Below are 288358 nucleotides of genomic sequence, written 5' to 3' on the forward strand. Positions count from 1 at the left end.
TTAGTGTCAATCGACAGTACACTTATTTGTGAGTTCTTTTATCAAATACTTTATCAGGTGATGTGATTAAATCATATATTACTCCGGAGGCCATTAGCAGGTTCTGTCTAATTAAAAATGTCATACGTATAGAAGTATGATTAAAATATGCAAAGCCAGTACTATTGCCAGGGTGATATATGGATTGATAATGTATTCTGAAAAAACATAGGTTGGCTTAAAAATCTTGAGGGAAATATCTGGAGGTACGCCTCAGGTCTCCACCAGTGCCTCTCAGTAGAGATAATTAGGATGGAACTAGATTTGATTTCTTTAACCAAATTAGTTAAGCTCAATTGTAGTCTATTATATCAGAAAAATATTGGGAGATATGGGTGATACCATCCTTAGCTTTTTCTTGGATAATTGTAGAATGTTAACTAGAAGTAATTAGTTGATAAAACAATTTGTAACCTCATGCAATAGATTTTATCTTGCTATAGGTTGGTCCTAAGACCCTTCCGTGAAACTTGTTTATCTTAAAAAGCAGATGGTTGAGAAGGTTGAGTTGTGGGATCGCATTGAACACATCATACATATTTCCTCAAATTAAATGTTTGCAGAATATGCAAGACAGAGATTTCCTTAACTCACACCCTTTGACTATATAATTCATAAGTATTAACCTGCTTTATGCTTATTTGCTATGAACCTCCGATTTAATTTATTACTTACTCTTATGGTCATAGAATCTAAGGATAAAAATACTGCTTTGTGATAGAGTTTGTAGATCATGTGATAATGAGATTGAAACCCTTAGCACCTCTTAGCTTGTACTCCACTATGAAATTGAAACCCTTAGCACCTCTTAGCTTGTACTCCACTAGACACTTTATACCATCTTAACTAACATAATCATGTTAACATATCTGTTAACATTGCAAGTGATACATTTTGGACTCAGATTTTTGCTGCTAATTCCAGGGTTCTCTTAAATTATTTACATAATGTTTAGAAGAAGATTTTATAAATATTGAAAAATAAGTGAAGTATTGTTTTCTTTTTACTGTAAATTAGGCAATGTGTTTACACAGACTGAGTAACAATTGACTCAGATGATGGAAATTAGACTTTTTGGGATATGTGTTTATAGATGTAATTATTGAATTGAGTTGATGTACCTTTATTACTGATATGTCATTTGATGCGTAAGGATGAACTTTTTTTAACTATATACACAATAAAAACACAATAATGTATGTGTATATTGAAAAGAAATAATGTGATCATGACCCCAAAGCATATCTGTTGATACCACATCTCACCACCACCCACCCCATAAAAATGTACACCAGTCTCTCAGCATTTTGCAGATCCCAGGGAGGCCCTGCATATATCTATGCCTCCAGAAAAAACTCATCATGAGCCACTCTATCAGAAAAAGAAGGATACGTACTATCTTCCCATATGCCACAAAACCTGTCATGCTTTTGCCAGCAAACCCTTTGCTTATACACTAGCCTTTTTGTGTTCCATACTTTTGATCAAACCCACTTGAGATTAGGCCATGGTGGGAATTTCTGCAGAACCCCATCAACTACCAATATCCCTTTTGGCTGTTTCTAAAGCCTTGGTAATAAACTGCTTCATGAACCAATTACAGGGTAGGTCCCACACTAATCACAATTAATCCTGTTTAGCGACCCACTCCAGTGGCACCCCAATACTCCTGAGTTCACTCCTGGGACCAACCGATTACAGGGTAGGTCCCACCAAATTAACAATCCTCTTTAGCGTCCCACTGCAGTGGCACCCCCATACTCCTGAGTTCATACTGCTCCACTGGCCCTGTTATCACTGGCAAGACCAAAGCATATGGAAGTATGAACAATTAGTATTTCAGCTCTTATGGCAGAAAGCATTTTATTTATTTTGTATTTATTCAGTATTTATAATGCACTTATAAATCAATGATGTTTCAAGGTGCAACAAGACAAGAAAGGGGGGCAGAGATGAAGAATAACAGAAAAACTGTCCTACTAGACCGTGTGTCATTTGGATCATGCAAGTGCTGTAACAAGAAGTGCAGGTGATTGGGGAGATGGGGAGTGCCGGTCTGAGCGGGATGACCTAATGCTAAGGAGGGAAAGGAAGTGCAGGTCGGAGTGGAGAACACATAAGTGATGGGGGGAGGAGCAAAGGGGGGAAGAGGGCCCCTGGGCTAGGCGAGTGCTAAGGGAAGGCCAGGTGAACAAGTGGCAGGGCAATGCAGAGAATGCAGCGGAATGAAGGTCCACATGTTAAGTGCGAGGACGAGGCTGGATGGGCTCAATAGGGGTGCAGGCCCAGCCAAGGCAAGTGAAGGGGGAGTGGGCCTGGTAAGGCAAATGCATGTAAGGGGTATGGTGAAGGTAGACCGAGGAGCTGGGGTAGACGGGGCGTGGAGGGCCTGGTGCCCTATATGAATTAGAAGAAACCAGGCAGCCAGTCAAATGCACAAGAGGGGAACATTAGCACGGGAGGGGAAGAGGGAAGGAAGAAGAGAAAAGGTGGGTCTTGAGAAGCTTCTGGACCTTAAGAAGAACCAGCTCAAGTGTGAAAGCGGCAGAGAGGTAATTCCAGAGGGAGGCTCCTGCAGAAGAGCGATATCCACCGCCCCAATCTCTGTTTGGAAAAGCGCCTGATCTGCAGAGAGTTGGAGCTAGAAGACCAAAGGGCTCCAGCAGTATGGTATTTAGGGAGAGAGAGGCAGATGTAGAGCCAGAAACCTTGTGGATGATGCATAGGATCTTGAATTTGATCCTTGAAGCCAGTGAAGAAATTTTAGGGCAGGAGAGATGTGGTCCCTGGGCCTAAGGCAAAGGATAAGTCCCACAGCCCTATTCTGGATTAGTTGAAGAGGGTGAAGGAAGGATCTAGGTAGATTGAGGAAGAGGCTGTTGCAGTAGTCCAGCATAGAAAGCACCTGAGCTCGGGAGACAATCAAGGTGAGGAAAGGGAGGATGCATATGAGGAGGTGCAGCTGGAAATGGGCCTTCTTGGCAAGGTCAAAGATATGAGGAGAGAAGGAGATAGAGGAGTGAAAGGTGACACCAATATGTTTTGCCTCACAGGAGGGTGAAGGGAGGAATCCCATGGAGAGCGACCAGAGAGTAGGAGGGAAGGAGGGAGCTTGGTCCCAATGAGTAGGATCTCAGTCTTACTGGTATTCAGGAAGAGATCATGAGCAGCACACCATGCCTGAATGGAAGTCAGACAGTAAGGTATGCGAGCGTAAGAAGAGGAGGCAGTGAAGGGAAGCTTGAAGGCAAGCTGTGTGTCATCCTCATAACACTGGAAGTGAGGAGAGAAGGAGGAGATCAAATGAGCTGGAGCGGCAAGGTAGATCTTGAGAGCCACGCGAGAGGATGGAGCCCTGAAGGACGCCGCAGGTGGAGAGTGTGATGGGGGAGAGAAAAAGGCCCAGTTGAACCTGGGATGGTTGATCAGAGAGGAAGGAGGTCAACCAGTCCAGTGCCAGGTTCGTGATGGCAAGATAATCACAGAGCTGCTTTATAAGGATGGCATGGTTGACTGTATCAAAGGCAGAGGAAAGGTCGAGAAGGATGAGAACGGAAGGAGAGTTGGAACCCAGATATGAGAGCAGGTCTTCATGGGTGTTCAGGAGTGCAGCTTCTGTGCCTCTGGCTGCTCTGAAGCCAGACTGGTGTTCGTGGAGACAGCCAACAGATGCAGTGTGGTGGATCAGCTGGGAGATGACCAGCTTGTCTAAGAGTTTTCTCAGGAAGGGAATAATGGAGATAGGGCGGTAGTTAGCCAGGCAGGAGGGGTCGGCAGAAGGCTTTTTAAGGAGAGGGTAAACAATGGAGTGGTTGAGGAGTGGCGGGAAGGAGCCAGTGGAAAGGGAGTGATTGCAGAAATCAGCCAAGAGTGGAACAAGGGAGAAAATGTTGTCCTTGATAATTCTGAAGGAGCAGGGGTGCACCTGTTTGGAAGATACTTTCATAGAGAGGGCTTGCAAGAGAAGACATCCGGTGCTATGGGCGAGAAAGAGGAGAGTAGGAGGGAAGGGCATATGGGGGCCAAGGGAGGCCTGAGAGCGGGTGAGGGAGATGGGAGGGTTGTAGAGGAGAGTGAGGACAGGATGTCCTGAGTTTTGGTTATGAAGTGAAAGGCCAGTGCAGTGCAGAGGGTCAAGGATGGCAGAGAAGTGGAGATTGCAGTAGGATTGGCGAGTTCCTTGCAGATTTTGAACAGTTCTGCCCTGTTGTTGGTGGCCCCAGTTGTGCTGGCTTGGATATAGTATTTCTTCCTCGAGCGAATGGAGAGTCTGAATTCCCTTTGGAGCAGGCGGCAGACCAGTCTGTCAGAGGATGTGCTTGAAGCCTACCACTTCCGCTCAGCAGCTCTGCACTTGCGTTTTAGAGAGGCTAGGTCGGAATCATACCAGGTTTTGCGCCTAGAGGCAGGCTTCATGCAGATCCTCATGACAGGGACAAGGATATCCAGATTGTTGGAGATGGAGAGGTGAAGATTAGCACGGGCTGTGTCAGTACGAGTGTCAGTGGCCGGAGTGGATGGAGGTAGGAACGAAAGTGGCATCAAAAGCAGCAACTGACATTCGCTTCATTGGTCGAATGATTGAGAAGGAGACTGACAGTGTGGGCAGAGGTTTAGCCGGAGGACCCAAGAGAGCCAGGTGAGATGACAGGAGAACATGATCGGACCAGGAGAGAGGAGTAGTGAGAGGGTTGGAGATGGGGATGTCTGCTGAGGTGAGAACTTCCAAGGTGTGCCCGGCTGAGTGCATCGGACCTGAGGGAACAATGGTGAGAGAAAGAGAGTCATAGAGACTGCAGAAGAGGCCAGAGGCCACATCAGGGGAATCAAGGTGAATATGGAAGTCTCTGAGGAAGGGAAGCTTGCAGGTGGAGGCTGGGAGAAAAGAGGTAGATCAGACCACTCCGAGAGGAAGAGGGAAGCCTGACATTGGGTCCTCTAGATGGTGGCAAGAGTCAGCAAGAGGATTGGAGAGACACCAAGCCTGCAGATGAGCCATTCGAAGGAAGAGTAGTACTGAGTGGGCATGATAGTAGCAGGGACCCATTCAGGGAAGATCACAGCCCCTCTGCCCCTTAGAGAGGTTCTTGTATCCCTCTGAAAGGAATATGTCAAAAGTAGTGACAGAGTTGGTGGTGTACCACATCTCAGTGAGTGCGAGGACATCAGGGTGGAAGTGTTTAAGGAGCTGGCAGATGTCAGAGGAGTGTTTAACAGCAGAGCGAGTGTTGAGGGTAGCTAAGTGGGGCTGGTTGCCACCTTTGAAGGTTTTTAGAGGAGGGGTACAAGAATGTGGTACGCCTGTCGGTGGTGATGAATGGGTCAGAGTGGTGGCAGAAGGAGGAGTTGCAGGGGAAGGGTGGAAGTTGATGAGAGACAGAACACACCTATCAAGAAGGAGGAGGTTGGGCTGAGAGCCCTGAACCATGACAGTGGCATTCTGGTAGACATTAATGATGCCCCTAGAGGATGGGAAATATGCCAGGAGTACTTCCCATTGGGTTCCACCATAAATTGGTGAAGCAGAGAAAGGGGAGAGCACTGAGACCATATGGGGAATCCAAAGGTCTGGAGAGGGAATGACAAGAGGAGTTCAGTGACAGTCTGCCTAGAAGAAGCATTGACATAGCTATCAGCAATGGGCAGGTCTGGATTGGAGACTAGGAGATCTTTCTTGAACATTTTCCTTCCAGGCTTCGAAAGAGAGATAGGATAGGTGATAGAGTAGCAGTTAGAGAAGATAGGGAGATGGAAAGCATAATGTAGGGAGAGAGCAGTGGGATGGAAGGGGGAAAGAGAGGGAGGGAGAGACTACACAATGCATGATGAACTTACCCGGTGGCCAAGCAGCAAGCCAGGTGCAGACAAATCAGGTACATGAGAAAGGATGTCCAGACCAGTGAAGAGAGCCCTGTGGTAGGTGGAGGGAGAGCTATGTGAAGAGGCCAAAGGACTTGATCCCTTGCCAGCCTTCCTTCACCAGCCGTAGGAGACCCACTATGCAGAGACTTATTTCTGCAGTTGTTTCTCTTAATGAACAGCTATAACGCTAGAGTGCTGGTCAGGCTTTACCCAGTAGAGGCGCTAGAGCACCTAGAGTTGGGAGCACGGTGAGGGGACAGTGTCAGGATTTCCGGATAGAGGGAGGAACGCCTACACTTCAACACACAACAGAAAATGCCAAAATACCCAGATTCGGGATTCCAAGATAGAGGGAAAAAGCCTACATTTCAAAACACAACTGCAAGTGCAAAAACGGCCATATTTGGGATTCTTGGATAGAGGCCTAACTGCCAGAAAATGGCTAATTAAGACAGTGGTATAAATGCCAGATATGGATAACATACAACTGTGGGCAACATGCAGCAGACCATAAGCCTTTTCCTATTATTATTAATAAGAGGGGTGGACAGTTTAATAGGTAGCAGTAATGGCTGTTCCCCCTGCCCGTACCTTGCTTATCTTGTCAGTCGCTGTTGGTTGACGACTGCGCTGCAGGCTCCACCGGCAAGCACAGGCAAACACAATCTGGAGCTGCTACTGCATGAGCTGCCCTTTGACTCATGGGCCCTTAGCAGAGGGGGCTGCGGGGGCATTGGGGCTGCCCTAGGGTAATGACTTAAATAGGCACCAGGGCCGATCACAGGTCGGCGACAAGATGATAGGCGGGCGGGGACTGGGAACCAGGAAGGGGGCTCGGGGCTTGGAAACCAGGAACAAGGACACGCCTCACCTGGCAGGGATTAAGAAATATTAAGTAGTCCAATTATTCTGGGCAAAGGAGCAGGGGATAGATGCCTGCTATACACAAACACCTTACCACACTAGAAGGCCCATGAGCCAAATGTGCACCAATTCTCTACAATTCTGGGCAAAAGATCAGGAGATGGATGCCTGCTAAACATAAAAACCGTACCCCATGAGAGTGCAGCTGAACCAAATGCCCATTGATTCTCTACAATGCTGCTAGGCTCATGTTATTTTTTTTTTATTATTATTTTTTTTATTTGTTTTAACCTATTGGTTTTTACAAAAGGGTAAAAAAAGTCTGCTTCTGTTTCTCTCTTTAATGTGTTGCTTAAATTTCAATTAGAAAAGAGTCGCATTATCACACCACTTAGGGGGTCAAGAGACGAGTAATCAGGTCTGGCGGGCATAAATGGGGTCTGCCGAACAGTCCCACCTGAAAGTCTCAAGCCTCCTAGACGTAGCTGACTAGCGACCACTAGCAACTATGTTGGCTTTGGACAGGGCCAGCGACAGAAATTTAGCTGCCGTTCTTGACCATCTGGCTGAATCACCTGCCATCAGGCGGGACCAACAGGTTTCTTCGTCGATGGCTAGTGGGTCACTGATAAGTGGTGTCATAAATGCTTGTCTCTCATTTGATAGCGCAGGACAGTTCATGAGAAGGTGGCGGACCGTTTCCACTTGATTTGGGACGCCGCATAAGCGGCAGTCCGAATTCAGCGTTGAAGATCTTGCTGCTAGAATTTCCCTAGTGTGTAGTAAGTTTAGGCGCGCGCGGATATAGATCATTCTTAAATTTTTCTCCGGGAATTTCTCGCAGTATTTCAGGGGTTCTTTTAGTTTGTTATGGGTCGGTGGAAGATGCTTTAGAGACTTATATTGCTGTACTAGCTCCAGCGTGTTGATCCAGTCTTGTTGCTGTAGTTTTTTTTTTACACGGCCTGGATTTGAGATAAGAAGGTCTTCAGTGCATGATATTTCTTCAAGACTAGTTTTAATCTTATCGACCCAGGTAGTGAGCAGTTTGCAGGACCCTTTTCGAATTTCAGAGAGGATAATTCCGTAGATGGGCATGGTGTTTGGTGCCTGGATTTTTCCATATAATTGTGACGCGCCTTGAGTCACCACGGAGGCAAGGGACTGTAGCCCTAGGTCATGCCGGATTGCTGGTGTTGGAGCCGACTTAGGCAGACCTAGAACTGATTTCCAGATGAAACCTTCTAACTGGGTCCAAAGCTCAGTGGGTAGGTTTAAGTTTGCCGCCGTCCCATAAGTTAGTACCGGCACGCTAAGGGACCTCGGAATACGGAGGTAAGGGGTTACCGGCACCGGCATCCTTACCGGTGCCGGTAACCCCTTACCTCCAACCTCGTAATGAGGCCCTATGTGTTACACACCTAAAAGATGTATGTTTATGATGTGTTTTATATCTGCTTCCTCTTAATGTTTCTAATGAGTGTTCACATTGCTTCTTGAAATACTTTTGTCTTGGGCCTGCTCACTTGAACGTGTGTGTGTGTGTTTGTGCTTGGTTAATCCTAATAAGTCCTCACACATTAATCATCTTTGCCATCATTCTTCATGAACTAAATTCTAAGTATATATATGTGTACGTGTTGCTGGCCACTGTCTATATTATATCGAAGGGGGATGGCGGGACTGTCAGTGTGTTATGCCTGATGTTTGGACCTCTGGCCTTCGGTATGATTTCATATTTGTGTTTAATAGGTTTTCTTAGTTTATATTTTCTCCCACATGTGGGACGTTGGACATTCATCCTAACACTCCACACTCCACCCTACCTGAGACTGAGTGATCTGCTCCCCACTGTTTCTTATAGATCCCTTGCTGTCAAATTGCCCACCTTTCTCTGTTGTTAGCTGCTGGCTCCCATGTAGCTCTACTTCTCTCACAGTGTCCTTCCCCCTATGATTTGTAAAGTGCTCTGTTGCTTCCCGAAGCTAGGTCCACGCTCAATAAATAGCCTAACAATAATAGTAATTACTGACTGTAAACACCATATCTACTTCTGGCAGCCTGTATGCCTCATAGGACATTCTTGTTATGGACAGGTGTATGTTCTCTGCTCCCTTTCAAGTTGCCTGTCAGACTTGTTGCATCTCACCATCCATGTAGCACTACTTGGATGCTTATTGAATTTCCTTGCAGTGCCCTTTCCAATAGGGATTTCTTTGTATGATCAGATTCACTTGAATTGTTGCTTAGCTGAACAGCAAACATCTAAAAAAAGCCACTCGATGTGATATGTACATGCATGTCTGCCCACTCTCTTTCATTCAAAGGGTTCCACCTTATTTGGACTATTTTGCACCCTTTCATTATCAACAAGCCCAAACCCCCACGTACCTACACAGCCCACTTCTCTCAACAAATTCTTATCACAAGCTTAAAAAGTATTGTTAATGATCCTTGAAGACAGTAGGATTGTGACAGAATGACATCTGGTGATGAAGGGATTGACAGAGCTTTTTGATTTTTAATCACACAATTGAGCAAGTAATTCTCTTTGTGAAAGTAGGATCTGCTAATCGGACACCACTTTTATAATGCTTCCTGCCAAAAAGTATATAGTGCACCCATGTAACTTTGCTCTGGCTGACTATTTAAATCCCCTAGCAGCTGTCATGCAATGGCAACAGGGCAGGCTCAAAGGTTACATGGGTATTCCTGAACGAAGCTGCTGGAGCCCAACTTTCTAACAGAAAGAGGTGGCTTATAAGCACCTCTTGTTCAACACATCCTAATTGTGTGCCCTCAGAAGTCTGGTAGCAGTAGGTAAACACTAAATATAAGCCCTGTCTTGTAACAACCATGTGGGTCCCACCCATAAAGCCCACTCTTTGATCACCCTGAGAAGACTTGGCACATTCTATGGGGAATAGGAACACTCCCTGGGGGTTCATCTGGGAAATGATACTTCAAACACAGTCCTGTCATTACTATAGCCAGGGTGCTGATTATTGGATTCCTTTTTATGTGGGCAATCAGAGAAAGGGGGGAGATTTTAAATAACCCAGGGGGAAGCATCAGTTCATAGAGCAATCCCGCCATCTTGGATTTTGCTAGAATTCACAAACTCCCTGTCCCCCTAGCAAATGTCTGCAGATAAGGCACTGTGGGTTTGACATCAGAAGGCACATTATCCTGTATGCAGTAGCTAGGAGTGGACCCTTAAGAACAGGCTGCTGTTGACCCATCCTCTGTGACAATTTGCCCATATTAAGGGGGAGACCCTCCCCTTAGCTGATTCATCTTTGGTCCATTCTGGAAGGAGTATTCTGGAACCCGATTTGGAGTACTTTAATCCAAAGTCCTCTGCCAGGTGATTATAATTGCAAAAGAGGAGGAAAGCCCTTTCTCCCCAACCATGCAAATAATTACTTTGGATAACTAACTGGATGGCCAAGGCCTACTGAAAATGACACCACTTGCACTAGGGACAGAACCAGACAAGTGCTCTCTGCAAACCTTCCTGTTTGGGAAGGATATAAGAAAGGGCTCAACTTGCTCATGAAACCCTCATCTAGTGTCCCAGCAACACAGAATCCCAGCAGCAGCTCCAAAGCCTGTCTCCCTTCTCTAGATACATTTTGAGCCAGATCAACAATGCTCAACTCACTTCGAGCTGCTACAGGATCTGCATTCTTCCTTTGCTACTCCAAGATCTTCTATTTGCTTACCTGCTCTACGAGCCATCTTGATGCCAACTCAACCTAAAGAAGCTCTTAGCTCATCTTGACTTGACCCCTGGCAAGTTCTGTGGAGGCAACTGACTCAACCACTGACTCAATCCAACAGAAGCATTGTCTTGACCTGAATTGAAAACCGACTGAAACCAGTTGAAGCTATCAACTCAATTCATCTTGAATGCAGACTTGATCCAGCGGATGCATCGCCTTAACCTGTCGCGAACACTAGGTCCATACACTAGAAGCCCTCGTCTCATAAATATCTTAATGCTGACTCATCATTGGGAAAGCAAGACTATACTGTCTCAACAGCGGCTCAACTCAGTTGTGTGAGTTTGAATGATAATAACCACACGTGACTTAGCTTATTACTGACAAAGGACATTAGTGGAACAGAACAGGGATAAGCGCATTTGCAGATGTTTACCCACATGATGTAAGTGGCAGCAGAATTCAACATATGCACAAAACACACGTGATTCATGAGTCAGTGTGCCCCTGCTCTTACTCTATTTTGGTGACTGTCTCTGTCCCTGTGAGTTTTGCATTTCTTTTACTTGTGTTGCTCCTTGGAGCACTGGGCTTACTGAGGTGGCGGTGGCTTACCTCCAACATTATGTGGCAAGTTACAAGCCCAGAATGCTGGAATGGGTTGGTATGGTCTAGCCCTTCTTGCTAGGAATGCCATGTGGGATAAACTGGTTGCAAACATTGAGCTAATGCCAGGTGTGGAACACAACCCAAAGGAGGCCCGTCTTTGATTTGATCATTTGTTGTACCATAAACAAAGCCTGCTGGAGAGCTTGGGCATACAGCTTCGTGAGACCATAAACCCGCACCTCAAAATATGCTTACACTAACTGCACAATGTAATTGTATCAAAATACATTGTGAAATATGTGTTTAATTTAACTCTTAACTTTGTGAAACCTTTTGCCTATTTGAACTTTTAAATACTTTAAAAAAAACTTTATTCAACTCTAAACATTAAACTCCAAATTCTAAGCTCTTAACTCTATTTAACTATTTCATTTTGTATTGATTTATCTGAGTATGGCTTGACTTAATCACAGCTCTTTAACATTTTGCTTTAACATTTTCTTAATATTTAAAATGTTGGGGTGTAGTGGAAGAGGCGAGAAAGCCTTTGGAGCGCTGTACTGGTAGTGGTGGCGAGGTACATAGCACCAGAAGAGGTAGGATTTAGCATAGTACTAAACTTATTTGTGCGTCTTAATGCTACTGCTAATATACCATGCTGAAAAGGTACTTACTGGAACGTGTGTTGATACAGTGTAAACCCAGGCTGGATCTTCCATCGGCACAAAGAAGTCATTGTGGCAGAAGAAGCTTGTGTAGGTTCATGAATTATACCTAAAGAGACAGCAACCTGCAATGCTCCACCCTGCTGATAATGATAAAAATAAAGAAAACGCATCTGCAACCTCCAACCTGCAAGGCCAGTCACTGCACCCCACACCTTTCCGATTCTTTATATTTGAGGCATGTAGAACATAGATGGTGTAAAAAGAAAAAACGAAAGTATAACAAACAAATGTGTTCCAGGAAGACATGCACTTAAACCTCGGGTAGTTTTTCTTTTCCATTGTGTTGTAATACGGGTAGTCATTCTGAGGGGGTAAGTGTTTTCACAAAAGAACCAACATTTTCTAAAAATGAAAATGTACTGATATGTTACAGGTGTCGATTTTGTGGAAGGAATTATGAATTAAACTTCTCACTTCTCATATATTTTTCAGAATCTCTCCTGTACTCACTGTCTCTTGTAGAGGGCAGAATCAAGCAGCACTAGTGGAAGATGGCGCTGTCCTCTGCAATGTCATCCCCTGAGTCAGTCGCAGCAGCAACATGTTGAAGGTCTCCCAGATGTGCTTTCTTTAAAATGTCATCAAATGTAACAGTTGTATGTGTGGGTTAATAAGTGCAGATTCATCTCCCACATTGTTCTCTCTGTTGATTGCCCCAACTGCATTGAAAACTCATTCAGAGTTGCCACTGACGAGAGGTCACAGAAGGTATTATATTGCAACCTGCTTATTGTGGGCCACTCTCAATGTTCCTTTCCCAATTAACCAAAGACTCATCATCTACAGTCAGCTGGGCATTATGATAGAAATATTGTTTGACCATACCCTCTTCTGCCCTTCGTTTAACAGTCTTTCGTTCTGTTTTAACTCCAAATGCAAAAAGTCTTCACAAACTTGGTTCTGCTCATTGAATCGAAGTTGGGACATTCCTCTATTAGAAAACAAAGGCAGACGTGAACTTGTGCTATTACTTTCACTGGTGACTAAGTCTGTGCTGAATTATTTGTCTGAACCTCAACACCCTTCATCTTCACTGTATTCGGGTGATTCGAGTTGGGGCTGAACTTTTATTAGATTCTGATGACAGATTCAGAGATTCAGGTTAAGCTCATGACAATTTAATGCTGATGAAATATTGCTGTAAACATTGGGTTTACATCAAAATATCCTTCTTTGCCCTGCCAGGATATGATCAAAGAAAACTAAATATAATGTTAATGGACCAGGTCAGACCTTTGCTTCCAGGGCCGTCCAAAGAATGCACAGAGTCTAAATGACAATTATCTTTGTTTGCAGCTGACAAATAATTGTAATCTTTAAAAAGAAAACATGAATTGCTGAATTTAAAAAAAAGTGAGGTAGTTGGAAAAATGCATTGTTTAATTTGCATTACTTTGAGAACTGTGCTGGACAGTCTTTTAACAAACGTTGTGAATAGGGCATATTTTTCTTGGGTGCAACTGATGAGATGCATTAGTACATATCATCACTTGCATTAACAAGATCAATAAGAATTTTGAGATAAGTTTTCTTACTGTAGATATGTTATGTGCTATTCCCAGTTACAGAGCTCATAACTTTGCATTCATAGCTGACTAACTGTTATTCCTTTTAGGAACATCAGAGCCTACAGCATGAGTGCTTGACATGTGTGTGAGTCTGCATCAGCTCTAATGATACACCACAATGGTGACCAGCCGCATCTACTTGTAGGAGTGATTGTGAGGAATTGCTGAACTTGGCCTTTAGTAGCAGTCAAAAGAAGCAATGCCCCCCCCACCCCCTATGATTCAAATTGAAAGGCAGCAGAACTTTCACCTTGTTCACCATTGGGTCTGGAACCAGTATTTGCTTCAGGTACATCCAGTGGTGATAGTGTGGTAAACTATTTCGGAGGAATTGGAAAGGTTTGACTAGGCCTCACTTGCCTGGATTCTTGAAGGAGGGCATTTTCTACTTTGCTTCTGCTTGGCTACTCAGGAAATTAAATATGTATGGCTTGGTCTACCTGCAAGAAAGAGAATACAAAAATGTATGCATGCACTATGCAGTAGTCAGAATTTGTTAGGGAAAATACAAATGTTGATGAACATATTCATATCTTAAATTTGTTTATTACATAAACCCCAGAGGTCTGAATGAGCTGATGTATATGGCTGGAGCAAAGGTTACATGAAAGTCAAAAATGGAGATACAAATATAGTGATATGTAATACTGCTGCACCAGTATCAAAAAAGTGTGAACTAGTTTTTTTTCTTTTTTTATTGCCAACTTCTTGGGTCTTTTTTCTTTTTTCTTACATTTGATTTACATGTCCATAATGTAGTATCCATAGAAAATGTTAAATGAAAAAGAACGTATGGCATAATTGTTTGAATTTCGCCTTTATGAAAATTATGCACAGCCGAAATAGCTGAACAATTATGCCATACATTCTCATTACAGTGAACAAGGGTAGCAGGGTTTGCAAGTGTGCCCCCGCCTCCTTGTTCACTCCTTGTTTCCTCCCGCTGCCTTTTCCCTTTCAACAATTTCACATACATCCCCATAATGTATTAGCAATCTCCTTTGCCACCCTACATTGTGATTTCTTTGACCATATCCACTGTAGCCCACAAACTAAAGCCATTAATACACATTATAGAAGAGTAATTCATCCACACCAAAAATTTGATTGCAAAGAAAAGGTTAATTAAGCAAAATTAATCAGCACAAAAATACCAATCATAATAAAGCAGTAATTATCAAACAATTATATATACATTCAACATATAATTAATATTAATCAGTCTCAATAATCTAGAGTAAGGGAAATAAAAACATAACATAACACAACAGGGATTAATACAAAATAAAAAATGAATACAAAATACAATGTATTCTAGTCAAAATGAATAACCAAGATGAATACAAAATAATAAAGTAAAATATTCGAGGGTACTAATAAGAATGAAAAATAAAAGATATCATTATTGTTAATTAGAATAATGTTTTATCAATATGAACGAAATATAGTAATAATGAATAGGCACGATAAAAATGCATACAACATAACAGTTATATTAATCATTAGTACCCAGAGAGAGCCAAGGAGAATGCAACAGGCATTCTGATTGGCTCTCGCTGGGTCGTTACCCGGTCGGGAAACCCTCAGCCGGGATTCCGCAGCCATTGTTCCCGGCGGGGGCATGGAAGCCCCTCAGCCAATGAGGAGGCTCGAAGCGGGGCCATCCCCGCTCCGAGCCTCCCCGTGGCTGAGAGGCTGCCTTTGCCCCCGGCCGGGGACTCGGGTAAGTCTTTTTTTCATTCCCTTCCCTCCCACCGCCCCCCCCAACTTCCCTTCCTGTTCCTGCGTCCCCAGCAGGGGGACAAGGGAAGCCTCCAGCCGTGTGGAGACTCGGAGCGGGGCCACCCCCGCTCCGTGCCTCCACATGGCTGGAGGCTTCCTTCGTCCCTTGCCGAGGACGCAGGTACGCATTTATTTATTTTTTTCTCCCCCCCAACCCCACTTAACTTCTTTTTGATCCACAATTGTGTTCCCAGCGCGCCCGCTCCCGATGGCCGCCATGGAAAGGGAAAACGGACTCCGTTTTCCATTTCCATGGCGGTGGCCATTTTTTTTTTCCGCACGAAACGCTGTGCGTTTCGGGACAAAAAAAAGCTTTTAGTGCCCCGTTCAAGCAATTTATGCAGGCAAGGGTACTAATTGCAATAAAACCCTCACGTCGGAGGAATTACCATAATGCCCCAAACGCTCGGGTTATATTGCTTAAATAGTACTTAGCAAGATTATTAAACATAGCAATAATTAATTAAACAAGTGAAATTACAATGGATCAGAATTAATGAACAAGATAGTAATAATCAAAAAGAAATTCAAAATTTAATACAATCAAAGTTATGATAATCAAAATTAAATAAATACTAACAATGAGAATAATACAAAATGACTTGTTACATTAAGCACAAAAGCTCATTAAAAATACCATTACAAAAAATCATTGCAAATTGTAAACCATCGGATCTGCTATACATGCATGTGTATGAATGTTCTCAAACTATAACACAAAGAAAAAATTAATTGATTTCTATTCTTACAATATTTTGCTTCTTTTGTTTCATTATTTCTTTTTTATAGTGAAAAAAGTTCTAACTTGTATACAAATATTATCGTTTGTTTAATTTTTGTACACAATCATTTATTGTGATGATCACCAATAGTAATAGCTTCAAGAAATCTAGGTGGACTTTGGTGGGCACTCCTATTAGTGTCAATCGACAGTACACTTATTTGTGAGTTCTTTTATCAAATACTTTATCAGGTGATGTGATTAAATCATACATTACTCCGGAGGCCATTAGCAGGTTCTGTCTAATTAAAAATGTCATACGGATAGAAGTATGATTAAAATATGCAAAGCCAGTACTATTGCCAGGGTGTTATATGGATTGATAATGTATTCTGAAAAAACATAGGTTGGCTTAAAAATCTTGAGGGAAATATCTGGAGGTACGCCTCAGGTCTCCACCAGTGCCTCTCAGTAGAGATAATTAGGATGGAACTAGATTTGGTTTCTTTAACCAAATTAGTTAAGCTCAATTGTAGTCTATTATATCAGAAAAATATTGGGAGATATGGGTGATACCATCCTTAGCTTTTTCTTGGATAATTGTAGAATGTTAACTAGAAGTAATTTGTTGATAAAACAATTTGTAACCTCGTGCAATAGATTTTATCTTGCTATAGGTTGGTCCTAAGACCCTTCCGTGAAACTTGTTTATCTTAAAAAGCAGATGGTTGAGAAGGTTGAGTTGTGGGATCGCATTGAACACATCATACATATTTCCTCAAATTAAAGGTTTGCAGAATATGCAAGACAGAGATTTCCTTAACTCACACCCTTTGACTATATAATTCATAAGTGTTAACCTGCTTTATGCTTATTTGCTATGAAACTCCGATTTAATTTATTACTTACTCTTATGGTCATAGAATCTAGGATAAAAATACTGCTTTGTGATAGAGTTTGTAGATCATGTGATAATGAGATTGAAACCCTTAGCACCTCTTAGTTTGTACTCCACTATGAGATTGAAACCCTTAGCACCTCTTAGCTTGTACTCCACTAGACACTTTATACCATCTTAACTAACATAATCATGTTAACATATCTGTTAACATTGCAAGTGATACATTTTGGACTCAGATTTTTGCTGCTAATTCCAGGGTTCTCTTAAATTATTTACATAATGTTTAGAAGAAGATTTTATTAATATTGAAAAATAAGTGAAGTATTGTTTTCTTTTTACTGTAAATTAGGCAATGTGTTTACACAGACTGAGTAACAATTGACTCAGATGATGGAAATTAGACTTTTTGGGATATGTGTTTATAGATGTAATTATTGAATTGAGTTGATGTACCTTTATTACTGATATGTCATTTGATGCGTAAGGATGAACTTGTTTTAACTATATACACAATAAAAACACAATAATTTATGTGTATATTGAAAAGAAATAATGTGATCATAACCCCAAAGCATATCTGTTGATACCACATCTCCCCACCCCCCACCCCATAAAAATGTACACCAGTCTCTCAGCATTTTGCAGATCCCAGGGAGGCCCTCCATATATCTATGCCTGCAGAATAAACTCATCATGATCCACTCTATCAGAAAAAGAAGGATACGTACTATCTTCCCATATGCCACAAAACCTGTCATGCTTTTGCCAGCAAACCCTTTGCTTATACACTAGCCTTTTTGTGCTCCATACTTTTGATCAAACCCACTTGAGATTAGGCCATGGTGGGAATTTCTGCAGAACCCCATCAACTACCAATATCCCTTTTGGCTGTTTCTAAAGCCTTGGTAATAAACTGCTTCATGAACCAATTACAGGGTAGGTCCCACACTAATCACAATTAATCCTGTTTAGCGTCCCACTCCAGTGGCACCCCAATACTCCTGAGTTCACTCCTGGGACCAACCGATTACAGGGTAGGTCCCACCAAATTAACAATCCTCTTTAGCGTCCCACTGCAGTGGCACCCCCATACTCCTGAGTTCATACTGCTCCACTGGCCCTGTTATCACTGGCAAGACCAAAGCATATGGAAGTATGAACAATTAGTATTTCAGCTCTTATGGCAGAAAGCATTTTATTTATTTTGTATTTATTCAGTATTTATAATGCACTTATAAATCAATGATGTTTCAAGGCGCAACAAGACAAGAAAGGGGGGCAGAGATGAAGAATAACAGAAAAACTGTCCTACTAGACGTGTGTCATTTGGATCATGCAAGTGCTGTAACAAGAAGTGCAGGTGATTGGGGAGATGGGGAGTGCCGGTCTGAGCGGGATGACCTAATGCTAAGGAGGGAAAGGAAGTGCAGGTCGGAGTGGAGAACACATAAGTGTTGGGGGGAGGAGCAAAGGGGGGAAGAGGGCCCCTGGGCTAGGCGAGTGCTAAGGGAAGGCCAGGTGAACAAGTGGCAGGGCAATGCAGAGAATGCAGCGGAATGAAGGTCCACATGTTAAGTGCGAAGACGGGGCTAGATGGGCTCAATAGGGGTGCAGGCCCAGCCAAGGCAAGTGAAGGGGGAGTGGGCCTGGTAAGGCAAATGCATGTAAGGGGTATGGTGAAGGTAGACCGAGGAGCTGGGGTAGACTGGGCGTGGAGGGCCTGGTGCCCTATATGAATTAGAAGAAACCAGGCAGCCAGTCAAATGCACAAGAGGGGAACATTAGCACGGGAGGGGAAGAGGGAAGGAAGAAGAGAAAAGGTGGGTCTTGAGAAGCTTCTGGACCTTAAGGAGAACCAGCCCAAGTGTGAAAGCGGCAGAGAGGTAATTCCAGAGGGAGGCTCCTGCAGAAGAGCGATATCCACCGCCCCAATCTCTGTTTGGAAAAGCGCCTGATCTGCAGAGAGTTGGAGCTAGAAGACCAAAGGGCTCCAGCAGTATGGTATTTAGGGAGAGAGAGGCAGATGTAGAGCCAGAAAGCCTTGTGGATGATGCATAAGATCTTGAATTTGATCCTTGAAGCCAGTGAAGAAATTTTAGGGCAGGAGAGATGTGGTCCCTGGGCCTAAGGCAAAGGATAAGTCTCACAGCCCTATTCTGGATTAGTTGAAGAGGGTGAAGGAAGGATCTAGGTAGATTGAGGAAGAGGCTGTTGCAGTAGTCCAGCATAGAAAGCACCTGAGCTCGGGAGACAATCAAGGTGAGGAAAGGGAGGATGCATATGAGGAGGTGCAGCTGGACATGGGCCTTCTTGGCAAGGTCCAAGATATGAGGAGAGAAGGAGATAGAGGAGTGAAAGGTGACACCAATATGTTTTGCCTCACAGGAGGGTGAAGGGAGGAATCCCATGGAGAGCGACCAGAGAGTAGGAGGGAAGGAGGGAGCTTGGTCCCAATGAGTAGGATCTCAGTCTTACTGGCATTAAGGCAGAGATCATGAGCAGCACACCATGCCTGAATGGAAGTCAGACAGTAAGGTATGCGAGGGTAAGAAGAGGAGGCAGTGAAGGGAAGCTTGAAGGCAAGCTGTGTGTCATCCTCATAACACTGGAAGTGAGGAGAGAAGGAGGAGATCAAATGAGCTAGAGCGGCAAGGTAGATCTTGAGAGCCACGCGAGAGGATGGAGCCCTGAAGGACGCCGCAGGTGGAGAGTGTGATGGGGGAGAGAAAAAGGCCCAGTTGAACCTGGGATGGTTGATCAGAGAGGAAGGAGGTCAACCAGTCCAGTGCCAGGTTCGTGATGGCAAGATAATCACAGAGCTGCTTTATAAGGATGGCATGGTTGACTGTATCAAAGGCAGAGGAAAGGTCGAGAAGGATGAGAACGGAAGGAGAGTTGAAACCCAGATATGAGAGCAGGTCTTCATGGGTGTTCAGGAGTGCAGCTTCTGTGCCTCTGGCTGCTCTGAAGCCAGACTGGTGTTCGTGGAGACAGCCAACAGATGCAGTGTGGTGGATCAGCTGGGAGATGACCAGCTTGTCTAAGAGTTTTCTCAGGAAGCGAATAATGGAGATAGGGCGGTAGTTAGCCAGGCAGGAGGGGTCGGCAGAAGGCTTTTTAAGGAGAGGGTAAACAATGGAGTGGTTGAGGAGTGGCGGGAAGGAGCCAGTGGAAAGGGAGTGATTGCAGAAATCAGCCAAGAGTGGAACAAGGGAGAAAATGTTGTCCTTGATAATTCTGAAGGAGCAGGGGTGCACCTGTTTGGAAGAGACTTTCATAGAGAGGACTTGCAAGAGAAGACATCCGGTGCTATGGGCGAGAAAGAGGAGAGTAGGAGGGAAGGGCATATGGGGGCCAAGGGAGGCCTGAAAGCGGGTGAGGGAGATGGGAGGGTTGTAGAGGAGAGTGAGGACAGGATGTCCTGAGTTTTGGTTATGAAGTGAAAGGCCAGTGCAGTGCAGAGGGTCAAGGATGGCAGAGAAGTGGAGATTGCAGTAGGATTGGCGAGTTCCTTGCAGATTTTGAACAGTTCTGCCCTGTTGTTGGTGGCCCCAGTTGTGCTGGCTTGGATATAGTATTTCTTCCTCGAGCGAATGGAGAGTCTGAATTCCCTTTGGAGCAGGCGGCAGACCAGTCTGTCAGAGGATGTGCTTGAAGACTGCCACTTCCACTCAGCAGCTCTGCACTTCCGTTTTAGAGAGGCTGGGTCGGAATCATACCAGGTTTTGCGCCTAGAGGCAGGCTTCATGCAGATCCTCATGACAGGGACAAGGATATCCAGATTGTTGGAGATGGAGAGGTGAAGATTAGCACGGGCTGTGTCAGTACGAGTGTCAGTGGCCGGAGTGGATGGAGGTAGGAACGAAAGTGGCATCAAAAGCAGCAACTGACATTAGCTTCATTGGTCGAATGATTGAGAAGGAGACTGACAGTGTGTGCAGAGGTTTAGCCTGAGGATCCAAGAGAGCCAGGTGAGATGACAGGAGAACATGATCAGACCAGGAGAGAGGAGTAGTGAGAGGGTTGGAGATGGGGATGCCTGCTGAGGTGAGAACTTCCAAGGTGTGTCCGGCTGAGTGCATCGGACCTGAGGGAACAATGGTGAGAGAAAGAGAGTCATAGAGACTGCAGAAGAGGCCAGAGGCCACATCAGGGGAGTCAAGGTGAATATGGAAGTCTCTGAGGAAGGGAAGCTTGCAGGTGGAGGCTGGGATAAAAGCGGTAGGTCAGAACACTCCGAGAGGAAGAGGGAAGCCTGACATTGGGTCCTCTAGATGGTGGCAAGAGTCAGCAAGAGGATTGGAGAGACACCAAGCCTGCAGATGAGCCATTCGAAGGAAGAGTAGTACTGAGTGGGCATGATAGTAGCAGGGACCCATTCAGGGAAGATCACAACCCCCTCTGCCCCTTAGAGAGGATCTTGTATCCCTCTGAAAGGAGTATGTCAAAAGTAGTGACAGAGTTGGTGGTGTACCACATCTCAGTGAGTGCGAGGACATCAGGGTGGAAGTGTTTAAGGAGCTGGCAGATGTCAGAGGAGTGTTTAACAGCAGAGCGAGTGTTGAGGGTAGCTAAGTGGGGCTGGTTGCCACCTTTGAAGGTTTTTAGAGGAGGGGTACAAGAATGTGGTACGCCTGTCGGTGGTGATGAACGGGTCAGAGTGGTGGCAGAAGGAGGAGTTGCAGGAGAAGGGTGGAAGTTGATGAGAGACAGAACACACCTATCAAGAAGGAGGAGGTTGGGCTGAGAGCCCTGAACCATGACAGTGGCATTCTGGTAGACATTAATGATGCCCCTAGAGGATGGGAAATATGCCAGGAGTACTTCCCATTGGGTTCCACCATAATGGGTGAAGAAGAGAAAGGGGAGAGCACTGAGACCATATGGGGAATCCAAAGGTCTGGAGAGGGACTGACAAGAGGATGTCAGTGACAGTCTGCCTAGAAGAAGCATTGACATAGCTATCAGCAATGGGCAGGTCTGGATTGGAGACTAGGAGATCTTTCTTGAACATTTTCCTTCCAGGCTTCGAAAGAGAGATAGGATAGGTGATAGAGTAGCAGTTAGAGAAGATAGGGAGATGGAAAGCATAATGTAGGGAGAGAGCAGTGGGATGGAAGGGGGAAAGAGAGGAAGGGAAAGACTACACAATGCATGATGAACTTACACAGTGGCCAAGCAGCAAGCCAGGTGCAGACAAATCAGGTACATGAGAAAGGATGTCCAGACCAGTGAAGAGAGCCCTGTGGTAGGTGGAGGGCGAGCTATGTGAAGAGGCCAAAAGACTTGATCCCTTGCCAGCCTTCCTTCACCAGCCACAGGAGACCCACTATGCAGAGACTTATTTCTGCAGTTGTTTCTCTTAATGAACAGCTATAACGCTAGAGTGCTGGTCAGGCTTTACCCATTAGAGGCGCTAGAGCACCTAGAGTTGGGAGCACGGTGAGGGGACAGTGTCAGGATTTCCGGATAGAGGGAGGAACGCCTACACTTCAACACACAACAGAAAATGCCAAAATACCCAGATTCGGGATTCCAAGATAGAGGGAAAAAGCCTACATTTCAAAACACAACTGCAAGTGCAAAAACTGCCATATTTGGGATTATTGGATAGAGGCCTAACTGCCAGAAAATGGCTAATTAAGACAGTGGTATAAATGCCAGATATGGATAACATACAACTGTGGGCAACATGCAGCAGACCATAAGCCTTTTCCTATTATTATTAATAAGAGGGGTGGACAGTTTAATAGGTAGCAATAATGGCTGTTCCCCCTGCCCGTACCTTGCTTACCTTGTCAGTCGCTGTTGGTTGACGACTGCGCTGCAGGCTCCACCGGCAAGCACAGGCAAACACAATCTGGAGCTGCTACTGCATGAGCTGCCCTTTGACTCATGGGCCCTTAGCAGAGGGGCTGCGGGGGCATTTGGGCTGCCCTAGGGTAATGACTTAAATAGGCACCAGGGCCGATCACAGGTCGGGGACAAGATGATAGGCGGGCGGGGACTGGGAACCAGGAAGGGGGCTCGGGGCTTGGAAACCAGGAACAAGGACACACCTCACCTGGCAGGGATTAAGAAATATTAAGTAGTCCAATTATTCTGGGCAAAGGAGCAGGGGATAGATGCATGCTATACACAAACACCTTACCACACTAGAAGGCCCATGAGCCAAATGTGCACCAATTCTCTACAATTCTGGGCAAAAGATCAGGAGATGGATGCCTGCTAAACATAAAAACCGTACCCCATGAGAGTGCAGCTGAACCAAATGCCCATTGATTCTCTACAATGCTGCTAGGCTCATGTTATTTTTTTTTTTATTATTATTATTTTTTTTATTTGTTTTAACCTATTGGTTTTTACAAAAGTGTAAAAAAAGTCTGCTTCTGTTTCTCTCTTTAATGTGTTGCTTAAATTTCAATTAGAAAAGAGACACATTATCACACCACTTAGAGGGTCAAGAGACGAGTAATCAGGTCTGGCGGGCATAAATGGGGTCTGCCGAACAGTCCCACCTGAAAGTCTCAAGCCTCCTAGACGTAGCTGACTAGGGACCACTAGCAACTATGTTGGCTTTGGACAGGGCCAGCGACAGAAATTTAGCTGGCGTTCTTGACCATCTGGCTGAATCACCTGCCATCAGGCGGGACCAGCAGGTTTCTTCATCGATGGCTAGTGGTCACTGATAAGTGGTGTCATAAATGCTTGTCTCTCATTTGATAGCGCAGGACAGTTCATGAGAAGGTGGCGGACCGTTTCCACTTGATTTGGGATGCCGCATAAGCGGCAGTCCGAATTCAGCGTTGAAGATCTTGCTGCTAGAATTTCCCTAGTGTGTAGTAAGTTTAGGCGCGCGCGGAGATAGATCATTCTTAAATTTTTCTCCGGGAATTTCTCACAGTATTTCAGAGGTTCTTTTAGTTTGTTATGGGTCGGTGGAAGATGCTTTAGAGACTTATATTGCTGTACTAGCTCCAGCGTGTTGATCCAGTCTTGTTGCTGTAGTTTTTTTTTGACATGGCCTGGATTTGAGATAAAAAGGTCTTCAGTGCATGATATTTCTTCAAGACTAGTTTTAATCTTATCGACCCAGGTAGTGAACAGTTTGCAGGACCCTTTTCGAATTTCAGAGAGGATAATTCCGTAGATGGGCATGGTGTTTGGTGCCTGGATTTTTCCATATAATTGGGACGCGCCTTGAGTCACCACGGAGGCAAGGGACTGTAGCCCTAGGTCACGCCGGATTGCTGGTGTTGGAGCTGACTTAGGCAGACCTAGAACTGATTTCCAGATGAAACCTTCTAACAGGGTCCAAAGCTCAGTGGGTAGGTTTAAGTTTGCCGCCGTCCCATAAGTTAGTGCCGGCACAACTTTTGCTTTATAGAATTGCAGAGCTGCATTCCAGGAAAATTTGCCAAACTTTTTATCGATCACACGTAGCTGAGCTGCTAAATTTCTTGCCTTGCTCCAAAGGGCATTTTGTAGTGATCTGTCTCTCAGGGTGCTGTCTAGCATTAAGCCCAAGTACTTAAATTCCGTCACTTCTTCAATCTTTGCTTTCTCCAGAAACCAGGAGTTGTGTGAGTTTTTTTTCATTCCCACTGTTTTGGATATTGTTAGGATTTTGGTTTTGTCGATGTTGATTTGCAGGTTATTTTTTTCCATATATTCAGCCAGATTGGAAAGCTGTCTTTGAAGACCTATTGCAGTCTGGTCCATAAGGACTAAGTCGTCCGCATACCACAACCTTGATACTTGATTCGCTCCTACTTTTGGGGGGAAGCTTCTCACTCTTTTCTCTGACACCTGGAAATCTCCGATGAAAGCTATGAATAAAGCAGGAGCAAGGGGACATCCCTGTTTCACTCCCCGTCCAGTAAAGATTTGGTGTGATAAGGTGCCTTGACGACTGAGCCATACCCGGAATGATGTAGCTGTATGTAGGGCCTTTATAGGTTCCAAGAGACGGTTTGGGCAATTCCATGCTGTTAGTTTGGCCCATAGCTTGGCTCTGTCAACCATGTCAAATGCTTGGGAGAGGTCTATTATAGCCATGAAGACTTTCAGAGCTCCATTCTTAACCTTTGCCTTGATGATGTTCAAAATTAGGAGATTGATTGACGTGCCTGCACCCTTTAAGAACCCCGTCTGGAAGGTGTCCGCTGCTGGAGAGATCCTATCCCATTCCTTGAAGTGGGACAGCAGGAGGGAGGTGAAGATTTTGCCAATTATGTCCAGGAGGACTATCGGTCTGTAGTTTGCTGGTAGACTTGAGTCTCCCTTTTTAAAAATTGGGACCAAGACGCCTTCGGTCCAGGTTGTAGGGATCTGTTTCCGGCGCTGGCAGATGGAAAAGAGGTTGCTGATTGTCTTGGACCAAATGTCCGGGTGTTCTTTGATATCCAAGTTCACCAGCCCATCTGGGCCAGGGGCCCTGGAGACTTTCAGGTTGTTGATAACTCTGGAGATTTCTTGTGGATTTGAAAGATCCATCCATGCCTCAGGAGGATGCCCTGTCGACTCAGGGACTGTAGCTGACAGTGGTCGGTATAACGCTGAGAAATGCGCAATCCATTTTTGCTCTGACACCGAGTTGGAAATTGGAGGCGGTTTCAGGCCATTTGCGCTCTTCAGCAGGGCCCAGAAGTCTTTAGAGCTTCTTGATAACAGCGTAGTTTGCATTACTTCTGCATCCTTCTGGTATAAGGTGGCACGATATTGTTTTATCCACCCTTTGTAGAGCTTTTGTTCCATTTTGAACGATGTCCAGGACTCAGTAGACCCTTCCTTAATGGCCAGTCTTTTAAGTTTCCGTACTACTTGTCGCCTTTCCGTGATCATTTGATTGAAAGAGTGGATGTGATTCACTGAGACTTGAGATTTACTGGAGAATTTTACCATGTGCGGGGCTAGAAGCGAAGTGTATTCAGGCCTTTCGCACGCTGAGACTTTGCTTGCGACATCGTATTTCGATCTTAGATTTTTCGCGAAACTTCTTATGTTGTCCGAGGACAATCTCAAACGGTTTTGTTGGTTATTTGCTTCAATGTTGTGGTGGTAGTGAGATTTATTTTTGTGTAGCTCCACCCCATGACAACTTAAGAAGATTATGATCGCTGTTTGTGGTTTTTACCACGTTAAAGTCAATAAAGAATGGGATTAGACCTTCACTGATGTAGATGTGGTCGATGTTTGCTGATGCCCCTGGTCTTTCCCATGTAGGAATTTGGCTTTTGTTTTTTTGAACAGCTGCCGTGTTATGCAGATTTCGAGACTTCATTAGTTTAGACCACGCGCAGCCTCGGTCTTCCTGCAACGGGCGTGGGAGGGTGTTTTTGGTGGTCACAATGCCGGGCCCACATTTGGTATTTAGATCTCCGCATATGATCAGAGTTACGACCCCTCGGTCGACTCTGGACTCGTCAATGATTGAAGTTATGGAGTTACAGAAGTCTTTGCAGCTGGTACGCTCAGGATTCCAGTAAAAATTTATTATGGCTATTTCGGCCTTCGCCCAGCAGTTGTGATATTGGTCGTAGTGGTGCCAAGAGGCCAGTGTTGCAAGGATGCCATAGCCTTCAGCAATCTTTCCCAACGGGGTAAGACCCGAACCCAGGCGGATGGCAGTCAATATGCCCGCTGAGGGTCGGCCTGCAATAGACTTTGTTGCCGGAGATACTTCAATGTCATATCCATCGAATATGGGTTTGTTTAGAAGCCAGGTTTCCTGGAGACATACAAGATCAAAGGAACTCAGGTTGACGTCATTCGGGGTGGTTAAATGGCGGAAGCCCCGCGTGTTCCATGATGCCATTTGAAGAGTGCTGAATTTAGGTTGCTGTACATCAATCTCTTGGCAAAACATGTTTCTCATGGCACACTGCGATCGTTGCTATCTCTTTTGTTGGCAAGAGAAAGTCTCTGAAAACCACTTCCATGGGTTAGTTGCTGAGTGGACGTCGTTCTCTCTCTTCCGAGGGGACACGTCGGGCTTCCTTTGGTAGCGTTTTTCGCCGTCTGTCTCTTTTGTGTTTGTCACGCCGATTTCTGTGTCGGTGTATTGCACCCCTTTCTATTTGAGCGGTCGTCGGCTTTCCGTCTGCTCCTCAGTGCGCTGGTTCCTCATGTTTTTCCTTCCAGTATCCTCGCCTGGTCGAGCCGCATGAATGTTTATTTTAGATGGAGTATTCACCATGTACCCCTGCGGTCTGTCGCTAGATGATTTGAGTGTTGGATGCTTCGGTATCTGTTGACATTTCAGGCCTACGCGGCGCAAGTCTCTTTCCGTTTCAGCCGTGAGTTCTTTTGCTGCCTTGTTTTTAACATGGAGAAATGCTTTTGCTTTGTGTTCTCTATGGTAGGGTTCAACAAGAATTATATCGTCGGAAGTTAGTTGTCGCAGTTTTTCAATTTTGGTCAAGATTTTTAGAACTGTCCTGCGGTTGAGAACTAGGTAGCTGTCTTTGGCTGTTATTTGCTCTAACTTGTAGATTGTTGAATTTTCCAGATTAATTCAGTCCTTATGGTCAGCCCTATGCCATCTGTTCCTTTCCTTGTGCGAAGGGATTCGGGGCCTGCCCTGTCTTTGTCCTTTTCTGCGTCTTGAGCTGGAGTCTGTAGCTGATTTCCAGGCCGAAGCCTTTTCTTTTGTCTCAAGATCCTTAAGAGCTCCGAGGGCTATAGTTGGCGAGTTCGATCGTGGACTACGCCACTGGTTGCCGCTTTTACTTTGGCCTTCCATACTACCACTTTGCGATTTTTTCTGAGAGTGATTTGGGCAAGGTGTAACGCTGGTCAAATCTTCTTGACTAGATGTGGATCCAGGGCGCAGTGTTTCAGCCCTTACGTGCTGGGAAATTTCTAGGAGATCTTGAGACAGATAAGCCGCCGCAGTTGCATCCGGATTGGTGGGTTTAATGGCTTTCTCGTCACATGGTGGAATTGTGGCACTCAGCTTCGGTGGATGGCTTACGGGGGTTTCTACTGCCTTGGTACAACCCTGTACCGGCCTAGTATCTTTCGGATCTTTTGGGACTGTCCATATGCTTACAGTGTCTGATTCTTTGGAGTGTTCCACACACCCATTTGTTTGCGCTAAAGGGCTGGAATTTGAAGACGGTGTAATCGGCTTTGACGGCCGTTTCTCAAAAATTGGAGCCATGTCATGGTGCTTTCCATTAGGCAAAGTCTGCGTGTATCTAGAATCCGTTCCTTTGGGGGGGTCACTTGCTGCTCTTAGGTGCGTGCATAAGATGCTCTCCATTTTTTTTTCCATTTTATTCAGTTTTTCTTCCAAGAGCGCTTCTGACCTGTTCGAGTTTAGCTCCACGGCAGATATGAACCTATCATAGTGGTATTGTCTTTAAGTGCTTCATGCATGGATTCATAAAGTTTTGCAAATGGGTTCCATGCAATCGTAAGTGCTAACATAATGGAAAGTGTTTTTAGGGGAGGTGTTTTGGGTTCTCTCGGAAGGATTAGGAATCCATCTATCAGGTCCCAGACCAACCCATACAGTATATCTAGAGACAGCCTAGCGGTATTGTTGTTTAATAGCAGTTCACGGATACCACTTACTAACTTGCCAAATTCTGATTTAGAGATATTATATGGAGTAGCATGCAGTACATATAAACATACAGGAAATGCTACCATTTTGAAAATTGCTTCCTTCTCCATGAGAATAAGCGGTAGATTTGCCTGTTTTTTGTCGTCAATGAGAAACGTTTGCAAAAACAGTTCCCAATTTAACTTCAAGAAGTCCTGTTTGAACTTGGTGGCCTGGTTCCAAATATATCGAAAAATAAGCTGTTTTCATCCAGTGAGGCTGGCACAGTCTAACCATCGCACCCCACTATTGGCAACAGAATTGATTTGTCAAAATTAACACAGATCCCACTGTGTTCCCTGTATTCGTTGATAATATTCATGACTTTGTATAGCCAATTCAGAGTGGCTCAGATATAAAAGGAGATCATTCGCATACAAGAATACCCTATCTTCCACTCCTGCAGACCAGCAGAATCCAATTAGATCTCGATAATTGCAGCCATTTAAACAACAATTCCATAACCAATGAAAACAACAATGGGGAAAAGGGGTAACCTTCAGGGGAGCCCCAACTTACTGAGAATTTCACGCAAGTATGCTCATTGCCCCTCACAAATGCAAGCGGAACCATGTATACAGATTGTAGCCATCCCAGAAATACTGTCCCAAACCCCATTTTATTCAACACCACCTATAGTAATGACCACTCATTTGAGTCAAAGGCCTTAAGAAGAGTCCAGGGACATTTACATACACATTTTAGCATCCTAAATATAGGAAATGAACAGTTGGATAGCGACTAACAAACTAAGCTAACATAATCTAAACATTATAATCCTCTGTTTAGTTGTCACACCTCGATGTCTAAATGTACCATCAAAACAGTAATATTCTCAAAGTGTATCAGTAAAAAGAAAAACAACAGGATCATTACCTCCCTTGGCCCCCTTGATTCACTCTTCCACCGTCCTCAGAACCCTCTCATCTTCTGCAACCATGAACTCAACAGTTGATGTGCTGGACTCTCCATTGGCAGTAAATGGTCATTGGTTTGTGTCTACGTCTTTGCAACAGGCTAACACTTCTATGGACCATCTACCTGTCGTTTCTCTCTGATTCCCATCCCGTCGTTCCAGTGAGTTCCAGGTCTTTAATGGAGAGCTGAATATCCATGACCACCACTTCAGCATAACTATAAGATTAGTAGGGATCTATGCAACGTACCAGCCATTCCTCTTCCTAAGTTCTTTCTTCAATGCATACAATTATTGACTGAGATCATGACTATCTTAATGAAATCAGGGAAGAGAAAAACTCTAGAGCCCTCAGAGGAGAGTATCCTTGATTGCCTTGACTTCTGGAGAAGTGTACCTGTGTTGCTCGCTATAATTGAGATGTCTGGTGACCACAACCCAAGGAGGTGCTCCTGGGTCTGGGAGCCGTGTAGGCATCCAGTGCACTTTTTCAACAGAGGAGAAATTAGAGAGACATTTCTCTCCATATTGTTTTACAAGTCAGTGTTCTAAAAAGAGATCCAACACCCCACTCTCGATCCATTCAGATAGGCTGAGAATACAGCCATTGGGGGTCATTCCAAGTTTGGTGGTATCCCACCGGTAATTCTGGTGGGATGCCACCAAACGGTATTACCGTTTCCACCACCTGATATCCTGGTATATTACAAGCAGAAATACCAGTAATTCCCATCCCCATTCCATAGGACTCCATGGTGGGTATCGCTGATATTTCTGGTACTGGTAATACCGGTGCTGGAAATACCGGCAGTTATTTTTCCGGTGAGGGCCTGAGTTACCTGTGAGTGCAGCCAAAAACTTTATTACTGGCACTTTTTGTTTCAGGCCCGTAAACCTACAATAAGGCCCATGATTTCTTCGCAAACAGACTTTTATATCTCACACCCTGTTCACTGGCATCTTTGATGTTTTCTGCAATTCTGATTGATGTATCTTCAGTATGCCCACCACACCTAATGTTGATATTTGCTCTTCAATTGCACTTGTCCCATTAGACACCTTGCATAAGTCTGCTCACTACCGTGAGTGGGCCACACCAATCACTCCAATTTTATTTTCCAAGAAGATTCTTGAGTCTCTTATTTCCTGCATCACCTGTGATGAATTTGGTTCTGACAATGATACAGCAAATGACATGTCTATGCCATTGGTGATCTTCCCAGCAGGACCCACAATATTTTGATGTTGCTCCATGCCTTCCAAAGCCCGAAGTGTAGATGTTCATTTACTTTTTTTGCATGGGCTTCTATAATTTCCCACCTGTCATGTTCAGGATCTGCCTGCCAACAATACTGCTATTTGTTCTGAGGGTAGCCTTTCCTACAAGCCACAGTAGAAGCACACCAATCCAGTCAAGGATTGAACCTCAGCAATGTGCTACTAGAAGCAGTCTGTAATTACCAGACAAATCTATTGCTCGCTGGTTATAGGAGACCACACTTGCAACACACTGACAGTCTAGGGAAACATCAAAGTGAAAGACCCACTACACCAGGGTCGCAGGAATATAGATCCAGGGAGACATCAGGTAGCACCACACCAGCTAACCCTGTGGTACTTAAGAGGGATGATAGAGTCAGTCACATGTCATGGTTTTTTCCAGAAACAAAGTTGCTAGGATGTCCACCAGGGAAGTCAAATAGATGTATTTTTCACTGCAGTGCAGAACTACTGCAGCATTTCTGCTGAAGCGCTGGGCCGCAACGACACCCAGATAATCACTACTTTTTGCCTCACGGGTGAATAGATACTCTGCGAGGCAGCAATCACTTCAGCCTCCTTTGGGGTCTTCCTGGGATACAAATCTCCAAATATCTACCAAGAAAATGATAGCATAGGGTGGTAAAGTGCAGTACCCTGAAGAGACAGGGGACAAAGCACTGATGAAATCTTACATTGAGCCATTTGGAACACAACCCTGGGAGCCTCCATGTCCTGAAGTTAAATAGGATGTCAGGCAGCACATCGTCATCTTCAAATTGCCCCGGCACAGTTCCAGCAGCGGTTGGCTGTCAATTTCCCTCTTCTTTGTCTGAGTATTTCTGCAGTTCTAATGGCAGGACACCAGTCCGGATAAAGTCGGCAGTGTGCACTGGTCCACGTGAGGGCAAAACGTCAACATTGGATACTTTCGATATAACATCACGGTTTCTGAGTAATCATTCACCAATACAGAGATTACAAGGGTGGGATCATTCTTCACCTCCGCGTCTTTAATAGAATCAAGACCGGGAGTTCGGATTATGCTCATTTAAAGCGTACTCACCACCAATGGTGAAACTTGGTCTATTGGTCTGAAATACAAGTTTAAAAAGTTGACTGGCAATGGTCTGGCTTTGCATCACGATAGTTAGTATGTGATACTATGCTCTTTGTGGGCAATTTATCTTACATGTGTGAGTTTGCATGCCAGGTTCTGTCTTATTAAGTGCCCGGTATGTCTTTCATTGAGGTGCTCGTCATCTCTGCCCATGATTGTGCCACTTTGCCCCTGCCTCATTAGCGCATGCTTCAGGCTCTTACCGTTTGGTGATCTGACCTGGCTTCACATTTTGCAGGCCATACTCGGCATTAGGTGGGAGCAGCCACTGGGATGTTTGACTAAAGAAGCTAATGGGCTTCCATCATGGGGGTTTTCTCCATTCCTCCATGCTCTAGCTTGCTGTGGATAGTGGGCCGTCATGCCTTTTCATGTTTACCCTCTGTTAGTAATTTTGACTGCCTTGTACGATCCTGGGGTGCATGAGGACCTGCCATGGGTCATGGACGGGTGGCCTAACCGAATAGTTCAACTTACAAGAAATAGACACAACACAGTTCAATTACAGACAGATAGTCACACATTAATGGAATCAGATGGTCTGAACTGTTGATAACATAAGAATATTTGTAGTCCAACGACTGACTCCCTCCAGTCACTCTGACCTAAATAAACTTACTTGTTGGTGTGGTGGTGGTCCAGTCCTGGTCCGGAAGCCAGATTAAGAAGTTCAGTGTCAGTGACAGTGGTGCCGAGGGTGAAGCCGCTGCTCAAGGTGCCCCAAGAAGAAAGAAGAACTTGGCTGGGTGGGCGGGTGGGGCGATGGCAGCACTGCGGTCTCATTCCTGCTGCTGCAGCTGCACGGTGCAGTGCCTCATGCCTGCCCTGCACCACCTGCGTGGTTTACACACAGACCAGCCCACTGCCTGGCTGCTGCTACCTGGCTTCAGTGCAACTCTGCCTCATTTGTGTGCGGCCGGCCGGGCTGTCCGCAGTGTCCTGTGACTCCTGTCTCTGTCTCTGACTGAGAGACTCTCTGACTGTTCTGTACGGCACCACCTACAAAGCCCATATACTCTCATCGACTGACTCCTCCTCCTCTTTCTGGCGCTAGTGCTTCTTTTGTGATAAGCCTCTAAACTAACATGTTGGCTTAACTATAACGGGCTTTATTAGGACCCAGGCGGTAAGGGGTTTACGGCGGCGTAAACAGCGCCGACCCTTACCGCCTGATTCCGAGGTCCCTTAGCGCCATGGAGGATTTAACACCTGCTTTTAGCAGGTGTTAAAATCCATGGCGCTAAGGGACCTTGTTGTTAATTACGCCACCGTAATTTACGGTGGCGTAATTAACGCCTTCCCCACTCCCATTATGCCCTATGGGGCAAAAATGGGAATGGGGAAGGGTAAATGGGGATTGGGGACTTACCGCCCCGCCAACCTCGGATTGGGGCGGTAAGTTCGCCAACCACCATGGCGTAAACATAGTTTACGCCATGGTGGTAAAGGTACGACCCAGGCGGTAATTTACCGCCTGGGTCGTAATGAGGCCCAACATCTTAATTTCATAACACGTAGATATAGTTTCTTTGTGTTGTTCTACAGAATAATAACAATTACCTTTTTGCTTCCTTGTGCGATTATGTTTGTAGGTTTAATTTTGATTTCTACATGTGCTCATTTAATTTATATTGTAGTGTCCTTTAACTTGCCTGATAAGGAATAAAAAACAGGACATTTGCAAGTTATATTCTTCTGATTATGCCCCCTCCCCAAAGCTGACTGGCAAGTTGAGCAAAGCTTGCACTAATGTGTGGGCTCCCGCCCCCGAAGGCCGACATCACTCATATCCAAATTATCCCTATAAAAAAATAACACATTTCTTTTTACTCTCTAGGCGAACGATCCCATGGCTTACTTGCAAACCCTCATTATTTGGAGGCAATAGCATTTGTTTACTACCACTGCTTTAAAGGAAGGCCCAGACAAGCTCCTCACATTGCAGTCAGGCACTGGTCTCCAGTTTCTCTAGGTCCATGTGATCACTGGATTGCACATTCGTTTGAGGCTTGGGCTGGGTGCAGTTGGCAACAATATATGACGTCCCAGCCTGCATGCCTCTACTTGTGTCTCACTGCTTTTCGCCCTGTTCTATGCCTATAAGTCCTGGAACGTGGTGCATACAATAACAAATGTGCTTATCCACTCGGGAAACATGCTGTTAGTGTGGCATTTATAAAATTAAACAGAATTTATTGGTATTACATAGCAAATTGCCATGAGATATCGCCTATTTTATGCCTTTTACTCTTGAACACCCAATAATCCTCCACACCAAAAAAACTTCTAAACAATACTCCTCCATGTTGCCGTCAACCTGAATGAAAAATAGTAGGCAGCAGTATTGACACAGGAGGGGATCATTTGATTCCCAATTATGATTGTCTGCCTTTCTTGATTCCAGGGGCTGCTTCGGTATTAAAATCTTATGCAACCCAGAAGAGCCACAGCCCGGATAGTATACAGTTTGACCTCAGCAGAAAAAAACATGCTTTAAAAAAACATTTTACATATTTTTTTTCAATTTTTTTCTTCTTCTCCAAACCGACCCAGGCGTGGGCAGAAACCGGCCCCCCAGGCACTACACATGATTTCGCCCCCGCCACAGGCTGAGTGGCAGATGGGCCAATCGAACCCTGGATGCCAACCAGTCTCCTACATGCAGTAGATCTCTCATGAGATGGATTCCCTCCATCTTGAAGTCTCTGTAAACTAGGAAAGCATTTGGGTTTCTTAGGTTTATCACTGGTCTGATCTTTTGCCTGCCCTTCACTAAGAACATATTGCTTATAAACCCATTCAAGATGTCTGACGCTTGTGCAATGGCCTTTTTTCATTCAAATTCTAAAATCTCATAGTCTAGCAGAGTCTTGTCTTCTTTGCTGAAAATAATAGGCCTTGGCCAAACTGTCTGATATGGTTGCTGGAATAACTCTAGTATTAAACCTTGTACTGTATCTTTTACCCAGGAATCTCCCGATAATTATTTCCATTCCTTCTAAGTGTTCAGTGGTGCAGTCCTCCCTCCTACCTCAGGGATTACTCACCCTGTCTGCAGAACTCGAGAGTCCTGCATTAGCCTCATCTGTGTTCGCCCGATGAGCTTTGTTGCTGGTCCGCCAATCTCTTGTCTGCCAGTTCCCTGAGAATGGAAGAAGGGGTTCTGCTTAAGTTCTTCCTGAACTATCAACCACTGTTCCGTTCGCAGTAATTGGACCTGTATGTTGTGAAACAGATGGCTGAGCAACCCCTACCTCTGCCAGCCCTTCCGAAAACCTTGCTACAAACACTCTCTTCAATGAAGCTTGGGCTTTGTCCAATGCTGTGTAGGTATTTGTAAATGTCGCCATCTCCTTAATAATGGATTCTCCAAAGACTTTCCCTTTTGCAGCGGCCACTGCCTTGGAAGTTGTGGACTATTTTGCTTAATATGGACATTCTCCTCTCTGTGGTTAATGACCTATACATATTCCCAAGGAGGCATATTGCCCTTTGGACCCAACCAGATAGAATGTCAGGATCAATCTTCTGATCTGGTTTGGCCTCTTCTGCCATTTGCCATATCTTTGTTATCCGTCTTAGGATTTCTAGGACTTTTTCCTGACATGACCTTCACGATCTGTCAGTGGCCTTTTTCATGTCATTTCCCGTATCTGCCCATGAAAGAGAACATCTTCTCATCAATCACAGGCATGTCCGCCACCATGTCAGGGATGTGATGTCTGGGGCATTCTGTCCTAAGTTTATTTCTAGCTTCTTTGGATAGTGGATTCTGTATTCTTTTCTTGATATATTTCGATATCTTACTGGGAGGTTCCCATTCTGAAGATCTAGTGTGTATTAGGGAGTCCTGGTGAAATAAATTGTTTTGCTCGTCCTCCTCTTCTGGTCTCTTCCTTTTCTTGAAATCTTTCTCTTTTTGAACAGGGCTCGTTGATGACTCCTATTTTTCACCTGAAGTGTAATCCGATGATTCATCCCATTCTCCTTTGTCCTGTTCGTCTGAACTGGATGTATCATAGTCATGCCTCTGTCTCTTTCTCTCCCAAGACCTCTTCTTTCTATTGCTAACTTCCTTGGTGCTTGGCAAGCCCTGGGGAGGTCTGGCTGCTGCGGGCCTGGCAGGATTTCTTTCTTCCCCCTTTATTTTTAAACCAATCTGGAGAATCGCCCCTCAGATCTTGCATCCTGTTGAGTTCAGGGTTTGGCCACAAATGACTCTGACACTCCAGTGAACTGTTAACTTATTTACTTAAGTTTAGGTACACCAAATACAGTTCTTAGAGTCAGGTAAGTAAAAGGGGACATAGGACACCCACCGGCATCCTCTCTCAGGGCTTACATCCTTGCAACTAACAAACCTGGAACTCACTCATAGATAAACATTCTAAGCCCTGCATTCCATCTCAAGATTCTAGTCACTTGCTCCAGATGCATGCAAAGTTAATCACAACACATCTTCCCTCCATAGGGACAACAAGAACAGCAGTAAAATATGAGTGACAAGATCAATATTTCATCAAAAAAATGTGTCCAGTAAAGTCCCACCTGAAAAACAAAAGATTAAAGAAAGCATTTCACAATAACCAAAAACAACTCCAAAAGTGTAGACCTTGTCACCACTTCAAAAATCTATTAACATTAATGTCCATCTGTGGAATAAAATGAATAGTCCACCTGTGGAGAGAACATATTAATCTACCTACATGGAATAGCTAATGATGAGCACTGTTATCAACTTAATAACTCTAATGAAGAAATAATCAACACTCATAACACTAATATCTCATGTGACTCCCTTCACACCACATCCACTGAAGCTACACATCATACACTTAGATCTAAAAATCCATGCACAGCACCACTCCCTACTCCTGCTACATCACCAGTGAGTAGTTTACATTTGCATTGCCATATATATCACATTGTTTTAGCTGAATTTAAAACCACACTCTTCTTGCAAGAGCTAAACACTATAACGTTGACATTGCACCTGAGTCAACAACCACCATTCCCCACACACATACCATATAGGCCAATTGAGCATTGAACATGGTAACCAAGTAAAGGAAACGCCCCATCAATGTCCAAAATTCAAGCCTGCAGGACCTTTACTGATAATGTGCCTGTGGCAAAATGTAGGGTTAAAGAGCCAGTTCCCAAAAACATGTGTTTTGACACTCATCCAACATCACACTTGTGTCAAAGCAAAAACTAAATAGTGCATCAAATTTTAAGCTTTAAAGTCCACCTGTGGAGAAAACTTGTTAGACACAATATTCCTACCAGCAATCATTGTACTGAATACACTGAACCCAGCAACCTCCACCAAACTTCAAAACTAGGAGCCAGCCCTTTCTGTAATGCAGCCACATAACAAAGGTGCTTCCATTGCACCTTTCTCCCATCAACTGCTGCAATGTTCATCTACGTGACTCCCTGACACAGCATTTTCTCATTTAAACTTTAACCAAAGTCACTTCAATTTTCAGCTCCTCACAGCGCCTGTAGCGCTACACTGAGCTCCAATCCACTGCAGCTCCTCACAGCTCCCTGTAGCGCTTCCTTGAGACTCCAGCCTCTGCCATTCCTAACCAATGGACCTCTTGACTTTCCACTGGCACTTTTAAGCAGCTCCCTTGACCTCCTGTCCAATTACTTTTACTCTGCAATGGCGCTTGACAGCCTCTTGCAGCACCTCAGTGCACACTGCAGCATATCACATAGAGGCTCACTTGCCCTTACTAAAGCGCATCTTCACTTCAGCAAAGCGCTATACTTCAGTAAAGCGCCTCTTCACATCTGCAGCGCCTCTTCAGATTTGCAGCACCTCACTGTGCCATACAGCGCCTTGCTGCCTCTGAAGCACCCCTTATGCAGCGACTCTTCACTGCATCTTGCAGCGCCTCACTGCCCTCGCAGCACCTCTTCACTGCCTCAAGAAGCGATCCTTCACTGCCTCATGCAGCACCTCTTTGCACATAACAGCGCTCCACTGCCTCTGCAGCACCTCACTGCCTTTGCAGCACCTGTTGACAGCCATGGCTGCTCTCTGATTCCAGTGCCTTCGCAGCGCCACTGCCTGGGCCTTTCTTGCGCCACTGCCTCTATAGCACCTCTGTCTGGGCCACGCTTGCCCTCACTGCGCCTGCAGCGCCTCACAGCCATCCAGCGCTCTTACCTGAGAGAGGATCACTTCTCAGAGGGGGGGGGCGGTGGGTGTCTTCCTTTGGTGCTGTCCCCCCAGCACAGCCAGATCCGATCCTCGTCGCCAGTGTTGAATTCAGGGTCTGGCCATAAATGACTCTGACACTCCAGTGAACTGTTGAGTTATTTACTTAAGTTCAGGACATCAAATACAGTTCTTGGAGTCAGGTAAGTAAAAGGGGACATAGGACACCCACCGGCATCCTCTCTCAGGGCTTACATCCTTGCAACTAACAAACCTGGAACTCACTCATAGATAAACATTCTAAGCCCTGCATTCCATCTCAAGATTCTAGTCACTTGCACCAGATGAATGCAAAGTTAGTCACAACACATCCTTTGCGAGAATTCAAGCAAATCCTCAACCAAGCTCCTACCTTGCAAGCTTGGCCCCAAGCCTGCACATAGTGCTTTTTGTACTGCTAGATCCAAGTTGGGTTCAGCCTTCTTTTGGCTTGTTTAGGGCTTACTTTATTCATCACTGGAACTCTGCATATTTGTGTAATAGGCGGGTTCTTGCAGCAATCTTGGACCTGCCCCAGTCTGCCAAATGTATGCTGCTGTTTGTAGTGGGGTTGGGTGTGTGCTGCACAGTGTTTCAGGTTAACTTCAGGCTCTACCTGTTTTCTTTCAAACCCAAATTGTTGGTTTTGTTTTTAAATTAATTCTGCTGCCTGGATTGTATTTCCAAATGTCACCAGCAGATGGTGTGGATCGTGCTGTATTATGATTGTTTCAGTGTATAAATATATCCAAAACCAGAGACTTCCTTTTCTCCTTATTCTTGCTCCGTCTTACTCTTGCTCAGCTGCATATTTGCCGCGGAAGTGCTATGTCGTTGAGCCAGAACCTTGTGCCCTGTCGCGCTCCAACGTAGCATCCATCGGGTAGTTCCCCCTAAGTTTACTTATGTATCTATGGGCGCCGGACGCAGCGAGCCTGTCACGCCTCACAAAATCCCTCCGGAAACAGCCTGATTCATCTCACATGCGCAGGTCCTTCAATCTCATTAACAATACGATAAATGTTGAACATACACATTCAAACAACATTGTAGAAGTAATAAAGTATGCCTCATCTGTTGCCCGAGCAGCAAAGGAAGAGGAAGAAAGGAAGAAATATGGCAGGGTTATGGACTATGAGAGACAGGATTGGCAAAGAAGGTCACACGGATAAAGTTCAACCAATCAGTAACACCCTACAAAAGACTGTTTTTTTCAGGAACATATAGTTTTTGTTGTAGTTTGTTTTTACTGTTGAATGTTTTAAATGCTGCCTGAGAAAGCAAAAAGAAGAGTAAAGCATAATCCAAGTCTCTGGTCTTGACATAGAAACTCTCCTGTCTTAATGTCCAGGCTATGTGCCAATCTGATTTTATTTTTGTGTAGCACTCACACTACTTCAGAGACGCTTCAAATCACTTGAACTGGTAGCAGAGAAATATGCTGCAATGCAGGCAGTAAAACCTCCGGTTAGATATGTCTTGCAGCTGCAGGCATAATTGATGGTCATTGGGGAGGGAAACAGCTGGTGTTTTATCACTTTGTGGAACCTTAAGGCATTGGTTTCACTGGAGGGTTGCTGGTGAATCCAATTACACAGGCAGTATCTTTGCACACAGAGGGATCTCTCACCAAAGTGTTTATTTTCACTTAGTTATATGTCTGTTTGCTGTGTGTCATTGACCGGTGGTGGATGGCGGACAATTAATGCCAATAATATTGTAATAGTCTGGTTACGTATATTGCAAAAGAACATGAATTACTGTATACCCTAGACAATGTAGAACCAACAGATGTCCACACTCTTGTGGAACTCTCCCGTCCTCTGCACACCCTTTCAATTGTAAAGACAATCAATACTAAATAGACTTGAATAGTAGCTATTTGGAAGACAATGTATAAAATGCAACTTTGGAAACCGATTATGTGGAAAAATAATAATCAATTTAATTTTGCTACGATTCACATGCTACTAATCTACATTTCAATACATCGAGTTATTGGCTTCTGTATTAATATAATTTCAAAATGTCATTTTCACATTTTTGAGTCCCACTTAAGGTTAGCACAATATTCCTTGTGGGCAAACAATATACTTATCACACTTTCCTCACTTTTGTGGAGAAATGCCTTACAACATATACTGTTTATAGAAAGTGTTGATGTATAGTATTCGACGCGTTTTGGGGTTTGTTGTATACCCTTCTTCAAGAGTTGTTTACCCTCTCTTGTCCTTTTTCTCATTCACCTACAATATATAATACAGCAATCAGGTCTTTCTCTTAAGGTTAGCTAATTTCTGTCATGTTCTCTTGAATCACTGTTTCTGTAATAATCACCTGGATGTCCAATGCTTTTTCTCCTTTCTGGATGTCCACTAAGATTATAGTCTTTTCAATTTAAACCAAAAGGTTGTGTGGATTCATAATTGGTAGGCAACCTATAAAAACAATAAAAATGAGCTAATTGTAAAAAAGAGGATTATCCTGAATTCTCACTTAGGCTTTTTATTAAAAAAAGAAATCCATAAACATGCTTGTACACTATGTGCATTACATTTACCTTTCGCCTCCTAACGTGGGATGCTACTTCATAAGGTGGGTGATGTAGCCGTTATCTGGTTAGAATGCCCCGTGATTGATAGGCTTCTATGCTGGGTAAGTGCCAAAGTTATATCTGTAATACACATACATATGTGTTTTTGTTATATATTCTTGTGATATAAGTCTATAGGCAGTGACTTCTTGTTAATAACACTTATAAATTCATTGTCACATCTGAGAATATACACAAATGATCAAACCATTCTTTTTAGGCTATAGCCAGTGGCTTCTTGTTAATAGCATTTATAAATTAATTGTCACATTGGAAGATATAAACAAATGGTCTAGCCATTCTTCATGAGAAGTGGTGGTTCAAAAAACTTTGGTGCAGTCACTCATCCCTTGTATGTCCATATCGCGGTTATTCTATTAGTCTAACTTCAGAGAAAACGCTGGTTTTCTCATTATGTCAGTATACTACCCCATTACCATTATTCAACAGCTTCTATTGCCCCTCTTACCTTAGTCAAGTGAAGGAGCTCCAAGAGTAGTTGCTGCATGTGGCGCTGCTCATCATGAATCTGCCAAAATGCTATTTATCTCGTGACGTCATCACGTCAAAACGTGATGACGTCGCAGTGTTTACAATGTCAGCGCAGTATATCCTAGGCAAGCCTTTGAAAGCTGATGCCTGTTTGAAAGTGAGCCAAATCAAAGACTTGAAGCCTGATGTGATGTGACCAAAATTATCAATTGGCAGGAAACATTGGTGTAGGCCAGTGGTATTCAAACATTAGATCCCCCTTCAGTAAAAATGTTTTTGCTGGGCCCCCCATTTGAGTAACAATACTGTTACTGACCCCCAGATGCCATATCGGCTTATATTGTCTATTAAGAGCAGCCCCGTACTCCCTTTTGGAAGTGCCTCCCACCCCCCATGGACATCCTTGGAGCCTCCATTGGGGGACCATCCCCACAGTTTGCAAACCAACAGTCTAGGCTCTTTGGAGCTTGCACATTATGTTGTCAGGGGGTCCTAGACAGATGTTGTTTCAATATTGAAAGTGGGACTTCACCTCCCTGGTTACCAAGGTGATCTGTTGAGTGAGTAGCAGGACATGGAGGAACCTGCAGATCAAATGCGGTGGTTGAATTAGATTTCTTTGTCAGAGCTTACATGTTATGTTAGGTTATGTTAATTGGCTTTTATACTGCGAAATCACAAATGCAGTGGTCTTAAAGTGCCAAAATATTGTCCGTATAGGTGATCTGTGAACCCACCCAGGTCATACGCCAGACAGTGGTGCGTGGGGTGAAATAGAAAGTGGGAAAAAGATGAGTGGGAGTTGGCAAAGAGTCAGAAAGTCTGAGGACCAACTAGAGACAAAAGGGGGGAGATAACATAAGGTTATTGGTAGTGATTGCTGCGATGCATGCATAGACATTTGGGTTGAGAGCATAATGGTAATGAAAAGAGTAGGAAACGGTCCACATTGGATATGTCAATTATGCTTGTTGGTTAGTGGTGCAATATGTTGTTGGGTTAGTATGGATGGGCCTCTAAACACTTCAACCCAAAATAGGCCCACAATTTAAGAAGCGAGTGCACGGTTGCCCGTAAAGCAAGTTTATTGTGCAATCAGCCAGGAGGAGCTAGATGACGGTATATAGTCAGACTAACCAGAGTCTCCCTGAACCACACAAGCACTTCACATTATATACATTTTTCAACAGTTAAAACACTCCCACATTTTTTATTACAAATCATCCCCACACACATGATTGGTCAAACCTACACAAAAGAAATCAAATCTTCTCTAATTCTGACTTGCCACTGGCCGCATTTATCTAACCACCTTCATCAGCTCATATTTAAAGCATACCCCTTTTTGGGGTATGTCTGTGGTAGGTCATGACATCATCACATAGTTACACATTTAAATACAAACACAATTCTTTGAAAGTTCCAGCTGGCCTGGGTCCTTCTAACCTCACATGTGATGTACTTGGTTTGCAAGCACACTTCAAACAATATGGGGAGGGGAAGAATAAACAAGCTTTCTTTGAACAGGTGATACCTATCTCACCCACCCAGACTTGTTGGCATCCTTGTTTCACAATAATTTAAAAGACTACCAATTCAACATGCATGGCCTTAGGACACAAACTGAGAAAGTCATCGAAACCCATAAAGTATTGGTCAACTCTGCCTCTAGGTATCCCTTCACCTTAGGTTTATTTTTTGGTCAACAGCAGATGGATGGGCTACCCTGAGCAATGAGTAACTGACGCCCATGTACTTAAAAAGATTGCATCTCCTTTTCGCAGTAGTTCCAAGTCATAAGAACCCAGCCTGGTTGTAACTGACCATCTGATAATGTTGTGGCTACTCATTGCTTTCCCTCAATCTTCAACCCTGCAAAACCAGTTTTCCCAGTCACATAGAGTTCGCCTTGCAAACCCTGGCTGTAGGTCCTGGCCAAACTATGAAAAGCACACAGCATAGTGATTTGTACATTCCCCATGTACCCCCAACTGTCCCAAAACACATTTCCTTCAAGACCCCATGTATGAATGTTGGTGCATATATGTACAAAACTACTGTTTCCTCTTCCCAGTGGTTTCTTCATGACAAATATCCTTTCTCACATGCGCATTATGAAGCTCCTTGTTGTCCAGTTTCTAGGCGCTGCTTGGCACACCATACCTATATTGCATTTATATTTCATCTGCGGTTTTGACATGTATCTTGCTGCGCACATGCAAATCTAAATATATCAACTTAAACACAAGGTAATACTAAAAGTAACACTTACCAATTCTTATTAACTATGCTAGATCCATGTAAAATTGCTACACCGTGCCAAATTTGCCATTCCCTCAGTCACCAATATGGCGCACACAAGGTGAACACCTCGTTCTCAATGGGACCTTTCCTGACCACCACAACAGGTTCTTTTTAAATTGAGTTATGGATGTTTGATGCCTTGAAATTTGCTAAAGAGTCCCTGTGAGTTTTGGGGGCTTAGAACCAGCTATTTGTAATGTTTTCGCTTACGAGGAGTCCACAAGAGACCTAGTGAGGCTGAACCCGCTGACAAAGGTGTCAGAGCCAAGAGTTGGCTGTTTGCTGAACCAGCGTTGGGAGCAAACTAAAGGGAATGATATTGATATTGCTTAGGCCTCTAGGTCCATGAAAAGGCTCAGGCTTCACTCAGGCTTCTACCTGGCCCAGGGCATTACCTGGCCCAGAAATCCCCCCCCCCCGCTCAGGAAATGTTGCTTAGGAATGGCCTGACCTTATCCTTCCTTTGATATTTAAAAGTCCTTTACTATATGGGAAACAAACCATAGACTGCTTTTGACATCTTAGGTTTGGCTCCTACTCATAACGACAATGATGGTGTTACAGGGTTTTGAAACCAAGAGAATTAGAGAGAAGGTTTTGTATTAATTGGACCACCTGATTGACTTTGTGTTTTGCTGCTTTCAGACACAGACATTTCTATTGCTGTACAAAATGCAACCTGCAACTTGCTGGTAACTCCCATTGCCCTAAATAATTATAAATTAATCTTCCCATCCTGGGAATAAATGTAGAGGGCGAGATCCGAACGTGATGTTGCTTGGTGATGGAGATATGTACATACTTCAGAGGATCCGTATCCCAGTATGTGCTAATCCACATATGAAGCTTGTGCTATCAGAGACAAATGGGCGCAGCCTCACTTTATGAGTGTGGGGGCACTTGAACAGTGGAGTAACTTTGCTGAAAATGTTGGGGGGACATGACAACTGAAGGAAAGGGATGGGGTGAAGGGAAGGCGGATGGTGGCTCTGAGGGATAGTTTCGGACAAATTGTAAAACAAAATGTGGTCGAATGGTAGATTTGACCGAATTCGGTCACCACCATTAGTTCAAAGATGAAGATACTGGACATGAAGAGCATTGGTTGCAGGGGTGGCCCCCTCAGGCCATGTTCAGTATTTTTGTCTTTGGCGGTTACGGGGGTGTCCCCGGTTCCTCAGCATTGGTGGCATGGAACCCAACAAAAAAAAGAAAAGGGATGCTGCAGCGAAAGATTTGACCCGCGTTAAAGGGATGGATCTGACGCTGCAGGTTACAGGAGAGGCAGCGATGGAGAAAAGGTAAGTGGGGGGGTTATGGGTGTACTGGCGGTTTGAGGGGACATGGGTTTGGTTTTTTGTACCGAGGTAAAAACGTATTTGCAGCAAAAATGACTACGGTTAATTCCGCCGTGAGTTTTTCCGTCGGTCAAACAACCTAAATCCCTGAGGGATAACAGTAAACTGCTACACCACAAGAGACCATTGCGGACGTTCTGTTATAACTTTCATAAGACTGGTGGCATATCTTTAAAATTCAATTGGGCCGTGTAAAGACTGGAGGGGCGTGTCTGTACTGCTGCTCTCTATATGGTAGAGGAGAGGCACAGAGGGCCCCAGCCAAGATTCTCTATTGTTGGTTGCAATGGATGAGCAATCAAGGCCTAGCTTCTCAGGAGGTGATGCAGGCTGGTTTTTAAGTACAGTGCAGCCCCCACACCTCCACAAAGGAATGTCCACACACTGTATTAGTTAAAACACAGTCTTTATATAATTAAGTTCAAGGTTATATACACAATCACATTAGCTCACTTTGTGCTCAGTAAATCTACAATGGCGAATATATATACAATTCTAAGTGGTAGCACAATTATTATAGATTTCATTAAAGTGCATCAATTGTACTCTGGTTAAATGTCACACAAATCACTTAATAAAGGTAACCAACAATAGACAAAGGAGAAAAGCAGTTGGTTAGAACAATTGGCAGAATACTGGCCTCTACCATTAAACACAGTTCTGTGTGGAGATCCCCCACCTGTGCAACCTGTAAAGTAAAGATATATCACAAGCCCAGTCCATATATTGTTCTATAAGTCTTATTTCCTTCTATAATGTTTCTATCACACCAATGTACCTGGAATAGCAGAGTTCGATGACGAGTCGTCGATAGATCCTTCTTGAGTGGCTCCCTTTAAAGCAGGAGCCACGGATCGTCGAGATCCCTCAAAGAAAGTGAACTGAGCATCGAGGCGCCAGCTTCAGTCCCAGCTGTGCTCGTTGACGACAGAGCGAAGACCTCCTGCAAGGAAGAGGCATGCGGGTCGATAGTTCAGGACTGCAAAGAGTTTGTGAAGAACTATGGCCCAGCAAGTGTGTCGAGTCATCCGGCGTCTCTACGGTCTTTGGGCGGCACGGCGTCAAGTGGTCCCCTCTTCTGGGCAACACGGCTTCAAAGGGCCTCCAGCAGTTATAGCAAACCTGCAAACCCTGGTCGATGACGGTGGACGGAATGTCCGGTGCTGATCTTCGTTCTCCTCGGCAGTCCCAGTCTCCGGTCGGCAGCCTGTCGAGGGTCTGACTTCCAGGGCGCTTCAGCGAGGGTTGGCGGTGCTCGATGGTCCCTCGGAGCACGGAAAGAGGGCAACTAACTAGGTCCTCTCTTGGATCAGTCTAGACGGCTTTCGGATTTCAGCAAAGGGAAACAGCAGTCAACCTTCTTCTTCAGGCTCGGCTTTGAGATTAAGTGTCAGTTTCAACTTCAGCTTCTGAACGATTTCTAGCAGTGAGAGGCCCCCAGATATACTAGTTAATCTCTCATTCATTCTGCTGTGTCACACTCAGGCAACCAATCACTCAGAAGGGCATTCAGCAGTCAGTCAGCCAATCAGACATAGAGTGCATTCAGGCCATCCTCCTCCCTCTCAGACACTCACAACAAGGAATGTGTATTGGGACAAGTACCCAGCCATTCAACACTACACACTGCATTCATACCAGTTTCGGGCAGGGCTGTCGCAGTCATTGTGTCAAACACCAGATACCAGACATCCACAACAAGAAGGGCATATTGGTCGCACACTCCATTCACCCAGGTCACACCCACAGGATGTACCCACAACATACAGTCACTGGGAAGGCTCCAGCCAGTATGGGTTGGACTTCACAACAACACCATATATGGAACTTCCACCCAACAGCCAGTCAGGGGCATGGACAGAGTCAGAGCTTCCCAGGACATTGGGAAAACAAGGTAACAGGCAATAGAAAGCAAGAGGCCACAGGGGCCGTCTTGTTTCCTATCACAAATCAACTGATTCCAATGGCAGGGCCTGGGTATCCCAAAATGGAGGATACTCAGAGCACCTGTCAAATTAGGCATGGAGCTGCCACCAGTCCATACCCTGCTCTGTGGGCCACACACAGGTGCCCAAAAACATACACTAGGGGCACAGGGTTGTACCCCCGACCCCTGGGTGCCATAAGGGTATCCCATGGGTCTGTATACCAAACCAAAAACAGGAAGAGCTGCACTGCCAGGAGTCCCATATGGACTCCTGGGCAGAAAACAATACAGAACACAAATGGAAAAGGACTACAGGACAAGGACAGGGAGGCCCTGTCCCTCTAATGCATTTCCAGAATCACAGGCCCTCACACATATTCAGGCGGCCTGCCATGCACCCAGTGACACAACATAACGTTCACAAACTTAATTCCACTAGAACATACAAACAATGCATTTATCATTCATTCAGACACAAAAGTCAACACACATATGCTTGCACACACTCTTTCACACACAAATGCACCCAGCACCTCCACTGACATACACTGTGTGCACACAACATGTATATGTACATATACAATAACACATGGAAACAGTGGCGCAACGTCCATTGAACAGACCAGACTATCACCCCCTGATCCCTGAAATGTTTGCCTACGTTGGCTTGACCTAGCTGAACTATAAAGCCATGGCCGAAAGGACCAGATTCAGTGGAATGTCAGCAATTTGCCTGATTTTTCCTTTCTTTCAAAGGCAGAAACCATAGGTTAATGCAGTGCAGTGGGTGACCAAGTATAATTGGTATAGCTTTTTAGATGCAACATATCTCCAAACTTGGGTTCTGCACAGCACCTTTTTTCTACAAGATTCTGACTGATTAAAATTAAGATATGTATTCCTGTGCTCAAATGGCTTCAAGCAGTGGAGTACCAAGAGGGAGAGTCGCAAGGGGGTGGTCAAGCTGCCCCCCCGTAGCTCTTTTAAGAGCCAGACCGGGACATTTGTCATTGGGACACCTCTCCCATTTGGCACCTCAAAGCGGGTGCCCAATGGCAAAAGTGTCCCACTGGCAGAACAATGTGTGCTGAGTAATTCCTGCTCAGCACGCTCATAAGGTGTCCTGCAGCCAGGAGCCAAGGAGCTCCGGGCAGCAGAGGGTCCTCAAATTGCTCTGTATCAACAGAGTATTACAATGTGACGCTTAGGCACTGGCGGGAGGGAGGGGGGTACTATTAGCAGGGACGTTTGCCCCTTTAGAAATGTGAATGGGAGGGAGTGATCAGAAGTGAGAAGAGTGCATAATGTTGCATGCTTTATGAAATAATGACTATGGCTTTAAAACCCAAGGAGGATTTGTTAGGCTCACATTAATCTGCATGATGCTATTGTGACTTTGCATGCAGGATGGGGAGAATGAAACTAAAGCCATACTCCCATTGCTCAACATATTTCTTTAACAATGTATATAGTGTATGGTTAGTTTACTATGAAAGACTAGTATATTATGTAATGTGGTTTGCTTCCAAGGCATTGCTATAAATAATTATATGTTATTTTTTTTTGTTTTTATGTTTTTATTGGCATTTTTTAAATAGCAAATAAAACAACAAGCAAAAACAGAAGACAATTGGGCACTTCATATTGCTATAAGTCATCCGATTGAGAAAAAGAAAGATAAAAAAACAAAAAAAACAAACAAACCAACCAGTTATGCCGGTGTAGTACGGGTTCTCCCCACCTCTACTAGTATTGACTCATACTGAGATATAGGTGCAAGTCTCTGTATCCACTTTGTCCATTCGGCAAAAAAAGAAATAGTATACCATGCATCAGGTATCTGGGGTTCACAGAGGTGTATCGTCTGAAGGATACAACGCAGAGTTAACCAAGGACTTCCATGCCTCGAAGAGAAGGCCCACTTCGCCACTATGTACATCTATAGCTCGACCCCAAGCCATAGTCTCCGCCGCGCTCCAGCGCCGCATTTCACTCAGCCATACTTCATACTTCGGCCCCTTACTCGATTTCCACATCATTGCAATACATCGTTTACCCAAAATGCAGGCCAAATCCATAAATCTGACAGTGTGTTTATGTTTACCAACCATGAGATACATCCCCAGAATGCATTCCTGTGGGGTCCATTGGTACCTAGTAATGCCCGCCTTAACACTGGTGTGCTTGATCACATTCCAGAACCCATGCACAGACACGCACTCCCAAAACATGTGCATCATGTGTGCATCTGCTCATAAATAATTACATGTTATGTGTATTATAAAAATAATAAGCACATGAAATGTAAAGCAAAACCATAATAAATATCTATATCAACTGAGCCTGGAAAGATGTGCGCAGTCACTTAAATGAACCCCATCCCAGTTTCACCATTTAACCAAGTGTGTGATCCTGAGCAAATTATTTAATCACGTTGTGCCTTATCTGCAGCTCTGTAAGTGATTCTGATTCACTTCTAAGCTTATGTTAATGTATCATGCTATTATAATGGAAAAGCCTAATGACTATAGAGTTGCTCCACATATAACAATAGTGCAATTTAGGTATTTTGCACCACAAAGTTTTTGTCACTAGGCTTATTTATGGCAACGTATTCAAAAGTCACTACCATGGTGTCTCTAAGTATCAAAGACTGATGATGAGCCTTGCAATGTCCTTTTATGTGAAGTCACTTCTGTTGCTGCAATCCATATGCTAATTAGGAAGTTTGCATGTATTTTGCCTCAGAGAGCTTGGACAGAACTTCTCAACAAACGTACACAAACCCAATTAAAACAATACATTTTTTTAAACGGTACCTCTGCTCTGCTTTCAAATGCCGCCCGGGCCACGTCTCATGGTACACCGACCTAACCTCTTCGCACTCACACACCTCCAGACAGAAACCAGCAAGCTGAATGAGCTTTCTAGTTCTTGTCTGTGTGTCGCACGAATACAAAGCCGGAAAGAGATGCTCTGTGCCGCTGGCCCCCAGAAGTGCTGCTGCCAGCGTGACAGCACAGGCGCCAGGCCCTGCAACACCCAGTTCAGCACCCTGGCTGCTGACTTTGAGTCAGGCCAGCCAGGGTGAGGGACTGAGCCACACAGGGCATCCCAGCCCGGAATGTGTTGCAGCGCAGCTGCCAGGCATCTCTGCATTATGTAATAAGATAGCGCAAGCCTTGCTGGGTACCCCAGCCGGGCTTGCGCTGTCCAATTACATAATTGATGATTGTGGCCCACCTGCCCTCCCTCCAAAAGATGGGGGGAAAAAGGCATGTCACAGAAGTTGGGGGGGAAAAATCCCCTGCCCCCCCTATAATTACACCCATGCACTTGAAGGACCTGAACCACTAGAGCGCTCTGCACTTGCTATCCTTACTTTCACTAGGATGGAGAAGAACCTAATGGTCAATGATTTCTCAGACTCTGTGTCTGATCTCTTGTAATGCTAAGTTTACTAAAAGAAATGCAGGCCCTGCCCCTCTTCATCTCAGTGCTTAAAATAAGACACATGCAGCCAAAGGATCTCAGCTTCACATATATGTTTAAATTTGTTTTATTTTTATATAAAAATTTGTCATCAAAAGCGCTCTACACAATGTGAGCACATTACAAACTCAGTGTGAAAGAAGAAAGGAAATGGAACGTGGGAGGAATCCAGAGTCATCATTTAGCAGTAGTTCGGAGTAGCAGTAGGTACTCCTGTGTTGCTGCTTGCATCCATTTTGGACCGCTATGCAACCTCTGTGAGTTTATCAATCTGACTACCAGAGATGTCGCTAGGGGGCGCTGATGGTGCTATAGACCCAGGCCTTATGCTTGTAGCCCTGGATAGAAGCTCCGGGGCTATAACCAAAGGTATAACGTCCTTTCATCGCGGGATGTTTTTTCGCTGCTTTTTTTCGGTGAATTATTTCTACGAAAAAAAAATGCATTTTTTAGGGGGGTTGGAATAATATATATTTGGGGTGTGGGTGTTCGGGATCATATAGAAAATAAAAGTGGATGGGGTGTTTGCTGGGAAACCCCCTAAAAATAAAAAATAAAATTTCAATGAGTTTTTTCGTTTAAAAATCTGCGGTAAAAAACCCTGCGAAAAAACATCCTGCAATGAAATGACATAGAACCCAAACAAAAAGCTAGCTACCCCCGAGTCCAGACAGTCCCTACATTAGCGTAGCCCAAATCTTTTCCAGAACTAGCAACACCCTGCTGACTACTGATTTTTAAAAATTAAGTGCGCCTTTAGAGTTCGCTAGATTCAACAGTTGTTAGTTTATGACTGTTATGAGTCGATGTTTATTAAATACAGGTGTGATGACACTCCCTGTGGTACCACGGAGTGGAGAGAAGTCAATTGTATACGATGGCACTTCCTATGACATTTGTGCAATGAAACCACTCGGTCATTCTCAAAGCATGTGACAAAGTTAAGGCACCAATAGCCTAAAAGAGTAATAGCTGAATACAGTATGAGGGGCAGCTAAAAGATTAAGTACTATTTTCACATAAAACAAGCAGGGCCTGAATACGAGTGTCAAAGTACAACGTGTATTCCACGCCTACACTGGAGCACCATTTTCAATGATTCATAATGTAATAACATTCTTTAAAATGTTGCATAAGGCATTTACACATTTTATTTACGCTATGGCTCATTTTCAACAATTTGTATTATGCAGAGGAGGCTCGGATCATAAGTTTTCATCCCGCCTCGCCATACCTCTACGCCATACAAATAATCCATGCATTTGCTCCAGCGTGTATTTTAATGCTGGAGAAAATGCTGTGGATTTCTATGGAGTCCACCTTCATTTAACACCTGGAAAATGCAAATGGACTCCATTGAAATCCATTGTAAACGCTGCCTGCCATGCATACATGTCCGGCAGCGCTTACTCATTTTGCATGGTGCAGTGCAAAAGGGTGGGGCACATGTGTGTTTAAGCATCTTTTTGCTCTTTACTTTTTGCACTCTGCCGCGCAAATGTTGAGTGTTGTGTGGAGGTGCCTTGCACACAGATCCCCTCCACGCAATTTGCGTCAACACAAGGGAGCTCATTTTCAAGTCTCCTTTTTGGAGGCTCTGAACTACACTCTTTAATGTAAGTGGGTGCTCGTCACCAAATTTTGGTCATTTGCTTTGCAGGGTGCAAATGTATTGGGCAAATGGCAGCATACAAGCTAGCATGAAGCCTTTTGCCCTTCACATTTGCACTCTGCAGTGCAACGTGAGTAAATGCAGCATGCCAGGCAGTGTTATTGTAAGCGCTGCTGGACATGATCGCATGGCAAGAAGCTCCCACAATTACAATTAAATGCTGTCCGACATGGGAGCATGTTGGACAGTGTTTAATTATCATTGTGAACACTGCTTACCATGCATGCACTGTAAGCAGTGTTCAGAATTAAAAATAAATGTGGTCCGACATGTAAGCACGTCGGACAGCATTTCTTTGTAATTGTAAATGCTGCCTGGCAAGGCAGGTGTGGCATAGTGCACCAGCATCTGCACAGCATGGAAATCCACACTTGCACAAATGTTGGAGTATTTGTATGGCAGAGAGTAAGAGTGGCGGTGGAAATGCAAGTTACATACTGCCCCTCCTCTCTGCCATACAACTGAATGAAAATGGGTGGACAAAAGGAACATGCGCACAAACCTTTACGTGAGGCTTTAACACATTCTCCTTATGTTAAGCCCCCGTGAAAATGAGCCCCAAGATATCTGATTCCCTAGGAGACATTGTACACAGGTGGAAGGCCTGACTGCAGGAGCAAAGGAGTCATGGCCAGTTCTGCGATACACACATGCGTATAAGAAAAGCTCTATAAATTCACGTATGGGTTGTCCCTCCTGGCTGTCACATGGATGGCGGACTGCCATTTGTCCTCTAACAGTTTGCCTGCATGGTGTGCATTTGTAATGGCTGACCTTAAAGTGACAATGGGCCTCATTATGAGTATGGTGGTAAGGCAACAACGGCGCCGACATCGCTACCGGCACCGTTGCTACCGTACCGTCATACTATGAGTTGTGCTCGCGGGTCTCGCTCTGCCCACCAGGTCCGACCTGACGGGCAGTGCGGCACCCGTGAGCACAAGTGGTGGATGCACCGGCACCGTTCATCCGAGCTCCCCATTCCCATTCAGCCCCATTGGGCTGAATGGGGATGGGGAGTCCCTTATAGCCGGCACCCGCGAATGGGCAATTACCGGGTCCACTGAACTCGGCATGAGCCGGTAATTGGCCATTCGCGGGTGCCGGTAAAAGCAGGGGTTCGGCCCTTGTTACAGACACGGCTACCGCCAAAATCGTAATGAGGCACAATGTCTGTTTTTACATTTCCAACTCTTCTTCATGGGTTGAACATAAATCATGTTTGTTCATGCTTTCCATGAGCATTTAAGTCTGGAGCAGAGTAATGCAGCTAGAGCTACGGTGGGGCCCCTGCCCATATTGGCCTTCCTCCTGCACCTGGCATGAGACAGGGGGGAAGCCATGCACTGGAAAAAAAAGCCACAGGGACAGGCCCATCCCACAGCTCATCCAGTGGTCTAAGTGTACGAAAAGAAGTAGTGGAACTATGTTCCCTCTGGCCTGCCCCCGCTCACCTCAATCCCCATCGCCACGCCCCCTCTCACACACAATACAAACCCCCAAACACATGCGCCTGCTGCTTAAGGGAACGTTCAGTTCAACTTCTTCCTACACTTTTATTTTAGAACGAAAGCATTCCCGTACAGCTTCTATTTAAATTAAAAGTATCGGAAAAATAAAACATAATTTAAAAAAGTAGAGGAGCACCGCTCCCGCCCACTTTGACCACTGATCCCTTTCAGAAGCAGGGGTGGGCAGGGCTCTCCTGATGGAAATTCTGGAGGTGGCATTTATGCAGGTAGTTTCGTTTTTGTAAATACTACCATTGGCAAAATGAAAATATTTCCCCTCATCTCTGCAAAAGAAAGTGAGAAAAAAAGGAAAAAGGAGTGGCTGGTCAAGGATTTTCTGAAGGTTGATACAGCAGTAAACTATCAGCAAGATGCAAGGGCCCAAGAGAGCCCTTGACAGGCATCTGCGCATAATGCATAAGAAATGGCACTGGGGGACACAGGGGGAGGGGAATTCCCCTTGACGGGGCAGAGATCGCGGCTCTGTACGCATCTCCTATTAGCTGCAAAGGTGGCAACGGCAAGGCTCTGGAAAAATACGGATGGACCCTCTATACCCTTATGGTGGTCAAGGTGTTGGGCATTGTGGTGGCTGATAAGGTTACGGCCATCCGGACAGGAAACCTGAACTATTTCCTCGACACATGGGCGCCGTTCATGGACTACGTTGAACAATTCCCATTCCTCACCAGAATGCGCCGGCTACCAGGAGGAACTCTCAATTAGCGTGGGAGTGGGGATCATTGATCGCTATCTGTTGTTGTGAAGTATGATGCTATTGTCAATGGGCCTCATTAGGACCCAGGCGGTAAGGGGTTTACGGCGGCGTAAACAGCGCCGACCCTTACCGCCTGATTCCGAGGTCCCTTAGCGCCATGGAGGATTTAACACCTGCTTTTAGCAGGTGTTAAAATCCATGGCGCTAAGGGACCTTGTTGTTAATTACGCCACCGTAATTTACGGTGGCGTAATTAACGCCTTCCCCACTCCCATTATGCCCTATGGGGCAAAAATGGGAATGGGGAAGGGTAAATGGGGATTGGGGACTTACCGCCCCGCCAACCTCGGAATGGGGCGGTAAGTCCGCCAACCACCATGGCGTAAACGTAGTTTACGCCATGGTGGTAAAGGTACGACCCAGGCGGTAACTTACCGCCTGGGTCGTAATGAGGCCCAATGTGTTTTTCTTGTTTGCGAATACTCCAATTAAATGTTTGTTTAAAAAAAAAGAAATGTCACTGAAACAGGAAGCCCACAAGGTTTGCAGAAATCAGGTTAAATCAATTAGAATGACAAATACCAAATAATATGTGAACTGCTGCATGGACGATGGATTCAAAATGAGGGATCATATGATTAGGGACACCAGCATATAAAGAAGTGCAAACACCGGTGTACATTACATTAAGAATTTTTTTTGATAGAAAAAAAGGGAACACATGGAATTTAAGAATGTTTGACAACTCAAAGCGACACACACACACACGTGGACACACTCTCATAGTCAATCTAACTGATGGGTTACCTTATAAGCAGACTTCTCAGCAGAATTTAATCCCTTCTTTCTTGAGTGCAGATGATAGGAGTACAGGTAGGGGCGATCCTGTCCAGCCGCCACCTTGCTCGACCGACTTGGTATACAGGCAAATCAAGGAGGGGCTTAGAAGGAAACCCAAAATCAAGGGGAAAAGCCAGCGGCACAAAAACCCCAGGAAAGTTGGTTGAAATAGATCTCCAGCAGTGAAGAATAGATCAGTATCCAATGACAAACCAGTTCAATGGTAAGTAAGAGGAGTGCAGGGAATGTATGCAGACACAACAAGGGAAGAAATGGAAGAATAGGAGGCTTGAAAGAAAGGTGAGTAAAGAAGGAAGACTGGAAACACTTGGTCAGAAGGCAGGCAATGAGAATGGAAGAAACAAGCATGGGCAGACAAGAAGGTGAGCGTTACCTCCAGCAAACTTAACTAGAGGGTTGCAACACAATCTAAGTTCAGCGTTCGATGCGGTAGGGCGCCATCTTGGAAAGCAACTAGACCGTAGACCGCGGTAGCAGGAAAACATGACAGCAATACTGAGAGGTCTCCTCTTCTGCCGTCGGTGCCACAATGACCAGCGGGAAGCCGTGACACACACTCCTAATCAAATTCTGCCTCCTGACAAGCTACTGTCCTTTTGGAAGTGAAAGGTGCTTGCACATACTGCCTGACTGTTACCGACAAAAAAAACAAAGAACAACACACAATAGGGTCTTCCCTCGGCCAAGCTGAACAAAATAAAGAATAATAACGAACACTCTAAATCAACAGACAACGCTCAATTTTATGAAAAAAATACATTGTGAATTAAGAGACAAATGGCCTCATGTTCCCACGTCATTTCTGAAATTTGAAACAAAGCAAATGTTAACCCTCCCCACAGCATGGAGCGATCACACACTTCACATGTGTCCTTCCTCCTGGGTTGAACAGTCTGACAGTAAGCTACCTGCGTCAAAGAGAGGCTTAAAGGACACCCTATCAGCACCTCCAGGGCAGACAGGCACATTGGACCTCATCACGAGTCTGGCGGTAACCCTTATATGCGGCGGTAACGCTATTCCCGCTGCATTTAAGGGTCTGCCAGATCATGGCTGTGGCGGATTTCCCCCAGCTCTGAGCTGGGGGGAAATCTGCGGCAAAATTGCCGATTTTCAGCGCGATTACCGCCGGCGGATTTCCCGCCGGCGGTAATAGTGCGAATTTTCGCCATTGGGCCCAATGGGGAATGAGGAATTCCCGAATGGGCCCAATGGGGAACGGGCAATAACCCTTCCGCCAAACCCATGATCCGGCGCTAATAGCACCAGCGTTATCGGCCAACTCGTGATGAGGCCCATTGTCTGTTGCCATGCAGTTTGTGCAACGTTGACTCTGATCATGTGTCTTTTGATGGCTGCCTCTGGTACAGTCTACCTTCCTTTCAAAGAATGTTCTAATCTCACATTGAGTAGTTTTTTTAATGTGTCCACCACACGAATCCTTTTTTTGCCTCTCATTGTCATTTCTCAAGACAGCAAGCTTCTGCCTTTTCTGACACTGTGCACATCAATGATATCAGCGCCATTTGATCCTCCCAGCTGCTGTCAACTAGCTCAGTCCCTTGTCCAGAAAATGCATTATACGTGTCATATGAGCCTCTCACCAATCCTCTTGAGGAAAACTGATTGATTTGAATGCGGTTAAAACTGTGTTTTTCTTGTAAGTCATTCACAATATTACACCGCGACTGATACTCTGCAGTTAGGGTCAACTTGTTTTTTCTATTAAAATGGCAATTTTGTTAAGCTTACAAAGTTGCGTTCGGTTCCCCACTCTACACACATTTATGACACAAAATGAATTCACAACCCACATTGTTTTGTTGAAAGTTATGTGAAGTTCCGTCAAGGGATGGGCAACATTGGGGGGTGCTCCCAAAATTACAAAACCCCTTTCAAACTCACATAGAAATTATTTGCTGCCACGGAGTGCAAAATGCGCTTGATCAGTCCCAGATTTGAAGCTTAGTTGGTGTTTGGATCAATGTGAAATCATTTGACTGGTGAAAATCCACCCAATGGTATATGCTAAAAATATGTATGTATATTTTTGGTGCTGGGATACAGTCAGCAGACACAAGTTCAAACCTGAATCCAGGGATGTGAATGGCAGATGTCAGACTCAACATTGTGAGTCTGGACTCCATCTTGGTTTTGTGGACCCTTACCCTAGTCTGCAGACCCATTGCTAAACAATGTTTTGACAAGCTGTATAGCAGATCCTCTAGGACAGGTTCAGGCCCTGCAGAGGGCAGAGACACGAGCAATAGGGTTGAAATGTGCGCCTTCAAAGAAACAATTATTGAAACATTCCTCTGAAGGGTCTGCTGACTTGGTTGGCAGGTCCATGGGCACAGAGAGTATGGCTATGTGGATGTGTGCTTCTCCTTTTAAAGTTAGGGTTCCCTTTGGTGCTAATGGGGTCAGCGAGCATGACAATGAGTATGCATAAAATGTAGAACCCCCAATTCCCAAACATGTGTAACCCAGGGGCAACAATTGGCAATTATTGATACCCTATGGTCACCAACTGACGAACAATAGGTTTTGCAGAGAGGGCTAGCAGGGGCATATGACCATTCTGCTGGCAAAGCTGTTGGGGCCACACTGCCCAGGTCATGACCATAAAGCAGGGGTTTTGGTCAATCTGGGTAGGGTCACTCTCAAGTCATAGCATGAGGATGCACTCTGGGTACAGTATCTGAAGGACACTCAGTCCATGCCCTGCAGCAACTGCAATTGGAGGCACTGTGGACAAGGTGTCTGTGCATTATGGGTAATATCAGTGGTTTCACTCTGTCTTCGGCAGAGTCCCAGTGTCTCTTGGGTTGCCATCTGTACCTTGATCGTGGCACTGATGTTCCTGTGACATGCTCTTTGACCAAAGACCATGCTCGGCATACAAATCCTCAGGGCATGGGCAATGGCCTGCTGGCAATGCTGGTGTGGTCCCTTTTCAAGGGGCATGGCTCTTGCTCTGTGGACACTGCGGTTGTGGGCACTGTTTCATATGAGTACTGTGGTTGGGGTCACTTTGTCAAGGCATTGCAACAGACCATGCATTGTTGCCACCTTGGGAAGGTTCTCAATGTCAATGGCAGGGCCACAGCCCATGCCCTGGAGATACTCTGGTTTGTGCCATTGTGTTCCAAACAGTGTATCTACTGGCCATTGCCATATCATGCAGTTGCTCAGGCGGGCTCACTGTGATGGGCATGACATGCAGCATGCCCTATGGATAGAGTTGGTGGTGCCAATGTGACTAGGACATAGCACTGCTGGTTATATTTCAAACAGTGGGCTGCACTGCATGATCATGTACTGCTGCCACTCTGGGTAGGGTCATTGTGCTGGGGCATGGTCTTCAGCCACGCCCTCTAGGAAAAGCTGGCAGTGTCAATGAGTCCAAAATATGTTAATTACAGCAAGTAATCGCGGACATTGGTACTGTAGGGCATCGCAAAATGCCATGCCTTACAGGCACTTTGTGTGGTTTAACTGGGCCTTTGGTATAGCCACAAGCTGTGGCATGCCAGCATTCCGAGTGAGTGAGCCCATTGTGTCCGCGGTCATGTCTAGCAGATTCTCTAAATAGGGTAAGTCTAGTCTAACCCAGGCCTAGTAAAAAATCATGCCCTGGTAGTGGCAAAAGCCATGTCCACAAACTAAACCTGCATGCTCTCCAGGGCAGTTCCTTGTATCCTAGTTATTTGGAGTACCTGCAAGGTTACAGTATATAATTGAAAAGGTGGGATAACTGTACCTGGAGCATGGCAACAGGCCGCATGGCAACAGGCCACATCCTTTTCGGAAGTTTGAGGTGATCATTTTCCCGAATGACATCACAACTTGCAAATAACTATGGGGTCACCTATGTCATCACCAGTGATATAACTGATGATATCACAGATGAGTTTACACCTTCCCTCTCCATTGTCCTTCAAGAGGATACTGGCATTGTGTGTAGGGTGTGGAACATCTACATGCTTTGCTTATGAGAGACATAGGTTGGATAATTGTAAATTGAAGTAGATCTTGAACTTCCTTTTGATGTGAGAGATGATGCATTTATGACATTTTAATTTTATACACTCTAACACAATTAATGGTAAAGAAAAGTATGCAATATTGAGTGAAGACCCCTAATAAAGTGTATGTCATTCAAAGGAAGTTTTTTAATATAGTGTATTGAATTAGAATACTAAATCAAGTAAACCAGCTAAGATATTAGTCTACTAATATAGTAGAGATCTCTATAAATAAGTGCCACTTAAATATGATGGTTCTTTAGAAACTTCAAATGTAGGAAGTGATTTGATACATCTCGAAAAACACGACTATCGATAATGATTAGGAAGTTTGTAGAATATTGCCAATTTGAATAGTGGGCCGACATTTTGAGATCACACATTTATGAGATCATCATTTAGAGAAGGTACTTTATACTACACAGAAAAGAGCTTAAATAGTATTTCCAGGGGAAAAAATAGCGGACCGATCCAGTGGATAAAGAAATAGCGGGGGAATTACTAGCTCCACTTGTAGGAACCGATGAACATCAATAAAATATATGGTGGCAGATACAAAGGATTTCTATACACTGTAATATTGAAAAAAAAACATGAGATGTACAATTCAAAGATGGCTATTGGCATTAAGCCGTAGGCAACTCTAGATGTAGTTTCTGGTCTGGAAATGGCAGTTGAGAATCGAAGAAAGCCAAAATGGAGCATACCATTATATATAGTTCGATTAGCAGGATCAGACTTTAAAATAAAAAAGGTGAAACCTAAAACATAAATAGGGAGTGAAAAAATAGGAGCTGAACTAGTAATATATTTTTTGTGTTAATTCAGAGTCTTAACGTCACTCTCTCTTGCACAGGCTCTTGCTGACCTCTGTAACCACTCCTTCACCACTGGATCTTTCCATTTAACCCTCAAGCACTCCCTTGTGCAACCTCTCCAAAAAAAGCTGTCTGCTGAACCCTCCTGCCCAGCTAACTATCGCCCTATTTCCATTACCCCATTCCTGGATAAACTCTTAGAGAAGCTGGCCCTCCACCAAATGACCCTCCACACTGATCTTGTCAGTTGCCTTCATGACCATCAATCTGGATTCTGGGCAACCAGAGGCACGGAAACTGCTCTCCTGAACACGTGTGAAACCATTATTGCAAATCTCAATTCCAATTATCCCGCCATTCTCATTCTCCTTGATCTCTCCTCTGCCTTTGACATGGCCAAACACTCCATCCTCATTAAACGACTCCATGACACCGTCAGCATGACAGACCAGGCAATGGATTGGCTGCCCGCTTTTCTCACTAGTGCCCTTCCCAGTTGTAATTGGGCCCTTTCTCCTCTACCACCTCACTCTCTACCTGTGGCGTCCCCAAGGGCTCTATCCTATTGCCCTGGCTCTTCAATGTCTATCGTGCCCCTCTTTCTCACCTGGTTACCTCCGTCTCTACTCATTTCCAGTGTTATGCCAATGACACACAGCTTTCCTTAAAACATCCCTCTACTACCTCCTCTTCCTCCTCTCAGATCCCTGACTGTCTGTCTGCCATTCAGGCAAGGTGTGCAGCTAATGAGCTCTGTCTTAATGCCAGCAATATGGAGATCCTTCTGATTGGGACACCTGCACCCTCTTTTCCTGCTTCCTGTGGCCACCGTCTTTGAGCCCTCTACCCCCACCATCCAGTGAGGCTAAAAACCTCAGGGCTATCTTTGATTCCGCTCTCTCCTTCATCCCTCACATCATGAACCTTACAAAAAAGTCCCACTTTCAGCTCCACCTCCTCCCAGGAATTCTTCCTTTCCTCACCTTCCCTCAGAAGCTCAATGTCTCCAGAGCTCTGGTCCTCTCCAGGCTTGACTTTTGAAACAGCCTCTTTCTCAATCGTCCTCTTTCCTCCCTACACCTCTCCTGCTAATCCAGAATAAGGATGCAAGACTTATCTTTGGCCTCAAGCCCAGGGACCGTATCTCTCCAGCCCTAAAATCGCTCCACTGGCTCCCGGTGGCAGCAACTATCAAATTCAAGACCCCCTGCTTCACCCACAAGGCCTTCTGTGGCCTGGGGCTATGCTATCTCTAACTTTCCCTCCTAAATACTCCCCCTAGAGCCCTATGCTCCTCTGACTCCAAATCGTTGACTGTCAAACGCTTCTCCAAACAGAGAGTGGGGGGCAGGTCTCTCTCCTCGGTTGGCGTCTCTCTTTGGAACAGCCTCCCTGCCCCTCTCAGACTTGGGCCGGACCTCCGCAAGTTCCAGAAACTGCTCAGAACTCTGCTGTTCTCTACCTCTTTCCCTATTTCCTTTCCCTTCTAATCTTCCCACTGCTGATGTGACTGGTGGACTGATCCTCATGAATCAAACAGGATTCCAGGCCATCTTCCCAGTTGATACGAGCACCCCCATGCCAGGAAATGGCAGTCATGACTAGAGTGAATTTGAATAGAGTAGGGAACCAAATCTAGTTTGAACAGTGGAAACAGATTCTCAAATAATAAAAAGATGAGATGCACCTTCCAAAAAGGTTGCATTTCACTATATAGGGAATGGATGAAGACAGCACTTCCGGTTGAGGAAATAACTGTCTGATTCTAAGGTTATTTACAATGTAAGCAGAGATACAGATACATTTTGGAAATTCAATTATAAGTATTTATCAATACTAGTATAAGAAAAGATACATGTAGACAAGTGTCAGCTTGTATATTTGTATATCCATAAACCACACCATTCAAAGATGATTCTCTGCACGAAACAGGAAACGAGTCAGGACATCATTTCCAGTCAGGAAATGTCACCCTGATGCACAGGACTTTTAACTGGTGGAGGAAATCATTCCACTTGGCAGCTTACAACATGTTGGTTGCATCCTTGATCCTCAAAGTCAAGTAAACTAGCTGTCCCTCCTTACATTTATGTGAGGAAATGATCACTGTCGGAAAATTCTTCCTAATAAGAATCATCACCCCCTTGGAGTTTGAGGAACTAGACAAGTAAAATACCTGCCCCACCCATCCTTTCCACACTTTTTTCTGCCTCAATCTCAATTAGGATAGTATCGTGTAACAGAGCAATTTCTGCCTTCATGCTTTTTTAACTGGATTATCAATACCATTCACGTTCCAAGAGATGATAGTCAACCCACCTCTGACCGCTGATTTAAGATTCATGGCGTCATGGGTGTAATTTTAGGGAGGGACAAGGGTGTTTGTCCCCCCTAACTTTCGTGGCACACCATTTTGTCCCTCTCATTTGGCAGGGGCCCCTTTTCTTTAGATGTCATGTGCCCCCCAACATTTTCAGAAAAGTTACTCCACTGCATGACGTTGTTACGCTCGACTGGTCTCTGCAGAGGTGTTGGGGCACGGTTGCAGCCCTCCCTGAACTTGAATCACCCCCTTCAGGCCTCTCCGTCAGTAGAAAAGCTGTGAGCTATGGTACGTGATGATACTGCTCCTGCTTGGAGATAAGAGTGTGTTAGTGCGCCAATCTGTGATTGTTGTACCTCTCAAACCCTTCACCCCAAAGTACCGTTTCTGTGAGCATACACCGGCCCATAAAGCTCCCCTGTGAATTATGGAAGATAAACTCTCCGTCCTGCTACTTCTGGCAGGGGCGCGTCGAATTGGATCTAGTTCCTTCACTAATCTCGATGAGGATTAGTCCAGTCCAGCTGTGACTATGCTTCTCCTTATGATTGATAAGTCTTTCTTGAGCTCTTGTGATGCTCTTTATTCTGTTTAATGTCTTTATGTGTTTCTCCTATTTATGCCCGCAATAATGTCTCTCTTCTGTTTTCTTCCCTTAGATGGAAATGCGGCCTCAATGCAGCTGTGAGACGCGAGATGTGGCCTGATGGAAGATGGATGCTACTGCAATGTTTGACAGCAGGTAAGTAATGGTTTAAGGAAAGCGCGAAGTATGGCGAAATGCAACCTTAAACTGACTGTTTTTTCGATGTCTATCCTTGTCTTCTGTTTTTCCTTGCAGGGGCTGCTGTCGACGATGGAGCGTGTTGTGCTGCAGTGCCACGATGAAGATTTCAGCGTTCCAGAAAGTGTAAAGCTGAATACTTGGTTCGCTGAAGAGATGTACTGGTAACAACAGCTTCCCCCAGTTGGTAAGTATTCTGGCAGGAAGCAGGATGACCAGGAAGCAAGATTTTCAAAAGTAAGTCTGACCTCAGGCGATGGTGAGCGTTACGCTGCTTGCAAGTGCAGAATAACGCGTAGCGTGTGCCCTGAGGATCGGGGCAGCTTATATAGCTGAGATCGTGGGCACTCCCATTAGGGCCGGCTTACCAGCCACACCATGCCACTCCTTAAGAGTGAGAACTTGCAAAGGCAAGCCACACCCAATAATACACTTGGGGCTGCTTAATGGATGGAAGGTTCAAGGTTAATGCATCCTGCTTAGTGGCTGGAATGTTCAAGGTTAATGCATCTCAAGTGCTATGTCCATAATAAAAGCTTTTTGGTGTTCAATGGATGTTCTTGTTTACTTTTGTTCATGAAACTGGTGCCAAAGGCGCCAGGACAGTGTCCACTGTAAGGATATTTGGCGTGTTACAGTACACAGTACAGCAATACTGCACAAGTAGCACAATTTTTTTTGCAGCACCACCACCACAAGGGTGCGGTGCATTGCTATATGGGTTAGCAGATTAACAAGGAAAGACAGACTATTCAGTAAAAAACGATTTTAACATATAAGATGCAAATCTATTTTTACAGTTAAAAGCACACGTGTTCATTTAAAAATGCACACTATTTTTCACCTGAAATGCCTATATTGCTAGAGACACATTTGAAAATTAACAGCTAACCTATTAACCATTAACCTGACTAATAAAACCTTATTTTAATATAACCCACTAATAAAATGTGTTCTCTACTGCAGAATTAGGCATACTCTGAAAACCATTTAAATGAGTGTGCAGATTTTTTTTTCTTCTCTTCTCTGCCTGATTATCCGTGTTGTTGTGCACAGTAACGGCAGGAAGGAGGAAGTCAGATTTGCAACAATTGCAAATGTATAAGCGAAGCTATTGTTGAAGAGTAGGAGGATGAGAGATGATGGATTTCATTGGGACACGTCATAAAGAGGGCTGAGAGGAAAGTTTTAGTGGGCAGTAGTAGGGAAAAAGACAGGAGACATCTTTCTGCACTACTGGGGAGAAGACCTGGCTGTGGGGTCCTGACTGAATGCAGATTCCTGTGTCCTGCTGCAGTCGACATTGGGGAGAGCTGAAAGAAAAACCTGTCCACTGGCTGAGGCAGTCCTATCTGAAAAAGCTGAGAATTCCAGGCAATGACCCCGGCTTGAGAAGGCAAGCGTTCCTTTTTGCTGGAGTTAATCCAAGAGAGCCACATTCACAGAGAGAAGCCTCTGAACAGATAAGGTAATTACCTAACTGGGGGAGCTGTGTGTGTGCACGGAAATATGCAGTCAGTGTAGAAAAATGAAAGTCCCGTGCGTGTCTTAATCAAGTGCTAATGTTGCAATTTAAGTTCTGTTCTCCGCCACTATAATTGCAGTGTGTCATAGAAAATGCTTTGATTGTTCCATTTTATTGCTGTAAAGAATGAGATCGTGTTAAATACAACTTTTATAATACAGAAAAATATTTGAAAACAGACGGATGGTGTACTTACTATTTATCATTACAATGCTGATGATGTGGGGAGATTTTTAAACAGTGCAATGGTCATTTTAAGACAGATGTGTGCATGTCAGAATCAGTATGAATAATTGTGAGTGACTGTAGTATAGCTTGTTGGAGGTATATGAGCCAACGGGAAGAGAGACTCTCTGAACATAGCTCCCTACCGTATATAAGGTAGTGGAAATTACCACAAGACTACCACATATAGCTCTCTGTCGTAAATAAGTCAGTGAGTTTGCCCATGGTGGCGCACCAACACTATCACTGGAAAATGTGGTATCCCTAGAATGCAGGTCTGAGGTCTCTCTAGTGATCACACGAAAAATCTAAGCGAAGATAAGGGATTCTGGACATTGGGGCCACAAATAAAACAAGGGAATTATGCTCACCAAAATACCACCAACCGCGTATACCAAATATGCAGGTCTGGGTGCTGAAATAATGCATGCCCATTGTATTATTGTTGCACATGGCCAAATCTGAATACAAAGAGTGATTATTGCTAAGTTATTTTCCGGCGGTAATAAAATACCGTCAGGCCCCAAATCTCCACAAAATACCCAACATATTTATGGTGCGTTGCAGGCCGGGAAAGTGATCACAGAATACCTACTGGGCGTGGCAAGCGTGTCTCACACTGCCATTTGCACATTAAAGGGAACCCATTTTATAATAGCAGTGTGCCACTAAAAACGAATTTCAGAATGTCACAAAGGGAAACCACAATCTCAGATCTAGTGCAATATTTAGAGGCAAAGTTATTTGCACATGGGAATTGGTCTTCGAACAGTACCTTAGAATGGAGTAACCGCATTCAGGGTGAGGTGCAGAAAGAAAAACTAGACAATATTTTTGCAGAAGGCAGCATAATTCAGGTCTGCCTTACAAGATTATTGAATGCAGCCGATAAAAGTGCAGAGAAAGACTGTTTAATACGGCTATGCGGCAAAATATGGTTTATTTTAAACAAGTCACTGCGAATGCAAGAGAATGATACTCAGCTAATTAACAGGTTAAAGACTGAATTAGATGGGGCAAGTAAAAATCAGGAAATGTTGAGAGCAGAATTGGATGTATGCCAAAAAGACATGCAATTAAAATGCAGAGACTTTGATACTCAGTTATCCAAAAGCAAGAAACAATTTGAAGATAGTGAGCAAGAATTGACACACTTAAAAGCCTTAGTGGATCACATTAGGCAGGATAAAGATGAGGTTGTTTCAGAAATGCAGATTTTACAAAAAGAACATTGCGAAAAAGAAGGTGATCTCCAGAGTGTAGAACAAGAAATGATTAAAATGATTCAAGAAAGAGACAAGAGAAATAAAGAGTTCAATGAATGCCAAATGCAAATGTGCGATATGCAGGAGGCGATTAATAAAATGAGCGATGAAAATAATTATTTACAGAATGAAGCAACCAGACTCCTTAAAAAGTGTAAGGACTTAGAACAGCAAATGTGCATTCCCAGGTCCCAGGAGAGGCGGCAGGGTACCACATTCAATGGAGTGGAGGTGAATTCTAGCTCTGCCCAAAGAGCTAGTGCCCCAGTGACAGGGCCGGTGACTGAACTTGGTTGCAGCGCCCTTGGGGGATTTGATACTCCCATTGGGGGCAGCCACCAATCTCATACACCTGAAAACAGGATTGAATCACAAAATAGTGCAATTCCATGCATTGCAACAAGTAGCCCCATAAAAATAATGAAATCCATTAAAGCCCTGATCAAACCATTTAAAAAGGGAGGTGAATGCTGCATTGAGGATCACTTAGAAGCGGTGCATGACATTTTTAAAGCGCTCCAGATACCTAAGGAACAGTACAGACAATATTTTCATTTAACTTTAGATGCCCCGACGGCCAGCATCATAAGGGGATTAAATGAACAGCAAAATATGACATGGCTGGAGTTTGAAAAAGAAATTAGGCGTCATTTTTCTCCTTTTCAGTCATTGCAGGAGGCAAAGAAAGTCGCGTACACTATTACTGCTGGACCTAATACATCACCTCGCCAATTTTTACAAGACTTAAAAAGAGCATTCTCTCGCTTTGATGTATCTTTTGACTCAAATTCCAATGAGTTTAAAACCGCATACTTCTATGGGCTACAGAAAGACATCATATCCCAATTGGTCCGTGAATTTGACCGTGACAAGTCCCTTGAATGGATTGTACATCAAAGCACCAAGCTATATGAGGTACTCTATTGTCAGGGTAGAGAAAGTGATTAAATGAAAGATACTAGGCCTAAATCTAAAGAACCCTCAGCCACAGTAATGGAAATCAGGTCAGCCAAAATGTCCCTTGAGTCTGCTCAAAGCCAAGGTAAAAATAATGTGACACCTGAACAAAGGGGTAATCAACAAAGATCGCCATTTCCTGTACCAATGTTCCAATCACATGATCCTAGTAATAGAGAGAGCTACATCAGCCCTAGATATTTAGGAGATAGACCCCGGGTAAGATACCGGTCTGATATGGCAGGTATGAACAATAACCAGAGACAAAATCAAGATCAAAGAAATGATGGTCCCTACCAGTCATTGGGGACACAGAGCAGATTTGATCCCAGCACCATGATATATGGTAATCAGGATAGGCCCCGATATGTGGATCGATTTACTGATAATGGAAATCAATATAGGGGCCAGTACCCACAATCTGAGAGACAGGACATGAGGCAAAACGTGAACTACAGTCCACGCCAGTACAATGATTCCCCACCAGGGGACTATAATCAAAGGATGGGTGCAACCCGCTCCCCTCCACAAATGAATCAAGAGTTCAGAAACCATCCCAACCGGTATCAATCACCTGAGAGGTATCAGAATAGATCCAATCAGGGGGAAAACAACCAATATCGACCTAGGCCACAGAAAGAGGATCCTAGAGAGGTGGAAAGGTTCCAATGCCTTGAGGCCCAAGTGAAAATGTTAGCTGAGCAAATAGGAAAGCTCTATACAGCGCAAAAACAACCTTCCAAAGAGGGGGCTGATGGCCATAGCAATGACCGGGGGGCTTCCGAAAAGTGACTAAGTACTCATGATAACTGCAGTGCCAAAATGACAGATTGCTCTGATATAACTTTGCATAACGACTCTGAGATGACTGATGGATTAAAAATGAAAGTACCAGTAAATGAAATTGTGATGGAAAGTGTAAATACTTCTAAAAAAGAGGTACGGTTTAACTTAGAGCTAAATAAAACAGTAAAGATTTGCACAAATGAAAAAGAAACATTAGGAATTCCAAAAGAACAAAGGGACAGATTTAAGAAAAATGACTCATGCATGGGGAATACCAGTGAACAGGGAGTAAGTGGGGATGCCATAGCTCCTTCCCTGGGCAAGCAAAACAATGACCAAACACAGACAGAAAAAGGAAATACTCACAAGGAGGGTACAAGTCAATCACCTGAAAAATTCTTTGAGCCACATATTTTTGAAGAGGCTGAAAGGGCTGGTATTACACTAAATGATCACAAATGCACAGAATTAAAAAATGACAAATTGCTGAATGATGTTGTTACACATGTTCAGTTGGAAGGTTGTAATGTGGTCTCTGATGTTACCCAGATGGATGGGCGAACGGTGGCCACACTCCAAAAAACCTCTGAACATGGAGAAATGAATAAAATATCTCGCACAGAAATGGGTAAAAAGGAGGGAAAAATGTCTTTTCATTTACCAATGTGCTTAGCCAAAAGTGAAAAAGACCTGAGAAAGGTGAGCCCTGAAATCAGTAAGAATTCACATTTCTTATGTGTATTAGAGGAAGTTGAGGACAGATATTATGCACCCATCACTGTAGAAGAAAAATGCCACACCTTTGCTATGATTGACACTGGCGCACAGGCCACAATTATGTCCAAGGAGCTGGTAAAGAGTATCAATGAAGGGAGGCCTCCACAGAGTCAGATCACAGTGAAGGCAAATCAAGGCCCAGTGCATAACTTTAATGGGGAGGAGGTGCCCATCATAGGTGTAACTGAGGTTGACATAAAAATAGGAAAGCACAGAATGAAACAAGAGGTATTGATCACATCTATTTGTGAAATTCCATTTCTGATGGGGACAGATTGCCTGAAAAGATTGTCTCCTCTCATAGATGGGGTGAATGGAGTGCTGTGGTCCTTAACCAAAAAACCATTGAGGCCTAAGAAACTAAAATCACAAAACAGCAATATAAAAGAATGTCACACCGTTGCCAAAACAAATGATGCTGTGGAGGTATATCTCCAGAATAGCTGCATACCTAGTGTCACTGTTATATTAATGTGTCAAGACAAAGATCAAAGCGACAATGAAAAACTACCTGTACAAATATACTTGGACCCAAGGAAAGATTGGCAGACTGCTATAGATGAGCACACATTACGTTTTTACTTAAAAGAGAATACATGCAAACAGAATATTGTTCCTAAAACAGATTCAGAAAAACACATTACCACTCTGGCAGAGATACACATGGAAGATGAGCAACCATGGGTTCACGTTGGTATAAATGATTATCTTAAAACAATAAAAGCCACTTTAGCGCTTGAACATGAAAGGAGTTTCATTAATGAGAAATTGTTGCAAAAAATTATGGAGAGGGAAGAAATCCCGAAATTTAGGATTAAAAACCAATATGTTTCTGGTTTGGACAGTCCAAACTTTGAAAACCGAATTACAGGCAGATGCATGCTTAAAATTAGCATTGGGCAGAAAACAATTTACCATAATGTATGGATAGTGAGTGGAGCGCAAAATGAATTTTACATGGGCAATGACATCATGCACAGAATGTGTATGGTGTTAGATTTCCTTAATCAAAAAATATGGTCACGCCTAGGTGGGCCGGCGCCTGAATTTGAAGACAAAAGAAGGGCTTATCATTGTGCACAACTAGTTCCTTATGCAGTCGAATTACAGATGAGGAAAAATACTATTGTTCCTGCATTTACAAAACAGTTTGCAATAACACTGAAATGCAAAAATGGACAGCAGATGAAAGGCTCTGATGCATTTGTATGCCTGAATGAATCCATAAAACAGCAAGGCCTGGATTATGAATACATTCCATTGGTAGACATTGGTGAAGGATCTGTAAAAATTATGGTAAATAATAAAGGTTGTCAGGACATTCATTTAGAGGAAAACTCCCCATTAGGAATGGCCATACAAAAATCACATTATACGGCAGATTTAAATAACATGGTGATTGGGAATATTCCTGAAAAATATGTAGATGCCAAGGGCGAGTTGCCAGAACACCTGGACTCTCAGCCCAAAGGAATATTTAAAATTCATTCTGTGTATCCTTATGATTCAAATGAGACAGTGTGCTGCCATCAAGAGGATTGCATAATATTTAATTTAAATGAAAATGAAACAGGAAATCAGCCCATTGAAGTGGAAGCTGATCTGCCAAAATATTTGAAAGTGGCAGCTCTACAAAAAGACACAGCCACACAGTTAGAGGAAAGCGCTGAGATTCCTTTACCAGAAGAGTTTCCAGAATTTTCCAGAATGGTAGAAGAGCAGATCTCCTTAGCGGATGCATGTGACAGCGATGAGGATCGACGCAATCTGAGGGAAATATTTATGGAGTTTAAGGATGTATTTGCAAAAGATGCTTATGATTGTGGTTTAACTGATTTACATGTGGCCACACTACCAGAAGGTTGTAGCAGAAATCCAGTGTTTGTACGCCAGTATAGACTACCGCTGGCATGTTTAGAATCATTGGCAGAGATTATTAAAAATTTGGAATCACGGGGAATAATTAGGCCCATTCATAGCACATCCAATACGCCTATTTTAGGTGTGTTAAAGCCAAATGGTCAATGGCGGCTGTGTGCAGACTTAAGAGAGTTAAATAAAAGAGTACCAGTATCTAGATGGCCACTACCATTCATTGATCAGGGCCTAGCTCAGATACATGGTTCAAATGTATTTACCACGTTAGATCTCACATCTGGATATTGGTGTGTGCCATTGGCAGAGGAGATACAACACCTATTTTCCTTTACATTTGACAGGACTCAATATGCCTGGCTTAGAGCTCCGTTCGGGTACATCAATAGTGGGAGTGAATTTGGCATATTTTTGAGAAAGGCCATGCCAGATGCAGCGGAAAGAGGAACAATAGTTTATGTGGATGATGTCTTGATAAAAAATGAAAACCTTAAAAGCCATTTTGATGAAATAAGACATGTGCTTGGCCAATTGCAGAAAGCAGGCGCCAAAGTATCTTTGCAAAAAGCACAATGGTGCAAGAAAAAAGTGAACTTTCTAGGGCATGAAGTGACTGAACATGGGCTAAATCCACAAAGGAAGAAAATAGAGGCCATACAAAGATTAAAAGATCCTAAAAATGTGAAAGGAGTAAAAAGTTTATTAGGGATGACAGGCTATAACAGAAAGTTCATTGAGAATTATGCAGAAATCACTCAACCATTGACTAAACTGTTTAAACTAAATACTCCCTGGAGATGGGAAAGAGAGCAGTCTGATGCAGTGGCTAGATTGAAGGAATGTCTTGTAAAGGCACCATGTTTAGCATACCCCATAAAGGACAGGGATTTCTTTATAGAAATAGGCTTTTCTGAACATTGTATGTCAGCAGTGTTATCACAAAAACACGATTTGAATCACAAAACCATTGCATATGCAAGTAAGGCATTTTCCCAAGTTGAAATGAAATTTAATGAATGCGAAAAGGCCCTATTAACCACTGTGTGGGCGCTACAACATTTCCGCCCCATTGTTCAGGGAGAAAAGGTGATTATTGAAACAAATCATCAACCTTTGCAATTTTTAGAGAGTAAAAGAATTAGATCAGGCAATTTAGCGCAATCCAGAATCACTTCATGGACACTGGCATTACAAGGTTTTCCCGTAGAAGTAAGATATGGACAAAATAAAAAGAGCCCAATTGCTCAAGGGTTAGCTGACTTACATGACTGTGCAGCTGAACAAATAACAAATGAAATGGATGTGGAAGCTAGTTTACAGGAATTTGAACAATCACCACACAAAGCTTTTGATGAAAAAACATGCAAGGATTTGCCAACTGTATATGTGGATGGTTGTGCTTTTCACATTGAAAATGACAGTAATAAACAATTAGTGGCAGGAATAGGAAATGTCTGGTTGAAATGTGAAGGCGTTCCTAGTATAGGGATGAGGATTGGAGATAGGAGCAGTCAGGTGGCGGAATTGGCAGCCATCTATAAAGCAATTGCTACTGCAGTTGATAAAAAGTTCAGTGAAATTGTCCTGGTGACTGATTCTGACTATGCACGGAATAGCTTTGTGGAGTATTTGCCTGGTTGGAAAGCAAGAGGCATGGTTACATACAACAAAAAGCCACTTAAACATGGAAAAATGATACAAGCCATAGACAAATTGGTGTCAGAAAATAATTTAACAATATACTGGAGAAAAATTCGTGGGCATTTAAAAACACCAGGAGAGGATAAGGAGGGAAATGATAAGGCAGACCATCTGGCTAAGATTGGGGCTGTGATGGGAGAATTGCTACCTATTGATTATTTAATGGGTGAAATACAAATTGATGCAGTCACACGTTCTAAAGCACCAAAGGAGGTAGATCAACCGGTGGTGCAGTGGAGTCATGACACGCCAGACCAAGATTTGATTGAGGCACAAAAGAATGATCAAATTTTGGGAATCTATTATAATCATTTGATAGATCCTGAACAAAATCCTTTAACAGAAAATGATTGTATGGGAAAAGAAGAGTTGAGGGTGTTATTAAAGAACAAAACACGAATTAGATTACAGGATGGGCTCATGATTAGAGAGTCCATAACAGGACAAATACAGTGGGTAGTACCCCTTTCATTCAGAGGACTAATGCTACACCATGCACATGATGCCATAACTGCAGGCCATAGAGGTTCACAAAAGACATTAGAAATACTAAAAGATTATGCTTACTGGCCACATATGTCCCAAGATGTGGAATTATATACTAGAGGATGTCTAGTATGCGCCCAATTTAAACCTGCTTCACCAATGCATAGAGCACCATTGATGAAAAGAGGCCTAACTCTCCCATGGTCAGATTTGCAAATAGACTATGTAGGTCCTTTAAAAAGGTCGAGCAGGGGACACCGCTATATTTTGAGTGTGGTATGTTTGATGTCAAAGTGGATTGAGTGCATTCCCGCACCAGATTGTAGTGCGCAAACAGCAGCCACATTGCTGGTGAACCATGTGTTCTCAAGATTTGGGTTGCCACAAAGAATTGAGTCAGACAGAGGAAGTCATTTCACAAGTACTCTAATGAGTAAGGTATGGCAAATACTAGGTGTGAAAAGGAAACTACATATCGCATATCGGGCGGCGTCTTCAGGTACAGTTGAAAGAAGCAATAGGTCTGTTGTGGATATTTTAAAGAAATTTGTGGCAGAAGCAGGTTCCAGCTGGGATTTGCGTTTACCATTGGTTTTGATGGCAATCAGGTCGACTCCTGCCAAAGCAACAGGTGTTAGCCCCCATGAGGTCTTAACAGGTAGGAAAATGGTGTTACCACAACACCTACTATACAGAACACATGAGCAAACTCTAGTGAGTGCATCCACAGTTCATGAATATATTGATGAACTGAGGAGGCATTTGCAACATGCATTTGCTTTTGTGCAGAGAAATCTGGAAAGAGCTGCTGACAGTGCAAAGTCATATTATGACAAAAAGACATCAGTAAAGGAATACAAGGTAGGGGATCAGGTGTACAAGTTTCATTTTGGAAAAAGTAAACAGAAAAATTCTAAATTTCTAGCAGCCTGGCAGGGGCCATTTCGAATTATAGATAAAGTCTCTCCTGTAGTGTATAAAATTTTGAAAAATGAAGGCGAAACAGCAATAGAGCAGTTTGTCCATGTAAATCAAATCAAACCATGCCATCCCAGACATGAGATCAGGCAGCTTGAGCATGTGGAAACGGATAGAGTCCCTTGAGAAAATAAATGGGTGTAATCAGGAGGCAGTGACAAAGAAGTTAAAAAAAAGTTGATTGTTATGATGGCACATAAACACTGTAGTATATGTAAAAATATATAATATAAATAAATAAATAAATAAATAAATAAATAAATACACATATAACGGAAACTCGTGGTTGGTGTGCAGAGAGAAAGTGTATTAAATATTGAATGCTGTTTTATATATGCTTGTTTTCTTTTAACTTGTGTTTAATTTCAGAAGAAAGAAAAAAAAAAACGAAGTATTTTTACCAAGCATGTTTTATTTTTGGCAAAAGGATGAAGTTAGTATTGTGCTATGTACTTAATCTGTTTATTTTCTATTTTGATTTAGACAATTAACATTATTTGGTCGGAGGTTCCGGGATCAGAGGCCACGGGAGACGATGGAGTCCTGGAGTCCCCTGGATGAAGACCAAAAGATGCCTGCCTCCAGGTGGAGGTGAAGACAAAATAACCGGAATGCCAAAAGAGATGACTACTGTGGATTCAAGATTGCCAAGATGAAAGAGTACTCGAATGAACCGAATAACATCGCTGGTCGGGACATACCAAAAGAGACAAAACAAAAGTTCCGGCATATGAAGTTCCACGTATTTATTATTTTAATTATTTATTTTAACTTGTTATATTACTTATTTGTTTTAGTTAGTTGTTTTATTTCATTGTTTTAATTGACTTGGAAAATTTAAACTTAAAGTAATGCCACTTCCACTGAGAAGGCAAATGTGGAACAGTTTATGAACTGATGGACTCAGATGAAATGTTGTTTGCAAATTTTCATTGATGCACATGAATATTCATTTTGTTGGATTGCTATATTGTAAAAAAAAAAATAGAACAAGTTGTTTTTAGGAATTGGCTTGGATTATAGCCAAGTTCTAAAAACAAAAGGAGGGTATATGTAAGGATATTTGGCGTGTTACAGTACACAGTACAGCAATACTGCACAAGTAGCACAATTTTTTTTGCAGCACCACCACCACAAGGGTGCGGTGCATTGCTATATGGGTTAGCAGATTAACAAGGAAAGACAGACTATTCAGTAAAAAACGATTTTAACATATAAGATGCAAATCTATTTTTACAGTTAAAAGCACACGTGTTCATTTAAAAATGCACACTATTTTTCACCTGAAATGCCTATATTGCTAGAGACACATTTGAAAATTAACAGCTAACCTATTAACCATTAACCTGACTAATAAAACCTTATTTTAATATAACCCACTAATAAAATGTGTTCTCTACTGCAGAATTAGGCATACTCTGAAAACCATTTAAATGAGTGTGCAGATTTTTTTTTCTTCTCTTCTCTGCCTGATTATCCGTGTTGTTGTGCACAGTAACGGCAGGAAGGAGGAAGTCAGATTTGCAACAATTGCAAATGTATAAGCGAAGCTATTGTTGAAGAGTAGGAGGATGAGAGATGATGGATTTCATTGGGACACGTCATAAAGAGGGCTGAGAGGAAAGTTTTAGTGGGCAGTAGTAGGGAAAAAGACAGGAGACATCTTTCTGCACTACTGGGGAGAAGACCTGGCTGTGGGGTCCTGACTGAATGCAGATTCCTGTGTCCTGCTGCAGTCGACATTGGGGAGAGCTGAAAGAAAAACCTGTCCACTGGCTGAGGCAGTCCTATCTGAAAAAGCTGAGAATTCCAGGCAATGACCCCGGCTTGAGAAGGCAAGCGTTCCTTTTTGCTGGAGTTAATCCAAGAGAGCCACATTCACAGAGAGAAGCCTCTGAACAGATAAGGTAATTACCTAACTGGGGGAGCTGTGTGTGTGCACGGAAATATGCAGTCAGTGTAGAAAAATGAAAGTCCCGTGCGTGTCTTAATCAAGTGCTAATGTTGCAATTTAAGTTCTGTTCTCCGCCACTATAATTGCAGTGTGTCATAGAAAATGCTTTGATTGTTCCATTTTATTGCTGTAAAGAATGAGATCGTGTTAAATACAACTTTTATAATACAGAAAAATATTTGAAAACAGACGGATGGTGTACTTACTATTTATCATTACAATGCTGATGATGTGGGGAGATTTTTAAACAGTGCAATGGTCATTTTAAGACAGATGTGTGCATGTCAGAATCAGTATGAATAATTGTGAGTGACTGTAGTATAGCTTGTTGGAGGTATATGAGCCAACGGGAAGAGAGACTCTCTGAACATAGCTCCCTACCGTATATAAGGTAGTGGAAATTACCACAAGACTACCACATATAGCTCTCTGTCGTAAATAAGTCAGTGAGTTTGCCCATGGTGGCGCACCAACACTATCACTGGAAAATGTGGTATCCCTAGAATGCAGGTCTGAGGTCTCTCTAGTGATCACACGAAAAATCTAAGCGAAGATAAGGGATTCTGGACATTGGGGCCACAAATAAAACAAGGGAATTATGCTCACCAAAATACCACCAACCGCGTATACCAAATATGCAGGTCTGGGTGCTGAAATAATGCATGCCCATTGTATTATTGTTGCACATGGCCAAATCTGAATACAAAGAGTGATTATTGCTAAGTTATTTTCCGGCGGTAATAAAATACCGTCAGGCCCCAAATCTCCACAAAATACCCAAATCTCCACAAAATACCCAACACCACCCAGGTCTCCTGTGCATGCAACCCCTGCATGCCTGTGCTCCTGACTTCATGACCATGAGAGACGTCTCCACTCCCTGGTCTACCTATTAGTTCCATTGTATTCCCAGCAATGAGTGGAATATAAACTTAAAAAACTAAAAATAAAGAAAAAACAAATAAGAATTAAACATAAAACCTCCAGACTAAGTGACAGAATTGCAGCTGAGTGCCGCAACCACAAATCTAATGTAAAAATAGTCCCTCTGAGAACAGTCCCTTTCTTAATGCAGCTGAACATCCATACATATGTAGCGATAAAATGATTATCACCTTAGAACCATGAGCTATTTCATGGCCAACTACAGTCCATAGCGTTAGTCTTCAAGGCTGTGTACATAAGTGTCAGAACAGCGAGCAACAATTCTCAATAATTCAGTTGGGCAATATCGAGGCTCGACCAGTAAACTTGGCCTGCAAATGAACCATAGACCCCAAGACAGCCAGCATTTTGGCGTTACTCATTGCCAGTGCACAGATAGGGTTATATGGTACTGTACACTCCTAAATGGTTCTTATTTTATTGAAATTAATAGCCCCTATGTAAAAGCATGTCAGAGAATTGCAAATTTAAGTGCGGTTTGTAGGAATTGTAGTTGTCCAATTTGCTCTGTAATAATAGATGATAGAAATCAGAGACCCTAGTGTTCCCTAACATATATTTAAAAAAAGAGAAAAAAATGTATTTGATATTTGTGATGTCATCTTTGATGTCTTGGATGTTAGTCTTAGCAGTGCATGGTGGTGGCACAAGTTATGGTTGCTTAGCTTACCATAACAGGCACATTATCAGGGCTTTTTCAGTTTTACTTGGAACCATAACGTCCCTTTAACAACGTTTTTTTCACTGAATTTGATAGGTTTTTAGTAGCGCAATTTAACAATAACATTCCTGTATCAAAGTTTTTTCACTGAATATAGATATATAGATAATGTAAATTTGATAAATGTTTACTAGGATGCCCTTAGTGTATATATATATAACATAGAAGATACTGCACTGGTGGGTCTGATGTCCGCAGACCATGCGCCTGTTCACGGACGGACTCGGACAACATCAACACTATCCAAAAACTCAGGGGGTATCTTACATTGTTATATCATCCAAAAAAAACACGAAACATGTTCAAAAAGCAGCACAAAAATAAATTACATTCAATAATCAATAAGAAGATAGCATATGCAACATAGTGGAATATACCAAAACACAATAAATATGCCTCCAACAGAATTACCTCACAGAAACTGCACAGCAAAAATCAACAAAACACCTACGCAACAGTAACAGCAAAACTTGGCAAGAAACTAGTGAGTACACTACATTTATTGCATATATTTGTAAACTTTCTGTATTAGGTACACTAAAACTAATATATTTTGTTTTTTACACAGAAATGTCCGGTACTTTGGAATGGCTGGAAGACAATGTTCCTCAGGATGAAATGAGTGAAGACAGTGATACTAATGGTAGACACTACACTTCTCTATATAAGCCAATTAATAACCATTACTTTATGTGTACTTAACAAAATTTCATTTTTTTAATAGACCGTACAGACATTAAAAAAATATATCAAGAGAGATGTTAGAAAATCCTCTGCAGCGAATGGAGATAAAAATGGATCTGTTAATGAAAAATGCAATTCGTTTAAAAAACTTTGTGGAGGACCATATAAAAGAAAACATTAAATATCAATGTCCACATGTACCAGATCCCCCTCTCCATGTCCCAGCCAACTATCCCCAAAACCTCCCCAGCAAGAAAAACATTATGATGAGACTTCAATCCCTTCCTCCCCTACCATCCATCATGTCCAAACCCCTAATTCCCCTGTATTTGTTTCAGTTTCTGGTTCCCCCTCTCTTTCATGATTTTTATACTTTTATACAATAATAAAATATTAAGTGTGTTGCTAGTATATTCCTCTGTGTCTTATTTTTTTTTTTAAAGGCAGTTAGGGTGTCCGCGGACAGCACGGCTGTCCGGGATGTCTTCAATTAACGAAAATGGGGGTGTCCTAAGGACACTACGCCTGTTCGTATTGTTGCCAATCGAAATGGAGGTGTCCTTAGGACACGCAAGATGTCCGCCTGTCTGTAATTAACCAAAATGGGGGTGTCCTAAGGAAAATATACCTGTTCGAATTGCCGTAGTCAAAATGGGGTTGTCCGCAGACCACTAAAGACATCCACATGTTCGTAGCTATGCATCATCATTTTTATACTTTTATACAATAATAAAATATTTAAGTGTGTAGTTAGTATATTCCTCTGTGTCTTATTTTTTTTTAAAAGGCAGTTAGGGTGTCAATGGACAGCGCGGCTGTCCGGGATGTCCTCAATTAACCAAAATGGCGGTGTCCTAAGGACACTGCACATGTTCGTATTGTTGCCAATCAAAATGGAGGTGTCCTTGGGACACACAAGATGTCCACCTGTCCACAATTAACCAAAATGAGGGTGTCCTAAGGACACTATACCTGTTTGCACTGTCCTCAATCAAGATGGGAGTGTCCTTAGGACACACAAGATGTCTGCATGTCCGTAATTAACGGGGGTGTCCTAAGGACACTATACCTGTTCGAATTGCGTAGTCAAAATGGGGGTGCCCGCAGAACATTAAAGACGTCCGCATGTTCGTAGCTATGCAAAATAAAGTGTCCTAAGAACATTCCCCCTGTTCACATTGTCCATACCCAGAATGAATATGTTCATAGAACATATAGACCATCCGCCAGTCCGCAAAGTTGTGAAGCACATTTATTTTGTTCGGGGACTTGAACACTGTCCGTAGAACACCCGCGCGCCTGCATAGCACACCCTTGCCCCTACGAACATTGTGCCTGTCTGCAACTGACCGCAGCACGTGTGTTGCACACGCTTTTAATTAGTTCGGGGACTGGAACACTATCCGTAGAACACCCGCACGCAGGCGTAGACCCGCCCCAAGCATTTGGTGTCCTATGGACAGCCGCCCCATTCGCCAACGTGCCCTCCATGTCATCATGTGACCGCGCTAAGCGTAACAAACACTGTCCGGGCCCCCAGACACCTATAAAGTGTTTTTTTCAGCAATCCAAGATATTTTCCTGGGAAAGTTCACCTTTGCACATGTCCCACACTATGTCCCTGGTGATCTGCATACTGTTTTAATTTTTTTAGCTCTTTCTTGGTATCCTAAATGTTTGAGGACAGCGCGGGTGTCCGCGAAGCACGCCCCAGCACCCCTATAAAAGGCCACACCCCAGAGCTGCTCCTTATTCTGTTTTTGGGCTTCCAGGACAGAGACTACTCCTTGTTGGATTGGATTGCTCTCGCTCTTTGAAACAGCTGTCCTGATGGCATCCATGGCTGCTGCTGGTGCTACTGCTGTCTCAGTACCACCCCCGCCCCCTCCGCCACCAACATCTCCCAGAGGGCCTGCAGAGGGGAACAGGAGTCAGGATACAGAGGAGAGTGATGAAGAGGATGAAGAGGCTGAGGTAGTGGAAGTCCCTACTACTAGTTCTCAAAGTGAATCTTTGGTGTGGAGGTTATTTACCACTGGAGTACCAAAAGCACGTACACACAAGGTGATCTGCAATGAGTGCAAGATGGTGCTGATTCATGGGAAACCGGGTTTGTACAGCTATGGTACTACCACAATGAAGCGACACCTAAAATTGTTCCACGGTGTGGCTATTCGTAAGGTTGTACCATGCGATAAATGTAGTAGGTTGAGTTGCCCTGCCGCATCCTCCGTTTCCCCTCCTGCCAGCACAAGAGACACTCCTGTGGGGCAGTGCATCCCTCCAGCTGCCTCGCAGGCCATACATGATGCTGTTGATCCTTACCTTTCGAGGGTAACAGTATTGTGCATGTACTGCAACGCAGTACTCTGCAGGGGGAGAACCTTCGAAGTGCTTTCGAGACTGTGGTCAAGGAGCATGAGAAGAACTGCTACCTACCTGAATAAGGGCGACCCTACATCTTCCTCTCTCCACCTGCCCTTTCTTATCCCTGTGGTTGGTGTCCCTTCCTTACCCTTCTTTCCCTTCCTTTCCTTATGTGTTGTGTTTACAAAACCAAAAAATGTATAAAACAACAACCCTACCCCCCCAAAAAAAGCTCTTTTCACAGCCACCTTTCACAGTTCAAAAAGAGAAATGTCAATGAAATGTGCAAGGCCCAGTGCATTTGTACAAGTCTGCCGACTGTCGGTGGACCTCTAAAATCTTTGCAGTGCTGCCCTGTCACGACCATTGCACTTTTATCTGGGAGGAAGTGGTGGCTCTGAAAAGAGCCTTTTTGTGTTTTTTTTGTGTTTCGGAAACTTCAAATGGACAACACCTACTGCAAAAAATGTCACAATGCATTTTGTATATTTCGCAGAAAAATCTGATTGGCGGCATAAGTAAGATGTACTCTATCTCTGCGAAAAATGTGTGTTATACGAAACATAATGTTTTCATTGTGAAAAGAGGACATACCAACATCTCTCAAAAAGGCACAGACAGCCTTGTTAACATTGCGCCTTGCTTTCTCCATTTGTGGACCAAATGAAGAAGAACGCAGCCACATTTGTCTCTGCGTCATACGGGAAAAAATGACTCTGGAATTTGGATACATGTCCATGACTTTCCCAAGTACTTCTTTCACTGCAAATTGCAAAGAGATTCCAGAAACATGTCCTAAACTGTTCCCTCCACAATGAAGAATAATGTCTGGATGACAATGTGTCACCAAAGTAGCACAAAGAGGTACCAAATCCAGCCACTTCATTCCACACACTCCATGCCAGTGCACGACACATGAGGGAATCCAAGATGTACAGCCACTCCACAGCGATCTGCATGCACCTCCAACCAATGTATCCACAAATCTCCCAAAATCCAGACAATCTGCTTTCTGAAGCACACAGCCATAGCTATCTCCTCTCCTCTCAGAAAAAATACTTTCTGACAAAATCTCTGCTCACACATCACACCCAGTAGACCCTATTAACCAATCCCTTGCTGTGCTACATCTCATTTGCATGCCTCTCATCCTCAGAAATCTCATATGCAATACGCGCTGTCCGTGGACAAATCATAAAATCTGAGCGTGGGGAATTAAAATTTAAATAGTGCGCCCCATTTCCCCTTTGAGGTTGGCTCTGAAAAGAGCCTTTTTTGGGGGGTTTTTTGCAAATGCTTCAGAAACACCTTTTATTTTGTATTTGTTGGGGGGGTTTCCTTATTGTCCTCCAAAAATCTTCACATTAGCTTCTCCAAAGCAACTCTTATGTTCCAAAACAGCATGGCATTTCCCACAAAAGATAAAGCCATGCCATCTTCTTTAAAGTAATCAACATTACCAGAGTCAATGTTGTCATTTTTGCAAAGGAAGATGCCAGCTTTAGGCATAAAAGCAAACATGCCTCGGTTGATTAAACACTTAGCAATATTTTGCTGAGGACAAAACAGAACTATTATCCCATATTGCCCTAGGTACCAAAACCAGAAAAGATTACCTTGGCATTTGGAAGCATTTTCATTACTGCCTGAACCAAGTTTTCTAGATCTTTTAACAAAGTAGGGGCACTGACATAACCCAAATGCAAAGCACCACAGTGCAGGACAACCACATGTGGACTGTTAACCCTAGCCATATCTTGGCAAACTTCTACCATTGCCTGCAGATTTAAACCAGGCATGGTGTCCACACCACTTCCACTCCTTTTACATTAAAATTCTTTCCTACATTCCTACATTTTGCATACTCCTCCAAACCATTCACAAACATATCTTCAAACACCACCACCCTGACGTTCTCCACCTCCGCCATCTTCACTACACGCAGCCTCTCTCAATGCGAAGCAGAAACTCAACACCTGATTGGCTAATCCTCAAAATACACTCCCATTTCATGCTCGGAAGCCCCGATGTGCCATGTCCTGTCTGCGAACAGCCGCAATATCCACTGAGCACGTAAGTAACACTGGGGCAGCCCTTCTACCCTTTCCACTTCACTCTCTGCACCATTCCCTCATTGGCTACTGTTAAGTAGTCACACAATCATCCACATGCAAGACCTCTACATCTAACTACAGCATCACAATTCAGCACTTTAGATGTACTGTTGATCACTCCGAGTACAATTGCACTGTGACTTCAAAGCACCTACAGCAACTACTAGTAAACTCTCCAACATTTCTACTTGCAGATTCATGCACATGCACATGCATGAAGACAAAGTACAGGTATGAATATTTTATGCACAGTACATCATACATGCCAACATTCCGACCCACCTGGGAGGGACATTACCTCCGAAAAATCGGGAGACAACATTTGTGTCATAAGAATGCATTGGGCAAAGATGTATTTTCGGCGGGAGAACGTGAAAAATAACAATATTTTTCATGGACAAATGGGGAGTCTCCCACCGAAATCGGGAGGATTGGCAGTTATGGTACATGTACATCTCTTGTATAAATGCATATAAACAGAGTAACTGCCACTTACCCTGTGTAACTTGTAAAACAAGCTTACTGTCATTTCTCCCATCTGCTATGATCAAGTGTCACTTGCAAAGTTCTCTGCTCTCCAAATTTTTATTTATCCATATTATTAACTGCAATCTGCAAACTGTTATTTTCTTCATTCATTCTATCATTTCTGTAACCACTGCCACATATTTAACCACATTTAAACCATGATTGCATTTAATGCATTATAGTGCATAAGATGTACATACAATTTCCTTTCTATACATTCTGCATATTTCACATACATTCTATAATTTCAAATTCCTTTACAAATGACTATATTACTAATCAGACGTAACACACACAGCTATCTAACAAAGTGCCATTTGATGTTAAAAGATGGGAGAAATAACAGTATAATTATGGAAAAAGGCTTTCTAGTGTGTTATAAAATTACATGCAGCCAGCATGAGTGCATGCATCTTTATTTATGCACACAGATAGCCAATATCATTTGAAAGGCTCCCAGCTGAAACACCACCACTGCCTCTACAGGTGTTCTTCCAATCTAGACAGCTCTCTCATTCCAATCTGGTTTCCCATACCGTGCTAGATTTCACAACAGCATTCAACTTTGCACAGGTGCAGTCATATCTATCACATCATCTACAACTATGTGCAGTGTTGTAAAGCAAGACATACAACATCTCCCCCCTTCCCTTCAGTCTGCAACACAAGCACCAGGTCCTTCCTTGCAACCCTTACTTTATTTCAGACTCTCCCATCTCCAAGCACCACAGAATCACCCAGTACTTTAGTAATCACCTACTGAGTAATGAGCTGCTGACACCATCAAATCCTTCTGATTTATTTATCACGCCTTCATAAATACATACATTGCATACTTTTCCATACAGTTCCTGCCATTTACCCAGTAAAAATAGCAAACAAAGCATATGATTATTTCTTCTATCTCCTAACATCCAATAACACTACCTTACGAAGCCTAGTGTGCTCTGTGCGCTTACTATTGTTCTCATTTCTGAAGCACATTCAACTAACAGATTCTAAATAAAATATACAGAATGCATATAGGCAAAGTAAAGTGCATGTACATGCTATGCACAGTTATCAGAAAGCACTTCTACTACAAAAACAAAGATAGCCATGTCTACATTAACAGTGTCTGAAGTACGAACGAGAACTCAGAAGAAACCTACTCTTTCCATCCAAAAAAGTAAGTGCTTCCCCTCACCAATCCACACATCATCTCACTATTCTATAAACACTATTACACTACTACCAATCAGTACTCACATTTTTGAAAACATATCCCCTAAGCCGCCCACATACCACAATCAAAATGTTTGGTAGCATTGTAGAGGTATGCTGCGGTGGTTGTGGCCAGGGCCTACAGTCTTGGGTGCATGGCCTATGGCCTACAGCCTTTGGCCATGCACCCAAGACTCTAAGCCCTGGCAACAACCACTGCAGCATAACACACCCATAGAAACATACACATACCAAATGACCACAACCCAAAAACATAATACATCCATCTGAAAACTGTACACTTCAATTAACATTTTAAAAAATAATTACAACCAACGTACAAACTCATCAATTCATACCCTCTTCACCCAGTGCTCTTCTAATGACCCAAAATCAACATCATACTAAAATAACATAGCCAGTAGTGCGCCCAGTGTCTAGCATGTCTGCGGATAACCGCCGTGACTGCGGACACCGCAAACACATCACGGCCTTTGTATGGGAGGATTGGTCCAAGAGACCCCCCTCCCCTGCATCCTCTCCCCCCTGTGAAGTCCATGGCTCATCCAGGGTTCCCCCTGCAACCAGGGCCCAGGTGGTGGGTAGGCCACTGGCTGAAGACATTGACCAAACAGGCTGAATTTAGCTAGGCCCTGGAAACCATTTTTGTGAAATGAAGATGGCTTGAGCCCTATGCACCGCAGCGCGGCCCCCACCCTTGGAGAGTGTCACTTATCCCTGTGGCCGCAGCTCTCTGGCAGATCCGCTGAGAGCCCGTTCCCACGAACAGACGGACATGAGCTAGTGTCAGATACCAACACTGTAACATTTCACCTTCCGCAGTGTATCGCTGTTCCCAGTATGACCCGGTCAGCAGGGCCGGGGTGGAAAAGAACTGTAAAATGGTCCCCTGACAAAAGCAGAGTCCCCGAATACTAATGAGTAAACCACCTGTGATGAAACTTTTCTCTCCACGTCCTTCCTGACTAAAAACCTGTAACCTCCATGAAGATGGCAGAATGTGTGCTTACATGACATTCGGGATGAAGCACCCACATCCCCGTAGCTATGCGTAAATAGTAAAGGTGTCCCGGGGGTTTTTCACGTTATGTGTTTTACCGAGAAGACTGCACCCCACGGTCCCGCGCCATAACTGAACTAATGCTGCTAGAGTGCAAAGGAAGACAAATGCAACCATATTGAGAGCTCATGTAAGGGGTGCACGAAAAGGCACCATATGTAGGTCCAAGCTCACTATGTGTCACTGCCGTCAGCCTTGTTGACGGTTTGTTCCTGCGTGCTCCACCAACCTTACTACTACCTCACTTATCGCACATGTATAGAAATGTAACAGAATGTTGTTGGTGTTAAATACTTAGAGTATAGATAACGTGTGTTAAATGGCCATGTGAAAGGCACTAACAATGTCAAAACATAAGCTTTAAAAAGACTCAATGGGTACTGTATATTATGTGAATGTTTATGTCTCCTCCACTTAAATCTGCAACACACGAGGAAAATACCTTTGTGAGCACATGCAAGGCCATTCCCCCTTCCTCCCATTGAAGCCTGCCAGATGAAAAAGCAAAGGCCTGTGCCGCGCTGCCCCACCTCCCCCATTTCGGCTGGAGCCGCTTCAAGCATTCACATTCCCCCGCAGCACCCAAGGCCACAGCCTGCCACCTGAATTATTTACAACCCAGCAGTAAACCCCGGCCTTAAAACACAGATCCAAAGGCGCCCTTTCTTAGGCTCCACGACCCACCAGCTTACCTTAGGTTAATGGCCCCTGTAAAATTAGGACACCTAATATTATAGCAACACTACAGGAACACATTCATAATGACTTCTAATGAGACATGATAAACTCGGACAGCGTCCCATGCCCTGACACCCAACCTCGCGACCTATGATACCCGGTCAACAGACGATGGTAACCATGTATTGATGTATCGCCAAAAGACCCCACTCTAGGTGCATTCCTCCTGTGTTGCATTAACCTGTAGAATAACCTATTGGAAGATTTACCGGGGAAGATAATATTGCAATGTTGAATGACTGCGGTGTGCGTGGCCTTAGGGCAGAAAGTCAGGATAGACGTTCATCACTGACACTGGTCGCGGCTGGCACAACAACACCGCCCGGATGAGCCCAGCTGACCTGCCCGGCCCAGCCCAACCCACGAGGGTAACCAGTGACGTCCACCAACCACGGCAAACCACATCGCAGCAGCACCTATAGTTAGTCGTCGCCACCCAATCCCCACAAACTTGTGCCCCCTATAGCATGTAGGTTCTTATGACGCTTTTTGTAAATATATACGCCTGTCTTTGCTATTGTCAGACAGAGCGCTCTCGGAGTTTGCAGAGTTCTTTGCATGCCCTATTCTGATTGATAAACTCCCATTTAAGCTCACCCGCACTTTGTCCTGGCCTTATTCCCATCCTGGGAGAGTCCATTATTGTCTCTCATTGTGGGGAGGATCGTGCTATCTGGGGGACGCTCACCTTCAGTGGTGACCCCGAAAGCGTGATTATTATTTTTCTGCTAACATATATATATATATCCCTACCGTCCCCTTTGGCACGAAAATCTCCGGTCGAAAAGGGATACGCACAGTGAGCCGGCTCCGGAAGGCTACCCGCCAACAGCGACCGGTACTCTCAGAAGTGCGCACTCAACAGAGAGAGGGTACGGGATCCCGGTTGAAAAATCCCCTTTGAGTACCGCTCGCCGGAACCGGGGCTGACCGTTGAGCGTACGGCATCACTGCCTGGACGGACCCAGTTTCGGACACTCTCGGTTCAAGACGGGCACGTGAGTATTAAGTGCGAGCGACCATAAAGGGAGTAGGGGAGGAAAATAGGACAGGGAACGAGGCTGGTTGAAAGGGGACACTTTGGGACTACTAAGAACAACTCTAGACCTTCTTTACTTTTTCTTTCCATATGGCCATTAGGATTAAGAGGTGAAAAGAGATAAAGAGAAGGGAACCTAGCTCCGCGAGGGGGTAGAAGGCGGCGCCGCATAGTGCTATCTTGACTAGTACTGGGAATATATGAAGAAGTGGAAAATAAGATAAAGGTGTCTGGTAAAGGAAGACACGGTGAATACATTAGTGACTGCTATTCTTTCTATTCTTCTCTTTGGGTCCACGGGGAAAAAACAGGGTTAGTACAAAAAAAAAAAAAAAAAAAAAAAAGGAGATAATCTTAGTAGAAAAAACAAGTTTATGTCAAAACTAAAAGACAAATTCATATCAGAGTAAGACGGAAAGGGACAGCTGGCAAGGGAGGAAAGGGAGTACAAATTGGGCTATGAATAGAGTGTTGCCTATGGGTGTGTAAGCATTGTATGTGTCAGAACATATTTGTTACAATGAATGTGTAAAGGTGGTCATAAATGCATAATTATGGTGTGGTTATGGTAAGTGTGACCAGAAGAAATTTTACAAAGAAGAGTGCAATGCGGTAAAGTAGTCGTTTATTTTTGATTTTTGGGTCAAATTGCTGAAGATATTGATGGTGTATGAAGGGTGGTTTGCTTTTGTATGTGCCCCCTAAAGTATATAGAATAGAGGCTGTGCGCGACTATTCTCATATTGTCCAGGTGGCGGAAACACACACAGGTCCCCGCGCGCAGTAATACGCAAATACTTAGATACATCTGGTGATAGACTTATGTAAAGATATATATAAATATACATCAGTGTCGAGCAACAACGAACTATGGGGGCAGAAACACCCTTATCGCATATTTGTAAGAATCTACCTGGGTACGCTGAACGCATTAAGAAATATCATGATCAGTGGATCACAGAGCTGAAGGGGGAAGGATTACCTCAAATATGGCCCGAAGGGGGATCATTTGACAAGAGTGTCCTAGATATGGTAGCTAGATGCATTTGTTTGAAATACAAGGGGAAGCAGCTACACAATAGGAGAGAAATATTAGACCTATGGAGATTGTTTGAAGAAATACCCCCGCCTAAGAGAAGGGAATTAGGAACTGATCTGCCATCTACCACTGACAATCCATTACTGATACCAAAAGATGACAAGGTGTTGCCAGGAGGGGAGCCACCGGTAGAGATAACTAGGTTGTACCCAATACTGAATAAGCCAGTGCCCGCAGAAGGGTATAGTGACCCAACCTATGTACCCCCAACAACAGTCACTACGACTCAAGGGCCAACAGCACCCCCACCGTATGAGAGTCATAGAGAGCGAGACCAGGTAAGTACGCCAATAGTGAACATAGAGAAACTAACAGAAGACCTAGAGTCCAGGCTCTCTATAGCAAAAGATGAGCTCTCGAGGATAAAAGGTATATGTGAACAGACTGCGACCAACGCTGCTAGGTCAGAGCCCATATCAAGAGCGCAGAGTGAGAAGAAAACCATTGAAGAAGGGTGGAAGAAGGGGGAGATATTGTTTAGGATACAGGAAGAACCGACCCGAATAATTGAATTAGAGGGGAGGGAGGAGCGCACTGATGAGATAAGGACTACAGGAGGTAGAGAGGAGCTATTGTGTGATATAGGAGAAGACTTAGAGGAAAGTGAAAGGCTAAGCGTGGAAATGGGAGGAGGAAGTGAGGGGTTGGATGGCACACGTTCAGGGAGAACCATGGAAGAAGAATGGACGGGACGGCTAAGGAATAGGTTGGGGAAAATGGCACCACTAGGAAAAAACGGAACGAAGGTGAGTATAGATACGACAACAAAGGGGAGGTTACAACTCCCGCTAATACACAGAGGAGGAGGGAGGCCAAATTACATACCGTGGGCTCAAATGGATAAGGCCAATTTGTTAAAGTCATTGCCCCCGCTATCAGGAGGGGCAAGCAAGTGGATAGATGCATTCGAGGAAAACACAGCCGGGGTACCTCTAGCAATAGGTGATGTGAAGAGTCTGCTAGTATCAGCAGTGGGGCATCAAGCTGACAGAGTATGGGTAAAAGCTGGCTTCCCGGGAGTAACTTTAGACTGTGATCGCCATGATGGCGCCTCTTTTAACACAGTACGTGCCAGGGTGTGGGACGCCTTAAGGGAAACGTTCCCAGACACCCCATATTTGCAGTCAGTAATGCAATGTACAATGAATGATGGGGAAGATGCTATGGATTACATTTTTTGGGTCCAAGAGATGTGGAAAGCAGAAACAGGCACGCCCTGGTATCAATCAACATTGTTATTCTATTTTATAATAAAGAGGGGGCTCCCTAAAGAGGTACAAAAAGCACTTGACAAAATCGCAGGCATTGAGGCAAAAGGATGGCCCAAAATACAGAGCATAATAGTTCACCACTTTAAACGAATAAAAGAGAGGGAAAAGGAGATAGCGCAGAAAAGATTGGCAGACGAGGCAAAATTAGTTCAAACAAAGCTGGTGAAGGTCGCTGCAGCAGTAGCCGCGCTCCCACACAGCAGGTAGGGAGACGAGGAGGAGGACTGGCTGGTAGCAATACAGGGGAGGATGGCAACGAATTGGACAGGAGCAGGGCAACGGCAGTGGAACGAGCAGGAGCAGAGTGGAGGTGCACAGTGGCAAGACTGGGCCCCTCGAGGGGGACGAGGTGGGTACAGGGGTCGAAGAGGGGGTGGACAAGGGGGAATGGGAGGAAATGGATGGCAAGGTCCCAGAGGTGCGCAGGGAAGTTGTTGGAACTGCGGGAGGTGGGGGCATTTTTCCAGAGAGTGTAGGAGTAGAACAAACAACGGATTTCCAGAGGTAGAACACTATGGCCTCCCTCACCTGGGGAGCCCATATGGTCTCCCAATGGGGCAACAACAAAGGGAACCAGAGCAGGGGTACCCAGAGCAAAGGCAGGTGCATCACTACAGAACACAGAATCACCCACAAAACAACGACACTATGCACTACACCCCAGGCAACCCTTTCACAACGAATGCAAACGGAGCCCCAGCACCAGCCCCATATAGTGGTGTATCAGTAGTTTCAGGGAGCGTGTTCAACCAGGGGGGGACAATGAGACACCCAGCATAGGACAGCCCACAGAGAACACTTGCGTGTCCTGTTCTATCTACAACCTACGATGCAGCAGAGGAACCATTGGTAGGGGCGCAGATAGGAGACAAGCAGTTCATATTGATGGTGGATTCGGGAGCGGAGAAATCATGTATTCGGGAGGGCCGGTTTCTGTTATCTAACCGGAAGTTAGAGACGCAGGGGTTCTCTGGGGCTGTAATTGAAGTTCCTTAGACAGAAGCTTTGGATGTGACAGTGGGGGGTAAAACGGTAAAGACATCCTTACTGTATTATGAACAATCGCCAATAAACCTGCTCGGAAGGGACCTTCTTAGCAAACTTAACATGACACTATCATTCACAGAAAGAGGGATAGTGTGTTCGACACCAGGAATATGCCCATTACGCGTAATGCTGGTAGTGCAGGCTCGGACAACAGCACCGGAAATACGTGGCATGCCAGTGGACGAGAGAATGTTCATCGAAGGCTTAAAAACGCTGGCCCAAGTAGTTCCGGAGCTAAAAAAGTTAGAGTGGAGAATACCCGCAGAGTTTGTCTTCCGCCCAATAGTGCGCCCAGACATAGCACCAGGGTCAGTGGTATCCTTAGACTTGCATGCTGTACAGGTATCAGCAAAAAGGATTGCAGTGATTGGGATGGACATAGATGGGTGTGAATGGCGCACTGTACTGTGCATCAATGCTAATATTGCCCTACGGGATTTATCTGATGAGGATCTCTTTTCTGATGCAGAAAATGATGGCGAAATAATAATGGAAATAGCAATGCCCTTTGACATTTTGATTCAGATGAGACAAATTCCCGTCTAATTGATGGCAGTGATGGGAACGCCACCGTCCTTTTTTGACGATGACATGCGACTGGTGCCAAACAATTTGTGGACGACAGGCCCCCATGATGTGGGGTTGTTGCATGGAGTGACACCAGTGGTAATAAAGCTCAAACAAGGGGCAATTTTGCCCCGAGTGAAACAATATCCATTGTCCCGTGAAGCTGAGGAAGGGATAAAAGAGACAATAAATGCATTACTTGCACAGGGGATAATAGTACCTTCAAACTCCCCATGTAACACCTGTATCTACCCGATCAAAAAAGCAAAGGGAGGGGCGTGGAGGATGATCCAGGATTTACGCCCCCTAAATGACGTCATACAGAAAGAGTTCCCTCTTGTTCCGAATCCTGCTTCAATACTATGCAGCATCCCAAAAACGGCATCACATTTTACAGTGGTTGATTTGAAAAATGCATTCTTCTCCATCCCCTTGGCAGAAGAGAGCAGATACCTGACAGCATTCACATTGGGGGGAAAGAGATACGAACATTGCAGGTTGCCCCAGGGATACTGTGAAAGCCCAAGCATATTCAACCGCATACTACACGAAGACCTGGGTAATTTATCAGTTGAAAGCACGATCATTCAGTACGTAGACGACTTGCTCGTCTGCGCACAGAGTGAAGAGACGTGCAGAAAAGACTCAGTAACACTTCTGACGCTGCTGGCGAATAAAGGGTACAAGGTGGACAAGGGAAAGCTACAATACTGTCAGACAGAGGTGTTGTACCTGGGGCAGCTGATATCAAGAGACGGGAAAAGGATAATCCCTGACAGAGTGGAAGCAATAAGGTCAGTGAGAGAACCCACAACAGTGAAGGAGATGCAGAAATTCTTGGGAATGTGTAACTATTGCAGTGCCTGGATATTAGATTATGCAGCCTGCACCAGGCCATTACTGCAAGCACTCAAAGAGGCCCAACAAGAGAACCGGAAAATAGAGTGGTCAGAAGAGATGAGTGACTCGTTTAAGTCACTAAAAGAACTGATTTCGAGTGCTCCAGTACTCGCCAATCCTGATTATGAGCACGAATTTTACCTATTTTCACATTGTAAGGGAACCCTTATGACAGCGGTACTGACACAAAAGACTTCCCTAGGACACAAACCATTGGCTTACTATAGTGGCACATTGGATGCGGTGATGCAAGGCCACTTCGCGTGCAAGCAATCTCTCGACGCCGCCGCGTTCGCCATTGAGAAAAGTGCCACAATAGTAATGGGGTGCCCTGTCACATTGTTCGTGGAACACTCATTATTCGCAATACTTGAAAGATCAAAAAGTACACTGACCACCCAGCGAGCAACTGCCTATGAAATAATTTTGTCCAGCGCCAATATCCACGTGGTACGTTGCAGGACAGTAAACCCGGCAACATTCATCACAGAACCATGCACACTAGAGGACATGCAAGAACACAATTGTGCAACTTACACAGGAGAAACAGGGGAGGGCACGGTGGTGTGCGAGAATGCCCTGAGCGAGGGGGAGGTTTACTTTGTGGATGGGTCAGCATCGATTGATATGGACACAGGAGAGAAACATGTGGGATTGGCAGTAGTGAGGTTAGAAGAAGGTGAGTATGAAGTACTAGTACAGTATTGCCTTCCATCACATTTCTCAGCACAAGCAGCAGAAATGATTGCCCTAATAGAAGCATTACATGCAGCTAAAGGTTGTGCAGTAACAATATATACAGATTCAGCTTACATGACGACAACAGTACATGGAGGTCTAGCAAGGTGGGGGCGGAGAGGGTTCCGAAGGGCAGATGGGACCCCAGTGCAACATGCAGAACTACTGAAGGAATTGATTGAGGCCCTGAAAGATCTAACAGTGGTAGCAATAGTGAAGTGCCAAGCACATACGTCCAACACAGACGTTGTGTCTTTGGGGAACGCGGCAGCGGACGCTGCTGCCAGGGAAGCCTCGTATTTTGACAAACATGGAACAGGTGAGTATATATTACTGGACAAGACAAACAAAGAACTCCCAGAAGGATATAATGTCATGCCCATATCACAAATACTAGAGCTGCAGGAAGGGGCCAATGGTGATGAAAAGATGGTGTGGGAAAAAAGAGGGTGCAGCCAATCGGCAACAGACCTATTATGGCGCCAAAACAACTCAGGAAAAGTAGTAATGCCCGTCAAACTGTTGGAGATAGCATTTCAGCAATTACACTTTCCAGCGCACAACACCAAGCAACACATTGCAGCAGAGATACAAGAAGACTGGTTCGTGCCCTGTCTCCAGGAGCACATATCCAGATTGACAATGGAGTGCACAACGTGCCAGATATATAACTCTGGAGTGACGCTACGAACCCTCAGGGGGACAATTCCAAAACTCACAGGGCCCTTCAGAGAACTGCACATTGACTACGCGGATATGGGGGAAAGGTGTAATGGGGCACGCTACATGATAGTGGTTGTATGCCCATTTTCGAGGTGGGTGGAAGCAGGCCCATGCGCACGACCTGATGCCAAAAGCGCTGCAAAGTTCCTAGTAAGGGAAGTATTCCCGCGTTGGGGAATTTGCGAAGTAATTCGCTCAGACAACGGCACTCACTTTGTGAACGAACTCTTCAAAGAAGTAACCACATTATTGGGGATAAAACATAAATTGTGCTCGATTTATCATCCTCAAAGTAATGGTGTTGTCGAAAAGATGAACAGACTGTTAAAAGGGAGACTGTCTAAATTCTGTTTTTCATTAAAGAAAAACTGGATCTACTGTTTACCCCTTGCGCTGTTTGAGCTGAGGAATCAGCCAAGCAAGGACCACCATCTGTCCCCGCACGAAATTGTGACAGGGAGACGGATGCACACTGCACATTCCCCACTACGCCAACACTCAGACGCACACAGAAGCGCCACGATATTGGGAGATGAGTCCACAGAATACCTGAAGAAGCTAACTAGGGCAGCGCGCGCAATTTCAAAGCAGCTCTCACCACCATTCACAAGGGAAGAGGGAAGCACAACAGTGTCCCATGCAGAACACGAAGTACAGGGACAATTAATGCCAGGAGAGTTCGTTTATGTCCGGAGCTTTGTGCGCGGGTAGAATGCCCCAAGGTTCCATGGGCCGTACGAAGTGGTATTTTGTACCCCTACAGCTGTAAAAGTAAAGGGGCTCAAATACTGGATACATTTGACAGATGTGCGAAAGGCATATAATAGTGTGCAGGAAGAGGTGGATGAGGAGGCACAGACAACAGCAAACAAAACTAATGAAAATGATGAGTGAATGTGAACATGTGAATGGAGGAGTGTAACTGACAGATAAAAACGTTAACGAGAAACATTATATTACAGGTTATCGATGAAGATAAATGATTAAAAAAAAAAAGATTTAAGTGTAAATAATAATGTGAAGAATATGTATATTGTCTGCTCCCTTCTCTGTACATCCCAACCCCCCTCCCCTACCCAAAACCCATCTCCCTTCCATGACCTCTTGGCACTAGTAGTGCCAACAAAAATGTTTACATGCATGCACTTAATGCACTTTTATATCTCAAACAGGAACTACCATGGCAACTAACGGGCAGCCTGCAATGGATAGATTTATTAGATATAGAGAATTTTTAGCTGAGAGATGTAGATATTCGTATGAGTGTGGATTGTCTGTATGTATTACATTATTTTTTACAATACTGTTTGGCCTGGTTACGTATTGGTTTATAGCGTTCATCTCTATCGAGATGAACGAGGGGGGAGGGAATAACGGAATTAATGTGACAAATGAAACAGCAATTGTAAATACTAAAGAAGGTGATTTTTTGGTATGGGATGGATCTAAACTGGTATGGGGGTATTACACGACACCATCTAATGTTGCTATCTCGCCAAATGAAAGTTTGCAGGAAAAAATGCGAAACAGCACAACTTCCCCACCAAGAGTATCTAATTACAATGCCCATAGTTTAAATGATCGTAACCCCTCTGTTATATCATGGTTATACAACACCCCAACCAGCGTGCCCGCTCCCGCAACAGAAAACACATTGCTAGATAGCATGAAGAAAGAGAATGAAAAAATGACAGCGAGATATGAAGCATTATATGATGACTGGGCAAAGGGGGGCGAGAGGGGGAAAGGGGGGCCCACACTGTCCATCGCCCATGAAGCTGGGAAATACCTTAGAAATAACAGAAGGAAAAGGGAGGCGGGAAGGAGAAAATACGACGAATATTACGGGTTGGGGCTGGATAAAATGGAAGACCCACGACACCCCCACCAGACGAATAAATGGTATGCGGACATGAGTGCAACGGCTAAGCAAACCACAAATGAGAGCTGTTATGTCTGCTCCCTCATTTCCCATGCTTCAGGTACACCCAAAGTATTGTTACCCAAAGAGTTGCCTATTGTCTCCTTCATCTCACGTTGTGCAGAATTATGAACACCTTCCAGGCACATGAGGTGACTTTTATAATGCTGCAGAATGAGAAGACCTGTTATCCGAAGGCGGTAGGTGTGGTATGTTTGGTGGAGCCATTTTTTATAATACAAGGGACACTTTTTTCAGAAAATAAGTGGAAAGACGAAGAGATAATGTGCAAGGCTGAAGCACTGCGAGGTGTGGCACCAGAGAAACTGCAATGGATAGAAGAGACATGCACACCAGTATGGAAGGAACACATCTCAAAATTGACTTGGGTAACAGCCATTGAAAAAACCTTCAAGCTACAGAAAGAAATAAACTATGAACTGTGTTTCAAGGGAGATGGGAAAACCATCATGGGGGTAAACAAAAATTGCAACAAGGCCCTCAACATCCCAGATATTAGAAAGGGGACAGCGGCGCTCATGGACACTTATTGGGTATGTGGCAACAAGGCATACCTACACCTCCCACAATCCTGGAGTGGCAGCTGCTCATTGGCCACCCTACACTCCGCACTAATGGTGATCCCGGAAAGCCACATTGATGGGAGCAAGAAAACGCGAGAAAAACCTCAGCAGAATGAGGCCCAGCCAACTGCAGAGTCACAAGTATATGTCCTGTCTTCCGGGAACAAGGAGGAGGTGCTGTCCCGAAACAAACGATCATCGAACTACATATCAAAAGCATCATCAGAACTGCTGGCACAGATCCCGGATAGATATCGATTATTCAGCTCTGCAGAAACTTTCTTTGCCTCACTCATCCCAAGTATCCAGGCAGGAGCCAATGCCAAGTGGCTCCAAATCACACGCTGGGAGCTGATCCAGCTGGCAAATGACACTGAAGAAGGGTTTAACGTAATAAAAGTGGAGCTGCGAGCACTGCGGCTAATGACCATGCAAAATAGGTATGTCTTGGACCTGTTGACAGCAATGGACGGAGGTGTTTGCCGAAAAATTGGAAGTGACTGCTGCACTTTCGTACCTTCCGAAGACGCAGATAACGGTTCCTTGTCCCATGTGATCGAAGCAGTACATAACCTAGGAGAAAGAATGAAAATGGAAGGTGGAGCAGAAGAAAGTACATGGTTCGACAACATCTTCTCCTGGGTCCCATCGTGGCTGGGAATGACTGTTAAATTTTTGATGCCGGCTGTAGTGTTCCTCCTTTTTATTTTTTGCCTGTGCCAGATGGGTCTTCGATGTTGTGCTAACGCAGTACCGAATGGTGCAATGATGATGGTGACAATGGGCAACGCCCGCGGTACGATACAAACCATGCAGGAAGTACAGGTACAAACAGGAACAGATTACACGTCAAGATTCCAGATGGTGCCCATATACCACGACAAGGATATAGTAGATAAGTTATGGCACACTACAATTAAGGAGCCCCGTATACTTGAATGGTATGAGGAGGTGTGGGTGGACTTAGAAGGGGACAGTGGTTGTATATATCTGACCTGCACCCCGGACGAATATGCTAGGAGAGGAGAAAGCCTGCGGGGAGTGTGCACAGCATGGATGCCCATAAAAGGCACCCCTGCATGGGATGACGCTATAGCTAAGGAGGAAGAATGCAAGAGGTTGGAGGATTTAAAGTATTCGTTACTTAAGTAACGAAAGGGGGGAAATGTATGGGGGGATTGGTCCAAGAGACCCCCCTCCCCTGCATCCTCTCACCCCTGTGAAGTCCATGGCTCATCCAGGGTTCCCCTTCCCACCAGGGCCCAGGTGGTGCGTAGGCCACTGGCTGAAGGCATTGACCAAACAGGCTGAATTTAGCTAGGCCCTGGAAACCATTTTTGTGAAATAAAGATGGCTTGAGCCCTGTGCACCGCAGCGCGGCCCCCACCATTGGAGAGTGTTACTTATCCCTGTGGCCGCAGCTCTCTTGCAGATCCGCTGAGAGCACATTCCCACGAACAGCCGGACATGAGCTAGTGTCAGATACCAACACTGTAACATTTCGCCTTCCGCAGTGTATCGCTGTTCCCAGTATGACCCGGTCAGCAGGGCCGGGGTGGAAAAGAACTGTAAAATGGTCCCCTGACAAAAGTAGTGTCCCCAAATACTAATGAGCAAACCACCTGGGATGAAACTTTTCTCTCCACGGCCTTTCTGACTAAAAACCTGTAACCTCCATGAAGATGGCAGAATGTGTGCTTACATGACATTCGGGATGAAGCACCCACATCCCCGTAGCTATGCGTAGATAGTAAAGGTGTCCCTGGGTTTTTTCGTGTTATGTGTTTCACCGAGAAGACTGCAACCCACGGTCCCGCGCCATAACTGAACTAATGCTGCTAGAGTGCAAAGGAAGACAAATGCAACCATATTGAGAGCTCATGTAAGGGGTGCACGAAAAGGCACCATATGTAGGTCCAAGCTCACTATGTGTCACTGCCGTCAGCCTTGTTGACGGTTTGTTCCTGCGTGCTCAACCAACCTTACTACTACCTCACTTACCGCACATGTATAGAAAAGTAACAGAATGTTGTGGGTGTTAAATACTTAGCGTATAGATAACGTGTGATAAATGGCCATGTGAAAGGCACTAACAATGTCAAAACATAAGCTTTAAAAAGACTCAATGGGTACTGTATATTATGTGAATGTTTATGTCTCCTCCACTTAAATCTGCAACACACGAGGAAAATACCTTTGTGAGCACATGCAAGGCCATTCCCCCTTCCTCCCATTGAAGCCTGCCAGATGAAAAAGCAAAGGCCTGTGCTGCGCTGCCCCACCTCCCCCATTTCGGCTGGAGCCGCTTCAAGCATTCACATTCCCCCGCAGCACCCAAGGCCACGGCCTGCCACCTGAATTATTTACAACCCAGCAGTAAACCCCGGCCTTAAAACACAGATCCAAAGGCGCCCTTTCTTAGGCTCCACGACCCACCGGCTTACCTTAGGTTAATGGCCCCTGTAAAATTAGGACACCTAATATTATAGCAACACTACAGGAACACATTCATAATGACTTCTAACGAGACATGATAAACTCGGACAGCCGTCCCATGCCCTGACACCCAACCTCGCGACCTATGATACCCGGTCAACAGGACGATGGTAACCATGTATTGATGTATCGCCAAAAGACCCCACTCTAGGTGCATTCCTCCTGTGTTGCATTAACCTGTAGAATAACCTATTGGAAGATTTACCGGGGAAGATAATATTGCAATGTTGAATGACTGCGGTGTGCGTGGCCTTAGGGCAGAAAGTCAGGATAAACGTTCATCACTGACACTGGTCGCGGCTGGCACAACAACACCGCCCGGATGAGCCCAGCTGACCTGCCCGGCCCAGCCCAACCCACGAGGGTAACCAGTGACGTCCACCAACCACGGCAAACCACATCGCAGCAGCACCTATAGTTAGTCGTCGCTACCCAATCCCCACAAACTTGTGTCCCCTATAGCATGTAGGTTCTTATGACGCTTTTTGTAAATATATACGCCTGTCTTTGCTATTGTCAGACAGAGCGCTCTCGGAGTATGCAGAGTTCTTTGCATGCCCTATTCTGATTGATAAACTCCCATTTAAGCTCACCCCCACTTTGTCCTGGCCTTATTCCCATCCTGGGAGAGTCCATTATTGTCTCTCATTGTGGGGAGGTTCGTGCTATCTGGGGGACGCTCGCCTTTACCTTCTCCCACCTAAACAAATACAGAATTTGGCCCATCTCTTACTCTCCCACCCTCTCTGAGCACTCATAGACACCAACACACTCCCCAAAATTGGATTTATGCTCACTTTCAGCATGCGTCCAATATGGCAGGCGCATCAAAACAATTTGACGCACTTCATGCCTCAATCCAGCCAATCAGAGAACACGTAGCGTGTCCGCAGACATGACGCAAGCCGTTTATCCAATCGTTGCCCTGTCCGTGGAGCGAACAGGGAAGCGTGTCCGTGGAGTGGACATAGATATCACACATTTTTTAGAATTTGTGCCGGCGTGAAAATCCATGCCGCCGCAAATGATGGAGCATTTGTATGCCGTAGAGGAAGGAAGGTGGCGGAATTGCAAGTTGTGTTCCGCCCCTCCTCTATGCCATAAAATTATTGAAAATGTGGCGTTGCATGAATGGAAGGCAATAAACCTTGATCAAGGCTTCCACAGCTTTCATGTTACGCCACAATACAACAGGAGCTCCCTAGAGTGCTAAAACATATGCTAAAACCTGCCGTAAATTGTGCAATTTTAGCACTCCATGTTGTGAGCCAGGATATTTATTTGGAAATTTTTGCAGGCAGAGCGGGGGCATGGAATGGTGTTACCTTTTTCGCCTTCCATTCCCACTCCACATTCAATAAACGGTTGGCTTTCCAATAAAAACCTATTAGATTTTGTCTGGCATGACATTGTCATGTTTCCAAAAAGCCATTTGATTCCTATGGAATCTGCCTGTTTTAAGCATCTGCTAAAAGCAGGCAGATTCAAAACAAAGAATCTACTAAATTGAATTGAATTGAATTGATACTTTATTTATATAGCGCTCGCACACAAGTGTTTCAGAGCGCGACAAGGCAAGGGAGGGAAACAGAAGAGAGCAAAACAATGATCGTATAAGACCCAGTGTCATTGAGAATGCGCAAGTGAATGGGAAAGGGAAAAGGGGAAAAGTGCATGGAAGGGGGGGAGAAGTGGAAAGTGCGGCAAGAGGAGAAACAGATAATAATAAATAAATAAAATAAATAATAAAGGCCATGAAAAAGGGTAGTGCAGCCAGCAAGTGGCAAGTGCTGTGTATGGCAGACAGGGTGTGTCTGATAAGTGCAGAAGAAAAGAAAGGAGGTGGGGGTGTATGGTTACAGATACAGACCCCAGTGCAAACGGTAGCCCAGAGGCAGTGCAGTAGGGTGGCAGGGTGAGCAGGTACCTGGGCCCAGAGGGTGGCCAAGTGCACAGTGCCGAGAGAGAAACAGATCAGCACGGGAGAAAGGGGGCAAAGGCAGAAGCAAAGAGGAAGGTCTTGAGGTACTTACGGACCCGGAGATGGTTCTCCTCAAGTTTTAGAGTGGCAGGGAGGCTGTTCCAAAGGTATGCCCCAGTCGAAGACAGAGATCTATCCCCAGCTCGTTTCTTTAAAAAAATGACTGAGCCTGAGGGAGTTAAAGGTAGAGGAGCGAAGAGCTTGTGAGGGGAGGTATTTACGGAGGGATAGTTGATGGTATTTTGGAACCAGGCCTCAGAAAGCCTTGTGGACAATGCAGAGAGTTTTGAATGTAATCGTTGCATCCACTGGGAGCCAATGAAGGGATTTCAGAGCTGAAGAGATACAATCCCAGGGCTGGATGCCAAGGACAAGTCTTGCAGACCTGTTCCGGATTAGTTGTAAAGGGCGAAGAGTAGAGGCAGGTAGATTTAGAAAGAGGATGTTACAATAGTCCAACCTAGAGAGAACCAGAACTTGGGCGACAGTGAGCTTCTGGGGGAAGGAGAGGAAGGGCAGAGTAGCTCTGAGGAGGTGCAGTAGGATGTTTGACATTTTAGAGACGTAAGAGATATGGGCAGAGAAGGAAAGTGTGGAGTCAAAGATGACCCCGGGGTTCTTAGCCTCACAGGTAGGGTTAGGAGGAGGGCCAAGGGAGGCCAGCCAGAAAGTGAGGGGAAAGGATGGTGAAGGTGTGCCGATGAGGAGGATCTCAGTCTTGTTGGCATTTATTCAAAGATCGTGGGCGGCACACCAATCTTGAATGGCAGTTAGACAATCAGAGATGAGGAAGGGGAGGAGGTGGCCGAGGGCAGCCTGAAAATGAGTTGCGTGTCATCATCGTAGCACTGGAAATTTTTACTGAAAATGGTATTGCTGTGGGCGAGAGTTGCCAGGTATTGGTTGAAAAGCCAGGGTGAGAGGTTAGACCCCTGGGGAACACCACAGGTAGAAAGGGCAATAGATGGTAGGAAGGACCCAACTTGGACCTGAGATGGTCGATCAGAGAGGAAAGAGGGCTCCAAGCCAGAGCCTGATCGGTGATACCCAGGTTATCACAGAGATGAATGATCAGGGTGATATGGTTGACTGTGTCGAAGGCAGAAGAGAGATCGAGTAGTATGAGGACAGAGGGAATGTTAGAGTCAAGGTTGGAGTGCAGATCTTCACGGATGTTCAAGATAGCAGTTTATGTACTTCTGGCAGCTCTGAAGTCAGACTGGTTGTCATGGAGAGAGGCAACAGAATCATAATGAAGGTTTAGCTGAGAGATGGCCAGCTTTTCAAGAGTTTTACCTAAAAAGCGAGTATTTGAAATTGGGCGATAGTTAGCCGGTCAAGAAGGATCAGGTGTGGGTTTCTTGAGAGGAGGATGCAAAAGGGACTGCGTCAGAGGGGAGTAGAAGGATCCTGAGGCAAAGGAGAGGTTGCAGAAATCAGCAAGGGCTGGAGCAAGGGTATCAATGTGGTCCTTGATGGTTTTAGAGGAGCAGAACCTGTTTTGCAGAGGCTTTCACGGATCGGACTTGTCTAGTGACCTCATCCGGGGAAAAAAGAGGAAAGTATGAGAAAGAGGGTGGGGGTTGACTGAGGGAGGGTCAGTAAGCGCAGACAGAGAGGGGAGAGGGGGGAGGAGAGGAGAGGGTGGACAGGATGTCCTGGGTTTTTTAGATAAAGTTAGAGGCAAGGGCACTGCAAAGAGCCTGGGAGGCAAGAGGAGAGGTAGAGACCGCAGCAGGGTTGGCCAGCTCCTTGCAGATTTTAAAGAGTTCCGCCGAGTTGTTAGACGCTGCAGAGACACAGGCTTGAATGTGGACTCTCTTCTTGGTGAGGACAGAAAGTCGGTATTGCCTTTGGAGCAGGCAACAGGCCAGTTTGTCAGAGGATGAACAAGAAGCCCTCCATTTCCTCTCAGCCCTCCTACACTTAAGTGTAAGTGCAGCTAGGTCGGAGTCATAACAGGAATTGCACTTGGCTTTGGACTTCAAACGGATCCTCATGGCAGGGGCAAGAACATCAAGAGTATCAGAAATAGAAGAGTAGAGCAGGGACGGGGCTGTGTCAGGGTGTGAGTCAGCCAGGGGTAGAGGAGAGGGAGAGAAGGTGGCAGTGAAAGCCTCAACTGACACACACTTAATGGGCCGGTTGTCCGAGAAGGTAAGTGGGAATGTTAGGGCAGGCTTGGCTTGGGGGGAAGAGAGAGAGAGATGAGAGGAGAGGTGGCAGTGATCGCTCCAGGAGAGAGGAGTGGTCAGAGGGGTAGAGAGGGGGTGGTCAGAGGAGATGAAGACATCAAGTGTGTGTCCTGCATAGTGAGTCTTGCAGATGGGAGGATAGAAAGGGAGAAGGAACTGCAGAGGTTGCGAAAGAGTACGAACGAGGAACAGGGAGAATTGAGATGGATGTTGAGGTCACCAAGGAGGAGGAGTTGAATGGTTGAGGCCAAGAGGGAAGAGGAGAGGTCTGCCCACTCAGAGAGAAATTAGGTGATTTGACCAGGGGGCCGGTAGAGAGTAGCAACAGTAAGAGAGTGACTTGGAGAGAGAGAGAGACTGCAGACAAGGCATTCGAAAGAGGAGTATGTCTGAGTGGGGATGATAGAGGCAGGAATCCACTCAGGAAAGATCAGGGCTACACCCCATATGAACTGGGTGGATCTGGGTACAGAGAAGATCTTGTAGCCGTCAGGGAGGAGAGTGTCAAAGCTTGTGACAGAGCTGACCGTGAACCATGTCTTGGTAAGACCGAGGAAATCAAGGTCAAGGTCTTCCAAGAGGTGGTAGAAGTCAGAGGGGTGTTTGATAGCAGAGCGAGCATTGAGAGCGGTGAGATGAAGAAGGTTGCCAGCCTTAAAGACCTTCCGGGGAGGGGTACAAGTCAAAGGTACGCCCTGTGGCGGTGTAGAGGGAGCTTGAGGGGGGCAGAGGAGGAGGGAAGAGAGGGCAAGGAAGCCAAGGGAGGAGGGGAGGGGACAGCTGGAGATGAAAGGAAGTTTATGAGGCGATGCAACCGCCTATCGAAGAGGAGGAGATTGGCCTGAGGGCCTTGGACCATGACAGTGCCGTTTAGGAAGACATTAATGATGACTCTGGAGGAGTCAAAATAATCCATGAGGACTTCCCAGTGGGTGCCACCATTTATGGGAGAAGAGGAGACAGGACAGAGCACAGAGATCATATGAGGGGTCCATAGAACGAAGGAACGACAAAGAGGATGTCGGTGAGGGTCTGTCTGGAAGAGGCGCTGCAATATGTATCAGCGATGGGGAGACCTGGGTTGGAGGCCAAGATATCCTTTTTAAACTTCTTCTTGCCAGACTTAATGAGAAGGGAAGGATAGTTGACAGAGAAGCAGTTGGAGTAAATAGGAGAAACAGATAGCGCCATGGGTGAGTAGAGAAAGGAGACAGTGGGAGGAGAATGCAAGTAAAGCTGTGTGGAATAGTCACTGGGCTAGGAGGTTGCAATGAATGGCAAAAGTTAAATGCACAACACACCCAAGTTTGACTTTAAAAGTTAAATGCAAAACAAAACACACCCAAGTTTGACTTTCAATGGTATGCTATCTACCATGCAAATATATGTCTATGGTAAATGCTGTCTACCATGCAAATATAGCAGGCAGCATTTGCACTTTGTGCACTTCAAAGTGAGAAAGAAGTGTGCTGTGGAGATTTAAGTTGTTTAAAAAGGTTGTTTTACATTTACATCCTCTGTGCAATTGCCACTTTTTAAGAAACGACTGCCTAGCGGTGTAAAGAATTTAAATATTTACTCTAGGGTTTCCAATGCTCAACAACATGTGCCTGCACCCCTACACACGCATATCGTGTAAGTCCCCTATGTGACGTCATGGAGCTTCTGGCCAGACCGTAGAAATCAAGAGTATGACAAAGGGAGAACCTTGCAAAAATCTCCCACCCATTCTTGCCTTAATCTACAAACCTGTACTCATCCTTCCAAGATGCCCCCACCAGAACCTCCATCACACAACACCACATACCCCACTCATTCCTCATAGTAGGATATATTGGCAAGGAGTGTAACGTCTCCTCTGCAAAGGCAGGGTGTCATTCAATACATAGCAGCCTTAGAAGGTATTACACAAAATGATACTTCATACAGAAGAGCTCACACATCAGACTACAAACAAGCAAACAATAGAACAGAAATAACGGTTCTATGTGCTTTTACCCAATTAAATTGCAGAGAATGATTTTACAACAAAACCTTTATAACGAAAAAAAATTTGTTTTTAAATTATTTATTTGGGGGTTCTCTCCCAAAACCCCCTCCTTTCCCTATGTTTTTAAACCCACTCAACCACCCTCCCCACCCGTTTTAACGGTTACAGGTCATTTGGTCGAAAATAAATGGTCGACAGGACAAATGGTCGACGCAATTTGGTCGAAAGGACAAATGGTCGAATTTTTTTTTAACTTATTTTCACATTTTTTTTCTTTTTTTTGGGGCTCCCCCCTAAACCCCTTTTTTTGCTAAAAAACCCTTTTTTTCCTAAACGAAAACCTGAAAAATATATATATAAATTTTAAAAAAATTCGACCATTTGTCTTTCGACCAAATTGCGTCGACCATTTGTCTGTCGACCAAATGACTGGACAGAGTTTTAACCCCTTACCTCACCCCCGTATATATATATATATATATATATATATATATATTTTTTAGAAATGGATATTTTTTGTTATTATTTTTTCGTTATTTAAGCCATTCTCGTTTTTTATTCGTTACAATCCCTGGAAGTGAAATAACATTATTTACAATGTTTAGTTTAGTGACAGAATCCAAGTTCCACACAAACATATATATCGCCATGCACCACGCCGTGTACTCGCCGCTGTTCAAACAGCATACGGGATGTGAATGGAATATTAAGATTTGGAAGTACAGAGAACGAAAGGCAACCTAAAATAGACACAATTCAAACATCCTAACAGTCGATCACGTTTTTAGATTGATTTTACTGATACAAAAATGTGTTATTCGAGAAGCCCAACCACTATATGTTGCTTTGATCTATTTGAAGACAACCTTCGGTTGCATCCCTCAAATGGTACTGTGAAAGAAATAGTAGACCTGGGTGTCACATCCTCTCTGACAGCGGCTACATACACTATGATGGGAGAATTGTCAGTGTCCCTGAGGGAGCTTACATGCAGGCATTTCCAGTGGAGATGGGAGTTAGGCTGGGGTGTGTGCTGGACCCTTTTTTTTTAAATTATACATAAATTCCCTTGCGGAGGACAAAAACAACCTGGCAGCAGAGACACCATCAACTGGAGCAAAGAAAATAGGTATACTTTCATTTGCAGATAATGCCATTTCAATTTCTAAAACACCATCCAGGCTTCAAACACAGCTAGACGTCTTCAAGCCGTGATGTGGGGCGAAGGGGCTATGAATCAACATTAAAAAAAAAACACATATATATGTGCTGTTATAGGAGGAAAAAACAACGCAATGCCACTATTTCCCTCTCCTCCGCCAAATTAGAAAAAGTTAGATTCTTCAATTATCCCGGTGTCCGGGTATCCGGAAAAAGAAGCTGGACTACCATGTGGAGAAGAGTGCTTCCTCTTGGTCAAATAAGGGGGTGGGGCAACCATGAGATTCTCCAAAGGATACAGTGGACATGCAATCGTAGCCACTCTGGAAGTTCATCACTGCCAAGCTATGTCAACTGCCCTGCATGAGCTGAGATATTGGGAGTGACTCATTTGCACCCACTAGAAACAGCAGAAAACAACATTCTAAAGTCCCTGTTATCCCTTCCTGTAGCATACCAAATGATGCACTAAGAATGGAAATTGGTTTTTAGAAAATATAGGGTTTGAGGCAAGGCTCAAGCACCTTTTATGTTGATCCAATTTATGGAGCTCGCCTAGTTTAGCCTCCTACTGGGAGGGCATGGGCGATGGATGTACCCAGGGTCGGCAGCACTCCCATGGTATGCGCACATCCGCAAGATGAGATGAGTTTAGCGTGGAATAAGGCTTACCTGTGGGATGACCCCAGTAATATTAGTAAAGCATTCCTGGGCATGATAAAACACCATTCAAATGACTATTTGATCCCTAATATCACTAAAACAAACACTGTCAGCGTATCCCTACAACGTTATCTGTCAACGAAAAACAGCCGTGGCCTAGAAAATATACGGAGTAGGTGGAAAACCTCTCGGCTAATAATCTCTTCATAAAGATGAGACTGGAGATCTCACTGTTGCCTGGAAAAACAGCAAACTGGGAACAAACAGGCAATAGAAATAAATCCCTGCTTCAGTTTTTGCCCTGAAGTTAATGAGGATTTAATCCACTTCTAAATATTCTGTCCGAGGTATAATTCACAGAGGATGTCGCTTCTTATTCCAATATAATGTAGTTTCGACATTAACACAGTTAGAGGGGAAATCACGATGCACTGGCAACAAGTGTGTGATGACCACAAATGCCATTTATTATATTTTTAGATCTTTGCTTATAAGAAGCTTGAGATTTAGAGGTAAGACACGACTGATTTTAAACGGTTTTATCAACTTGTGCATTTTTAGGGGGTCATTTCAACATTCTGGCCATACTGAAAACGGTGGTGATATCATCTATGTGTGCCATGTCACCAATTGGTTGGATCAAGCACATTTTGATTATAATTCAAATGTCTAGATATTTAATTGTACATATTGAATGGTGTTTGTTACTGTTTTCATGAATTTTGCTTTTATGGCGAAAGCCAAAAATAAAGCTGTTCAACAACACCAAGACTCCTAACACTGGAAGAACACGGTTTCTATTGTAAAGTAACCAGACTGAAATATGTGCAAAGCCATAGAGCTATCGAAGTGAAAAGACCTCCACTCGACAAAAGGAGTTGGTGACTTTGGATCAGACTTAACATATTTGGACAGAGACTATTAATGTAATCAATATATGGCCCTGAAGAAACTTACATCTTAGATCTGTTACATAGGGGTACCATATGTGAAACACGTGTGGTCAGTCTAAATTAAAAATAAATGCACTTCTCTTTAGATTGTAATTACATGGATACACTAGTCTTCTTTGGAAAGAGGATGACTATATACTTTTAATTGTAAAGCACAAACATCATGGTACCAATATGTGTTTCTTATCATCTAACTCTATGTTCCGTTTGTCCACGAGTAGTACATATATTTATATATATTACTCCTAGACACACGCTTCCTCGTCATAGTACCTACGCCCTTCTAACCCCCCACGCCCCTCCCTGGTGAGATTGCTCGAGTTTCTTTGGTATATCCTAGAGGATTGTGGGACATGACATGTGCTTCATACCCTGAGCTTTGTGGAGATAGGGTGGCTATGAAAATAAATATATATTTTTTGGAACGTGTTCTGTAAGTAGTGTGATGAGAAAAAGTAGGGGTAGGAGTAATGAAGACTAACGCTGATTAATCAAAGCATTTCAACGTGTTAGGGACAATTTTATATGATATGTCATTTATAACGCGCCTGTACACAAGAGTTTCTAGGCGCAAACGTGTGTGGCAGGAAACACACGTTTTTTTTTTCTTTTTTTTTTAATTGTAGGAACCGGAGAAAGTAGGACCATCAGTTCCTTTTTACTTTCATGAAAGAATGTCTGTTGTTGAGCATCATACATTTATATTGAATAACCCACACATTGATGGTCAGACCTAAAAGTTAAAGAAACATCGCTGTTCATAAAGCAAATTTGTTCGGTAGCTGCTTGAGCTGCGAAAATGTTGAAGGCTCTTAACGTTACGCTCCTTCTTAGTTTGGGCTATAAGAAGGCCAAGCCACCTATAAACCGGAAATATTGCATGAGATTGCAGATAGGGAGAGACAGTGTATGCGGAGGGACACAAAGTTTGAAGGTGTTGTTTGGTTAAATGCCCACCCACTGACTGCCCATGGTGAAACTAACCCCTCTGGCCATTCCCACCTGCACCCCCCCACCCAAAACACCTCCTCATGGAAACTCTTTCAGCTCGCTTGAATCAAGCCTTACCATCAAACTGTGCACTCAAAGTGTCTACCAGTTTTTTTTTCAAAGCAGTCTTGTGAGAGTTAATGGCATAATTGGAGCTATAAATACCAGGTGTAATAAAGATGCGTTAACCAGGTCTGCCTTCAGCCACTGTATGTATAAGCTCTATATGCGCCCTTCACTGAAGTCCCGTTAAAAGAAGCATTGGCAAAGCGAACAGTTTTGGCTTGTGTAAAATTATTAGGCATTTTTCAGGCACTGCTATTAGATACCTAGGTATTTGCACCATTTTGCACTTGCTAACATCAATGGCCAGTGATTACCATTATGGCAGTGCCTGGCAAGTGCCTTTCCCATGCCTATACAAAAGGCCAAACTGTTGGCATTGCCAATGCTTAATTTTTAATGTTATCACACACTGTCTTTAAATGACGGAGATCAGAGACGTGTATCACTGTTTAGCTCTGTTATCTCACTTCTTAATTTTTATTTTCAAATTTAAAGTGTACTGCAATGGATTTCTGATTGACACTTTTACACTGCAATTAGATATTTAAAAAAAATATATAAGACAGTGTTCATTTAAAAGTGCATTTCCTTCATCACAATATTGTTTGCTACATTATAGACAGGCTATATCTGTGGCACCCTACAATATTTTCGAGACCTATGTGTGTCACCAGGATACCATATCAGATGTAAGACATTGGCCCTCATTACAAGTCAGGCGTTAAGGGTTTAACAGCGCCGTCGGCGCCGTTAACCCTTAACGCCTGATTCACACTTTAACGCCTGCCTTTTGCAGGCGTTAAAGTCCAAGGCGCTAAGCGACCTTGGTGCTAATTACGGCACCGTAATTTACGGTGCCGTAGTTAGCGCCTTCCCCATCACCATTATGCCCTATGGGGCAAAAATGGGAATGGGGAAGGGCAAATGGTGAATGGGGAATTACCGCCCCACAGATTCTGTCCTTTTTAAAGCTGAAAACTGTCACCTGTCATTTTGAACTTTTAATTTTCAAATCCGAAAAACTACCTTCACAACATCGTCCGTATCTCTGGAACCGTTTGTCCTAGGAACAAAATGTAACTGTCATTTTAAAGCTTTCCAACGAACCTAGAATCGACTTCCTACTCCTTATAGTGCCCCGTAATTACGCTCAACACGCGCGATTAAATTTGCTGCGATTTGACATTTTGCACAATTTCAGCCATGTGTAAAATTCAGCAGCTCCTTGCTTTCCTTTGCTAAAATTCGTTTTAACCTGCTAGTTACTCATAGAGCATTGCTAAAGTGAGCCTGAACTAATATTAACTAGATATCACCCACCCTGAACCCCCTATAGGGAATTAAAAGCCTTTTTAGCATATTTTTCACTTAATTACAACCACATCAAAGCATTTTGGGCCTGTGTTTTAAAATCATACCTGTTTTCCTCTAAGCTTGCTAGGGGGGGACTGAATTTTGTATTGTATTTGATTGCATTCCTGAGAACTGTGTGCTCCCCTTTCCATCTCCTTATATTGCATAAAGGGGGGGAGTGAATTGTCAAGGAAAAGTGATTACATTGTCTTTTGTTGAAGCCATATCAAGTTATTTTCTGTACTGCATTTCATTCATCATTGCATTTCCTTTAACCATATAAAGCATTCTCTGCCACCTTATTCTTCTTTTGCTATTCATAAGTAACCAAGAACTGTGCTACTGTAGGGTTACCTATTGCTGATTACTGCTCATATTCACAAGTGTGCTATCCATTATCAATTTATTTATAGAAGTGTGATATATATATATATTGTTTAATTTTTCAAATAAACCTTTTAAATTTGCAAAACAAGCCTACTTCTTGGCTCAGTGGGGTCAAGGGGGATTCTAAGAGAGGGGTGTTATACAAGGGTTCATCATCCAGATTATAACTTGCCATAAAAATATATAAATAAGGGCTTCCCTTGGGCATCTCAGACAAGGCACTGACTTAGTGGGATTGCTTGATTGGAGTCACTTACATCTTCCAGGGGGCGTTTTTAGAGTTTTCATCATTGTTTGTGTTTAAAGTAAGCATTGCATTTTATAGAGCCCTGCCCATAGATTCCTTTTACTTTGGTACCCACCACATTACCGCTGTTAGGAAGATTCCACTGCCGATAAACATCACTATTTTCTATTTCTAATTCTGTGTATTTTAGTTTTGTAGAGCACAAGATGGCGATTTCTTGGCACTGAACCTGACACAAGTGGGGAAATTAAAAAGAGTCAGGTCACTTACTTTCCGTCACAGATTCTCTTCTATTCGCTGGCCGCAATGAACTATCCTTTTTGCTTATTTTACTTTACCTATCTGCCGGATTTGGCCCAGTGGATCACACTATTCTTTCTCCCAGGCTTCCCTCCTTAGGCATCATTGGTTCTGTTCACAATTGGTTTCTTTCTTTTCTTCCGGCATGTTCCTACTCTGTCAGATGGGCCGGCCACTCTTCTATTTCCTAGCCACTTCATTTTGGAGTTCCTCAGGGTCTGTACTTGGTCCTCTTCTATTTACTCTGTACACCTTTCCTCTTTATGCGATTAGCTGTGCTTTTAATTACTCATACCACTTCTAGGCAGATATCTCGCAAATCTTCTTATCATTTTCTACCTTTTGCCTGCCTCTCAGCCCACCTTACTGCCATCCAATCATGGATGATGTCCAATTTTCTCCACTTAAATGTGGCAAAAACTGAGATCTTGTTCTTCTCCTCCTTTCGCACCCCTTCTCCGACCATTCCACCAACTTCTATTTTCTTTCCTCCATCTCAAATCCCTCTTTCAACATCAGCATGCAATCTTGGCATTATTTTTTATCCCTCTTTTTAATTTTCTTTTCACATCTCCGCAATTGCTAGGTCTTGTCCTTTCCACTTATTTAACATTCGTACAATCCGCTCTTTACTTACTTTTTATGACAATAAACAGCTTGTCTCCAGTTTTATCTTTTCTCATTTGGATAATTGCTTGTCTCTTCCTCACAGACTGCCTGCTTCTCATCTTTCTACATTTCAGTCTATTTTCAATTCTTTTATCGACCTAATTACTTCCCTTAGCCCACGTGAATCTACCACCGGCGCCCTCCAGGCCTTGCAATACTTATCTTTTGACTCACGCCTCAAATTACAACGCCTGTCAGGGTTCGTAGAGCGGTAAATAAGGAGAAAGGAGGTGGAAATAGAGGAGGGGTAGAGAGTTTGACCAACAAGTTTCAGCTTTGAAAGTGTGTGAATGGAATCGGGATAATCTTCAAGACAAGTCCTGAAATTAGGTCTATTTCACCACCCATGTCTGAATCCTGGTCACAAAGCATTTGTGGTGCATGATTTTTAGACAATCCGTGTTAATCAGGTTGGTGCTCTTGATAGCATATTTAGCCTAATCAGGTGTGCACGAGGTTCCACTTAAGGTCAGCACAGTTGAAGTGTGGTTTAAAATCCTCATGGTCTGACCATCAATCTGAGTTATACTCTAAACCTTGCACCATCTCTGTTATCTCTGTTACTGTGCTCTGATATGTGGTAAACTAGGGCTTTTTTCCCCCCTCGCAGGATTTTCAAACTTAGGTGGCCTCTCCACTGGGTACCAAATACGCATTACTGTGTTACTGTGCTCTGATATGTGGTAAACTAGGGCTTTTTCCCCCCTCGCAGGATTCTCAAACTTAGGTGGCCTCTCCACTGGGTACCAAATATGCATTACTATGTTACTGTGTTCTGATATGTGGTAAACTAGGGCTTGTCACTCACTCCCTTTCCGCTTGCTCTCGTCTCCCCCCTCCCTCCTATTCCATGGTGCTCTCTATCTCGCCTATCTTCTCTAACTGCTTCTCCATTGACTTTCCTGCCCTCCTCACTAAATCTGGCAGGAAAAAGTTTAAAAAGTACATCTTGGTCTCCGACCCAGGCCTCCCTATCGCTGACACCTACACCAGTGCCTCCTCCAAGGAAACTCTTACTGACATCCTCTTTTTCGTGCCTTTGCCTGACCTATGGACCCTTCATATGGTCTCTGTGCTCTCTCCTTTCTCCTCTTCTCCCATTAATGGTGGCACCTGTTGGGATGTCCTCTTGGCCTCCTTCCACTCCTCTAAGGCCATTATAAATGTCTACGCTAATGGGACAGTCTTGGTCCAAGGCCCTCAGGCCAACCTTCACCTCTTTGATAGACGCTTCCCGTGCCTCGTCAACTTCCTTTCCTCTCCTGCTGTCCACCCTCCTCTGTCCCCGGCTACCTTGCCTCCACACTCCCTCCCTGCCCCCTCTTGTGCTCCTTCACCTCCGCAGGATGTACCTCTGATCTGTACCCCTCCCCGGAAATCCTTCAAGGCTGGCAATCTTCTCCACATTGCCACTCTTAACTCTCGCTCTGCCGTCAAACATTCCTCTGACATCTGTCGCCTTCTTGAGGAACTGGACCTTGACGTCCTCGGTCTCACTGAGACATGGTTCACAGCCACCTCTGTCACCAGCTTTGACACTCTCCTACCTGACGGCTACAAGATCCTCTCCGTGCCCGGGCCCAACCGTGCTGGGGGGGTGTGGCCCTTATCTTCCCTGAGTGGATTCCTGCCACTGTCACTCCTATGCAGACCTACTCCTCTTTTGAATGCCTTGTCTGCTGACTCTCTCTTTCTCTCTCCTAGCCAGTCCCTTACCGTGGTTACTATCTATCGACCACCTGGTCAAATTTCCTCCTTCCTCTCTGAGTGGGTGGACCTCTCCTCCTCACTCCTGTCCTCAACCACTCAACTCCTCTTTCTGGAGACTTCAACATCCACCTGGATGCATCCGGTCCCCCCTCTGTACTCTTTCGGGACCTCTGCGGTGCTCTCTCAATCTCTATTCTCCTGTCTGGGCCGACTCATTCTGCAGGGCACACTCTTGATGGTGTGATCTCTTCTGACCTTCCCCTCTCTGTCCCTCTCTCCACTCCTCTCTACTGGAGTGATCACTTTCTCCTATCCTCCCACCTCACCTTCCCTACCCCACAGGCAAAGCCACCCTCATCACTGCCACCCTCCTTCTCTGTCATCCAACCCATGAAGCGCGTGTCAGTTGAGGTTTTCGCTGCCACCTTCTCGCCCCCCGTTCTCCTTTGGGTGACTCCCACCCTGACACAGCCCTCTCCACGCTTCACTCTGCTATATCTGATACTCTTGATATCCTTGTCCCTGTCATGAGAATCCGCCTGAAGCCCAAAGCCAAATGTAACTCCTGGTATGACTCGGATCTCGTCACCCTTAAGCGCAAGTGCAGGGTGGCAGAGAGGAAATGCCGTGCTTCATGTGCATCCTCTGACAAACTGGCCTGCCGCCTACTCCAAAGGCAATACCGGCTCTCAATTCTCACCAAGAAGAGAGCCCTTATCCAAGCCGGCATCTCTGCAGCATCTAATAATTCGGCCAAACTCTTTAAAATCTGCAAGGAGCTGGCCAACCCTGCTGCAGTCTCTACCGCTCCTGTCCCCTCCCAGGCCCTCTGCATGGCACTGGACTCTCAGTTCATTTCAAAAACTCAGGATATCCTGTCCTCACTCTCCTCCTATCACCTCCCCCCCTCTATTCCCTGCTCTTCCTCTGGCCCTTTTGCAGCCACCCCTCCTCCCTCCTTCTCTACCTTTCCCCTTTTTTCTGCTGACGAGGTTTTGAGACAAGTCCGATCTATGAAAGTCTTGTCAAAACAGGTCCACCCATGCTCCTCCAAAACCATCAAGGACCACATCGACTCCTTGGCTCCTGCCCTGGCTGACTTCTGCAATCACTCCTTCGCCTCTGAAGTCTTCCCATTCCCCCTCAAGCACTCCCTTGTGCACCCCCTTCTTAAGAAACCCTCCTCCGACCTCTCCTGCCCGGCTAACTATCGCCCAATCTCTATCACTCCCTTCCTGGGCAAGCTACTGGAGAAACTGGCCATCTCCCAGCTTAATCTCCATGCTGAATCTGTTGGTAGTCTTCACGACCATCAGTCTGGCTTCAGAGCTGCCAGAAGCACAGAAACTGCTCTCCTGAACATCCGTGAGGACCTGCTCTCGAACCTTGACTCAAACACTCCTTGTGTTCTCATTTTGCTTGATCTCTCCTCTGCCTTTGATACTGTCAACCCATACCATCCTGCTCAACCGTCTCCGTGATAACTTGGGTATCACTGGTCAGCCTCTGGCGTGGCTGTCCTCTCCAATCGACCCTCCCAGGTCGAACTGGGGTCTTTCCTCTCTGACATCTTTTTCTCTACCTGTGGTGTCCCCCAGGGATCTAACCTCTCTCCCTGGCTGTTCAACCAGTACTTGACACTTCTTGCCCACCGCATCGCCGCTCTCTGCCCCAATTTTCAGTGCTATGCAGATGATACCCAGCTCATTTTCAGGCTACCCTCGGCCTCCTCCTCTCCTTCCCTCATCTCTGACTGTCTTTCTGCTATCCAGGAATGGTGTGCCGCTAATGACCTCTGCCTTAATGCCAGTAAGACTGAGATTCTACTCATCGGCACACCCACTCCCTCCTTCCCTGCAGCTCTCTAGCCGGCCTCTCTTGGCCCTCTTCCTGCTCCTACCTGCAAGGCTAAAAACCTTGGGGTCATCTTTGACTCCACACTCTCTTTCTCTCATCACATATCTGACGTCTCTAAAAAGTCACACTACCAGCTTTACCTCCTCAGAGTTATCCTTCCTTTCCACTCCTTCCCTCAGAAGCTCACTGTCTCTAGAACCCTGGTTCTCTCGAAGCTGGACTAGTGAAACAGCCTCAGCCTCTATCTGAATCTGCCTGCCTCTATTCTCCGCCCTTTGCAACTCATCCAGAACAGGACTGCGATACTTGTCCTTGGCCTCAAGCCCAGGAACCGTATCTCTCAAGGACTGAAATCGCTACACTGGCTCCCAGTGTCTGCGAGGATTAAGTTCAAAACCCTCTGCATTGTCCACAAGGCCTTCTGGGGCCTCGGGCCAAAATACCTTCAACTCTCTCTTCCTAAATATCTTCCTTCTCAAGCTCTTCGCTCATCCACCTCCAACTCCCTCAGGGTCAGCCGCTTCTCCAAGCAACGAGTTGGGGGTAGATCTCTCTCCGCAGCAGGGGCCTCCCTCTGGAACAGCCTTCCTGCCTCCCTGAAACTTGAGGAGAACCATTTCCGGTTCCAGAAGCACCTCAAAACCTTCCTCTTTGCCTCCGCTTTCTCTCCCCCTCTCCCCTGTTAATATTACTGAAACTGCGCTGAATCTACAACGGGGCCACTTACCTATCCCGGACCGTGGCCCTGCCACTCTCCCCTGCACTGCCTCCCTGGCAACCCCTGCACTGTGGGACTGTCTCTATATCCCTACAGCCCCTCCTCACAGCACTTGTCTGCGCTTATCCTGCACTTGCCACCAGCTGGCCCTTATTATTTATCTTGTTCTACTAAACCTGTACTGCACTTCTCCTCTCCCGTTCCCCTTTGCACTTTTCCCTTCCCCTCCACCCTGCACTTGCGCGATCTGAATGACACCTGGCCTAGTAGGATCGTTGTCTCTCTCCCCTTGTTCCCCCCCGCCTCATCGAGCCTTGAAACACTTGTGTATAGGCACGTTATAAATGCCCTATCATATCATTTCATATCATACCATGAATGAAACCTAGAAAATTGACCAATAAAATCCAGAACTCAATATGTTCTCTTATGTTATTTGGATTTGTACCGTGCACCGCTGCCATTTTCATGGTCTCCAGGTGCTCACGTGGCTCTGAAATCGAAAAGAGGAAGTAGGGTTGGTTATGGAGCAGAGGGAAAGGACATGGTGCTGTGCTTAACCATGGGACGCGAAGAACCAGGAGAAACTAGGGTCCGTGTGGGTGTGTTTTTAGTTGGACTGCAATGTTTTGTTTCCCGGTGAGATACCTGCTGAGTCAAGGGGATCTGTGTCTTTTGGCCAGTGGATGTGCTTAGCAGTTGATTGGAAAGGTGAGGGGTTGTGACCATGATTCGAGTATGCTGAGAGTTTTGTTGAGCCATTTTGTGTCAGCGAGTTGGTGAGTGGAGAGTTGTGCTAAGTGACGAGGGTGAAAGATAAGGTTGTTAGTTAGGATCATCGAGCAAAGCTGCCAAATTTAGAGTTTTGTTCTCTTCTGGCTCCAAATATGATTGCAGGATTCACTGATGGTGGAGGTTCTGGAGCGGCTTCACCAGTTTAGAATTTTTGGCATATTCTTGTCATGTTATTCCTTTTCTGAGCAGTTGGTCATTGTGTTCATTGTGATGTGTTCTTTATTGAAATGGTGTCAGGTTGTGGGATGGAGGCAGTGAGATGGCAGCCAGTTGTAGTATATTTCTTTATTTTGATTGTGAAACGTTTTCTATGCATGTGTATTAAAAGGCCATGTTTTGAACCGTTTTCTAAACTATAGATGGTTGTCTGTTGTCGGGATATCTATAGGGCTGGGATTCCTCTTTTTTGCTTTGAGGGAGGAGAAGGCTGAACCTCTGTATTTGTTTTTCTCATTGCACTCAGATGCAAAGAGTATGTCTTTGGTAGATATAAGGGTTCTTCGTGGTGGGGGGGGGGTTGATTTAATGAATGTCGTTCCCTGGCCATGCTATACTCTGTGTGCGATGCAGAGCGCTTTAAAGAGGATTATTTTCTTCATTGGTAACCAGTGGAGGCTTCTTAAGGACGGTATGATGTGTTCCCTCCTGTTAAGACTTAGTAGAGGTCTTGCTGCTGTGTTTTGGATCCATTCTAATGTCTTGGTGATGCAGTCAGGAATTTCAGATAATGGCTGCTCGTGTAGTGTAATCTTGACAATCTCAGTCCAGTTATGGCGAACGTCCTGTGCAGAAAACTCCGATATGGAAGGATCGTCTGTTTGAGCATAGGTGGTAGACACAGTTTCGTACTATTGCGTCAAATTGCTCTGGTGTGAGAGCACTCTCCATGAGAATTCCCAGATTTGTTATCACTGTTGATGTTTCTAATCGTTTTCCCTTTCAATTGGCCTGGGAAGTGTAGCTAGAGGCTCGATGTTGAGTGGGGTGAGCATGCTTTCTGTTTTGTTTAGATTTATTTCTCCTATCAAGCATTGCATTTTACTTGTTATCAAAGAGGAAGAGCATGAAACATGTTTCGGCTTAAGCTCAGCAAAGGATTCATAGTTTAGAAATGCATAAAGAAAACAGAGAACTACTGTCATAAAAAGAACTAGTCCATTATTGTCATCATCTATTCAGATATCAGGGTTGAAGTGCCTACATCTGTGAAACTGATATCAAGTCTTGCTCAATTAAATCAAACATGACTTTGCATGTGGGTTACCCTTCAAGTACTAACACTGAAATGCATTGCACCGATTGCTAAGGTGAAGGTGAAAGTGAAGAGACTGCAGGGTTGAAGTCAGGTGCTGCCTCGTCATGGCAGCCCTGGTAAAGAGATGCCCCGGGCTGCTGGAGCAGAGGCAGCCCAGGTGAAGCAAAGCAGCTCACCCCCGGCACCCCTCTGATGCAATGCAGAGGGAGTGGGCCGAAGAGAATGGTAGGCCACGTAGCACAGTTGTGAGAATGGCAGTGTCCCCATGGCAATGGGGGCATCGCCTGAGCTGAAGATGACACCTGGGATGCAGCAGTGATGTGGGCGGCCCCCACATCAATGGGGCCACCCAGAACATGTAATGTGGCTGCAGGATGCAGCAGTGAGTGTGGGTGGCCACCCACTAGATATAAAAGACTGTGTGTCATGTAGGTGTTGTCAGGTGCCCCCCCTCCCCCAAGGCCACAGGGGCTGCAGAGAAGAACCAGTGTGCCGCGAGCCGCAAGTGGTGACTGTGGGCAAGACCCCAATTGGGTAGCAGGCCACCGACTGACTTTTTAAAGGAACGCCGGCCGCATGGTGATTTTGAGTGGCCCCATGTGGTGGACTGAACCACCCAGAAGAAAGAACAGTGGGGACAGCCATCAGTTTCATCAGGGGACAGGACCACACTCAGCCAGAGTTGCCACCAGAAGGACAGATCAATGAAGGTACTGAAAGGGGGTGACTGAATGCAGCAGTCATCCCCATTGTAATATATTGTTTTACATGTTGTATGCCATTGTTTGTGTTAATGTATATTTATATATATTTATGTATTCAAGTTTCTAGAAAGTGTTAAGTCATGTAGTGTATACATTTTTAAATAGTGGGATTGTGAAGTAGAAGCGGAATCCTATTGGGAAATGTTATAGGTTAGATGCTAAGTGGGTTGTATGTATTGTGAATGTATAAGCAAGTGGAGGTGATGGGTATTAGAGGGAATGCACACCCTGGCGTGAGGTAGCGGAAGGAAGTTGTGGCCTGTCTGAAGCTGCCTAGCGAGGTGGGATCACTCACGCTCTGGTGGTTACCAGGAATTAGGAAAGGAGTCTGTTGCGTCAGACTCACCCTATGGGTCTCCCTGAATCCCCTGCAAGGAAGGGTGGGTTGACAGAGGATATCCCCATTTAGATGGAACTTACACTGGGAGTTTGAAGAAGGGAATAAGGTATTAGAAATGTTTGAACTGTTTTTTTTTTTTATAAATAAAGAGGGCTCTCCCTTGGGAACTCTATAACATCCACTTTGGTGTCTGTGTCCAGTTAACACGGTAAGACATCAGGGTGTAGCCCATCTTCTGTTATGAGCAATTGTATTTTACAGGTGCAGTGCCCCTCTCTTTCCGGGTGGCCTAGGGGGAGGTGGTTCCCATGGGGACCGCCCATGGTCTGGAGTGAGGGAGGTGTTTACGCTTGCCTGGACCAAGGGTGGAAAACAGGAGCTACACTTAGGAGAGGAGTCATTCAACCTTGGAAGAGGGCCCCAGCTAGAAAACCTCAATTGAGGGCTGCAGCTCCTCTTTCTCCATCTCAGTTTGTGACTAAGTCATCGCATGTTAGTGAGGGTCAGGAATATGATGCCACAGCCTGTCTCCTGTCTTTCCTCATAGTATCTTGGATGACAAAAGGACAAAGGTCAGGTATGGTTTTTCTTGTTATTGGTGGTGGAAGAGCTACTTCAACTAATTCTTCATCCTCCTCCCTGGAAAGAGTGTCACATTTGTCAAGAACATAATACCATGATAATCATACAGAAGTGAATGTGTACACGTGGGAGAAAAAGATACATCATCTTTTTACCTTCTGTTGTATGTAAAGAAATCTTCTGATCTACCACCGAGTCATCTGGCTCCTAAACTTCAAACTGATAGCCTGAAAATGTATGCAAAAGGACTACTCCAGCATGTCTCGCAAAAGCATCTTTAGAGGGGCAACACAAACGGGCACATATAAAACTCAGTGGGCCTCTGAGCAGTAAGGGTGGTGGCCGAAGATTACAGTGCAGGTAGTTGTTCGTTTACATGCATTCTCCACTCAGGAGCCACTAAAGAATAGTTCCCAACTCACAGAGTGCATCCGATTGGTTGTATTGCATTGTGAGCTGCATCCACAGATAATGGCTTGTATTCCAAGCCACGCCCAGTGATGGCTGCTTAAATCCCTTCTTCCATATACCCATCTCCCCCAGTCGTTACCACTTACCTGCCACATCTGCAACATCACCACCCGCAACATCAGCATAAACTGCAGGCTGCCAAGACATGGAAAAGGGACTCATCCGTGAGCTCCCCTTTCCATGTCACTGGCAGCCATCGCGTTTGTACATTTTTTAATCTTGCTTGGCCACATCAAGCCTTCTTGCCACAAAATGAAAGGTAGCCATTAGCGCCATGAACATTATGTTGGGTTGTTAATGGCATTAATGGCCGCCGTAGGCAAACTGACCATCCTCGTTGAAGTCACTTGTTGAGGTCAGGACTACGAACCTGTGCTAGCAGACCACTACTAGCTGGGTTACCTGCCACAGCGACTGTTACAATGCAAAAATATTATAAGTCACACTCATACTTCTATTATTTTGTGATATTGCAAGAGCTGTCCCTTGTGTAATGGCACAAAATGTACATATATTGTAGCGAATCAAACTCAATGCATTCTGCTCTGTAACTGCTAAGCAACACAATAATGATCATAAAAAACATTGATCCTGATTTATTTGGCTGTGTCTTCTTGAAACACATTTTTAGTGAATGTTTTCCTTGATATGTATTTTTTCAATAACAATTAATGTGATTTTCTCTCAAAGAAGTTATGACATTTACAGAAGAATCCACCACATATTGTACTCGTAGCAGTAATGCTTGGCATAGTGGACGGTAATAAAATAATGGCATTATTGACAATATGGCTATCACCAATGCGTTGAGGGGTGTACATAGCCGGTAATGGCCCACCGCCTGAGTCTAGGCAGGCCCAAGTGAAGCAAGGGCTGTGGGCCGTTACCGGACATGCATGCCCCCCCTAAAAAGGGGGTCATTGATTTCTAGTTGAATGTCGGGGCTCCCTCTGGGGTGCAAATATATATTTTTTTCATTGGAGAATCAGGCTCTGCACGTTTTGAGCGAGCCCAATCTCTCATGAAAACAAAAAAAAGATGGCTTCCGCCAAAGAAATAGAAAGGGGACGTAGCCTCTTTTCTATGTCCATGGTAGGTACAGAGGACAGGAGGAGTGCCGGGACCAGAGCACAAAGCTCCAGTTCAGAAGGTAAGTGGGGAGGGAGGAACGAAGTGGGGGAAGGATGTGTGATGTCACGGAGGGGTGGGAGAAGGTGGGGCGATGGGGATGCAACAGGGAGATGCTGCCTGTTGCTTCCCCACAACCCAGATGGCGCAACCCGGGGAAGGGCTTCAGGTAGCTGAAAAATGGTGTCTCACACCTCATATAGAACTGGGGTATACGTTTTTGGGAGCAGGACAAATATACATTAAGAGTCCAGGTCATCACACTATGGTAAAGGGCATGGGTTAGGGGTGGGACTCCCGCACTCTAATGCCGCGAGGCAGCTCATGACTATGGTCTTAGGGTGCTTGCAGGGCAGTTTTTCAGAGCTGCAGTGGCCTCTCCATGACTTGTGACATGGTCAGGCACCTGATTTTGTCACCACACTACTTGCCCCATACAGCTGGAACCCTACAGTATGTACGTTCGAGAGCATACTATGGTTCAGGTCTTCAAGACAACAAAAGACTACACAGAAACACCTCATCTCATTAGGGGACGAACATGCAACAGCATTGTCCCTACACTTCAATCCTCAACCCTCTTGTACCTGTACATTACTGTATATTATTGTATGCCACATCACTCCAGCTCTGAAAAGCCTTTGCTGGCTACCAGTAAAAAAAACTGTATCAAATTCAAAGCCCTCTTCATTGCCCACAAAGCCTTACACAGACAAGAAGCCAAATTCCTCCAAGCCAAGATCAGCCGGTACCAGCCAAGTAGGGACCTAAGATCAAACGACGACCTACAAATCGGAACAAAACAGTACGAAAAGATGAAATTCAGAGTAACAGCGTTCTCCCTAATTGCAAACCCATGGAACACGATGCCCAATGAAATTAGAGCCACAGAAGAACACTTCAACTTCAGAAAACAAATCAAAAGCTGGTTATTCAACAAATATTGACAGGCGCAAAGGGACATTATCAGCAAAACATTGTGCACCAGAAGAAACACACTAAGGGACACAGTCACAGATAACAGCAGCAAAATCAAAGAGGACATGAACACTGCACACCCCCTCACAGCTATGCCCAACACCTAGAGCAATCAATGAAGAGAAGGCCACCCAATCAACAGAGAGACTTACGGAATAACACCCACACACAAACCTATGCACAAAGGAAAACTCATATAGGTAAACCATTAAAACTTAAGCATTGCTCTAACTTGCCCACCCACACACCTATGGCTGGTTGGTCGAGCACCACTTCCTCAATTATAATAACACCAGCTGTGCACCCATTCAGCAGCTGACCGCACAACAAGTCTATACCAAACTGCCACGACTAACCAGGAACACACTAGGTACAACCAACCCCCTGCCACCAAACATGTAGGTGAAGTTAGCCTCCAGGCCTGGAGAGGGAGACGGACCACAACCAGGAATGTTGGAAGATACCATTGAGCAGCAACCAAAGACTCATGCCAGAGGCATCGTCAAACTGACCGACTTACTAACCCACTCCTCCCCTTCCTGCTCCTCCAACATAACCAACGCCACTATACATGACTAGCGGCTAGCCACACTACGCATAGACACACCGAGAACTAATCCAATGCTCGTACCTTACCAACTCTCTGATACTCTGGAAACAACACTAGAGGGAACCCGCTGGCACACAGTGTGCTCTAGCACCTTGAAGTGTCTTGTCTGCTAGATGGAATTACCAATAATGAACTCAGGCCCAAATAACCGGACAGACTCAAAGAATATTGCAAAGTACTACTTTATTATCAACATAAAATGAAGTAGGGCAATCTGATGAACAACAAGCTGTAGTCCATACATTCACACCCAAATTTAATTATACAAAGGTTTTATACCTCGATATGCGTCATCTATCACCTCATCCCACGTGGCAAACTGTAAAACGTATTGAAGGGAGGGATTGGTTAAGGGAACATATATACCTAAATATCATGTAAGTATTAATATTACTGGATGCCCCTTATCTGGTGGGCACGCCTTGAATCATCTGTACGCATAATACAGATTATAGCAGAATAAATAGCAACGGATGGGCCTATGAAACATTGTATAGTGTGTTGCTACATAGGCCCTCTGATTGGTTGGCATGGTTTCCCAACTCAGAACTTTTGTCTCGTTAGTAGCACATAAGCAAAATGGAAGCCAGGTGCCGAGAGTAATGTCAGACTACTCCCCACTTTCCCAATTAGTCCATCATCTCTCAGTAGTCCAGCCGCAAGCCAAGGCTTCTCCATTGTAGTTGACTTTGCCGCCTGTTCTCTATTCAGGGATTTTTAAGGAAGTGTAGGTACATCATTATCTTTGTCTGGAGCTTAATGAATAGCCCTTGTTTTCGACTTCGGAATCACATGTGAGGAGACCATAAATCTGCCCATTTCGACCTTCTATTTACTGCTATGTGATTGAATTGTGTTGGGCATTATTACTCTTTCCAGCATCTAGAGACTTACTCACTCTACCTTGCATAGGCTTTTCTCATCTTTAATTGTTCAATACTTGGCTCTAGCAGATGTCTTCCTTTTTACTTAATCTAAAAGAAATGTCTTACACACATGGCTTATCTTTTTGACTGCCCTTGTGCCTTGCAATTTTTCCTTGAAGTAGCATCCTTGATCCGAGGCCAATAGACAACTCTTTATTCCTCACATGAAGCAGTTTTTCCAGCGTCTCCTGACTCTGCAGCCCTGGTCTTCCTCTGAGGTAGCTTAATTGGGTTCAATACGAGTCCGGCTTCCATCTTTCCATCATGGCCGCCTTAACCATGTTATGTGTTCTTCTGCAGCAAGCTTCTATGTAACTCATCTACCTTGCGTCTCTGCATATATGCATTTATTAGTCAGGAGGTTACTTCTTCTTTGCATATATGATTGCTTCATATTCGATTACATGTTTCTCTTGTTACTTCAGTTACATCTTTATTCTTGAAGTTTTTGCATAGCGTCTTAGTATGTCTCAGTATCTTTTCTTCATGACATCACTCTGCCCTTGTCCAATTTCACTTATAGCTCTATGATGTCCAGTGGTGTGTGCCGATATCCTTTCATCCTTTCAGTGCGAGCATACATTTGATACGGTTGTCTGAGTGCATATCGTCTCTCATACACTTAATGTGGTATTGGGATGATACCTGATGTCCCACATAGGGCTCTTCTCCTGCTGTTCCAATATGAGAGAGATGAGGGGCGGGAGCTAGGCATGACGTGTCCACCTGCTCCTCTACAATAATCCATAAATAAATCCATCAACAACACACAAATGCACACCAAAACAAAATATTCACACACCTAACAGCCATTTGTGGTTCTAGACTCATTATGGATACAACTCACCTGTGCTCATGACCACAAACCCCACCCTAACATCGCACGAGACACACGCACCCAACAAAAACACTAGCACACATCTGAGGCACTAAGTCCTACCCATACGGTTACAATACACGCAGCCTCCTGAACCAACTCCCACTCGCAAGACAACACTCACAGACGCCAGTTCCTCATGGTTCTGAGCTTACTCTATCATTTTATCCCCACTAATAGACATGGCCCTCTTCTTTTGCAGAGCCACGTGTGTGCATGGAGACTGCCCTCAGGTGGTAGCGGTGCACGGTATAAATCAACAAAACATAACATAACGCTGTATTCTTTGTAATGTTCTGTGCTATCCCCATTCCATTCTCCCATCTTGCTCCACCAACAGCCCCAGGTTCATACATCTAACGTGCTACTATTATTAAAGCAACGAGTTAATGGGATGCTCCAACTATTGCTGTTGACCTGATGTGCAGTGTATCTAATATCATTATTCCCTGTTTCTCGAAAAAATACAAATATATATATAGTGATCCATTAGGCGAAAAAAACAGAATGCAACCTTCCCCGCCAGGGTCACAGCATGCGACTCGGCCAAAATCTTAATAAGGTGTCTAATGGGTGCCAGTGCTAGCATCTAGAATGTGGGATGAAGCAGACACTATCTAAATGCATGCATTGGCAAATGCCAGGCACGCCTTGTCATCGCTCTCAATCTTTTGTTCCTCCACAGCGGGTGAAAACATTCAATGTTGTTTTTGGCGGGTGAGAGGCCGTTGAAGTGTATGAGTGAATACAGGGCTGGGCAGCAGGTGAGTTAGATGATTACAAGGCGGGTGACACCTGCCCAAAGCATGGAAGATGACAGGAATGGCTTGATCTGTCTTTCAGCAAGACTCAGGGCCTCATTACTAGTTTGGAGGCAGCATGCCCTTAATAAGGGCATGCTGCCTCCAACCTCGGGTCCGGGCCCGTGGTCTCAGAATGGGGAAATACTGGGCCATTCCGACCTTGGAGGGTCTGGTATTTCCCCATTCAGGGAACACGGACCTGGACCGTCCCCATTCCCATTTGAGCCCCCACAGGGCTCAATGGGAATGGGGAGCATGCTAACAACGGGCCCGTTAATAACGGGCCCGTTGTTAGCATGCTCGTCCCCTCGCGGGAACCGCAAAGGACATCTGGTTTGACCAGACGTGCAGAGCGGGTCCCGCAAGGGGACCTCGTAATAGGGCAGTATGGGTTTAGCAGCGCTGGCAGCTCTACCGGTGCCGTTAAACCCATACCGCCAGGGTCCTAATGAGGCCCTCAGTCAGTGCATGGCACCTCCGACGAGCAAATGCAGGATTCAATTAGTGTAAAATCATTATACGGTCACACATTCAGTATGTCATGAAACTGTTAACTGACTACACTTGGACAGATTCCTGAACTTCTGCTAACCTTCATACAACCGACTAACAAAAAAACTCAGCATTTCTGCAAACTTATCTCACTCAAAAATCTCACACAACCATCTCTCGTACAACAACCCGCACGCACTTCACAACAGCGCAACAACACATAAGCAACACCAACAGCACACGAGGACTGGCATCGAACCAATACTCGCACCAAAGCTCAGCACCCGGTGTACACCGAGTTGAAGCTGCCAACAGAACACCACTCCTCTCACTATCCTACTCCCGCTTCACCTACTAACCCATCCCACCTTCTCATTTACAGATCCGCCAGAGCGCCTGGGGACCAACTCTGTTGGTGACGGTGCACGGTACAAATACCTTTAACATTTAACATTTAAGGGCTTGTGAAAATGCGTGCCCCTATAATTGGGCATATGGTTCTATCCATGGAAAATGCTTGCCCCTGTAATTCCCCCGCGGCATGTGGGGATATGGTTCCATCCATGGACCAGGGGCGCGTTTCCCCTGCGCGCGCATATCATAGAGAAGGGGCGAGGTGGCCGATAGAGTCGCACTCCACTTCCTGACCTCGGACGGTGATGGAGGTCAGGAAACCATCTATAATGTGCCTGCTGGGTTTCACAGCTAAGCAAACATCGGCGATTTTCCCAGCGCTCCAATATCTTGGTGGGAGAGGCGAGAACTGTCCTGGACATTATCACTTCCTGGAAAAAGCCATCGTCATTGCTCATGCAAACCCCGTTGTTTCCCTGGCCCTGTGGACACAGAGGGGGAATTGAGCATGTGAAAGCTGCCACACTACAAAGCAGGGGTCAAGTAGCTGCCTTTTGCAAGAGGATACACAGCTTTGTGGCCAGCTATTTAATGAGTGTTGCGTTTTCTGACAAATTCGAAATACTCGCCATGCAAGCCAAATGATGAGCAAGAGAGCTTTGACATTATTTTCGTATATAGGGACAGATCAGCCTACGTTTTAAATATGTGATTTCCTGCTCCTGTGAAGCGCAGTTCGAGTAACAATGATGATGTTTTCATATAGCACTTCATGACGGATTACTCTGGCTTCCAAGCGCTCTAATAATCGTTGACATTATTACCGGTGGTAGAAGTTTACCGAAAAAAGTAGTGGAACTTTGGTCTCGGGAGGGGAGAGGGTAGACGGGCACATAGTGCAACATGTGACAAGTTGTTGCTGCCGGGGCATTGCAATAGTCTAACTAGTAATTAAGACTCATATTTCAACTTCACACTTGCACAAGGAGATGCATGGACAAACACTCTGTATAGAATGATGAATATGGGTGTAAAAACTAGAGGAATGGTAAACAGAAAAAAAAAGGTAGTGGAACACCGCTCCCGACCAACCATCCTGACTTCAATCACTGATTATTACCCAATTTAAGGGAAATCATTTTATCGGCCTAAAAAGCATGTGACCATGGCTCGTTGTTTGTAAATAGGCTAATATTGCCCACAGACCAACACGGAGTGAGATCTTGATCCCAAAATATTTAGGGGCCGATTCATGGAACAAACGTGCGCCGAAAATCTTCGTGCAAGCAGGCGCAAGCAGGCGCAAGCGGAAAAAAACAGGCGCACGTGCACGCGTGCGATTCATGGAAGTCCCTGCGCGTGTACACCTCGGGATGTGCGCCAAACCCGTGCATGGCGCACAAGTCACTGCAACATCCCGAAAGGCGTGCGCGACGCACACAGTGAAAGCGCACAACCTCGGCGCATACACCAGAAAGTGGGCGGGACACGGGGCGTAACGTGCGGAATGGGGAACAACGCGCGAAAATAAGGGCGTAACTGGGGATGTACTGCAGGGAAGCAGACGGAACACCCACACGCACTTGAACCACACGTATTCATGGAATCGAATAGGGCAAAGCCACGCACAGCCAAAGACACGCACAAGCTGAAACACGTCCGCCACACGAAGGCAGGCGGTAGAGTCCCAGCGCATCACAAAAGTGGCAACATACAGCAATTGGGCCTGTGAGAGCGGGGTACGTGTATTTCGGGGGCGCGCGGGAAGTTACACACGCGATTGAGCGGGGTACGTGTATTTCGGGGGCGCGCGGGAAGTCACACACGCGTTTGAGCGGGGTACGTGTATTTCGGGGGTGCGCGGGAAGTCACACACGCGATTGAGCGGGGTACGTGTATTTCGGGGGCGCGCGGGAAGTCACACACGCGTTTGAGCGGGGTACGTGTATTTCGGGGGCGCGCGGGAAGTCACACACGCGATTGAGCGGGGTACGTGTATTTCGGGGGCGCGCGGGAAGTCACACACGCGATTGAGCGGGGTACGTGTATTTCGGGGGCGCGCGGGAAGTCACACACGCGATTGAGCGGGGTACGTGTATTTCGGGGGCGTGCGGGAAGTTACACACGCAATTGAGCTGGGTACGTGTATACCAGGGGTGCGCGGGAAGTTCCACACGCGATCTCATCAGGGTACGTGAATTACAGGGGTGCGCGGGGAGCAGCACACGTGAATTGCACGTGTGGGTCCTCCCAGGTGTTCCCTCTACACCTTCCACGGCCCCTGCAGGTGGCTCACACCACAGGGGCCTACCCAGCACATGTCCTGCAGGCACCCCATCCACCATGGCCATGCCCACCAGCCAACCCACATGTCAACTTGCACTACTGCCCACCAACGCATGTCCCCCTGCACCCCCAGCCACCAGGGGCACCCACCACCAGGCCCCCACCCATGTCCAACTCATGTTCCCCACCACCCCCACCCCCCAGCAGTGCAGGGGCACCCACCACTGGGCCCCCACCCATGTCTCCCACCACCCCCAGCCACCAGGGGCAGCCTCCACCAGGCCCCCACCCATGTCTCCCAGCACCCCCACCCCCCAGCCACCAGGGGCAGCCTCCACCAGGCCCCCACCCATGTCTCCCACCACCCCCACCCCCCAGCAGTGCAGGGGCAGCCTCCACCAGGCCCCCACCCATGTCTCCCACCGCCCCCACCCCCCAGAAGTGCAGGGGCAGCCTCCACCATGCCCCCACCCATGTCTCCCACCACCCCCACCCCCCAGCACTGTGGGGCACCTGCCAGCAGGCCCCCACCCATGTCCAACTCATGTTCCCCACCACCCCCACCCCCCAGCACTGTGGGGCACCTGCCAGCAGGCCCCCACCCATGTCCAACTCATGTTCCCCACCACCCCCACCCCCCAGCACTGTGGGGCACCTGCCAGCAGGCCCCACCCATGTCTCCCACCACCCCACCCCACAGACACCAGGGGCAGCCTCCACCAGGCCCCCACCCATGTCTCCCACCACCCCCACCCCCCCACTCCCCAGGGGCAGCCTCCACCAGGCCCCCACCCATGTCTCCCACCCCCCTCCCACCCCCCAGCAGTGCAGGGGCAACATCCACCAGGCCCCCACCCATGTCTCCCACCACCCCCACCCCCCCCAGTCACCAGGGGCAGCCTCCACCAGGCCCCCTCCCATGTCTCCCACCACCCCCACCCCCCCAGTCACCAGGGGCAGCCTCCACCAGGCCCCCACCCATGTCTCACACCACCCCCACCCCCCAGCCACCAGGGGCAGCCTCCACCAGGCCCCCACCCATGTCTCCCACCACCCCCAGTCACCAGGGGCAGCCTCCACCAGGCCCCACCCATGTCTCCCACCACCCCCACCCCCAAGCAGTGCAGGGGCACCCACCACCAGGCCCCCACCCATGTCTCCCACCACCCCCACCCCCCAGCAGTGCAGGGGCAGCCTCCACCAGGCCCCCACCCATGTCTCACACCACCCCCACCCCCCAGCCACCAGGGGCAGCCTCCACCAGGCCCCCACCCATGTCTCCCACCACCCCCACCCCCCCAGTCACCAGGGACAGCCTCCACCAGGCCCCCACCCATGTCTCCCACCACCCCCACCCCCAGCACTGTGGGGCACCTGCCAGCAGGCCCCCACCCATGTCCAACTCATGTTCCCCACCACCCCCACCCCCCAGCACCGTGGGGCACTTGCCAGCAGGCCCCCACCCATGTCCAACTCATGTTCCCCACCACCCCCACCCCCCAGCACTGTGGGGCACCTGCCAGCAGGCCCCCACCCATGTCCAACGCATGTTCCCCACCACCCCCACCCCCCAGCAGTGCAGGGGCAGCCACCACCAGGCCCCCACCCATGTCTCCCAGCCACCCCCACACCCCAGCCACCAGGGGCAGCCTCCACCAGGCCCCCACCCATGTCTCCCACCCCCCCACCCCCCAGCAGTGCAGGGGCACCCACCACCAGGCCCCCACCCATGTCTCCCAGCACCCCCACCCCCCAGCCACCAGGGGCAGCCTCCACCAGGCCCCCACCCATGTCTCCCACCACCCCCACCCCCCAGCACTGTGGGGCACCTGCCAGCAGGCCCCCACCCATGTCCAACTCATGTTCCCCACCATCCCCACCCCCCAGCACTGTGGGGCACCTGCCAGCAGGCCCCCACCCATGTCCAACACATGTTCCCCACCACCCCAACCCCCCAGCAGTGCAGGGGCAGCCTCCACCAGGCCCCCACCCATGTCTCCCACCACCCCCACCCCCCCAGTCACCAGGGGCAGCCTCCACCAGGCCCCCACCCATGTCTCCCACCACCCCCACCCCGCAGCAGTGCAGGGGCACCCACCACCAGGCCCCCACCCATGTCTCCCACCACCCCCACCCCCAGCACTGTGGGGCACCTGCCAGCAGGCCCCCACCCATGTCCAACTCATGTTCCCCACCACCCCCACCCCCCAGCACCGTGGGGCATCTGCCAGCAGGCCCCCACCCATGTCCAACTCATGTTCCCCACCACCCCCACCCCCCAGCACTGTGGGGCACCTGCCAGCAGGCCCCCACCCATGTCCAACTCATGTTCCCCACCACCCCCACCCCCCAGCACTGTGGGGCACCTGCCAGCAGGCCCCCACCCATGTCCAACGCATGTTCCCCACCACCCCCACCCCCCAGCAGTGCAGGGGCAGCCACCAACAGGCCCCCACCCATGTCTCCCAGAACCCCCACCCCCCAGCCACCAGGGGCAGCCTCCACCAGGCCCCCACCCATGTCTCCCACCACCCCCACCCCCCAGTCACCAGGGGCAGCCTCCACCAGGCCCCCACCCATGTCTCCCACCACCCACACCCCCCCAGTCACCAGGGGCAGCCTCCACCGGGCCCCCACCCATGTCTCCCACCACCCCCACCCCCCAGCAGTGCAGGGGCACCCACCACCAGGCCCCCAACATGTCTCCCAGCACCCCACCCCCAGCCACCAGGGGCAGCCTCCACCAGGCCCCCACCCATGTCTCCCACCACCCCCACCCCCCAGCACTGTGGGGTACCTGCCAGCAGGCCCCCACACATGTCCAACTCATGTTCCCCACCACCCCCACCCCCCAGCACCGTGGGGCACCTGCCAGCAGGCCCCCACCCATGTCCAACTCATGTTCCCCACCACCCCCACCCCGCAGCACTGTGGGGCACCTGCCAGCAGGCCCCCACCCATGTCCAACTCATGTTCCCCACCACCCCCACCCCCCAGCACTGTGGGGAACCTGCCAGCAGGCCCCCACCCATGTCCAACGCATGTTCCCCACCACCCCCACCCCCCAGCAGTGCAGGGGCAGCCACCACCAGGCCCCCACCCATGTCTCCCAGCACCCCCACCCCCCAGCCACCAGGGGCAGCCTCCACCAGGCCCCCACCCATGTCTCCCACCACCCCCACCCCCCCAGTCACCAGGGGCAGCCTCCACCAGGCCCCCACCCATGTCTCCCACCCCCCCACGCCCCCAGTCACCAGGGGCTGCCTCCACCAGGCCCCCACCCATGTCTCCCACCACCCCCACCCCCCCAGTCACCAGGGGCAGCCTCCACCAGGCCCCCACCCATGTCTCCCACCACCCCAACCCCGCAGCAGTGCAGGGGCACCCACCACCAGGCCCCCACCCATGTCTCCCAGCACCCCCACCCCCCAGCCACCAGGGGCAGCCTCCACCAGGCCCCCACCCATGTCTCCCACCACCCCCACCCCCCCAGTCACCAGGGGCAGCCTCCACCAGGCCTCCACCCATGTCTCCCACCACCCCCACCCTCCCAGTCACCAGGGGCAGCCTCCACCAGGCCCCCACCCATGTCTCACACCACCCCCACCCCCCAGCAGTGCAGGGGCAGCCTCCACCAGGCCCCCACCCATGTCTCACACCACCCCCACCCCCCAGCCACCAGGGGCAGCCTCCACCAGGCCCCCACCCATGTCTCCCACCACCCCCACCCCCCAGTCACCAGGGGCAGCCTCCACCAGGCCCCCACCCATGTCTCCCACCACCCCCACCCCCCAGCAGTGCAGGGGCACCCATCACCAGGCCCCCACCCATGTCCAACTCATGTTCCCCACCACCCCCACCCCCCAGCACTGTGGGGCACCTGCCAGCAGGCCCCCACCCATGTGCAACTCATGTTCCCCAGCCAACATGTCATCACAATCTAGATCCCTGGTCCCTATGGTCAGCCTCCAAATGCAAAACACCCACCCAAGTATTGCATCCACCCACTCATAATTTGCAATTACATCACAGAACACCAATTGCAAGTTCCGAAACAAACACATTTCCCTCACATACACCCAATGGGTGTCAGTGAATCTCAAAACACATATCATGAAATGCATGAAACCAATGAGATACCACACATTGAAGTTCACCAAAACAAATATGTATTAAAGGAAACATAAATAGAATAAAAAATGAAGAAACAGAAACGTGAATGTACATAAATGAAAAGAAGCATGTCCGTTAAAAAAAGCAAAACCAAAAATAAAATTCCAAAGTAATGTTGTCCAAAGTCAATGTCCACAAAACAAAATCCATTGGGAAATAAAAAAGAAAGCCATTGCTCCATGGTTAAAAAGTGAAAAAAATATACAATCCAACTGTGAACTATGTACATGGGAACAAGCCAGGGTCCATTATCCCAACAAAATAAAGGAAACCTATCTAACTACACTAACTAATAAAATAAACTATATACAAAAATGTGGCCAATGTCCGAAAGGTCCAAATAAAATAAAAACAAAAATGAAACCTAACACTACCTACATAACTATGTACAAGGGCAGCGGGCTAGTTTCACGGCTCACTTGTGGATGTCCCGGGCCAGGGCATCATCGAACTCCTCCTCAATGTCCCGGAGGCGGTCCTCCTCCATGGCCCCGAGGGTCCGCAGGGCCGTCGACGTCTCCACCTCCAAACCCCTGCGGATTGCCCCGAGGCACTCGGCCCGCCTAAGGGCCCTCCGCATGGAGTTCTCCGCCCTGACCATTGTGAGCCGTGCCTCTTCCGCCCGCTGCCGCTCCGCATCTATGGCGTGGCCCAACCGCTGCCACACGGAAGACACTCTCTGTCCTGGGTCCTCCTGCCCTCCGGCCGATGCCTGCCCCTCCGATGTTGAAGGCCCCGAGCCTTCATGGCTCCCACCACGTTGCTGCTGCTGCTGTGCCTCTGCCCGTGCACTGCCTCCTGCTGCCTGCACATCCTCCACCGGCTGGGGTGCAGTCGTAGATGTGGCCACCCCTGCTGGACGTCCGACTCCCGACTGTGGCAGGGATGCCTCCTCCACCAGCCTGGCCGCACCATCAGAGGCAGCTCCACAGGGCACCCAGGTGACTGATGGGTGGGAAGATGGCACAGAGGACGACTGGCGCGTAGGGGGTCCAGTTGAGGAGGGGGTCGGAGCAAGCCCCATCAGACGGAGGAATCCGGCCTGGGTGACCTGTCCCAGCAGGCTGACGTGGTCAACGAGCCATTCGAGATGACGTGCAGTCTCTTCATGAAAAGACTGCAGGTCACCTGCAACGCCACACCAGCCAGGACAGGCTCAACCCGGACCTGGATAGCCACGTCCGCAGGCAGAGGAAGGCCAGTTGACGTGAGCTCATCCCCTGCCTGAAAACGGGTCTGGACGTAGGCATCCCTGCTGGTGCAAGGTGATGCAGGGACAGGATCAGGGACAGGATTGCACACAGGCACCTCCGCGGCGGCCTGTGCTGCCTCCTGTCCCTGGTCCTGCACTGCACCACTAGCACCAGTGGGATCCCCACCTCCAGACCCCGTCTCTGGTGCTTGCAGGGCCTCCTCCTCCACCAAACCCCCCACCAACCTGGATGACTCCGTGCCATCTTCCCCTGTTGGGCCCTGTGGGGTCCCAGCTGCCCCTTCTGCTGCAGAGGAGGCCAACTCCAACCTCTGCCTCTTGGACCTCCCCCCGGCAGCTGCGGCCTGGGACGCGGCACCGGACTCCTCACTCCCCGACGAGATGACAACATGGGAGGGGAGCCGGGCCTTGCGTCTCCGGCTGGCGGTGGGATCCCCGCCGCTGTGCTCCACAGCACCTTCTCCGCCCTCTTCATCAGTTGACGCTGCAGACAGGGAGAAACAAAACACAGGCATCAGGGCATTGTACAATGGACACATACACACATGACAGTTGTACATGAGTGGCATTGGCAAACCTCAGACATGTCATCACAATCCCCAACACACATGTAATTACAACTCGCACACATGAGCCATACCACAGCCATATCGCAACTGCCACCACCATCCATACACATACAACAGCATGAGCAGCCAAAGGTGAGCCAGACATCACATGCAACACAGGAAGTGCACCACACATGTACACACACCACCACACTTGCATGCATGTGTACACCTCTGCCAAGTGTCGCAGTGTTCAGACGGGCATCCATGTCACATCTGCCAATCAGGCTTCCACATACCGCTGTCACATGCATCCATGTTGCATCACTGTTGCACTCTTGTCAAATACACACACATGCACATGTACACAGTGCTGATACATGCAGCCAAAAACAACATACATGCGTGACATCACGGACATGTCTACTTACATACACATTCATCCAAACATGTGTGCCCACACAACTGCATTTGGCATGCAAGCCTACACACACAAGCACCATCCATGTCTCACACATTACAGCCCTCGCATGTGTCAGCCCCACGGCCCTGTACACCCCCACCCATACTCGACCCCATACAAACAGATGTGCAACCTGCACACTACTGAACAATCACCACAGGCACTGCTCACAATCAGGATGCATGTACACTCACCGCTCGACTCCAGACGGGTCTGCTTCTCAAGGACCTGGACGTGGAGCGCTGGGGATATGCGTTCCAGGACCCTCATCTGTTCTTCCGACAAGTGGCCCCGGCGCCCCTTGGCATCCGCTACCTTCAAGAGGCGCCAGGCCTTGTTCAGGGTCCTGGACCTGAAGTCCTCCCAGCGCTTCTTGACATGTTGTAAGTCACGGACTGCCACCCCCTCCGCGTTGATGGCAGTCACGATGTCAGTCCAGATCCGAGTCCGTCCTTCCTTGTCGGCGCGGGAACTTCCGAAGAGGGCATCATACTGCCCCAGGACTTGCTCCACCAGGACACCAACTTCGGTGGCACTGAAGCTGGTGCCCCTCTGCCTCTCTGGCCGGGGGTTGTCAGTGGTCCTAGATGGTGTTTTCCGCGACATGACAACCCCAGAGGCAGGAGTGGGTGGGCAACTGGGTCCTGGGGCTGGGCTGTGAAGCGATGGAATCCCAGTCGGGAGTCTTCGGTTCCAGCAGGGGTGGTCACAGCAACAGCACCCCTGGCTGATGTGCAGGCAGCAAATGGCAGGGCACGTGGGCAGCAGGCAGTCAGGCAGCAGCAGATGGCAGGTGGGAGCGTGCTCGGGGCTCTGGGGGGCAGTAGTTCGGCCTTCTGGGCAGGAGCGTGGTCTTCCGTGTGCTTACGCGTGGCCAGCTTGATACGGAGTAATTTGGCACGTGAAAAATCTGCACGTCAGCGTATAATTCGAGGAAAGGCCCTTAGCGCGTATGCACGGCAGCACGCATATGCGATTTCATTGGACCAAAGGCCCTTAGCGCGTGAGCGCGTCTGTGACGTGACGCGCGCAGGTGTTTCCCTCATTGCACGTGATGACAGAACACACGTGGATTTCCACCAATCGCGTGTGAAAGTTCCCGGCACCCCGGAACACACATACCCAGGCTAATCGCGTGTGGAACTTCCCGCGCACCCCGAAACACACGTACCCAGGCCAGTTGCGTGTACGCTCACTCCCCTCCGATCACGCGCGATGACACTCGGACCGTATCCGAATACAGGAAACCCGCGCACGGCAAAAGACGTGCACAGGCGTCAACGCGTCCGCCCACACGAAGGCAGGCGGAGCCCTCCCCGCGCACAGCATAAAAGAGCGCGCAAACAACAAACGCGTATATACAGCTACGATGAATGCCCCATTTGTCGCTGCACTGATCGTGGGACACCGCAGGAGGAGGAGAATAGCCAGGGCACGCATTTTCGCACCACGGACAAGCCTTTTTGGGATGCCTGACGACCAGGTCTATGGCAGGTATAGGTTTCCACCCCATATCATCCTAGACCTGGTTAGGGAGTGGAAAGATGACCTCACATCCCCCACCCTTTGCTCCCAAGCATTGAGCCCCTTGGAGAAGCTGCTCAATGTCCTGCATTTTTTGGCCACTGGGTCATTTCAGCGGACCACTGCCATAGTGGGGGGGGTCTCACAGGCCACGCAGTCACGCTGCCTACACCAGGTACTGGCAATCATGACAGCGCGCCCCTCAGTCCGCAGGCACATGTACATGCCCAGAACACCCGCAGAAAGGCAGGCCGTTGTCCTGGATTTTTTCAGGGTGGCACACTTCCCCAAAGTGCTCGGTGCCATAGATTGCACCCATGTGGCCCTACGTCCACCTAGGGCCATTGAGCACATCTACCGAAACCGCAAGCACTGGCATTCCATCAATGTACAGGTGGTATGTGATGCAAAGGGAATCATCACCTCTGTCTATGCAAACTACCCTGGCTCCACCCATGACAGTTTCATATACAGAATGTCCGCCCTGAGCCGGGCCCTGGAAGCTGGGCAGCATGGCGACACATGGCTCCAAGGTCAGTACAAATGCCCTTGCACATGCATGCAAGTCACACACAGACAAATATCCAAACCCTAATAATCTCACCTATTATCACCTCCCCAGGGGACAGTGCCTACCCTCTGAGCAACCACATGATGACGCCAAATCGGAACCCCACCACACCACCCCAGGTAAGATACAACGCCGCCCATATTGCAACCAGGGGCATAGTGGAGCGCACATTCGGAGTGCTCAAGACGTTTCCGCTCCCTTGACCGCTCTGGTGGGCAACTACTCTATGCACCACCAGTAGTGTGCAGGATCATTGTGGCAGCATGTGTCCTGCACAATGTTGCAACACGGCAGGGCATCCCGGTGGACATGGTGGTGCCCCCACATCCCCAACCACAGGCACAGGCGCTGCCCATGGGAGGGGACAGGGCACGTGGCGAGGAAGCCCGGACCCAGCTTGTGGCCACATTTTTCACCTAAACTCCCACCCCTGCGGAGTGAGCACAGGCCTGGCACATACCAGGTGACAATCGATGATGACAAAGAGACAGTCAACTGCACAACCCTACCACCCTGAGATAGTTGCCATGGAAGTGCCACATCGTCTGCATCCCTAGCTACTTAAACACAAGCTATCCTGTGTGACCAAAAGGCACACATATGACATATGACATGATATGGGCCATACACAAGTATTCCAAGGCGCAATGAGGCAGGGAGGGGGGAACAAGGGAACACAGAGAACGGTACTACTAGGCCAGGTGTCATTGAGATCGTGCAAGTGCAGGGGTAGGGGGAATGGGAAAAGTGCAAGGGGAAGGGTGGGGGGGAGTCCAGTACAGGGGAAGTAGCCCAAAAAAATAATACATAGGTCAGCTGGTGGCAACTACAAAGGTAAGTGCAGACAAGTGCTGGGAAGGGAGGGCTGTAGGGATAGAGAGACAGTACTGCAGTGCAGGGGTTGCCAGGGAGGCAGTGCAAGTGGAGAGTGGCTGGGCCAGGGACCGAGGTCGGTGAGAGTGGCCCAGTTGCAGCTCCTGTGCAGTTCCAGTGGAGAATTCTGCAAGGGAGAGGCAGACAGTAAGCAGAAGCAAAGAGGAAGGTCTTGAGGTGCTTCCCGAACTGGAGATGGTTCCCCTCAAGTTCAAGTCAGGCCGGAAGTCTGTTCCAGGGGGAGGGTCCTGCTGCGGAGAGAAATCTACCCCCAGCTAGTTGCTCTGAGAAGCGGATGACCCGGACATGCAAGGTGTGCATCACACACACCTGCAAAACAGGCCATGGCCATCACTGTCATGTCACTCAAACCCTCCCAAACATCAACATGACATGGCAAGCAATACCCATACACCAATGCAGTAACGATAAGGTACACATTGCCATGTCCTAAATGTACAGTGGCATCGGACACTGCTGCCTGACCCGGAATCAGATGAAATGACAGACCAACAAAATCTCCCACCCAAAATAAGTCATTTCCAAATGCATTACAACAGTCGTAGACGTAACATCACAATGAATGCCTGTCTACATGCACATTATGCATTGCAAAATCAACACTGCAGCTCATGTGTGCAGTGTCCTACTCCTGCATCACACTGCTCAGCGCACAGCACAGTGAACAGCCATTGTGTGTGATGCACACCCTGAGCATCACATCTAAGTGACAGACCACATCAAACATCAAATTAGGCATGTACTGGATCCATGATCGGTCACAGAACATGTGCTGCCGGGACACAGTGGGCACCAGAAGGCAAACAGTGTACACGTGGATATGCAAGGGTGGGAGTACATGTAGTGCATCAGAGTGCAAGTGTGTGATTCTGCAAGGACATGAACTCCACATATGCATGTGCACTCAAGTGACCATCAGTGTTCCCTACACATCACATGTGAACATCCACCATGTGTACACCCCAGCATGTCAAACCACAACTATCCCCTCGTACCTGAAAGGAAAACACAACACATGAACAGGCATTGATCAGCAGAACACAACATGTACATATGATACCACCATTACTATGTCAGAGTTCCCATCACACTGCAGGGCAAGGCAACTATCAACAACAACCCCCCCCTCCCTCACAAATGACCATGACCCACTGAACAACTGCACCTGGGTCATGGAGCCTCCAAACCTCAATTCCACCTGGCCACAGGATCACCTTTACCCTCCGTCACCATCTCCAACCTTGTGTGCAAAAAGATGCCTGAACCCTCAGAATCCACACTCATTTCCAAAATCACAAAATCCAAGGCATAAAAACGGACCCGAACACCCTCCAGTAGATGACTTGACGTAGCAGTACCTCACAAAGGCCAAGTAATACCACAATGATGCAACAACCAAGGTAGCACAGCAAAACAATGTCACGACAGGATGTGAGACATGTGTGGTACATGACATAGGATGATGCACCATGAATGGATGTGTACTGTCACAGGTCCCCTGTACAGGCGCGGGAGTGTCACGAAACAACCACCCCCACCATGTCCCGGGTGCCTGCAAGGTCAAACTCACACAGGCCCCTGAGACCCTGGTGGGGAATGAGGTTCAGGTATATGCAGTCGGGACAGGTGTTGACACACTGGATGACTGGAATGAGTGGCAGGAGAGGGGAGGAGGAATGACACATGAAACTAGGGAATGCATGAAAATGTACAACCTGCATGAACACATACACAATCCAAACAAACTTGGACATCATTGTCATGGCCTTCTGTAGTCCAGGCTCAGGAGTGGTACGAACCAACCACCCCCTCTAGGGTTTTGGCGCCTGCAAGTTCGGGGCTTACACAGGCATCCGCAACCCCAGTGGGGAAAGAGGGTCAGGGAACGTTGCTTGGATAGGCACGGGAAGCAGGAACACCGGGTAGAGGGTACAGGTTTCAAAATTGCATAGGATCACGGGTGATTAGGGAGAAAAAACATACCAAATTGAACCACACTTACATCCATGCATCAGTACACTCCCCAGCAAGCCTATGCAGAGCAGTTCGTAAGAAAAACAACAAGGCACTTAGCTCTGGTTTTGAGTGCTGGCCTCCTGCCTGCGCACTCTCAGGTCCGGTTACAGGAGCACTGCAATGCTGCAAAGAGAGCCACAGTCAACAACCTGTACGTGCCAATTACACAAAAACACAACACCAAACATGCCCCCATAGCAACAAACTACTCTACAAACAGACAATCTGTGGTTGATGCTTCGTACCCATATATAACATCACCCCTGTGACGGGTCATACACAGTCAATGCAGTAAGGCAGCCGCTGGTGGGTGCGTGGCAAATGGAACACCAATGTGTCACAATTCACACAACATGCAATGTTCCCTGGGTAAGCAGACAGACCCATATAGCAAGCCATGACTACAGAGCAAGTTGCGTACCACCATGACCGAAACAAAGTTGGCAGTGCATTTATCATGAAGTACGTGGAAAAGACATGCACTGCACCCGAGTATGTCCCTTGCTGTATGTCCCTGTGAGCTGCCCCTTTCCATGTCTCGGAAGGCTACATGGTTGATACAAGTGCCTCAATGGACCTTGGTGTACCGGAGGGTATGTGCCACTGCCCCTGCATGTGTCCCAGACAACCCTACTATCAACAGCCATCAGTCCACAAACACATCTGAGCTGCATTGTGTGCTTCAACACCAATATTCGTCTAAGCTCACCCTCAGTGCTGTGACTAAGCCTGCATGTGCAACTCGCCTGGTGCAACCTTTGCTGTGTCGTGGCCCCCCTGTGATGCTCACCTTGCCTGGAGTTCCTTGGAACATGTCAGCAGTTCTAGGATGTGGGTCTGCAATCACTGTGCCTCTGCTTGTGCACACATGTGCATGTGGGCACCAACAAACGGGTCCAGAATTCCGTCGTCCAATGGGCCATGTCTGCTGGCAAAGGTGCTCTGGAGGCTCATCCCCCTGCAGAAAGGGCATGAACACATGATTAATGCTTCAAAGTCATCTGTGTGTGTCTCATCAGGCATCTCATTACTTGACCATGTCAGAAAGTCACATCACAAATCACACTATCAGTCCGTCTTTCACCTCCAAAGTGTGGAACACTATCTACAGCATGAATTGCAACAAGCACATGTACAGGAAAGATATGAAACATACTACACAATGCATAGCAATCAATGTCCACATTAATCATGACACACCCCATCTAGCAAAAGCTGAACAGTGGACAATGACACCTAAATCATCCCCACTAGGGGTGTCTACACAAGTCACACAGCACCAGACATGCCACAGATATGACAGTCCAAAGCCCTTGTGTAAAATGCTGTAACACCGAACCATCCTTGCGAGCCCATGGATAAGGGAGGCAGGAGTGGCATATGTGAGTCAAGGACCCCAAGCAGCAAACACATACACAAGACAACCATGAAGGGCCCAGCTGGAACAGACAGTGGATGCCTTCAAAAGCCACAAAGCACTGCACTGTCACATGAAAGCACAATAGACTAGCAATTTTAAACTAACTCAACTATTACTAATTACACTAACTATGGAAAACCTACATTACCTATTTAAACTAACTATCAAACAGAAACTTAACTAACTAAACTAAAAGAAAAATCAAACATGGCCACATACGACCCGGGGGGAGGGGAGGCACCCAGGAGGGGGGAGGTACAGGGTGCTGCTCAACATCCACATGCGATGATGCTGAGCCAAAAAAAAAATCCTCTATGGGCTCAACGCCTGCACAGCACGACCTATGTGGGAGATAGATGGTCGTCCGAGTCTGGCTCATTCTGGAAAGGAGGACGTGGCACAGTAGCCTGGCCACGCCTAGCCGCAGCTTGCCCCTCGTCAGCAGCAAGTCTGCCAGACGGGTGAGCCTGGTTCTGTGTGGCGATGTGACGTAGGTCTGCATGCAGAACCTCACGTGATACACGTGCTTCCTCTTGCAAGGTAGCACGTGTAACACGGAGTTCCTCCTGCAAGGCCTGGCTGGACAACCGCTGCACCTCCCGGCAAACCTGTAGCTCAGCCGAGATGGTACGCTCAAGCTGTGCAAACCTCTCCTCTGCCTGCTGCCTCTGGGACATCATAAGGACACCCAGAGTGGATCTGAGGGAAGCATACTCCTCCCTCAGAGCATCCATGTGCGCCTCTGCGTGAGCAGCAATTGCTTGACGCAGAGACGACATTTCAGCCTGGCGTGCCCTGTCTGAGGCCGCCATGCCCAGCCTGAGCGAGCGGGCCGTGGACCGTGCCGCCTGCTGCTGGAGAAGCACCTGCCTAGCAGTGGGGAGCACAGATCGGGCCACACGCTCCATGCTCACAGCGATGTTCTCCATTGCTGCCCCCTGCCGTTCGGAATTGGCAGTCATGTCTTGCTCCCACTCAGTATACAGCGGTTGCGCGCGGCGACCGCGTTGCCGGGGTTGACCCCTGCGGGACCCAAGGACCGGGGGTCCTCGCTGTGTTGGCACCGCCTGCAGCTGCACGACTACATGCCCCCGTGGACGTGATGTCCCAGGCACATGAGTGACTGTTGTGGAGGGTGACCCTGCGTCCCGATCCACCACGGGCGGAGGTACCAAGACTGTCTGATCCCTCAGTGCAGGTGTCGCAGACAGAGGAGTGTCCACATCAGAATCACTCACCCCTGACACATGGACTTGATGCTCATCCAACTCAACATGGACGTCAGAGTCGTCATCAAGGCTGGACTCATAGGCAGCCAGAGACAAGATGGACTGCAGCACTTGGGGGTTTTCGTGGCCTACCACCCCACGACCCCCACTAGTGCCGGGTTGATGTGGTGTTACCAACCCTGTGTCTGGCATGACAACACCATCCTCCGCCTCCATTGCATCATCACCTGAAAAATAGAGAGAAAAAGGTCAATACACATGTCAGAAGCACACAACACACACACACACCGACAGCAAAGGCATCCAGCAGACATGTGACACACAACATATGACCTGGCATGCATGCTGGGTCTACTTTGAATAGCTTCTGTGATCAGACCTGTTGATAGGTGGCAGTTTCCATGGAAGTGGGTCTATGCAGTGCAGAAAATGTGTACGCCACTCACTACCTACATGTACAAGCACTACATGGTGTGTGCCAGGAAATGTGAAGGCAGTGCAATGTCAAAATCAGACACCACGTGCATTGTGCATTCAATGTGTACCATGTCTAGAAGCCAAGCACCCCTCCACCCCAGTACCAAAGCAGGGATGCCTAGCATGGTATCAAAAGGCTGACCATACACCTGTGTATTGACAGGCAGTGTTGACTGGCATCAACAGCTTAATGTGATTCAAATTACAACACTGCAAATGATGCTGGGACAGTGGGCAGGACACATGATGGAAACTCCGGAGGCCGCCCACGTGTGAAGAAGGCACAACAAGAGTTGGACAGAGTCATTGGCCATTGAACAGGCTGAGGCCTGTGAGCCACACAGATTGTCAGAGCCTAAACATGTGTGCAACGCAGGACTGAGCCACAGTTGACATGGGAAGGCTGATGAGATGGCAGACAATGTATGTGACCAAGGACTCATATTACAGTGATCATCCAGTCAAGGACACATAGGGGCGTGCGTGCAATGCACATGGAGCATGAATGGGCACTCATGTCCCTGCGGGACATCTGACCCATGCACAGTACAAGTGAGATACCCTGCATCGAGTACTAAGGCTGTACCACACGGCATATGTCTGGCAGATTCTACGCTGGAAGTTAGCATCTACACAGGGCACATGAACAAGAAAGTACACATTGGCAAGATTGAAGCAGACCAGTGCAAAGGTGGAACTGGGGTGCAGAGTGGCGGAGGAGGGGCAAGGGAGCATGCCTACATGGAGTCCCGCATGCAGGCAGAGGAGACATGCATGACGGTAGCATTGCATTACTTACACATCAGAACCATGTACACGTCACATGTAGCAGCAATCATGCACAACACATCCCACAAGTGAAACACACACGTCCTCAACAAACACGCATCAACACTCACTGGACTGGGCATAAAAGTCCAGCATCTCTGCCACTCCTTCGACCAATTCAGGTGGTATGAACTCCGCAACGAGAGCCTCCTGCGGATTGAGTTCTTCCTCCTCTGGTGCAGGCCCACCGCCAGTCACCAGAGTCAAGTTGTAATTTGAAGCACGCTTGGCCTTAGTGCTGCGCTTGATGTCATTCCAACGCTTTTTGCACTCCTGCGCCGTGCGCACCTCATGGCCGAATGAACTGACATGTTCCGCAACATGCTTCCAGTGGGTGTCACTTTGGGCAGCCGTAGTCTGACTATTGGCACCCACTAGCATGTCACGGCTGTGGCCCCACACGTAGTCCACTAGGAAGTCCAGTTCCTGCTTACAGAAAGGCTTCTTCCTCGACGTGCAGGAGGTCGTGGCTGTGTGTGGGGTCCCAGCCTGTGCTGCAGGTGCAACCTTCCTCCTCTTGGACTGTGGCGCAGACCCTGGCTGGCTAATGCCGCCCTCACCAATATGGCCAGTGGGTTCGGTGGATTGAGCCAAAGGAGTGGCAGGTGGAGGGATGACCAAAGGCCTGACTTGTGTCAGTGGCAGCTGGGTGCCCACTAATGGACCCTGCGCAGCAACATCAGCTGTGGCAGGGTCATTGACCGCAACGGTCCTGGTTGGCAGACTCACAACCGGGGTGCTGTTGGGTGCATCTGCCCCTGCACTTGCCAACACCCGGCTGTTCGGGGCAGCAGATGACATGACTGCCCCAGGGACACGTGTCTTGGTCTGAGCTGCCCGGCCTGCCCCTATGGTTTCCCCCCTGGCCTGTTGGAGATCTACCAAGGGCTCTTCAAGTGCCAACGCAGCCTGCGCTGGCAGACCCTGAGACTGGGTGGCGGTGTCCACAGCTGCACCTGCAGCTACCACTACTCTTGGGCCCGTGGCAGTCGATGGAACGGACTGCCGGGTCATATGGGTGCCAGTGCCAGATGCAGGAGCTGCATCCCCCGGAACCACAGGGGGTGGTGGCATGGCTGCACCGACACATGGCACAACATTGTGCTCAAGTGGCGCACCCCTGCCTCTTCCCCCTCTGTGGCTGCCCTGGACACCCTGGAGTCCCCCTACTCCCTGGTCACCACGGCCACGTCCCCGACCACGCCCGCCACGAGGAGTACGCCCAGCTGAGGCGCCCCTCACCTTTGGTGGCCTCCCAACCATGGCACAGATGTAGTAGTGCTGGCACAGATGGAGTGGTGCCAATGGGAGGTGTACACCACAATTGACCTGGGCAATTGGGGTGAAGAGGGTGGGAAGCAAGATGTTAACAGCCCCCCTGCACCTGCAAGGCTGTATGTGACCCCGGTGATGTGGTGACGGGTCACGCAACGCTCAGGCACCCCAAAACTGCAGTAAAACCGTGCACGCAACCCTGCAGCCTACGTGCGTGGATTCAACCTCCCGCAGTACGCGGTGGCACCCAGTAACACGAATAACGCGTACGCGTGGGACACGCAGGCTACTATGACATCGAAAATGGGTGCGATACACAGGGGCACCCGCAGTGGGAAAAAGAGCGTGTGTGACTCACCGTCTGACTAGCGCGATGCAGAAAAACACACGTAGCCTATACCCCCGCCAAAAGAAGAGATACGTCCTTGATAGCTGTGAAGTTGTGATGGCGCGCGAAACAACAGGAAGCAGCAACACACGTCGGTCTCCACGAAAGGCACGTACAACGAACTGCTGGGCCCGCTCACCTTTAACCTGTGCTGAGGGAAACGCACGCGCGCGTCACGTCACTTACGCGCATGGGCCCTTTCCTCGTATTACATGCGGACGTGCAGTTTTTCACGCACGCTTACGCGCATGGGCCCTTTCCTCGTATTACACGCGGACGTGCAGTTTCCACGCGCGCTTACGCACATGGGCCCTTTCCTCGTATTAAACGCGGACGTGCAGTTTTTCACGCGCGCTGAAATGCCCATGCACGTCTGTACGCGTCACGTCACAGGGGCGCTTGCGCTTGAGTGGCCTTCTGTCCAATGAAAATGCGTATGCGTGCAGACGCGCTTACGCGCTAAGAGCCTTTCCTCGAATTACACGCTGAGTGCAGATTCTTCACGTGCCAAATCACTCCGTATCAAGCTGGCCACGTGTAAGCACACGGAAGACCACGCTCCTGCCCAGAAGGCCAAACTACTGCCCCCCAGAGCCCCGAGCACGCTCCCACCTGCCATCTGCTGCTGCCTGACTGCCTGCTGCCCACGTGCCCTGCCATTTGCTGCCTGCACATCAGAAAGGGGTGCTGTTGCTGTGACCACCCCTGCTGGAACCGAAGACTCCCGACTGGGATTCCATCACTCCACAGCCCAGCCCCAGGACCCAGTTGCCCACCCACTCCTGCCTCTGGGGTTGTCATGTCGGGGCAAACACCATCTGGGACCACTGACAACCCCCGGCCAGAGAGGCAGAGGGGCACCAGCTTCAGTGCCACCGAAGTTGGTGTCCTGGTGGAGCAAGTCCTGGGGCAGTATGAAGCCCTCTTCGGAAGTTCCCGCGCCGAAAAGGAAGGACGGACTCCGATCTGGACTGACATCGTGACTGCCATCAACGCGGAGGGGGTGGCAGTCCGCGACTTACAACATGTCAAGAAGCGCTGGGAGGACTTCAGGTCCAGGACCCTGAACAAGGCCCGGCGCCTCTTGAAGGCAGCGGATGCCAAGGGGCGCCGGGGCCACTTGTCGGAAGAACAGATGAGGGTCCTGGAATGCATATCCCCAGCGCTCCACGTCCAGGTCCTTGAGAAGCAGACCCGTCTGGAGTCGAGCGGTGAGTGCACATGCATCCTGATTGTGAGCAGTGCGTGTGGTGATTGTTCAGTAGTGTGCAGGTTGCACATCTGTTTGTATGGGGTCGAGTATGGGTGGGGGTGTACAGGGCCGTGGGGCTGACACATGCGAGGGCTGTAATGTGTGAGACATGGATGGTGCTTGTGTGTGTAGGCTTGCATGCCAAATGCAGTTGTGTGGGCACACATGTTTGGATGAATGTGTATGTAAGTAGACATGTCCGTGATGTCACGCATGTATGTTGTTTTTGGCTACATGTATCAGCACTGTGTACATGTGCATGTGTGGTTATTTGACAAGGGTGCAACAGTGATGCAACATGGATGCATGTGACAGCGGTATGTGGAAGCCTGATTGGCAGATGTGACATGGATGCCCGTCTGAACACTGCGACACTTGGCAGAGGTGTACACATGCATGCAAGTGTGGTGGTGTGTGTACATGTGTGGTGCACTTCCTGTGTTGCATGTGATGTCTGGCTCACCTTTGGCTGCTCATGCTGTTGTATGTGCATGGATGGTGGTGGCAGTTGCGATATGGCTGTGGTATGGCTCATGTGTGCGAGTTGTAATGACATGTGTGTTGGGGATTGTGATGACATGTCTGAGGTTTGCCAATGCCACTCATGTACAACTGTCATGTGTGTATGTGTCCATTGTACAGTGCCCTGATGCCTGTGTTTTGTTTCTCCCTGTCTGCAGCGTCAACTGATGAAGAGGGCGGAGAAGGTGCTGTGGAGCCAGTGGCGGGGATCCCACCGCCAGCCGGAGACGCAAGGCCCGGCTCCCCTCCCTTGTTGTCATCTCGTCGGTGAGTGAGGAGTCCGGTGCCGCGTCCCAGGCCGCAGCTGCCGGGGGGAGGTCCAAGAGGCGGAGGTTGAAGTTGGACTCCTCAGCAGCAGAAGGGGCAGCTGGGACCCCACAGGGCCCAACAGGGGAAGATGGCACGGAGTCATCCAGGTTGGTGGGGGGTTTGGTGGAGGAGGAGGCCGTGCAAGCACCAGAGACGGGGTCTGGAGGTGGGGATCCCACTGATGCTAGTGGTGCAGTGCAGGACCAGGGACAGGAGGCAGCACAGGCCGCCGCGGAGGTGCCTGTGTGCAATCCTGTCCCTGATCCTGTCCCTGCATCATCTTGCACCAGCAGCGATGCCTACGTCCAGACCCGTTTTCAGGCAGGGGATGAGCTCACGTCAACTGGCCTTCCTCTGCCTGCGGACGTGGCTATCCAGGTCCGGGTTGAGCCTGTCCTGGCTGGTGTGGCGTTGCGTCAACGGGCCTTGCGAGGTGACCTGCAGTCTTTTCATGAAGAGACTGCAAGTCATCTCGAATGGCTCGTTGACCACGTCAGCCTGCTGGGACAGGTCACCCAGGCCGGATTCCTCCGTCTGATGTGGCTTGCTCCGACCCCCTCCTCAACTGGACCCCCTACGCGCCAGTTGTCCTCCGTGCCATCTTCCCACCCATCAGTCACCTGGGTGCCCTGTGGAGCTGCCTCTGACGGTGCGGCCAGGCTGGTGGAGAAGGCATCCCTGCCACAGTCGGGAGTCGGACGTCCAGGAGGGGTGGCCACATCAACGACTGCACCCCAGCCGGCGGAGGATGTGCAGGCAGCAGGTGGCAGTGCACGGGCAGAGGCACAGCAGCAGCAGCAACAACGTGGTGGGAGCCATGAAGGCTCGGGGCCTTCAACATCGGAGGGGCAGGCATCGGCCGGAGGGCAGGAGGACCCAGGACAGAGAGTGTCTTCCGTGTGGCAGCGGTTGGGCCACGTCATAGATGCGGAGCGGCAGCGGGCGGAAGAGGCACGGCTCACAATGGTCAGGGCGGAGAATTCCATGCGGAGGGCCCTGAGGCGGGCCGAGTGCCTCGAGGCAATCCGCAGGGGTTTGGAGGTGGAGACGTTGACGGCCCTGCGGACCCTCGGGGCCATGGAGGAGGACCGCCTCCGGGACATTGAGGAGGAGTTCGATGATGCCCTGGCCCGGGACATCCACAAGTGAGCCGTGAAACTAGCCCGCTGCCCTTGTACATAGTTATGTAGGTAGTGTTAGGTTTCATTTTTGTTTTTATTTTATTTGGACCTTTCGGACATTGGCCACATTTTTGTATATAGTTAATTTTATTAGTTAGTGTAGTTAGATAGGTTTCCTTTATTTTGTTGGGATAATGGACCCTGGCTTGTTCCCATGTACATAGTTCACAGTTGGATTGTATTTTTTTTTCACTTTTTAACCATGGAGCAATGGCTTTCTTTTTTATTTCCCATTGGATTTTGTTTTGTGGACATTGACTTTGGACAACATTACTTTGGAATTTTATTTTTGGTTTTGCTTTTTTTAACGGACATGCTTCTTTTCATTTTTGTACATTCACATTTCTGTTTCTTCATTTTTTATTCTATTTATGTTTCCTTTAATACATATTTTTTTTGGTGAACTTCAATGTTTGGTATCTCATTGGTTTCATGCATTTCATGATATGTGTTTTGAGATTCACTGTCACCCATTGGGTGTATGTGAGGGAAATGTGTTTGTTTCGGAACTTGCAATTGGTGTTCTGTGATGTAATTGCAAATTATGAGTGGGTGGATGCAATACTCGGGTGGGTGTTTTGCATTTGGAGGCTGACCATAGGGACCAGGGATCTAGATTGTGATGACATGTTGGCTGGGGAACATGAGTTGCACATGGGTGGGGGCCTGCTGACAGGTGCCCCACAGTGCTGGGGGTGGGGGTGGTGGGGAACATGCGTTGGACATGGGTGGGGCCTGCTGGCAGGTGCCCCACAGTGCTGGGGGGTGGGGGTGGTGGGGAACATGAGTTGGACATGGGTGGGGGCCTGCTGGCAGGTGCCCCACGGTGCTGGGGGGTGGGGGTGGTGGGGAACATGAGTTGGACATGGGTGGGGGCCTGCTGGCAGGTGCCCCACAGTGCTGGGGGGTGGGGGTGGTGGGAGACATGGGTGGGGGCCTGGTGGTGGGTGCCCCTGCACTGCTGGGGGGTGGGGGTGGTGTTAGACATGGGTGGGGGCCTGGTGGAGGCTGCCCCTGGTGACTGGGGGGTGGGGGTGGTGGGAGACATGGGTGGGGGCCTGGTGGAGGCTGCCCCTGGTGGCTGGGGGGTGGGGGTGGTGTGAGACATGGGTGGGGGCCTGGTGGAGGCTGCCCCTGGTGGCTGGGGGGGTGGGGGTGGTGGGAGGCATGGGTGGGGGCCTGGTGGAGGCTGCCCCTGGTGACTGGGGGGTGGGGGTGGTGGGAGGCATGGGTGGGGGCCTGGTGGAGGCTGCCCCTGGTGGCTGGGGGGTGGGGGTGGTGTGAGACATGGGTGGGGGCCTGGTGGAGGCTGCCCCTGGTGACTGGGGGGTGGGGGTGGTGGGAGACATAGGTGGGGGGCCTGGTGGAGGCTGCCCCTGGTGGCTGGTGGGTGGGGGTGGTGTGAGACATGGGTGGGGGCCTGGTGGAGGCTGCCCCTGCACTGCTGGGGGGTGGGGGTGGTGGGAGACATGGGTGGGGGCCTGGTGGAGGCTGCCCCTGGTGACTGGGGGGTGGGGGTGGTGGGAGACATGGGTGGGGGCCTGGTGGAGGCTGCCCCTGGTGACTGGGGGGGTGGGGGTGGTGGGAGACATGGGTGGGGGCCTGGTGGAGGCTGCCCCTGGTGGCTGGGGGGTGGGGGTGCTGGGAGACATGGGTGGTGGCCTGGTGGAGGCTGCCCCTGGTGACTGGGGGGGTGGGGGTGGTGGGAGACATGGGTGGGGGCCTGGTGGAGTCTGCCCCTGGTGACTGGGGGGGTGGGGGTGCGGGTGCTGGGAGACATGGGTGGGGGCCTGGTGGAGGCTGCCCCTGGTGGCTGGGGGGTGGGGGTGCTGGGAGACATGGGTGGGGGCCTGGTGGTGGCTGCCCCTGCACTGCTGGGGGGTGGGGGTGGTGGGGAACATGCGTTGGACATGGGTGGGGGCCTGCTGGCAGGTGCCCCACAGTGCTGGGGGGTGGGAGTGGTGGGGAACATGAGTTGGACATGGGTGGGGGCCTGCTGGCAGGTGCCCCACAGTGCTGGGGGTGGGGGTGGTTGGGAACATGAGTTGGACATGGGTGGGGGCCTGCTGGCAGGTGCCCCACAGTGCTGGGGGGTGGGGGTGGTGGGGAACATGAGTTGGACATGGGTGGGGGCCTGCTGGCAGGTGCCCCACGGTGCTGGGGGGTGGGGGTGGTGGGGAACATGAGTTGGACATGGGTGGGGGCCTGCTGGCAGGTGCCCCACAGTGCTGGAGGGTGGGGGTGGTGGGGAACATGAGTTGGACATGGGTGGGGGCCTGCTGGCAGGTGCCCCACGGTGCTGGGGGGTGGGGGTGGTGGGGAACATGAGTTGGACATGGGTGGGGGCCTGCTAGCAGGTGCCCCACAGTGCTGGGGGGTGGGGGTGGTGGGAGACATGGGTGGGGGCCTGGTGGTGGGTGCCCCTGCACTGCTGGGGGGTGGGGGTGGTGGGAGACATGGGTGGGGGCCTGGTGGAGGCTGCTCCTGGTGACTGGGGGGTGGGGGTGGTGGGAGACATGGGTGGGGGCCTGGTGGAGGCTGCCCCTGGTGGCTGGGGGGTGGGGGTGGTGTGAGACATGGGTGGGGGCCTGGTGGAGGCTGCCCCTGGTGGCTGTGGGGTGGGGGTGCTGGGAGACATGGGTGGGGGCCTGGTGGAGGCTGCCCCTGGTGACTGGGGGGTGGGGGTGGTGGGAGACATGGGTGGGGGCCTGGTGGAGGCTGCCCCTGGTGGCTGGGGGGTGGGGGTGGTGTGAGACATGGGTGGGGGCCTGGTGGAGGCTGCCCCTGGTGGCTGGGGGGTGGGGGTGCTAAGAGACATGGGTGGGGGCCTGGTGGTGGCTGCCCCTGCACTGCTGGGGGGTGGGGGTGGTGGGGAACATGCGTTGGACATGGGTGGGGGCCTGCTGGCAGGTGCCCCACAGTGCTGGGGGGTGGGGGGGGTGGGGAACATGAGTTGGACATGGGTGGGGGCCTGCTGGCAGGTGCCCCACAGTGCTGGGGGGTGGGGGTGGTGGGGAACATGCGTTGGACATGGGTGGGGGCCTGCTGGCAGGTGCCCCACAGTGCTGGGGGGTGGGGGTGGTGGGAGACATGGGTGGGGGCCTGGTGGAGGCTGCCCCTGGTGACTGGGGGGTGGGGATGGTGGGAGACATGGGTGGGGGCCTGGTGGAGGCTGCCCCTGCTGGCTGGGGGGTGGGGGTGGTGTGAGACATGGGTGGGGGCCTGGTGGAGGCTGCCCCTGCACTGCTGGGGGGTGGGGGTGGTGTGAGACATGGGTGGGGGCCTGGTGGAGGCTGCCCCTGGTGACTGGGGGGGTGGGGGTGGTGGGAGACATGGGTGGGGGCCTGGTGGAGGCTGCCCCTGGTGACTGGGGGGGTGGGGGTGGTGGGAGACATGGGTGGGGGCCTGGTGGAGGCTGCCCCTGGTGGCTGGGGGGTGGGGGTGCAGGGAGACATGGGTGGGGGCCTGGTGGTGGGTGCCCCTGCACTTCTGGGGGGTGGGGGTGGTGGGAGACATGGGTGGGGGCCTGGTGGAGGCTGCCCCTGGTGACTGGGGGGGTGGGGGTGGTGGGAGACATGGGTGGGGGCCTGGTGGAGGCTGCCCCTGCACTGCTGGGGGGTGGGAGTGGTGGGAGACATGGGTGGGGGCCTGGTGGTGGGTGCCCCTGCACTGCTGGGGGGTGGGGGTGGTGGGAGACATGGGTGGGGGCCTGGTGGAGGCTGCCCCTGGTGACTGGGGGGTGGGGGTGGTGGGAGACATGGGTGGGGGCCTGGTGGAGGCTGCCCCTGGTGGCTGGGGGGTGGGGGTGGTGTGAGACATGGGTGGGGGCCTGGTGGAGGCTGCCCCTGCACTGCTGGGGGGTGGGGGTGGTGGGAGACATGGGTGGGGGCCTGGTGGAGGCTGCCCCTGGTGACTGGGGGGGTGGGGGTGCTGGGAGACATGGGTGGGAGCCTGGTGGTGGGCGCCCCTGCACTGCTGGGGGGTGGGGGTGCTGGGAGACATGGGTGGGGCCTGGTGGTGGCTGCCCCTGCACTGCTGGGGGGTGGGGGTGGTGGGGAACATGCATTGGACATGGGTGGGGGCCTGCTGGCAGGTGCTCCACAGTGCTGGGGGGTGGGGGTGGTGGGGAACATGAGTTGGACATGGGTGGGGGCCTGCTGGCAGGTACCCCACAGTGCTGGGGGGTGGGGCTGGTGGGGAACATGAGTTGGACATGGGTGGGGGCCTGCTGGCAGGTGCCCCACAGTGCTGGGGGGTGGGGGTGGTGGGGAACATGAGTTGGACATGGGTGGGGGCCTGCTGGCAGGTGCCCCACGGTGCTGGGGGGTGGGGGTGGTGGGGAACATGAGTTGGACATGGGTGGGGGCCTGCTGGCAGGTGCCCCACAGTGCTGGGGGGTGGGGGTGGTGGGAGACATGGGTGGGGGCCTGGTGGTGGGTGCCCCTGCACGGCTGGGGGGTGGGGGTGGTGGGAGACATGGGTGGGGGCCTGGTGGAGGCTGCCCCTGGTGACTGGGGGGTGGGGGTTCTGGGAGCCATGGGTGGGGGCCTGGTGGAGGCTGCCCCTGGTGGCTGGGGGGTGGGGGTGGTGTGAGACATGGGTGGGGGCCTGGTGGAGGCTGCCCCTGGTGGCTGGGGGGTGGGGGTGCTGGGAGACATGGGTGGGGGCCTGGTGGAGGCTGCCCCTGGTGACTGGGGGGTGGGGGTGGTGGGAGACATGGGTGGGGGCCTGGTGGAGGCTGCCCCTGGTGGCTGGGGGGTGGGGGTGGTGTGAGGCATGGGTGGGGGCCTGATGGAGGCTGCCCCTGGTGGCTGGGGGGTGGGGGTGCTGGGAGACATGGGTGGGGGCCTGGTGGTGGCTGCCCCTGCACTGCTGGGGGGTGGGGGGGTGGGGAACATGCGTTGGACATGGGTGGGGGCCTGCTGGCAGGTGCCCCACAGTGCTGGGGGGTGGGGGTGGTGGGGAACATGAGTTGGACATGGGTGGGGGCCTGGTGGTGGGTGCCCCTGCACTGCTGGGGGGTGGGGGTGGTGGGAGACATGGGTGGGGGCCTGGTGGAGGCTGCCCCTGGTGACTGGGGGGTGGGGGTGCTGGGAGACATGGGTGGGGGCCTGGTGGAGGCTGCCCCTGGTGGCTGGGGGGTGGGGGTGCTGGGAGACATGGGTGGGGGCCTGGTGGTGGGTGCCCCTGCACTGCTGGGGGGTGTGGGTGGTGAGAGACATGGGTGGGGGCCTGGTGGAGGCTGCCCCTGGTGACTGGGTGGGTGGGGGTGGTGGGAGACATGGGTGGGGGCCTGGTGGAGGCTGCCCCTGGTGGCTGGGGGGTGGGGGTGGTGTGAGACATGGGTGGGGGCCTGCTGGAGGCTGCCCCTGCACTGCTGGGGGGTGGGGGTGGTGGGGAACATGCGTTGGACATGGGTGGGGCCTGCTGGCAGGTGCCCCACAGTGCTGGGGGGTGGCGGTGGTGGGGAATATTAGTTGGACATGGGTGGGGGCCTGCTGGCAGGTGCCCCACAGTGCTGGGGGGTGGGGGTGGTGGGGAACATGAGTTGGACATGGGTGGGGGCCTGCTGGCAGGTGCCCCACAGTGCTGGGTGGTGGGGGTGGTGGGGAACATGAGTTGGACATGGGTGGGGGCCTGCTGGCAGGTGCCCCACAGTGCTGGGGGGTGGGAGTGGTGGGGAACATGAGTTGGACATGGGTGGGGGCCTGCTGGCAGGTGCCCCACAGTGCTGGGGGGTGGGGGTGGTGGGAGACATGGGTGGGGGCCTGGTGGTGGGTGCCCCTGCACTGCTGGGGGGTGGTGGTGCTGGGAGACATGGGTGGGGCCTGGTGGAGGGTGCCCCTGGTGACTGGGGGTGCAGGGGGACATGCGTTGGTGGGCAGTAGTGCAAGTTGACATGTGGGTTGGCTGGGGGTCATGGCCATGGTGGATGGTGTGCCTGCAGGACATGTGCAGGGTAGGCCCCTGTGGTGTGAGCCACCTGCAGGGGCCGTGGAGGGTGTAGAGGGAACACCTGGGAGGACCCACACGTGCAATTCACGTGTGGTGCTCCCCGCGCACCCCTGTAATACACGTACCCTGATGGAATCGCGTGTGGAACTTCCCGCGCACCCCTGGAATACACGTACCCTGCTGGAATCGCGTGTGGCACTTCCTGCGCACCCCTGAGATACGCGTACCCTGCTCGCACGGGCCCAATCGCGTGTGGAAATTCCCGCGCACCCCTGAGATACGCGTACCCTGCGGAAATCGCGTGTGGCACTTCCCGCGCACCCCTGAGATACGCGTACCCCCAATCGCGTGTGGAAATTCCCGCGCACCCCTGAAATACACGTACTCTGCTGAAATCGCGTGTGGCACTTCCTGCGCACCCCTGAGATACGCGTACCCCCAATCGCGTGTGGAAATTCCCGCGCACCCCTGAAATACACGTACCCTGCTGAAATCGCGTGTGGCACTCCCTGCGCACCCCTGAGATACGCGTACCCCCAATCGCGTGTGGAAATTCCCGCGCACCCCTGAAATACACGTACCCTGCTGAAATCGCATGTGGCACTTCCTGCGCACCCCTGAGATACGCGTGCCCTGCTCGCACGGGCCCAATCGCGTGTGGAAATTCCCGCGCACCCCTGAGATACGCGTACCCTACGGAAATCGCGTGTGGAACTTCCCACGCACCCCTGAAATACACATACCCTGCTCGCACGGGGCCAATCACGTGAGGTACTTCCCGCGCACCCCAGTGATACACGTAGCCCGCTGGCCGTGCTGGTACAGGGTTAGCGCAGCCCTTTGCGCTGGATTTGGTATATTGATGGCTTTTCCCTGCGCGAGAGGCGTTCTTGGGGGCGTAACTGGCGCTGCTGCAGGGTTGCTGCCCCACTGTGCGCCACGGCTGGTTTTGGTGGCTGGAATCCATGAATACGCTGTGCACGGAAATGGATTTTAGCGCATGTGGCTGGCGCAGGGATTCGCACGCGCACACTGTGCGCCAGCCGCGTGCGCCACTTGCGCGCTGAATTCTATGAATTACCCCCATGGGGTCTGTTGTATTTGCTGAACATCACTAGTTATTGCGGTGGGACAACATATTTTTATGCCAGTGGTCTTCACACTTCTATTATGAAGTATGGATTTAGGGCCTGATTTGTGTAAAAGTGCGCAGAGATCCCGCAAAGGCAGCACGCGGAGATTGCCTCTGCATGAGCCTGCACACAGTCGTTTTTTTGCACGCTCCGCATATTCATGGATTTAATTGCGCAAAGTGACCGTATACGCAAGTCGCAGCAAGAACACCCGCAACATGCCCCCACGCAAAGCAAAAAGAGCCAGATACAGCAAACCTTGCGTGCTCTTCATGTGTGAACACATGCACCCTTGAAACAGTGTGTGGGGTCCCGCACAACCAGGTCTGCGCCTCTGGGACACTGCGCAGAGTCCCCCGTAACTATTACCGGCACAGGACAACAGGCGTATACATTTCCGTAACTCAAGTCAAACTCAGGAAAATCTGCATGCAAAACCATTCATGCACCCTGCTCCACTGCGTATGCGTTCCGAACCTCATCTGTGTGCATGCACCCCTAAATCCAACATGCAATCTCACTGCACAGAGGTGATTCCTAAGCGCAAGTGTCTGTATGCCTGCCTTTGGGTGGTGGATAGATTGAGGGCTTTGCATGGGCCTTTCCCCAAGAGCTGGCGTGGTCAAACCTATGAATACACTTTGTTCTGCACATTTGTGGGCGTGCATTGGACTGTCTGTGGCCCATCCCTCATAATTCCCACATTTTCCCATGTTCTTCCCCATTTTGCGTGTTCTGGCCCCTACTCTGGCCTCTGCATAGGCCACACCCATGCTCTGCGAGGTGTCTCGCGCAGGGCGATCAACTGCACACAGAGATGCACTGAGCCTGTGCAAAGCCCCACAAAGTACGCAAAAGTCCCACGCATCAATTCTATGAATTGACAAACGGGATTTCACGTGTGGTTTGGTGTGCACAGTCCCTATTTACCCTGGCGAAAATTCCATGAATTGGTCCCTTTGTGTTGATGTACTCCTCGTTGGTGTTAACTCCAGTGGGATACGTGCTGTCTAGGTGAATTTCACCAGCGCACTATGACAATGACAGTGCTGATGAGCATGACATTGTGGCAAAACCAGTGTGCCCTGGCAGAAGGGAGGCATTGAGTCGGTGGAATGAAAGGAGCTAGATTGCTGTGGAGGCACGATATTGACAATCCTAAACAAGCTGAGCAGGAGAGTAGTCAGGAAGGTAACTCCTTAGTAGAACACTGGCGGGAGCTAGCTGGAGTACAGTTTTGGCCTTTGGGTCCTTACAGTAGTCAGATTTCAGATAGTAGGAGATATCGATCACTACTTACCACACTGGTAGTTAGGGATGTCGGTCTCGGGAAGCTGGAGCCCACGGGAGGACTAGAGAGGGCTGTCGAGTGGTGTTACCACAGGCATGGCACATTACATTAAATAATCTTCACAACTTACATTGTTTAAGAAATGGAAACCTCCTGAATAACACCTTGGTGTGAGCTTGTACTGCCATTTATGACAGTCTCAGTTGCCGGTCTGCACAGGCATGCCACCTCCCATTTTGGGTCATGAGTCGTGCTTCTGCAAGCAACGAAGCAACGTCTCACATTGGCCTTTTGTATGGCTGCGTCAGAGGCCCACATTGCTTCAAAATTGCCTGCCCAACATGCACAATACCGTACCACAACTGTCTGAAACACCTGCCACACAAACTGACCCTATGACCTCTACAGCGAAGAGGAGGGAGCTTTGACTGAAAGTCACAAACTTCGAAACAAAAAATCTTAAAGCAGTCCTTTTCCGTAAGTGCAATTAAAATATGTAATTCTGTTCCCCAATTCTGCACTTTGGTGTAAGGCGCTTTATAAATCAATAAATACAAATACAAATACAAATACCTCATGACCTCTAAGATCATCTTCCAAAGATAACTGAGACACACCTCTTTAAAGCATATTGCTTTGATAACTTGTCCATCAATATTTACTTCTATTTGCCTTGGCCCCTATGGAAAGCACACCTCTGCTTATGATTAGTTTCTCCATCTAGTTGGGGCACTTCCCTATCCATCTCACACTGATTACACCTGGGCCACATGTGTTTATTTATTTATATATTTAAATACAGAAGGAACAATGCTCTTTTGATCACAAAAGAATGCACACTAGATAAGCCAGATTTGATGGGAAGCAGGGAGCTTCTTACAATGGGGTGAGTTTGAAGGACATTCTCACCAGGTTGTGGAGGGGAGTAAATGGAACAGTCACCGGGGACAATACATAAGTGGACATACGTAGATTAAGGACAAATGAACAGTGGACATTTTTAAGTTCAGGTAGGCGATACGGCCAGCTGTGCTCAGGATGTGACCATAATGGGCGAATATTCACATATTTACAATTTGATTTATAAACCTTTTGCCCTATTGCAGTGTGGATATTTTTCATTTCGATAACACTAATGTCCACGCCTTACTTGCACATGGTTGTGTCCGTTACTTTTAATTGGACAAGACCCCTAAATCACCTTAACCCTAGATTTAGCAATTGCCATACTAGTGCCACTTCTCTTGGTCACTTTTTCTGTTTTCACCCCAAGCATGGCTATTTTGGGGCTTTATTTCTTCAGAATTGAGACTTTCCTGCTTTTTGCTTCCCTATGTATTCCTCCGCTGTCAACCCATGCTGATTTCCCACTCACATCATCCTCCTTCTCCCAATGATCTTTCATGGATGGCCCTACCTCTTTATCTCAACCCCTGTTCCTCTCTTCTTCGGTCTAAACCTGCTCTCCTTGAAATATGCCAAAATGTCTCTATTGCTTTGCCCCAATATTCTCACTCATCTACTCAACATTATTAATTTTATTTTTGTTTGGGCACCATGCCGTTCTAATCGTACCTTTCTCATCACATGATGTAAATATTCATCATCACCATCATTATGTTTATTTTCGGAAAAGCAAATTACATTCCATAAAAACAATACAAAATACAGAATACAATACAAATACATTACAGTATAAACCATTTCCATAAGAACTCTACTAATCCCAGAGACAATTCACATCCTAGCACAATGTTAACATACAGATTCACGTATCATTTCACACTTCCTAGCATGTATTTCCACAGGTAAAGTGCAGTTTTTAAGGTATGTAAGCAGGGACCAGCCCACACGAGGTGAATCAGCCAATTATAAGTATATTAGAGCAGGCCGATATTGCACAAATCCCATTTCAAGCAGTAAGGGCCGTAGGACAGAGCCTCTCACTTTTGCATATGCAGCGCAAAAAAATACCAAGTGTACAAGGTCCTAATATGGCGCATAACACAGAGGGCAGGACCGATTAACATCCCCCTCAGACCAAGCCGCCACCACCACCCTTAATGGGACACAGTTAATATGTGCCCTAGTTATGAGTACACGGTCTGTCGGGAATTCCACCCACAGCAAATATTTCTGCACACCTGGGGGCATGATGATCATTAGCCCTCTGTTCTTGGTTTTCAGCAGCTCGCCACTTTCGCTATTAGAGCCTGCAAGCTCGTAGACATGGGCGGTCCACAGTTTTATCTCACCTCGTGAAAGCATACTGCAGGGCACAAACAAATGTGTGATATTAATTGCCCTCAGTTGTTTCATAACGTGGCACAGCCATGGGTCTTTACCACCGGGATCTTTGGCAATCATATAGGTGATCAATTCATGAATGAGAGTAGCACTTTCATTACCCCAAAGCCTAAGCCAGTGCAGGACGGGCTGCAAGGAAACCACATCCCTGATTGACCTACAGCCCAGTTCCATACGTACTCCAAAATTTGAAGCTGAACACGCCAGGCCCAACAGTTTCTTGAAGAAATGATTCTCCACTATTTGCATAGCATCAACATTATATTGTTCTGTTGTGTTTTTGTATTTGAAAATGATGTTTTACTTGCTATATTTTCATGTTTCAGTTTCCCCTGCAGCACTATCAAACCCTCCAGGCCTGAGGCACACTTTATAAAAATCCAGGTATAAAAAAATAAAAAATAATATTACTCAAATGCATTTTCTCATCTCCACTGCCTATCTTCTTCTGATGGACCTATCTCGCCAAATTTTCCATGCTTGCAGTAGTCATCTCCAGGTTACACTATAGTAAGGCCATCAGCAGTGGGTTATCAAATGAAGCAGCGATCTGTGCTCCAGACTACCCATAATCATTCTGCCCAACACACTCTTGCTCTGAGACATTGCGATGGTTCACTGGCTACTTATCAAGGAATGTTGGGTGTTGAAGGTTCTACAAAAACATGCTCCAGACTATCTTATAAAGACCTTCTAGACAAAGCACCATGTTGAAGCCTCTGATTGGATACTGGTACTCTTCTATTCATATACTGAAAGATAGAATAGAAATTTGGTAGACAATCGCTTCACATTTAGGGCTCTGCACTTTGGAAAAATCTTTCACGCGCCTCATATTAACTTCCTAAAATTGCAAACCCTTTGGACACGGCTCTTCAACGTTGCAGTTGCCTTGGAGTCACATCCCTCCAATTACGTTTGCCAATCTCTGGCCTGGAATATGTATTAGTACCCGGCAAAGACGAATCAGAATGAAAGGACCATTCTGAATGGCCATCGCCAGCGTATTACTCAGCCGGGAATTCCTGGTTTACATGCCTTTGTCCCTGGTGGGGGGCGTGGCAGCCCCTCAGCCAAGGAGGAGGCTCGAAGTAGGGCCATTCCCTCTCCGAGCCTCCACACGGCTGGAGGCCGCCTTCATCTCCCGCCGGGTATTCAGGTATGTTATTTTTTTTTGTCCTCCCTACTCACTGCCCTCCCAACCCCACTTACCTTCAGGCGGCTTTGTCCCCGGTGGGGAACGATGGCAGCCTCCAGCCATGTGCAGACTCGGAATTGGATCATCCCTGCTCTGAGCCTCCACACGGCTGGAGGCTTCCATCGTCCTGCGCCGGGGACCCATGTACATTTTTTATGTTTTTTATTTTACTTTTTCCTCCCTCCCGCCCTCCCAACCCCACTTACCTTCTCTTTTTTTTCCGGGAGCGGACGCGATGGGAACAGAAGTGTTCCCAGCGCGTCCGCTCCCGATGGCTGCCATGGAAAGGGAAAACTGACTGCGTTCTGTCCTGAAATGCTGCAGCGTTTCAGGACAGAAAAAAATGCTTTTAGTACCCCGGTCTCGCAGATCTTGCGGGCCGGGTTACTAATAGCAATATGCCCCTCAAGACGGGGGCATTACCGAGTCAGGTAATGCCCCGGGGCCTTTGTTAACATAGTTATAGCTATAGCTATGGGCCCTGAGGCATTACCTGACTTGGTAATGCCCCCACCGCTCGGGACATATTGCTTAATTAGTACCCGGCGAGGGCGAATCAGAATAAAAGGACAATTCTGATTGGCCCTCGCCGGGGCATTACCCGACCGGGAATCCCTGGATTCCATGCCTTTGTCCCCGGCGGGGGGCATGTCAGCCCCTCAGCCAATGAGGAGGCTCGAAGCGGGGCCATCCCCTCTCCAAGCCTCCACATGGCTGGAGGCCGCCTTCGTACCCCGCTGGGGATTCAGGTATGTTTTTTTTTGTCGCTCCCCCGCCCTCCCAACCCCACTTGGGCTGCTTTGTCCCCGTTTTTTTTTGTCGCTCCCCCGCCCTCCCAACCCCACTTGGGCTGCTTTGTCCCCGCTCTGAGCCTCCACATGGTTGGAGGCTTCCATCGCAATGGTACGTTATTTTTTATTTTTTTTTCCCTCCCTCCCTTCTGCCCTCCCAACCCCACTTACCTTCTTGCCTGTCGTCTTTCGGGAACGGATGTTCCCAGCGCATCCGCTCCCGATGGCCGCCATGGAAAGGGAAAAGGGATTCCGTTTTCTTGGTTGTTTACTTTTTTAACGCTACAGCGTTTCGGGACAAAAGAAATGCTTTTAGTGCCCCATTCACACAGATCTTGCCGGCCGGGGTACTAATAGCTACATGCGCCTCGCGGCGAGTGCATTACTGACTCTGGTAATGCCGCGGGGCCTTCTATAACTATGGGCCCCGGGGCATTACTTGAGTCAGTAATGCCCCGGCCGCTTGGGCCATATTGCTTATTTAGCCTCCCACTTCAGTCCGAATACCAAATCACTGGGCAGACATCTCAGACCTGTTTGTCACCTAACTCCATCCTTCTATTAACATTACATCGCAAAGTCTTCATCATCAATCCCTATTGTGATCATTTAAAACTACACTAAATGTGATGTTATCAGGTTTTCTTTCCTTGATTCTCCTTAGTTGTTTCTGTATGACTGTCAGGCAACCCACCCATCGCTACCACAGCAAAGCACTCGGTGGGTGCTGCTAGCTGAATACTTTTCTTCACAAAACTGAATAAGTGCATAAATAACGAAATCAGTAGAGTTCAACCTACAGAGGTTAATGTAAGCCAGAAACTATCACATTCAAGAGAGAAAAGGGGTCTTCAAGGGATGGGACTACACGCAGATAAGCTTACACCTTATCAGGGATGTCCTTGACTAAAAGGGTTAAGTGGGTTTCAGAGGGGGAGGGGTTAGCAGACGCAGGGGAGGAGGAAAGTAGGATGAAGGACATGGGACAGAAGAAGAAATTAAAAAAGGCAACAATGATCCTATGTAAATTAAAGATGCAAATAAAAATGCTTTCAAAATCCATGAAAAGGAGGGTTATAGACGGGGAAAGGTAAGCAGGGAGCTAACAGCGAGGGTGATGTGCATTCCCCGGGTGGTGGAGGGGGGACAGCTGTATGCAAGGCAGTGCTTCCTGTACACCATCTGCCAATCATCTAAATAGAAGGCTTGATGTGGTGCCAGCAAGGGGAAACGATGGGTGGAAATGCTAAGATGCTAGCATTTGGCTTCATGCTACTGACGAGCTGCCAGTAAGGTGTGTAAGTGGTTGTCCTCAGTATCTGCTTGAAATCGATACTAATTCAGAAGTGATACGGGAATACGTAAGTCAGAGATGAGTCAGAGAGGGTAAGTAAGCGACATACGGTGTAGCGAGTGTGAAGAACAGAGCTGAAAGAAATGGCACGCGGAAAGCTGATAAAAACCTGCAAAATTCTTCAGCAAGCTCTGGAGTTTCATGCACAGATGCGGCCCTTGGCAAATGATAAGGGAGAAAGTTCCAGATCCTTGGATCCCGTGGAGAAGTGGAGAAACATTGGTTCCGCGAATGCTGCTTCTTCAAATTGGAGGTAGGTTCAATGTGCTGTGGCCATGGCCAGGGCGGTTTGCCAACCTTCGCTTTGACACATCTTTCAGAGCCTTACTAGAGCACCACACCTTCAACATTTGCTTTAGAATGCAGGTGGCAGATTTCAAAACAATGAAGATGGGTTATCACGTGCATGCTTGCATTTCTGATCATGCGTACTGTTGACTGTGTTCACCTGTGCTTTGTCGCAGAGCGTGAATGCTAGAAGATTCTCACAACAGGAAGTTGCGCAGTTCCGTCAGCGTGCAGATGGTGTGCTCCCTGGGGGTGGTAACTATGCAGTTGTTTGTGATGTGCGCCGTTCATGGATCTGCAGCCTTCCTGCTGCCATTAGTAACATGCTGCAGGATTGGAATTGGGTACTCAGTGGGTATAGAGCACAGAGTTATGCACCTTTGCCTACCTTGAATGTGCCAGTGTGGCTGCCACATGCTATGTGATGTGATGTTATGTTACTTGTGTATTCCATACAAGTATGGTCATGTAGCACTGAGTGCTGTTCTCTCGGTCATTGCTGCACCTCACTGGGTTTCTGGTAGACCATAGTCTGACACACTGTAGCCATCATTGCATACATGTGATCAGAATTATTTCCAACATTGAGATACACTACTAAGGTTATCCAGTCATTTTAGCAGAGCTGTGGCGTACTCTGCAAGGATAAGTCTGTGGCTAGCAGCTAGTCATAGATACTATGCGGCCTGTTACATATTGCCAAACCAAGTAGTAAGAGGGTAATCTTCCATAGGTTTTAATTGTGATTAACATGTGCACGTGCAGTCACATATGTGTTTAGCAAGCCTTCTTTGCAGGGTGTTAGGTCAAAGAGTATACATGTGGGACTATTTTCGCTGTAAATGTTTTTTATTTTATTAATAAAGTTCACGTCCACATCGGTACATCAAACAAAACAGGTCAACCAAGACAGGCCTCGGGTGTAGGAGTACATTAGCTGCAGCACCATGCTTTTTTAAAAAACAATGACAACAGAATTCTATTAGATGCACACAATGCAAAAAGCGCTTACTAATTTGGGCCAGCATCATTGTCTGACGGAGTCTCTTTCGCCTGAGCAAGGAGGTTAGACCAGAATGGGCCCCATCCATCACAAGGTCTAGCAGAGAAGGTGACCATAGCACATTAGTACCCGCCACAGGTTATGTTTAATAAAACAAATGCACCACTTGGTGCGTTTGCAAGCCTTATCACATGGTAAGCCCGCACAAGTCCCTGCGTGTCCCTTGCTCCAGTCTTCAGTGTTTTTTTTTCTTTGAGGCCACAATGGAAAGGGAGAAGGGACTAGTTCTAGTTCTGGCCATTGTTTTCGTTTACATTTTTTTCCATTTACTTTAATGGCTACCATGGAAGGGGAGAAGGGACTACGCGTAGTCCCTTCTCTACTTCCATGGTGTCCATTTTCTTTTTTTACTGTAACTGCCACGGAAAGGGAAAACGGGCTGCGTTTTCCTGTCCGCCGCAGGCATTTTTGAAACTTTTATTTCCAGCTGCGAAAAACAACGCGTCTCGCAGCCGAAAGCCCCCCCACCATTAGTACCCCGGTCTAATGGGCCGGGGTACGAATGGCAATAAGCCCCTCGACTGAGGGCCATTACCGCATAAGGTAATGCCCCCGGGGCCTTCATTAAGGCCCTTGCTACTCTCGGGCCTGTAGCTATTGGACCCCGGGGCATTACCTTATGCAGTGATGGCCCGCAGTCTCGGGGCTTATTGCCTTAGCAATCAAGCTCAACATCACAACACCATGTCATGGCATTCAACCAAGGCTCAAGCGAATACGGAGCGGGGCTAGTCCACCTCATGATGACACAGCACCAGTTTCATTCCCAGCATAAAGAGTTTCCTATCCCTTTAGGCAGTCCAGGTAGCCATCCAAGCATGCAGCACAGCAGGCAGGTCACATGGCACTCCATACCCCAAAATGGACTCAAACCTTTGGACCACCTCCTCCCAGAAAGGGGAGATCACTGAACAGGACCAGAGCATACACTTCCCATCTCTCGTACTGTCCAACACCTGGTGCCGGGCTGGGGAAAGGTATGTCTATGCAGCGTCCTGAATTGGATCATTTTCAACCTTGTGCTAACAGCACAAGCGTGTGCAGTCTGACACAACTGAGCCCACGGCCTATCATTTATTGCAGTCCCATGATCCTTTTCCCACTTCCCCTGACATAGGAACCTCTGCAGCACAAGGTGATATGCAAGGGACACAACACCTCAACCACCTGCCACACTAATAAGAAATTGTAAAAGTGGAGTAGTAGGCAGTTCCAGTGGAAAAACCAGAGACCAAGCACGGAAGGCTGCATAGATGCGAGCATACTGAAACAATCGTGAGAAGCCCCGCACCAATCGAGCCACAAACTGATCCTGTGTAACATAAGTCCCCTCCAGATAGCAATCATGCATGCATCGAACTCCCACCCCTCTGACTGTGACACAATAGTCTTGTAACATGAAGGCCGCAGAGTGTCTATCCTCCAAACCAAGAGACCCGGTGCATACTGGCACTCAATACACAACCTACCCAGCAACCTACGCCAGTCATAAACCGTGCATGCCACTGGGTCAAAGCATCACTTGTCCTAAACATGAAGTTAAACCAAGCAGCTCTGCAGAGAGTGAGGCCAAACTAACATTCTTTCGACTCGTACATGTGGGGAGTGCATAGCTCCGGCATCCCAAAAACAGCAAATTGCACATGACAAACCAAATAGTACAGCTCCACATCAGGAGCCTCCAGCCCTCCTTTATCTGCATCATGGTCTCCCCGGTGCGTCTTCGGGGACCATGTCAATTGTATTAGTATTGACCTGACCTCTTTAAAAAACCTAAATCCTGCCCACACTGGAATGTTAGAGAAGTATTACAGTAATTAGGCGGAATCCCTATTTTGGCTATGGCAATGTTCCCCAGGACTGACAGATGAAGGGTGCACCACCTAAAAATCTTGTCCCTCAAAACCTGAAGATATGCAAGGTGATTAACATGCAGCAAGAAAACCTGGTCCCTACTGACCCTGATTACAAGATACTGCACTGATGATTGCTGCCATCTATGCTGGCCAATATCAGAATCGACTGGCTCCAATTTACTCTCAGAGCTGACTACCCAAATATCCTCATCCTCCTTCGTCAATGGGAACAAGTTTCTTGCGTGATCCTTAAAATACAAAATAATGTAATCTGGATATAAAGAAACACCTCCTGAGCTCCTCCGAATGCCAATCCCCTGTGAACATGGAATTTACGCAGACGCCTAGCAAGAGGCTCAATTGCGATTGCACACAATAGCGGTGAAAGCGGACAACCCTGCCGTGTCCCACACCCAAGGAGAAAAGTCTCTGATCTCCTCCCAAACAATGCAATACGAACGCTGGCCCCTGTGTATAGCAATTTAACCCAGTCCAAAAAATATACCGGAAGGCCCACCCTGCCCATGACGGCAAACAGATAGCTCCAGGCCACTGACTCGAATGCCTTTTCGGTGTCCAACAGTGCACCCACCACCTGCATGCTGGGATCAATTTGTGCAAGAATCACACAAAAAAACACTGTAGGTTCAATGCGGTGGACCTAACCGGGCATAAGGCCAGACTTGTCCGGGGATAATTGAAGAGAGATGGGGCAACATCTTATCTGCAAGCAACTCCACAAAGATTTTGGAGTCAAGGTTCAACAGTGAAATAGGCCGATACAATGCACAATCTAGCTGGTCCTTATTTGGCTTCAAAATGATCGACACCACAGCCTCATACAAAGAGGACGGAAAGGTCCCGATCTTCAGCGATTCCTCCCACATCTGTAGCATATACTGGGCCATCATAGGGCCACTCTCCTTATAAATCTCAGCCATAATGCAGACAGAGCCCAGAGCCTTAGATGAGGAGAGCCCTTTAACTGCCACCAGAGAGTAATCGGTTCTGCAACGGATTCACACGTCACGCCCTGCAATACAGGGATCGAGGATTCATCCAAATAGTCAGTTAAAACAGGAGGCTCAGCGTTCTCACGAGTGGCATACAAGTTCTCATAGTATATCCAAAAAGTGTTGAGAATTTGATCAGGGTCCGACACAATCTGCCCCATCAAATTCCTCACAACCGCAACATAAGAGGAGCCCTCCTCTCTCCTCATCATAGTAGCCAAATGGCGCCCCGGCCTACCCTTCTCAGCCTATCTACAAGCGAGCAAAGGTGATGCCATATACTTAGCCTCTCTGTCAGCCATGACCCGGAATTTGTCCAACGCTACCTTAAGCAACGTGAGTGTCTCTACCCTCCCCGGACCATCCAAGCAAAGCTCAAACTGCCGCAACTTAAACTCCAACTCAGTCAACTGACATCCAATACTCTTAAGCACACCATACTCGAAGCCCATACATTGCCCCTGCAGATAAGCCTTAAAGGATTCCCAGAGCACAGCCACACTGGAAGCAAAGCCTAATTATGTTAAAAAAAACGTGGAGACCCATTCTCTCAGCTCTGTGCAAAACACTACACCCTGTAGGACAGATTACTTAAATTGCCAGAAAGGACACACCACCACACCTGAATCGAATTCAATTGTAGTCTGAACCGGCGAGTGGTCGGAAAGCGTGCTAGGATGGATAACACACCCCTTGGTAATACACATTATCACCGCACCTATCAGCACATAATCAATCCTAGATTGTATATCATGCACTGACGAGTAGTAAGAATATCCTCTACCATCCGGTTGGAGCTTACACCACCCATCTAACAAACCTAATTCTGATATACAATGCTTAAGCATGCAGGCTGCATTAACAAAAGGCTTCTACCTTGTACTGAATCTATCCTTCAAAGCATCCACCACAAGGTTAAGATTGCCAGCACAAATGAGGTCAGTATGGATTAATGGGGGCACCTAAGTAACATGGCTTCAAAGAAATCTGGGTCATCCACATTAGGCACATAGATGTTAGCAATCGTTACCTGCCTACCCATCAAAATCCCACAGACCAAAGAAATATGCCCTCCAGGTCTGCATATTGGGCCAGCAGCTTATATCTTAAAGATTTATGGAACATTGTATAACCCCATGCTAATAAGTCAGGATGGGTCATATAGTGCTCAAAGAGGCCGGTGGTAGACCGACAGCCGGCTGACTATACTGCAGCCAGTATAACATTGCCCACCAGTGCCAAACTCAAACTCCCAGACCAACAGCGTGCCATGGCTATACGTGAACCATTTTCATCTTAACTGCCCTAACATCACCAAAAACAGCAAACCACCCCCTCCCACACTGCCAAGCCCCAACCTGCAGTGAAATCCCCCCCACAAACTCCTCGCGCAACCCCATTATACCAGGGTAACAACCCAGCTGTGTCAGACTCAGAGCCCCTGCCAGCGAGGCTGAGCCAGAGGAGGCCAAACGTTAAGGAAAAATACACGCACCGGGACTGAAATGTTACATTCTAAAGTGATGTACCATTGACAACATAACAATGGTGTGAAGGCCTCAATATCCCCATCACGTGTCCCAAGCCGTGGAGCACAAGGAACAACACTCTTCCATCACCCAATAGACCCAACCAACCCAGATCTCACCAAAAAACTGAAAGGGCAAATGCCCCATAACAAAACAGCCCATTCATAAACAGTATCAGCAGTGCACCAATTCACCCTTTAGGGATGGACTCCTAAAACACAGTACTCAGCTGGGTCTGAAAGAAAATGAATCTTATTATTGTGGCTCACTCACAGACAAGAGGGGTAAAGAATGGCATACTGTAATCCTCGCTTGCGCAAAGAGCATTTTACGGCCAAGAAGGAAAGGCGAGCCTTCTGAACAGTGGGGGTAAAATCAGGATAAAACGAGATCCTTGCTTCCTTGTATATGCCCAAATTCACTAGCCCTCTGGAGGATTATTTCACAATCCCTATAGTTTAAAAGCCCTGTAATTACAGGACGTGGATTCTGGCCAGGCCTCAGAACTTGGAAGGAAACACAATGAACCCTTTTTAACAGAAATTGGGAAGAGAGTGGGCTGTCTGCCAACACCTCCCGGATAAAGTCCTCCAGAAACAGTTCCATGTTTAATGGCAGTACAGACTCTGGAATCCCCACCGCACGGATATTATTTCTCCACGACCTTGCTTCAAGGTCTTCATTCTTGTCTTTGATGGCCTTTAAATCTTGCTCCAGAGAACGAGTAGCATCGCACACTTCTACACTGGTGTCCTCCAGCATCCCACTGTCTGCTCCACCTCAGTAATGCAACTGCTTTCTTTATCAAGTCCCTCTTGCATCCGATCCACTTTAAAAACCAAACCCTCCAGCTTGGTGTTCACTGTGGCGAAGCCGTCTTCATTTGCGCAAGCACTATGGCAAGGTCAAGGAAAGGAACACCTCACTGCCACCTCCTGTCCTGAAGCCCCCATGGTGGCATCATCCTCCATAGCTGACATAACCGTTGCAGCCTGGGGCATATCTTTAACTGGTTTGCAGGGGGTCAGGCCCTCCCTGTGTGGAAACAGCATGCAGGACTGACGGTTGCCCACTTTAGCCATGTGCGAACCAGAGCATGCCCACACATGCAGCTAGGAGAGCGGTGCCGAGGGAGAGCGCAAGGACACAAGGTGAGGCCCCCTCAGCACACCTGCACTGGACAGACCAAAATAAATCCTGCCATTCTAGGAAGAGCCACCGTCACCAGAGAAGAGCAACTCAGCAGCGCACACCAGCAGCAGACAGCCCACGCTCTCAATCCCCCTGGAGTAAGGACTCTTTTGATGATAGCAGTATAGCTGGATGGCCAGGTCCTCATCTAATCCAGGAACACAAATGCCAAAACAGCCGTAGGACCCGAGTCACCACATCAGTTTTGTAGCCCAGGCCTTCAAGCACTTCATGCCCCTACGAGTGGGTCCACTCTCCTCTCAAAAACCCACACCACTGAGAGAGCAATGACCTTATGCATGGGCCTCACTGCTGCCCCCGTGGCAGCTGTATGTAAATCAAGGTGAGTCCATGTAATGTGTAGTAGCTGCCAGCCGGCGCGCCCTCCAGGGATCTCCAGCAGGCAGCAGCCAGTGCGGCAAGCTCAGGCACAACGCCAGCCCATCGAACAGAAAGAGCTACAGTCGTCACGTGAAGTAGTCCTTTAGTCCCCTCCCACTGGTAGGAGACCTCAGCTGCTGAGTGTTTCGGCCATTTCTGCAAACCCGCTTTGACGGTATTGGACATTGGAGGTAGCAGAGTAGCGGAAATTGAACGCTGAATATACAGCCGCTGCAAATTAGAGAGAACGAACTACAAGACCAATTGGGTGGCCCACCCCTTAACACACAGGGCTGCTGCCCAAGGGATATATCTGCATTGGAATCCAGGTATTGGCAGAGAGGGAATAAAACTGGCCCTTCATACAAAGACGATTGATGTGCAGTTCTTCTGTAGGGATGATGCACTTATTCATGGAAGACGTAGGTGCAGAAGAGAAAATTGTTGCCTGAAAACTACATTCTAGAAAATACAGCTAATTATTCAACAAATCAATTAAACACACACAATTTCCACTTACCAAAAAGATTGGTTGCTTTTCTTTTTTATGTCCTGATGAGGCACACTGGTGGGAATTTTCCCTGTTAACCAGTTGCCCGAAACTCGAGTCGACATGATTACAGCTTCAACTCCTTTTAGGAGTTTGATTTTACTTGGGTCTACATAAAAATGATGTGGTGATTGAATATATCAAAGATTTTTGACAATATATGCTAATTATAGATTACATTTTGATGCAGTTTACTTGATGACAAATGATGTCTAGCATTCAAGGTTTATAGGATAGACCAGTTGGTTCTTTTTGAACAAACAATTATTTTTGCACAAGTATGAATGGTTGTTTTTGAATGTGGATGAAAGTGATTGAGATGAATGTGCTGAGATCGGAGGTCACAGGTTGGTGTGGTGTTTTTATAAAGGTTTTAATGATTGTCAATCAATAATTGTCATTTTTGTACACAGTTTTAGATATAATAATGATGTTGATAAAACAAGAAAGAAAACTAATAAAACAATAAATAAGTATTGAGAAAATTACATTTTGAAATCATCTTTGTATTAGAAGGTATTGTTTTTGAACTGTTAAGTAACATTAGAAATGCTAAGAGGGCTTGTACATGTCGCCTGACAATTGTACTTTTTGTGATGCACAACGCCAGCCCCGGCCACTCTGCCCAGAGAACGCCGGCCCAGCAACTCTGTAATGCAGAATGGGGTAGCGACCAGGCGATTCCGTCGGCGGGGCCACAGAGGCCCGGCTGCGATGTACCATCTGTACACCGTCACCGTGTGGTTCATCCTTGCAGCGCAGCCAGCACCAGCCTTGAGACAGTGTGGCCCCCCCATGGCCTGCAGGGCCTGCAGAGCCTGTGCTACAAGGAGGATATTCCCAGGCAACTATCGACTTTAAACTCACATCAAGTGTGCCTGGGGCGACACCCAATCAGGATTCACTCAAAGGAGACATTGACTGCCAATATTATATGTGGTTGGTCCCCTCCTCACTCCCGGTCCTCAGAGCAGAGGCCATAAAATAATAAAAATATCAGAAACGTATGATTCGTAATACAGACGTCTTGAAATAAATTACCATTCTGGTGTAAAAGTCTATTTCATTAAGATGTGTCATATTAAACAATTAAGGACCTAGCATTCCTACATCTAATAGTCCTATGTCTAGTCGAAAATGCTATGTTCGGGATTTATAAAGTGGCAAACTAGCAGAGAATCCACAGAGCTCTGTACATCAGGGAAGAACTCTGGGGGTTACAAGTAGTGTCCAGGGTTTGCAAGGAGTTGGTATGTGTAGAGGGAGTAGGGGAGGCGTGGAGTTCTGTAGGGGGAAAAGTAGGGTTGATAAAAGTGGAGTGCTACATTAAGGTACTGCATATGGGCTCACGTTGAACATTATGTGGAAACAACAACAAATGAAAGTGAGAGGGTTACATTGATTTTAAAAAAAAACAACCATGGGCCTCATTATGCGGTCGGCAGAAACCTGCTGGTGCTAACAGTGGGTTGCCGCTGATCTCGTAACACCATTTCACCGTCTGATATTCCGTTGCCACTGGGATATACAGGTGGCAATCGGCCGGGATATCCCAGTGGCAGAAACTCTAAGTCCCCATTCCGTGGAGTGCCATAGGCCTCCGCGGGAATGGGAACTCGGAAGCACCAGCACCATTGCTAACAGTGCCAATACTTCAGTGAAAACAATTCCTGCAGAGTCCCGTACTCCCAGCAGGTCAGACCGGCCAGGAGATCTGGCCCCTGGAAGCAATCTTGTTGTCTGGTGGTCCAAACTTGAAATGAGGCCATGTCTTTTCAATTAGAGCAATAGTGTGTTTGTTGGAATATGATTTTCTTCTGTACAAAAAAGCAAAAAATGCAAATGGGTCTCTCGCATTCTGACAGCATGGGGGTAAACCTTCTTCTGTGGATTTACCTCAGCAAGTCCCTGCAACTATATCAATGGGTAGAAAAGGTAATTGCGCTCAGGTTCTCCAGCAACATTTTGAATGCTCAAGAGGCGACATTACATACTCAGGTCTTCATTTTTGTATGGACAGCAGGACACATGCCCTATTCAAGCTTTTATTCAATCTATAAGATTGCCTGTCTTGAAACATTTTGCTCCATAATGTATGCTTGCTTGTGTTTTTACCATTTTATTAATACATGAAGAGCCTTCAACCAATGGCCATAATTACCGCTAAAGAGATCTTTATAAGCTTTCACAAACCAGTATATTCTATTCTATCTCTGTGACTACACCACAAGAAATCTTGTATTTCTCGTATGTTCACATTCCCACTGAAGCATCACCTTTCACCTATTTTGGAGCAGGGGCCTGGGTGGTCCGTCTCCTGCAGCAGTGCTTTATTTCTACATTTCTGAGGAAAAAACACTTGGCTTAGGCTGTTGTAAAGGAGGAGCCAAATGCCTCTACCAGAAGTCCTTCCCCTATTCTGCCTATATGTTGGAAGCCAGAAATTGTGACATGCACAACGCCGATAATGATACCCATGCCGCAAAAGATCTTTGAAACAAGGTATCCATTGATAAAGCAATATAAAACTTACCCGCGTAGAAATGACAGTCTCTACCTGTGTAGAAATTACAGTCTCCTGAGAGAGAGCCCTGAAGAAGTGTGAAGCAGTTAACAAAAGAGGCTGGTGATGTCACAAGAGATGAGAGTGACGCACTGAGAAGGATGACCAGAGAAGAGAATGTATACACCTTATAGAATCTGATGACGACATGAAGAATTGAGTAACCGTTCATGTACAGAATGAAGATTGTACGTGCGAAGAACACTGAAGAAAACATAAGTCATTTTATAACTAAGTAATCATGAAGGTTGGCTATACGTAGTGAAAAGACTGCAGGCAGTGCCACCAATATATTATATGTACATGTATACAATCTGGCTATTCGATGTCGCAACTTTAGTAAGCCAGGCCCCGTGAAAGAGAAGGGCTGAAATTATGGCGCAGCAGAGAAAACAGCTAAAAATCAAGGAAGGATCGAGAAGGCTGTCTGGCCCAGTATCAAGGGTTAGGGCAGCTAAGAACTGGTTATCTATTCAAGGATATACAAAGAACGTGAGAAGCGAGCGCCTGTCAAGGTGCGATGGAAAGACACTATGAGTGCCAAGTTTTATTCATTTCATATCATTAAATGCGAAGAAGGAGCTAAAACACGGTCTCCTACCACATGGGGTAGATGGAAATAGAACATGGGCAAGCAGCACCCAGACTTGAATACAAGAACGTGCTCGCACTCCCTTCTATTCTCAAGAGCAGTGATACTTTGCAAGGCCAAGTTCAAAGACAAATCGAATGGCAGACGGCATGAGAGATGATGGATGTTGGGCTAATTGGGTGGGGAGGCATGGTCAAGTCCACCCAGAAGCACTTGGGGTACCAGTTTGCATGCTGCTAGCGAGTCGATTATTCTAGAAGGGTACAAGCGTGCCAACCAATTATAGAGGACCATGTATTTAAGAGCCCTATAGTTTGAGAGCCAGTGGGGTTTTGTGTATCTAACAAATATTGAGGATGACTTGCACAAGGGGTGGGCATAAATTGTACACCAGACTATAGAGACCGAATCACAATCTAATCCCCTACAGAAAGTATACTTAGATGTTCCCCTGTAGACCAACCACAATCCTAGATAAGTTTTCTTAATTTGCCAAGTAGTATGACATCACATATGATGAACCTTCATTATTGAAGTGTTATATTTTGTGTGATGCGTTGAGATTATGCTGTGAGACGTCCATTGATGTCCGTTGTACTCCCTGTTTCAGATAATTGACAATAAAACAGATTACCTTTGCCAACTTTCTGAGTCGGTCTTGTTATTGGTGTAAGAGATATTCTGCATCCCCATCCATGTAACTACGTGCTACCTCATTTAAAAGGGCCTAACGTTTCACTGTGGTTGAGGTGAGAGGCCTTTTTGTGCTACTCTTGGGTAATATATAACTTGCATGTGTGAATGGGTTAAATGAATGTACAGAGGCAAGCTGCATTCCTTGGTGCAATGTCTCTCTGCTCACAACGTCTATACACACACATACACACACCCACACACACTGGGCCTCATTAGGAGAATGGAGGTAACCATGCTGCTTTTTGCAGCATGGCTACCCCCATTCCGGGTACCGGGTTCGGGTTCCCTGAATGGGGAAATACTGGGCCATTCCGACCTTGGAGGGCCTGGTATTTCCCCATTCAGGGATCCCCGACCCGGTACATCCATAGGGCTCAATGGGAATGGGGAGCATGCTAACAACGGGCCCGTTAATGACGGGCCCGTTGTTAGCATGCAGAGCCGCTCTTGGCACCCGCTAAGGACATCTGATAAAACCAGGCGTCCTTAACGGGTCCCGCAAGCAGACCTCGTAATGAGGTGGTAGGGGGTTAACAGGGCTGGCAGCTCTACCAGCCTCGTTAATCCCCTACCACATTCCATGTAATGAGGCCCACTGTCTTTGAAAATAGCCCATTGTGACTCTGCCCCTCCCACTGTCGGGCCCCACCGAGGAGCTGACAAGAGGGCAAGCAAAACCCAGCCAAGCCCCAGCAGCCTGCCCCTCCATGCAGTCATTTATGGCTATTTTGTAGCGAGGAACACACTCTTATTTTGCTATCCTGCACAGAATTCCTAAGTTCTATTGAGCAATAAGAACGTTGATGTGGTTATAGGCCTAAAAGTGCACGGCATCACTTCTCCCTCCTTTCCTCCAACAGGACTGCAGAGCACCACGTACCGATTTCCCCACACCTAAGACCGTATCCATTCCCCAATGTGGCCAATCGAAACCTGCCCCTTTATAATTTTTTGTTTATTGTAAATCTCTGTGTAAAGATTACTTTGAATAAGAGAGACTGCACTTGGATGTCAAGTGAAATTTGTTTTTGAAGTAATATAATGGCATCAACAATCCTCCAAAGTAAGCACACATCAGCTACATGGCACTCTCTGAATGCAGAATGTAGTTCTTCTGAGCCAAAACGGATACAATCAAAAACCTCTATATTATCCAAGATACGTTTTTTTCTATCAATAATAAATGGTGACCCACATATAACGCAACATACCCTTTTTCCATTTTCTTCCTGAAACTGGGTTTTTCTGCTCTCCACTTTGTCTCCAGGGAAAAGCGTGAAGTCTCTTATGAGATTTTCGGCCGTCCCAGCAACTCCTACCATGCCTCGAAGTGATTGGCTACAAATTGACTATAAGTGGCCAATAACATGGATGTTTGGGCAGAGACAATGCAAGGTGCATACACCCCACCCATATCTGGTGTATAAGTCACCACACAGCACATATCCTTTCAATATATTGCCAGAGCATGTGGGTAGTGTCTTGTGAAGATGTAGGTGTGGCATTCGGTGATGTAAATCTCTGGGTTTTTACTTTTTAAATGTAGGCAGGTCTGTGTGGTAGTTACCACCCTATTCCTCCTGATTTCCTCCCCAATTGACTTGGCACCATTCATTCTTCATTCAATCTCCATTCACAAACGCATCAGCATTCATAGAGCATCATTCATTCTTCATTCACTCTCACATTACCATAACGTCCCTCTTCCTCGTCTCAGTACTTACGTGTGAGATGACCTTACCTCACAGTTAAGCACTGGGATGAAGTGTTCTACAAATTACCACAAAAGAACATAAGGAAATATGCTATAACTGGCCACACCAATGTGGGCCAGTATGGCAAAGGAACACTCTTCAAGGTACCAACACCCTTGATGCCCAGAAACAAATGCCAAGCAAGAGGGAAGAGTTGTCCAGACTGGAGCCACCAATGTGGGCCAGTACCATGTATGAACATGCATAATGCCGCCTTCACATCTGATGCCCAGTAAAACATGCCATCATGTAGTATAGAAAAATGCCCAACCTGGACCTACCAATGTGGGCCAGTATCACATAGGAACACTCATTATGCTCCCTTCCCCCATGATTGCCAGTTGAAAGATGCCATGCCACAGTAAAGCAATATGTCTATGCCAGACCCACCAATGTGGGCCAGTACAAGTAGGAACTCTCAGGATGCTGCCTTCCCCGTTGTTGCCCAGTAAAATGATGCCATGCTGCCATGCCTCTGTGAAGATTATTCCAAAATGGACTAATTTTGACAAATATCAAATTACCAAAAATAAATCCTGCTGGCTGATGTCCTACCTCCCTCCTTTTCCTCACCCCAATATAAGGACTGCTGCCCAGTTGGCAGACACACAACCAAATTCATCAAAGATAATTCATACAGCATTCATTCTTCATTCACTGTCACATCCATGCACATGCCTCAGCATTCATACAGCATCATTCATTCTTTATTCACTCTCAGTTCACACACACACATCAGCATTCATACAGCATGAATTCCTGATTCAGTGTCCATTCACACACATGCATCAGCATTCATACAGCATTAATCCTTCTTTATTCACTCTCCATTCACACACACCAACATTAATTCTGCATCATTAATTCTTCATTCACTCTACATTCACACACAGACATCAGAATTCTTTCTTAATTCACATTCACACACATGCATCAGCATTCATACGGTATCATTTATTCTTCACCAACTCTCACGTTCACGCACACACACACACATCAGCATCATTCATTCTTCTTTCACTCTCACATTGACAAGCATCAGCAGTACTACAGGTATGATCCATTGCTTTTCGACCAAGGCTTTAGCCTGCTTGGCAGAGCCAGGCAGCCACTTGGCTGCAGCTCTTCCTGCCATAATAAGTCCGTCCCTGCTGACCCGTGTTTGATTCTACTTTTGGGGTAATTTCATTTTATTTTACTTTTCTGTGCCCTTCAGCGCTCTCATCCACCTCCCATCATCTGTCCCACCACCTCCTGGTTTCTCCCTTCTCCCCACCTGCAATCCTGCCCACAGGCCTCACAATTATGCTGTAGGACCGATTGCTTTTTGACCGAGGGTCTAGCCCGCTAGGCAGAGCCAGGCAGCCACTTCACTGCACTTCTTCATGCCCTAGTAAGTCCATTCCTGCTGACCCACATTTGATTCTACTTTTGGGGTCATTTTATTTTATTTTACATGTCTGTGCTCCTCAGTGCTGTCATCCACCTCCCCTCGTCTTTCCTGCCTGCTTTGACCCATTTTAAGACATCCACTCAGGGCAGCCACCAGCTAAGGGCCCTTAGGCAAAGGGCAGCCCCAGAAGAAACAGCTCCACTCTGTGTTTGCCCGTGTTTGCCTGGGAAGCCTGCAGCAGTCAACTAGCAGTGACGATAAGGTAAGCATGGTCTGGACAAGGAGTACAGCCATTACTGTACTCCAGTAAAGCCCCACCACTCTTATTACCTACTATATAACACAGCTCACCTATGTTAGTATGATAGTAATTTGTTTTCCCATTACTATTGTGTCTCAAATGTAGGTGATTCTCCCTTTACTGCTGTGCTTCAAATTTAGATGTTTCTCCCTTTGCTGCTTTGTTTCAAATGTAGGTGTTTCGCCCGTCACTGCTGTGTTTCAAATGTAGGTTTTTCTCCATGTACTGCTAATTCTAAAATGTAGGTGTCTCCCCCATTACTGGTATGTCTCCAATTTAGGTTTTTCGCCCATCATTGCTTAGTCTCATTTTTAGTTGTTTCTCCATTTTCTGCTGTGTTTCGATTTGGGTGTTTCACCCATTACTGCTGTTTCTCAAGTGTGGGTGTTTCTCCCTTTACTGCTGTGTTTCAAATGTAGGTGTTTCACCCATCACTGCTGTGTCTCAAATGTAGGTATTTCTCCCTTTACTGCTGTGTTCCAATTTCTAGGCATTTCTCCCACTGCTGCTGTGTCTCAAATCTATGGGCTTTTCCCACCGCTGCAGTGTTTCAATTTGTAGGTGTTTCTTCCAATTACTGGTGTATTTCACATCTAGGTGTCTCTCCATTTGCTGCAGCATTTCAAATCTACTTCTTTATCCCATTAGGTGCATCTTTCCTACTGTGCCCTCTTCATCCTAGGTGCTTTCTCCCTGCTTGATACCATCCATTCCAGGTGGAATTTTACCAAGCTTTGTCTCTGGAATCTAGGTGCATTTCCACTGCTGTGTTATCTTGAATCTAGGTGCATTTTGATCATTGTGTTATCTTAAACCAAGTTGGCATTTTGCCCTGCTATGCCTCTAGATTCTAGGTGAATATCCACTGCTGTGACCTCTTTAATCTAGGAGCATTTTGCCTGCTGTGTTCCCTTAAATCTAGGTGCATTTCCACTGCTGTGTTATCTTAAATCTGGGTGACATTTCATGACTGTATTATCTTAAACCTAGGCGGGATGTTGCCCTGCTGTTTCTAGAATCTAGTTGCATCTCCAATGCTGTTCCCTCTTTAATCTAGATGCATTTTGCCTTCCGTGTTCTCTTAAATCTAGGTGCATTTCCCCTGATGTGTCGTCTTGAGTCTGGGTGCATTTTCATCGCTGTGTTGTCTTGAATCTGGGAGCATTCTGCCTGATGTGATCGTTTGAATCTGGATGTGTTTTCACTGCTGTGGTCTGTTGATTCTGGGTGCATTTTCCCAGCTATGTTCTGTTAAGTTTAGGTGCATCTTCCCTGCTGTGTTCTCTTGGATCTGGGTGCATCCTGTTGACTCTTTTCTCTTAAATGTAGGTGCACCCTCCCTCTCTGGTACCTTGATGTATGTTGTGTGAATGCATCATGAAGCAAGACAGAGACAAACGATTTAAAGTTCAAGCAAAAGATATTTATTAACTTAAATGTCAGGATGGTTGAAGGCGTAACTTGGCCTATGCTAAGGTGGGATTTCCCTACTTGATCGAAACTAAGGAAAGTCTGAGTCAAAGAGTTCAACGTAATAGTCTGACTGTGTCTAAAACCTATTCATGCCCTCACAACTAGAACAAACAAATGTGCATGGATGTCAAAGTAAAAAGAAACTGTGTTTAACTCAACGTTCTGAGCCTCTTCCAGCTCACAGCTTTATCTCAGCTCCCCTTCCCCAAGCATAAGAGAGTTCCATGAAAAAAGGGTCTTAAAGTTTACCTTTCTCGAGTTCAAAGCAATATATTTCAAAATCACTGCTCGGGTTCTCGTCCCCAAGTTTCAAATAGCGTAATCCAAACAAGGGGTCTTGAGACTCAAAATCAAACTCAAATCAATCCCAAGACAACACATATAAACCTGCCATATTTTAGGGTTCCCTTCCCCAAGATTTCAATGTCTCGCACAAATTCCTTGCTGTTCGTGTGCACCAAGATACCTTTATTTGATTCCCTGTATTGATTTCTTAACTTGGGGTGTACTGTTGGGCTCCTTTGGTTTTTCTTTAACCGCCTTGTGACTCTGCCACCATGTGTCACACGCCCCTTTTCAAATGGTAGCCTTGCCACATTGTATTCACTCATTGAGGTTCGCTGTTTAGGCTTCCTTCATTGTGCAACTATTATTCAACATTATTGAATTGCAGATCAGGATTAAATGCAAGCTTATTTTGCTTAATTATATTCAGCTTCAAGATTTGAGCTGATTCGTTGTGCAACATACATTCAGTATTCAACGTTTTACTGATTTGCTTTAATGTTAAATTTCCCTTTTAGTTTGGTATGCAATATGCTTTCACTTCTGAGTTCATTCTTTGTGCAACATTCATTCAGCGTGAAATGTTTTACTGTTTGGCTGCAATGTTAAATTTCACTTTTAGCTCGATAGTCAATATGTAGTGGTTCTCAGTATTTTCATTCCTTGATTGAAGACTTTTGAAAACATTCCTTTTTTGAGGTCCGCAACCACTTCAACAACACGTTAATTAGTTCAGAAAAAAGTATTCATACTGTTTGGAGACTTTCGAAAAACGTTCTTGCTCCTTTAACAAGTCACGCGACCAGTCTGTTTTATTTTACACATCTCTGGCCTCATTAACAATAGTGGTTCACTTCATGAGGCTTGCGGTTACAGTAACACCGGGTTTCTCGAGCTGGGAAACGTACCGGCTCACTTTGAAGTCCTTTTCCATATCACACTTGCCACAAACTTGCCGGTTTCCTTCCAGGGGGTCTTTTTCTCCCCCTCAGACACTCTTGCGCTCTTACAGTGCCACGGGAGAGCGAGCAGTCCTTCGGATGGAATGAAGGACGATCCCTCATCTGGTCTCCTTCATTCGTCTCACCTCTGCGCAACAGAGCTCCTGCTGCCACTTCACACTCACCCAGACCATCAGCTGCTTTGGTCCTCAATGTGCTTCTAGGGCTGCAGAATGGCTCACCGATGCTCCCATCAGCGTATTGCCTGTATCCCCTCACCTTCCTGTTCACACCCCTTTTATACACCTGACCTGCATAAAGGGTTTGCAGGTGTGGGTGCTTCCTCTTGATTGCCTGACTATAATTAGGCTTATTAGTCAGACATGCCTGGTCTTTGCACTGGTACTTCTCTGAGGCTCTCTTCCTCGTCTCAGTACCAAAGTAGTGTAATTGCATGTTTGTTTGCATAACGCCTAGTCGTCTCTTCCTCGGCACAGTACTGCCAACTGTCATGTGTGGAAAAATGAAGGTCACTGGCTTATAATAGCCCATAAAGGTTGGGGGAGGGTTAGGTTTGCCATCATTCGAAAAAGGGGGGGTACCATATCTCGGCCAAGGGTTCCCCAATCCCAGTTCTTAAGGACCATCCACCCCGGAGATCCTACCTCACTTCTCCACCAAAAGGGTCAGGATCCAAGAGCGTTGGTCTCTCCCTGGCCACCTGCACAGAGGATCCAAGGGGAGTAACAGTGAGAATACGCTCATGTTTCTCACAATTGCTAACCCTCCATTGCACCTATAACTGCTTAATTTAGTCATTGTATTGCACAGTGGTTGCAGGCAGATATGCTTGACAGTTTTGGTTAGCGTTTTTAGAACATGGGGATATGTAGTCTGACTATGAAGGTGTAACCTGTCTATTGCACCCAGAGACTGCCATTAGCATAGTTTCTATGGTAGCTGGTCTGTCCCTCCAACAAGATGCTCTTCAACACCCAGTCTATTGCATTTGGTAGACTAGTAGGGGCGGCTCTCCACAGTGCCCAGGAAATCTACGAGTGAAGTTGGCTTTTTCTCCCCACAAACAATTGGATTACACAGCGATATCGAAGATAAGCTCCATCTGAGCTTAAGGTATGTGTAAACGCACCACTTTGGTGGACATCCATGCAGGCATGGCTATCCATCCACACACTCTAGAATGCAGCTAAAACTGTGTCAAATTCTGTCTAGCTGGTCACATAACGGTTTCGCCACTGAAACACCAGACTTGCCTCAACACCTGTGCCATTAGAATACATTGACAACCTATGACAAAATTAGGTCTAGCTGGACACACATCTAATCTCCTGCACTATCTCTCTTTCATAACCTCCTGCAGCACCTGCCTATGTGCCTGACCTCTTGGGCTGCTTACTGGATCCGAACCAGTCATCCTAAGTTCTAATCTTGGCCAAATGCACACAAGCATCTTAAACCTCCTCTCAGAACTTTCCCATGGCTGGATTTTGGGCCCGGAGGGTGTTCCAACCATGTTCCAACCACAAAGCGCATTGAGGCCATAGAAATGGGGAATGGTGCTATATAAATGATGACTACAATACAGTACAGTACAGCATCATTCATTCTTTACTTACTTTCACACTCACACACATTAGTCAGCATTCATATAGCATGTATTCTTCATGCTCTCTCACATTCACATACACATCAGTATTCATACTGTATAATTAATTCTTCATTCACTCTCACATTACCTCTGCACCCCTCTTCCTTGCCCCAGTACTTACCTTTGAGGTACTGCTACCTCAGAAGTAAGTACTGGGATGAGAAAGAATAGGACCAGGAGCAATGTGGATTACTGATAAGTATTCCTAGGATTCGCACACATGCATCAGAATTCCTGTGGCATAATTAATTCTTCATTCAAGCTCCATCTACATACATGAATCAGCATTCAAACAGGATCATTCATTCTTCATCCATTCTCAAATTCACACACACATCAGAATTCACATGGCATCATTCATTCTTCATTCAATGATCATTCACACATGCATCAGCATTCATACAGCACTCATACTGCATTAATTCTTCATTCACTCTCACATTACCACAGCGTACATCTTCCTCGTCCCAGTACTTACTTGTGAGATAACCTTATCTCACAGATAATTAATAGTATGAAGAAAAGTATGACATAGGTAAAGAAGATTACCAGCAAGTTACCTAAGCAAGTAGTACTGGGACAAGGAAGAGTAGAACTAGGAGTAATGATGTTACCGGTAAGTAATCCCAGAATTCAAACACACATGCATCAGCATTTATATCGCATCATAATGTATGCTTCATTCACTCTCACATTCACACACACGCATAAGCATTCATACGGCATCATACATAATTCACTCTCTTTTCACACACACATCAGCATTCATACAGCATGTGATGCTGGAAATGCATCGGAGGGACAGGGCCTCCGTATCTTTGTCCTTTACTGCTTTTTATCGTGTGTTCTCTCATGTTTTCCGCACAGGAGTTCATGTGGGACCCCTGGCAGTGCAGCTCTCTCTTTTGGTTTTGGTGAACAGACACATGGGATACCCCTATGGCACCTATGGGTGGGGGTACAACCCTGTGCCCCTAGTGTATGTTTTTGGGCACCTGTGTGTGGCCCATAGAGCAGGGTATGGGCTGGTGGCAGCTCCATGCTGAATTTGAAATGTGCTCTGAGTATCCTACATTTTGGGATACCCAGGCCCTGCCATTGGAATCAGTTGATTCCTGATAAGAAACAAGGTGGCTCCTGCGGCCTCTTGCTTTCTATTGCCTGTTACCTTGTTTTCTCTAAGTCCTGGGAAGCCCTGACTCTGTCCCTTCCCCCTGACCAGCTGTTGGGTGGAAGTCCCATATATGGTGTTGTTGTGAAGTGCTGACCAGACTGGCTGGAGCCTTCCCAATGACTGTATGTTGTGGGTACGCCTGTGGGTGGGACCTGGGTGAATGGAGTGTGTGACAAATACGCATTCTGTGTTGTGGGTGTCTAGTATCTGGTGTTTGACACAATGACCGAGACATCCCTACCCGAAACTGGTATGAATGTAGTGTGGAGAGTTGAATGGCTAGATACGTGTCCCATTACACACAACTTGTTGTGATTGACTGGAGAGGAGTGAATGGCCTGAATGCACTATGCACCTGATTGGCTGCCTGCCTGCATGAATGCCCTTCTGACCAATTGGTTGTCTGAGTGTGACCCAGCAGAATGAATGGAAGATCAACTAGTATATCTGGGGGCCTCTCACTGCTAGAATTCGTGTTCAGAAGCTGAAGAGTAACTGGAGTGAAACTGAAGTTTAACCTTGAAGCCCTGCAGGAAGAGAAGAATTGCTGTTGCGCTCCTTCATCAATCTGAAAGCTGCTTTGTCTCTAAGGACTGACCCAGAGAGGACCTGGTAAGGCGCCCTCTTCCCAAGCTACGAGGGACCATTGTGCACCAGCTGATCCTTGCCAAAACTCCCTGGTAGACAGACCTACGACAGGCTGCCGAACGGAGACAGGGACTGATGCAGAATCCCAAAAAGAAACACCCAGACTGTTGTCCACCACTGTCGCCGACTGCCGTTGCGGACTGGAGCCACCATGCTCCCGTTTGCCTAAGAACTTCATTTGATCCGAGGACGCTCTCGTCTGCATCGCCGCCCGCTTTATCCTGCTGGAGAAGGCCTGACCGTCGACGCGCCGAGGAGCATCCGCCGGTGGGTTTCCCGCCACCTGAAGACCACAGAGATGCCGACGACTCGACGCCCTTGCTGGGCCACAGTTCTTCAACATCTCTTTGCGGTCCAGAACTACCATCACCGAGGTGCCCCTCACGCCTCTTCCTTGCAGGACGCCAACGCTCCGTCATCGACGAGCACCGCTAGGAACGAAGCTGCCAGTTCACCACCGTAGTTCACCTTGTTCACCGTCGGACATTCGACAACCCGTGACTCCTGCCTTAAAGGGAGGGCACTCAAGAAGGGCCGTCGATTCCCTGAAGACGAACGCTACAATTCCAGGTACATTGGGGCTGTAGAACTATTGTAGAGGGAAATAAGACTCATAGAACAATACATGGACTGGGCTTGTGATACATCTTTGCTTTACAGGTTGCCGAGGTGGGGGTTCTCCCCTCAGAATTGTGCCTAGGTGGTAGAGGCCAGTATTCTGCCAATTGTTCAACCATCTTGCTTTCCTTCCTCTCTCTACTGCTGGTTTCCTCTTTATTGATCTGTGTGACATTTTGACATTATAGTTGATGCACTTTAATGGGATCAGATAATATTTGTGGTACCACTTTAGAACTGTATTTATTTACCATTGTTGATTTTCTGAGCACAAAGCGAGTTATTGTGATAGTGTACATAACCTTGAATATTAATTATATAAAGACTGTGTTTTAACTAATACAGTGTGTGGACATTCCTTTGTGGGGGCTTGGGGACTACACTGTACTTAAGAACCAGCCTGCATCACCTCCTCAGAAGCTAGGCCTTGATTGCTAGACCACGTACCAATAAGACAGAATCTTGGCTGGGGTCCTCCGTGCCGCCTCTCCTCTACCATATAGAGAGCAGAAGTACAGACCCCCCCTCCAGTCTTTACACAGCACCATTAATGTTTCATTCATTCTCAGAATCACATGCACACATCAGCATTCATACGGCATTCATTCTTCATTCACTCTCCATTCACAGACACAAATTAACATGCATACGGCACCATTCATTTCTCATTAATTCTAAGACTCACATACACACATCAGCATTCACACAGCATTCATTCTTCATTCACTCACATTCACCCACACACCCATACAGCATTCACGCTCTCACATTAACATGAGCACCCAAACAACATACACTCATTCGCGCACCCACTAACAAACGCAAACGCTTACCTTCTGCCCTACTCCAGATTCAGATCCTATAGGTCTCATGAGGAAGGACCTCCAGCTACAACAGGACCCTGGAAGCAAAGGGTGCTTCCTGGCTCCTGCTGAATATGCAGGGTGGAGCCATAGCTCTCTGATCACGACAGCCCCCAGGCTCTGGATGTGAGAGGAGGTGCAAGAGTGGCCCCTCATACAGTCAGTCCTGCAATACCCCAGCGTGCATCTCCAATGGGTCACACAAGGATAGGGAAGCAAAACCCCCTGACATTGCATGGCTCATTGGGCAGGCAAGTTGACGTACTACTGAACTGTCAAAAGGAAACTAAGTTTCCCTTTGACGGTTGAGCTAAAACCAGCCCAAGAGCGTTCCTTCAGCTGCTTGCTGCAGATGGGGGTGTGCTCAGTGTTTGGATTGGGCTGCCTTGGCTCATCCGTAATGGGTGGGGAATGACACCCAATTTCCATTATGGATGAGCCGCCTCTGGTTGAGGGCCCAGCGGCACGGTAGCTCTATGAGTAATGGAAGTTGTGGCAGTCAGCGCAGCATTCTGTGAGGCAGTGAATACAGTGCGGCAGATCCCAAGGAACGTCATGAGCTAAACAATCCAGGTTATACTAATTTGTATAGCCTGCAGGTTGATGCCTCATGAAGCTGAAAATAAACTTAGCATGTCAACCTAAGAAAGCTGGGAGCTGCCTCGTTACATTTATGTAACGAGGCAGCTCCCAGCTTTCTTAGGTTGACATGCTAAGTCTATTTCCAGCTTCATAGGCATCTTGATAGCAGTCAATCATGGTACATTTAAGTTACATATAGGACAATAAAAAAAAAACTGGCAGCCCATCACCCAGGCAGAGGGCTCACCAACTGACCAGGTTAGAACATTCACCCCTGCATTACATCGCTCAGGCATAAACACTCCACAAGACATCACAACATTCCTTCTGCAAAGCCAAGCCATAAACAACACATCTCCTCTCATCTCCTGCACATCACACACAGCAAAGCATTAAACAAAACATCTCCCCTCTTCCTACAACAGCGCAAGACATTACACAACACACCTCCACACACACCAACCTAAGACATTCACACGACTCACATCATCAGGGCTAGCACGTAACACGTGCTCTAACAGTCTACCACTCACCTCATACCTGGTGCACTGGCCAGGCACACCGGGAGCAACAACCAATATCAATGTCACACTCTGGACCCTGAAGAGGGTGGAAAGAGTCATGAAAGGGCACACGGTGCAGCTAAGCTCAGTTGCATGTGCACGTAGAAGAAAAATTATCTGTGGTAAATGAACCACAAAGTCGGGTAATGTGTGACCATGCAATGCCTAATACCATAGACACGCCCATACCAACACCGGGGGTGCTACCACCCGTACACACATACCTCTAACCATGCGTGACTTATGCTGCAGTCACACCACTACATCTACTGGGGGCGCTACCACCCAGATACCAAACCATTCACCTCGCATGACTAACCTGAGTCACGCCCCGACAATTGGTGGCGCTACCACCTCACACAGCCATATGAGATATAACCATGCATAACCTCATTATAGTCACGCCCAGACATAACTGGTGGCGCTACCACCAGAAAAAAACATACACTGTTTAACCATGCGCAACTCATTGCAATCGCGCCAATACCAATCTGGAGGCGCTACCCCCAGATACCATACTATATGGCACTACCTCTCAAATACCCTATTGGCATACCCATCCACATCCATACTGTATATTGGGCTGACGGTGCTACCCCCAGCCATCACATTGAGAGGTAAGACATGATGACCTGGTACTCACACCATCAGCAACCATACTTATAAATTCATATAAGCTTCACCCAAAACCAAAAACATGGAAGGCGCTACCCCCTCAATCACCAGACAATCATATCGACACCCATACAAGAGATAATTGAAAGCGCTACCCCCAAAATGACTAAAACTGCCCGGATCAATACAAATTTCCCATACTGTACACCATACATCACATAACACAATATGCAGTTCACATTGCATTGTTCTATACATTTGAATTGATGCATTTTTTTAAAAACACCATATTTCATGAATCCCGAAACAGTCCAATCCTAATAGTTATTGTCGCAACTAAGCGACCTAAACGCTGAAAATCCTCAAGAAATTAATTCTTGTCTCTGCACGCATAGATGTCATGAGCCCCAATCCAAGACCAATCCTAAAGTCTGTATTGCAATTGTTCCAACATAAATACTTGCATTAACCGAAGTCTGTGTTGCAGTAAGCAACCTACCATCTGCAATGCCTCAAAGAGTTATACTAGTAAAGCAACATGACAACCATACTTACAACATACTCCATACGCACTCACACATGCAAATCAACCAATACCAAATGGCGTTTTGACATTTTCCCACCTTTACATAAATTACCACAATGTTTCATTGAAAGGCCATAGCTCCTAATACTGAAAACTGTCAAAAGTGCTACGCTCCTACAAATATATGCCATGCCAAACATTCTTAAAACCGATCTCAACACCGTTACACTCCTAAGAAAATATGACATGCTATACTGAACCATCCCCATTTTAGACAGAGAAAGGATACGTTCACCACTGCTCACACTGCTTCATAGCTCCCATCATGAAGCAGTTATTGCTATTCCTTCCGCATACCGCACTGAGTAACAGTCTTTGCCTTGCCTGGTGCCTGTATAATAACTTCTCTTTAGACCACCCCCCAAGGCACACGGGACTGTCCCACGATGGACTCTGGACATAATTCCCATGTCCACAGCACCTTATAATGCACCATTTGATGCCTTTGCAATGCTGTCTGTATAATCTGGCCTAACAACCACATAAGAGCTGCCGGAAGGAGACACGGCGATCCATCACCCCCTTGGCAAACGACATGCCGACTGTTACAGATTCAGGTGTTGCACATTATCCAATTGGTCCTGTTCCGAAACGAAAATAACGTTGCTTCCTGATGACGCATAACAAGCTTTGATGCCCTTTACTCTAAAGTCCAACCAGCCTCTTTCATATTACGCAGCACTCGTAATGTGCAGATCTTCCGAGCAATGGCTCATGGAACTCCTGGGCATTCTGAGGATTCCGACCGTCCATTAACTCCTTTCAGTGCTCCAATTACGTCACCATTTGCATGCAGGCTACAAGTCAGTACAGAGCTCCCTATGGCCAACTGTCAACCTGTGCTTGAAAGATTGTATCTTCCCCTCCATGCACACACATTTCACTGTTACACGTGACAGTTACCCTCAACTAATTAGAGTACCATACTACTTCATGCAGGTCATTTAGACACGAGATTAGGAAATCCAGTTCTCATTAACGATTTTTGTGTCCACTCAGCATACACCAGCTGAACAATAATAAACACATTTTTTAACAAAAGTCACTGCATCACTTCTGATCACAATGCTTCTACCCGATGCAATCCAAGTCCATTAATAAGGAACATTCTGTTTCTCCTTCAGGAAACTCTCCTTCCACTGGCCCCCTTTTGCTTTCCTCACTGACATGGGGCACTGACTCTTCCCGGCTTAATCCTGATGTCCTCCTCCCCTCCTATGCCCTGGGTGATGGGTATCATACTTTTTCGGGGGGCAGTGTTGTCCTCTTGTCTCATCCTTCTGCACCCCCCGCAGCAGATCTCCAGCTCATTTTGCTTTACGTAGGTTCCTCTTGTTTGTCAGCTCATCGCCAATGTAACGAGGCATCTTGATAGCAGTCAATCATGTTACATTTAAGTTACATATAGGACATCACCCAGGCAGAGGGCTCACCAACTGACCAGGTTAGAACATTCACCCATGCATTCCATCACTCAGGCATAAACACTCCATAATACATCACAACATTCCTTCTGCAAAGCCAAGCCATACACAACAGTTGACCTATACAAAAACTTCACAGCACATTCCAGGGTACTCATAAAATAAGCATTGGCAATGCCAACAGTTTGGGCTCTTGTGTAGGCTTGGGAATTGCAATTGGCAGGCACTGCAGTAGTGGTATTAACTGGCTGTTGATGGTACCGGGTGCAAAGTGGTGCGAATACCTGGGCATCTAATAGCAGTGCCAGTCAAATGTCTACTACTTGTACACAAGCCCAAACTGTTGGCTTTGACAATGCTTTTTTTAACAGGACTTCGGTGAAGGATACCCATAGTGCTTTACATCGAGTTGCTGAAGGCAGACCTGGATAAGACATGTTTATTCCACCAGTCATGTGTTTCCAACATCAATTAAGCCATTAACTCTCAGAAGACTGCTTTGGAAAACACTGTCAGGCACTATGAGTGCAAAGTTTGATGGTAAGTCTTATTTAAGCAAGCTCAAAGAGTTGCCATGAGGAGGTGTTTTGGGCAGGCTGGGGCAGAAACTGGGTGGAGATAGCCGTAGGGATTAGCAAAGCCATGGGCAGCCAATGGGTGGGCAAATAACCAAACAACACCTACAAGCTATGTGCCACACCTCATTTGCCTTTTCTCCCTATCTGTACTCTAATGCAATAGTTTTGGCTTATAGGTGGTTCTAAAGCGCCACCTAATAGTCCAAGCTATAAAAAGGTAAAGGAAGGAAGGGTAGGCAAGAATAATTGAAAGTGGAAAAGAAGTACTGAACATTAAAAGAATATGTAAAGGGATGACAGATGGGAAGGAGCCACAGAAAGATGAAAGGAACAATGGAGGCAAGAGGGATTGAAGGAACAGTGGCATGAAAGAAAGGTGAACATTCAGCTGTGTCCCACTTTAAATGACACAAATGTCAACTCAAATCTTAGTTATCCAGATGTTTGTAGAGACTTCAACTCAACGAGTCCCTGTAAGATTGTGCCAGTGAGGAGAGTATTGTAAGTTTGGTCTAGCATTCTCACTCTTCTTTCTTTCTTCTTTTAATAGCTATTTTACTCCAATCCATTGCTTCATTGTGTTAGGTAATTTTTGCACTGCACAAGTGAAAATAATCTCAGATGTGGCAATAGAAATTTGAATCTGATCGACACGGATCAGTTGACATTTACAAACCTTTGCAACAGGGGCGATACCAGCACCATATATTTGGCAGTGTTTGATACAGCAAGAACATAATTGCATAGTGTAGGGCATTGAACTGAAGGGCCCTGTTACCACAGTGGTCTGCTTTGGAATAGCATTTTATGCCACATGTTGGTGCCATATCTCACCACTCTTGTCAGATTGGGTGCTTAAGCTTTATTTTTATTTTAAAAATGTTCAGTTTGAAAATGTTAACAAGTGAGATGCATGATCATTTGACATGTATGACTACCAGTATTTCTTTAATTTCAGATCAATTCAAGCATCGGGGGGTCGGGGGGGCGGTCTAAGAACACAGAAGAAGACAGTTTCAACAACTATTCCAAGTGAAATATAACCACCACCTAAGTTATATGTTGGAGACCTAGTCCCGATCAAGAATTTCACCAGGAAGGGGCATAGCCACGTTTCCATGGCCCATTCTGTGTTGAAGAAGTGTCCCCATCAGCTGTTAAGGTTCAAGAAAGAAGAGCTTGGTGCACCTACGCGAAGTTTATAAAGGCGAGACCTTTGCTACCACCGTTGCTGATCCAAAAGTAAGACAAGAAGAAGAATGTCTGCATGTGCAGACCTGATCAATGACTAAGAAGAAGGATGATAAAGCAACGAGTGATTGACACATACTTTATTTGGACTGGAAGTCAATAGACACTCCTTATATATATTTTCGCAGAGAGTGCTAGGACTTGCAGAGAATTCCAGGAATCTTTAAATGAATTTTTTTAAATATATTGAAGCAGAGAACAATGCATCAGAGTTATGCCTAAAAGTCAGTTCTTGATCAGAAACTGGAAATGAGATCTGTACACAGATTAATTTTGTGGAGAATATTTGTTTTAAGTGATAAAAACACATGGTACCTGCCGACAGTGACCTTCATCGGCTTGTGGTTGCTGTTTTTGTGTTCATACTTCAATCTTACCCTGCTCTTGTTAGAAGAGATGTTCATATTCACACGTTCTTACAGGATCCTAAAAACGGTCCATTGGTAAGAAGAATCCTTATTGCTATAATTGAACAAATTATACAGTTGCAGACATAAAAGAAATTTGATGATTGTATTAAAAATGATTAATGAAGATGGCATGATCATAGAGAGTGAAGAAATTTAGCAAGCAGTAGGATGGCACGAGAAGTGGTTGCCTAGATTCTTATGCATGATATATATTTGCATGATTGTTCTCATTGTCTTTCTGTTCCTCGTCTTTCACAGTCTCTATCATCTTAATGTTTCTACCGAAGAAAGAGCTCTTATGGTTCTCCCCACTATGAAAACGAATAATGACAAATGTCTTGATCTCTTTAAGTATATTCGGAGACATAAAAGAGATGCAGTGGAAGACAATGAAGGGATAAATACATATTTAGATAATGCAGCTCACTTGGGGAATAACATGAGGTATCAACACATGAACAAAGTAGGGGAAGGAGCATCTGTTGAGAGTTGCTTTGTATGCTCTCTCATCCCCAATGCCATGAATACAGTAAGGACATTTTGTTTTGAAGGAGGTTTCAGAACAAGATGCAAAGTGCCTCAGCCATCTTGCAGCATCTACTACTCAGGGACAGTTTCAAGGAAGTTGAGCGACCTTGCGATGCAGAACAAAATGGTTGTTTCCATATCAGGATGGGTATATCAAGGCCAGACAAATGGAAAAGGAGTCTGGATGGAAGAGCAAGATTCTTGCATATCCTTCTGCAGGACAGGATGAGATTATCATTGAAGAAATGAAGGGAATTAATTGCCCTCATGTGATAGAAATAGCAGAATGTTGGGAACAAACTCAAATTCTGATCTATGGACGAGTGCATACCAAGAAGGGATCGGAAGAAGGAATGGTGTCCTGTGCAGCTCACCTTCTCAAGACGGACTACCTGCAAGAAGTGCAGAAAGTGAATGATGGATGCTTAAAGTCATGGACCAGGCACTCCAGACTATTGACATTGGTAGAAGAAGAATCAGGCCCAGTAGTTGCAATCCAATTGGTTAATGCAACACTATGGGCCTCATTACGAATCAGGCGTTAAGGGGTTAACGGCGCCGTAAACGGCCCCGACCCTTCACGCCTGATTCCGAGGTCCCTTTGCGCCATGGTGAGTTTAACGCCTGCTTTTTGCAGGCGTTAAAATCCATGGCGCTAAGGGACCATGGTGCTAATTACGCCACTGTAATTTACGGTGGCGTAATTAGCGCCTTCCCCACTCCCATTATGCCCTATGGGGCAAAAATGGGAATGGGGAAGGGTAAAATGGGAAATGGGGATTTACTGCCCCACTCACCTTGGAATGGGTGGTAAATCCGCCATCCACCATGGTGTAAACACAGTTTACACCATGGTGGTAAGGGTACGACCCAGGCGGTAACTTACCGCCTGGGTCGTAATGAGGCCCTATGCTTCTAAAGACACAGACAGAACCATGTGGGGTATAACAAAGGATGCAAGACCACAATTGATGTCCCCAGAATGGGAGAAGGGACAGCCATCCATATGGATCGATATTGGGCTTGTGGATATAGAGTCTATTTGAAGTTGCCCAAGGATTGGGGTGGAGTGTGTTCTCTGGTAGTCATTCATGTTCCAGCATTAGTGATTCCTCAGAGCGATCTGAACATTGTTGAATTTCCAAAGGTGGATGATGCCCATTTGCGAAAGAGAAGATCACTTCAACTCCTACTGAAAAAAAGAGAACATTATTTCTCAGCCAAATCGACAATGGCATATAATGCCATTCCTGAGGAGCACAGGTTGTTCAGCAAGACTGCTATGATAATGACAACTATATTCATGGCTGGAGTTCCGGTAGTAGCGAATGCCAAATAGTTACAAATCACCAGATAGGAGTTTTTGCAGACAATCAATTCTACATAAAGGGATTCAACGCTATTAAAGAAGAGCTGAGAGCCAAACAGGTGATGACCCTCCAGAATCGATATGTCCTTGATATGATCATAGCAATGGAAGGACGGTTTGCGCCAAAATTGGGCCATCATGTTGCACATTCACACCTTCTCACAATGACTGGAATGGAACCTTGACAGAGGCCATAACGTTGTTGACGGACCTGCATGCCAAGATGGAAGATGAGACAGATGACATTGAAGATGACAGCTGGTTTGCCTCTTTGGTTTTGTGGATTCCACAGTGGTTTGCTAATATATTTAAGGTTCTTGGAGTAATACTGAAGTTAGCAATGTTTGGATTCTGTGTAGTCAGGATGGTTGTTGCCCAATGCAAGAAAATGACAAAGAAGGTGGTATGGATGAAGATTATGATCAATGTCAAACCTGAACCAAATGTCAAGGAGCTGACTGATGAATCTGTCGGGAAATACATAAAGGCCAGTATTGTAGCACCTGAGGGAATGAAGTTCAAATACCTAAAGTATCATAAGAAGTATGTGGGACGATGGGTCTATTGTACACCGAACGGACCATGTAACTACATGACCTGGAATGTAGATGAACATGTCAAATCCGCAGGCACCCTGAGGGGGGAGAGGAAGATATGGACACCAAAAAACACTTCTTCAAGAGAAAATACCAGGATGTGGAAACAATTGAGAAGGTGGTTGAGGACTCGACCAGAGGGGGGAATGTAGAGGAGCAGCTGCATGCCTCTGAGGGAAAATTTGTCTCCCTAGCCCCCATATGTTGGAGACCTGAGATCATGCTGTGTTTCACACCAGCAGTTGTGCCAATACTGCAAAATGTGTTTGAAAGAAGATACCTTTTGAGACAACCCTACCAAATGTATACCTGAAGTGATGACAACCTAAGGGAGGAACTCCCTGAAGAAATATGAAAAGGAGCAAAGAAAGAAGCTAGTGATGTCACAAGAGACATGTAGGACATCCTGAGATACTGTCTGAAGATGATTTATGGATCCTACAGAAACTAATGATGAAGTAAAGAATCAAGAGAACCTTTAAATACGAAAAAGAAGATTACACATGTACAAAGTCCGCAGACAATCAACCGTTCAATAATTGTGCAGATGCTGAAACGCAAGTCCACTATGTCATCATAGATGCTGGCTATACATAGTGAAAAGAATGCAGGCAAAGCTACCATTATATAGAAGCTGGACATCGGTATCATGAATTTAGTAAGCCAGGACCCATGAAGAAGGAAGGGAAAACTATGTTGTAGCAAGAATACGCTAAATCGTGGAGCTGCAAGGTGAAGTTGTCTGGCCTGGAGTAAAGACTGAAGCAGCCAAGGTCAACTATCTATTCTGGAAAGGAGGGAACGTGCGAAGGATGAATCATCCCTTGTTAAGGTGCTTAGAAAGAACACCAAGCATGCCAAGTTTTATTCATTTAAGACATTTAAAACCTTCAAAATTGACCAAATCATCATCTTCTGTCATGTGAGCAAAGGATGTAAATAGAGCTTGGACTTGGAGTCCCAGAACACGATAGTGAGTGCCCACACTCCCATGTATTCTGAAGACAAGGATACTTGTGCAAGGCTAAGTTCAAAGACAATCTTTATGGCAGAAGGCTTGGGTGATAGGAGATGCTGGGCTAATTGGGTGGGGAGGTAGTGTCATGTCCTATCTCCTTGCACCTGCGCCTGGGCTTATATGCTGCTAAGTGAACCAAATGTTCCTGTCACTCACTGACTGGGATGACGCTGCTTAGGCGTCTCTTCAGACCAGTCTGGTTTTCAATGTTTTGATTGAAGAGCTCGGATGGAGCCTCCAACCGAGCCTCCTCTCTGCGAGGGAACAAAGACCTTTAAAATGATATGACCCTCTTCTGAGTGGACAGTACAAAAGAGCCTGATCATTCAAAAGGGCAGGGGAGAACACACCGCCATGAGATACCAGCTGCAAAAATAAAGAAGAAGAGATGAGTTTGATGTGACAATACTTAGATAGAAATAGACTAACTACTACGGTTAATACCTGGGGTTTATTCTTGGTTTTTTGGCGCACAGTGTCCTACCTAAAAAACAGAAAACACTATCAGGGCTGGTCTGGGTAGGTTAAGAGGAAAGGTGATGATATTTAAAGGCTTCTTACCATTAGTAGCATTGGAGAGTAATCCAAGGGTGAACAAAACGGCAGTATAAAATAATAAACAGGGAGGTTAGTAAGGGTTCTAACCCGAACGGCACGAGGAGCGCACTAGGTCTGGGTTGGTGCACTCTCTACACAGCGTCCACTTGTGCATGTGTTGGATAAAGATGTCCCAATAGCGTGTAGTTCAGAAATGGCCAGAACTGTGGACCCCAGATAGCTGTAGGATGTGGCGTCTGGAGTAATGTGAAAGGAGTCAATGTTAATTACCAGATTACTGGGTAAAGTAAAGTATGCAGGCAAATTGGAACAAAAACGCTAGGCAAGGCAATGACTGGAGGGAGGAGAAAAGGGTCCTGTCAACGGGCGGGTGGCTGAAGTACCAAATCATCAAGCAGAGCAATCCGTTTAAACAGAAGAGAGTCCGGTACACAAACCTGGCAAAACACAGCAAGAACAGGAGGCAAAGGCAGTCCGTAGAACAGGCAGAGGTCAGGAGTACAAATTCAAAGATGCAGCCGAAGACGGAACTTCAATTAGCTTGCAACTTCAATCAGAAGCAGCGAGCTGGAAACCGAAAGTAACACGTCAGAGCACATTGATTGGATGGAATTGGCATCTGACAGCAGCAGAGTGTACTGGGAATCATAGTCTTATTTGACTCCCTGCCGCAATCTCCAGTGTAAAAGGAAAGGAGGAATGAAGCGTCGCACACCAAATGGAAGGGAACTGAAAGTGCGAGTCCGAATGCCCTTTGATATGCGTGGGCGAACTCGTCTCTTGGAATGTGGTGCACAGTGAGACATAACAGTATCCACCCCCAAAAGTGGCGCCAACCCCCTGCAGGCATGGAACTGGCGCAAAAGGGCAGGAGCATGAAAATTGCGCAGAGGCTCCCAAGAGCGATCCTTGGGACCATAGCTCTTCCAGTCGACAAGGTAGAAGGGACGACCTCTACGTAAACGGCAATCCAATATCGCAGCCACTTCATATTCTAGATCCCCCTCCACGTGCACCGGAGGCGGGCGGGCCGGTAGCCTGGTGGACGCAACACAAGGCTTCAGCAGGCTCACATGAAATACGGGATGCACTTTCCAAGAAGAGGGTTATGAAAGGCGCACCGCTGCAGGGTTGATCACGGCCGTGATCGGATAGGGACCCACATATTTAGGAAGAAGCATGCTTTTGCTGGGAATGTTCAAATTGCGCGTGGAGAGCCAGACCTTCATGCCCACCGAGTAGTCGGGTGCAGGGATCCGATGCTTATCAGCATTGAGCTTGGCCCGCCTTTGAGCCTTTAGCAAGTGTCCCCGAACCGCGCCATGTACCATCCGCATATTTCGGACGCAGTCCAGAGCTGCTGGATTATCAATAGGGAGATCCGGATCCAGTGGCAAGGAGCGAGGGTGTTGCCCGTATAGGGCAAAAAAGGGAGAAACACCAGAAGAAGAGTGCAAGGAATTGTTATAAGCGAATTCAGCAGGCGGGAGCATCATTAACCAATCCGACTGAAACTGAAGACAGAGACAACTGAGATACTGTTCCATAGTGGCATTAACCCGCTCCGTCTGGCCATCCGTTTGCAGATGAAAAGCTGAACTGAATCGGTCATCGATCCGAAGGGACGCCGTTAAAGCTCCCCAGAAACGGGACGTGAACTGAGTACCCCGATCCGAAATGATGATAGAAGGGAGGCCAAAGAATCTGAAGACATTCTTAAGAAATAATGAAGCCAGCACCGGGGCAGATGGGAGGCCAATACAACGAATAAACAACGCCATTTTAGTGAAATAATCATATTGAACTCATTCACAGGAGGTAAATCCACCACAAAGTCCATTGAAACCATATACCAGGGTTTATGCGGTACCGGAAGCGGTCGCAAAAGACCCATGGGCTTGGAGGAATAGATTTGCATTGGGAGCAGACCGAATAAGAGGCAAGATAGTCAATGACATCTCTAGACATTGAGGGCTACCAGGCTCAACGACAAATAGCCTCCAGTGTTTTTTGTTGACCGGGATGAGCCGCTGAAAGTGAATCTTGAGACAAGGCCAGAGTCCGAAGACGGGCCTTCCTGGGAGGTAAGAACAGCCGACCCTGAATATAGGGCAACCCCTGAACAATGTCAAGATTGAGGTCGAGACATTCCTTAGCATAAGTGGCAACCCATTCCACAATTAGGGAACGCAAAGAAGGCTGAGGGGTACATCCGCAGACCACCCTACAAGGTAAAACTAAAGGTCGGTCAGGGACCGCAGAGGGAACATTATGAGGTAGACGCGACAAGGCATCAGCACATGTATTGAGACTAGCTGGCCGATAGGTGATCGTAAAATTAAACTGAGAAAAGAAAAGATGCCAGCGGGCCTGACGAGCAGTAAGGCATTTCATGGATTTAAATGCCAGCAGACTGCGATGATCAGCGAAGACCGTAACAGGATGCCGTGCGCCCAGCAAATGATGCCTCCATTCCGAGAAAGCATTCTTGATGGCCAACAATTCCCTTTCCGTAATGGGGTAGTTTCTCTCATAAGGCGTAAGTTTCCTAGAGAGGAAAGCGACAGGATGGATTTTGCCAGAATCAGGACAACGCTGGGATAGAACAGCCCCAACAGCCGGATCCGGATGCATCCGCTTCCACCAAGTATGGTAGCATAGGGTTAGGGTGTTGGAGAACAGGAAAGGCCTCTTTTAGCGCATCAAAGGCGCCTTGCGCTTCGGGTGTCCAGTGGAAGGTCTGTTTTGAACTAGTCAAAGCCGTTAAAGGAGCCGAGATGGAGGAGAAGGAGTGTATGAAGCGTCTATAGAAGTTGGAGAAGCCCAAGAAAGACTGGAATGCCTTGACTGAGGTGGGAATGGGCCATTCCAAAACCGCCTTAACTTTCGAACGACTCATTCTGATGCCCTTATTAGTGATATCATAACCTAGGAATTCTAACTCTCTCGTATTGAAGACACATTTCTGCTTTAACAAATACATTATTTTCTCGTAATCTCTGTAAAACAAAGAGCACATGTTCCCTATGTCCTTGCCTAGATGAAGAATATATCAGAATGTCATCCAGATAGACAACTACGAACTGGTCCAGACAGTCACGGAAGATGTCATTCATAAATGCTTGAAATGTAGCTGGAGCATTGCATAGCCCAAAGGGCATGACAAGATACTCGAATAACCCGTACCGGGTCTTGAATGCTGTCTTCCATTCGTCCCCTTTGCGTATACGCACAAGATTGTATGCCCCCCTCAGATCCAGTTTGGTAAAAACCACAGACGTAGCCAATTGATCCAAAAGAACAGAGATTAGTGGGAGGGGATACTGATTCTTTACTGTAACAGCGTTTAAAGCCCTGTAGTCAATTCGGGACGAAGAAGAGTGGAGAGGCTGCAGGGAATCTGGATGGTCTGATGAACCCATTTTTCAAGGCTTTATCGATGTAGTCCTTTAGTACCTTATCCTCTGGCAATGTAAGGGAGTATACTCTACTCTACCAGCAGGAATTTTGGCCCCCGGTAAAAGGTCGATAGGGCAATCATAAGGACGGTGTGGTGGCAAATGGCCGGCTCCACCTTTATCAAAGACGTCGCGGAAAGTCTGGCACTCCAGTGGGATCGAGATATCATGATTAGAGGTAACAGCCCCGATACAGGCTGTGGATGCGACCAAGGCCTGGCAGGAAGATTTGAGTAACACATTAGTGTTCTGAAAACATTGTTCGTTACAGACTGAAGAAGGAAACTGAACGACCCCACTGGCCCAGTCGATGGCGGCTTGTGTTGTTGTAACCAAGGAACCCCCAAGATAACCTGAAATTGCGGGGCTTTGATCAAGTCGAATGTTATGTCCTCGATATGTCCTTCTTTGGTTTGCATTTGAACTACAGAGGTGTTTTGAGTGACTAGGCCAGATACCAGAGAGGTACCGTCCATAGCATGGACGGATTCCGGATGGGCCTTAGAAACCACAGGCACGTTATGGGAAATAGCATAATCGTAATCCATGTAATTCCCGGTGGCGCCGGAGTCGATAACGGCCAAGGAGGAAAAGGAAATGTCTGGAGTCGCCGTAAAGACCACGGGCAGGCTAACAGGGGCTGAAGTGACCCCATGGGTTTCCAAAGAGCGTATCCCTGGCATAGGGACTCTAGCTAGCGCCGGGTTCTGGCGTTTCCTGCCTTCCTGATAGGTTTGTTTGGACAATCTTTGAGTTGGTGGGCCGCTGCACCGCAATACATACAAAGATTGTTGGCCTTGCGGTGTTCCCGCTGAGCAGGAGTAAGGGGACCACGTATAGCCCCCACTTGCATGGGTTCTGGGGCAGATGAAAGCGGAACAGCAGCTTCTGGTAATAGAGGGACCACCCCCCCTGATTTACGTTCCCCTTTTCTTTCTGCCCTTCTGGCATCGATCTGTAACACCAGATCCAAGAGTTCGCCAAAAACCGTGGGGACTATAGGGACAGTTGCTAACACGTCTTTTAGCTCTTCCGACAGCTCCTTATAGAAGACTGCTGACTTTTTTTCTTCGGGCCAGTCTGTTTCAGCAGAAAGTTGATTAAACCTAGTAAGATAGGTAAACAGAGAGGATGTCCCCTGGCGTAAATTCAAAAATTCAAGATCCGTGGCCTGGGACTTGTAAAGGGTATCAAAAACCCTGTGCATAGCAGAAATGAGGGCATCGCAATCATAGAGTTAAAAACTGTTCGTCTCAAGTAGAGGATTGGCCCAGGCCGCTGCGGTTCCACCAAGATTGGAGAGAATAAAGGCAGCTTTAGTTGTTGAGTTTGGAAATGCCGTAGGACGACATAGGAAATGCAATTTGCACTGATTGATAAAAGTCCTATAATTTTTTGATCCCCAAGATCCCTTTCAGGAGGCGCTAACGGGAATTGGGAATCCATAAGTACCGGGGCTGCGGCAAACCCTGACGCTGAAGGATTGGAAATCCCAGAAGTAGATGCGGAGGCATTCGAGGCGTCAATACCCACAGAATGTGGCTGCGGAAACCTCTGTAAATTATCAATCCGGTTGTGCAGAGCATCATGAGCTACTGAAATCTCGGCCCGGAGTTCTGCCACCAGACGTACCATGGCGGCTAAGGGATCCTCTCCTTCCATTTTGATATATTTTTGGCTTCTGATTCTGTCACTCACTGACTGGAATGAGGCTGCTTAGGCGTCTCTTCAGACCAGTCTGGTTTTCAATGTTTTGATTGAAGAGCTCGGATGGAGCCTCTAACCGAGCCTCCTCTCTGCGAGGGAACAAAGACCTTTAAAATGATATGACCCTCTACTGAGTGGACAGTACAAAAGAGCCTGATCATTCAAAAGGGCGGGGGAGAACACACCGCCATGAGATACCAGCTGCAAAAATAAAGAAGAGATGAGTTTGATGTGACAATACTTAGATAGAAATAAACTAACTGCTATGGTTAATACCTGGGGTTTATTCTTGGTTTTTGGCGCACAGTGTCCTATTTAAAAAACAGACAACACTATCAGGGCTGGTCTGGGTAGGTTAAGAGGAAAGGTGATGATATTTAAAGGCTTCTTACCATTAGTAGCATTGGAGAGTAATCCAAGGGTGAACAAAACGGCAGTATAAGATAATAACAGGGAGGTTAGTGAGGGTTCTAACCCGAACGGCACGAGGAGCGCACTAGGTCCGGGTTGGTGCACTCTCTGCGCAGCGTCCACTTGTGCACGTGTTGGATAAAGATGTCCCAATAGCGTGTAGTTCAGAAATGGCCAGAACTGTGGACCCCAGATAGCTGTAGGATGTGGCGTCTGGAGTAACGTGAAAGGAGTCAATGTTAATTACCAGATTACTGGGTAAAGTAAAGTATGCAGGCAAACTGGAACAAAAACGCTAGGCAAGGCAATGACTGGAGGGAGGAGAAAAGGGTCCTGTCAACGGGCGGGCGGCTGAAGTACCAAATCATCAAGCAGGGCAATCCGTTTAAACAGAAGAGAGTCTGTTACACAAACCTGGCAAAACACGGCAAGAACAGGATGCAAAGGCAGTCTGTAGAACAGGCAGAGGTCAGAAGTACAAATTCAAAGATGCAGCTGAAGACGGAACTTCAATGGGCTTGCAACTTCAATCAGAAGCAGCGAGCTGAAAGTGAACGCTGCTTATGTGGAAACCGAAAGTAACACGTCAGAGCACGTTGATTGGATGGAATTGGCATCTGACAGCAACAGAGCGTACTGGGAATCGTAGTCTTATTTGACTCCCTGCCGCAATCTCCAGTGTAAAAGGAAAGGAGGAATGAAGCGTCACACACCAAATGGAAGGGAACTGAAAGTGCGAGTGCGAATGCCCTTTGATATGCGTGTGCGAACTTGTCTCTTGGAATGTGTGCACAGCGAGACGTAACAGTTCCAGACATTGCACAAGCATGCAAACCAATTGTAGTGGTCCATATAACGAAGGACCTTATCATTTGAAAACCAATGAGAAACAATGTATTTAATGTTTCTGAAGATGACATGTTTTAGAGGTAGGCATATGTTGTCCACCTAACAGTGGGCAGCCAATCACAATCCTAGTTCCTATAGATAATATACTTAGAAGTTCCCCTTAAGCCAATCCCCACCTTTCGTAGGTTTTTCACTATTTGCCACATATGACATCACCTCTGATGTATGTTTGCTATATTACCTTTGTGTTGTGAAAAGATTGCTGAGAGAAATCGAGCATACGTCCGTTGATATACGTTGTAACTCCCTGTTTTAGATATTTGTTTATAAATCAGTACTTTGCCATCTTCCTGAGTTGGTTCGGTTATTTGGACTCCGAGTTATTCTGTGTGATCCCATCCATTATATGCAGGTTCCTAAAGGGACCTAAACTCAGAAGTTTGCAAGTAGTCAAGTCCCAGGTCAGAGACAGGACAGAAGGAATCATGAGAAACAGAAGGACATGCAAGTAATCTTTCCAACAATGGAGTTTCAAAATTAACTGATGGTAAGCAGTTCACAATGACGGGAACAGTAGGATGGTGCCAACTGCTGGCCTCACTATGAAAGGATTCACAACTTATATTTTATGTGTCACACTGTCACCACTCACATATTGATTGGTCACGATTGCTGTAATTGTTCACTCCACATCTACTCCTCCTGGAGAAACAAGTAGTGAATTAATTCTAACCTACATGTTTCAAAAGGCACTGTCCAATGGAAGTGTGAGAAATGGAAATGATCTCACTGCACATGAGCTAACCAACAAGCATGTCACCTCTGTCATGTGATCGGAATATGACATTAAAGTTAGACAAATGCATGGAAGCACCTATATCGTAGGTGGCACCAGCCACTGATCAATGAAGAATTTTGAAACATTTGTTATCATTTCCTTTTTGTAATTGCAATATAACCAGCTAATTGAATTTGAATGTCTTTTAGATGTTTCCCTGCCCTGGCAGTTTTAATAAATGTTAGCTTTTCTCATATCTCGTCCATCTCATTTTTGGGTGTGTAAGTTAGCACTGAATAAGGATAGTGAAGGTACTCACTCCCCACAATACCAATAACATTCAGAATAAAGGACACATCCCATTAGGGAATGAGACCATGAGAGTTGATTGCGAGTTTGTCAAAGATTTCTATGATATTAAGCATCCATAGAACTCTGCTGCCTCAAGAGCGCTCTCACATACAATACAAATACAACATGTTATAAAGGGTTACAGCATCATCAGTGATGAGTTCTATACAGGATACATATTACAGTTTCATTGGTTAGAAAGGAGGTGCACATATAGTTCTTTAGGGGCCAGCTCCACAGGATTGGCTAATTACTTGGCGGGAGGTTGGCAACCACGTGATTCACCTGGGCCGGTTCGTGCGAGGTGAAGGTTAGGGCAGGTCGGAGAAGCGGCTGGACCTCACTATCTAATCTACACACTTATTCTAGACATGAAATAAACAATGAGCATCAATATACCTTGGAATCAATCCTAGAGGCCTATAAATTGTACACACACATGATAGTATTGTCTTACATTGGGTCATTCATAAGGGAAAAGGTGCGGGGGTCTCGCCTCCTGCGATAACCTGGGGACTGGGCTGGTCTGGCACATCAGGGTGGGCAGGGGAATGGAGTGACAAATGGTAGTTTAGGACAGGATATACTGTGACAGGGGTCTGGGTTTATTGGGGGCACTCTGGGGTGGTCAGCACCGTGGGGGCACACTTCTGTTACATCAAGAGAATACTATAGGAGGGCACAGAGTTACACAAGCAGTAATTTTACAACAGCGAGGGTGAGGGGTGCAGGAGCAGGTTTGTGGTGATGGATGAGCTGCAAGTCACGGTTCAGACCGTTTCACACACAGGACTGTGATCTCAGAGGAAGAGTTATACGATACATAGTGTTAATTGTTGCAGTTAGCTTCAGTGCATCCGTGAGAAAGGGACTTGGGCAGCGCAGAAAAGTTGGGGGCGGTTGGTGTTCACTGTGCGCTGCACTGCAGAGGGGAGTGGAGACTTCGTAGTGCCGGATTGCGGCCTAGTCCAAAGATGGAGTCAAGGGCACACAAAATGGAGTCCAAGTGTGACTTGCAATAGCCCCACCTGTGCTCCAGCTGAGGCCTTATTCCTCATGGCAGCAGAAAGGTTGATGGAGGCGTACCCCACTAGTGCAAGAGCAAGCGGTTCATCTTGTGTAGAATGTAGGGGGCGGTTAATTCACCCCTTCCTCCCTTACAATAGTCAACACACATGTACAGGTCATCATAGTTTTGCTTGAAATGCTCAACAAACATAAAAGGCTTGTATAAACTGAGTCAGTGTACCTGCCACTTGGGCGTGACAGAACATATCTGTCCACCTGGCAATCCATCTCACCTAGCAGGACGGTTATCCAGGCATCAATTCTCCAAGTTTTATCTATCTAACCATCTATTCATCAGTGAAACAGTCCGTTATATATATATATATATATATATATATATATATATATATATATATATATATATATATACACAAAACCCCATAGAAGAATCTCTTGCTTGCCTGTGTATGTTAGCATATCTCCTCTGTGTAAATCCTTAGTATTTTTTAAGTAAATCAATTCAATCAATTAATTTATCCATTGAAATTCACGGTTCAAGATTGTTGCAATTCAAAATCAACCATCTTGTTCTTGGTGTTTTTATTTAATTGTTATAGTCATTAAAGTGTTGCCTCAAAAGAATTATTCTCCTTGTAACTAAAATCTGAATTTTTCTGTGTATTGTGCACATTACCAAAAAATTCCTCTTTGCATCTGTCCTATTAAACCCAAACCTTTCTTCCCAGTGTGAGCAATTCCTTTTGCCTAGATGTCTACCTGTTATGAGCCTCTGTCCTTGTCACTGAAAACCGATTTTCCTATTGTAAGCTAACCCCCTTTCCTGAGCCTACCTATCATTGTAAGGCTCAGTATAAATGAATTTCCATTTGCCACTGGATTTTCCCTTTGCATTTGCTTGCTCCCTAAAACCGATTTTCCTACTTCATGTCTATTTTGCCCTGGTGTGCTGATTAGTATTCTCTAAAACTTTGTCTATCTCCTAAGTGTAAGCAATACAAATTTTCTTCTCTTCTGTCCCCTAGCAGTTGTGAGTAATAATCAAAATCCCATTTTTCCATTTTCCGCCAAAAACAGGTTTTCCCTTTCTTTGCTGACTTCCCATCTTGTGGTGGTGGCCTTACCCCAAATCCGATGTTTCACCTATAGTCCGACTTCTTGCCACTGCCTTCCATTCAAAGGAATCAAATATAATTGATGTTTGGGGGTGAGTGTTACAGGGGGGAGTGCTAAACTGTAGGTGATATCACTTTGGGGTAAATTATTATTTTTGTGTTCTGCCATTAAAAAAAGGAAGTAACTGTAACAGTATATCTTAACAAGATTGTTTTGTAGAGATTATTGCATTTTGTGTTGGCACAATATTGGTGGATGTGAAATTTTTGATTTTAATTTTTCATAAATAATAAATGAATACATATCTTATTGGTACACATCGGCCTGGTTCCTGGTCCATTGTGACACAGGGTGTTTGTGGAGGTTGGGTGCGAGACAGGTTAGAGGCCTACTCAAAAGAATCTGTAGTCGATTCAAAATAAAAAGCATTTTATTGTGCGCCACATCCATTGTAGGGGAAGGAGATTCATAGCTGGGGTGTGCCATGGAATAAACCGTGACATTACAACCCATCGCTCAAAGACGTTCATCAATCACACACTGATTTTGCCAAAGAAGCAAGTCTGCAATACAAAATAGCATCAGACATTTAACAAAAGTAATGAACACCAGACAAAATAACCTGAGAGACGAAATGTTCCAATAAATATGCTGGCAAAATATAAAAGGTCCTCACCTTTTAAACCCAGCAATCTGTTGTGAAATATTCCCTAGAAAACAAAATCCCAATATGAGACAAGTGCTTGTGGTCTTGTGGGTCAGCGTCTGCTCTGGGAAAATGTCAACCTGAATAAAATCCTGGTAGCCAAATACTTGAGCATGCTTGCCAACCTCCAAAAAACCAAGGGGTTGTGTCCGCCCTCTGAAAAAAGTTACGCTATCCACCCACATATGCCTTGTGCCCTGAAAAGCAGCCACAATCAGGGGAAAATAACTGCACCGGTGTCAGGATTGCAACCTCTCTTGCAACATCCTGGCCAAATACGCATGACGTACTTGCCCTCTCTTCATTTCCCCTCCCCACTCCCATGTCTGGTTTTCAAAAATACTCTGCTTTATAAAGATAACTTGAAAAGTGCACATACCATAGTGTCACTTAAATATATAAATCCATATAGAACTATGTCAGGCAAAAAAGTGTACAATTGTGACATTATTCCCCAAAACTTGAAGAGGAGACTACAAATACCATAATGCAATTCAGCAAAGGGCAAACAGACGTTCTCTCAGAGCACTGGAAATAAAGAAGATCTTTAACCCATTTTGGGTCATATATATATATATATTACATGGCCACGGAAGTGGCCATGTAGTTATGGTTAAGTTGATGTTTCCATAGGAAAAGCACTTTTTGGGCGGCTTATAACTTCGCTCTCCCTGGACGAATCCTCACCAAACTTTGCAAAAAAAGTATTTGGGTCACTCTGAATGCTTTTGCAAAGACTGAATGGGAAAAATGTTTTGCTCGCGTCTACAGCCCAAACCGCTGGACATATTTTCACCAAATTTGGACCAGGAGCAGCGGCTTGGTCCCAAAAGCGTGCTTTTACAAATTTTTGTGAAAATCCGTCCAGTAGTTTTTTTTAAAATGATCAAAAAGTAGGTAAAAAAAATGTGTGATATCTGTGTTCGATCCGCGGACACACTTCCCTGTTCGCTCCGTGGACAGTGTCCTGATTGGCCAATCGGCTTGCGTGATGTCCGCGGACATGCAACGTGTTCGCTGATTGGACGGCGTGGAGCGTGAAGCGCGTCAGATTTTTGGTAGCGCCCGACATCTTGGATTCGCGGACGTTCGCGGACAGCGCGGTGAAACTTTGTTCAAAATTTGTATTTAGTAGAGTGTGTTGGTGTGTAGGAGTGTTTGGGGAGGGTGGGAGTGTATGAGATAGGATGAAAGTTGTGTTTTTTTATGTGTTAGACGTTCTTTTTGTGTTCGATTTGTCTGTGGACATCACAGGTGTTCTGAAATGTTCTAAATAAACTGAATGGGGGGTGTTCTGAGGACTCAATATGTGTCCGTTTTGTTCGGAAGCAAGCTGAAACTGTTCTAAGAACACTCGCGGTGTCCTGAAATGTTCGCAAATACACAAAATGGGGGTGTTCTGAAGACGTTGTCGAACACTCGCTGTGTCCTGAAATGTTCGTAAATATGAATGGGGGTTGTGGCTGGCAAGATGAATGTGTTCTAAGAACACTCGCGGTGTCCTGAAATGTTCGCAAATAAACAAAATGGGGGTGTTCTGAGGACGCTGTCCGTATTGTTCTCTGTCACGTTGAATGTGTTCTAAGAACACTCGCGGTGTCCTGAAATGTTCGCAAATAAACAAAATGGTGGTGTTCTGAAGACGCTTCTAAGAACACTCGCGGTGTCCGGGGAATGTTCGTAGGGGGTGTCCTGAGGACGCTGTCCGTATTGTTCGTTGTCAAGTTGAATGTGTTCTAAGAACACTCGCGGTGTCCTGAAATGTTCGCAAATACACAAAATGGGGGTGTTCTTAAGACGTTGTCGAACACTCGCTGTGTCCTGAAATGTTCGCAAATATGAATGGGGGTTTTGGCTGGCAAGTTGAATGTGTTCTAAGAACACTTGCGGTGTCCTGAAATGTTCGCAAATGAACAAAATGGGGGTGTTCTGAGGACGCTGTCCGTATTGTTCTCTGTAACGTTGAATGTGTTCTAAGAACACTCGCGGTGTCCTGAAATGTTCGCAAATAAACAAAATGGGGGTGTTCTGAAGACGCTTCTAAGAACACTCGCGGGATCCGGGGAATGTTCGTAGGGGGTGTCATGAGGACGCTGTCCGTATTGTTCTCTGTCAAGTTTAATGTGTTCTAAGAACACTCGCGGTGTCCTGAAATGTTCGCAAATACACAAAATGGGGGTGTTCTGAAGACGTTGTCGAACACTCGCCCTCGTCCTGAAATGTTCGCAAATATGAATGGGGGGTTGTGGCTGGCAAGTTGAATATGTTCTAAGAACTCTCGCGGTGTCCTGAAATGTTCGCAAATAAACAAAATGGGGGTGTCCTGAGGACGCTGTCCGTATTGTTCTTTGTCAAGTTGAATGTGTTCTAAGAACACTCGCGGTGTCCTGAAATGTTCGCAAATAAACAAGATGGTGGTGTTCTGAAGACGCTTCTAAGAACACTTGCGGTGTCCTGAAATGTTCGCAAATAAACAAAATGGGGGTGTCCTGAGGACGCTGTCCGTATTGTTCTCTGTAAAGTTGTATGTGTTCTAAGAACACTCGCAGTGTCCTGAAATGTTCGCAAATAAACAAAATGGGGGTGTTCTGAAGACGTTTCTAAGAACACTCGCGGTGTCCTGGAATGTTCGTAGGGGGTGTCCTGAAGGCGTAGTCCGTATTGTTCGCTGGCAAGTTGAATGTGTTCTAAGAACACTCGCGGTGTCCTGAAATGTTCACAAATAAACAAAATGGGGGTGTCCTGAGGACGCTGTCCGTATTGTTCTCTGTCAAGTTGAATGTGTTCTTAGAACACACATGGTGTCCTGAAATGTTCGCAAATAAACAAAATGGGGGTATTCTGAGGACACTGTCCGTATTGTTCGTTGTCAAGTTGAAAGTGTTCTAAGAACTATCGCGTTGTTCTGAAATGTTCGTAGGGGGTGTCCTTAAAACGCTGTCCGTATTGTTCGCTGGCAAGTTGAAAGTGTTCTAAGAACACTCATAATGTCCACGGACATTAAAAGTTTCCATAGACCATAGTTGAAATGTTTGACTCTATGGATGTGATATGCTGTGGTGGTTGTTGCCAGGGCATAGAGTCTTGGGTGCATGGCCATTTGGCCATTTGGCCATGCACCCAAGACTCTATGCCCTGGCAACAACCACCGCAGCATATCTCATTCATATTTGCTTATAACTTTGGGTGAAAAACAAATGTATAAGGAACAAAGGTATTAGATACTATGGATGTGATATGTTGCTATGGTTCTCCTTATTATTGTATACTTACTGTTTGGTCTAGTAACCGGAGTACATGTATTTCTTGTTAATTTCTTTGATAAAAGAAAATAGCATGTTAGTATTAGAATTTTGTAATGACTTATTACATTGTATAATCAACATACTATTTTTTTTTTGGACCCTCATATTTAGTAGATTACAAATCAGAGTACTGTGCAATTTGCTCAGTTTCTGTATTTGTTGCTAAAATCATTGGGTCTGTGGGAGAAAAAAAAATCCATGTTGGATTAAAAAAAAAACTTTTTCTGTTATGCTACAGTTTATTTGTTTGTTTGTTTTCAGTGTTCACTTGTTGTTTCTGGCTAATGCTTTATACTTTGGCTTGTTGCATTTTTTTGGAGCAGTAACATATTATTAATTTGTTTGGATATTATACAATTTTGGAGCAGTTAGATACCAATTGGCGTATTCTAACTGTCTATTTCTTTGATATATTTTAGTGGTATTGATTTATCTATTTGGATATTGTTAAATTTTGGGACAGTTAGATACCAATTGGCGTATTCTAACTGTGCATTTTTGGTCTAATTTAGTGGTATTCATTTATCTGATAAGTTGTAGAATCTTTGAGCAGTTAGATAGCTTTTGGAGTTTTCTAACAGTTTATATTTTTTTAACACAAGTTTACTTAGGGTTTAAATACAGTTTAGTTATCAAATTTTAGTTTTAAGAACATCAAATAAGCGTGTGTAAGATTTGCTGGTAATCTCTGCTTTGGAGTAATGGTACTATCATTACATTCAAACCATCCACATTTCTTTTTTTATATATGCAGTGTAGTGCCCTGAATTGGTTGTGGCTCCTGCATGGTAGATTATACCTAATTTTGTGAAGGTTTTCTTACTAAGTGATATTTGACCATGTGTGAATCCAGTCAGCTTGCAGTTGTTTTTGGTACCATCTGCATTGTAACGTAGAAGCATTAGTATTATGTATTTACTATGTGTTTGTATTACTAACCTGGAGCGATTATCTGAATTGCAGGTAGAGCATAATCTACCATGGTTTGCATTTTGTACAAGTCGCTGAAATGGAATGGATTCACAATTTGGTATTGATATATATATGAAGCGTTCATTGGGGATTTCTTCTTGTGTCACATTGTTGCAGAGAGTGCATGTATGTTTCCACATGTATGAAATCTGAAAGATTTCATTTATAGGTATGTTTTTGTTTTCCGTTACTTCTAGTAAGTACATTAGAAATTCTTGTGGATCTTCCTGTGAGTTTATAGTGAATTTCACCATTCCAGCACAGTAGTCCAATTGTTGTCTTATTCCATACACACTATACGTGTTGTCAGGATTGTTTGCTGCATTTCTGTGAAGTACTAACATTTGCCAACACAATGGGTCTGTACTGTGTAAGTAAATGTTGTCAACAATTGGTGGTAATTGAAATAGAATATTCATTGATACATTTGCGTAGCAACTTATACCAACTATATTTGAAAATTTAAATGGTCCAGGTAGTCTGTATCTAACTGCTTTTTTTGGAGTTTGTCTTGCTTCTTTAAAGTAGTACCTGGTTTACTTTCCCTAATTGATTCTTTTTTGCTTGTGGTACTTGATGAAGTATTAGTTTCTTTTACTCTTTTTGGAGGATTTGCAGTGACATCCTGTTGCATTTCTGTTTGATTTATTTTTCTTTTATAATGTTTTACTTTTTGTGAAATAGAATATGTGTTTAGGTGGGGGGTCTATAGTGAGCGAAGTCTACTGTATTCTAAAATGCAAGGAATATCAGCGTTTATTTTACTTGCATCAAAGTTGATTAGAAATAGACCGTCAAGTGTACGTAAGCGTGATAGTGCTAAGTAGCTCATGCCTTCTTTAAAGACTGTGTTACAAATATCTATCATTGCTTTGTCTAGGGTAAGACCTTGTGATTTATGAATCGTGACTGCGTATGCAAGAGTTAGAGAAACTTGTTCTCTGCGTACATACATATCTTTGAAGAGAAGGAATGTAGCTGTTGAGCGTCCTATCCTTTTTACTTCTGAAAGTTTGTCAAAGAGTATATTGACAAACTGAATTTTGTTGTCGCGTGGGTATGTTTGAAAGCCAACAACTGTACCCAGTGCTCCATTAACTAGTCCTTGGTCCACGTCAAGGTTACGTTTAAGCATTACTCTGCAATTTAAGGATAATTTTAATATCTTTTCTAAGCCTGCTGTGTTTGAGATTGATTTTTCTAAACTATTTAGTCTTGTTGTGGCTTGGTCACCCATGGGTAGTGTCATACCATGTACATCTCGATTGTCTGTGGCGCTAATTTCCATGATTGGTTGCATTTCTTTACTTAGCATGATTTCATTGAATTTGAAACAGCTTGCAAGAGTTGGCATTAAGGCCATACAATTGACATTTTTGTGGGCTAATTGTTCCATAACATCTGTAGCACATGCATTATCGCCATAAAGTGCATTAATGTGCCAGATTTTCAATATTGCTTCTGCTTCTTTAGAAAGTATGCCAACTCTGATACTTTTTAAAATGTTGGCATAAGTGAGATCTGCAGATTGCCGCATGTTTTCTGTTCATTCTCTGTATTGGAAATGTTGCCAAAGGTTGACATTTCCAATGCTGCCAACCGTTTTACGGCAGAGTTTGTGTCCTAATGTTTTAAAAATAGGCTCACCTTTTACTGGTGTTAATTGAAGCAGATCTCCAAAAACAATAATGTGTTTTCCTGCAAAGAGCTGTTCATAGTCTGTTTTGAGTACTTCTTGTAATCTAAGGTGAATCAAAGCTAACATCAGGTTGGAGACCATGCTCACTTCATCTATTAGTAGCATTTTCATTTGTTTCAATACTCTGCGTAATTCCATTGCAGCTTCTGCAGAAAGTTTGTAATAGTCTAATTTGTTCTGGTGTTCTACTGGTAATAGTAGTAATCGGTGTAATGTAACACCACCTATGTTGCAGGCAGCTTAACCTGTGGGGGCAGTGACAACAGCTGACAGTTTGTTGTTTGTCAATTGTTGAAGGAACTTACTAATGATTTTGATTAGGAATGTTTTGCCAGAACCAGCTTCACCACTGACGTACAGTAGTATAGGTTTATAATTATGGCAGGAACATTCTTTATTTTCATGTTTTACACCATGTGCAATTTGTTTTGTTACTTCTTGAAAAATGCTACGTTGCTCATTGTTTAGTTTTGATTGTAGTATAGTTAAGTCTTCTTTATCTTCATACTGACACATGGTGTTTTCTACTTCTATCATAGCTAATTCTGCCTCATTTATTATTAGTGGTTCTCCCAGTGGTTCTTGGCTTCCTGTTACAGAGGTTGACTACTGTCAGGAGTGTCCTTATCTAGTTGGGCTTGGAGTTCTTCTTCGTGTTGCTGTTCATTGTGCAACATTGGTTTGTACTGTGTAAAGTTTACATCAGTTATAGTGCTTTCATTTGCTTTGAAAGCATCCTCATATGAGTCATAGTTATCTAGTATTTGTTCTTCTTGTCTCCATTGTTTGAAGAGTTGTAGCAGGGACATGTAATATACTTCTTTATGTTGAGGAGTCTTTAATGAAAATTTGATATAATTAATTAAATTTGGTTTAGTGAGTTTAACTAAGCTGCCTTCACAGTTTGTCACTCTATATTTACCTTTCTTTTCATCAGGTTTCATATTATTTTTGTATGTGAAGTTTTGGGCTATGTGGTATAGACAAAAGTATTACTTCTGTTTGGGTAGTATGTGTCCAATAAATTGTTTTTTAAAATGTCTTGGCTGTTGGGATCACGTTTGGCTATTGTTTCTATATCTTCATATGATTTTAGAACTCTTTTTCTAGATTTAGCTGGACCAAGACTTAGCCATACTATATTTTCAGATTTACCATACAATGTAGTACCAGTTAAACGATCAGCTGCTTCATATGATCCACATTCTCTATGGGTGAGCATTTTTATGCCCAAGCTGTATAATTTCTGAGACACTGTTTTATCTGATGACAGGTCATTCCAGAGGTCTTGGAGCTCTGTCTTTTCTGCTTTAGTTAAGGATGCTGTGACATATCGTGCAACTGCAGTAGAATTGTCTGCAATGTACTGCACATCTATGTTTGCATTCCATAAGTGGGCAATGATTGCATTATAATCATTGATATATTTTTCTTCTTCTTTTCTTTTTATGTAATATGTATTTTTAGGTGACTTACCTTTAACACTATGTCTAACTGAAGACATGAGGTTGTTCGCTTGACCTGTATTTGTAACTGGTCTAGGGAAACCAAATCGGCATTTGGTGTAGTATTTCCCTTTGTTTTTGTATTTGTGATGACAATATTTTCCACATTTGTGTCTTTGAAATTGTAAAATTTGTGCATGAAGATCACTATTTGTGGCTTCTGATGGTATTTCACAAGTGACATATTTTTCAATAAACTGTAAAACAGTGGCATCACTGTCTTGACCAAATTTAGGAGCATCTTTAATCCATAAAAGCATGTGGATATGTGGTGCTCCTCTGGCTTGGTATTCTTTTCTCCAAAAGAAGTGTTGCACTTCTCCAAGGGGAGGAACAGTTTTATTACAAATAAAATGTAGCATAGCAATGAAGCGATGGTGAAAATATCTTGAAACATTAACAGGATCCAAAGAACAAAGTTCTCCAGGTGTTAGTATATCTATGATTGTTTTGTTTTTATTTGATATGCGTAGGAAATCATGTAAATCTTCCCATGCATATTCTGCACAACTTAATGTAACAAACCAAGTGGGTGGGCCAAGGTTTCTGATCATACAACGTACATCTCCATGACGTCGAAACCAGTACTCTTTAGTACCATGCATATTTGCTAATAGATTTGTAATATTTGATTGTAAAACCTCGTCCTTTTGTTGCACTTTTTCTAACAATTCTGTAGCTGTCATATTTTGAAAGTGTGATCCTGATTTTAATATGTGTGCAACTCCGTAACATAAAGTTGCTAGTTCACTTTCAAAGAGTAGATGGAATATGTATTCCACATTTTGTCTAAATCTGGGATCTTCAGAATACATCCGTAATGAGCGGTATTCTGAAGCTGATATTTGAATAGGTCTATCATCATACCTTCCTCCTTTGCCAGTAGGAAAGAGGAGAGGAAAAGAACGTGCTTCTATACTTTTTTCCCATTTGCTGATTGGCGATCCTTTTGTTTGATGCATTTGGTACGTTTCCAGTACATCTTCTACAGTGTCATTAGAGTGCAAAGGATGAATTGTATAATGGTCTAAAGTATTTGATATTGTAGCAGGATCTAGTAGCTCAAATTGACCAGCTTCTTGTGTTTCTTGAATTATTTCAGTTGTATCTTTCAAGTTTTCTTCAATATTAATTTCTTTGTAATATTCATTATTCTTTTTAAGATATTGGAAGGTTTGTCTAACTTTATGTAACTCTACCAGCTGTTGCCATATTGTTTTGTCTTTTGTAGGTACTCCATTTACTAAAATAATTAAAGATTGCTGCATTGGACGTTGCACTCCTAAAGTATGCACATTTTCTTTTAGATCTAATGGTAAATAAACTACTTTTCCACGAATGCCTTTTACCAAATCAGAGGGAGGTAATTTTGCTGTTTTTGGTTGAAGGCGTATTATTGCTTGAAATTGGTGTACTGTTTGAATTATGATGCTCTCATATAAATTAAGTTGTTGTAGGAGTTTTGGTACTGGGTATAATTCCAAATTATTTGTGATAGCACGTGAAGGAGTTTGGTTGTTGTCAAGTTTTGTAGTGCAGTAACTGCAAAGTATTAAGGGCTCAGTTATTTCGTATTTGTTTTCTGCTACAAGGTAGAGAGCTAATTCAAACCATTTAGAATCTTCATTGTCTTCTATTTTGTATGATAGGTCTACAGTTTTTGTGTTACTTTTATAAAAAGTTCTACGGCAACATACACATACATGGTTTGGGACTTCAGCTGATGTACTTTTAAATTTTAGTATTTCTTTTTTGTATGTGTTTAGCAAAAGGTTGCCATGTGTAGAATTGTTGCTTAATTGGTTTAAAGCTATTACATTATGTAAATGGCTTTCACTTCCAAAATATATTTTCTGGATATAGTCAATTTCTTCAAGTAGGTCTTTCGCTGTACCATGTAGAAGGATGTTATTTTACTTTGCTCATGCTAAAGCAGGATTTTTAGCATAGTTCAGTTTATAGACTAGATTTCTTATAGTTGAATGATGTGTTGATATCCTTTTGATATCATGGAAAGTGGTTTTACAAGTAGGTCCTGTAGTGCAGGCCAATGAATGTCCTTGTAGTCCTGTGTACTTGCACACTGGACAGGTATCCATATTTTGCAGTAATTTAATTTTGATTTTGTCTTTGCTTTTTACATATTTATTGAGGAATTGGCGTAAAGATTTGAAACATTGTTTGGGAATGTTACACATTGAGGTGGATGGCCATTTGTACACTAGACGTTCTGATTCAGTTGAATGGAGGGGTAATTCTAAGTTTTCAGGGCATATTTTTGTAAGGAGTACTTCTTGTTCCATTATGGTATTATTCACTTTTTCATAACCTCGACCACTGCTATGTTTGGCAATTGTATTTGTTTGCTTTTGTTTGTACGCTTCTTCATTAAAATATGGTTCTGTGCTCGTAGTGTGATTCCATTCACCTCCGCAGATACTTAAGAAGTTCTTTCTGTTGACATTTCGCTTATTGAGAAGTCTTTTTTGTAATTTAGTTATTAGTTTTGTTAGTGGTTTCATTTTGTTTAACAGTAAAATAAATAACTTTCTTTTGAGAAGAATTGCACTGTCCATCAACGCTTTTAAGATTAATTTCCTACGATAGGTTTTAAGCAATGAACCTGATTTCTCTCCTGTTTTTCTAAGATTTTGAAGGACTTTGTGACGGTACATTTTGGCTAAAATACTTTTCTTGGTATGCTTACTTTGCACTATAGTAAAATTTAAAGAAGTAGTTTTATCTGTAGTGATAGCTGATTTTCTGTTAATTGTTTTTTGGTTTGTTTTACATTTTGATAGAGGAGGCAACGTTTTTGTACTTGAAACTTCTTGTGTTTCACTAAATGACTGCATTAGCTGTTTTGTTTCAACTTTTTTTTACAAATTCTGCTAGAGATGGATGCTTATGTTGGACACTTTTATTTTCATTTGCTCTACTTTTGCGTTGCTTTCTACGGACTTGTCTTTTCGTAGGCATGCTTTAGGGTCTTTTGAAAAAAATAGAGAAGGTATGGGTTGGGGTGTTCTGCAATGTATGTGAGCTGTGTGCATGAGTGTTTGAGTAAGATGATAAAGATGTATGTAATGGTGTGTGATTGTGCATTGGGAACTACAACTAGTAGGGATAGGTATTCTTGAATTTATGTTACTAAACTGGGGTTCAGATGACCAAAAAAAAGTAAGATATTGGTGTGGAAAAGTACAAATAGTAAATCTAATGTATACAATTAAAACAGTTGTTTGTTCTATAATATGAAAATTGTAGCGGTTCAGTTGGGTCATTTGTGTGTCCAAAAATAGGAATTTGTGGGCCATTCGGGCTGTAAATCACTGCTTAAAACATGGAGATCTTTGGACAAAATGGTACACAATCTCTATTTTTAGGCACAGAAATAGCTTGCATTAACTGTACAGTATGTTTGAGTAATAATACAAATATCATGGTGATATTCTACTTACTTTTTTTCTTAAATTACCAGGTAACTTCTTAGTTCTTCTTTGTTCTTCAAATTCGGCTGCTTCTTTTCAGGAGACTTCACTGTAATTGTAAAAGCTTCAAATTAGTAACTTTGTTTGTATATAGCGCTGTTTTTAATTTAGATATTGATGTTTTTAATTGAAATCCTCAGCGCCTTCTTTAAAACCATTAAACTAATTTATTTACATAAGATACATTGCATCAGTTCAGTACATATGATAAGTTCTTAATGAACAAATTGTATTGAATGACTAACTGTAGCAAAAAAAATATCTTTACTATGTCTTGTGAAATTTATAATATACCAGTGAATACCACAATTTCTGTAACTAAGCTGTTCTAGGTAATAGCGCCTCAATGTCATGTCTAAATTAAAGTAATTAAGTAAATAAATAAATAAAAACCAAAAAAATATGAAATTGTATAAGTATTTTTTTAAAGATTTAAACATAGATTGTGCTTGCATGCAATTTTGTTTGAATATATGTAGTCTATATATTTCATTTAAAAAATGTTAGTTTAACATGATTTGAGTGTGTGTGTATAAAGAAAGTAAATAGTATAAAGGTTTATAAGTGATAGCTGATTTTAGGAAATTGAAAAAAATACAGTAAATTCATTTTACAGATTACACAAGCTAAAATTCTGTTTGAAAATGTGTTCATCTACTGTACAGAAAATATGCATACCTGAAGTTTGTGTTCATGCATATGGATATGCATGGAGCTGCAAGTAGAAATCTTGGAGACTTGTACAGTATTTCTGGTAGATGGTGCTTGCCAATGATATGACACTTGTACTCAGAGAGACTCACAGTACATTTGCAGTGCTGATCTATGATGATGCAGTTAGATGTAGAGGTCTTGAATGTGATTGGTGCATGGTCATGTGACTCCTTAGCTACATCCAATGAGGGAATGGCAGAGAGAGTGAAGTGGAAATGGTAGAAGGGCTGTTCATGTTACGATATGTCCGCGGACATGGCGGTAGTTCGCGGACATCGGGAGTTACATCTGGGGATTTTTGGGTTCAGAAGTCATGAAAATGAGAATGAGTACTGAAAGGGATTGGTCAGGAAAGTTTAGTGGGTGTGTTGTGCCAGAAGAGAGTTTCTCATATACTGTTTTTGCTGACAGAACAACAGATAGCTATGTCTGTGTGTTTTAGGAAAAAGATTGTATGGATTTTGGGAGATTCATGGAAATATTGGTTGAAGATGCATGCATAAAGCTGTGGAGTAGCTGTAGATCTTGGATTCTCACATGTGGAAGTACACTGGCATGGAGTACGTGGAATGAAGTGGTTGGACTTGCTACCTCTCTGTGCTACTTTGGAGACAGAGCAACATCCAGACATAATTGTAATTCATTGTGGAGGGAACAGTTTAAGACATGTGACTGGAATGTTTTTGCAATTTGCTATGAAAGAAGGACTTGGGAAGGTTATGGACATGTTTCCTAATTCTCAAGTGATATTTTCACGGATTGCGCAGAGACAAATGTGGCTTCGTTCTTCTTCATTTGGTCCACAAATGGAAAAAGCAAGGCACAATGTTAATAAAGCTGTTTGTGCCTTTCTAAAAGATTTTGGCATGTCTTCTTTTCACAATGAAAATATTCTGTTTCGTAGTACAAACATTTTTCGCAAAGATGGAGTCCATCTTACTTATGGTGGCAATCAGATTTTTCTGAGAAATGTACAAAATGCATTGCAACCTTTTTTGGAATTACAACATCCATTTTGAAGTAGGTGTTAAGCATTTATAATTTTTGACTTACAAACACCTCCCAAAGGCTCTTTTCAGAGCCACCACTTCCTCCCAGAGAAAATTGCAATGTTTGTGATAGGGTAGCAACCCAATTTTTTAAATGTTCGCGAACTGTCCGCTGTCTTCTAAAAAATACAAAGGGCCCTGCTTCATTTATTTTAACTTCTATTTTTTAACTGTGAAAGGCGGCTCTGAAAAGAGCCTTATGTTTTTTTGATTTTTGATATTTTGTATTTTTTTTTGTTTTTTTATACACGACACACTAGGAGCGGAGGGGAAAGGAAGGTAAAGGGGGGGCACCAACCACAGGGATAACAAAGGGAGAGCTGAGAGAGGAAGATGTAGAGTGGGTTTTATTTGGGTAGTGAGCAGATCTTCTCGTGCTCTCAGACGATAGTCCCCCAGAGTTTTTAGGTAGTGGTACTGTTCTTCGAACATGTCGCGCGAACATTAAATGAGTTCGCGGACATCAAGTACAGTAGAAGAGATTCAGTCAGTTCCATATGACATGTATATAAAGTCAAAGTCATTATTGTTAAGTTGCACTACTAAAAACCTAAGAAAGTCAGTGAAAAAACTTTGTTAAAGGGACGTTATGGTTAAGTTGTGCTGTTAAAAACCTATGAAATTCAGTAAAAAACTTTGTTAAAGGGACGTTATGGTTAAGTTGCGCTGCTAAAAACCAATGAAATTCAGTGAAAAAACTTTGTTAAAGGGACATTATGGTTAAGTTGCGCTGTTAAAAACCAATGAAATTCAGTGAAAAAACTTTGTTAAAGGAACGTTATGGTTGAGTTGCGTTGCTAAAAACCTTTCAAATTCAGTGAAAAAACTTTGTTAAAGGGACATTATGGTTAAGTTGCGCTGCTAAAAACCTATGAAATTCAGTGAAAAAACTTTGTCAAAGGGACGTTATGGTTCCAAGTAAAACCGAAAAACCCTTGAAATTCGCCAGTAATGGTAAGCTAAGCAACCATAACTCGCGCCACCACCGTGCACTGCTAAGACTAACACCCAGGACATCAAAGATGACATCACAAATGTCATTGATGACATCACTGATGACATCACATGTCTGGCTCACTCTTGTTTCTTTTGCTGACATATCTAGGCCACATGGTTTTCTTCAGTAACAGTCAGAAACTAAAAATGTTATTTTATTTGTAGACGTATCCTTCAAGTAGGTTCTTACAGTAATTCCCTTAGAGTCCAGTCACATCATATGAAACATATACATACGGGAAGACACAAGCTTGAAAGACAGCAATCCTTTTTGTGCATAAAGATAATCAATAGACTTATGAGCACTTTCTGATAGTTCTGTTGATTTTTTTTATGGCTGTACTTTCCCTGTATATGGTCATATTTGTATACATTGTACTCACACTACTTTCCTTAGGGTCCAATCACATCAAGTGATACATATACCTAGGGTAAATAGCAGCTTTGAAACAGAGCAATCATTTATTTGCATGAAAATAATCAGTTAAATTATGAATTGTTTCTGCTACTACTTGTGCTTTTTTGCTAACTTCCCTTTCCCTGTATATACCCATATTGGTATGTGTTCTTGTGTCTTTGTGTTTTGTCTATAGTAATGCAATTATGTAATACATGTGTTTTATTAGCTACTTATTACATATTTCACAGTACACAAAAATCTATTAAGAAGACAATTATCATTTCATTATTCAACATATTAACATTACGAATATTATACCTTCATCTTGTACACTGGACACAATGTTATGTTTCTGTATGAGTAGCTTAGTATACTAGATAGAACCCCATAATAGAATGCTATTTATATCACATTGTTCAATGCACTAATTAGGGTATGATATTTATTGCAATGATCCTTGACACGTGTTTCGCAACATTATAATAAGAATCCCTTGTACACATATTTCATGAAAAGTACATACACATGTGATGTCATCACTGATGTCATCAATGACATTTGAGATGTCATCTTTGATGTCCTGGGTGTTAGTCTTAGCAGTGCACAGTGGTGGCGCGAGTTATGGTTGCTTAGCTTACCATAACTGGCGAATTTCAAGGGTTTTTCGGTTTTACGTGGAACCATAACGTCCCTTTGACAAAGTTTTTTCACTGAATTTCATAGGTTTTTAGCAGCGCAACTTAACCATAACGTCCCTTTAACAAAGTTTTTTCACTGAATATGTTATATATATATTACATGGCAACGGAAGTGGCCATGTAGTTATGGTTAAGTTGGTGTTTCCATAGGAAGAGCACTTTTTGGGTGGCTTATAACTTCACTCCCTCTGGACGAACCCTCACCAAACTTTGCAAAGAAAGTATATGGCCCACTCTGAAATTATTTGCAAAGTTAGGTGAGGATTCGTCCAGGGGGGGCAAAGTTATAGGGGGGTCCCAAAACTTTTTTTTTCCCCATAGTCTGAATGGGAAAAATAATTTGCTCGCGCCTACAGCCCAAACCGCTGAACGGATTTTCACCAAAGTTGGACCAGGAGCAGCGGCTTGGTCCCGAAAGCGTGCTTTTGCAAATTTGGTGAAAATCCATCCAGTAGTTTTCTTTTAAATGACCAAAAAGTAGGTCAGAAAAAATGTGTTTTATCTGTGTTCGCTTCGCGGACACACTTCCCTGTTCGCTCCGCAGACAGGACGGTGATTGGGCAAGCAGCTTGCATGGTGTCCGCGGACATCTGAAATGCTTTTCTATTGGCTGCTCTGAAGCGTGCAGTGCGTTTATTTTCAGAGATGCCCGCCATCTTTGTTTATCGGAGCGGATCTGCTGCCTGCACAGTGTAGATGTGGGCTGCGACGGCCACGAAAAGGAGGTGAGGCACAGGCCCTCATGTCTCTCTCTTGTTCCCCCCACCCCCGCTCGTAGCCCGTGTCTCCCATGTTCCCCCTCCTCGCTGATTCTCAGTGTGTTCCTCCTACCCCCGCTCATGCACTGTTTCTTTTTCCCGTTCCCCCCGCTCATGCCCTGTGTGTCGCTCCCCTTCCCCCCACCCAAACTCATGCCCCGTGTCTCTCTCCGCTTCCCCCACCCCCTGCTCATGCCCCGTGTCTCTCTCCCCTTCCCCCCACCCCCGGCTCTTGCCTCGTGTGTCTCCCTCCTTTCCCCCCACCCCCTGCTCATGCCCCGTGTGTCTCTCCCTTTCCCCCCACCCTCCACTCATGTCCCGTGTGTGTCTCCCTCCTTTCCCCCAGCCCCCGCTCATGCCCTGTGTGTCTCTCCCCTTCCCCCACCCCCCGCTCATGCCCCTTGTCTCTCTCCTCTTCCCTGCACCCCCCGCTCATGCCCCGTGTGTCTCCCTCCTGTCCTCCCACCCCCTGCTCATGCCTTGTGTGTCTCTCCCCTTCCCCCCCCACCCCCCACTCATGCCCCGTGTGGCGTGTGTCTCTCCGCTTCCCCCCACCCCCCGCTCATGCCCCGTGTCTCTCTTCCCTTCCCCCCACCCCCGCTCATGCCTCGTGTGTCTCTCCCCTTCCCCCCACCCCCGCTCATGCCCCGTGTGTGCCCTCCTTTGCCCCCACCCCCCGCTCATGCCCCATGTGCCGTGTGTCTTTCCGCTTCCCCCCCACCCCCTGCTCATGCCCCGTGTCTCTCTTCCCTTACCCCCATACCCCGCTCATGCCCCGTGTGTCTCTCCCCTTCCCCCCACCCCCAGATCATGCCCCGTGTGTCTATCCCCTTCCCTCCCACTGCCCGCTCATGCCCCGTGTCTCTCTCCCCTTTCCCCCACCCCCTCCGCTCATGCCCCGTGTGTCTATCCCCTTCCGCACCACCCCCTGCTCCTGCCCCGTGTCTCTCTCCCCTTCCCCCAACCCCCCGCTCATGCCTCGTGTGTCTCTCCCCTTCCCCCCACCCCCGCTCATGCCCATGTCTCCCTCCTTTCCCCCACCCCCCGCTCATGCCCCGTGTGTCTCTCCCCTTCCCCCACCCTCTGCTCATGCTCCATGTGTCTCTCCCCTTTCCCCCACCCCCCGCTCATGCCCTGTGTCTCTCACCCCCCCACCCCCGCTCATGCCCCGTGTCTCTCTCCACTTCCCCCCCACCCCCCACTCATGCCGTGTGTGTCACTCCCCTCCCCCCCAGCCCCTGCTCATGCCCCGTGTGTCTCTCCCCTCCCCCCCAGCCCCCGCTCATGCCCCGTGTGTCTCTCCCCTTTCCCCCACCGCTCATGCCCAGTGTATCTCTCCCCTTCCCCCACCCCCCACTAATGCCCCGTGTGTCTCTCCCCTTCCCCCCACCCCCGCTCATGCCCCGTGTCTCTCTCCCCTTCCCCCCACCCCCACCCCCCGCTCATGCCCGTGTCTCTCTCCCCTTCCCCCCACCCCCTGCTCATGCCCCGTGTCTCTCTCCTATTCCCCCCAAACCCCACTCATGCCCCGTGTCTCTCTTCCCTTCCCCCCACCCCCTGCTTATGCCCCATGTCTCTCTCCCCTTCCCCCCACCCCCCGCTCATGCCCCGTGTGTCTCCCTCCTTTCCCCCCACCTCCCGCTCATGCCCCGTGTGTCTCTCCCCTGCCCCCACCCCCCACTAATACCCCGTGTGTCTCTCCCCTTCCCCCCACCCCCGCTCATGCCCCGTGTCTCTCTCCCCTTCCCCCCACCCCCACCCCCCGCTCATGCCCGTGTCTCTCTCCCCTTCCCCCCACCCCCCGCTCATGCCCCGTGTCTCTCTCCCCTTCCGCCCAACCCCCATCCATGCCCCATGTCTCTCTTCCCTTCCCCCCACCACCCGCTCATGCCCCATATCTCTCTCCCCTTCCTCCCACCCCGCTCATCCTCTGTGTCTCTCTCCCCTTCCCCCACCCCCCGCTCATGCCCCGTGTCTCTCTCCCCTTCCCCCCCACCCCCGCTTATGCCCCGTGTCTCTCTCCCCTTCCCCCCACCCCCGCTCATGCCCCGTGTCTCTCTCCCCTTCCCCCCAACCCCTGCTCATGCCCCGTGTCTCTCTTCCCTTCCACCCACCCCCGCTCATGCCCCATGACTCTCTCCCCTTCCTCCCACCCCCCGCTCATGACCTGTGTCTCTCTCCCCTTCCCCCACCCCCCGCTCATGCCCCGTGTCTCTCTCCCCTTCCCCCCCACCCCCCGCTTATGCCCCGTGTCTCTCTCCCCTTCCCCCCACCCCCGCTCATGTGCCGCGTGTCTCTCTCCTTTCCCCACTCCCTGCTCATGCCCCGTGTCTCTCTCCCCTTCCCCCCAACCCCCGCTCATGGCCCGTGTCTCTCTCCCCTTCCCCCCACCCGCCGCTCATTCACCGTGTGTCTCTCTGCTTCCCCCCCACCCCCGCTCATTCCCCATGTGTCTCTCCCCTCCCCCCACCCCCCGCTCATGCCCCGTGTGTCTCTCCCCTTCACCTCCACCCCCTGCTAATGCCTGTGTCTCTCTCCCCTTCCCCCCACCCCCCGCTCATGCCCCGTGTGTCTCTCCCCTTCACCCCCACCCCCGCTCATGCCCCGTGTCTCTCTCCCCTTTCCCCCACCCCCGCTCATGCCCCGTGTCTCCCTACTGTTCCCCCACCCCCCCGCTCATGCCCGTGTCTCTCTCCCCTTCCCCCCCGCTCATTCCCCATGTCTCTCTCCCCTTCCCACCACCCCTCGCTCATGCCCCGTTTGTCTCCCCTTCCCCCCACCCCCCGCTCATGCGCTGTGTCTCTCTCCCCTTCCCCCCACCCCCCGCTCATGCCCCGTGTCTCACCCCTTCCCCCCAGCCCCCGCTCATGCCCCTTGTCTCACCCCTTCCCCCCACCCCCTGCTCATGCCCTGTGTGTCTCTCCCCTTCCCCCCCACCCCTGCTCATGCCCCGTGTCTCACCCCTTCCCCCCCACCCCCGCTCATGACCTGTCTACCCTGTTACCCCCCGCTCATGTCCCGTGTCCCCCTCGTGTTACCCCCCACCCTCCGCTCATGCCCCGTGTCTCCCTTGTGTTACCCCCATCCCCCTTCATGCCCCATGTCTCTCCCCTTCCCCCCACCCCCGCTCATGCCCCATGTCTCTCTCCCCTTCCCCCATCCCCCGCTCATGCCCCGTGTGTCTCTCCCCTTCTCCCCCATCCCCACCCCCTGCTCATGCCCATGTCTCTCTCCCCTTCCCCCACTCCCGCTCATGCCCCGTGTCTCTCTCCCCTTCCCCCCAAACCCCGCTCATGCCCCGTGTCTCTCTTCCCTTCCCCCCACCCCCTGCTCATGCCCCATGTATCTCTCCCCTTCCCCCCACCCTCCGCTCATGCCCCGTGTGTCTCCCTCCTTTCCCCCACCTCCCGCTCATGCCCCGTGTGTCTCTCCCCTCCCCCCACCCCCCACTAATGCCCCGTGTGTCTCTCCCCTTCCCCCCACCCCCCTGCTCATGCCCCGTGTCTCTCTCCCCTTCCCCCCACCCCCACACCCCGCTCATGCCCGTGTCTCTCTCCCCTTCCCCCCACCCCCTGCTCATGCCCCGTGTCTCTCTCCTATTCCCCCCAAACCCCGCTCATGCCCCGTGTCTCTCTTCCCTTCCCCCCACCCCCTGCTCATGCCCCATGTCTCTCTCCCCTTCCTCCCACCCCCCGCTCATGCCCCGTGTGTCTCCCTCCTTTCCCCCCACCTCCCGCTCATGCCCCGTGTGTCTCTCCCCTCCCCCCACCCCCCACTAATACCCCGTGTGTCTCTCTGCTTCCCCCACCCCCTGCTCATGCCCTGTGTCTCTCTCCCCTTCCCCCCACCCTCACCCCCCGCTCATGCCCGTGTCTCTCTCCCCTTCCCCCCACCCCCTGCTCATGCCCCGTGTCTCTCTCCCCTTCCCCCAACCCCCGCTCATGCCCCATGTCTCTCTTCCCTTCCCCCCACCCCCAGCTCATGCCCCATATCTCTCTCCCCTTCCTCCCACCCCCCGCTCATGCTCTGTGTCTCTCTCCCCTTCCCCCACCCCCCGCTCATGCCCCGTGTGTCTCTCCCCTTCCCCCCCACCCACGCTTATGCCCCGTGTCTCTCTCCCCTTCCCCCACCCCCGCTCATGCCGCGTGTCTCTCCCCTTCCCCCACCCCCCGCTCATGCCCCGTGTCTCTCTCCCCTTCCCCCCACCCCCCGCTCATGCCCTGTGTCTCTCTCCCCTTCCCCCCCACCCGCTGCTCATTCACCGTGTGTCTCTCTGCTTCCCCCCACCCCCGCTCATGCCCCATGTGTCTCTCCCCTTCCCCCCACCCCCCGCTCATGCCCCGTGTGTCTCTCCCCTTCACCTCCAACCCCCGCTCATGCCCGTGTCTCTCTCCCCTTCCCCCCACCCCCCGCTCATGCCCCGTGTGTCTCTCCCCTTCACCCCCACCCCCGCTCATGCCTGTGTCTCTCTCCCCTTCCACCCACCCCGCTCATGCCCCGTGTCTCCCTACTGTTCCCCCACCCCCCACTAATGCCCCGTGTGTCTCTCCCCTTCCCCCCACCCCCGCTCATGCCCCGTGTCTCTCTCCCCTTCCCCCCACCCCCACCCCCTGCTCATGCCCGTGTCTCTCTCCCCTTCCCCCCACCCCCGCTCATGCCCCGTGTCTCTCTCCCCTTCCCCCCAACCCCTGCTCATGCCCCCGTGTCTCTCTTCCCTTCCCCCCACCCCTGCTCATGCCCCATGACTCTCTCCCCTTCCTCCCACCCCCCGCTCATGCCGTGTGTCTCTCTCCCCTTCCCCCCACCCCCCGCTCATGCCCCGTGTCTCTCTCCCCTTCCCCCCACCCCCACTCATGTGGCGCGTGTTTCTCCCCTTCCCCCACTCCCTGCTCATGCCCCGTGTCTCTCTCCCCTTCCCCCCAACCCCCGCTCATGCCCCGTGTCTCTCTCCCCTTCCCCCCACCCGCCACTCATTCACCGTGTGTCTCTCTGCTTCCCCCCCACCCCCGCTCATGCCCCATGTGTCTCTCCCCTTCACCCCCCCGCTCATGCCCGTGTCTCTCTCCCCTTCCCCCCACCCCCCGCTCATGCCCCGTGTGTCTCTCCCCTTCACCCCGACCCCCGCTCATGCCTGTGTCTCTCTCCCCTTCCCCCCACTCCCGCTCATGCCCCGTGTCTCTCTCCCCTTCCTCCCCACCCCCCGCTCATGCCTCGTGTCTCTCTCCCCTTCCCCCCACCCCCGCTCATGCCCCGTGTGTCTCTCCCCTTCCCCCAACCCCCGCTCATGCCCCATGTCTCTCCCTTTCCCCCCGCTCATGCCCCGTGTTTCTCTCCCCTTCCCCCTATCCCCGCTCATGCCCCGTGTCTCCCTCCTTTCCCCCCACCCCCCGCTCATGCCCCTTGTGTCTCTCCCTTTCCCCCCACCCCCCGCACATGTCCAGTGTGTCTCTCCCCTTCCCCCCACCCCCCGATCATGCCCCGTGTGTCTCTCCACTTCCACCCCACCCCCCACTGATGCCCTGTGTGTCGCTCCCCTTCCCCTCCACCCCCGCTCAAGCCCCGTGTGTCTCTCCCCTTCCCCCACACCCCCCGCTCATGCCCCGTGTCTCCCTACTGTTCCTGTTACGCTCACCTGACTCCCACGGAGGCGCTGGCCTGGTTCGCGCTGCTGTGACCTCTTCTAAGGTGATGCGCAGGATTCGGAAGACGGACTGGACCGGCCCCCCAAATCTGGCTTGTCTGGCTCGCAGAAGTATCCTTCTGTAGGCGAAAATAGGGGATTAACTGTCTGCGGGGTAATGCAATCGGCCTCCCACTTTCCCCTCTCACCCTCCTCGAAACCCTTCTGTGATTTCTCGTAGCGTCTCACCTTAGGGTCTGGAAGGACGAGCTCTCCATCCTGCTTCTGATGCAGGGGCGCGTTGGTATCCAGTCACTTCACTGGATTTTCGGATTGGTGAGAAAAAAACTTGCTTGGCTTCCAGGTAAGTTTTTTGACAAGAGGTTACCCTTGTGTCCATGCATTAATGTACTAATGCTAGTGTCTTTTTCCCCATAGGGGCCGGGGTACGGAATGCCGGGGAACAGGCACCGACCCGAGATGAGAGGTGAAATCCTTGTAGAAATCAGGTAAGTTTTTAATGAGCGTTTTTTGGTAATGTCTTTTCATTCGCTCATTAACGCTGATGTCTCTTTTTCCCCCTTAGGGGCCGGGGTCTGGAAATGCCAGGATGCGGCGCGGACCCGAAATGAAGAGGGAATGAATCAACAGGTAAGTCTTAACATGGAGATTTAGCTTTCCTTATTCCCTTCTCTCTCTCACCTTTTGTTCTGGTCTTTTTCTCCCTAGGCGCTGGGGCGTGACTGCGAATCCGGATGATCGCTGCTGAACATGGAGGCGCCCTGTAAAGGTGAGTGGAATGCGGCGCTGCAGCGATCGACGCAATGAGCTTTTAAATTAAAGTCTTCCTTTTCAGGATTGTCGGTGAGATGTCTCCGGGATGCGGATTTAGCAGGTAAGGACTTTTCCTTCTTCTGTTCTCTTCTTCTCTTCCTTTGCAGGTGATCCAGGATGCTGGCAGGCGTGGCAGAAGTCAGGATGCAGGAGCAGACACGGTGAGCGTCCAGCTGCTAGATGCAGAACAACGTGAAGCACGTGTGGCTGTTCGGGTGGGGTTTAAATAGCCTTGGAAGAAGTTCCAGGTATGTATCCTTCCTCCAATCAGGTATGTATCCTTCCCCGACCACGCCCGGATGGTAAATTAGTCCCACAGGTAAAGTAGTTCCTTTCAGGCCTCAAGGAGGCCGGGATCCTGCAGCATGGTCTGCATCAGGTAAGTGCACCCAAGCATTCCCATAATGAGCCTGGCGCCTATGGCGCCAGGACTGTTGTCTTTTATGAGCCTGGCGCCATAGGCGCCAGGACACTGTCCAAAGGCCCCTATATGGGGTTGCTGGGTCCTTCCTTGGGGACTGGATGTCCGCTTTCGGGGACGCCGGGCTTGAACCGGCTCCCCGGGAGCGGGCATCATGACAGTTCCCCCCACCCCCCTGCTGTGCTGATGCCCTGTGTCTCTCTCCCCTTATCCCCCATCCCCCTGCTCATGCCCCATGTGTCTCTCCCCTTTCCCCCACCCCCGCTCATGCCCCGTGTCTCCCTTCTGTTACCCCCCACCCCCCGCTCATGCCCCATGTCTTCCTCGTGTTACCCCCACCCCCCGCTTATGCCCCGTGTCTCCCTTGTGTTACCACCCCACCCCCCGCTCATGCCCTGTCTCCCCTGTTACCCCGACCCCCCGCTCATGCCCTGTGTCTCCCTTGTGTTACCCCCCACCCCCCGCTCATGCCCTATGTCTCACCTTTTCCCCCCACCCCCGCGCATGCCCTGTGTCTCTCTCCTATTCCCCCAACCCCTGCTCATGCCCCGTGCCTCCCCTATTCCACTCCCACACCCCGCTCATGTCCTGTGTTTCCCTCGTGTACCCCCCCGCTCATGCCCCGTGTCTCCTGTTGCCCCCCCACCCTCTGGTCATGTCCCGTGTCTCCCTCCTGTACCCCTACCCCCACCACCCTGCTCATGCCCCGTGTCTAACTCGTGTTCCCCCACCCCGCTCATGCCTCGTGTTTCCCTCGTGTTACCCCTACCCCCTCCCGCTCATGCTTCGTGTCCCCCTCGTGTTCCCCCATCACCCGCTCATGCCCCGTGTGTGCGCTCTGTTCCCCCACCCCCGCTCATGCCCCATGTGCGCCCTGTTCCCCCCACCCCCGCTCATGCCCCATGTGCCCTGTTCCCCCCACCCCCACTCATGCCCCGTGTCTCCCTCTTGTACCCCCTCACCCCCTGCTCATGCCCTGTGTGTCTCCTGTTGCTCCACGCCCCGCTCATGCCCCGTGTCTCCCTCGTGTTCCCCCCACTCCCCACTCATGCCCCATGTTTCCCTCGTGTTACCCCCTCCCCCCGCTCATGCCCCGTGTCTCCCTCGTGTTCCCCCACCCCCCGCTCACGCCCCTTGTCTCTCTCCTTTCCCCCCCACCCCCGCTCATGCCCCGTGTATGCCCTATTCCCCAACCCCCTGCTCATGCCGCGTCCCCCCACCCCCGCTCATGCCCCGTGTGTGCCCTATTCCCCCACCCCTGCTCATTCCCTGTGTGTGCCCTGTTCCCCCACCCCCCGCTCATGCCCTGTGTGTGCCCTCCTTTCCCCCACCCCACGCTCATGCCCTGTGTGTCTCTCCCCTTCCCCCCACCCCTACACATGCCCAGTGTTTCTCTCCCCTTCCCCCCCACCCCCCGCTCATGCCCTGTGTGTCTCTCCCCTTCCCCTCCACCCCCCGCTCATGCCCAGTGTGCCTCTCCCCTTTCCCCCCTCACCCCCTGCTCATGCCCCGTGTCTCCCAACTGTTCCCCCACCCCCCTGCTCATGCCCCGTGTCTCTCTCCCCTTCCCCCCACCCCCCTGCTCATGCCCCGTGTGTCTCTCCCCTTTCCCCCAACCCCCGATCATGCCCTGTGTGTCTCCCCTGTTTCCCCAACCCCCTGCTCATGCCCGTGTCTCCCTTGTGTTACCCCCCACCCCCAGCTCATGCCCCGTGACTCCCTTGTGTTACCCCCAGCTCATGCCCTGTGTCTCCCTTGCGTTACCCCCCACCCCGCTCATGCCCCGTGTCTCCCTTGTGTTACCCCCCACCCCCCGCTAATGCCCCGTGTTTCCCTCATGTTACCCCCCGCTCATGCCCCATGTCTCCCTTGTTACCCCCCACACCCCGCTCATGCCCTGTCTCCCCTGTTACCCCCACCACCCGCTCATGCCCCATGTCTCCCTTGTGTTACCCCCACCCCCCGCTCATGCCCCATGTCTCCCGTGTTCCCCCACCCCGATCATGCCCCGTGTCTCTCTCCTATTCCCCCCACCCCTGCTCATGCCCCGTGTCTCCCCTGTTCCCCCCCATCCCCCGCTCATGCCCATGTTTCCCTCGTGTACCCCCCCGCTCATGCCCCGTGTCTCCTGTTGCCCCCCCACCCTCCGGTCATGTCCCGTGTCTCCCTCCTGTCCCCCCACCCCCCACCCCCTCGCTCATGCCCCGTGTTTCCCTCCTGTACCCCCACCCCCCGCTCATGCCCCGTGTTTCCCTCCTGTACCCCCACCCTCCGCTCATGCCCCATGTTTCCCTCGTGTTCCCCGCACCCCCCGCTCATGCCCCGTGTTACCCCCCACCCCCCGCTCATGCCCCGTGTCTCCCTCATGTTACCCCCACCCCCGCTCATGCCCGTGTCTCCCTCGTGTTACCCCACACCCCCGCTCATGCCCCGTGTCTCCCTCGTGTTCCCCCCACACCCTGCTCATGCGACATGTCTCCTGTTGCCCCCACCCCCCGCTCATGCCCTGTGTGTCCCTCATGTTCTTCCCACTCCCGCTCATGCCTCGTGTCTCCCTCGTGTTCCCCCCAGCCCCGCTCATGCCCCGTGTCTCCCTCGTGTTACCCCACACCCCCGCTCATGTCCCGTGTCTCCCTCGTGTTCCCCCCACACCCTGCTCATGCGCCATGTCTCCTGTTGCCCCCACCCCCGCTTATGCCCTGTGTCTCCCTCATGTTCCTCCCACTCCCGCTCATGCCTCGTGTCTCCCTCGTGTTCCCCCACCCCCGCTCATGCCTCGTGTTTCCCTCATGTTACCCCCCACCCCCTCTCGCTCATGCCCCGTGTCCCCCTCGTGTTCCACCGACCACCCGCTCATGCCCCGAGTCTCTCTTCTTTCCCCCCACCCCCGCTCATGCCCCATGTGTGCGCCCTGTTCCCCGACCCCCGCTCATGCCCCATGTGCGCCCTGTTCCCCCCACCCCCGATCATGTCCCATGTCTCCCTCGTGTACCCCCTCACCCCCCGCTCATGCCCTGTGTCTCCATCGTGTACCCCCTCACCCCCGCTCATGCCCCATGTGTCTCCTGTTGCCCCTACCCCTCGCTCATGCCCCTTGTCTCCCTCGTGTTACCCCCACGCCCTGCTCATGCCCGTGTCTACCTCGTGTTCCCCCCACCCCCCGCTGATGCCCCTTGACTCTCTCCTTTCCACCCCACCCCTGCTCATGCCCCGTGTGTGCCCTTTTCCCCCACCCCCTGCTCATACCCCGTCCCCCCACCCCTGCTCATTTCCCTTGTGTGCCCTATTCCCCCACCCCCTGCTCATGCCCCGTGTGTGCCCTGTTCCCCCCACCCCCGCTCATGCCCTGTGTGTGCCCTGTTCCCCCACACCCTGCTCATGCCCTGTGTGTGCCCTGTTTCCTCCCACCCCCCGCTCATGCCCAGTGTGTGCCCTGTTCTCCCCCACCCCCCGCTCATGCCCCATGTTTCCCTTGTTCCTCCCCACCCCGCTCAGGCCCCGTGTCTCCCTCGTGTTCCTCCCACCCCCCGCTCATGCCCCATGTCTCCTTTGTTACCCCCCCACCCCTGCTCATGCCCTGTCTCCCATTACCTCCACCCCCCGCTCATGCCCCGTGTCTCCCTTGTGTTGCCCCCACCGCTCCCGCTCATGCCCCGTGTCTCCCCTGTTCCCCGCACCCCCGCTCATGCCCTGTGTCTCTCTCCTATTCCCCCCACCCCCACTCATGCCCCGTGTCTCCCCTGTTCCCCCCACCCCCCGCTCATGCCTCGTGTTTCCCTCGTGTACCCCCCGCTCATGCCCCGTGTCTGTGTCTCCTGTTGCCCCCCCACCCTCCGGTCATGTCCCGTGTCTCCCTACTGTACCCCCACCCCCCACCCCCCCGCTCATGCCCCGTGTTTCCCTCCTCTACCCCCACTCCCGCTCATGCCCCGTGTTTCCCTCCTGTACCACCACCACCCCGCACATGCCCCGTGTTTCCCTCGTGTTCCCCGCACCCCCCGCTCATGCTCCGTGTTACCCCCCACACTCCGCTCATGCCCCGTGTCTCCCTCATGTTACTCCCACCCCTACTCATGCCCCGTGTGTCCCTCGTGTTACCCCCCACTCCCACTCATGCCCTGTGTCTCCCTCGTGTTCCCCCACATCCTGCTCATGCCCCGTGTCTCTCTCCTTTCCCCCCACCCCCACTCATGCCCCATGTGTGCGCCCTGTTCCCCCACCCCTGCTCATGCCCCATGTGTGCCTTGTTCCCCCCACCCCCGCTCATGCCCCATGTCTCCCTTGTGTACCCCCTCACCTCCCGCTCATGCCCTGTGTCTCCATCGTGTACCCCCTCACCCCTGATCATGCCCCGTGTGTCTTCTGTTGCCCCCAGCACCCGCTCATGCCCCGTGTCTCCCTCGTGTTACCCCCCACCCCCCGCTCATGCCCTGTGTCTCCCTCGTGTTCCCCCCACCCCCCGCTCATGCCCCTTGTCTCCCTCCTTTCCCCTCCACCCCCGCTCATGCCCCGTGTGTGCCCTATTCCCCCACCCCCTGCTCATGCCCCGTCCCCCCACCCCCGCTCATGCCCCGTGTGTGCCCTATTCCCCCACCCCCTGCTCATGCCCTGTGTGTGCCCTGTTCCCCCCACCGCCCGCTCATGCCCCGTGTGCGCCCTGTTCCCCCACCTCCCGCTCATGCCCTGTGTGTGCCCTGTTTCCCCCCAACCCCCGCTCATGCCCCGTGTGTGCCCTGTTCTCCTCCACCCCCTGCTCATGCCCCGTGTCTCCCCTGTTTCCCCCCACTCCCGCTCATGCCCCGTGTCTCTCTCGTGTGCCTCCCCACCCCCCGCTCATACCCCGTGTCTCCCTCCTGTTCCCCCCCAGCCCCCGCTCATGCCCCGTGTCTCCCCAGTTCCCCCCACCCGCTGCTCATGCCCCGTGTCTCTCTCGTGTTCCCCCCACCCCCGCTCATGCCCCGTGTTTCCTTCCTTCCCCCCCACCCCCTGCTCATGCCCCGTTTTGCCCTGTTCCCGCTCATGCCCATGTGTCTCTCCTGTTCTCCCCACCCCCTGCTCATGCCCTGTTGTGTTCTCTTTATACACCCCACCTTCCCTTTCCATGGTGGCCATCTTGGTAAAAGATTTTCCTTCCTACACCGGGACGCCTGTGGGGTCCCGGTGTAGGAAGGAAAATCTTTTTTTTTTTTTACTACCCGGAGTTCCCACTTTGAGGACCTAAGATGCTAGTGGTCTTCATCTATTGAAAAGGATGTTATGGTGATGTTGCACTAATAAAAACCTATACATTTCAGTAAAAAAAAGTGTTGCAGGGACGTTATGGTTAAGTTGCACTAATAAAAACCTATGAAATTCAATTAAAACATTTTGTTAAAGGGACGTTATAGTTAAGTTGCGCTACTAAAAACCTATGAAATTCAGTGAAAAAACTTTGTTAAAGGGACGTTATGGTTAAGTTGCACTACTAAAAACCTATGAAATTCAGTGAAAAAACTTTGTCAAAGGGACGTTATGGTTCCAAGTAAAACCGAAAAACCCTTGAAATTCGCCAGTTATGGTAAGCTTAGCAACCATAACTCGCGCCACCACCGTGCACTGCTAAGACTAACACCCAGGATATCAAACATGACATCACAAATGTCATTGATGACATCACTGATGACATCACATGTCTGGCTCACTCTTTTTTCTTTTGCTGACATATCTAGGCCACATGGTTTTCTTCAGTAACAGTCAGAAACTAAAAATGTTATTTTATTTGTAGACGTATCCTTCAAGTAGATTCTTACAGTAATTCCCTTAGAGTCCATTCACATCATGTGAAACATATACATACGGGAAGACACAAGCTTGAAAGACAGCAATCCTTTTTGTGCATAAAGATAATCAATAGACTTATGCGAACTTTCTGATAGTTCTGTTGTTTTTTTTTATGGCTGTATTTTCCCTGTATATGGTCATATTTGTATACATTGTACTCACACTACTTTCCTTAGGGTCCAATCACATCAAGTGATATATATACATAGGGTAAATAGCAGCTTTGAAACATAGCAATCATTTATTTGCATGAAAATAATCAGTTAAGTTGTGAATTGTTTCTGCTACTACTTGTGCTTTTTTGCTAACTTCACTTTCCCTGTATATACCCATATTGGTATGTGTTCTTGTGTCTTTGTGTTTTGTCTATAGTAATGCAATTATGTAATACATGTGTTTTATTAGCTACTTATTACATATTTCACAGTACACAAAAAGCTATTAAGAAAGCAATTATCATGTCATTACGAATATTATACCTTCATCTTGTACGCTGCACACAATGTTATGTTTCTGTATGAGTAGCTTAGTATACTAGATAGAACCCCATAATAGAATGCTATTTATATCACATTGTTCAATGCACAAATTAGAGTATGATATTTATTGCAATGATCCTTGACACTTGTTTCGTAACATTATAATAAGAATCCCTTGTACACATATTTCATGAAAGGTACATACACATGTGATGTCATCAGTGATGTCATCAATGACATTTTTGATGTCATCTTTGATGTCCTGGGTGTTAGTCTTAGCAGTGCACGGTGGTGGCGCGAGTTATGGTTGCTTAGCTTACCATAACTGGCGAATTTCAAGGGTTTTTTCGGTTTTACTTGGAACCATAACATCCCTTTGACAAAGTTTTTTCACTGAATATATACATATATGGTTGAGTAGCTTATTATAATGGGGGAATGTGCAGTGGTGTTTGGTTGCACTGTGAAGTATAACATTCTTTTAGGGAATTATTTTTACCGAATGCACATATATATGTATGGCAGGGAAGGAAAAGAAAGGGGCTAAACAAGTGATGTCATCATTCATGGTCTGGGTGTTAGTGTTAGCAGTGCACAGGGGTGGTGGCAGGGTTGGGGGCTCAGGTTACCATAAATGGCGAATTTCAGGGGTTTTTCGGTTTTAATTTGAAGCATAAAGGGGAGGAGGAAAGTTTTTTTTGTGAAGTGTACAGGTTTTTGTTAGGGCAACTTAACCATAACGTCCCCTCAACAAAGTTTTTTTTGTAGTGAATTTCACTGGTTTTTGGGAGGGCAACTTAACCGTAATGTCCCCCGTAATAACGTTTTTTTTGTAGGGAATTGAGTAGGTTTTTGGAAGGTGGAACTTAAGCATGAAATAGTGGCAATGAAGTCGTTGAGCAGAATATAGATTGTAATCATGTGATTTTGAGAGATATGTAGTGTATTCTATGTACTTGACATACATTTAACATAGAACATACAGAACCCCCTCCCTATTGATATTGGGAAGGGACAGACTGAGCGCCTGGTCGCACACGGGGTTGGACAGGATCAACATTAGCCAAAGATGCAGGGGGTATCTGAAAATGTACTATTGTCTTACACAAAAAATGTGCAACGTAGAAGAAGGACATAAAGCTATTATAAGTAGTAATAAGTAAATTTGGAAACCTGAAGCTGGGAAAAGAAAACAACACATTTTATAACCATATAGAATAAAGTGGAGGGTGCCATAAAAAAGAAAGGGTGCCTCCAGCGTAATCACTTCTCAGAAACTCGGCAGCCTGGAACGACAGTGGACTGACGCAGTACGACAAAGGGACATTACAGCAAAAGAGTGAGTGCAGGCCAATTTTTTATATGGGTGATGTTTTTTTGTGGTATGTGGTGCAGAAATAATTTCTTTCTGTTGTTTTGACTCAGAAATGGCTAGTACTTTGGAGTGGCTGGAGGAGCATTTTCCACATGGGGAAATGTCTGAAGACAGCGACAATAATGGTACACATTGCTCTGCATATATAAAATGGCGACCAGTATTTTAGAGGCATTCAATTTATGTATTTTTTTTTTAACAGACCAGGAAAGAAAAGTAGAAAGGGCAACAAACGAGACAGAAGAAGACAGGCTACAAAGGATAGAGCAGAAAATGTACATATTAAACGACAGTTTGTGGAGGACTGTGTGAGAGGAAAAGTTCGTTATCATTGCCTCACCTGCACATGCCCTGCTTCTCCATTCCCTAGTGAACCATCCCCAAACCGTGAACAGGAAAATAGACGTTTTGACAAAACATCCATCCCTTCTTCCCCTCACAAATCTTCTCCTCATAACCAGCCCGTGTTGAATCCTAATTCCCCCATATTTATTTCAGTGTCCGCTTCCCCTGCTATTTCTTTAGAATGATGAGTGTGTGTGTGTTTGAAATGTTTTTGTACAGTAGTTGTAGAGAAAGAATTTGTGTGTAGAATTTTTTTTTAAAAAGACGTAAAATGTTTGCGAACAGCGTGCCTGTTCGACCTATCCGCAAGCAATGGAATGTGGGTGCTGTCTAATGTCAAGTAAGACAGATGTGATGTGTGACTGCACCATCTTTTGAAAATGTGCATACATAAACAGAAAGGGGTGTCCAAAGGATATACTACCTCGGGGTACCGGTTGGAAACGAGATAATACATGTTCGTAGAACACACAAGATGTCCGGAATGGGTGTTAATGAGTAAAAAGGGAGTGTGTGAAGGACAGTATAGCGGTCTGTATTGGGCGCAGTCAAAATGGTGCCGTACGTAGAACAGGCACGGTGGCCGGCAAGTTTGTAGGCAAACAAAATGGAGTTGTCCTAAGGACACTGGAACTGTCCGTACAGTGAACATAGCATGCGTGCACATGCGCAGTACAAACACAAGTATTGCGAACATCACGCCAGTTCCTAACTGTCCGTCTCACTTGTGTCGCACTTTGAAGTAGTTTGAGAACCCGAACACTGTCGGTAGGACATTTGTGCGCATATGCACGTTTGATTCTTTGCATTTTGTGTCCAGGGGACTTTCATTACTGGGGCGGATGTGTTGAGGACGTCATCATGTGACCGCACCTACGCTGAGTGCGGGGACTAGTTTCCGCGGTTGGTGTGCTTCCGCAACAATAAAAAAGAACTTGTAGACACAAGGCAAAGTATTGTAGAGTGTAAAAATGTAATTTCACACATCCCAAACAATAGGTCACCTCAGGAGTTGCTGTGTAAAATGTGTGTACTGCTTTGTAGGGATGAAGACGGTCACGAGGCACACCCCTGCACCCCTACAAAAGGCCACACCCCCGAGCGCATCTTCATTGTCCTTCTAGCTATAGCAGATTGAGCTGTGTTGCCTTTCCTGCTGTAGTGACCAAAAGGAAACTAATCGGTATGGCTTCCATGGCTGCCGTTGGATTATTAGCCTCTGCACCACCCCCAAACCCGCCACCACCACCACCTCACCAAGGGCCTGCAGAGAGATATATGGGTGAGGATGTAGAGATTGAGGAAGAAGAGGAGGAACTCTGCACTAGGAGCACTCAGTGGGAGTCGTGGGTGTGGCGGTTGTTTTCCGTTTATGGGAACGTACCAAAAGCATGTGCGAACCTGGTGAGGTGTAACCAGTGCAATGTGGTGTTGAGTCAAGGGAATACTTGGAGCGTACAGTTTTGGTACGACAAGCGACACCTCACTTCGTTCCACACTGCGGACATTCGCAAGGTGGTGCCATGTGAAGAGCGTAGTCGTTTGAGTTCCTCCATAGCATCCTCGGTATCCGATCCTCCCACCACAAGAGACACTCCTGTGGGGGAGCGCCTCCCTCCAGCTGCTTCACAAGCCATTCGCAATGCTGTGGACCCTTAGCTTTCAAAGGTGACAGTAGTGTGCACGTATTGTGATGCAGTACTCTGCAGGGGGGAGAGTTTTCAAAGTGCTTTTGAGGCTACAGTCACCAAGCATCAGAAGATCTGCTCCTTACCTAAATAAAGCTCACCCTTAATATTTGTCTGTTCAGTTGCCCTTTCTTATCCCGGTGGCTGGGGTCCCTTCCATACCCTCCTTTCGCCTCTTCTACTAGTGTGTCGAGTGCTGTTAATCAATGAACATAAAAACAACACAACTTACAGAAAAGGTTCTTTTCAGAGCCACTTTTCTCAGTATAACAATAGAACTATGAAGTGACGGCCGTAGACCCCTGCGGAGTTCAGCAAAAGTTTGCGGACAGTCGTAGAGGGAAAAAGGGAGGGTGCAAGTGGAGCAAACGCAATAAAGTGTACGTTGGGAGTAAGCGGCGGCTCTGAAAAGAGCCTTTTGGTGGTGTGTTGTGTGGGTCAAAAACAGTGGATTGGGGAAAACAGATTGTCAGATAGGTTAGGGTGATTGCAAAAGAGGGTGCAATGCATTTTGTAAATTGTGAAGAAACATCTGATTGCCAGCATATGTGAGGTGAACTCCATCTCTGCGGAAAATGAAACTGCTACGAAACAAAATGTTTTCATTGTGGAAAGAGGACATGCCAACATCTCTTAAAAAGGCACACACAACCTTATTCACATTGCGTTTCGCTTTCTCCATTTGTGGACCAAATGCAGAAGAACGCAACCATATTTGTCTTTGGGCAATACAGGAAAAAATATTTGACAATTTGGAAACATGTCCATGAGCTTCGCGAGTCCTTCCTTCATGACAAATTTCAAAGAAATTCCAGATACATGGCCTAAACTGTTTCCTCCACAATGAATGATCAGTATATCTGGAGGACGCTCTGTCTGTAAAGTAACACAAAGAGGTACCAAGTCCAGCCACCTCATGCCACGCACGCCATGCCAGTGCACTTCCGCATGTGGAAATCCGAGATTTGTAGATAAACTGCAGCTTTCTGCATACACCTTCAACCAATGTATCCATGAGTCTCCCACAATCCAGATAATCTGTTTTTGAGCATGGAAAGCCATGGCTGTGTGGTGTCCTGTGAGGGAGAAGACGGTCTTACTAAAGTATGTCGGTCAGAACACACCTACTGAACTTTATAGACCAATCCCTAGCTCGGCTCATTCTCATTTACATGCGGCTGCACCCTTGAATCCCCAGTGGTGATATGTGCTGGCTGCTAACTACCGCCATGTTCGCGGACATGTACAGGATCAGAGCGTGACGACGGTACATTAAAGTACAATTCCCCTTTTTCCCCTTTAAGGAAGGCTCTGAAAAGAGCCATTTAAAAAAAAAAAAATTGGCCAGATATCATACAGACATCTGGTATTTTATGTATTTTTTTGTATTTTTTGTCCTTGCTTTACTCTTCCAAACATTACAGAACCTTCTCTAAAGCAAGCCTTATGTTCCAAAAGAACATTGCATTTCCCAAAGAAGATAGCGCAACACCATTTCCTTCAAAGTAATGCGCATTGCTTGGAGCATTGTTATCGTGGCTACAAAAGAACGTAGCATGAATGCACGCATGCTGCGATTGATGATACACCTCCCGATGCTTTGATCTGGACAGAAAACAGAAGTGTTGTTCCATTGTACTCTCGGGAGTAAAGCAGAAAAAAATACTTTTGATGTTGGGAAGATGGTCATGAGTGCTTCAACCAACTGTGCCAAATCTGCCAACAAAGTACGTGAAGTCAGGTTTCCCAAGTGGCAAGAACCGTAGTGCAAAATAACCACATGAGGAGTGGTCATTGTACGTATGTCTCTGCAAACATGCAGAATTGCCGCAGCATTGGCATCAGTGTCAGCCCTCCACACCACCTCCACTCCTCGCACATCGAAATGGGGTGCCACATGCTTACTCTCGGCATAGTGTTGTAAGCCTTGCACAAAAATGTCTCCAAGCAGCAAAACCCTGACCCTCTCCACCTCTGCCATTTTCAGTGTGCGCACCGTCTTTCAACACAAAAGAGTAATGTGAACATCTGATTGGCTGATGCTACAGTCGTCTTTCCATGCAGGATTTGCTGTAGAAACCTGTATGTGTAACTCTTACCCAATCCTTCCACCCTTTCTACAGCAGTACCAAAGCGAGTCCCTCTTTGGACACAACTAAGCAGGCGCACAATCATCCACCAATCACATAGAACATCGCTAATTTTAACTCTGTCATCAACATTGCGCACTTCAAAATTACTGTTGATGATTCTTAATGGAAATCGCATAACATTGCAAAGCACCTACTTCACAAGCTACTGTGCAAGGATTGCAAATTTCTACGTACAGCTCCAAACATGTACAGTATAGAGTACAGGTATGTATATTTTAATCAGAGTACATGTGGGCACCTTATGATTTAAAATAGACAAAATAATGCCGGTAAATGTCCACAGGGAACACATAACAACGATCCCCCTTTTAAAGTGCAATATTGCCGATTTTTCATTAACAAATCGCACAACTGCTTACTGTCTTCCGCATAACGTGTACATATGTTGCAAGCATGCCTATTTAGTCATAGCTCTCAACCATTTTTGTCTTAAAGGCGGGTGAAATCACTCGATTTTGTTTTTGGCGGGTGAGACGCCCATTGGAATGAATGGGCATGCAGGAGGCTTGGCGGGTAAGTCTGCCCTTTACAAGGCGGGTGACACCCGCCAAAAGCATGTGAGTTGAGAACTATGATTTAGGGCAGACCTCAATTTTGTATGTGAAAATGTCGGAGTTCTGTACTCTGTACTGCCTACAGTATTGCTCCTTGCAATGTGATCGTATGAGAATAGTAAGCGCTCCCAATTGCAGTGCTGACATGTCCTTCGGAGGGTCTCCCGATTTTTCAATATTGTGCTTTTCATTAACAAGTACAAAATGTTTCCCCGCCTAGTACTTTGCCCTATCGCTTACAAACCTCTCTCCTATGCATACTACACTTTGTAAAGAACAAGGCATTTGCAAACCCTTAAAAAATGTAGTTATTTTGAAGGACTTTCAAGTACCATGTTGAAAGTAGTATGTAAAGACTGCACAGAGTGAAGTGAAATGTACACGTGGACTCGGTTGAAATATGAAAGTTCAATCCTCTGACGAAAGAAGTACAAGTAATGTCTGCAGTATCATGACTGCTGCAAATACACAAAGTAATTGATATCGTTATTTTAATTGACAGTGAAGACTACTCTCCTGAGAATCAACAGCATCTACACTGCAGACGACATATCCGAAGAAATCTGGTCATCTTTCACAAAAAAGTAAGTACAGTACAACCTTCATATTGTAACTACTCCTTAAAGAGGCTGGGTGGGTTATTTGTTTATTTTGGGCACCAAAGCAAGCATTCATTTGTAAGCCACTCTACCTACAAATATCCATTTATTGAACAAAGAATAACAGGAAGAATGGCTGAAATATCCCTGTGTGTTTGGTACTGAAATAACATAGGAAATCCTTAGAAGGTTAGATTGTGAAAAGAAGTTGCTGTAGCACGTTTTTGGCATTTTGTTTATTAGTAATGGTTCTCGTCACAAGTAGGCCACTTTGTATTCTCATCTGAAGCACATTGTAGTAGTATACAAACAGTAAAGTAGCCTTACCAAATGATAGTTAGAGGTCACTCTACATTGACACACCATGCCAAAGAGCTTCCCCATCACACTTATGCACACATGCACACCGCACACATACATTGGACAACAGACCAAAGTATACTTTTTTCCCAAAAGACACCAAAGAATGCCTACCAAAAGCCAACTCCACAGAAAGGAACGCAGAATTAGAGCAAATAAAAATAAAGGTGCCCAATGTAAGCATCCACCTGTTGTCGAGTTAGTCGAGAATCTTGGTACAAACCAGCTAATACAGTTGGGTAACATAATAAAAGAAGTCTCAACTACCGAAACCGTACCTCCTCCATCAAAAAGTGTCACAAAACACAGAAATGTTGTAAAAAAAACGGCTGCCAGTACAGCTAACAATGTTCCTAATAATCCTGATAGTGTAAGAAGAACCCATAGTAAAAAAAGTATTTGAGCAAAAATGTTTGTCACAGAGTCCTTCAGAATCTACTTAGAAGAGGACCAAAATCATCCTCACCCCCTGAAACATACCATAGAAAGTTAATTCTACAAGCACTCGTGGACAGTGCAATCCTTCTCAAAAGGAAGTTGTTCATATTAGTGTTAAAGAGGATGAAAGCACTAACAAAGCTAAGTACCAAACTACAAAAGAAACTCAGCAATAAACGGAATGTGAACAAAAATAGTTTTTTGCATGTTTGTGGTGGTGAATGGAGTCACACAACAACCACAGAGCCATATTTTAATGAAGAAGCATACAAACAAAATCAAACAAACACAATTGCCATCCACAGCAGTGGACGAGGGTACTAGAAAATCAATACTATCATCATGGAACAAGAAACACTCCTTACAAAACTATCTCCTGAAAACTCAGAATTACCTCTTGAATCAGCAGAACCACACCGTCCAGTATACAAATGGCCGTGCACATCAATGTGTGCCATTCCAAACAAAGCTTTCAAATCTTTATGTCAGTTCCTCAATCAATATGTAAAAGGTAAAGACAAAAGTAAAATGAAAGTGCTGCAAAATATGGATATTTGTGCAGTGCGGAAAGACACAGGACTAAAAGGACATTCAATAGCCTGCCTTTCTGGGCCTATTTGCAAAAGTACCTTCCATGATATCAAAAGAATATCAGTACATCATTTCAAAGTAAGAAATTTAATGTATAAAATAAACTATGCAAAAAGTCCAGCTTCAGAATTAGGCAATTTAAATACCACTCTTCTGCATGGTACACCCAAATACTTACAAGAAGAAATGGACCGTATTCAGAAAAAGTATTTTGGAAGTGAGACCCACGTAGAAAATGCAACAGTTTTAGAGCACAATAGCGACAATTCTGGCCATAGCAACCTTCAATTACACACATACAGAAAAGAAATACTAAAATTTAAAAGGTCATCGGCTGAAGTACCAAACCATGTGTGTGTATGTTGCCGCAGAACGTTTTACAAAAGGAACACAAAAAATGTGTACATAGCATACAAAATAGAAACAAATGAAGACTCTAAATGGTTTGAATTAGCTTTGTACCTTTTAGCTGAAAGCAAATATGAAATAACTGAACACCTAATATGTTACAGTTACTACTGTACTGCAAAATTAGACAACAACCACACTCCTTCGCGTGCAATTACAAATAATTTGGAATTGTTTCCATTACCAAAAATCCTGCAACAGTTCAATTTGTATGAGAGCATAATAATTCAAACATTTCACCCATTTCAAGCAATTATACGCCTTCATCAAAAAACAGCAAAATGACCTTCCTCTGAATTGGTGAAAGGCATTCATGGCAAAGTAGGTTACTTGCCATTAGATCTAGTGGAAAATGTACACACTCTAGGAGTGGAACGTTCAATAGAGCATTCTTTGATAGTCTTGGTAAATGGAGTACCAACAAAGGACTAATAAAAAATTTGGCAACAATTAGTGGACTTACACAAAGTTAGTCAAGCATTACAATATCTAAAAGATAATAATGAGTACTATAAGGAAATACATATTGATGAAAGCTTAAGGCAAACAACTGAAATAATTCAAGAGCCATCAGAAACTGGACAATTTGAACTTTTGGATCTAGCTACAGTATCCACTCTTTTAGACCATTACACAATTCATCCATTGCATTCCAATGAAAGCATAGATGATGAACTAGGAACTTCCCAAATGCGACAAACCGAAGGGTCACCAATGAGTATTTGGGAAGTATAGAAGCACATGCTTTTCCACTGCTATTTCCTACTGGCAAAGGAGGAAAATATGATGATAGACCCACTCAGATTGGGGCATCAGAATACCGCTAATTATGAATGTATTCGCAAGATCCCAGATTTAGACAAAATGTTGAATACATATTCCACCTACTCTATGAAAGTGAATTAGCAACACTATGTTATGGAGTTGCACACATTCTTAAATCTGGAACGCACTTTCAAAATATGTCAGCTGCGCAGTTAATACAAAAAGTACAAGAAAAAGATGAGGTGTTACAATCAAGTATAACAAATACAATCAAATATAACAAATTTGTTTGCAAACATGCGTGGTACAAAGGAATACTGGTTCAGACGGCATGGAGACGTGCGTTGCATGATCATAAACCTTGGACCACCATCTTGGTTTGTTACGCTAAGTTGTGCAGAATATGTATGGGAAGATTTACATGAGTTCCTACGTATAGTAAACAGCAACAAAAACAACATAGATATATTAACACCTGGAGAACTTTGCTCTCTAGATCCAGTTAATGTCTCAAGATATTTCCATCATCGTTTCATTGCAATGCTACACTTTATTTGCAATAAAACTGTTCCTCCCCTTGGAGAAGTGCAACATTTCTTTTGGAGAAAAGAATATCAATCGAGAGGAGCACCACATATTCACATGCTGTTATGGATCAAAGGTGCACCGAAATTTGGGCACGACAGTGATAGCACTGTTTTGCAGTTTATCCAAAAATATGTCATATGTGAAATCCCTTCACAACAGACACATAGTGAGCTGCATGGGCAGATTTTACAATTTCAAAGACACAAATGTGGCAAATATTGTTGCCGCAAATACAAAAAGAAAGATAAATACTACACCGAATGCCGCTTTGGTATCCCTAGACCAGTTACTGAAACAGGTGAAGTAAACAACTTCTTGTCTTCAGTTTAACATAGTGTTAAAGGTAAATCACCTAAAAACACGTATTACATAAAAATAAGGGAAGAATCAAAATATATCAATGATTTCAATGCAATCATTGCCCTATGATGGAATGCAAACATAGATGTGCAGTACATTGCAGACAATTCAACTGCTGTTGCACGATATGTTACAGCCTACTTAACAAAAGCAGAAAAAACAGAGCTTCAGACCTCTGGGTTGACCTAGCATCAGACAAAACATTATCACAGAAATTGTACAGCCTAGGCATAAAAATGCTCTCTCATAGAGAGTGTGGGCCAATGAAGCAGCAGATCGTTTAACCGGCAATGCTTTGTATGGAAAATCAGACAACATAGTCTGGCTCAGTCTTGGTCCTGCAAAATCTAGAAAAAGAGTACTAAAATCATATGAGGACATAGAAACAATTGCCAAAAATGATCCCAAAAGCCAAGACATTCTTAAAAACATTTTACTGGACACATACTATCCGAACAGGAGTACCACTCTGGAAAGCATGTGTCTATACCACATAGCTCAAAACTTTGCATACAAAAATAATGTAAAATCTGATGAAAGCAAACGTAGATATAGAGTGACCGATTGTGAAGGGAGCTTAGTGAAACTTAACAAACGAAGCTTAATTAATCATGTCAAATTTTCATTAAAAACTCCTCAACAGAAAGAACTATATTACATGTCTCTGTTACAACTTTTCAAACCATGGAGAAAAGAGGAAGACATACTAGATAATTATGATTGCTAGGAAGATGCTTTCAAAGCAAATGAAAGCACTATCACTGATGTGAACTTTACGCAGTACAAAGCAATGTTACACAATGAGCAACAACAGGAAGAAGAACTTCAGGCCCAACTAGATAAAGACTCTTCCGACAGTAGTCAACCTTCTGTAACAGGAAGTCAAGAACCATTAGGACAACCAGTAATAGCAAATGAGGCTGAAGTAGCTATGGCAGAAGTAGAGAACACCATGTATCAGTATAAAGAAGATACAGAAGACTTAACTGTACAACAAGCAAAACTTAACAACGATCAGCGCACCATTTTTGAAGAAGTAACAAAACAAATTGAACATGGTGTACAACACGAAAATAAAGAATGTACTTGCCAAAATTACAAACCTATACTGCTGTACGTCAGTGGTGAAGCTGGATCAGGGAAAACATTCTTAATCAAAATCATCAGCAAGTTTCTTCAACAACTGACAAACAACAAACTGTCAGCTGTTGTAACAGCCCCACAGGTTTAGCTGCCTACAACATAGGCGGTGTGACTTTACACCGATTACTACTGCTTCCAGTAGTGCATCAAAATAAATTAGATTACTACAAACTTTCTGCAGAAGCGGCAATGGAATTACGTAGAGTATTGAAACAAATGAAAATGCTACTAATATATGAAGTGAGCATGGTCTCCAACTTAATGTTGGTTTTGGTTCATCTCAGATTGCAAGAAGTACTTAAAAATGATAACGAGGAACTCTTTGCAGGGAAACACATTATCGTTTTCGGAGATCTTCTACAATTGACACCAGTGAAAGGTGAACTGATTTTTAAAACCTTAGGCCACAAACTCGGCCAGAAAACTGTTGGTAGCATAGGTAATGTTAACCTTTGGCAACATTTCCAATACAGAGAAATAACTGAGAACATGCACCAATCTGCAGATCTCACGTATGCCAAAATCTTAAAAAGTATTAGAGTTGGTCTATTATCGCAAGAAGCATAAGCAGTATTGAAAAACCGGCACATACATACACTTTATGGCGATAATGCATGTGCAACTGATGTTATGGAACAAATAGCGCACAAAAATGTCAATTGTATGGCCTTAATGCCAACTCTTGCAAGCTGTTTCAAATTCAATGAAACAACGTTAAAGAAAGAAATTCAAGCAATAATAGAAATTAGCCCCACAGACAAACTAGACGTACATGGTATGACAGTACCCATGTGTGAGCAAGCCACAACAAGACTAAATAGTTTAGAAAATTCAATCTCCAACACAGCTGGGTTGGAAAAAATATTGAAATTATCATTAAATTGTAGAGTAATGCTTAAACGTAAGCTTGACGTAGAGCAAGGGCTAGTTAATGGAGCACTGGGCACAGTTGTTGGCTTTCAATCATACCCATGTGATAGCAACATTCATTTTGTAAACATTTGCTTTGATAAAGTTTCAGAAGTGAAAAGGATAGGGCGCTCAATTGCTCGATTCCTTCTCTTCAAAGACATGTATGTACGTAGAGAGCAATTTTCTCTAACTCTTGCATATGCAGTTACCATTCATAAATCCCAAGGTCTTACCCTAGAGAAAGCATTGATAGATATAGGAAACACAGTGTTTAAGGAAGGCATGAGCTACGTAGCATTATCACGCTTACGTACACTTGACGGTCTATTGCTAATAAACTTTGATTCAAGTAAAGTCAAAGCTGATATCTCTTACATTCTAGAATACAATAGATTGTGTTCACTGTACACCCTCATCTGAAACAATACCCTGTTCCAGATAAAGTGAAACGTGGTAAAAGAAAATTAAATGAAACAGAAATGCAACAGAATGCAACAGCAAATTCCGCAAAGAAAATAAAAGAAGCTAAAGTTTCATCAATTGCCGCAAACATAGAAGAACCTATTAGGGAATGTAAACCAGGCACGTCGGCAAAGAAGCAACAGAAAAACCAAAAAATGCGCTCAGATACAGAACTTGCTGGCCCATTCAAATTTACAAATGAAAGTGGAGTAAGTTGCTATGCAAATGTAGCAATCAATATTCTATTTCAATTGCCACCAATTATTAACAATAGTTACCTGCACAGTACAGACCAATTGTGTTTGCAAATGTTAGTGCTGCATAGAAATGCAACAAGCAATCCTGACAACACATACAGTGTTCATGGAGTAAGGCAACAATTGGACGACTGTGCTGGAATGGTGAGATTCACTATGAACACACAAGAAGATCCACAAGAATTTCTAATGTACATACTATTAGTATTGGAAAACAAAAGCATACCTATAAATGAAATCTTCCAAATATCGTACATGTGGAAACATACATGCACTCTCTGTAGCAAAGTGATGCAGGAAGAAATCCCAAATGAGCAATTTGTGTATGGTTCCATACCAAATATTGAGAGCATTCCATTTCAGCAACTGGTACAAAATGCAAACCATGGCAGTTTATGTAGTATTTGCAATTCAGACAATCACTCCTCCTTACTGATACAATCACATAGTGCCTACATAATACTTATGCTTCTAAGTTATAATGCAGATAGCACCAAAAACAACTGCAAACTGAATGGATTCACACACATTCAAGTGTCACTTAGAAAGAAAACCTTTACAACAGTAGGAATAATCTACCACGTAGAAACTACAACCAATACAAGTCACTACACTGCATACATTAAAAAGAATTCTGGATGGTTTGAATGTAATGATAGCACCATTACTCTAAAGCAGAGGTTGCCAGCTAACCTAACAAATGCGTATTTAATGTTCTTGAAGCCAAAATGTACTAAATAATGTATACTTCAAGATTGTCAACAAAGTATGTCAAAGACTTCAGACAGTTATAATATGCCCACAGGTATCTAACTACCCAACAGGATGGAAGAATGAGACAAATAAATGATTATCACAGATCGTTGGAAACACATGCACAGGTAAAATACGCCTATAGCTATCTAACTGTTGTTATAAATGGGCAGGAAGGCAACAAACATAACATTGATCAGAAAAATGAAGAAAACACTGAAAGGAAAAGTACTTAGTACCATAAGAAATGAAGGTTTTTTTTAATCCGACAAGGATTTCTTTTCCCAGACCCAAGGATTAGAAAAGCAAACACAGAAACTGAGCGAAATGCACAGTACACTGTTTGTAAACTAAATATGAGGGTCCAAAAAAAAAAGTTAACTGCCTATTATGCAATGTAGTAAATTTTGAAAAACTGCAAACACTAACACACCTTTTTCTTTCATCACAGAAATGGAAAAAGTGATACTTCTGCCAAGTACGATAACCAATTTTAAAAAAACTTTATGGATTCTGAACAAAGTAAGGAGTAGGTATATCGGCAGGCATTTTCTACACATGGGAATCTACTCGTCTAATCTATGGTACTGATATGCTGCAGTGCCTGTAAGCTGCCCTTTCATCTTCAGTGAGTAACCTACCACCTACGCCTTACAACCAAGTTCCAAGGAGTACAGTTCCTATCCACATCCATGGCTGCATATGTAAAATATGGTCCTTGTAAATTAGCTGCTTATAAATTTACTTTTCGGACCATCGTCTGCAGCCTTGAAGTGAAGACACTAGGGCATCAACACAACGACCACAATCCACCACACCCATATTGACTTGTAACTCCACTGCTTATGACTTCAGTCTTGCGTGCATGGGCTTTAGCCAAGCACCCAAGAGTGCAGGGTCTCCCGACAACCACCTTGGTGATGTGTGGTAGTGGAGGTTATTCTATAGGTGGTTTATCCTTCAGTACCTCTGCCCAGAGGCTTCCCTCCTAGGTGTATGTCTGTAGATCTTACATAGGATGGGTGTGCAGTGTCTTCCAAGTCTAGTACTTACCACTTTGTTCTTGGTTGCATGGCCTTTGGCCATGCACCAAGACTGCACACACTCCCCACAACTTGCCAATTAAAACGTAACACTACGGGTGTGTGCATGGGTGGCACATGTGGCGGTGGCCGACGGCCATGCATCCAAGACTCTAGGCCCTGGCCACAACCACTGTAGCATGTGCCACCCATGGTGGCGTACTATTGAATATAATAATAGCCATTGGAAACAATAATGTATTCACGGCATGTTGGCAATTTCAATGTTCCCTAACACCACACGTGTCCTTACAAATGTAACAACTCCCCCGTGCAATGCACAGGCTCAAATACTGGCCTTATTGTACCCCTGATTTTCTGTGCGTACAAGGAGGCCATAGAACATACGTCATTAAGTAGGTATAAGTGTACTGTGCGTACAAGATGTCCATACACATTACATCATGACGAGCAACCCCCAGAACAAGTGCATTAATCACCCATATCTTAAGACTCTAGACCGTGGCCACAACCACCGTAGCATGTGCCACCCATGGCAGCGTACTAATGAATATAATAATAGCCAGTGGAAAAAATAATGCATTCACTGCATGTTGTCAATTTCAATGTTGCATACCTATACCGTGTGCTTTCCACAGTTACAAATTTCCTGTCCACTACATGGACTGAAGTGGTACAAATGTCCTGCCCACTACATGGACTGAAGTGCTATCGTTATTACCCCCCCACATTTACTGTACGTACAAGGTGTCCATAGAAGTTACATCATGACGCCCGAAGAACAAATGCATAGGTCACCCATTTCTTACTGTCTGAACCTTTCCCAATGCTCTGTGACACAGCAAAATAGGTTAATGAAAAAAGCATGTGTATGCTGGTTGTTGCTCCGCTTTCCGCGGATCCAAGATGTCGGGCGCATCCAAACCATCTGACGCAGAACACGTCTCGCAGCAGCCAATGGGCAGAGATGTTGCGTGTACGCGGTCATGACGCCAGCCCCTCAGCCAATCGGTTTCTTGTTCTTCGACCGAACAGGGAAGTGTGACCGCGGAATGAACATACATATCACTAATTATTTCAGACCTACTTTTTCATAAATATAAAGAAACATACTGCACGTATGGTGACCAAATTTACTAAAGCACGCTTTCTGGACCAAGCCCCTGTACCTGCCGCAGATTTCGTCAAAATCCGTCCAGCGGTTTCACCTGTAGCCGTGCGCAAAGTTTTTCCCCCATTCAGTCTATGGGAAAAAAAGACGTTTTGGGACCCCCCCTATACCTCCGCTCCCCCTGGACGAATTCTCACCAAACTTTAAAAAAGAATCAGAGTGGCCCATATACTGTCTTTGCAAAGTTTGGTGAGGATTCGTCCAGGGGGAGCAGAGTTATAAGCCGCCCAAAAAGGGCTCTTCCTAAGGAAACAGCAACTTAACCATAACTACATGGCCACTACTGTGGCCATGTAATATATAACAAAGGGTTAAAGGGTTTTTCTAGTTTGCCTCACACATGCAAGCTGGATTTGCAATTCTCCATGTTTTAGCTGCTTCATACCCAGAAATAGCAGCTCTTTTCATGTGGGCCTTATGGCAGCTTGACCTTTAGAGTGCAATACTTGCAAGGACTAACATTAGCACGATTCAAAAAAAGAAATATGGATGCTGTGTGTTTTCTTAGTGTGTGCTGAGATATTTAAAACTAAGAAAACACACGGCATGCAGGACTGTCTCCCATTCACGCAGTAACCCGAACGGACCCTGCTTAGCTTCAAAGCAAGTAAGGGGTCATTTTGCTCCAAGTGGTCTATTAAATTGTGCTCTTTATTAGACAACATGGCCTTAGAGTGCCGGCTGCTTTCTTTATCTGAAGCTAACCAGTGTCAGTCTTGGTTACTGCATGGATGGGAGTCCCTCATGCATATTGTGTCACTGGCCAGGGCCTCCAGCCATGGTCCTGGACAGTGATTTTTCATCCCGACGTAGCTGTACCTGTAAAGATATATATATTTTTTTCTATAGCCGTGATTCTAGAACTACAGATTCCCTTGGATATCTGTACTCATATTAAAGCTGCAAATATCACAAAACGGGCAGCAAAAAAAATGCTTTCCTGCCCTCTGATACCTTCACCAAGTGTCCTCCTCTTCTATGCCTGCTCCCCACACAACCAATATGGTCTCCTACCTCTCATGCCCTCTCCCATTCCTCCCACAATACATGCTGTTTCCATGATGCAGTTTGCTTTGAAATGTCTGCTATTCACAGCTATTCTGTCCATAGCCGAGGTTATAGAAAAGCTTTTTGTTGCAGAACCCCTCCAATACCCAAATTTCACTTGGTGTCCTGTTACCCCCTGCCCCACTCTATCCCCCTACCTCTAGCCTGATGGCATCTGCATGTTTTTTGACCTGCAAAAGCCTTTTTTCTGTGTTTTATTTTCTGATACCCTCAGCTGTAGCCACGGCTATCTCTCGCATTGAGCAAAAACAAAGATGACGGCTGGTTCATGTATAAACACCGGGTTTCTCAGCAATTTGCCCAAGATATACCTATCTATTTCACTATCTATTTTCCATCCCCTTCTCCATCAAATATGTAAACTAAAACTGCAAGGAATAACCCAAACCATAAAAAGGCCTCCAGTCAATGCTACGTGCCTGACTATTTTTGCCCCTGGTCCAATTCCGTCCAGCGATTTTTGTCTATGGGAAAATGAATGGGAAGTTGGCCGCAATTTTATTATTTTAAAATGTTTACCATAATACCATTTTTATTTTTTAACAAACCTTTCGCAGACTTTGAGGTCTCGGGGGCCCTGCGCTTCCCTAATTGACTCTATAATTTCGGCCAAATCTGTCGCACGAGTCAAAATTTTATAGCAATTCATTTTTTGTGTTTCCTATGGGAGTCCGACTCACCTTAACTTTAGGGCAGCGACCGCTGCTCTAAAATATATATATTTCTGTCTATACATTTACATCTTTCTATCTATCTAGCTGTCTATCTATCTATCCCTCTACTGCTCTAGCTATATCTGTGTCTATCAATACATCTATCGATCTAGCGCTATGTATGTCTATCTATCTTATCCTTCCAGCTGTACGTTTATCTATACACTATATGTTTATCTATCATTCTATCTATCTATCTATCTATCTATCTATCTATCTATCTATCTATCTATCTATCTATCTACCTTTCCATCTATCTTTGCAACTATCAATGCATCCATCTAGCTCTTTCTATTTATCGTTCTAGCTCTGAGTGTATCTATCTATCTATCTATCTATCTATCTATCTATCTATCCATCCATCCATCCATCTAGCCATACGTCTATCTATTCATCCAACTAGCTGTTAGTCTATCTATCCATCCACCTAGCCGTACGTCTATCTATCCATCCATCTAGCTGTTCGTCTATCCATTCACCTAGCCATACGTCCGTCTATCTATCTATCTATCTATCTATCTATCTATCTATCTATCTATCTATCTATCTATCTATCTATCCATCTAGCTGTTCGTCTATCTATCCATCCACCTAGCTGTTCGTCAATCTAGCTATCCATCTAGCTGTTCGTCTATCCATTCACCTAGCCGTACGTCCGTCTATCTATCTATCTATCTATCTATCTATCTATCTATCTATCTATCTATCTATCTATCTATCTATCTATCTATCTATCTATCTATCCATCCATCTAGCTGTTCGTCTATCTATCCATCCATCTAGCTGTACGTCTATCTATCTATTGTGTGTCTGTCTATCTGTCTATGGATGTATCTGTATCGTTCTACGTAGCTGTGTCTCGGTGTCTTTTGCCTATTTTCTTTCTGTCGGGCCAGTCTGCCCTACATACATGTGACTGAGTAACAGGGCTTGCCGGTTGTCAGTTAATGTTTATTTACACACTACCCTGGCAGAAAAACGGTACACATTCCACGGAACACAGAGGCAGGAAAAACATACATTTTTCAAATCGTCACGTAACTAACCGTTCACGCAGTTTTAAAATGTGGGGTTGTCTGTTTTATTTTCCTGAGATATGTGTTTAACAGTTAGCAGAGCGTGCCATTATTCTTGCATTTTCTTACCAAAACACTTTGGATGCCGCGTATTTCTGGAATGTAAACATACGCAAGAGGTCGCGGTAAGCGCCCGTTAGCCCTTAATTTATGACTACATGACCCGGGCCTTCCTTTTCTCATGACCTCGCATTCCAGCATCAAGTGTGATTAGCCAAGGCTTGTGCTGGACTTGCTTCCAACCAAGTTCAGTAACTCCAGCTGTCTCTAACCTTTGACCGCAGATGTAATTGCTTCCAGCCCCAAGTACAATTCAGATGGATCATTTTTTATCCTGATTTTTTTAACACTTATTTGAGTTCTCATTCTTTCTAGCACACTTCTTCAGAAATGAGGAAAACGTCCTAAAATAGCGTTACACTTTTGGTTGCTTTCTTTTAAATTGGATTTTTGGACCATGTGAGTGATTACAAATACTTGACATGGGGATATGGTATGGACAGGGTACATTTAGCATACAACTAGTTTAACATGGGTGCATTACTTGGTGGAACCACAAACTTCCAAGAAACTCCAAGTTGCGAAAACAATAACCATAGTATAAAATTCTTTTTGGTACTTTATTCGACTTCATGATGCTGTATAATTTTATATTTAAAAAAAAAAAAGATACGAAAAGACCGCCATTTTTAACATTAGGCACAGTGCAATAACATGTAATTACCGTAAAATGATCGGATTTCGCTATCAATAAGTGAAGGGTGAAATGCGGTAAAATGTACAATAACACAATGTTTGCAAAGTTTACTGTATGCCACCCTAGTGTACAGGCCGAACAAGTAAATTCAATAGGCAAGAGCCCCAAAATAAGTGCCCCTCCACCCCCACTCTGCCTACTGTGGCGGGGAGCCACTTAAATGTATTCCATGGCTGGCTGATGGCCCAATCATAAGCGTAACAAGCACTGGCACAGCCAACTGTTTTGGCTTTTGTTTCAACGTGGCAGGCACTGTTGTAACGGTACTACAAGGCCATAAGTTAGCAACAGCTTGAAAATAGAGTTAATACCTCGCCAAATTATGTCAACACCTATCTAATACCTACATACAAGCCAAAACTGTTGACTTTGCAAATGCTTGTTTTTACCAGGACTTCAGTGCAAGGAACAGATGCGAAGACACCATGCGGCTTAAGGCACGCTTAGTTAAGGTACTTTTGCTATACCAGGAGTTTATTTACCGCAGCAGTTTAGCAATTAATTATATTTTGAAATAAAACTGGCAGGCTCTATAGAGCACACAGTTTGATGTTACTGCTTCATTGAACTAGCTCAAACAAATCAGAGGAGGGTGTGTTTTTGGCAAGGAGGAGCATGCAGTGGGTGGGAATGGCCATAGGTCATGAGCAAACAATGATGGTCCTGTGGGATTCTCATATCAGTGTCAGAATGTTTCATAGCTTTTGACCAATGGAATCCTTGCTCTTTTGTGACTTCAGGTTGTCTTAAACTTCCTAAAGTTTTCCGAGAAAGTGCTATGTTGAGTTACTTTCACAGCTATTTTGGACCAGCAGAATATGTGTAGAATGTACAGAAAATATGCTATGTAACATAACCTTTCTAAATGCACATCGCATACATTTTTTTGCAAGTTTTAAAATATTGATACAACTGCGAATATGTCCTGTAAAGTACTAATGGCTTGGGGTTATGGTTACGGCGTTGGAGGGAGGAGTAGGGAGGGCAAGTGCATGCCAGGAACATAGTAAAGGCAGAGAGGCACGGAGAGCCACAGGAGAACCCACGGGAGGATTTAAGGACATAAGACGGTCGCAGCCAGCAATATGCACTCACGACGGGAGGATTTGAGTGCGCACAGCCAGTCTTGATGCGAGTTGGAACATACGCTATGTGGAGAAAAGTCAGGCATCTCCATGAGGCGGTCCAGTTGGATATGGTGAGCCAAACAGATCTCTGAGGAAGGGGTTAAGAGCTTGTGCAGATAGAGCAAATTTGGGTTTGGAGCCACCAGTGACAGACAAGAAAAAACAAGTTAGCGACCCCAGGTATAATACCTCCAGCCAGGTTTTTGGAAACTCCAGGAGAGCCCATCACTTAGCGGTGCCAGCTCCCATTGGCCCCCTCCCCTTTTCCAGGGAGGCGGGAGGGGGGGAGTCAGACTATAGACCATAATCCTTGCTACCCAAATAATAGACCAACAATTGTTATACATTTGGAAACAAAAAGGTTAAATTTTATTGGAGCATACACAATACAGGGGCAGTCCCAGCCCTAAACCCATCATGGTTCACGACCATACACTTCTAAAGGTGGCCGAAAAGCAGAGCAATGTTATAGTTGTGAATGTTCCGGTGTCCTCTTGCCGCCCACGGCTTTAGCAAGGCACCAGACATACTCTCCAGATTGTACTGTACGCAGTACTTCCTCCTCGGGCCACTGAATCTTGCAGGTGAGGAATCTCAAGTGTCCCTAACAAACCCAGTGCCAATCGTCTCAATTTGGCTCGAGTGCGGGCATCGGGAAACCGCCCACCGTTCAAAACGCTGCGTCACTCTCCTCCACGGCTACGACTGCCCAGAACTCCGCCTGTGACAGAAATGGAACAATTAATAAATGGTAAAGGAAAACAAGCAAAACAGCATTTACTTACTTACACCTCGAAATCCGCTGAAACAAAAATGAACATATTTACACATCTTGATCCAATTGATATCTTTAACCTTAAAATGCTCATACACCTATTTCGATAATCCCAGAAAGTTTAAGAGCTAGTGCAGTCAGTACCCTACCCATAATGAAAAGTTCCCGTTGACCTACGACCTCGAGATCCGTTGCACGCAAATGAAATGGCTACACCCACTCTTTTTAGCTTGGTCTGTTACCCATGACAAAGAAATCCATCCTACTCTCTGACCCTTGCGGAGTCCTTACCTGTTCTAAACTAGCCAGAATGGTGAGGGTAGGTGGGACTTTAGGTGGGGGGACTGGAAAGAGGCTGAGCGCCAGTCCCCCCGCCTTATATGCCATCCCCAGGGCGTGCCGGATTTACTAGCCCTGGGGACACCCCTTCCTCCTAGAGAAAAGGTGGGAGTTACCTGCAGAGGGAGGGGGTGGCCAGAGGGGCATCCCGCTATGCTAGCTGTCCCTCTTGTGCCCCCATCAGGGGCTTGGACATCCCCTTAGTGGGAGGAGTGGAAGGACTCGTTCAAGTTCCATTTGCTAGCCATTGGTGGAGACACATTTGTTGATGAACGCAAGCGTGATACATTATTAATTATATGGGCAAAGAGGTGGCGCATCCCAGGCCCACTTCCAAGAGTAGATGGCTAGGAAAATGTTACTCAAATGGAGTACAACAGGGTATGTACATCTTGGAACTACAGAAGATAGAGGAACAATATGGCCATGGAACAAATATTGTACTGGAAAGGGACCAATTGGTACTGCGCATTTCAGATCCGAATACACAAGAAACAATTAGACAAGTTAAGAACCCCTCTTTGGCAGCAGAGGCACTAGAGATAGCTAGAAGTATAGAATTAAGCAATAAGTGTGCTCAATATGTACAGACGAAAGAAACAAAAGTTGAATATGCTGAGAAGAAGGTCAAATCTGTATAACAAAATGAAGGCAAAGAAACAATAGCAGCCGTGACAGGATGAACAAATTTTCAAGTGCTCGAGGAAGCTTGCTGATGAGAACGAGCTTCAAGGGTGCTTGTTTCAGGTGTGGTGACATGGGCAAAATGGCTGCAAAATGGCGCTAGACCTGGAATGTCTAGCAATAGGAGGAGTGTAGAGGAGCAGGTGGACATATTTACCCTAACTTCCACCCTCTCACCACCGGCATACTGCAACAGCAGGGAAAGAGCTGTATGTGGGATCAATCCGCTGCCATGTTGTCTACTATAATCAGTATTATATGTACTTGGAGGTAGTTTGAGGCATGTCCTACAGATAAGGGGCAGCCACTGGAGTACTAACCCATAAGTATTCTATAAGTAGGCATGTTCCCCTAACCAATTCCTCCCGTCAATACGTTTTACAGTTTGCCACGTAGTATGATGTCAGGGATTATGCATATTGGGGTATAAGACCTCTGTTTAATCAAGTTTCTTTGTGAGTGTGCAAGCATCAGTCCGATGTCTGCCAGTTTACCCTGCTTTATTACATTGAAAATAAAGTAGTATTTTGCCATATTCTTTGAGTCTGTCCAGTTATTTGGTCTGAGATCTTAATTGGTAATTCCATCTAGCACAAGAGATTCTTCAAGCTGCTAGAGCACATTTTGGGAGCTGTGCGGATGGTTCAGTTCTAATCGACATAGGCTCAGATCCAGATCCAGACCCTCGGACGCTCGACTGCTCCTGCCATTAGCCAGAAGAGCGCAGCGCATCCTGTTGAGAACGACGTGCAAAATCACATGTAAGAAGATACAGTGACAGGTCCCCCTTTGATGAAATTCCAGTCTGGTCCCCGCAGGTGCCCCGTGGACGGATGGCATACTGGTCGGTTGAGGGAGAGTCGATGCCGAGGGACTCGAGCTGAGCCACAGACGTAAGTAGAACATTGAAAGTGGAAAAAATAAGGGGAGGGACTGTGTTGTAAATAATACATATATATAAAAGTAACAGGATTTTTGGGGATTTAAAGAAGAGAAGTAGATACCTCGATTCCTGGTTCCAAGGGGACCTAAGCATTCCCACTAAAAAAAAACTCCAAATAGGGGTGTTAAGGATACCTGAGACAAGGCCAACAAGAAGAGTGAATATCAAACACCAAGATGGAGTAAAAATGAAAGGAGATACATTTACTAAAGAGAGTAAAGGAAGGCGATGCAGGGAACATTTTTTTCAAGTGCACATGTGTGTGGGGTTATATATATGTCAGTGTAAAGCTTTTGTTGTGTTTAAACTAATAGATATAAAACAATAGTAAACCTTTAAGGAGATTATAAGATTTTTTATTCAAAAGATTGACATAATTCAGGAGGATCAAAATTAAAGGAAACTAATAAATAAATAAAGAAGAAAATGAGAGAGCGCAAAGGGAGGGCGCATGCAGATTTTCAAAGAACTGAGTGAAAAAAAGTGGTATCATGGTCAGATCAAGAGGACCCCAAAGAAAGAACACCAGAATTGACACCATTCACTGAGCGACCACAAGCACGATTGCGCAGTGCAGGGCAGGGGATGTATCCCCGCCTTATGTAAGCAGAATAAGGGCACTAGCAGGAAGGAGACAAACGGGCGAGACTTGCCCCGCCTGGACAACAAAGAGTGTAGGTAGGTATGATTAATGACAAGGATTTTCACAATTCCCATTTTTAGAGAAAGGGGAGGACAATCACAATATATACCGTGGCCACAACTGAATAAAGATAATTTAAGATGTAAATTGCTGAGTTTATCTTTCCGGTGCAGGAAAATGGATTTATGAATTAGAGAGAATGGCATCAGGAATGACGTTGGCCATAGGCAATATAAAAGGCTTGTTAGCAACCATCATAGGAGAGAGAGCTGACAACATTTGGAAGTGAGCAGGATATGCAAGTGTGACTGCACAGAATACGACACAAGATGAAGCACCATTTATTAATTGTAGAGCAGATGTATGGTGGGCACTCAAAGTACAATATCCTGATACATTAGATATGGGTGCATTTATGACAAGGAAATTGGGGGAGGATGAAGACCCTGTTGCCTATATTCAAGATATTCAAGAAAGAAAGCGCCTTGAGACGCGTTAACCGTGGGATAAAACAGTGGCAATATTTTAATTTTTATGTCAGGGACTACCCGAGCCAGTGCAACGACAGATGAAGAAGCAGGTGCGAATGGAAGCTAATCAAAGGCAAAAAATAAAATTTCAGCAAAATCTGAGAGTAGAAAGCAGGCGATGCGAAATGAGTTCAGAAAATGTTGTCTAAAATAGCCGTAGAAGGAGCAGTATTGATGAGCAATAAAGGTGGGGTGACACAGGAGATGCAAGCAGCACAGCAAAATAATGTATTGTATCCCACAGATCACAGTGGGTACTATTTGTGGCCAAGGAGAAGAGGGAAGGGGCATAGTAGAGGAGAATGAAGTGAATTTCAAAATACTGAGGGAAGAGGAGGATTTAATAGTGTACAGCTGCAGCAATGTTGGAATTGCGGAAGAATGGGACACAGTGCCAGAACATGTAGAAGCAGAAGAGGCATGCAGCAAAATTGGCAAGCTCCAGGAGGGAGGATCGGCTATGTACTGCAATATACTATGGAATTGCAAGCCTATTGAGACCAAGATCACATGCAGGTTCAGACACAGGTGCTGTAACCACAGGAAATACAGCAAGCAGCATTACAAATGCAATTGCCACAAGGACAATCACAACAAGTGCCCATGCAAATACAACAGGTACAACCCCAGCAAGCACAGACATAACAGGCTATGGTACCACAATGGAATATGACTACAGGCGTCCAGCAAGCACCCGCACCCAAATTAGGGAGTGTGACTGTGGTAGGAGGAAATCCTTTCACAGGAAGAGGGATCATTTTTTTGATTTTTTTTATTAATATAGTGTGTTACAGTAACAAAAAAAGCAACTTTTCACACTTCGAATTAAAATTCAAATTCAGTTAGAACATTTACAAAATAGATCTGTACTTCCTGTAATACAAATACATAAGAACAGCTAAAACAAATACCACAATACCATATTACATAAGAACATTCAATACGTATATTAAAATGATCTACTTCTTGTATTATAATATCATACTTGACTTGTGCTGATTCTAGATGTTCAATTTCTATCATTAACATAGTCCTTCATTTTTCGAAGAAGTTCAGGGATGAATTTATATCCACAATAGGACAGCCCACAGAGTGACCTGTTATGTTCAGTAATATCATTGACACCAGACCCCCAAAAGTAACCAAGGGTCAAGGTGAAGATAGGAGGCAAGACATTTTAATTTCTTGTAGACATTGGAGCAACTCGTTCCTGTGTCCATGAGAGAAAATATCCAATGTCAGGTATTGCCATGAATGCATAGGGATTCTCTGGGGTGATGCGCTTAGTTCCTTTTACAGACGAATTATCACTCTCCATAGGAGAACATGATATGTCGATGCCATTATATATTCTAGGCATATGCCAGTTAACATATTACGGTGTGGCTGAATGATGAAATTTAACATGATTTTATCTTTTACTGATGAAAGAATAGGTTGTTCCACCCCAGGGATACATTATATGATTGTAAGAGAGCTTAGATTAGCCTTCACAGGTCAGAAGGCATTACGAGGAGTTCTCTTAGATACAGAAGTATTCTTGTATGGAGTGACTGTTTTATTTTCATGGTTGCCTAGATTGATAGACAAACTATTAAGAATACCCAATGAGTCTTTGTCCAGACCAGATTTCCCTATGGGTGATATGATGAAGAAGGGCAGACTATTCCTTTGGAGTTAAAAGCAGCAGTGGACAGAGAGGATAGGGTGGTTCTTCATGAGACAGATGATAAGGGAAGAGGATGGAAAACAGTGATAGCCCTCAGTGAAGGATACAGGCTGACAGAATTGACAGATGAGGAGCTGTTTAAGGATTAATACTCAGGTGATGAGTTAATATTTTTCATATGTCTCACTTATTGGATTAAAGTAGAGAATCAAGAAATACTGCAGATAATGGTTATTGTCAAAAAAGACACAGTCATTCCTCCAGGAAGATTTAGAGAAAGTGGTTCTTCATGAGACATATGATGTGGGTCTATTAAAGGGAATGGGCACAGTTAAAATCAAACTTAAACCAGGAACCCTTTTGTCACATGCAAAGCAATACCCCATGTCCAGAGAGACAATGAAGGTATATTTGAGACCATTTCCACTTTAATGAAGCCTGGAATATTGGTACAGTCTAATTCTCCATGTAACAAGGCTGTGTACCCAGTGAGAAAATCAATGGAGGGGACGTGGAGATTTATACAGGACCTTTGCCCCCTAAACAATATAGTCAAAGCTGAGTTTCTGTTAGTTGCAAACCCTGCGACAATATTGTGCATCCCATCTAAGGCTAGGTATTTCACAGTCATATATTTAAAACACGCTTTCTTTTCAATTCCCCTTCATGAAGACTCACAAGATTTGACTTCCTTCTTGCATTGAAATATTTGCCTGAAACATACTTGTTTTCCCCAGGGGCATTCTGAGTCCCCTTAAATCTTTAACAGAGTCTTTCAGATGGGTCCAGGTAATGTCCAGCTTAAAATTCCAATAGTTGAATACATGGATAACATTTTGGTGTGTAGCGAGACAGAAGAAAGATGCAGCAAAGATTTAGTTAAGCTCATGACTATGCTCTCGAGAAAGGGTATAAAGTGGACAAAGAGGAGTTACAATACTGCCAGAAAGAGGTCTTGTAAATAGTACAGTTGATTTCTCATAAGAGGAGGAAAGTGACACCTGAAAGAGCAGAAGCAACTATGAAGACCTCAAAACCTAAAACAGTGAGGCAAATGCAACCATTTGTAGGCCTATGTAATTATTTTATGGCTGGGTTTTCAATTTCAGTACATATATTCAACCACTTTTAAAAGGACTCAAAGAAGCACAGATGGGCAAGAGTAAAATAACATTGACAGATGAGATGACTGGGCATTTGAGAAATTAAAAAAGGCAATAAGTACAGCCACTCTGTTGGGAATTCCAGATTATCATGAAGAGTTTTACTTATTTTCTCATTCAAATGGAGAAGTCACGACAACAGGACATGGAGTCAAACCACTGGCCTATTATAGTGGGATTTTAGATCCAGTTATGAAAGGGCATTATCCCTCTGGGCAGTTTTTAGCTGCTGCTGCATTCACGATCGAAAAAGCTTCAAGCAAAACAATGGGGTGTTCGGTAACACTATTACTAGAGCATGCGTTATTTACTATTTTAGAGAAGCCCAAACCTACATTAACAACACAAAGAGCATCAGGACACAATGTAATCATATAGAATCCTGTGATTAAAATTGTTAGATGCAACACAGTGAACACAGTAAATTAAATTAAATTAAATTAATTGAGATTGGAGGATCAGGCTATAGAGTAAGGGCGGGAAGCTCTATTCCTAATCTCAAATAAATTGAAATTATGTTTACTGTATGGAAAAGGAGCTATAATCTAATTTCAAACAAATAGCTGGATGCTAGAGGTGGGTAATATGTTATTATCATGGGAATTGGGTTTTATTAGAAACAAGAAAGGCATAAATGAATAGATTTTAATACATGTTAATGTTAATAGAAATTAGGATGAAATGAAATTATGGAATTAGTTAAAATACGAGCTAAATAGTAATCGTAATGAAACTGTAACAGATATGATTAGTTTGTATATGATATGTGATAACATGTAATGTTTTAATAATGAATTGCACAATAAAATGTGAATTACTGTTGAATTCATTATGAATTGTTATGATGTATTTTACATTAAGTGTTGTTTATGAGTGTTTAAGGTTTTAAGTAACCAATACACGATAATAAACAAATAAAAAGTTATGATTTTTGTTTTCTTTCTGATTATTAAGGCATTTAGGCATGTTATAATAAACAATACAGACATGGTGGGGAACAATGAGACAGTTACTATTGTCCCTGATGAAAGCACTAACAGTATCCTTTTTAATCTTACTAGGCATTTATTACGATTTAAAAGGGATATTGACGAAGATCATGAAGATGTAAACTCATATCTTGATAATTTGGCTGATTTAAAATTAACTTATGGTATCAGCACATGAAGGAGGTGGGAGAGAGGACATCAGGTGAAAGTTGCTATATCTGTTCCTTAATACCATATGCCATGAATGAACCAAGGACATTTATTAAGAGATGCCAGCACATGATGCAAAAGGTCTCAGTCTTAAGAGTGACGATGTAACCGAAGCAACAAGAAAAACATGTACAAAATGATAAAGTGATCATGTATGTAAAAGAAGAGAATGTAACTTGCTAACCAAGAGTTGTAAATATGCTGTAACGCAAGGTAGATGAGACATATAGATGCTTGCTATAGAGAAAACTGTAAAGTGGCAAGGATGGCCATAATAGGAAGATGGACGTTGGCTCGAGGAAAGATGAATTTCAGCTACCTCAGAGACAGATCAGGGCTGCAGAGTCAGGAGACGCTGGAAAACAGTCTTGTGTGCACAATAAAGATGAGTCTGTGTTGGCCTGGGATCAAGGATGCTATTTCAAGGAATAATTGCCGAGCACAAAGGGAGGCAGATGGATAAGCCATGAATGTGAGACATATTTCTCTTAGATTAAAAGAAGAAGAAAACATTTACAAGAGTCAAGTATTGGATAATTAACAGTGAACGAAGCTCCAACAAGATGGAGTGACCAAGTCTCTAGAGCCCAAAAGGAGGAATGAGACCCAGCATAATTGAATCAAATAGCAGTAATTAAGAGGTCACAATTTACACATTTGTGGTCTCTTCACACTTGATTCAGAAGTCAAAAACAAGGGCTATTCATTAAGCCTCGGTTGAATATAGTGATGTGCTTATACTCTCTCAAATGTCCTAGAACAGCAAGCAGGCTACAAAGTCAACTAGAGTTGGGAAACTTTGGCTCAGGGTTGCACTGATTAGAGATGATGGACACATTGGGAAAGTGGGATGTAATCTGATGGGACTCAAGCATCTGGGTTTCGTTTCACTTATGTGCTGCTAGCCGAGACAAAGGTCCAGGGTTGGGTGGGAATGCTAACCAATCTGTTATTCTATGGTTCAACCTGCTATACAATGTTGCATAGACCAATTTGCTGCCATTTTGTCCACTATAATCAGTATTATATGTATTTAGAGGTAGTTCGAAGCATGTCCTACAGATAAGGGTCAATCAATAAAGTACTAACCCATATGGATTCTATAAGTAGATATGTTCCCTTAACCAATCCCTCCCGTTAATGATATGATATGTTGAGTAATTTATAACGCGTCTGTTCACTAATGTTACTGTTTGCCACATAGGATGATTTCATAGATTACGCATATTGGGGTATAAAACCTCTGTGTAATCAAGTCTGTGTGTGTGAGTGTGAAACCATCAGTCCGATGTCTTCCAGTTTGCCCTGCTTTATTCAATTGAGAATAACGTAGTACGTTGCCATATTCTTTGAGTATGTCCAGTTATTTGGGCTGAGATCTTTATTGGTAATTCCATTAAGCACAAGAGATGCTTCAAGGTACTAGAGCACTGTTAAAAAAAATGTTTTTTGGTAATAAGATGCCATTGATGATATCTGCTCAAATTAATCAGTGTGGTATACTTGATAAAATAAATAAGAGAATAAAAGATCTGGTAAGTATTGACATTCAAGATCGACTTGTCATCATGGGGACTGTCCTCTTCTACATCTATGCAGGACACTGCTGCGATACACACCCAAGATAAGACAGTATCATGCAGAGTGGGTCAGAGGCACGACTAATAAAACACTCATGCCGTGGCCTCAAGAGGGTTCATTGTCAAAAACAGTATTACAAAATAGGACAACATATTTATATGCTACATATAAGGGGAAGAAGTTACAGAGGATATTGGCTACTTTAGAGTTGTGGAAAATGAATCAGAGCAAGAAAAAAGATTTGCCTGAGAAGGAGTGGATGCTTAATCAGCATAAGGAGGAGGATATAACGCCTTTGGCTCCTCTTTCCACTCCTAAACAAAATACTATTTCCCCTTCTGAAAACAAGCCATCATCGAAGGATGCTTAATCACGGAGTTCATATTTCGGCTAACGCCATAGTTTAAAAAAAGAATTAGCGTTAGTACTCTCTCTCTATCCTTTTATCGTTGACTTTCAACAAACATCTCGACGGCAGTGGAAAGGACAATTGTCAAACTACTGAGGAACATGGATTTTATCCTTTAAAGGAATTGAAAGCATCAGGGGGGTAGGTTAATCTGACATACATGCCTCTCTCTTATAACAGCGAGGACAATATGGAAGAGAGCAAAAGTAGAGAATGCAAATATATGCCAGCATGCGATGAAAGTAAACAGTGTAATGATAGAAAGGACAGACAGATGGCGATAGAGGCAAGGAGACAAAGGGAAATGAAAGCGATGGCTAGGGAGTAACAATAGTACAGAATGAATAGCTGGGAGGTCAGATATTACTCAAGCTAGGGCATTGATGGTGTTCTAGAAAGAGGAGAGCAGGAAAATAAGAAAGAGAAAACGAGAGTGCATGCAAAGAAGAGAAGGAAAAAGAGAGGAATTGAAAGGAAGAATGAAGAAGGTATGAGGCAAGGAAAGACAAGAAGTTACTAGAAGAAAAGAAGTGAGGGGAGATAGGAGTACAGAGAATGAAAATACACAGGTTGAAAAAAGGCAAGAGGAAGAAGAGAAAAGAGAGATGAAAAGAAGGGAATATGAGATGAACAGAAGAAGTGGACTAAAGAATGATGAGATAGATTATGTATTACATAGAAGAATAGCGCCAATCAAATCATGAGAATGATTTGCGGAAGAGAGAGGGTCACTACATCCCTGTAGGGAGCTACAAGGAATACTGAGAGTACAGACATGGTCTGACTAGCATGAAGCAGAACACATAGGGAAGAGGATTGGGGATTTATATAGACAAATAAGAGATGAAGATAGGAATAAAACACAAGAGGATGTTGAAGGATCTTTATTGATGGAAACAGGAGGAGGGTCAGGTGATGAATTAACAGATGAGCATAAAGTGCTGTCTTTAAGTAGACTAGATCTTGGTGATATGGAAAGGGATGAAAGTCATACAAGCTGGGGCTTAATTATGTCAGACGAAGAAAGCAGGTTGTTTCTCGAAAGATTCAAGTGTAGAGAAAGGGGTAAAATGGTCAGACTTAGAGGACCCTAAAGAAAAAACACCTGAACCAACACCATACACTGAGCGACCATAAGCACAGTCGCATAGTGCAGGGGATGTATACCTGCATTATGTAAGCAGATTAAGGTTACTACCAGGACAGAGAAAAATTAGTAAGACTAACCCCATCTGGAAGACATGAAGCATAGGTGGGTATGATTATAGATCAGGGTTTTCACAATTCCCACTATTAGAGAAGGGGGAGGACAACCGCATTATATTCCATAGCCACAAATGGACAAGGATAATTTTAAATGTAAATTACCTAGTTTGACTTCAGGTGTGGGAAAACTGATTTATGTGTTAGAAAGAATGATATCAAGAATGACGTTAGCTATAGGTGACATAAAAGGCCTACTAGCAGTCATGCTAGTGGAGAGGGCTGATGACATTTGGAAGCAAGCAGGATATGTAGGTGTGACTGCACAAAACACAACACATGATGCAGCACCATTTAATAATCGCAGAGCAGATGTAGGGCATCACTCAGAGTACAATGTCTTGATACATCAGATATGGGTGCGATCATGACTAGGAAAATGGGCGAAGATGAAGATCCTGTTGCCTTAATTCAAGATATTCAAGAGAGCTGTCGTCTCGAGACGAGGGAACAGTGGAACAAAACAGTGGCATTATTTTACCACATTTTATGTCATAGACTGCCCTGGGCAGTGCAAAGGCATATGAAGAAACAGGTAGGGATGGAAGCAAAGCCACTGCCAGAAATACAATTGGCTATAGTGCTCCATTGCCGATTATTACAAGAGAAGAATAAGAAAGCTGAGAGTAAAAAACATGAGGCAGCGAAGTTAGTTCAGAAATAATTGTCAAAACTGGGCATAGAGGGAGCGGTATTGATGAATAATAAGGGTATGGCAACAAAAGAGATGCAGCCAATGCAGCAAAGTAATGTAGTATACCCTATGGATCAGAGTGGGTAATTCTTTTGGCCAAGAGGAAGAGGGAATCGACCCAGGGGAGGAGGACGAGGTGGATTTCAGAACCCTCAAAGAGGGGGAGGATTTAATGGCAGACAAAACAATGTTGGAATTGCAGGAGGATGTGACAGATAGCCAGAACATGTAGAAGTATAGGGGGCATGCAGAGAAATTGGCAAGCTCCAAGATGGGGGATGTGCCATGTTCCACAAAATAATACAGAACCACAAGAATATTATGCCCAAGATCGCACGCAGAATCAGGCATGTGCACCGCAAAAACAGCAAACTCCATTACAAATGCAATCACCATAAGGGCAACCACAGAAAGTGCATATGCAAGTGCAACAGATCCAGGAAGCACAGACACAACAGGCCATGGTACGACAATGGAACACAAATGTAGGAATAGTGAAAACACCTGCACCTAATCTAGCGAGTGTGACCATAGTAGGAGAAAATGTAGCTGCTGCTGCATTTGCAATTGAAAAGGCTTCAAGTAATACAGTGGGGTATTCAGTAACATTAATGATTGAGCACGCATTGTTTGCCATTCTAGAGAAAACCAAAAGTACATTGACTACACAGAGAGCATCAGGGTACAAGATAATTATCTCGAACCCTGTAATCAAAATTGTTAGATGCAGAATAGTGAATCCAGCAACATTCATAGCGCAACCAGCACGGAAGGATGATTGTGTACATGATTGCACAACATATACTGAATTTTATGACATTGCCTGTGTTAAAGAAAATGATGGTTTTATTGATGGTTCTTCAAAAATTGATTAAACTACTGGAGAAAGTCATACTGTGTCAGCAGTAGTAAAGCTGAAACGAGAGGGTGATTTTGAGGCAGTTATAAGCACAAGATTTTCTTCACATTGCTCAGCACAGGTTGCAGAATTAGTGGCACTTATCGCCACACTCCAAACTTATGAGGATGAGGAAGTGATGGTGTACTCTGAGTCTGCCTATGTGACATCATCTGTGTATGCAGGTTTGTCACGCTGGAAAAGGAGGGGCTTCCTCTGCACAGATAGCACTCCATTGCAACATGCGTCCCTTTTTAATAAGCTTATTGACACATTAAGACTCCCATTGACTATCACAGTCATAAAATGTGAAGCACATACTAAATAAAACGATGTGCCAGACATTGACTGCAAGGCACACTTTGCAAAGAGTGAGAGGTGTAATTTCTAAACCCAATGGCCCAATTCAGCATCTACACATAGATTATGTTGCAATGGTTATAGGAATATGTTGGGCATAGTAAGTCCCTTTTCTAGATGTATCGAGGCAAGTCCATGTGCACACCCTGATGCCACATTCACTGCCAAGTTCCTTATGCATGAGGTGTGTGGGAAGATGGGGTGTGTGGGAAGTGCTGCTGCCTGACAATGGACTGCATTTTGCAAATTAACTATTTGAGCAAGTAACTCTTTTATTAAATATTAGGTATAGGCTCTCTTCTGCCTATCACCCGCAGGCAAATGGGATTTATGAGAGATTAAACAGACTCCTTAAAGAAAGGAATAACGAAGATTAAGATAACTTTGAACAAGGGGAGGTTACACTGCACTGCAAAATCAGCCTGGCTCAGATCACCACCTAACTCCTCATAAGTTGGTGACTGAACGTCGAATGAAAACACCCCTTGCTCCTCCAACTAGGGTAGAAACTGATGGCCACAATGTAGCGAAAACATTAGGTGATGAGATGCATGATTATTTAGCAACTATAATAATGCCCCACCCATCACCACTAATCCATCCTTTGGAGTCTGATCCTACACATGTCCTAATCAGTATTACCTGATACAGAGTGAAGCAAGGTGATTGACGGTCCACAAGTGCACAAAACCAGATGCATGTTCACACATCCACATCCCAACATTCATGCACAGCCCAGTCACCTCAATAATGTGGCCCTCCATGTGTCCCTTTCCATCCGGGTGACTCTGGCTACCCCTTGCTACCATGGCTAATGACCCCTGTGAGACATCCACAGAGCCACCAGGAAACAGCGTACAATTGTGCGCACATCAGAACAAGAGTGACGATTGAACAGAGCTTTGGAATGTTGAAGGCACAGTTGTGTTGCCTTCCCTGCTCCGGTGGGACACTGATGTACAGGCCCGTGAATGTGGGGAAGATAGTCCTGGCCTGTGCCATGTTGCACAATATGTGCATCCGGCGGAACATTCCTCTGCCCCTGACATGGACATGCTTCGGTGGACGATGATGATGACAGTGACGTGGATGCAGTGGCAGACATGCAAATACACCATCACAGGGATGACAGGGATGGGCGCGCAGCCTGGCAGGAACTCATACAAAACTACCTTTGAGCACATAGCACCTGCACATGACCCATGGCACACACTGCCTTGCAGCGCAAAAATGTAAGCATTCCACTGCAAAAATTGAATGTCCAGACGTGAATTTATGTGCAGAACCATGTGTATTATTGCATGAACAAACAACAAGAAAGCGTGTTCCACCACCCCCTCCACAACTAGCCCCCCTCCAATCCCTCACCAACTAGCCCCCCGTCTAATCCCCCAACTGGCCCACCCACCTTAACGCCCCCAACTAGCCCTAGCCGAATAACCCTCCCGAACACATCGTTCCAAAAGCACTCCCTAGGTAGCATCAGTGTCACTTGATGTCTGACACTGGCTCACTTCCGTGGCTTTTTGACACTGGACCTGCCTTTCTGTGGTGAGCCTGACAGGTGCAGGGATCTGTGTGTCTAAGGCTGCACTGTTGATAACTGGCAGGCGTGGTGATGGTCGATCGTGGGTCTGACCCTGGCAATCCCTGCGCTCCAGTGCTGCCTGCAGGGAAAGGGTGAGGGACTCGGCTAGTGCCAAGATTGCCTTGTTCCCTTCCCAGACCCTCTGTGCGAGCAGGACTGTTGTGCATGTTGAGCAGCCCAGGGCATATGCACAGTGCCGGAGGGTGGGCTGCACACTCTCCCACAACAACATGGTCTCCTCCTGCATCAACCTGGCCTCTTCTAGGTGCTGACTGCCACAAAAGTCCTGCCATCTTTTCATGCCATTCCTCGAAGCGCTGTAAGCATGCATCCATGCCTCTGATGCTGGGGATGGCGGTAGAGTTGGGGTTTGGAGGTTCGAGAGGCTGAATGGGGGACGGTGGTAGGGGGTGTGTTCAGATGTCCCTTCGGAACCATTGTCTGTAGAAGCGCTGATGTAAATGGGAGACTGGTGTGGGGGGGGGATGGCCACCCTATTGGCGCACACTGTTGTGCATCAGGGGCTGTTGGCTGTGCTTCCATTGGGGCAGCAGGTGTAGCTACAGGGGTTGCTGGCTGTGCCACCATTGGGGCAGCAGGTGAAGCTGCGGGGGCTGCTGGCTGTGCCTCTGTTGGGGCAGCAGGTGCTCACTGGTCCTGTGCCTTGCATAGTCGGCGCTGGTGTTGTCATGGCAGTGTTTTTCCATGATGTGGCTCTCCTCTGAGTGGGTGCACATATGGTGCTTGGTCCACCTTGGTCGCTGTCAGGTGATGTGCCCGTGGGGGTGAGATGGGCATGCCGTTAGTCACATCTGTGCCATGGTATGGCCGTGCAACATGCAGTCCAAACAGCATGTGACATGATGCCTGTGCATGGTGTTGACAGCATGCATTGAAATCTTTTATGGCGCACAGTAACAAGTGTTTCCAGTCGTCACCAGGAAGATGGTGGTGGAAAAAATAGGAGATTTGGCCATACTGAGCCTTGTGTCATTGTCACCTTGCAAGTGCAGTGTTAAATGTCGTACTGGGGAGGGAGGCATGAGGGGCGCGGGATGGAAGGGTGTGTAGTCCCAGTGATGGGGGCCACAGCACATGCTTATGGGAGATGCAGGAGCTTCAAAGGGTGGGATGCCCAGAATCGGGCAAGTCCAGGGATGGGTGGCCATGTGCTAGAAATGGATGGACCTGAACCAGTGTGACTCATGGGGGACCAGGCACTAGGCAGACTTGTGTATTATATGTGGTCATATGTGTGTTCGGCAGTTTGGGAGGGCAATGTTAGTGAACCCTTGGCCAACAGCCATGGTTAGTTGGCCACTATATGGGTTGGATGTGGTCTGGTGTCGTGCAGTTGGACGTGTGTCTGTGTGTTGTGCGCTACATTTGCATGCCAGCTGTGATTGTTGTGGTGTTGCACATTGTACTCACTGCCCTTTCCAGGTGTCCATGCACCAGCCTCCACTGCTCCCACTCCCTCGATCCTTTTAAGGTGCAGCACACAGCTGCATTTCTCCTCCCGTGGCATTAGTGTAATTGGTGAGGCCAACCCACTGTCAGTGGCCAAGCATTCCTTCCTGTGGGCCGACAGCAGGTTGCGGACCGTCAGGTGGAGGTCATCCGACCGCTTATGGCAGTCGTGTTCTGTGCGGGCCATGGGTCCCATGGCTGACACCTTCTGCACCAGCTTCTCACAGATGGCATTTTTTTCTGAGCTGGGTACTGCACTGGTGGCTTGTGTCAAACAGCTCACCAACATGCTCTACAATGCTATCTCTCAGCATGGTTAGTTCCTGCTCAGAAAAACATTGCTCCCGCTTCCATCTTTCAGGGATCCTTGATGCCATGCCGGCTAGTGGAATGCCGTGTATGTGTGTCCGGATGGCTACACAAACTGGGTGATTTTAAGTGGATTGTGTTCTCCAAAATGGCCGACGGAAATCTTCCAGTTCCGGTGATGACATTATTTCTGATGCCGGTGTTTCCATTGAAGCTGGTTCTATGGGTGACACGCTGTAAATGATGCCAACGGCCTTGTTGCTGGCGATGTAACCGATTTCACCCGGCGATGACAGTGTTTCCGGAATGCTACGCACTGTTACTGGCATGCCGGAATGCGTTCTTCCATGCTGTTATGATAGGTTATTTATAACACGCTTAATACCCATAGGATTCTAAGCGCGGACCCGGGGATCGAACCTGTGTTGCTTCTTGTCGTCTTGCTTCCAAGGCAAGCATTTTGCCACTGAGCCATCCTCCCGGGACAGTGATTCCGTGGTTACGGGTGCTGAAAACGGTGCCACCGGATCCACGGAATCACCGTCAAAATACCAGCAATTTTGTAATAAGGGCAATGAGACTCATTAAAGGTTGGAGGTGTGGGAAATAGGCGGTGATTATCCCACCACCTTCCGTTACCACCACTTTTTTTAGTGTTAATGTAATTAATGCCATTTGTCCCGTGCTGCCGAATTATACATTTTGAAGTAAAGTGGAGTATTTACCTCCAAATGTTGATGATTTACCACATGGTAAATTCACCAAATGGACCTCATTATGAGTTTGGTGGAATTAGCAGTGGTAATTCTGCCATATTTAGTTACAATTATCACCACTCGTATTGTCAGTAATTCTGCCAACTTACAACTAGAAGACAGTTGGGGTTTTTGAAATATTCTGCCAGAGGGTAAACCATTGGAGTCATTCCTCCATTCTTTGGAGTCAAGTGCTGGAGGGCTTTCCTCCACTTTCCCATCAAAATCGAAATATATTTGTGCAGTAAAAATGGTGCTAATTCCATTACTGACACTTTTTTACTGCATTGCTATACTCGAAATGAGGCCCAATGTCTTAAACAGGTTGAAATATCTGCTATTTCCTGTGATTATGCACACTTTAAGATACATAATAAACATATTATGACCGGGTACTGGTATTCGGGGACTGCATACAAAACAGCTCTATTTTACTGACTGTGCCCTGTCAGAAAGTAGCCACAGAATTGCTTTATATAGTTCCTCTAAAATAGCAAATGAGAATTTATATGACACAGTTCTCTATTGAATTTGTGTAATTATTTAAACCTTAAGTAAAGTTGTATAAAAATGAGGGATGGCTTGTCCATAATGGGTTGGTGGGCGCCAACCCACCGGAACCCTTGCCCATTATGGAGGAGCTATGCCAGCCCAGTGGAAACACTGAGTGCTCTCTCAGCTGCATGTTGCAGCTGAGGGAGCGCGCCTGGGCTGGTTTAAACTGTCAAACAGAAACCTAGTTTCCCCTTTCACAGTTTAGTTCCCCACCATGCATGCCCAATGGGCCATGCAAGGCTGGGGTATTTTGCTTCACCAACCTTGCATTGCCCTTTGGTGATGCAGGCTGGAGAACTGCATATTTGTATGTGTGAGAGGGTGCTCGTGCACCTTCCTGCACATACAAACAGAGTGGGGTGCTGTTACGCTCACCTGGTTTCTGCGGAGGCATTGGGACATGGTTGCAGCCTTCCCGGGGGTGAGGTCGCTCGGGTGCGACTTCGCCCTCTGTGCTAATGTTGTGACTGGTAATAGGTGATCTTATATAGCTGAGCTTCTGAAGCCACGCCCACCAGGTTCAGCCTGCCTGCCACACCCTGCCACACCCTATGAGTCAGCACATGAAGACCAGGCCTAGGGAGCCACACCCGATGAGTCAGCACATGAGGATGTTCTCTGGAATAAAGCCTTTCAGCTCCTGGAAAGTTCTTGTAAAATAAAAGCACTCCTGCACTGAAATAAAGTGTTCCTGCTCACATCTCTATATGACCCTGGTGCCAAAGGCACCAGGACTGAGTCCAGCTAGGGCCCCTGTTTTTATGGGTCCCAAAGGGACATAAGTGAATCAAGTGACCCATTGCCCCCATCACTAGATGGTGTTTTGGTTTTGTGTTCTGGGGTCTGTGGCCATGACAGGTGCTGCATCACACATGCTCTGGTTCTTGAGCACACTTGCAAGAACCAGAAAATGCTGTTTGCCTCCTGGCTCCTGGTCATGCTGTGCATGAGCCAGGGTGCTTTCTGGAGGTGCAGCGGAGCACTGAATGGACTGGAGATGTGTGCAGGTAAGATTTAAATGTATTTAAATTGTGATTAATTAATGTGTGTGCATGAGTGAGTGTATGACATATGGGTGTGCATGTGAAAGAGTGAGTTAATGGTGTGTGTGAATGAACATGTGCATGTTGTGTGAGTGCATTTGTGTGAGCATGTGTTTGTGCTGGGCCATGGGACTGGAGCGGGGACGTGCCAACAACAGCATTTTTTTACTGGGCTTCTATCATAGATTATTTGTTTTTAAAGAATTAATTGTTATTATGTGGCTAGTCTGTCACTTTGAAGTAGTCAGTCTAGCCATTTCTTACTGTGGCATGATATCTTTTTGTACTGGGCATCTTTGATTAAGAAAGCATGAGAAGTGTTACTACATAACTAGTCTGTCATTTTGATGCTGCCAGTCTATTAATTTCTTACTGTATCATGATATTTTCTTTACTGGGCATCTAAGATAAAGCAAGCATGTTAAGTGTAATTATATGGCAAGACTTACATTTTGCGGCAGCCAGTCCAGCTATTTCTTACTGTGGCATGGCAGTTTTTTCTGGGCATCTTTGATAAAATATGCATGTTAACTGTAATTTCCCGGATAGCTTGGCCTTTTCTTGCAGCCATTCTAGACACTTCCTACTGTGGAATGACTTTTTTTCTGATCATGTTTGATAAAGCAAGCACGGTAGGTGTTATTACATGTTTAGATCGGCCTATGTTGGTCAGGCGTTTTGGACAGGTTTCATTGTGGCATGGAATTCTGAAGGCAAAGCCAACTTGAGCATGTACTACGTGGGAATACTGCCATATATTGGCAGAGCCAGCGTGGACATGCGTTCTTATATCATTACTGGCATTAGGCGCAAAGCAAACATAAGTATGTTTTTCTTTTGGAATACTGGCATATATTGGAGCAGTCAACCTGGAAGTAGGGGCAGAGCCAGCATGAAAATGTTTTTACAATGGCATATATTGTGAGTGAGGGCATCATTAAAATGCTTTGGGAAATGCTCCTGTGCACTGTTGGTGACTTGCATGTATTGCATTTTTGGATTGGTGTTACCCTACAAACCCAATTATTCACTGAAGGTGTGCTGTTTAATGCACCATTTTAACCGTTTATTGAACAAACCCCATCCTGAACCACCTTTGGTTAGGTCGGGCTCCCTACGCTAAACTCAGCCATTTTGTCATATTTTGGGGAAATATTTATATTCCTCCAATTCAAAACTTTGTCAGTCGTCACTATAAAATCCTATAAGGTTCCATCAATTGGACATTTCTGCTCAGACTGAGCAAGCATAAGATTGTGCAGAGCAAAGGGAGTCCACTTTGTATGTTCTTATAATGCTTTGTCCTCACACTAAAGCACATTCATGTGGCAGGGGAGATGCAAAATAGCTTCCCAGATATCCAAACACATACATTAAAGTACAACTAAAGTGAAAGAGCTTCTGATACATCAGAATGCGAGGATACCCAATAATAACAATACCTGCTTGTGAAAAAGGCTAGAGGGGTGAAGAAGATAGTCTTAGTGGCATGGTTTCATAAGGCAATCTGAAGTAATGTGGTTCTTTGAGATAGTGTAAGTGATTTCAATCCGCATACACCCAAGTCAACGCCTAGCATGTAATGCACAACTGAAATCCTTATTATTTTTTGTCTTAAAGTTCTTTATTCTGAACGATATACCACTCATATCATGCCCTTCTCCTGGAACCCCCCTGGTCACACTAAACCAGGAATCAGGTTGGTTTGCAAAGGTAAATATTTACTAAGTATTTAAAATGTTATCACAATATGTGTTAATAGGTACACCACACTCACCAATGGGGTGAGGTAACACGGAATAATCTCTTTAATACACAAGGAGTCACAGTGAGCAAACAATTCAGCACAGAAAATAATACTTGTGTGTGGTTTCAGATAGGATAGCACTGTGGTTAAAGGTTTCCCCTGCAAACCCCTCAGTCCCGCAGTAGGCAATGTAAAGAGATAGGCAGAGAGAGCAGGTATTCAGGAATGGCAGAAATCAAACTGAATATCAATCCCACTTTCCCCCTTTCAAACACAAGAGAAAACGGATTTGACTGTCAAGCTGTCAGAATGGCTTTTAGAGTTATCTTTAGAATGGACTGGGCAAAAACACCAAATATGGTCAAAATTGCTGAAATTGTGATAAATTCTTATGGGAGCCGCTTTGGATAGTTGCACACAAACACAAGCAATGTTTTACTGCAAAGACACAATTTTAAATCTTAAAATTCAAGTCGGAAGCAATCAAAAGCTGTTTTACACATGTAAGAATTTCCCAAAATGAAAATTTGCAGCAAACGTTTCACTGCGCGGTATTCGCCATAACGGGAGAACTGTATTGATTTGGATTAGGACCGGATGTTAGCTACAAGCAGAAGTTGTAATTTCGTTTCTACCACAAAAACTGAGAAAGTTATAGGAGTTTTAATTGAGGTCATTTGTTCGAGATAGGCGCAAGAATGGAAAACAGGAATGCGCTTTTAAAATGACAAAAGGGTTACTTACACTAAAGGATGACTATGAACAAAACGAATACCACACAGAAACACAGCCACTTGATCAGAATGACTGCCTGCAGAGGAAACTCGCCTTCTTCCGATGAGAAAAGATCAGCGCAGAGATAGTTTTAGCAATACTAGTCACAGAGATAGTTTTAGCAATACTAGTACAGGAGGAAGATAGGATGGTTTGGATAGAGAGTTCAGACCATTCAAAAATACTCCTAACAACACAGATTCTGAAAACAAGATAGGATGGGTTTAAGATAGGGATTGAGACTATACAAAATACATATGCCAGTGACACAATTCTTTCTATAGATACTCCCTGGATATGTTTTTAAATGGAACTGTCAGTATTCTGGTCAGGGAATGGGATCTGGTTCAGGACAGATGGCTGGGCTCATCAGACTGGTTAGGATCGGCAAAGCGCTCTGGCCACAGCACGGCACAGGACTGGACTGGATCTGCAATGCACTCTGGTCACAGTATGACACAGGACTGGATTGGATCTGCCCTTCTTGGTTATGAGGATATTATTTTTAGCAGGCAAGCAGTACAGCGCAGCCCGGCTGTATTATGATGCTTCCCCTTAGGTTTGTGGGGTTCTGGTTCTGCAATTTTGAGGCCTAGCTGAAAATGGTTCGGCTATGCAATGGGTTTCTGCTTTGCCAAGTTTCTGGAGTCTGGAGCAATGAACATGTAGAGTTCAGCAGCAGGGTGCTCCACCAGCATCAGGATAGTGAGTGAATCTGTCTGTCCTTTTCAGTGGTGAGCTGTCTCTATTTATGTTATGATAAAAGGGGTGTGTGTGGGCCGTTTTTTCCTAGCGTGCCCCTTTTGACAGATGATTGGGTCAGAGTCTACTCTCTGCCTTGATAGGAGGAGAGAAACAGTGTGTCATCTTTATGGTGTGATTTTATGAGGCTGAGAATCCATCCCTGGTACCTGGAACACAAAATCTACTTTTGGCACAATACATATTTACACATGTGCAACCTCTATAACAATCACATATACAGATTACATATTATCCATAGCAGCTACTCCTCAAAACCCCATAGCTGTGGGATCTTGTCTCCGCTTTTTCACAGAATTTTGCCCTTTTCATCAGGAACACAATGTCCAATTTATAAGCAAATTTCTACAAGTGGGCGTGTTAAACATGGGCATAAGTATATAAAGTTTCATAATTCTAGTGGAAATACATTTTGCGTAAAATCACATTTCTTGCTGTTCCTTTCCAGAACATGTCACACGATTTTGCCGCCTCTTGAAACGTGCAGCCAAAATTTAGATCCACAAATCTGTTACTTTTATATTTTTCACAATTTTGACTGGCAAGTTATAAATCTTTAAAAAAAAATGTTCTTTGTTAATGCTCAGCCACAGATGGTTGTTTGGGTCCACCTCTTTTTCTCTCCATGCAGTCCAGGAGCAGTCTCCTCCCTGCTTGCTCTTTGCAGAGGCCATTTACAAATGTCCTCACACCTCGCATTTCCTTAGTTGCAGCTGGTCATTGTTCCTCATGCCTCTGGAGACCAGATTCTTTCCTACCCTATACTTAGAGCTTTTGTGTTTGATTTCCTGCTGGGGGAAAGACCTTCCTTCTGTGAGAAACCTGTTATTCCAGTTGGGTAGCTTCAGCCAGGTTTATTTTAATTGTTACTTCTGTTAAATTTTCCTTAGCTTAAAACAAACTTGTATAAAATCACAGCTAAATTACTTATTAAAGATTTTAAACCATGGGATCAAAACAATTACAAGATGGGTTACTCTCAGTAACAGGCCTCTTAGATTGCAAGCATTTGATTTCAGTTTATACATGTTTATAGTTTAATCAGGCAGGCTTCTGACAGCTGTCATTCAGGCAGCCTGCGATACTGCACCCAGAGATCTTTGACAGATCCACAGACAGGCCACTTTTGCTGTGGAAATCCATTTATGCTTTCAGCTTTTCAGAACTTTGTAAGTTTACAATGATTTCTTAACTAAGTGAATTGTAGCACCCAGCATGAATTTTGGATGTTTGAGGGTGTTTTTGTCACACTCACCTGTGTCTCTGCAGGAGTGATGGACGAGCCTCCCTTGACCCCGAGTCTTCACTTCCCCTGTTTCACCCGGAGGAATACCTGTCAAATACAAGGTGTACACTCAGACCGGAATTCACCCGATTCCCCTGGGCCCTTCCCTTCTCTTTACTGTGTGCTGTGATGTCCCCCTATGGGCTTACCTTGATCTTTAAAAGGGTGTGCACTCCATCCTGCATTTGAAGGAGCGCGATTCACTCATGTTTTATGCCTTCACAGCGAGGCTGAGAGTTCAAGGTGCCAGTTTCTTCACTGGCTAGAAAGTCCTTCCCACAAGTGAACATTGCGCGGAGAATGTTGAGTGTCCAGAATTGTCTGTATTGTCTTTGTTTGCCGGTATTTTTGTGGGTGAGTAGCGCTGCGTGTAGAAGCTAGCTGCTGGTAGGTTTTCGCAGCACCTTCAATTCGAGCACAGTTGGTAATGTCTCTCCCTTTCCCTTGCAGGAGAAATTATGTGGTATTAGCACCTCGAGTCTGGGTTCAGCGCTACTGGAGACTTGGTGGTTAGGTAAGTTTGCACGGAGGCTTTTGGTAAGTATGCACCGCGAAGAGAGAGAGGGCACAGTGAAATAAGTGTCCGCGTTATTGGAGCGAGCACAATGAATAATGTCTCTTCTTTCTTAAAGAGGTTTGTGCGGTCGTGCAACTAATCTGGATGCCAGCGTCATGGGAAGATTCTGTGAGTATCTGCAGTGTTACTGATGTGCGCGTGTTAACGCTGTTCTTCTTTGTTCTTACAGGTGCCGGTGTAGAAGTCCCTACTTGACTGGAGATAGCTGCGGCGTGGAGTAGGAACCAGGTAAGCTGAAGCTGAATGATCCAGAGCGGGTAAGCAGAAGTAGGATGATCCGGAGTTCGGTAAGCAGAAGCAGGATTATCCGGAGCAGGTAAGCAGAAACAGGATGATCCAAAGCAGATAAGCAGATGCTGGCTGATCCCGAGCACGCCAAGTGTGTTGCTGATACAGCTCACAGTAGGCAACATGAAGCACTGGAAGAGTCTTGGGTGTGGCTTATATAGCCAGCCACACCCAAACACTAGAGAGTTAATGAGTTATCATGCACTTCCTGTTTGGCAACAGGAAGTGGTAACCAGGAAGTTACTACAAACACTAGGAAGGAGTGAAAGGAGGATTTGTTATGGGTTCTTTGTGTGCCTATGCTAGGCCTGCCAAGCCTCCACCCAGCTTGCCCCAACTACCTGCCTGATACCCATGACAGGTTTGTACCGGCATTCTGCAATTTCAGCAACAAACATAAAGGGATTTAAAGCAAGATTTAGGGTTTCATTTAGCAAAGCACTGCTTTTTGCTTCTGCACTCCACTTTCAATTGTTTTGGGGCCCAGTGACACATTCCGGTAGTGAGAGCTCTGTTCCACCACTGACAACATGCGTGGCAGATTGGGCAACCATCTTTTTGTGAGTTGCAAAGCACGATTTTCAGAGGTTTTGGTGCGCACAAGGGTTTTGCGGCCATTTTGCTGTTTTCTGGCACCATCATAGCAGAGTGATGCGGCATAGCAGAGCAAAAGTGGGTCAAAACATCCCACAATAGACACCATGCCTGAGTCAGCAGGTAAGTTTCAGGTGAGTTTAATTCAAGTGTCTTGAATATGTCAGGAACCAGAAACACTGGCACATCCCATTCAGCCAGCTACACTCTCCAACTGCCGCCTTTAGAACACTCATCGCCACTCACACCTGAGCATTCCACACTGATATCAGAGTATTCCACACTGTCCCTGACATCACACCCATAACACACATTATGACACTTCTCCCTCCGTAGAACCTAAACAAAGGGAACCCAACAACAATAAGCACAAATCCAGTGTGTGGCCAGCACGCAGATAAATCTGAAACAGCACCACCGCTCCAGATGGATACACGTACACAGGCCAATACTCAAATGAACACCTGTGGAACAGAACCCTACAATACAACCCACAGAGTGTACACCACGCAGAAAATCTCCAAAATCTTTAAACTCTGCACAACACTACAATCCCCTCCGTTCCCACCAAAACTAAATAAGGAAAGAAACATCCACTGACATGTAACAAGGGCCAAAGCCTTCCCCTCAACCAATCCAAGACCGACAGCAACCTTCGAGGACTAAAAGTAAAAAACATGCACAGCCACCTGTCCCAAGCTGCCCCTCGAAACCTCAGGCCTGCCACACCCAAACATACCACTACCCGTAACTAGCACCCAAACTCACCAGCCTGCCCCTCAATGTACCTACACCTTCCACCCTGAGCTTGCCCCCAGAGCCTCAGACCTGCCATGCCTGAGCACAACCAGCTCAACCGGGAGCAACAATAAGCACAACTATTTATCGGTACAACCATTGAATCTCATCCCAGAACAGAGAAAAACCACCCCAAACAACAAGTCCCTTACACCACACAAAGCGGCTTCCAGACACACTTCGCTAGATCTTCACCACAGGAAAAATGATTGGTACCACCACAGAACTCCAATAGAAAGAAAACACCAAACCAATAACACCACGACTGTACCCCATAGTCATGCCACCCACGGATCCCACCTGGCATTCAACACCAACTCACCATAATACCTTGAAAAGAATAACACTCCTGCTACAACTTAATGGGACGCCAATTCACTGCCACCACTGTAAAACAGTTATAACCCAATACACCATAACGTGACTTCAAGTCACTGTTACCACTGAAATAACAGTTACAACACTGTGCACCAAGGTGCCCCACCGTAAAATCCCCCCACTGTAACCAAAGGTCGCCACACACACCATAGAACTACCAAAATGCGGTTGAGCTCCCACCACACCGCCTTGACTTTATCCACAGCCACCACACTATATACCCACCCTGCAATCTGTAGACCCCGCATGTAACCAACAGTTAAGACCAAGACACCAAGACACCACTGCCACTGCACCAACTTGGACAACCTGACTGTAATACAGCCCCGTCAAGATACTGAACCTGCCGGCATTGAGCAAAACACTGTAACCAACACTGTTAAAGATACACAGACAAAACTACCCACATGCACCAACTACCCGACTGTAACCCACAGCCACTAGAACCAGATAAATAACCACAGTAACAAACCTAACACATATCACACATTTTCTGTACCACTAAACAGAAAAAAAAAACATTTCAATTCAGCCTTCCATTGCAGAACAAAAATTACTTGCAGGTTTTACATTGTGCATCCATTTGAACCCCCCACCCTAGTGTTCAAGTATCCCCCAACAAGGTCCAACCCTGTCAGAGTCCCGTAAGCACCATGCCCCACACCCACCATTCCAATTCCCCACCTGGGAAAACACATTAAATACTGATGAAGACAGTTTGACCCCACACCCACCAGTCCAAAACCCCACCTGGAGAAACAAAAAACAAGTTACAACACATTTTTAAGTACAGTTCGGAAAACTGGAAGGATCAGGGCCACAACATGCACGCTCATGCCGCAACAGGCCCTAGACAGACATTAATCCAAGACCACCCCTACCAAAATACTAATCCAGAGGCCACAACACCTAACACCACAACAACACAATCACAGGCCTCACCCAACACCTACCCACATTAGTCCTCCGCCAACGTGAATGTCCTGTTCTTCAGATAAAAACCGCAAAGACCAGGGTCAAGCTACTTTAGGTTCTCCACCAAACTGCTGCAAACGTCACAGAACACCTCCTAAAACTGCTCTTCGCAAGCGCAAATGGAACACGCTTTCTCCCCCTGGTACCGTCCAAAGAGCGGCATTGTATTTTGCCATCACTGGGACCATTAACCGCACATACTGGCGGGCGAACGCGCCAGTGAAATTGGCATGGCGGGCGGCGCCCCTTAGTGGGGGCAGCCCAGCCGACTTCCTCCCTTCGATGCCTATAGGTCAGGAGGCGGGCAGGGGAGAGGAACACGTTAGCCCGCCCCCGGAAGCGTGCGAAAAGCAACTACAGGGGTGTGCTACTCGCAATACGAAAGCACCATGTTTAAAGCATGCTTCGCATTGGCCTTTTTTGGGGCCCTATGGATTAGTGAGTTAGTGGCGAAAGCAAAGAATGACCAGAGCTTCAGAGCCCTACTATGGGGAGATGTATGCCATAGGGGGGGGGGATATCAGTCACCATCAGGATATCTAAAACAGACCAGCGGGCCAAGGGATGCGAGCTAGTGTTGGCCAGACTGGGACAGGAAGCGTTTTGCCCAGTCGAAAACACAACGGCATATTTTGCGATCAGGGGGTGGGGGAGCCGGGGTATTTGTTCCGACACGAGGACAGAACTCCGCTTACCCAGTTCCAATTCAGGAGAGTCTTGGAGGGGGCCCTGGCAAGTGCTGGCATGGATCCAGGGCAATATTCGACCCACTTGTTCCGCATAGGCGCAGCAACGACGGCAAGCAGGGATGGCCTGGGGGAGGACAGGGTCAAAAAGATAGGGAGATGGACATCCGACAAATACAAGCTATATGTGCGATAACCAGGCCAATGCGGCCCGGGGGGGGGTAGGGTTACAGGTGGCGCCAGGGGCACCAATCAGGCCACATACCTAATATGACCACTCATGTCTCCACAGAAACCAACAGGGTATGGGTCGTGGGCCACTCCTTCGTGGCCAGGGCAGGTGTCAGAGCACGGAGGGCGTTTTGGGACGATAACCTGGGCCTCCGGAATACACAGATCAGTTGGATCGCCAAGGGAGGCTTAAAAAGCACGTACTTATGGGAGGCATTGGAAGAGGCAGCCCAGCAACACCCGTCGCCCGACATTATCTTGTTACATACAGGGGGAAATGATCTTGTGACAAAAGGAAGGAAGGATTTGACAGAGCTATTAAGAACTTTACTAACCAGAATAGGGAGGACCATCAGGGAGTGCGAGGTGAAGTGGTCCGAGATAATTCCAAGACAGGAATGGAGAGGGGCGGTATGCCACGGGGCCATAGAGGAGGGGAGGAGGAAAACCAACAGCCGTATGGGGGGTTTCCTAAAAAGTAGGGGGATGGTATGGATTAGGCACCCCCTCATTACCTTAAAGGTACCCGGTTATTTCGAGAAGGACAAAACGCACCTGTCAGAAGTCGGCACCGCAATAATGTCCTTAGAATGGAGGACGGCATTAGAAAACGCGGGATGCACGTGATGGGGGTACAGATTGTGAGGGTGAGGGGTGGGTGGAGGGGGGGGATAAGGGGGAGCCCCCTTTTGCTCCACTTGCGGCCACCTCCCCCACTCCCTGCTTCCCCCCCAACCACCCATCGCCCACACATCCTCAAAGAGGGCGGGGGAGCATGCTAAAACAAGACAATTGCTAAAACTAAAGAGGGGAGTGCCCTGTGCAGGCTGGGGGGAACTCTCCGCCGCCGGCAGCCAGCAGAGAGTCTTGGAGGTGTCACAGGTCAATCCCTTTAACGAAGCACTGGCAGACCCATAGGGGAATGATCAGCCAACAGATTAGATCTACGGCGCCCCAAAAGCAATAGGCTCGGGGGAGGCCCTGGGAAAAGGGGAGGGATGTAGGGGACTTGGGAGCCAATTCCAAGCCCAAAATTGTGGGGGGGGAGGTAACGAATAACAAACTCACAAACAAGGCCATCAAGGGAAGTCGGTTGGGGGGGAACAAGAGGAGACTACGGGGGGTCAGGTAACGGTGGAAAAATAACAGCAAGGGGAAGTCTTCACGAAGGAGGGGGGCATGAGGGGGAGGGAGGCGGGGATCCAAGAAAGGGCGGCAAGGCGAATAGAGGGAACCGGGGGGAGGAAGTCAGTATCAAGGAAAGGGAGGGGGGAAAAGACCAAAAGCTGGGGGGACAGGAGACGGGGTACGGAAGAACAGGGCTGGGAAGCCTGCATCGGGAGGAGCAAGTTTGGGAAAGGAAGGAAGATGAAGGGATAGGGTACCCGGTAGAGACATTACGCAGGCAGGGGGGCACTGGGTCAGACTTTGCAGGGAGGCATTGTGGGAGAGGGAACTGGGAAGCTCTCAGGGGATCGGCAAGACGGAAGGGAGACCTGGGGGGCAGCATAGCAGCGATAGGATGGGGCTTTCAGTACAAGCGGCAATTGGGGGACAAAGGGGGGGACAGAGTAGAGTGGAAAGGACTCGAATAGACGGGCATCGCAAAGCGATGACCCTTTAGGCAGGCAGAAAGGTGTGGGCCTGCACCGTAGGGCGGTGTCGGCCTTATCAACGGATGTGGGATACGTGTAACGTTGGGGCACTTATGGTGGTGCCGGTATAGGAACCTGAACACTAGCGAGGCACCGCATGGCTGCCGGTTTTATCTAGACCCAGACCCAGGACACGGGTTAAGTGTCAGGGGAGGAGGGGGGGGCAGGGCATTCCCAATAAAGACCTAGAGCAAAAGGAGGGGCACATGGGTAACACGGTCATGGGAATCTACAAGCGGCCGGGGGTAGAGAGTGGTTATTAGCAAGGGCCGGGCTCAACCTGAGGCGTCCACCGGACGAGGACGGTATGGCGGGGGGGAGGTCAAGGGATACCTAGTTAGCCGCACACTGAGTAGTATACCGGTGGCTGTGAATTACGGATCGCCTGTAAGATAACTCCAAGACTTTATGCAAATAAAGCCGCTGAGGCATTTTATCTTCCAACTTTACGAAGTGTCCGAGTTGTTTGTTTCAACATGTGATGTCTGACATGTGCCGGGTGGCAAGAGGGGAGGAAAGGAGGGGGGAGCAAGGGGCCAGGACAAGGAGGAGGGGGGAGGACAAGGCACTGGGATGCCCGCGCTAAGACATCACGGAAACCGAAAGCTCACTTTTCTCAATATGCCGCTTGTTACACTTCCACACGACAATTAACTGCCCATCTGCCTCCGTTGATGTCCCCAAATCGCCAGTTACTGCCTCCTCACCATGAAGCATAAAACGTGTACCATGGCCCCTATCTGGAGCGAGAACACCACTTGCCACCACGTGATCGGAACATGCGCGACGTTCCGAGTGAACGTTGAATTTCTGTCGACTCAAATGGAATGCCTCCTCCGAAGACGGCGACGTCATCACTCCAGTCACCGGTTCCACAGAGGAAACACCTCCATCACCACAATCACTACGCCAGCCTCTCCGGCCCTTTTGATGCCGCACAGCTGCCTCTCTACCACCATCCATGACTCTGGCAGCTTTTGTCGTCACCACTGCACTCGTCCGTCACTGTGCCCTGTGTCACCACCTAGCCAGCTCTGCCCGGCCACTCGCAAACAATTCTCTCTCACCAGCACCGCCCGGCAGCAGGCAAACTCCCTCTGGGCTCTTCCTGACAGCGCCGCCCGCACAGCATCTCGCACCTCACATGGTACGCTCACGAGCTGCTCACTGCCACTGTCCTTACGCTCACAGGCTGCTCACTACAGCTGTCAACACCAAGGAAGCCTCCACACAACGCCGCCAAACACTACGTCCTCCAACGCCACCCAGCACACTGGAGCACGCTGGATCTCCTGCTCGCCTCACTGCCATGCACTGACTCAGCTTCCCCACGCCAACAGCTGCTCAGGAGACAGGACCAGCAGAATTCTCCAGCACCCTGAAGAGCTTCCTCCTAGATCTAGGGAAAATTGGCACCCCTTGGATGGGATGTGATACCTGGAGGTGTTGTGACTTCTTGCCGTCCCCTCCGCAGCAGCTACAACATCCTCGTCGCCAGTGAAGTAAAAGGGTTCTTCGAGACAGACACCACACCATTGTCAGCAGGTAAGTTTCAGGTAAGTTTAATTCAAGTGTCTTGAATATGTAAGGAACCAGAAACACTGGCACATCCCATCCAGCCAGCTACAATCTCCAACTGCCACCCTTAGAACACTCATCTCCACACACACCTGAGCATTCCACACTGACATCAGAGCATTCCACAGTGTGTCCCTGACATCACACACATAGCACACATTATGACAGAATCCCTGATGTTCTGGGTCGAAGTCATGGTAAGTGCATCCATATTAGCATTTTTCAAAGACTATTTTTGAGTCAAGGGTCATCACAGAGTTCGGGGGATTAGGAGTGGCCCTCGCCGAAGGAACAACTGCTTTTTATATATATAAAAACAAGTTAAAAACCCTCACGTGAAAGCGAGATTAACGCTGCATGCGTGATGAAGTCTCCAGTGTTTGAGTACACAGGTGTGATAGAGGTGTGGACAGGGTAGGTTCTGAGCCGCATGGCCCACCCAAAAACTATTATTGCCCACACAGCAATGCTGTGTCAGCATTTACAGATGTTAATGGCACTGCAGTGGGTCCAACTACATTAACTTCAGGGCCCACTTGTTAGACAATCCTGGATACGCCTTTGTTGACACGCTCAGACATTATGCCCCCGCCCCTTGTCGCCTGCTGCCACATTTCGTTTGTCTCTGTATTTGAAGAACGAAAGTGGCTCCGCGTTCGAGATTGTCCCTGTAAATACGTTATTATTTGCTAATCTTGAGCCCTTTGAATTGTGAATAGGCCGGGCCTGCAATTTGCGCACATAGCCCTTTGTGCATGAAAGGTGCCCGCTGTCTGGCAGAGGGCCTGGTTAAATGTTATCAGCGGTGAAGCACATATCTACATAGAAACCCCGACGGGGCCTTGGCACTTGGCAGTGCGACACGCCAGGCTTCTGGCTATGAGGGTATCTCCGAGACAGACAGCCTGGCTGCGGCCCTGAAAAGGGACAGATTGATGAAGGAAAGAAAGCCGAACTCTTCGCCTTTTTTAAGATATGTCGGGAGTCTGAGCCAACGCCTTGAAAGGGATCGTGCTTTGAACTCCTTATGGTGAGACGTGTGGCCCAATGCACGTTTCTTGTGGTAAATAACATTTTGGTATTCATAATTTAAACAATGTTGCATCATAGTACCATGGTGGTTGCCAATTACGCCTGGTGACGTAATACACTTCAGAGAGGCGTTTTTTGTATGTATTCTTACTAATTTCTCAGCCCAGTGACCAAACAAGTACACGAGTGGGGGAGCGGGGTTGCGGGGGGCAGGGAGGGAGGGGTTAAAGGGGGGCGTGCCCGTACATTCGTGAGAAAGCAATTCATCACTATTACCAGAGCATAAATGGGGTATTTCTATACTCATGTCTGCGAACATAATTGACCGATATCACTTTTCAGAACACATTGAACCAGTGCCATGGGTGAAAATGACCAACTGGACAGTGCATTGAGTCTTACAGTAGCCAATGAAACACAGACTCTCGTGTGCAGCTAACCCTAAATGATGACCCTTTTGGACTGTAGGCACGCCTAAGACTGGTAATCAGAGTGCAGCTCTACCCCACAAACCTAAAGAATACATATGATAAGTGGAACCACCACTATGAACCGCTTGCCCTCTGCAATTTAGCACCACTGGAGCATTATAACACAGAAACACAACAACTGACCATATCCTGCCACTGGTAGTATAGGTCAGTGGCAACATGCTCGTCCTGGCTGGAAACAAAGCTGCACAAAACAACACAGGTTCGAATCCCGAGTCCCGCTTAGAAACCTCTTTGGTATTGCCTTATGAGCAACTATTTATAGTTATTATTAGTATCTTGTTCCGAAACAAAATTCTGTGCTCTGTTTTGTTAATTAGGTGGACATATGGGAGGATGACGTTTTCAGTAGCAGAGCGCCACAAGAGACCGTGCCCAGGTAAAGAACAGGCTCGACATAGTCCAGCAATGGAACACTTCTTTAATGTCAACGGCTTGGAGGACAATGTTACCGTCCCACAAGCACCTTCAGATGATTCTGATTAGCACCGAAATTGACAAGAGCTCATTTCAGTATTAAATTAAGAGTGATAGGATAACCCG

Source organism: Ambystoma mexicanum, chromosome 5q (assembly GCF_040938575.1).
Source record: "Ambystoma mexicanum isolate Mex_15411 chromosome 5q, UKY_AmexF1_1, whole genome shotgun sequence".
NCBI lineage: Eukaryota > Metazoa > Chordata > Amphibia > Caudata > Ambystomatidae > Ambystoma > Ambystoma mexicanum.